Consider the following 247711-nt stretch of genomic DNA (forward strand, 5'->3'; position numbering starts at 1 on the left):
TAATATTACCTAAGGGCTTTTTTGGTCATTCCTTAAGTCTTATGGTGATTACATTTGATTACTTGTTTCAGTATTAAATGTTTCTGTAGTTTATTTCTTAAGCAATTAAACATTTTACATTCTATTAAGTAAAAATCTCAACCTATGTGTTTTTAGGAATTCATTATTAAACACTTAACCAAGGATTTTCTTATATTATTCAGAGCATTAAGATCTAAGTCTTTTCTTCAGTCCATGTTTATTGAGTAGTTGTTACAATGCCAAACACTGTTAGACGATCTCTATATTAGAACTATTAGAACTATGTTAGAATTCAAACTGGGAGAGGGGTTTGGGAGAAAATGGATACATTTTATGGCTGACTCCCTTTGCTGTTCACCTGAAACTACCATAACATTGATAATCAGCTATACCCCAATACAAAATAAAAAGTTCAAAGTTTGAGAAAGAAAACCATAAATGGAAAAAAAAAATAATTAGAACTATTAGCAATAGAAACTTGGTTATGTACTTCAGAAAGTGACCTTTCTAAAACACTTTTGTATATAATCTATTTTAATGTTATCATGTATCTATACTTTTCAATATATAAATCACTGTAATCGAGTAACAGTGGAATCACTTTCTGAGAACTCTGCTCTATTTTCCATTTCTTCAAAGTAATTTTTAATCTTACAGAACTAAACTATTACTGTACCGTTTCTTTACCATCCTTTCAGACTATTGTGATAGATTCTTTACTTCTACTGGTCCAAATACCTTTCTTTAAAACTCCAACCTCAATCCCACCACAAACTAGCTTTGGTCCCATCTATTCATCAAGATAGTTTTGTTTTTTTTTTTTCATTTATCAAGTAAATTTTCTTGGCCTCCACATGCCTCATCCAAGTTCATGTTTTTGATTAGTCCTTTAGAATCTTACTGTCCTTTAGAATCTATAGAAATTATAGTCCTTTAGAATCCTTTAGAATCTATAGAAATAGCAGTCTTTACTTCTAAGCTCAATATTTACCCTTACCGTTTCTACTTAGATATATGGGAGCAATCCAAAGAGGGAAAAATCTAAGACAATTCATAAACAGAGAATTTCCATATTCTCTAATTCCTATAGATCCTTTAGAATTATAGAAATTAGTCCTTTAGAGTCTTTAGAAACAGCAGTCTTCTGAGCTCAATATTTATTTACCCTTACCATTTCTACCAAGATATATGGAAACAAATAAAAGAGGAAAAAACTAAGCAAATTCATAAGTGGAATGATGATTGAATAAACCAAGTGAAGGATTTAAGTCTACAAGAAGTTAGGTTTTGATGGTTGATAATCTCACACTTACACAACAGTGAAAGCAAGATCTTAAGCTTAAGGGAAAAGAGAACTAGAGTAGAGATGGAAAGCACAAAGTAACTTTTTACTTTTATTTGTTAAAATAGTCACATACATATAAATAAAACTTTACCACAGTACGCTCATTGACTGTGGCCCTTGTCACCATGCGGCATCCAGGATCCTGGCTGAAAGGTTTTGCCAGTGCTGGTGGGACTCACTGAGGGTTCGTCTTTTCCAAAGTATGGAGCAGAGGCATGCCCTTTAATCTGAGTTTGAACTGGTGGAGGAAGTTCCTTGTTGCTCTCCTCCTGAAGAAGCTTTTCTTTTTCATAAAAATCTTGGCTTTTCATTTGAATTTCTTCTCTGCATTTTTCATTCTTCATTATTTCCTGCATACATATATAAATGGAAGAAATAATTAAATTTCTAGTTAGAAGAAAACCCAAACTACAGGTTTTATAAAAATAAAATAGCTGGTGAAAAAATAAAGTACATATAGACATGATTCTTGCTTTGCATTTACATAATATATAGATACATACAGGGTAACTTTGAAAAAGCTATCTGATTATATATTGATGTTATTTTGAATTAAACAGCTATGTCCTGGTATACAATAATAAAAAGAAGGGTTGGAACACGAAATAGACATACTTACTTCCCAGGAAGTGAAACAAACCACTTAACATGAAATATTAGTACATCTAGATATGAAATATTACACAAGAGCATAAAAGTCACTCTTATCAAAAGCTTTTCCAAATACAACAGCTATTTACCGCCTCAGAGACTAATCAGTGATGTGTACTACTGGAGATGAGGTGACGCTGAGAAGGCCTCTGAGAGGTGCTCCTGCCAGTCTTTTCTCTGTGGGATTTAATGCATGCTAGGACCAAAACCCATCAATTTTCCTTCTTCCACCAGAGTGGTATGGCAGTGAGGAGGAGGACGGACACAGAATCAGAGTTCAGCATGCCTTAGACGCTAGTTCCACAAAGGCACTCTGCTACTGGAAATGCTTCCTCCAGTAAGTGCAAGCAATTTGTGTGATGCAGCTCTATCACTCAGATTTGCTATTCTATCTGTAAGGATCTATGAAGCAGGGCAAAGGCTAATAGAGTTTTACCAAGAGAATGCACTGGTCATAGCAAACACCCTCTTCCAACAACACAAGAGAAGACTCTACACATGGACATCGCCAGATGGTCAACACTGAAATCAGATTGATTATATTCTTTGCAGCCAAAGATGGAGAAGCTCTATACAGTCAGCAAAAACAAAACCAGGAGCTGACTGTGGCTCAGACCATGAACTCCTTATTGCCAAATTCAGACTTAAATTGAAGAAAGTAGGGAAAACCACTAGACCATTCAGGTATGACCTAAATCAAATCCCTTATGATTATACAGTGGAAGTGAGAAATAGATTTAAGGGCCTAGATCTGATAGATAGAGTGCCTGATGAACTATGGAATGAGGTTTGTGACATTGTACAGGAGACAGGGATCAAGACCATCCCCAAGAAAACGAAATGCAAAAAAGCAAAATGGCTGTCTGAGGAGGTCTTACAAATAGCTGTGAAAAGAAGAGAAGCTAGAAGCAAAGGAGAAAAGGAAAGATATAAGCATCTGAATGCAGAATTCCAAAGAATAGCAAGGATAAGAAAGCCTTCCTCAGCGATCAGTTCAAAGAAATAGAGGAAAACAACAGAATGGGAAAGACTAGAGATCTCTTCAAGAATACTAGAGATACCAAGGGAACATTTCATGCAAAGATGGGCTCTATAAAGGACAGAAATGGTATGGACCTAACAGAAGCAGAAGATATTAAGAAGAGGTGGCAAGAATACACAGAAGAACTGTAAAAAAAGATCTTCATGACCCAGATAATCACGATGGTGTGATCACTCACCTAGGAATGTGAAGTCAAGTGGGCCTTAGAAAGCATCACTATGAACAAAGCTAGTGGAGGTGATGGAATTCCAGTTGAGCTATTTCAAATCCTGAAAGATGATGCTGTGAAAGTGCTGCACTCAATCAGATCAGATCAGTTGCTCAGTCGTGTTCGACTCTTTGAGACCCCATGAATCGCAGCACGCCAGGCCTCCCTGTCTTCACCAACTCCCGGAGTTCACCCAGACTCACGTCCATTGAGTCAGTGATGCCATCCAGCCATCTCATCCTCTGTCGTCCCCTTCTCCTCCTGCCCCCAATCCCTCCCAGCATCAGAGTCTTTTCCAATGAGTCAACTCTTCGCATGAGGTGGCCAAAGTACTGGAGTTTCAGCTTTAGCATCATTCCTTCCAAAGAAATCCCAGGGCTGATCTCCTTCAGAATGGACTGGTTGGATCTCTTTGCAGTCCAAGGGACTCTCAAGAGTCTTCTCCAACACCACAGTTCAAAAGCATCAATTCTTCGGCGCTCAGCCTTCTTCACAGTCCAACTCTCACATCCATACATGACCACAGGAAAAACCATAGCCTTGACTAGATGAACCTTTGTTGGCAAAGTAACATCTCTGCTTTTGAATATGCTATCTAGGTTGGTCATAACTTTCCTTCCAAGGAGTAAGCGTCTTTTAATTTCATGACTGGAGTCACCATCTGTAGTGATTTTGGAGCCCAGAAAAATAAAGTCTGACACTGTTTCCCCATATATTTCCCATGAAGTGGTGGGACTGGATGCCATGATCTTCGTTTTCTAAATATTGAGCTTTAAGCCAACTTTTCACTCTCCTCTTTCACTTTCATCAAGAGGCTTTTGAGTTCCTCTTCACTTTTTGCCATAAGGGTGGTGTCATCTGCATATCTGAGGTTATTGATATTTCTCCCAGCAATCTTGATTCCAGCTTGTACTTCTTCAGCCCAGCGTTTCTCATGATGTACTCTGCATAGAAGTTAAATAAGCAGGGTGACAATATATAGCCTTGACGTACTCCTTTTCCTATTTGGAACCAGTCTGCTGTTCCATGTCCAGTTCTAACCGTTGCTTCCTGACCTGCATACAGATTCTCAAGAGGCAGGTCAGGTGGTCTGGTATTCCCACTTCTTTCAGAATTTTCCACAGTTTATTGTGATCCACACAGTCAAAGGCTTTGGCATAATCAATAAAGCAGAAGTAGATGTTTTTCTGGAACTCTCTTGCTTTTTGATGATCCAGCGGATGTTGGAAATTTGATCTCTGGTTCCTCTGCCTTTTCTAAAACCAGCTTGAACATCAGGAAGTTCACGGTTAACATATTGCTAAAGCCTGGCTTGGAGAATTTTGAGCATTACTTCACTAGCGTGTGAGATGAGTGCAATTGTGCGGTAGTTTGAGCATTCTTTGGCATTGCCTTTCTTTGGGATTGGAATGAAAACTGACCTTTTCCAGTGCTGCACTCAGTATGTCAGCAAATTTGGAAAACTCAGCAGTGGCCACAGGACTGGAAAAGGTCCGTTTTCATTCCAATCCCACAGAAAGGCAATGCCAAAGAATGCTCAAACTACCACACAATTGCACTCATCTCACACACTAGTAAACTAATGCTCAAAATTCTCCAAGCCAGGCTTCAGCAATACATGAACCATGAACTTCCAGATGTTCAAGCTGGTCTTAGAAAAGGCAGAGGAACCAGAGATCAAATTGCCAACATCCGCTGGATCATCAAAAAAGCAAGAGAGTTCCAGAAAAACATCTACTTCTGCTTTATTGACTATGCCAAAGCCTTTGACTGTGTGGATCACAATAAACTCTGGAAAATTCTGAAAGAGGTGGAAATACCAGACCACCTGACCTGCCTCTTGAGAATCTGTATGCAGGTCAGGAAGCAACGGTTAGAACTGGACATGGAACAGCAGACTGGTTCCAAATAGGAAAAGGAGTACGTCAAGGCTGTATATTGTCACCCTGCTTATTTAACTTCTATGCAGAGTACATCATGAGAAATGCTGGGCTGAAGAAGCACAAGCTGGAATCAAGATTGCCGGGAGAAATATCAATAACCTCAGATATGCAGATGACACCACCCTTATGGCAGAAAGTGAAGAGGAACTAAAGAGCCTCTTGATGAAAGTGAAAGTGGAGAGTGAAAAGTTGGCTTAAAGCTCAATATTTAGAAAACGAAGATCATGGCATCTGGTCCCATCACTTCATGGGAAATAGATGGGAAAACAGTGGAAACAGTGTCAGACTATTTTTTGGGGCTACAAAATCACTGCAGATGGTGCTTGCAGCCATGAAATTAAAAGATGCTTACTCCTTGGAAGGAAAGTTATGACCAACCTAGATAGCATATTCAAAAGCAGAGATGTTACTTTGCCAACAAAGGTCCGTCTAGTCAAGGCTATGGTTTTTCCAGTGGTCATGTATGGATGTGAGAGTTGGACTGTGAAGAAAGCTGAGCGCCAAAGAATTGATGCTTTTGAACTGTGGTGTTGGAGAAGACTCTTGAGAGTCCCTTGGACTGCAAGGAGATCCAATCCATTCTAAAGGAAATCGGTCCTGAATATTAATGGGAAGGACTAATGCTAAAGCTGAAACTCCAATACTTTGGCCACCTCATGTGAAGAGGTAACTCATTGGAAAACGACTCTGATGCTGGGAGTGATTGGGGGCAGGAGGAGAAGGGGACGACAGAGGATGAGATGGCTGTATGGCATCACCAACTTGATGGACATGAGTTTGAGTAAACTCTGGGAGTTGGTGATGGACAGGGAGGCCTGGCATGCTGGGATTCAAGGGGTCACAAAAGTTAGACATGACTGAGTGACTGAACTGATTGTACTGATGCCCCTAAACTGAAGAAGGAAATGGCAACCCACTCCAGAATTCTTGCCTGGAGAATCTCATGGACAGGGGAGCCTGGTGGGCTACGGTCATGGGACTGCAAAGAGTTGGACACGACTGAGCACACACAGCACATACCCCCAAACAACAATGAATCTGTAATTGTATTTTACTGAAAATAAGACCCATCAAATTTAAGATGAATCACTGATACGTACCACTAAAAAAGGCAATCAAACTTCACATTCTGATTTCAGAGATGTCAAAATTTGAAAAGATAAGCATCTTAAAAACAGGTGAAATAGTAAAAAAAAAAAAAAAGTACTTTTTGCTTATCTGTATTTTCTGCTTTTTCTTTAAGATCACAAGGACATCCGATAGTTCTTGAAGAATATGTATGCTTTTATAATATGTTAACGTAATTAATATCTGACAACATTGTCAAAAACAAGTTCTCCCAAGTTATTTTTTAATATCAAGATTTTTAAAAATCACACATCTGGGTATTTAAAAGCATGATGAAATCTTTCTGTTTCTAACATGAATTTCAAGCAAAAATAGTTCTTCAACAAGGTAAACACTGATATTTAAAATCATATTTAAAATAATGGTCTGTACTTCTAGGAAAAGATTTAGAGAGGTTATAACTATCACTAAACTCAAACTTCTAGACACAAAGAAGGATGCATCTAATGAAACTTCTCCCCCAAAGCAAACATGTGAGGGAAGGAATATTTATATACTCCTGTAATTTCCATAACACAGGTCAGTTCTGTATGAGTAGTTTAACAACCACAGTAATTATGAGTTTAGAGATAGCTGCTATGACTGAGAGTGAGAATAGCCAGGCTTCTCCTTTCATATATATATATATCCTTTAGAATTCTCAGGCCAGGTGACCACTTGCCACAAAGGAAGTCCCTCAATATGATACTGGAAATAATGGAAGTAGATGGAACTCCTTTTTCAGTCTGAGGCCATCTCCACTTCATCTCCGGACTCCGCAAGACCCTCTGTGAAGTGATATGTCAGTATGAAAGCTCTTTCTCCTGGGCAGAATGAAAGGGTCAGGACTGTGCTAAATTTGCACTGGCAGCCACCACAGGTAGCCAAACCTACTGAGAAGCTGGTACGCAGCTCGCTTTGCTTTGGTGTAAGAGGGACAGTCGTAACACCTTTATGGATTTCAGCTCGACTGCTGTAGTCTTACAGCTGGTGCAAGCCTATGCCTTCTGCATAAAAGCAACCAAGGGCAGAGGGCTGTTCTTTTTTTCTGCCTTCACTTTTTTCTGCCTCTTTACTCACCATTCTCTGCCAAGTAGTGTCTTATAGCACCTACTGAGGCAAATAAAAAGCCAATCTGTACATGTTAATTATTTTAACATGAAGATTAAAGATTTTAAAGTTGAAAAACATGGAAACCATAGTTTTTCCCTTGAAAATAATTTTTGTCTTTTTTTTTTTTTAAACTAATGGTTACCAGACCCCTGCCAACAGCTTCCAGAAGAATTAAACTGAACATAAATCATTTATGAGGGGAAATCTAGTTTTGTAAATATTTGGAGTAGATAAAATGAAAGTAGTTAGGTAGAAAAAATAGGAATTTGTAGACTTGAAGATAAACAGAAGTAATTTTTAAACAAAGCCAATTTTACAGCAGAAATTACTACAAAACGAAGTTTTTCCTCTTAAATTATTTCCTTGGAACAAAGTCACCTTAAGTCTCAATATATTTATCAACAAAAACATTGGTTATTTCAGCATTTTAGGAATACACCAAGGGTAAGTAGGTCTTACATAAATGTTTATATGTTTAAAACAAATATTTATCGTTTAACATGGGCTTCCCTGGTGGCTCAGCAGTAAGGAATCACCTGCGATGGAGGCACTACCTGCAATGCAGGAGACGTGGGCTTGATCCCTGGGTCGGGAAGATCCCCTGGAGAAGGAAATGGCAACCCACTCCAAAATGCTTGCCTGGGAAATCCCATGGACAGAGGAGCCTGGTGGACCTCGGGTCCATTGTGTCCACTGGGTCGCAAGAGTCAGACGCAACTTAGTGACTAAACCACCACCACCTTTTTACATCCTCTAACATTAAAAAAAAAATAGTTGTATGGTATTTTATCACTTGCATTACACCATGACTTACTTAATGACTACCTCTATTGTTGTTTACAATATTTCACTTTTTCATTTAAAAAACAGCACTTTGATGACTATTCACATAAACAGTTCTTTTACCCAAACACACATCATTTCAATCCCAAATCTATCTTTTACTATCTGTGACACAAAGAAAGTCACCTAATTTTTTCAGGTGCAGTTTATCTGAAAATGGGAATACAGTGACCATGTATGTATAAACATTTATATCTCAAATACTCATATGGATAGTATTCACATTGTTTGATCTTCTGAAAATCTGCAGCTAAAAACATGGGCGCTGAAGCAAGAGTAACTGCATACAAATCTCAGTTTGCCATTTACTAGCTGTGTGACCCTGTTAACGTTGCTTGGCCTCGCTGTGTCTCAGTTTCCTCATGTGTAAAATGGAGATTACAATAGTGTCTTCTTCAGTAGGCTGCTGTAAAGACTGGGAAATAACTGGCTACTACTGGGCAGTTAATAGTACAATAGAAGAGGATATGAGTGAATTTTAAAATAGTGATTGTTTATTCTGTTCCATTCAAAATAAAACACACCAAACTTGCACCTGTCCCTCTTTCTCACCTCAGGGTAGAAATAAAGTCTCAATACTTATACTTCTAAGTCCTTAAAAATTAAAGCCACTAATTTGTGACATACATTGAGAAACTATTTGTTGTGAACATTTTGTAAATAGCAGAATTCCTACATTAATTGCTATGTTTATGAAGAACGAACAAAACTCATACTTTTGCCAGGATTAAAAAAAAAAAAAACTCTCCAATTTAATGTGCTACAGTCTCCAACAAAGCCAGCAACCATTACCACTGGATTGAGAACTAAGGTGTTAGTAAGACACAGTCTACTGGCTTGAAAACACAAGATGGAATAACTGGTGCCAGACTAGTTCCTCTGCCATAAACAACTAGTGAGTGAGTGAAAGTTGCTCAGTTGTGTCTGACTCTTTGTGACACCACTGACTGTATAGTCCATGGAATTCTCCAGGCCAGAATACTGGAGTCGGTAGCCTTTCTCTTCTCCAGGGAATCTTCCCAACCGAGGGATTGAACACAGGACTCCCGTATTGCAGGTGGATTCTTTACCAGCTGAGCCACAAAGTAAGCCCATAAACAACTAGAAAACTGGACAAAAACACTAAACTCTTCAAATACTAAACAGTAGCCCGTGCCTTACTGTGATCCTTGAGGGAAGGGAAACAAATGAGATGACCCCTGTTTCACCTCAGTTTTCGGCCTGGAGGCATATTATGGGCTGCTGCACAGGAACAGGGAACCCGAGCAGAGGCTGGTGATCTCGCTGAGGTAAAGAGATAGAGACAGTTGGGTAGGGAGTCTGAGGAAGCTGGAATCTGTGCGGCAGAGCATCAGAACACACACACACACAGAGTTCTAGAAACCTGCATAGGAGTACCCTGAGTGTTCACCTGAGTATTAATCTGCATATGGATGAGACTCCACAGGGTCACAAAGGTCAATTTCCGGCTAAAGAATAACTACTGAGGAACTGTACACTGAACAGCTGTGGTAGCTTACATGAGACTAGCTGTAAGTTGTCCATTTAAGTTGTAATGGACCAGAGATTCCTCACCAAACCTGAAGGGCATTTAGTATAGAGACTTCAGAACGATACCTCCAAGGGGTAAGGATAAATAAGCACACAAATCCTAGAATGTGAAGTCAAGTGGGGCTTAGAAAGCACCACTACACACAAAGCTAGTGGAGGTGATGGAATTCCAGTTGAGCTATTTCAGATCCTAAAAGATGATGCTGTGAAAGTGCTGCACTCAATACACCAGCAAATTTGGAAAACTCAGCAGTGGCCACAGGACTGGAAAAGGTCCATTTTCATTCCAATCCCAAAGAAAGGCAATGCCAAAGAATGCTCAAACTACCACCCAATTGCACTCATCTCACACGCTAGTAAACTAATGCTCAAAATTCTCCAAGCCAGGCTTCAGCAATACGTGAACTGTGAACTTCCAGATGTTCAAGCTGGTTTTAGAAAAGGCAGAGGAACCAGGGATCAAATTGCCAACATCCACTGGATCATCGAAAAAGCAAGAGAGTTCCAGAAGAACATCTATTTCTGCTTTGTTGACTATGCCAAAGCCTTTGACTGTGCAGATCACAATAAACTGTGGAAAATTCTGAAAGAGATGGGAATACCAGACCACCTGACCTGCCTCTTGAGAAACCTGTATGCGGGTCAGGAAGCAACAGTTAGAACTGGACATGGAACAACAGACTGGTTCCAAATAGGAAAAGGAGTATGTCAAGGCTGTATATTGTCACCCTGCTTATTTAACTTATATGCAGAGTACATCATGAGAAACGCTGGGCTGGAAGAAGCACAAGCTGGAATCAAGATTGCCGGGAGAAATATCAATAACCTCAGGTATGCAGATGACACCACCCTTATGGCAGAAAGTGAAGAGGAAATAAAGAACCTCTTGATGAAAGTGAAAGAGGAGAGGGAAAAAGTTGGCTTAAAGCTCAACATTCAGAAAATTAAGATCATGGCATCTGGTCCCATCACTTCATGGCAAATAGATGGGGAAATAGTGGAAATAGTGTCAGACTTTATATTTTGGAGCTCCAAAATCACTGCAGATGGTGATTGCAGCCATGAAATAAAAAGACGCTTACTCCTTGGAAGGAAAGTTATGACCAACCTAGATAGCATATTCAAAAGCAGAGACATTACTTTACCAACAAAGGTCCGTCTAGTCAAGGCTATGGTTTTTCCAGTGGTCATGTATGGATGTGAGAGTTGGACTGTGAAGAAAGCTGAGCGCCGAAGAATTGATGCCTGTGGTGTTGGAGAAGACTCTTGAGAGTCCCTTGGACTGCAAGGAGATCCAACCGGTCCATTCTAAAGGAAATCAGTCCTGGGTGTTCATTGGAAGGAATGATGCTAAAGCTGAAATTCCAGTACTTTGGCCACCTCATGCGAAGAGTTGACTCACTGGAAAAGACTCTGATGCTGAGAGGGATTGGGGGCAGGAGGAGAAAGGGACGACAGAGGATGAGATGGCTGGATGGCATCACTGACTCGATGGACGTGAGTTTGAGTGAACTCTGGGAGTTGGTGATGGACAGGGAGGCCTGGCGTGCTGCGATTCATGGGGTCGCAAAGAGTCCGACATGACTGAGCAACTGAACTGAACTGAGAGATAACTCTCGGAGAAGACAATGGCACCCCATTCCAGTACTCTTGCCTGGAAAATCCCATGGACGGAGGAGCCTGGTTGGCTGCATTTCATGGGGTCGTTAAGAGTCGGACATGACTGAGCGACTTCACTTTCACTTTTCACTTTCATGCATTGGATGAGGAAAAGGCAACCCACTCCAGTGTTCTTGCCTGGAGAATCCCAGGGACGGGGGAACCTGGTGGGCTGCCGTCTACGGGGTCGCACAGAGTCAGACATGACTGAAGTGACTTAGCAGTAGCAGCAGAGATAACTCTAAACTTGCACTGTCCTATACAGTAGAATTTAAATTAATTAAAATAAAATGTAAAATTTAGTTCCTTAAAGGTACTAGACACATTTCAAGTGTTTACTAATCAAATGTGACTGGTGGCTACTATCTTGGAAAGTATAGATATAAAACATTTCTGTCACTGCAGAAACTCCTATAATAGTACTTCTCTAGATCCACCTGAACAAAGCTTAAAAATAAAGCCTCTAAAAGCCTGGGCTGATTCACATGTAAATTAATATACTCCAAAACAAACCAACCCAAAAACAAAACCTTAACATTTTTAAATGGACGATAAAAAACACAGACAGTAAATAATGTACTGTTTCAATGTTTATCATCCAGTCACAAAGAAGGAAAGTGTAATACAAAACTAGTTAACAGAAACATGATAGAAATGATGAAATTAATAGATAAGGACTTTATCATAGCTACTATAAATATGTTCAAAGATGTAAAAGAAAATGCAACATAAAGAAAGAAAAAAAACTAGAAACATTTAAAAAGAACCAAATAGAACTTCTAGAGGTGAAAAATAATACATGAAATAAAAAATGTAATGGATATGGTAACAGCAGATGAAACACTGCAGAAAAACAATAAATCTGAAAACAATGGAAACTATACAGACTGAAGCAAAAGAGAGAAAAAAGGTTAGAAACTGAACCAGAGCCTCAGTGAGCTCTGGGGCAATATTAAGCAGTCTTATGTACGTGTAACTGGAATCACAGAACGAGAAGAGAGGAGAAACAAAATAATGACTAAAAATATATCAAGTAAATAAACATATAAATCTACATATCCAAGACACTAAAAAACACTCCAAGTAGGAAAATTATAAAACCAAAGCTTATCAAATCAAACTGTGAAAAACTAATGATAAAGAGAAAATCTTTTAAAATCTACAAAAAGACATTTATGAGACAAAGATAAATAATACTGAGTTCTCACCAGAAACAATGCAAAGCATATAGAACAATGGCATGACTTTAATATACTGAAAGAAAACAAAAACTGTCCATTTAGAAACGTATATTCAGTGGAAATATTCTTTAAAAATGAAGGCATGATGATATTTTCAGACCAAAAAAAAGAGGGGGGGTGTTTTTGTCACAAGCAAACCTCTATTATAAGAACATTAAAGCTTCCTGATACAATATGGAAATTTGAATCCACATAAAGGAATGAATAGTGCCAGAAATATCAGAATGAAGGCCTTCATTGCAGGGAAAAATGCTAGATTTTGGGACACTCTGCTAGGTACTCAGCGCCCTGTAACTTTGTCAATCCACTCTCAGCTACTTGAGCCCACGAGCAGCATCATCACATTGTAAACTGAAACTACCGCTATAGATTTTGAGGGTTATCATCATTGTATCCCCACCAGAAGGATTTTTCAAGCTTTGCAAAAATGTCAGTTATCAGTAAATATAGGAGAAGTATAGCTAGAGCCAGACATCCTGGAATGTGAAGTCAAGTGGGCCTTAGAAAGCATCACTACACACAAAGCTAGTGGAGGTGATGGAATTCCAGTTGAGCTATTTCAAATCCTGAAAGATGATGCTCTGAAAGTGCTGCACTCAATATGCCAGCAAATTTGGAAAACTCAGCAGTGGCCACAGGACTGGAAAAGGTCCGTTTTCATTCCAATCCCAAAGAAAGGCAATGCCAAAGAATGCTCAAACTACCACACAATTGCACTCATCTCACACGCCAGTAAAGTAATGCTCAAAATTCTCCAAGCCAGGCTTCAGCAATATGTGAACCGTGACTTCCTGATGTTCAAGCTGGTTTTAGAAAAGGCAGAGGAACCAGAGATCAAATTGCCAACATCCGCTGGATCATCAAAAAAGCAAGAGAGTTCCAGAAAAGCATCTATTTCTGCTTTATTGACTATGCCAAAGCCTTTGACTGGGTGGATCACAATAAACTGTGGAAAATTCTGAGAGAGATGGGAATACCAGACCACCTGGTCTGCCTCTTGAGAAACTTGTATGCAGGTCAGGAAGCAACAGTTAGAACTGGACATGGAACAACAGACTGGCTCCAAATAGGAAAAGGAGTTCATCAAGGCTGTATATTGTCACCCTGTTTATTTAACTTCTATGCAGAGTACATCATGAGAAATGCTGGACTGGAAGAAGCACAAGCTGGAATCAAGATTGCCGGGAGAAATATCAATAACCTCAGATATGCTGATGACACACCCTTATGGCAGAAAGTGAAGAGGAACTAAAGAGCCTCTTGATGAAAGTGAAAGTGGAGAGTGAAAAAGTTGGCTTAAAGCTCAACATTCAGAAAACGAAGATCATGGCATCTGGTCCCATCACTTCATGGCAAATAGATGGGGAAATAGTGGAAACAGTGTCAGACTATATTTCTGGGGGCTCCAAAATCACTGCAGATGGTGACTGCAGCCATGAAATTAAAAGACGCTTACTCCTTGGAAGGAAAGTTATGACCAACCTAGATAGCATATTCAAAAGCAAAGACATTACCTTGCCAACAAAGGTCCATCTAGTCAAGGCTATGGTTTTTCCTGTGGTCTGTATGGATGTGGGAGTTGGACTGTGAAGAAGGCTGAGCGCCGAAGAATTGATGCTTTTTTTTTTTAAGTTTTTTTTTTTTTTAACTTTACAATATTGTATTGGTTTTGCCATATATCAAAATGAATCTGCCACAGGTATAAATGTGTTCCCCATCCTGAACCCTCCTCCCTCCTCCCGCCCCATACCATCCCTCTGGGTCGTCCCAGTGCACCAGCCCCAAGCATCCAGTATCGTGCATCGAACCTGGACTGGCGACTCGTTTCATATATGATATTATACATATTTCAATGCCATTCTCCCAAATCATCCCACCCTCTCCCTGTCCCACAGAGTCCAAAAGACTGTTCTATACATCAGTGTCTCTTTCGCTATCTCGTATACAGGGTTATTGCTACCATCTTTCTAAATTCCATATATATGTTTTAGTATACTGTATTGGTGTTTTTCTTTCTGGCTTACTTCACTCTGTATAATAGGCTCCAGTTTCATCCACCTCATTAGAACTGATTCAAATGTATTCTTTTTAATGGCTGAGTAATACTCCATTGTGTATATGTACTACAGCTTTCTTATCCATTCATCTGCTGATGGACATCTAGGTTGCTTCCATGTCCTGGCTATTATAAACAGTGCTGTGATGAACATTGGGGTACACGTGTCTCTTTCCCTTCTGGTTTCCTCAGTGTGTATGCCCAGCAGTGGGATTGCTGGATCATAAGGCAGTTCTATTTCCAGTTTTTTAAGGAATCGCCACACTGTTCTCCATAGTGGCTGTACTAGTTTGCATTCCCACCAACAGTGTAAGAGGGTTCCCTTTTCTCCACACCCTCTCCAGCATTTATTGCTTGTAGACTTTTGAATCACAGCCATTCTGACTGGCGTGAAATGGTACCTCATAGTGGTTTTGATTTGCATTTCTCTGATAATGAGTGATGTTGAGCATCTTTTCATGTGTTTGTTAGCCACCTGTATGTCTTCTTTGGAGAAATGTCTATTTAGTTCTTTGGCCCATTTTTTGATTGGGTCATTTATTTTTCTGGAGTTGAGCTGTAGGAGTTGCTTGTATATTTTTGAGATTAGTTGTTTGTCTGTTGCTTCATTTGCTATTATTTTCTCCCATTCTGAAGGCTGTCCACTTTCACCATTACTATTCAACATAGTTTTGGAAGTTTTGGCCACAGCAGTCAGAGCAGAAGAAGAAATAAAAGGAATCCAAATTGGAAAAGAAGAAGTAAAACTCTCACTGTTTGCAGATGACATGAACCTCTACATAGAAAACCCTAAAGACTCTACCAGAAAATTACTAGAACTAATCAATGAATATAGTAAAGTTGCAGGATATATAATCAACACACAGAAATCCCTTGCATTCCTATACACTAATAATGAGAAAATAGAAAGAGAAATTAAGGAAACAATTCCGTTCACCATTGCAATGAAAAGAATAAAATACTTAGGAATATATCTACCTAAAGAAACTAAAGACCTATATATAGAAAACTATAAAACACTGGTGAAAGAATTCAAAGAGGACACTAATAGATGGAGAAATATACCATGTTCGTGGATTGGAAGAATCAATATAGTGAAAATGAGTATACTACCCAAAGCAATTTATAGATTCAATGCAATCCCTATCAAGCTACCAACGGTATTCTTCACAGAACTAGAACAAATAATTTCACAATTTGTATGGAAATACAAAAAACCTTGAATAGCCAAAGCTATCTTGAGAAAGAAGAATGGAACTGGAGGAATCAACCTGCCTGACTTTAAGCTCTACTACAAAGCCACAGTCATCAAGACAGTATGGTACTGGCACAAAGACAGAAATATAGATCAATGGAACAAAATAGAAAGCCCAGAGATAAATCCACGCACATATGGACACCTTATCTTTGACAAAGGAGGCAAGAATATACAATGGATTAAAGACAATGTCTTTAACAAGTGGTGCTGGGAAAACTGGTCAACCACTTTTAAAGAAGGAAACTAGAGCACTTTCTAAGACCATACACATAAATAAACTCAAAATGGATTAAAGATCTAAACGTAAGACCAGAAACTATAAAACTCCTAGAGGAGAACATAGGCAAAACACTCTCCGCCATACATCACAGCAGGATCCTCTATGACCCAACCCCCAGAATATTGGAAATAAAAGCAAAAATAAACAAATGGGACCTAATTAAACTTAAAAGCTTCTGTACAACAAAGGAAACTATAAGCAAGGTGAAAAGAATTGATGCTTTTGAACTGTGGTGTTGGAGAAGACTCTTGAGAGTCCCTTGGACTGCAAAGAGATCCAACCAGTCCATTCTGAAGGAGATCAGCCCTGGGATTTCTTTGGAAGGAATGATGCTAAAGCTGAAACTCCAGTACTTTGGCCACCTCATGCGAAGAGTTGACTCATTGGAAAAGACTCTGATGCTGGGAGGGATTGGGGGCAAGAGGAGAAGGGGACGACAGAGGATGAGATGGCTGGATGGCATTACTGACTCGATGGACTTGAGTCTGAGTGAACTCCGGGAGTTGGTGATGGACAGGGAGGCCTGGCGTGCTGCAGTTCATGGGGTCGCAAAGAGTCGGACACGACTGAGCGACTGATCTGATCTGATAGCTTCAAATGAAAGAGGACTGTTGTGAGCACATGCAGCACTCAAATTAACAGCACCACCTGGGGGACAGATGATGCCTCATTCCCTCCCTACTCCCACCTGACAAAACAGCCTTTGCCCACCAAACCTTCCATGTCTTGCAAACCTTCCATTGTCCTGGCTTCCAAAGGCCCTTCTCCACTGAAGCTGCCTCTGGTGGGGTGGAGAAACAAAATTCATGCATGAGGTCAACTTGTTTCTGAGAAGGTCACATCAAAGAGTCCCCTGGAGTGAAGCAATGAAGGATACCATTCTCAACCAATCTCAGGGAAGAAGAGGGAAAAAAGAAAAAACCACATACTGACAATAGAGAAAGCACAAGCTGTACCAAAATCTGGTGTTTCAGAAATTTCCCCAAATATGTTGTTTATGAATGACCATTGTTCTGTGACAGTCTCATTTCAACAGGCACCAGGGGTGTTTAGCTGGAGCAAATTAGCTTAGGCTTGAGTTATTTACAGTAGAGACTTGATATTGGAAAAACAGACAAACTCATTTGTGAAAAGTATCATGTTAAATGTTTGAATTTCTGTATTTCTTTAGTCAAATTATAAATCACCATTGTTTGTGAAGGATTACACAGAAAAGGAGATTAAAAAAAAAAAAGCTTTGTATGCCCTTAACAAGCTTAACCTTGTTTTTGTAGTATAGACAAGTTAATGGTTACTTATTATGTTAGTGGTATTGTTTAGTTGCTAAGTTGTGTCCAACTCTTTGCAACCCTATGGACTGTAGTCCGCCAGCCTCCTCTGTCCACGGGATTTTCCAGGCAAGAATACTGAACTGGGTAGCCATTTCCTTTTCCAGGGGATCTTCCTGATCCAGGGATCGAACCTGCATCTCCTACACTGGCAGGTGGATTCTTTACTGCTGAGCACCACAGAAGCCCTACTTATTGTGTACTATTTATTAATTCGGTGATGACAACTCAAGCCCCTAAAATGTTGTAGCTCAAGTCCTTTTCAATGCTACTTCTTTGCTAAGTTCAGTTCAGTTCAGTCCAGTCACTCAGTCTGTCTAACTCTTTACGACCCCATGGGCTGCAGCACGCCAGGCTTCCAGGTCCATCACCAACTCCCAGAAGCTATTCAAACTCGTGTCCATCGAATCAGTGATGCCATCCAATCATCTTATCCTCTGTCATCCCTTTTGCTAAGAGCTCTGCTTAAGATAAGCCCTTTTAGTAGGTGTACTATTGTTCTCCTGAATGTTGCAAATTAATAGGTGTGGTAATGACAAAAGAGAGCTATCTCCAGAAGATGGTGAAGGACAGGGAAGCCTGGCATGCTGCAGTCCATGGGGTCACAAGAGTCGGACACGCACTGAGCGACCGAACAACAGCAATGACAAGAGTTTATAAAGTTGTTTTCTCCTTTAATGAACAAAATACAAAAATGAAGCTTGAAAACGCAATTTTCAGACATGATGACTCAAAGACATTAGGAATTATTAATATATAATCCCATTCCAATCATATAGTCCCATATGTGAAAATCTAGTACATGCGACTTTTCCAAGATGGTGAAGAAATAGGCTCAAATATACAGTTACAGCCATTGGAGATATTACATAACAGAACAGGCTACTTGGACTATAAAAAAGAGGTAAAACAATGGATGGAATAGAACTAGAGATCTCTAAGATGATGTCTTGGGAGAGATAAAGGGAACTGAGGCAATGTAAACTTGAACCCTGGAACTATACTCTAGTTATTGGAGAGAAGGGAGAGGGCGATCTATAAGTGCTTTCTTGTGGATACCTCAGCTTGCCTGGAACAAAGCTTAGATTACTTAGAAAGTGTATGGCAAATAGCAGGGGGAGAAGTGGAAGCAGTGACAGATTTTCTTTTCTTGGACTCCAAATTTACTGCAGATGGTGACTGCAGCCACGAAATTAAGATGCTTGCTCCTTGGAAGGAAAGCTATGATAAACTTAGACAATGTATTAAAAAGCAGAGACATCACTTTGCAGACAAAAGCCCATCTAGTCAAAGCCATGTTTTTTTCCAGTAGATATGTACGGATGTGACACTCGCTGGTGGTCTAGAGGTTAGGAGTCAGCTCTCTCACGGCTTGGGTTTGATTCCTGGTCAGGGAAGCCTTTCGGGGCTTCCCTGGTAACTCAGCTGGTAAAGAATCCACGTGCAATGCAGGAGATCCCAGTTTGATCCCTGCGTTGGGAAGATTCCCTGGAGAAGGGATAGGCTACCCACTCCAGTATTCTTGGGCTTCCCTGGTGCCTCAGATAGTAAAGAATCCACCCGCAATGCAGGAGATCTGGTTTTGATCCCTGGGTTGGAAAGATCCCCTAGAGGAGGGCAAGGCAACCCACTCCAGTGTTCTTGCCTGGAGAATCCCACGGACAGAGGAGCCTGGTGGGCTACAGTCCACAGGGTCGCAAAGAGTCAGACACGACTGAAGTTACTGAGCACTAGCATGATGTATGGATGTCAGAGTTGGACCATAAATAAGGCTGAGTGCCGAAGAATTAAGCTTTTGAACTGTGGTGCTGGAGAAGACTCTTGCCAGTCCCTTAGACAGCAAGGAGATCAAACCAGTCAATCTTAAAGGAAATCAATCCTGAATATTCACTGGAAGGACTGATGCTGAAGTTGAAGCTGAAGCTCCAATACTTTGGCCACTTGATGCAAAGAGCCAAGTCACTGGAAAAGACCCTGATACTGAGAAAGACTGAAGGCAAAAGGAGAAGAGGGTGGCAAAGGATGAAATGGTTAGATAGCACACTGACTCAATGGATACGAATTTGAGCAAACTCCAGTAGACAGTAGAAGATAAAGGAGCCTGGCGTGCCACAGTCCATGGGGTTCCAAAGAGTAGGGCATGACCTACAGACTGAACAACAACAACTGGAGAAAGAAAAGGGCTGAGACCTGGGGCTGAGAACTGAGTGAGTTAAAATGGTTACCCAAAGATTTTTCTGTCTCAGGTATCCATGTCATTCCGCATGTCTGGGTCCACACTGGGACAAGAGGTAAAGGAATGAACAATTCTGAGTCTAAATTATTAAACGGAATTGAGTATTTGGACACTGATCTAAGCACATATATAACAGCATTTATGAATATTTACTATTAACATATACCTTTTGAACAAGAGGAAGATAAATACAAATGACCCATTATTAATAACTGAAGATATGTAAAGTGTCACTAGTATTTTTTAATTTAGTCTGCCTATTTGTATGTGCCACATGTATGTATAAATAAAAATGAAAAAAACTGTTTTCATGATATAATTCAGGAGCTCAATCCCCTAACCTTATTTCTCTCTTTAGAGTCTCAGCCTCATCAATGGAAAATTCTTCTGTCAAGGAGTATTTCAGTAACACACTCTATATACATATATATGATGGTGTGATATTCATTTAAAGATAAAATTCTGTAATAGACTTCAAAATTATTTTGTAATTCTTATACAAATAGAACTGGAAATGGAATATAGAGCTAATGGTCAGTCCTTTATTAGGAAATTCTAATGTTTATTTTTAAGTTGCTATGAATCCAGCTAGGAAGAAAGGCAGACAGAACACAGTTACATATAATATAACCCATTTTTTCTTTAAGATTCTGCCTTCACACTCCTCTGGAGTTTGGTATTTATAAATGATCTCCATTTGGTTTCAAGTACTTGTGAATTTCAAGTATATCACATATAACTATGTTCAAACTTAAGTACAAAAGAAATCCCAAGATTAAAAAAATCTAAATACAGTTTAAAGTAAATTCGGCAGTGTTTCATTGTTAGAAAGTTTACTATATTCAAAAGCAAGTAAAAGCTTAGGAGTCAGTCTTATGACTAATGATGAAACTGCCCATGTCACTGGATTTTTTTTCAGCCTTCTATGGGAACAAGAAGAACATGGCTGTTTCATAATGACCCAGTTATATTACATACAAAAACATGAACCTAAATTCTTTAAAGTCTTAATTTAACATTTTAAATTAGCAATACATTTGTGGCAAAAGCTTAATATAATGTATCTCGAATAATTACTGAATGTAGATACATACCTTTCAAAGTACACATAAGACAAAGATATTACATGCTAATTTTAGCCTTAGAAACAGATCAACTTTCTAAAAAATTTGAATTACTAAACACATTCTCCCCTATCCATACATGTTTCACCTCTCACTAGATCATGTGATATACACAATATATTTTACTTTGACAGCTCCATGTTCTTCCCATAATTTAAATTCTATATACCAATAAATAATTTTTAGCATAATGGATACTAAAAATTTTAAAGTATGAATATATTGCCTTCGCTTGCTCAGTCACATCAATCTTGTCTGACTCTGCGACCCCATGGACTGTAGCCCCCAGGCTCCACTGTCCATAAGATTCTCCAGACAAGAATACTGGACTGGGTTGCCATGCCTCCTCCAGAGGATCTTCCCGACTCAGGGATGGAACCCAGGTTCCGCGAGTCTCCTGCATTGTAGGTGGATTCTTTCCCCATTGAGCCACCTGGGAAGCCCATGTTACCTTTGAGTCCATTAAAAAAACATTTTGAAGAATACAAAAAGATTTAATAACTAGATTTAAATGAAGACTCGGCATGAAGTATGACACAGGTCCTCAAACCTTAGAGACACTTGGCTACTATAAAGTGGTCTTATCCAGAAAGTAGCCTCCCAGTATATGCCACACACTCCACCCCCACAATCAACACAATTATAATGGGAATTTGGTTTATACTTGTTTCAAAATATTTTAAAATTAATATTATCTTTTACAGTATCAATTGTGCAACATCAGTTCAGTTCAGTTGCTCAGTCGTGTCTGACTCTTTGCAACCCCATGAACTGCAGCACGCCAGGCCTCCCTGTCCATTGCCAACTCCTGGAGTTCACTCAGACTCATATCCATCGAGTCGGTGATGGCATCCAGCCATCTTATCCTCTGTTGTCCCCTTCTCCTCCTGCCCCCAATCCCTCCCAGCATCAGAGTCTTTTCCAATGAGTCAACTCTTCATGAGGTGGCCTTTGGCATGAGGTGGCCAAAGTACTGGAGTTTCAGCTTTAGCATTAGTCCTTCCAATGAACACCCAGGACCCATCTCCTTTAGAATGGACTGGCTGGATCTCCTTGCAGTCCAAGGGACTTTCAAGAGTCCTCTCCAACACCACAGTTCAAAAGCATCAATTCTTCGGCGCTCAGCTTTCTTCACAGTCCAACTCTCACATCCATACACGACCACTGGAAAAACCATAGCCTTGACTAGATGGACCTTTGTTGGCAAAGTAATGTCTTTGCTTTTGAATATGCTATCTAGGTTGGTCATAACTTTCCTTCCAAGGAGTAACCATCTTTTAATTTCATGGCTGCAGTCACCATCTGCAGTGATTTTGCAACATACCAAGAAACAATTCAGACCTCACAAAAGCAGTAGGGATGCCTAAGCTTGAAAATATTGCCAAATTGTTTCAACTACATGTTCTAGTTCTACAAGTTGCACTGCCAGGATGAAATAATAAGTTATTAGATCACCCTTTTTAAAATACATGAAAGAGAGAATAGGAAAAAAATGGGGGAGGGGAGGTACATAGGTCACCAAAGGTACTTTTTGTTCAGACCAGAGGCAACGCCTGTTAGATTAGTAATCAAAAATGAATTTAATCTTGCCTGGATGGGAGTAGAAGCCAAAAGGGTAAATAAATGACAGAGCTTAGGTGAGTACGATAGCACTGGGTTGCTTAGAAATCTATTAGAATGAAACAACCACCAAGCAAGCTCTGCTTTAACAGAAGCTGTTCCTGCTATGTGTTCCCGCCAGTCACTCGTGTGCCTCTGCCAAATCAAAGTCACATTTGATTTATTCACATCCAAGTCTACTGCAAACAGACTTTGATCAATTACAATAATGAAAATGCAGACTGAGTCTCGTTGTTTTGACATGCTTTCTTGAACTTTCCTCCTGCATTTTCTCAAAACATTTCTAATTGCAAGAAGTTGATCTCAATGGTTCTTATTATTTGAGGGAACAAATTGTAAGGTTTGTTTACATTCCTTGCTGGCTAAGAATTTCTGGCATTGAGTTTTCTTTCTTTGAACCTGAGCCAGATTAATTATTAAATCTCAAAATGTCACTAAAATGAACTAATCACAGAGCTCAAGTCATTAATAGTTTTGCAGGTGGTACTTCCCTTAATAAAACAAATGAACTTCCATATATATGAAAAAAAAAAGACCTTTGAACATAAAGACACAATTATTTAATTGAAAAAGGAATTTAGCAGTTAAACATTAATAAAAAATTAATTAGAGCCATTTAATATTAGTCCTCTTTAATGGAACTGCCCTGGTGGGAGACAAAGAAAACCTTGCTCCTTGTTTGAGAAGTGGTAAAGACCACAGTCCCTGGAAGAGAAAGCAATGTCAGGTCCCCATGGCTTTCAAGGCATGGGCTATGAGAGTGGGAGAGAAATGACGGAGGGGCTGAGCCCTGGAGGCTCCATATGTGAATGACTGCTAACATATACTGAGCTGTTATATGCCAGCTGCTGTAGGGAGAAAAGAGGTCTTCTCCCCTAGGTTGGGAGAGGGAAGTAGTGGAGTTGTGTGAGAAGAGGTGAGACACAAGTCAGAGAAGCTGCAGCTCCCACTGTACAGAATCTGCCCTAGAGATTTGAAAATGTCATGGTTGGGGCTTTCCCTCCCCAGGACCTAATCCAGGGATAATGTCCCCTGATACAAGGGATAACAGGACCTGGAGTCCTGCAAGATATACTTATCCATTCATGCACTCTTTATTTAGTACATACATACTGGGCACCTACACTTCAAGGCCCTGGGTATACAGAGGATAAAAACTGGCTCTGACTCTTATGCAGCATCCTTGGGGGCAGAGAAGAGGACAGGCCAAGGAAGCAGCTTGCTGCAACACAGACTTATGGAGGAGTCAAGGTAGGGAAGAGCAGAGTTATGGGTTCTTTCCTACTCTCTCATTCACTCTCATTCATTAGTTCCTTCACACATTAAGAGCCCACTATCTACCAAGGGTACAGAGTTAAAGGAAACAATTTTTACCCTGTTGTTAAGGAACTCACCATCTAGGAAAGAGAGACAGGTAAAAAATTAATTAAATATGAAATATGAGAAGTTCTGTGATAATATCAAGCAAAGAATGTTACCAGATGGCAGAAGAAAAGCTGGTGTTCATATTATTATCCACAAGGTGGGGAGTAGGGGGTTAGAAATGACTTCCGGGAGAGGATAACAGCTGAGTCTTAACAACTGGAATTAACCAGAAAACTGAGAAGAGCGCGCATCCTGGGAAAAGGTAAGTGCACGCTCAGAGGCATGAAGGAGTAAAGCAGCACAGTGAATTCAGGACACCGTAAGTAGTTCACACTCCATGAGGAGGCCAGAACACTCTGAGTTTATAATGTGACATTAGGACATTCAGATTCTACCCTGAACTATTATGACTTCTGAAGCAAGACTGGATTTCCAGACAGAGAGTAGAGAAAGCTCAGTTAATTTGAATTTCAGATAAACAAACAATAATTACTCTAAGTACGTCCTAAACATTGCCTGGGGCATACTCATAATTATTGCCTGAAATTCATATTTAACCAGGTGCCCTGTATTTCTTGGAGGAGGTCTTCCCTGGTGGCACAGGAGTAAAGAATCTGCCTGTCAATGCAGGAGACACAAGAGACATGGGTTCTATCCCTCAGTCAGGAAGATGCCCTGGAGAAGGAAATGGCAACCCACTCCAGTATTCTTGCTTGGGAAATCCCATGGACAGAGGAGCCTGGCAGGCCACAGTCCATGGGGTTGCAAAGAGTTGGACACGATTGAGCACAACAACACAACTAGCTGTACTTTTTTATTTGTAAAATATGCCAACCATAGCAAGAGACTGAACATTTTAAAAAAAGGTTCTGGAAACTGTACAAACTGAACTGGAGGGAAGGTGAGGTTGGAAGAGAGAAATCAGTAGGGTGCATCTGCAGAAATATCAGTGAGAAATCATCAGGACAGGAACCAAGGCAATGGGAGTGAGATGGACAGTAAAGGACAGACTGGTAAGATATTCAAAAGGAGAAAGGTCTTGGTCACCAAGTACGTGGAGGTGAAGGAGACCAGGACAATCCTACGTTTCTGATGAAGGATGATGGATAATGCCACTAACCCGGTAGCAAGGAGAGAAAAAGAGGAGCTCCATCTTAGACATACCGAATTTGAGATGTCTATGAAATATCCTCATATTTTGTATGGAACTATTAGCACCTTCTCAGCCAAACCTCCAAATCCTGAAGTGCTTTAGGACTCAATTCTAGCCCCACTTCTTTGTCTGTACTTTCTCCCCAGGTAACTGTTTCCATATAGAACTGAAGAATCTCAAATTTGCACTTTCGGTGTGACCACTTTCCAAGCTCCAAAATCACACAGTCAACTGTCTAACTGAAGTCTCCCCTTGGATATCTAAGGGATATTTTAAATTAAATATATCCAAGACCAATGAGGCTCAAGAGGACCAGCTCAGGGTCACATCATTAGCTTAGACTTGAGACAGAACCTTCCTTCTCTGCTGTGTTCTTTCCTCTACTCACCATTGCCTCGCGCAGTTCTCAGCAGGCCCTGCACAGTGCTCCGCACACAGCTGGGCTCAGGAGCGCTGCCTCACTGCACTGCTGCCCCGATATGGGGCAGCTTTGCCGTATTCCCCTTCTTCATGTGTTAAGATACAGACAAGCTCCAAGGTGACAACCCACTGCACGTACATAGTACATAGAGAGGGGCATGCTGCTAACAGGCAGCCCGGAGAAGTTAACACCATATTCTCAGAGTAGCCTTTCGGACATATCAAAGGCAAACCTGGGCAGGACCTGGGGAGGAGGAAGAGGCTGCTGGGATGTCCCCATGGTGGGAAGCAGCGCTTCAGCTAAGCAGGTACATCAGCCTCCCTTACACAACCGTGTGCATTTACTAAAACTATTCCTGTTTCCCCTTACCTCCCACATCCTCCTAGCACTAACTCCTCCAAAATGTATCTGGAATTGTGTAGTTCTCTCCATCTTCCCTGCCAACAGCATTTCTTGCCTAGATTACAATAGCTTTCTAACAGCTCTTCTGGGTCCTCTATGATCTAATGTCCACATAGAAACCTCTGATACTTGATGCTACTTCCCATTAACAATTCTTTAACAGGTCCTTAGAACAAAACCCAAACTTGCTGATGACAGACACGGAGATACTCTGATCAGCTCCCCCTTCAAGAAAGGACTTGCTTCCAAGGTACGGAGAGTTGTGGCCGGCAGACAGCCTCCACTGTGCAGGCATACCATGGCTTATCAACAGATAGACATCTGTGTTGTTCCTAGTCTTTCACTATGCCATATTTTGCACCAAATTATGTATTTTCACCAGCTAATTCTGGGTAGATTTCTAGAAGCTGGATTGCTAAAATAGAGGGTAAATGCACATATACATTTGCTATGTCAAAGAGAATGGGTTTCTGGCTGCCTTCGTACCTCTTTCCTCCCTGCACACTCAGTGCCTAGAATGCTTAGCATAGAATAAGCATTCAATATAAACTTGGAATTAATGGATTTGGTATACGCATGTTACTAACTGCTGAATGAGCAGATTAATTCTGTATTTTGCAGTTGTGTTATAAATCCAAATATAAACTTCAATAGCTAGTTATCAAGGAGAAATCATATTCCATGGTTAATAAAGCAAATTCTGATTCTAAGCGACTTAAAGCCCTTCTCTTCATATGCTAGAAATGCTTTAATAACTTAAAAAGTGAGAAAAGATAGGTACAAATTTGTTTGTACTCTTGGGAGCTTACATTCATTAAAAAAAAATCAATGTAGCAAACATGACTCAATTTGCTCTTTTGAAAATTAATAAAATTATTTCTCTCTTTTTCTTTGTATATATTTTATCTGTCAACCATTAACTTAAAATATCACCGCTCAAATACAAAGTTCTAACTTAGGAAGACATTAAGAAGGTTTAATAATAAACCAATTATTTTGGACTTAAAACACTCTTATCCCCTCAGAGAAACAGTTTTACAATAATGGTTATAGTCCCTGTCTAATATATATTAAGCAATTTAACTAGAGTGTAGCATATTTGCAATAAAAAATACCACGTGATAAATGACAGTTCACATCCATAGTGACTATGACTGACTGAGACTTGAAAGCAGGCTGCTGCCATCTCAGAGGGAATTGCTGTCCCCTCAAAAAGGCAAGGGTACCGTGGGGAGGCAGGTGGGTAAGTGGCCCTTCACTTAAGGTGGAGCTCAGGACTCCACTCCCCACACCTCCAGAGAGTACCCATGCATCTCCCTTCCAATGGAGGGACTGGAGGAGGCAGAAAGCAGAGGACAGGCTTGGGAAAGGGTGGGGAGCGGCAGAAAGTGGGCGGAGACCACGTAGCCAACTGGAAATGCAGCAGTCAGATACACCACCACCACTGCACCAGCAATGGCAACACCATCCAATCCAGGCAATGGAAGTAGCGCCGACACAGCAGTTGGGGCTGTCTGCAGCAATTATACTGGGAGCAGAGCAGAATTCCCAGAAGAGCAGTGACTGATGAAACCATCCGAAATGATACAGGGAAGGAGGGACGATAAAAGGGAGGAATCACAGTAACATCTTTTCTTCTAAGAGAGAAATGAAAATGCTAGGATACTAATTAGGACTGTACAGTGAGTGCTAAAGGTCAGGCAATCAGGTGGGCGGGAAGGTGAAAACTCAGCTGGGCATGAGTGGCAGCCCAGGAGCCAGGCTTCCTTCAGGTTTGGTGCCAGGAGAGAAAGAAAGGCTCAGGACTGTCCAAGCCTGATGGAGACAGGAAAGAGCAGCAACAAGGCAGGGCGAGAACTCCCACGACAACTGCGGGAAGGGTGGCAACATGGTCACTGAGAAATAACACTGGGAAATAGCAGCAACGGCAAAAGGAAATCAAGGGCAGAGAAAGAAGGGGCTTCCTCAGACATCCACCAAGATGATCTCAGCTGAAACTTCTCTTTCACTTTCACTTATTAATATATTCTCATTTGGTACGATTGAGCTCCTACTTTGAGCTGGGCACTGTTCTAGATCCAGGAGATATGGCAGGGGACAAGAGGCAGTTCCTGCTCTCACGGAGCTTAAATTCTAGTAAAAGGAGAGAAATGATAAACCAATGAAAAACACAGTGAATATAAGCTAAGTGGCGACTGCCTGCTATTGCCATATCCTTCTCATTTAATCAGCCTGCCCTTTGGGTTTACTAAGAAAAAGGAAATTTGAAATAGTAAACTAGCAAAGGAGTAAACAACATTTTAAGCTCCTTTTGAATGTTTTTTCTCACTCAAAATCACTTTTTTCCCCTACAAAACAAACACACTTTGAACAAATACTGAAATTTCAACAAAAATTCATGAAGTCAAAAGGTAAATCTCTTATAATTTCATATTCACTGTTGAAAAGTCTGGAGTATATAATTATAGACTTTCCTCTACAATATATACACATTTTACAATATATATATTATATACAAATATTATATATTACAGTATAAATATATAATTATATTGTAATATATTATATATAATATCTACTATAATAAATAGTATAATATATATAATATATAATTAACAGTAATTAATTATATATTCTATATATTATGTTATATATATTATATACATAATATATACAATTATAATAATATAATATAATATAATATTTAAAAAATATATATATCTCTCTCTCCATCCCTGGGTTGGGAAGATCCTGGAGAAGGAAATGGCAACACATGCCAGTATTCTTGCCTGGAAAAGCCCACGGACAGAGGAGTCTGGCAGGCTACAGTCCTTAGGGTCACAAAAGAGTCAGACGTGACTTAGCTACTAAACTCATTATTTAACCTGTTTTCTTTTTATAAATATTAAGTGGCATGAGTTCTTTATATATTTAAAAATTAACCCTTTATGACACAAATCATTTGCAAGTATCTTCTCTCACTCACTGGGTTGCTTTTTCCTTTTGTTGATGTATATTCACTGTGAATATTATCCTTCACTGTGTATATTATCCTTCTTAAAAGCTGCATGTGTATCTGTGCTCACTGAGTCATGTCCGACTCTTTGTGACCCCATGGACTGTAGCCCACCAGGCTCCACTGTCCATGTGATTTTCCAGTTAGAATACTGGAGTGGGTTGCCATTTCCTACTCCAGGGTATCTTCCCGACTCAGGGATCAAACACATGTCTCTTGCATCTCCTGTTTTGGCAGGCAGATTCTTTACCAATGAACCACCTGGGAGGGCCTAATAACTGCATAGTAGCTAGTATTCCATGGCACAGAAGTAACATAATTTATTTACTTAATCCCCTAGAGATTGATGTTTCAGTTCAGTTCAGTTCAGTTGCTCAGTCATGTCCGATTCTTTGCAACCCCATGAATTGCAGCACGCCAGGCCTCCCTGTCCATCACCAACTCCCAGAGTTCACTCAAACTCATGTCCATCGAGATGCCATCCAGCCATCTCATCCTCTGTCGTCCCTTTCTCCTCCTGCCCCCAAACCTTCCCAGCATCAGAGTCTTTTCCAATGAGTCAACTCTTTGCATCAGGTGGCCAAAGTATTGCAGTTTCAGCTTTAGCATCAGTCCTTCCAATGAACACCCAGGACTGATCTCCTTTAGGATGGACTGGTTGGATCTCCTTGCAGTCCAAGGGACTTTGAAGAGTCTTCTCCAACACCACAGTTCAAAAGCATCAATTCTTCGGCGCTCAGCTTTCTTCACAGTCCAACTCTCACATCCATACATGACCATTGGAAAAACCATAGCCTTGACTAGACGGACCTTTGTTGGCAAAGTAATGTCTCTGCTTTTGAATATGCTATCTAGGTTGGTCATAACTTTCCTTCCAAGGAAATTTCCTGGCTGCAATCACAATCTGCAGTGATTTTGGAGCCCCCAAAAATAAAGTCTGACACTGTTTCCACTGTTTCCCCATCTATTTCCCATGAAGTGATGGGACCAGATGCCATGATCTTCATTTTCTGAATGTTGAGCTTTAAGCCAACTTTTTCCCTCTCCTCTTTCACTTTCATCAAGAGGCTTTTTAGTTCCTCTTCACCTTCTGCCATAAGGTGGTGTCATCTGCATATCTGAGGTTATTGATATTTCTCCCGGCAATCTTGATTCTAGCTTGTGCTTCCTCAAGCCCAGTGTTTCTCATGATGTACTCTGCATATAAGTTAAATAAGCAGGGTGACAATATACAGCCTTGACGTACTCCTTTTCCTATTTGGAACCAGTCTGTTGTTCCATGTCCAGTTCGAACTGTTGCTTCCTGACCCGCATATAGGTTTCTCAAGAGGCAGGTCAGGTGGTCTGGTATTCCCATCTCTTTCAGAATTTTCCACAGTTTATTGTGATCCACACAGTCAAAGGCTTTGGCATAGTCAACAAAGCAGAAATAGATGTTCTTCTGGAACTCTCTTGCTTTTTCAATGATCCAGTGGATGTTGGCAATTTGATCTCTGGTTCCTCTACCTTTTCTAAAACCAGCTTGAACATCTGGAAGTTCATGGTTCATGTACTGCTGAAGCCTGGCTTGGAGAATTTTGAGCATTAGTTTACTAGCGTGTGAGATGAGGGCAATTGTGTGGTAGTTTGAGCATTCTTTGGCATTGCCTTTCTTTGGGATTGGAATGAAAACGGACCTTTCCCAGTCCTGTGGCCACTGCTGAATTTTCCAAATTTGCTGGCATATTGAGTGCAGCACTTTCACAGCATCACCTTTCAGGATTTGAAATAGCTCAACTGCAATTCCATCACTTCCACTAGCTTTGTTCAGGATGCTTCATATTTTACAATATACAAACAACATTCTTGTATAAAATATTACACACTTGCCAATCATTCCTTAGGATACCTTCTCACAACCAAAACCACGACATCAGAAGGTTCCCATAGGACTTCGCAGTGGATGAAAGTCCACGTGCCAGTGCAGGGGACATGGGTTCAATGCCTTGTCTGGGAAGATCCCACATGCCTTGGAGCACCTAAGCGTGTGCACCACAATTACTGAGCCTGCACTCTGAGCAGCAACTATGGAGCCTGTGTGCTGCAACCACTAACGCCCCCAAGGCCTAGGTCTGTATGGTCATAGGGCCTTAATGAAAGAAGCTACCACAATGAGAAGCCCCCACACCACAAGGAAGAGTGGTCACCGCTGGTGGCAACTAGAGAAAAGCCCACACAGCAATGAAAACACAGCATAGCCAAAGAAACAGGTTCCCATATAGAGATGTCCCTTGATATCCCAGGGAGATTGGTTCTAGAACCCTTGCAGACACCAAAATTTCTGATGCTCATCTCTTACAATTGGCCTCCATATGCGAGTGTTTGGCATCTGTGAATTCAGCCAACAGCAAATGTAATCCATGGTTGGCTGAATCCATGGATGTGGAACCCATGGATACGGAGGGCCAACTTTATTTGGAAAACTGATTTCTAAAGAGTCAGCATTAACTTACACCTACCTGTACCTACTGCGAATGAGAATACATGTTTTCCCACAACTTGATCAATACAAAAAGTCCTTGTCTGTTTTGGATTTAAAAACCACCCCCACCTCATCTTTGTTTTGCCTCCAACCTTGTCTAGGATATTTTAGTGAAAAAGTAAAAATTTCTTATGCTGTCAAATTTGTCAACTCTTCTTTATAGTATCTGGCTTAGTTGTCATGCCACTCACTCTTTTCTTGCTTGTTCCTTTTTATTCTTCAAGTCTCAGCCTAAACAGAACTGTCACAGAATAGCTTCCGCAAACACTCATTTAAAGAAAGCTGTCCCTGTTATTCTGTCTTATTTTGCTTTTCTCCTCAGAGCTCTTTTTACAGTTTGTAATGACCAATTTTGGTAGTTGCATGTCTGTTTTTCCCGCTAGAGTGTGAGTTCCATGACACCGGAATACTGTGGCAACTGAGTCAGACAAGTTATACGTGATCTTTGAGGAAATTCTTCTCATTCAGAACCTTGCAATATTGTTTCTGTGACAGTCAAGAGTGCATCCACATTCTATATCTGAAGAATTTTTGATGGTTCCAAAATCTATCACTAGATTTCACTTTCAAAAATGAGCACATACTGCACTACAAATTTAGGTTAAAAAATAAGTGCTGCAATGCTAGAACACTCCAAAACTTAGGAACTGGTAACCTGGTTTCTTCATATATTTAGGCACAAGCCAGCAACAGTGAGAGTCAATTCTTTGAGCAGAGTTGGTTAATAAGGATAGAGACTGAAGGTTAGCATAGGATGTTTTGCCACTTGCTAGATAAAAGAGTTCACTTCAAAGATATGAGGGCTGGACCCTTTTCATTCTGGCAAGAAAAAATTCCGTGATACTCAGGTTAGATGGATTTTTATAAATATTCTGAAGAATGTTTCTTTCCTTTTAGACTAAAATATCTTTTAATTGTGGCAGGCATTAGTAAAGTTCCTATCTAGAAATTTTTAAAGAATATCTGTAGATTAGGATTCAAAAGCTTAATACAAATATAAGTTGAACAAAAGCTGAGTTCTATTTTCATAGTATAGGTTAATAGTGTTTACAGTCTATGTTATCATTTACTTTTGTTTCTTAAACTGAGAGGCAATTGTGACATTTTGTTGGGTGACAATGTAATATATTAATCTTCACTGAATATATCATTGGACTTACTAGATGCAAATATTTTTCCAATATGCAAATGAATATTGTCAACAAGTATTACTCTAGTATGATAATATGCTTTGGCTTTTTATAATTATTGCATTGAAATTACTAGGCAATGTAAATTTCTTGGCAAAAATACACATCAAGTGATAAAAATTTGGGAACCATTCAATAGAAAATCTTGTTAGTGATGGTATTTCAACAAACACATATGAAATGAAATGTTTTTATGATAAACTGTCATGTAATTTGGTGACCACAGATAACACAATTAGTCTGACTTTGTGGGGGAGACGATTACTGAACCCCTAATGCTTATTAGTCCTCACTAAATTATACCTTTTCCCTGTCAGAAGAAGAGAAACTGTCACAACAAATAATTATCGAAAAGCCAGAAATAGTTTGAAAGAGGACAGGGAAAAAAACTTTACTTTCCTCTTTAACATTTCACCAACTATGCAATTCAGAAAACATTTCAACCTTATTACTACATGTCAAGAATTTCATACATTAAAGATAAAAAGCAGTTTTAACCCAATAAAAGTATTTAAGTACAAATAAAAGGAAAACATTTTTAATAAAAGTCAATTAAATTAAAAGCAAGTACCTAAACTTGTGGCATATAAGTAAATAGCATTTCAGCATCTTCCATCAGAAATGGACCTTTCTTTTAGTACTACTGTATTTTGGCTTTTAGTATAATCAAGTTTCTAAGCTAATGATAATGACTGGATACACAATTTTGTAGAAAATGCACTGATTTGAAATAATATTTTCTAATGTGTTGGTTATTTATTATCATTGTAGCCAGGCTTTAAGGTTATTTAAGATCAAAAATAGAAAAATTGGCCTATCACAAACAAAACCATTCATTTCTAAATTTGAATATATAAACTCATAGTTAATATAAACTAGCAACAAGCTTTCTAACCATTCAATTGGTTTTCTGTTGTTAGTTATTTAGATTGTTTGCATTTAAGTTAAAATTTTCCCAGCTTTATTAAGGTATAACTAACAAATAAAACTGTAACATATTTAAAGTATGCAACATGACTTGACATGCATAAATATTGTGAGAGGACCCTTAACTGTGTTAACGAACACATCCACCACCTCAAATATTTAACATTTTTCTTTTTGTGAGAACACTTAAGTTTTACTTTGTTAGCAGTTTAATTGTACAATACAGTGCTATCAACTATAGTCACCATGTTATACATTAGATCCTTACAGCTTATTCATCTTATAGTTGCAAGTTGGAATTTTGTTTTTTTTTTTTTACCAATTTCTTTCAATTTTCCATACCTCCCAGCCCCTGGCAAAACATTCTATTCTTTGTTTCTATAAGTTTGGCTTAAAAAAAAAGACTTCACCTGTAAGTTATATTTGTCTTTCTTTGTCTAGCTTTTTTCACTTAGCATAATATCCTGCAGTTTCATATGTTTTGCTGTAAATGACAATGTTTCCTTCTTTCTCGTGGCTGAAACATATTCCATTGTGCATACAGACCACATTTTCTTGATCCGCTCACCCACAGATGGACATTTAGCTTGTTTCCTAAGTGGCTCTCATGAATAACGCTGCAAAGATGAGGCAATTACAAATATCCTTTGAGATAAGGTTTTCATCTCCTTTGAATATATACCCAAAAGTGGGATTTCTGGGTCATATGGTAATTCATACCATAGAGTAGCCACCATAGAGTAGCCACCATACGTCTTTTGACTGGAGAATTTAGTCTGTTTACATTTTAAGTAATTATTGATAATTATGAACTTACTATTACTATTTTGTTCATTGTTTTCAGGTTGTCTAGTAATTTCTTTTTCTCTTGCTAGCCTCCTTTGTAACTTGATGATTTTTCTGTAGTGCTATGCTTTGCTTTTTTTCTAAGGGCAGGAATCCCTTAGAAGAAACGGAGTAGCCATCATGGTCAACAAGAGTCCGAAATACAGTACTTGGATGCAATCTCAAAAACGACAGAATGATCTCTGTTCGTTTCCAAGGCAAACCATTCAATATCACAGTAATCCAAGTCTATGCCCCAACCAGGAACGCTGAAGAAACTGAAGTTGAACGGTTCTATGAAGACCTACAAGACCTTTTAGAACTAACACCCAAAAAAGATGTCCTTTTCATTATAGGGGACTGGAATGCAAAAGTAGGAAGTCAAGAAACACCTGGAGTAACAGGCAAATTTGGCCTTGGAATATGCAATGAAGCAGGGCGAAGGCTAATGGAGTTTTGCCAAGAGAATGCACTGGTCATAGCAAACACCCTCTTTCAACAACACAAGAGAAGATTCTACATATGGACATCACCAGATGGTCAACACCGAAATCAGACTGATTATATTCTTTGCAGCCAAAGATGGAGAAGCTCTATACAGTCAACAAAAACAAGACCAGGAGCCGACTGTGGCTCAGATCATGAACTCCTTATTGCCAAATTCAGACTGAAATTGAAGAAAGTATGGAAAACCACTAGACCATTCATGTATGACCTAAATCAAATCCCTTATGATTATACAGTGGAAGTGAGAAATAGATTTAAGGGACTAGATCTGATAGAGTGCCTGATGAACTATGGACAGAGGTTCGTGACATTGTACAGGAGACAGGGATCAAGACCATCCCCATGGAAAAGAAATGCAAAACAGAAAAATGGCTGTCTGGGGGAGGCATTACAAATAGCTGTGAAAAGAAGAGAAGCAAAAAGCAAAGGAGAAAAGGAAAGATAGAAGCATCTGAATGCAGAGTTCCAAAGAATAGCAAGGAGAGATAAGAAAGCCTTCCTCAGCGATCAATGCAAAGAAATAGAGGAAAACAACAGAATGGGAAAGACTAGAGATCTCTTCAAGAATACTAGAGATACCAAGGGAACATTTCATGCAAAGACGGGCTCGATAATGGACAGAAATGGTATGGACCTAACAGAAGCAGAAGATATTAAGAAGAGGTGGCAAGAATACACAGAAGAACTGTACAAAAAAGATCTTCACGACCCAGATAATCACGATGATGTGATCACTGACCTAGAGCCAGACATCCTGGAATGTGAAGTCAAGTGGGCCTTAGAAAGCATCACTACGAACAAAGCTAGTGGAGGTGATGGGATTCCAGTTGAGCTATTTCAAATCCTGAAAGATGATGCTGTGAAAGTGCTGCACTCAATATGTGAGCAAATTTGGAAAACTCAGCAGTGGCCACAGGACTGGAAAAGGTCCGTTTTCATTCCAATCCCAAAGAAAGGCAATGCCAAAGAATGCTCAAACTACCACACAATTGCACTCATCTCACACGCTAGTAAACTAATGCTCAAAATTCTCCAAGCCAGGCTTCAGCAGTACGTGAACCATGAAGTTCCAGATGTTCAAGCTGGTTTTAGAAAAGGCAGAGGAACCAGAGATCAAATTGCCAACATCCACTGGATCATCGAAAAAGCAAGAGAGTTCCAGAAGAACATCTATTTCTGCTTTATTGACTATGCCAAAGCCTTTTGACTGTGTGGATCACAATAAACTGTGGAAAATTCTGAAAGAGATGGGAATACCAGACCACCTGACCTGCCTCTTGAGAAACCTATATGCGGGTCAGGAAGCAACAGTTCGAACTGGACATGGAACAACAGACTGGTTCCAAATAGGAAAAGGAGTACGTCAAGGCTGTATATTGTCACCCTGCTTATTTAACTTATGTGCAGAATACATCATGAGAAACGCTGGGCTGGAAGAAGCACAAGCTGGACTCAAGATTGCTAGCAGAAATATCAATAACCTCAGATATGCAGATGACACCACCTTATGGCAGAAGGTGAAGAGGAACTAAAAAGCCTCTTGATGAAAGTGAAAGAGGAGAGGGAAAAAGTTGGCTTAAAGCTCAACATTCAGAAAATGAAGATCATGGCATCTGGTCCCATCACTTCATGGGAAATAGATGGGGAAACAGTGGAAACAGTGTCAGACTTTATTTTTGGGGGCTCCAAAATCACTGCAGATGGTGACTGCAGCCATGAAATTAAAAGATGCTTACTCCTTGGAAGGAAAGTTATGACCAACCTAGATAGCATATTCAAAAGCAGAGACATTACTTTGCCACAAAGGTCCGTTTAGTAAAGGCTATGGTTTTTCCAGTGGTCATGTATGGATGTGAGAGTTGGACTGTGAAGAAAGCTGAGTGCCAAAGAATTGATGCTTTTGAACTGTGGTGTTGGAGAAGACTCTTGAGAGTCCCTTGGACTCCAAAGAGATCCAACCAGTCCATTCTGAAGGAGATCAGCTCTGGGATTTCTTTGGAAGGAATGATGCTAAAGCTGAAACTCCAGTACTTTGGCCACCTCATGTGAAGAGTTGACTCATTGGGAAAGACTCTGATGCTGGGAGGGATTGGGGCCAGGAGGAGAAGGGGATGACAGAGGATGAGATGGCTGGATGGCATCACTGACTTGATGGACGTGAGTTTGAGTGAACTCCGGGAGTTGGTGATGGACACAGAGGCTGGTATGCTGTGATTCATGGGGTCTCAAAGAGTCGGACATGACTGAGCAACTGAACTGAACTGATGATTTGATTCCCTTCCCTTTGTCTTTTGTATATCTGTCATAGGTTTTTGCTCTGTGATCACCATAAAACATTTTGCATTTTATGTTTACATAAAACATCGTATATTTATATCAGTTTTAAGCTGACAATAACTTCATATACGTACAAAGCTCCACATTTTTACATTCTCCCTCAACATTTTTGTTTCTGATATTAAAATTTACATTTTTACATTGTATATCCATTAACAAATTATTGTAGTTGTCACTTTTAATATTTTTGCCTTTTAATCTTCACACTAGGGTTCTAAGTGATTTACCTACCACTATTACAACATTATTCTGATTTTATCCATGTATTTATTTTACCAGTGTTTTTATATTTTCATGTTTTCCTTTTACTAATTAATATCCATTCATTTCAGCTTAAAGAAATTCCTTTAACATTTCTTTTATAGCCTGTAGAGTGGTGATAAACTCCTTCAGCTTTTGTTTGTCTGGAAAACCCATTTTCTCTCCTTCAGTTCTGAAGGACAACTTTGCTGGGTAGAGAGTTCTTGGCAGTATTTTTCTTATAGCACTTTGAATACACCATGAGACTCCCTTCCAGTCTACAAATTGTTCATAGTCTATGCGGGTTCCCTTGTGTGTAACAAGTTGCTCTTCCCTTGCTGTTTTTACAGTCCTCTCCTTGTCTTTAACTTTTGACAATTTAATTATGTGTCCTGGTGTGAGTCTCTTTGGATTCCTTTTATTTGGAACTCTCTGGGCTTCCTGGATCTGGATTTGTTTCTTTTGCCAGGTTAGGGAAGTTTGCAGCCATTACTTCTTTTTTTTTTAAATAACTTTGATTTTTATGTACTTATTATTGAAGAAATTCACCGTACTTACAAGTAAAATACTGTGAGTTTACAAATGAAATTAAAAATCTGAATTGGTGGCATTTTTAGCTAACACCTTCTAAAGGGTTTGAGTTCTTGTGTTTTAAAAAGGAAAATAACAACATGCAGAATTTTAAGCAAACAATATTTCCGAGAAAAAACAGTACAAAGGAAATATATTTTAAAAAGAAAAACACAGTATTTCAACATAACGTACTTCAACCTAAACAAATACATTTTTGCGAAAGGCAAACCTCTAGAAAATTTATTAATTTTGTACCAGCCATTTATTTGCAAAAAACAGACAAAATTTAATTCTACTTCTTTCCAAAATTGATGATTTATCCAAGAATGCAGCTTTGAATTCCAAGGTTATGTTTCTTCAGTGAGGAGATAGTTATAATTATTTATGTGGAATATTCATTATCTCGGCTACACAAACAAAGGGCCAAGTGACTAGGAGGCCAGTCCCTGCTAGCACAAAGAAGTCTGGAAAAACATTGCTTTGCCATATGTTCAGATACTGGCAAAAGGAGCTTTCTTTGTTGGTACTGTCTAATAGGAAGGACTTTTCACCACTTCCCTGACAGGCATTGTTATTGCCCCTGAAGTACAAATAAGTAATTTTCAATTTGAGGTTTTGGTTAACCAATTATCATTTAGGCTGCATGCACCTTGTTTTTTTTTTTTTTCCTTTTCCCCCATTATTCCACTGCATTTACATTTATTAAACAGTCTATGCAGCAACCAACAAAAAGGTAAAAGCTAAAATTCTCTCCTTAACTGATTTAACATAAATTATGCATTCATCTGGGGATATCTGATCACTTGAGCTATCTCTTTTAGTTATCACTGTAGATCATTCAGTATCTGGCTCTGATGTGAGACGTTCCAATGCATCTTCTTGTACTTTCCCTTAACTAACAGTCACAATCATTACCTAAAAGAGTCAAAGTCCCTTCTATACTTTGGAACTAGGAATTAGAGAAATGCAAATAAAAACTGTCTTTTAGAGACACTGATACAGCAAACTTAACGATAAAAAATTTAATAGATCAAAAGATATATAGTGTCCATGGCCAATAACCTATGATGTATGAGTATGTTTGGAAGAAAGTGATAACAAGAAACAAATCACTTAAAGCCTTTGGAGGTAAGAAGGCTATCTTGGGGACTTCCCTGTTGGTCCAACAGTTAAGACTCTGCACTTCCAATGCAGGTGGTCTGGGATTAGATTTCTGGTCTGGGAATTAAGATCCCACATACCACAACTAAGCCTGCACAGCTAAGTCCATGTGCTGCAACAAAGACTCAGCACAGCCAAAATAAAGATAATTAAGAAATACTTTTCTTAAAATTAAGAAATATATTTTAAGAAAAAAAAAAAAAGGGCTATCTTTTGAGCCATAATTCCCCAGGGGTGGGGGGTACCATCCAAACTTCTCAACTTTCCCTGAAAATTCCGTAAGACTTCAGTTTAGGAAAACTCAGAGTAGAGAGTTGGGTGCTGCTGCTGCTGCTGCTGCTAAGTCGCTTCAGTCACGTCCAACTCTTTGCAACCCTACAGACTGTAGCCTGCCAGGCTGCTCTGTCCATGGGATTCTCCAGGCAAGAATACTGGAGTTGCTATTCCCTCCTCCAGGGGACTTTCCCAACCCACGGATCAAACCTGTGTCCCTTGTATCCCCTGCATTGACAGGTAGGTTCTTTACCACTAGTGCCATTTTCTGTTCTGTTCAGTTCAGTCGCTCAGTTGTGTCCAAATCTTCGTGATCCCATGGACTGCAGCACAGCAGGCTTCCCTGCCCATCACCAACTCCCAGAGCTTACTCAAACGCATGTCCATTGAATCGGTGATGCCATCCAACCGTCTCATCTTCCATTGTCCCCTTCTCCTCCCGCCTTCAATCTTTCCCAGCATCAGGGTCTTTTCAAATGAGTCAGTTCTTCACATCAGGTCAGCCATTACTTCTTTAAATAATGTTTCTCCCCCTTTCTTTTCTTTCTGGGATCCCGATAATGTGTGTATATTGGTCTTCATTATGGTGTCCCACAAGTTCTTTAAATTCTCTTCACTCTATTTCATTCTCTTTTCTTTTTGCTCCTCTGGAAGAATTACACTGCCCTGTCTTCAAGTTTACTGATCCTTTCTCCATGTTATCTGGTCTGCTGTTAAATGCTTATGTTGAATTTTTCAGTTCAATTACTATATTCTTCAGCTCTATGATTTATTTCTGTTTACATTTACTGTCTCTTCTTGGAATTCTCATTCTGTTCATACATTGTTCTTCTGACTTTGGTGAGCATCTTTATGACCGTTATTTTGAATTCTCTATCAGGTAAATCACTTACCTCAATTCATTAAGATTTGTTTCTGATTACTAGTTGTTCTTTTGTTTGGAACATTCCTCTGTTTCTTCATTTTCCTTGAATCTCTGTGTTGGTGTTTACTTATTAAATAAAACAGCCACCTCTCCCAGTCTTTAACACAGTGGTCTCATGTAGAGGCTGAACCTCATTAATCAGCACAGCCTGAGCTCCTGGCTGTCTCTCAAAGCTTTGTGACTGTCTAAGCCACCTTCTTTAATTGTAGTGGCTCTCAATAGGGTGTGTCAAGACCTATCAATGTCTCAAAGGGATAACTGTATTGAACACCCAGATGCTGGATGATTGGAAGCTGAATCAGGCAGCAGCTGTTGTTCAGTTTCTCAGTCATGTCCGACTCTTTGTGACCCCATGGACTGCAGCATGTCAGGCTTCCCTGTCCTTCACCATCTCCCAGAGCTTGCTCAAACTCATGTCCACTAAGGCAGTGATGCCATCCAACCATCTTATCCTCTGCTGTTTCCTTCTCCTCCTGTCTTCAATCTTTCCCAGCATCAGGGTCTTTTCTAATGAGTCAGCTCTTCACATCAGGTGGCCAAAGTATTGGAACTTCAGTATCATTCATTCCAGTCAATATTCAGGGTTGATGTACTTTAGGATTGACTGGTTTGATCTCCTTGCAGACTTTATTTTCTTGGGCTCCAAAATCACTGCAGATAGTGACTCTTTGCCATGAAATGATGGGACCAGATGCCATGATCTTAGTCTTTTGAATGTTGAGTTTTAAGCCAGTCTCACTCTCCTTTTCACTCTTCTCTTTCACCTTCACCAAGAGGCTCTTTAGTTCCTCTTTGCTTTCTGTCGTAAGGGTGGTATCATCTGCATATCTGAGGTTATTAATATTTATCCTGGCAATCTTGATTCCAGCTTGTGCTTCATCCAGCCCAGTATTTTGCATGATGTACTCTGCAAATAAATTAAATAAGCAGGGTGATGATATACAGTCTCGATGTACTCCTTCCCCAACTTTGAACCACTCTGCTGTTCCATGTCTGGTTCTAACTCTTGCTTCTTGACCTGCATACAGGAGGAGTATGGTGGTTTGTCAGGAGGCAGGTAAGGTGGTTTGGTATTCCCACCTCTTTAAGAATTTTCCAGTTTGTTGTGATCCACACAGTCAAAGACTTTAGGCAGCAGCTAAGCTGTTTCAAAAGTATGTAGTTAGGCTCCTTCCAGGGAGAAGCTAGCAGGTGGGTGTTTTTCCTGTTTCCGGTAGCTGTGGGATTGGGGAGAGAAAAGTGGGTGCTCCTGTGCTCATTAAGAGCTGCTTCTTTGTTTGCTATATCCTGTGGGGCTCATGAATGCAAGCCCCAGCGGCTATCAGAGCCAGGTGATTCAGTCAGCTGTCCATTTTGGCAGCTGCTGCAAAGCTGGGGCACCAGATGTATGTACAAGCTTTTTGCAGGGAGATACCAGCAACTTGGAGTGGTCTGGAGGGAGAAGGCAGATAGGTGTCTCCTGGTTTATCTGATGTCCACGGAGTGTTGCCGCTGTCCCCTAGACAGTGTGTTAAATTGAAGCCTGATCCATAGGCAGCAACTTTCGAAGTATGCAGGTAGGCCCCTTCAGGGAAATGGGCATTTCTACCTGCTCCCTCTGCACAGCTGGGGTGAGTATTCCTGTCCATTAACAAGCACGTCTTTGTTTGCTATAGTCTTGTGTCTCTCGTGGATGTAACCCCAACTGGCTTTAAGGGCTATGTGTTTTTGTAGCCCATTCCTTAGGAGGGAGTCTTAAAAGAAAGGGTGCCAAGTATGGCACCCACACCCTTTGCTCCTCAGTGGGCAAATAAATGATCAGATTACATTTGATAAAAGTGATCAGCAGCAATTAATTCTTCTAAAATTTAGATTGTAAAGAATATCACAATAATGAATAACAGGAAAATTACAAGAAATTGTTTTGGTGAGATAACAGAGAAAAAGTGTGAATCAAACAAACAAAAACCCTAATCTCATTTTAACTCCTTTAACCTTTTTCCTCTCTGGAGGTAAACCCAGTTTTAAATGGGACTTGTCTTAGTGACTGATGACATGACTCAGAAGGTTAACTACTCAAAACTAATTCTGCACTTTTAAATATGCACCCAGTAGGTTATGATGAATCTCAGAAGAACCTGACCACAAGTATATCCAAAAATAATGAATAATAGCACTTTACTTATATACAACTTTTAAAAAGCTTATATGAAGTCAGATAAAGGTCAAAATAGTAGAAAATATGTGCCAAAACTAAGGTTAAAGCCAGGCCTCAACTTTGTACCAAAGTATATAAGAAGCAATCCTTTCAGACTGAGAAAGGTGGGAGGCTTAAAATTTGAGATACTACTTTTTTGTAAGACTCATCTAAAATCAATGTTTTGAAAACCAAAGATTTATAGCATAAACTAAAATTTCTAGCACAATTAATAAATAAATACCTACAGTTAGAGATGTTCACTAGCTTATGGTTAACAGTATAGACTCTGGGGAGCTCAAAACACACAAATGATTCACTTTCATCCTTACTTCACTTTTCTAGAGAAGCATGGCAAATTTCACATTTTCTCAGTTTTTACAAAGGTAGAGATCAATACCAAAGGGCCACCCTGTTAGCTCAGCTAATAAAGAATCTGCCTGCAATGCAGGAGACCCCAGTTCAATTCCTGGATTGGGAAGATTCCCTGGAGAAGGGAACGGCTACCCACTCCAGTATTCTGGCCTGGAGAATTCTATGGACAGAGGAGCCTGGCAGGCTACAGTCCATGGGGTCACAAAGAGTCAGACGTGACTGAGTGACACCAAAGAAGAGTTGGACACAACTGAGAAATACCAAAGAAGGTACATAGAAAAGGCATCTCTAAGTGTTAAGCTATTGTGTTTCAAGTGCTTTTTTTATATTCCTAGACTATGACAGTTAAGTGAAAACATCAGATACAAAGCAATAAACATACCAAAATTACAAATATGTGCCAATGAACACATGGGTAAATTACCTTGTTAGAAGTTAAGAGCTGTGCAGCCAGCCATAGGATTTGGGGTAATTTATTATTTCCAGGAAATATTATTGTTTACTAATTTTTAAATAAAACAAAGGGAAAAAATCAAGTAAGGTCAAAGTGTATAGGCCAAGCCATAGAGTCACAAAAGTGCCCCAAAATTACACTGGCAGGTATAAACTTCTAAGCTTCAGGCAGTCCTGACTGGGGACAAGCCTGCTTCCTGGTCTGATTAAAGGCAGCCACAAATGAGTTAGGTATGAAAGAGGTCAAATAACTGGCATAACACTTGGCCCAACAGGGACCTTTCATTGTGGATGGCGGTAAACCCATTCAACCACATCTTTTCCTTTCGGGAGGCAGAAATGCTAGCAGATAAATAAAGAATGGTACGTTGATGAAGCTCAGGATATATCCTTTCCAATCTTGTAAACCAAAGGACTCACAGGACTATACCACTGAAGATACCAAGCTTCTGTGTAAACCTGCAGTAAGAGCCAGTTTCAGAAGGCAATATGTGACTGTTTTTTCCTTGCAACCTTAAAGAATGAGACTAATTTGGTTTCACAGAGGAAAAAAGATGATACTAAAAATGGTTTACACATAATTTAACAGAGTTAAGATATCTAGGACAAACTGGTATGTACAACATACGTCTACAAAGAAATTATGTTACCTATTAAGCACATAAGAGGTGCCTGATAAGTAACTGAATGAACAGTAAAACCATAAAAGCATTAAATATTTAAAAAGGAATTCCCAAAACTAAACCACATTGATTCTTTTCCTTTTTTTATTGTTTCTTATACATATTGCCATGTAACTCCTTAAGTGCTTTTGGTACTTTAGAATTTCAAACATTTAATTTTTCAGTTTATTCTGAATATCTTATTTTTCTATCAGGGATCCAACATGTTCACTTAAAATATATTATCATAAATATATCACTATATTTTTTAAAGGAAATATTTCACGTGTATAAATAAATGTGGTGGTGGTAGTTTAGACGCTAAGCATGTCCGACTCTTGTGACCCCATGGAATGCAGCCTGCCAGGCTCTTCTGTCCATGGGATTCTCCAGGCAAGAATAGTGGAGTGGGTTGTCATTTCCTTCTCCAGAGGATCTTCCTGACCCAGGGATTGAACCTGGGTCTCCTGCATTGCAGACAGATTCTTTACCAACTTAGCTACGAGGGAAGCCCATAAATAAATATAGCTAATAATATAATATATGCCCATGTGCCCACCATCCAACTTAAGAAATAAAACACTACAAATATGACCAACTCAAGAAAGAAAACACTACAGGTATGACTACCATCCAATTTAAGAAAATAAAAACTGAAGATATGACCAAGAAAATACTGTGACCCCTTGTCCACACTGTCCTTCCCCAGCAGTAACAACTACATGCATGTTTTTATACTTTTACTACATCTTTATAGATCCATAAGCAAAACAGCAGTGGTTTTTAAAACTTTAATATGCTCATCTCCTAAGACTTTTAAAAACTATGTACCACCGTGCTTATTTGACGCTTAAATAATGGCAGTTTACTGTTGACTGAATGCATGCTTTAAACATTTTTGTCAAAGCTTTGGACTGCAGTTTAGTTTATTCAATTTATGGAAAATATAACCATATAACTTAATTGGTAAAACCAGTTCCCAATGTCAAATCCAATCAACCAAATCTGTCAGAAAAAAGTCTAACTTAATTTTTAAATTCAAATAAATGTGTTATTATGTGTGCCCATGACAACTTTCTCACTTGTGGGATTTTAATTTTAAGATAGATAAATGGATAGCTAGGTAGACAGAGACACTATAAGGCATGGGGTCTTTGTCACCTGGATAAAATAATGTGTTGCCCCTTTCAATAATTTTTATTGAAGCTTTCTGTTTTGTTCTCAAGGGACTTTCCCTCAGGACAAATTCTCCAATGTCTCTTTGTTTGGTGCCCTGATTTTTAAATTCCAAGGCAATGCACCATAGTTAGATTTAGGGTGGACAAGAAGTAAGCTTTTCTTCTGAAAGACAGATGATTATGAAAGAAGAAAGAAAGGAGTACTGGCAGACCAGAAGGATCTCTGGCAAATCTTTTTTAGGAAGGACTACATATGGAAAGAGAGAACGTGGAAATTAATTGCTTTAAAGCTATCCATACCTGTATATCCCACAGGAAGTCTCTGTGTACCCAGGGCACAGGTATCCCAATTTCAAATCCACAGATCGACAGCAGGGGTTGACAAACTAGGATCCAGCTGCTGCTTGCCTTGTAAATAAAGTTGTGTTGGGCAGTCACACTCACTGGTTCACATATTGTCCATGAGTGCTTTCAGAGAAAAACTGGCAGGGTTAAACAGCTGCAACAGAGATTGTCTCACAATGGCCAAAATATTTATCTGGTTCTCTGAAGAAAAAATTCTGCTACTCCTCATCTACAGCATTGTGTATGTGGTTTCTCAAATTCTTTCTTTAAATCAAAGTTACATAAGGCCACGTTGTCCTAAAAGGCTTATTATGAAAAGTATTATTTCCTTCTCCTGGGAAACAACTACTTTATATTCTTCTGGCTGGTATTTATGGTACAGGCTAAACCAGGGAGCCACAAAAGTGTTGACAGCTATCAAGGAGACTTTGTCGCAACCCCTCCATAACATTTTTCTATTATCATTGCTTTATTTTTCAGTTTTAAGCATTATATATTAACCTCTCATTACTGAAAATGAAGATTTATCCTGCTTCCCAGGTGGCTCAGTGGTAAAGAATCTGCCTGCCAATATAGAAGATGCGAGTTCAATCCCTGGGTTGGGAAGATCCCTTGGAGATGGAAATGGCAACCCATTCAGTATTCTTGCCTGGAAAATTCCATGAACAGAGGACCCTGGTGGGTTACAGTCCAGTCCATGAGACCACAAAGAGTCGGACACGACTGAGTGAATGAGCATATCCTCAATATAGCTGTAGATCAATATTCAATATTTATATTAGTATTATGAATAAATACTATCAACAAGTGGGTTGTCTGTATACTAGGATTACTTTTCCTTTTCCTACCCGAGGTTTTTCTTGGAGATAATGACATTTATTTATTTCCCACATACTTATCTGTAATTCAACTTTATATGTTCAGTATGTATGTGTTCATTTAATCCCTGTATTTTTTCAGAATGTACCTCTACCTTTATATTTGTCTGAAAAACAGTTTGTACTATTTTCCCTTCCCCATGAATAAAACCTCCAGTTTTCCACTGGGTAGAGAAGTTGTATGGTTTTCAGACTTTCACAAAGGGAATTTAACAGTGTCCTTTTCTTTTTCTTCAGGAGATTTAAAACTGATACATTGCTATCATTTAATACATGGTTCATGTTCAAATTTAAAGAAATAACCCAATGCTATCCTTTATAGCTAAGTTTTCCCCCCATTCAGGATCACATGTCACATTTAGTTGTCATGTTGATTAGTTTTTCTTTGTCGTTCATTACACTGACATGACTAGCCCGGCATTTCATGAGGTTTTTCTGGTTACTTCCTTGTGAATTGATTAAGGTTGTTAGTTTAAAAAAAAAAACAAACTACATGAATGATGTCTTACTCTCACTGTATTATACAAAGAAGCATACGTGATGTGCTTTTGACTAACTGATTAAGGTGGTATGGTGAAATTTGTCCACTATAAAGTTACTTTTTCTTTTCCTTTGTAATTAATAAGTAATCTGTAGGGCGATACTTGAGACCATGTAAATATGCTATTCCCCCCAAAAATCTGATCCAATGGTTTTAATATCCACTAATGATTTTTCCTTGAATCAATTATCACAATGACAGTTGAAAAATGGTGACTTTCCAACTCTATTATTTCTTCTACATTTATTGGTTAATACCTAATTGCTTCTTAAATAGATTTTCAACCAGGTTACGTTTTTAGCATCAGCCGCAACTCCACTTTCAGGTTCCTGGCACTGCTAATTACTGAGCATTCTGGGATTCTGTGGTTTAAACTGGGTTCCTTCTAAGCTTTCTTCTTTGCTAGGAGTCATGCTTCTTAGTTTTGCTAAATTTGCTAACATTTGCTCATCTGCTTTTCCAGTTTCTAAAACACTGTTACTGCTGTTGTGTCTTCAATTTTTCATTGACCTTGTAAATTTATGCTTTTAAAAATAAACCCTTCACTTTCATTTTCATTAAGCTCAAAAGGAGAAAGTAAACTCATATGTTTAAAACTGGCTAACTTGACTTAGAAGTCCATTTTTCTTTCCCTGCTTTCAAACTTTATATAAATGATACTGCTTTAGTCACTCAGACATGTCTGACTCTTGGACTGTAGCCCATAGGCTCCCCTCTCCATGGGATTTATCAGGCAAGAATACTGGAGTGGGTTGTTGTTTCCTTCTCCAGGGGATCTTCCCAACCCAGGGATCGAATCTGCATCTCCTGTGTCTCCTGCACTGCAGGCAGTTATTTATCTGCTGAGCCACTGGGGAAGCCCATAAATGGTAATGAAATCTTCTGCAACTTGCTCTTTCTACTCAATACTATGTTTCTGAGATTTATCCATTTTGATACATGCATCTCTAGTTCATTCACTTTAAATGAACAATGTTACAACTCAGAGTATGAAGTTGGTACAATTTTTTTATCCAATTCCACCATATTTCCAACAGTGATACTGTGAGCTTTAGGGCAGGGGGTCTATTTTTGCCTAAGAACATACACTCCCCATACAAGTCTGCAGAAAAATAGGATTATATATGCAAAACATTAACCCTAAAACACTTCAATTCTGTAACTTATAAAATGAGCTAATAAACTAGGCACCAAGAACACGCTCAACAAATATCAGTCACTTGGAGACAACAGTGAGATGGGGCTCAAAAATTCAGAAAGAAGAGTCCTCTCTGAAAGTTAAACTGCAAGATAGGCCAGGGCAGAGACATGAAAAGAGTAAAACAAAAGAAGAGCTGCAGGGCCAGCAACATTTGACCATAATATAACTACTGTAATAGCAAAATAAATAATAGGTCAATTAGAAAAGAGAAGCAAAGAAAAAAGGGAATCATAGAAACAAATGCTGACAATCCATAAAAACACTGTTCACAGGAAGAAAAACCTTAACAAGCATGTGGCCACTTTTTTCCATTCCAAATCATAAGGCTATTCATGTGGTCAGACTATCCCTATGGTGAAATGGACACAACAGGTGATTCTGGGCCTGATGCAATTAAACATTAATTTTACTACTTAACTTTTCTCATCCAAATATCATACTCATATCCTACTGCTTTTTCCTATGCCAATTTAATTTCTTACTGTAAATTAATATACTGGAATTCTGGCAACACTTACAAACTCTCTTGTGTTTTAGTCACTGTGGTATCTTTCAGAGCCAAATCACTTTGGACACGGACAAAAAAGGAGTCATTGGAGCCTTCAGCCCAGATCTGAGAACAGGGCCAAGTTAACAAGGTGCTACCTCGCAGCTCCGGCCTCTCCTTTGACTACAGTATCTCCATGCAGCTCCATTCTCTACTCATATCAAGAATTTCCTCTTCCTCTTTCATGGAGCATGCTTGTGGGCATGTGTGCTCAGTCATGTCCAACTCTTTGTGACCCATGGACTGTGACCCACCAGGCTCCCCTCTCCATGTGATTTTCCAGGCAAGAATACTTGAGTGGGTTGCCATTTCCTTCTGCAGGGGATCTTTCTGACCCAGGGATTGAATCTATGTCTCTTGGGTCTCCTGCATTGTCAGGCGGGGTTTTTTTTTTTTTTTTTCCCAGCTGAGCCACCAGAGAAGCCCTTCAATGAGCATATGTATTAAAAAGGAAGTGAGTAAGCTCTAATATTACCGCTTTCTTCTACTGTCTGTAAACCTACTGCTGAGTCATATATTTTGTCAATGCATTTATTCACTTTTTCAAACAGAAAACTGTGTTTCCTACTGTCTTGTCAGTATGAAAGGAGAAGCAGTATTTCAAAATAACTTGCTATATATGGCTTCTAATAGGACATAGTTAAGACTATGAAAAGTCTACCTTATTACTTTTTGTGAAATGTTACTTCAACTTGTATTGAACTGATGAACAGGCATTGAATGATATTGGCAACCTGAAGTAAAATGTGAATTTTCATGAAAAAAAGTACAAGCAATGCTCAATTTCAAAATATATTCAGTTTCTCAGGGTTATTTTATAGTTGGCTGCTGGAAATTCAAACTCTGTCATTTCCTTCTCCAGGGGATCTTCCCCCCCCAGGGATTGAAACCGGGTCTCCTGCACTGTAGGCAGATGCTTTACTGTCTGAGCCGCCAGGGAAGTCCAACTCTGTCATACAAACCATGTAATATACTTACATGGCATTGAGATTTTCAAGTCTGTCAATAAAAGTCTATCTAATAATGAATCAGGTTCTGTGTTAAGTGTTTATGATATATAAATTAATAAGACATAATTCCTGTGCCATATAGCCCATAATATAGTCTGAAAGATGGACAAATAAAATAAGTAATTATAATACTGAACTCAAAGGCTTATATAAGTACACAAGGCAGTGTAGTTGTATCAAGAAAGAAATGACTAGCTCTGAGTTAATAAGCTGGGGGAAAAGTTGAAGAAAGGATTATAAATTTTGTTTTTAAATTTATTTCTTTTTAACTGAAGGATATTTGCTTTACAGAATTTTGTTGTTTTCTGTCAAACATAAACATGAATCAGCCATAGGTGTACATATGTCCTCTCCCTCTTGAACCTCCCTCCCATCTCCCTCCCCATCCCAACCCTCTAGGTTGATATGGAGCCCCTGCTTGAGTTCCCTGAGACAAACAGCAAATTCCCATTGGCTGTCTATTTTACATATGGTAATGTAAGTTTCCATGTTACTCTGTCCATACATCTCACCCTATCCTCCCTTCTCCCCGTGTCCATAAATCTGTTCTCTATGTTTGTTTCTCCACTGCTGTCTTGCAAATAAATTCATCTTTCTAGATTCCATATATATGTGACAGTATACAATATTCATCTTTCTGACTTACTTCACTCTGTATAATAGGCTCTAGGTTCATCCACCTCATTAGAACTGACTCAAATGTGTTCCTTTTTATGGTCAAGTAATATTCCATTGTGCATTTGTATCACAACTTCCTTGTCCATTCATCTGTCGACAGACTTCTAGGTTGCTTCCATGTTCTAGCTGTTGCAAAGAGTGCTGCAATGATTTTAGATGAAATTAAGCTTGAGCAGAAGAGCCCAGCTGATGGAAAAGAAGACATTCAACTTGGGAAATAGCAAGGAGTACCTTTGAAGGTAGGATAGATATAGCAAATATAGAGAGGAAAGCTAGAAAGTCGGGCTGGGCATGAATCAGAAAGCTGAAATAGTATTTCAAAGAACTAGATTCTTTTGGCCAGGGCTTCCCAAGAAGTGAGCCTAAAAACGGATTCCTTCACCTTCAGGTGGCCTATAACTGCTGAGTTATAGGGTAGGAAGAAACTGTCAGTTTTTTAACATGGTTATATAATTTCCCTACCAATCACTATATGGTTATATACGTACATTTACTGTTGTTCTAGTTACGGCTACTGTCAATCTTCTAAATTTTAGCCATTTTCATAGATGTGTGATGGCATCCCATTATGATGATGAGTGACGTTCAGTATCTTTCCATATGCTTAGTGGCTATTCTTGAATCTTATTAAAGCCAATTCAAGATTTTCACCCCATTTTTATTAGCTTTGTCTTCTATCATTGAGTTGAAGTGGTTTTTATACAGTCTGAATACAAGTCCTTTGTCAGATACACGTACTGGGATTATTTTCTCCCAGTCTGTTCCTTTCTTCATGTTCTCTTTTGATTTGAGCATTAGTTTTTAATTTTGATTAGGTTCAATTTATCAATGTTTCTTCTTATGATGGTGCTTGCTATCTCCTGTCTTTCCCAAAGTTGTGAAGATATGCCACTGATTTCTCCTTTTTCTATAATTTTATTTCATTTATTTCTGGCTGTGCTGGGTCTTTGCTGCCATGCAGGCTTTTCTCCAGTTTCAGCGAGTTGGGGGGCTACTCTTCACTGTGGTGCACACGTTTCTCATTGTGGTTTCTCTTGTTGTAGGGCATGGGCCCTCGGGTGCACGGGCTTCAGCAGCTGCAGTTAATGGGCTCTACAGCACAGGCTCAATAGTTGTGGCTCACTGATTTAGCTGCTCTGTGGCATGTGGGATCTTCCCGGATCAGGGATCAAACCCGTCTCCTGCACTGGCACACAGATTCTTTACCACTGAGTCACCAGGGAAGCCCTCCACTATGTTTTCTTGTAGAAGCATTATAGTCTTAACTTTTACGTTTAGTCTAGGATCCACACCTTTAATTAATATCTGTGTATGATGTGAGGTAGGGATCGAGTTCAGCTAGGATATTATTCCAGCTTGTTATAAAGACTCTTCATTTCTAATTGTGTTCCTTTGGTGCTACCACCAAAAACCAGCTGGTTGTACACTATCTACTTCTAAACTCTCTATTCTTTTCCATTTATTTGTTTATATATCCTTATACCAGTACCACGCTGTCTTAATTACTATGGTTTTAGAGTCAGTTCTCTAATTGTTAGAGCATAAGTCCTCTAATTACTGTCTCCTTTTTCATGATTGCTTTCAGCTACTCTAGGTCCTCTGAATTTCCATATATATTTTAGAATCAGCATCTTGATTTCTACCAAAATAAGTCTAATGGGATTTTAACTGGATTTTTACTTGACTGAGTCTATAGAGAAGTGGTTTACAAAGTATGGGCTCTGGATCAGCAGCATTAGTTAGCATCACCAGGGAACTTGCTATAAATACAAATATTCAGGGCTTACTCCAGACTTTGTGGATCAAAAACTCTGGGGAAAAGGTTCTGCAATTTGTGTTATAATAAGGCTTCTCTGTAACTGATTCATGACAAAGTGCTAAGAATTACTGCTGCGAATCAGTAGCTTTTGGGAGAACTAACATCTTAGCAATACTAAATATTCCAATCAATGAACAGATATATCTCCCCGTTAATTTAGGTCTTTCCCTAATTTCTCTTACCAATGTTTTATAGTGTTTAGTCTATATGTCTTGCATATAGTTTGTTAAATTTATATCAGGGTATTTTATGCTTTCTAATGCTACTGTAAATGGTAATTCTAATTGCTACTAGCTACCTTCAGCTATAAGCCTGGCAGGCTATAGTCTATGGGGCTGCAAAAGAGTTGGACATGACTTAGTGACTAAATAACAAACCTTCAGCCATAGTCTATAAATGATATAGTGGAAGTCTATTTGGGGGTGGGAGTTCACTAACAGATTTGAAAAAAAGTAGAGAACTCAAATTACTGACAGCATCTTAAAAACAAACTAGTTTTAAAAGATATGCAAGAACACAGGAGGTTGTTTCCAATGAACTAACCATATGCATTAAGCATGAGCATCTACAAAGATTAGAAAAAGGACAACCAGACACAGTGCTCTCCTGTAGTCTTGCCAAACACTTTACATATTCTTGACAAAAAGATCAAACATCAGTATCTAGCTGCTGGATCCAGCTTCCAATCTGGAAGACAGAGGAACAGAACATGTTGGATTATGCAGAGAACATGCGTGCATGCGTGCTAAGTCACTTCAGTCTTGTCCAACTCTTTGAGACCCTTTGGACTGTAACCCATCAGGCTCCTCTGTCCATGGGATTCTCTAGGCAAGAACACTGGAGTGGGTAGCCATGCCTTCTTCCAGGGGATCTTCCAACCCAGGGATCTAACCCACATCTCTTATGTCTCCTGCATTGGTAGGCAGGTTCTTTACCTCTCACGCCACCTGAGAAGCCTACACAGAGAGCATAAGATTAGCAAAATTTAGACTGTGGCAAACTTTGGTTGGGTTTTTCAATAGATAAATCTGTCAGGAAATAAAAGGGATGGAGGAAGAACATATAAACTGAAAGAGACTTAAGTATGAAGTTTTTACAAAACAGGCAAGTCTAAACTATAGTGTCCATTTGGCTGAGAAGAAAGATTATTTAAACATGTGAGGAAATGATTACTACAAAAGTCAGGGTTCCAGGTTGCTTTTGTGGGTAGAAAGGAGGTTGTATTGAGATGGGGCATAGGAGTAGCTGGCAAAGTTGTATTTCTTGATCTGGGTGGAATTTGCCTTATAATAACCTGTTAAACAATCCCATTTAATTCTTGTGGTTTTCTGTATGCATGCCTTATTTTTATTGTAAATGGGTTTTTCCTCTCCCTTATGATGATATATGTAGACTCTGGGATTGAAAAGTTTGTAAGTTGTAATGGTAGAATGGTGTTGGTGATGATATGAACTAAGGTGTGGTTATGGAAGCGGTTGTTCTTTGAGCTAGGGATACAGGTGAGGACAAAGTCAAAGAACTAAATGGCTAAGAACTTGGAGAGACAGTGACAGAAAAAAACTGGAAGTTTGGTTCTAATCGCTGCCATCAGTGTGGGAGAGTGCCCTGGATATTAGCAAAGATAAAAATGATGAATAGGTTGAAAGAAATCTACTTAGATTGCAAAGGTACTACATTCTCCTGGGCCCACAAAATGGAAGACTATTTTAGAAACCATAGGGGAAAGGTCCTACTTTCTTTCTATGCGTTGTAGGAAAATGAGCACAATCCACTTCAAGGAAAGAAGAGACTCACTATCTTTTAGACACAGGTAGATTTTAGTAGAGGTTCTGTGGTAGAGAAAGTTCCTAGAACAATATCAAATGTGAATGGCAATTTGCTAATAAAAAAATGGAAATTCCTGAAACACAATGGAAACGATCAGGAGGGAGAGAAGAGGATGTGTGTGTGTGTGTATTGGGGGCCCACAGACATGGGGGCTCTTCTGTATAAAGAACACTGCAACTAATAGTATATTTGAAAAGAGGAAACAGAGGGCTCCTTTTCAGACATTTGAGAATGTGAGCACCATGGATGGAATGACCTGGTCTCACTGTTTTAACTGGAGCTTGTCTGAGATGATGGGATTACCTAACATTTACAGGAGTGGTGACTTAGGCCTGATAATGGCAGTTACTTCCATCTAATCACTTTACATGTATCTAAAGAAGGCTTCCAAAGTCCTGAGGATAGAAGAAGCACCTGTTTCTCTAAGAACAGTAGCTCTTATTGTAGCCAACACAAGAAGGGTTCCTTGATCCATCCTTAGCACTGGAAACCACAGAAGATACTTCTGCATACTGGATCACATTGATTTTTTTTTCCCACTTTTATTCCAAGGTTCACTGGATACTAGAAAAAAAGAGTCTGAGAAGCGTAGGACAAGGGTAAGATGGAAGCAACATATAAAGCTAAAAATAGGCTTAGTAATACGCTCACTTAGACCTTGGTCAGACAAACGCTGATAGGGTCAGTCCAAGAGGAATGGAACAGTAAAGATAGGTATGCTAATTTACAGGTTATCCTAAACTCTTCCTTGGAGTATACACCTCTTAAAAAGTGTGGCCTGAGTATTGGAACTCATTTATGTTGTCAACAAGGTTTGTGGTAGAGAGGGAAAAGAAGAATCCTCAATAGTAAAACAAAAGGAATAGGCAGTATATTAATGAATTTGAAAACTTCCCTCCTATGAAATACATTTATCTCTTACAAACATTTTGCTACTGTTTTAAAATAAAAATTATGAAATAAGTGTTTTGAAATTATGAAATAACCATTTTTAAATCTATTTTCAATTGAAGGATAATTGCTTTACAATATTGTGCTGGTTTCTGCCATTGAGATAACCATGTTGTAAAAACACAAATACCACAGCTTTGCTATGTTTTTCATTCTGCATACCACCAAAATTATGCTTCTAAAGCTTTTATTTTGGCTGCTCCATGTAGCTTGCAGGATCTTAGTTTACCAGTCAGGAACAGAACCCAGGCCCTGGGCAGTGAAAACGTGAAGTCCTAACCACTGGACCACCAGGGAATTTCCTATGTTTCTAAAGTTTTAAATACAAATTCAACTATTAGTTACTGAGTGCTACCTATTACCTGTTAATGTATATTTTAAAGTTTCTTCAGCTACCTGATGGCATTAAATTTACATACAAATTATAAAATTTTATAGTTTTATATAAAATTAAGGGCAAAATAAACAGCATGATTTGGATAGGACCAAGAGATTCAGTGTTTCTCAACTCTTCCACCGAAGCATCCATATCAGAACAGAGAACTCCCAGAGGCCAGGGAAATGTTCTGATGCAAGCTGCTTTAAGTCCAAACATCCTCTAAAGTATTTTTATTCTGTTTTAAATTGTTATCACTTCACTTAAAATTTTATATAAATTTTATGTTACATTCCATGATTTGTACAGTTATTACAAATATGTTTGAAATTACTTTCTATGGAGTAAAATTAACATTTTGGAGAGGTGGCATCACATGTTTTAGAGGTTTCATGTATCTCTGAGAGTACAAACTCAATTGAGAAGCACAGCATTACAGACACATATTTGAATATTTTCCTTGTGTATTCTTACCTCCATAGTAGGCGGAGTCTGTCTTGTTTTTCTGATCCAAGCTAGAAAGAAAAATAATAACTAAATATAAGTTTTCTATAAACTGCACATTTTATTTACCCACGCACGAAACAAATATGTATTAAACACCTGCTATATATTGTTTTAGGGCTTCCCAGGTGGCGCTAGTGGTAAAGAACCTGCCTGCCAATGCAGGAGTCATAAGAGACATGGCTTCGATCCTTGAATTGGGAAGATCCCCCGGAGGAGGGCATGGCAACCCACTCCAGTATTCTTACCTAGAGAACCCCATGGAAAGAGGAGCCTGGCAGGCTGTAGTCCATGGGGTCATAGAGTCAGACACGATTGAAGCAACTTAGCACACACGCATGTTTTAGCCACTAGAGAGACAACAGGGAACCGAACATGTGTTCCCTCCTCTTCTGGAGCATATATACTGGCGAATGAGCATATATACTGGCGAAGGAGCATATACACTGGTGAAGGGGCCACAGAAAGGAGTCACCAAAACATACGTCAGGTATGATCTGTGTCATAAAAAATACGTGAGTGTGGGGAGAGTGTAAAGGGGACAGTTTCATAACTAAAATCATACCTCATAAGCATCTGAATTCAATTTAGTATATAATGGCATATAGGCCAAATGATAATGCGGTAAACTACAAGGCAACATTAAACTTATCCTGGTAACGTTAACCAATTATTGCTCAACATATAAAAGAATGGATGGAGAAAAGTTTTCATTTTCAGAGACTTCTCTTCTAATCTGTTCTGGCAAGCAGTCTATCTCCTACGGTTGGTATGACAGGCCTTAAGCTCCAACACTTGGGAGATGAGATGCACAGCAGAGAGTTCATACTTGTCAAGTGCCTACTGGACACTGAATACTGCGTTAGATGCTTTACAGCAACAGGAAGGGAGTGGAGGCAGCTGCCTCTAAGAAAGTGTGTCAGAATCACATGAAGACATATAGTACAGTGCTTAGGAGAGCAGAGGTAGAATTTTGGGGTTCAAATCCCCACTCAAGTACTTACTAGCTGTGTAACCTGAGGCAAATTATTTAATTTTCTAGACATCAGATTCCTCATCTATAAAATTATGATACTAGTGTCTACATTTTAGGGTTATTGTGAAAGTTACATGAAATAATATATATAAATTCTTAGTTCAGAGTCTGGCATACAATAAACATACAAGTCTAAGTTTTTGCTATTTTTCAATAAACCTGTATTTTTTTTTCCATAACAGACTCCAAAAAGCAAAGATCAACAAAACTTGCTTGACTTATGAGGACATATACTGATATACTTGCAAGGAATATGGTCTTTGAAAAGTAGAAACTATTTTATCACTTTAGTTGGTTCAATCTTCATTACAAAATTGTGAAATATGCTTATTTGATAGAAAAATTAAATAACTTTCCCAAGTTTACACATTAAATACTAATGGTGGAATTTGAATCCAGATCTGACCCTGTCTCTGGCAGCAATAACCATCCATGCTCTACTAAGCAGTTTCTCAAAGTTTATAAGCAACAAGCAGGGAACACTAAACTAGGAAGAGGAATAGGTCACAACACGAACTACATGTCAGAAAATAAGCATTTTTAACCCCATTTTACAGATTGGGAAACTGAGGTTCAAGAAGATCAGCAACTTGCCAAAACTTACATATCTGGCAGGTAACAGACTGAGAATCAAATGTTGGTTTACTGCTAAGTCACTTCAGTCACGTCTGACTCTGTGTAACCCCATAGACGGCAGCCCACCAGGCTCCGCTGTCCCTGGGATTCTCCAGGCAAGAACACTGGAGTGGGTTGCCATTTCCTTCTCCAATGCATGAAAGTGAAAAGTGAAAGTGAAGTCGCTCAGTTGTGTCTGACTCTTAGCGACCCCATGGACTGCAGCCTACCAGGCTCCTCTGTCCATGGGATTTTCCAGGCAAGAGTACTGGAGTGGGGTGCCATTGCCTTCTCCAAAATGTTGGTTTAAATGGCTCTAAAATCTGAGCTCTGTCCATTCACCAGCCACCTTTTCTTCTGACGCGTTAGCTCCAGTAGCCTGCCTGCTCCAAGTAATAGCAGCAGGACCCATTCTCATGACAAGCCCAGTCGTGAATGACTGTGAGGGAGGAAAGAGCAGCATTCAGTTGTGGGCCTGTGACTGGTTACTTCGCCCTGCTCTGTTCGCTCTGGCACTAACCCCATACATGTATTTTCAATACAGTACCCAGTGTTTTGCCTTCTCTATCTATTCCTGTTTCTGAACTTCTATCCGTGTTGTTATCATCTGCATTCTCTTCTTTTTGGCTTCCAGCTCTATTTAGTTCATTTTTAGCTACAACTTGCACAGATTTTATATTCCTTTCTAGGCTGGAAGTTTGTTAAGGGCAGAATGTATCCATGGGAGATTTATTTATCTACCACCTAAATGCTTTGAAAGAGTAGGTACTTAAATACAGTTTTTGAATGAGTACTTCCACTATAAAAATATTCACTGTAATGGGATTTTGACCTGTATTAAAAAAAATCCAGCTTAGCAATATCAAGATTCTTCTGCACAATCAAGGAAATAAGTAAGCTATGGAATTTTTCAACTGTCTCTTTATGGTAAAAATATTGTCTATATTTGTGGGCACTCTTCTCCCTAGGAAAGAGACTGCTTTTAAAATAATTCACTATGAGCCATGTACCTTAAAAATGTTTTAAGCAATAAATATTCAGTTCTGATTAAGATTATAAAGTTAATTCAGAAAAATCAACTGCTGGAGGGGGGCACTGACAAACTATAGACTGCAAGCAAAATTGTAATGCACGGCTTGCTTTTTTTTATTTTAATGGCTGAAAAAATAACCAACAAAGAACAATATTTCATGACATATGAAAATTACACAGAATTCAAATTTCAGTGTCTGTAAATAAGGTTTTACTGGAACACAGTCATACTTCCTTATTTACATATCTATTATAACTTGTGCTACAGTGGCAGAGATGAGTAAGCTGTAACAAAGACCATACGGCCTGCAAAGTCTAAACTATTTAGCATCTGGCCCTTTAAGGAAAAGTTTGTCAACTTTTGTGCTAGGGCTACCATTAAGTATAATCCTTTTAGCAATTATATATCTTGATTTTAAAACACTTTCATATATTATCAAAACACTTTGATAAATTATCAAAAATGTCATTATTATTACACTTTTTTCACTTTGCTGTACACCTGCATCTAACACAATATTGTAAATCAACTATACTCCAATAAACATTAAAAAACAAAACAAAAAAACCCGAAAAAACGATTACACTTTTTACCTGATTGCTATGTATTCTAGAGTCTGTGAACACTAGCACTGACATTAGATCATCCAAAAAAGTATACTGGCACAATAACACACTGGCACTATGAGAAAAACAACAATTTGTCTTACTGATGAGTCTATCAAACAGAATTTTCAACTTTTGTTTTCATAAGGTTGAGAAAAGAAAAAATACTTCAGTAGAATCTTAAAATTTTCTTAAATCTTAAAATTGTTTTAAAATTTTCTTAATCTTAAAATTTTCTAATCTTAAAATCCAAAAATTTTAAAAATTTTATGTATTTATTTATTCATGGCTGCACGCGGGCTTTCTCTAGTTATGGCAAACAGGGGCTACTCTCTAGTCGCGATGTGCAAGCTTCTCATTGGGCGGGCTTCTCTTGTTGCTGAGCACAGGCTCTAGGTGCACGGGCTTCAGCAGTCGTGGCTCGCAGGCTCTAGAGTGTTGGCTCAGTAGCTGTGATGCACAGGCTTAGCTGTCCTGTGACATGTGGGAATCTTCCAGGACCAGGGATTAAACCTGTGTCCCCAGCATTAGCAAGTGGATTCTTAACCACTGGATCATCTGGGAAGCCCTCAAATAATTTTTTTTTTAATTCCAAGGTAGATGAATAGGTTGAAGAAACTCTGATATGTGTTTTTCTAAACCCTACTGGTTTTGTATAAGTTTATAAAATTCATTCATAGATATAAAATTAAGTATTAAGGTAATATATTAATACAACCTAGACTATTCATTCTCATCAGAGACTCTTCTCTAAGGAAAGATATCAGGGCTTCCTTTAACTTTGTTTTAAATGGTTCAAGGAAAAGAGATTTTTATTTAGATAGATACATGTAATTTCTGAAATAAATAATCCTACAATATTTATAATTCTACAATAACCAGATACTTGAAATGTCTTCTTGAGATGATGGTTGATGCCTGTTCAGTGTTATGTATCCAATAAAGGTTACAGCTGGAAATTTTCAATGTTATCACTCATTTATATAATCATCCCTAGTTTCCCCATCACTACATACAGCAAAGGAAATGTCTTGCTAAAGGCTGGCAAAGGTTATAAGGAGGAAGGAACAGAAATAAGCACTAATATCAAATCATTACATTTCTTTTTTTTTAACTCAGAACAATCTGGAACTGAACCTCTATTCAATTACAAATTATGTAATGATTTTGCCATTGCTAATTATATTTGTATGATGGATTCTGTATCAGTCTTCATTATAATGTAACTATTGTTTGAACAGAATATAGCAAGTTAACTGGACAGTTTATGCCTTAAGATCCTAGCATTCTTTTACCAATGCTCATTTGCATTCTCATCAGTATGCATGAGGTTTTCACTGAACTTTAATACTCTTACTGGAATATAACACACTATAATGAGTGTAGAAGTGAACATGCAAGTTGAATATCCCATTAACCACTAAAAAAGACTAGAAGATGCAGGTAGGAAAACACTTGATGAGGCATACCTTCTTCAAACTTCAGTAAGAACTGAAAATGGCTAATACACTTTTAGAAGTAGCATCAACAGGGGTTGAGGTAAATGAGACCTTTATCACTAGATTCAGTAGGTGACCATTCAGAACGAAATTATAGGTTTACACACCATAAAGATCATATATAAAAAAGAAATCTGTATAAACTGTATTAAAAAAAAGAAAAAAAAAGACATTTTTAACTATGAAAACTCTTCAAATAATATATTATAAAATGACTTATTTTCTAATTATTGACTCTGAAAAGTTTCTTAAGGATGTTATTAGATTTAGTTGGCATAATTAAGTTACAAATGTTGTGATGTTCATGGCTATTATTGTTCGTTTTCCTTAATCAACTTTATTGAGGTATAATTTACATACAATACAGTAAAACCATTGTAAGTGTGTAATTCCATGAGTTCTGACAAATGCATACAACTGTGTGACGAGCACCACAATCAGTGTATAGAGTATTTCCATCACCCTAAAAGTTCCCAAGTGTCTGACTACATGCAAACACTCACCTTAACTCACCCGTAGCCCCCAACAAGTGGTGCTTTCTGTCACTGTTGATTACTTTTGCTTATCTACAATTTCATATACGTGGAATCTTATATTATATACTCTTTTGTGCTCAACATGCTGTTCCTTTGTTACTGTATACAGAAAACAGACTCTGAAGGTAGCCTGACAACCCCCACCACTTGGTGATTGTGTCTCTGAATGATCTCTTCCCCTTGAGTGAGCTCAGAACCTGTGACTTATTTCTAACTACGAAAATATGGCGAAGGTTATGGGATGCACATGCTTGTATGATGATGTTACAGAAAATATGGCAATCTTCCTTGTTGAAATCTCTCTTTCCCTCGCTGGCTGCAAGGAAAAAAAGGTCATGTTGGGGAATATCATGTGGCAAGTAACTGCTGGTGACCTCTGGGCGGTTATGGTGGTCTCTGGCCAACATCAAGCAAAAAACTGTTTCTCACAGCCCTGCAACCATGAGAAACTGGATGCTGCCAACAACTACACGTGTGCAAAAGTGTGTCCTTCCACACTCAAGCATCCAGATGAGAATGTGGGACAGGCTGGGACCTGTGACCCTTTGTTGCAGTGCTTGCCCTTAGACAAATGTCTCCTGCAGCAACAAAATACAAAGAAACTATGAGGGACGAAAAATAACTACGTGCATGCACAGTTGGGGAAAATTATGAACAACAAGACATAAAAAGACCAGAAGAAAGAGCGGGAGCTATTGTTTAACAGGTACGGGATTTCAGTTTTAGAAGATGAAAAGAGTTATGGAAATGGATGGGGTGACAGCTCTACAACAAAGTGAATGTATTTAGGACGACTCAATTGTACACTTAAAAATGATTAAGATAGTATGCTATACATATTTTAACACAATTAAAAAATAGTGTTGAAAAAACTGACTATCCATATCCATGTCCAAATTGACTGATATCTACACCAGACACAAAATATAATTCAAAATGAATCAGAGATATAAATGTAAAACCACAACTCTAAAACTTCTAGAAGAAATCACCAAAGAAAATATTTGTGAGCTTGGGTTAGGCAAAAATTTCCTATGTACAACACTAAAAGCATGATGAGGCATAAAAGAAAAAATGATAAAAAACCTGATTTCATTAAAATCAATGTGTCCTCTTCAAGCAGCACAGGGAAGAGAACGAAAACACAGACTGGGAAAAAATACTTGCAAATCACATGTGTCGTAAAGACTTGTAAAGAGGACATATGAGAAATTCTTAAAAGGAAACAAATAGGGGAAAAAAGCCAACCAAATAAAAAATAGCTGGGCAAAAAGAAGAAGATATACAGATGGCACAGCGGCTCCACTTAACAATTGCTATCAAGTGTAAATGACCCCAGTGTCTTTCAGCTGGTGAACAGATTAAACACACTGGTATATCAACATGATATAATTCTACTCAGCAATAAAAAGGAATAGACCACTGATTCACACAAGAACAAATGAATCTCAAATGCATTAAGCTCACTGAAAGAAAGCTGTCTTCCGCTTCTACCCAAGATGGAGCAACAGGGACAAATGATATGAAACAGCAATTTTCCAGACAGTGGACATCGAGTAATAAATGCAGTGGTCCCTGGGAAGGTAAAACAAACAAGAGTTTACCCTTACAATTGCCTCAGCTCAATGCTCTGACAGTTTCTAGGCTGTGGCAACAGCGAGGGGATCCAGCCAAAACCCACCATACTACCTAAATTATGGAGATGAGGCTGAGAGTCCAGGGAGAGCAGGGTGGCTACAATTCACAGGATAGACTACCAGACAGGAAACTGCTACAGAGAGCACACTCTGGATGGAGATTAGCAGAAGACCAAGTATTCAGCAGAGCACTGGTCAATTCAGGGGAGTGAGGAACTCTGGACGTCAGGAAGAGAACCACTTGAAATGCTCAGAAGGAACAGAACTCAGGATTTGCACAGGGTCAAGAGCAATGTCAATTCCCACCACCCAGAGTGGAAAACCTCATTATTGATGGGGCAGAGTAGAGTGCTGAGAAACGATCTGCATCGACAGTGCAGAATTATTAGCTGCAGATGAAACTATGCTCTAGTCCCATCTAACAAATCTTAAAAGTCAGCCCTGAAAGGATCAACCTGTTTCCCAGTAATGTAACTGTCTCAGAACAAAGCTCAAATATACATACATATATATATACATATATATATATATATATACACACACACACACATGAACACAAAAATATCCACTATCCAATTAGGCAAAAATTTTAAATGCCTGACATCCAATCAGATATTGCCGAGCAAACAAAGAAGCAGAAAAACACTTCCCATACTGAGGAGAAAAAAAATCAACTTACCCAAACCAACTGAAAACAGATACAGATGGTAGAATTAGAAGACAAGAACATTAAAACAGTTACAACCGCATCCCATATGTTCAAAAAGCTAAGGGAAAGTTTGAACATGTTAAGCAGAGACCTGGAAGATATAAAACAGACCCATATCAAACTCGTAGAGATGAAAACTACAATGCCAACATGAAAAATACTCCGGATGGATTAATAGTTATTTGACATTGTGAAGGAAAAGATCAGTGAACTTGAAGACACAGGAAGAGAAACTATACAAACTGAAACTCAATGAGAAAACAGTTTCTACAGGTAAACAGAACATCTGTGAGCTGTGACATGCCTTCAAGCAGCTCAACGCTGCGAATGGAGGACCTGAAAGAGAGGACAAAGCAGGACACAGGAAAAAATGTTTGAAGACATGGTGGCCAAAATTTTTCTAAATTTGATGGAAACCAAATCAGTAGGTCTAAGAAACTCAAGAAACATCAAGCACAAGAGATTATATCATGGTGCATCATAATCAAATTGCTCAAAACTAGTTAAAAAAAGAAAAACTTTAAATCAGCCACAGGAAAAAAATACATATCACATACATACGGATAAAGATAAGCATGACAACAGATTTCTCAACAGAAACTTCCAAGTAAGGTAGAATATGTTAAAACTATGGAAAGCAAAGCAGCTATCAACCTAGAATGTTACATGCAGAGAAATATCTTTAAAACATCTTTTAAAAATATATCTCAGACATGCAAAAGTTGAAAGAGTTCAACGCCAGTAGACTCACATTTAAAGAAATGTTAAAGGAAGTCTTATAGACCAAAAGAAAATAATTCCAGATGGAAATCTGCATCTCCAAACAGGACTGAAGAACATTAGAAATGCTAACAATATGGATAAATGTTATATTTCCTTATTAATTAAACATCTCTAAATGCTAGCTCACTGTTTCAATAAAAATAATGATGTAGACTGTAGATTATAACATATGTAGAACTAAAATATATGACAGTAACAGAAATGTTAGAAAGAAAAAATGGTCGTATACTTCTATAAGGTTCTTGTACTCTGCATGAAGTAGAATAACTACATAAAGAAAGACTCTGATACATTGAAGATCGTAGTCTACAAGACCTAAAGCAGCCACTATAATAAGAAATCAAAGAAATATAGCCAATAATCCACAAAGGGAAATACAACTGAATCATAAACAAGCCTCAGAACTAGAAGTGGGGAAAGATCATGATGGTGGAACAGAATACTGTGGAGCTCACCTCCTCCAACAAATACATCAAACACAGCTGCACATGGAACAATTCTCATAGAATACTTACTGAACAGGGTCAGAAGATCTCACGCATCCAAAGCTGCAAGAATGATCACCATGTAACTGGGAAGGATGAGAGGGGGAAAAAAAAAAAGGAAATAGGGACAGGACCTGAGCCCCTGGGAGGGACCTGTGAAAGAAGAAAGGTTCCTTTACCCTGGGAACTGCCTTCAACAGCTGGGAGATTAGCCAGGACAGACAGGGCCCTCCGGAGGCTCAGAGAAAAGTGCAGCCGCTGGCTTGTGGCAGGCAGAACCAAGAAGGGCCAGCACAGATGGTCCTGACCACCTCACCGCACTACCCGGCCCAAGATGGGAGTCTTCTGCTGGTGTGCACAGGGGCTGGGTGCTGAAACTCGACTTCAGTGGACTGCCCTGGGGAAAGGACTGGGGCTTGCTGCCCAGAGACAGTCTGCAGCGTGGCCCAGGCCTCAAACAGGGGTGTGCAAAGGCAGGAGACTGGCCAGCTATCAGAGCCCCGCACAGCAGCCTCACTCTCTTTCTCAGGTACTCAAAGCAGGTGTAGCTCCACCTCCAAGAGGTCTGGCAGTGTGCAAGTGCCTGTGGGCGGCCCACATGTGGAGGTGGGGTTGAAATCTGAGCCTTGTCCCGTATGTCTTTGGAGGATTTAGGTGCTGGCGCCTCTGTAAGCTCAGCGCCCTCAGGACATCCGAGGGAATTACTGGTACTCCTGTGGGTGTGCAGGTCTGGCACTAGCAGCTGCAGGCTCTGCAAGTGTGCACATGTACAAGTGCAGCTGGATACTGGGCTGACCCTGCAACTCCCACAATGGGGCCAGGTGTGAGAATACACGCAACTATGGCAGGTCCTAGTACCTAACTTCAGCGGATCTGTGCCATCAGAGCTGTGCTGGTGGCTGTGTGAGCCAACTGCCTGCATTCCAGTGGGTGAGGAGGGGCCCGGGTCAGTGCCCACAAGAGTGCACGTTGTAAATGCACACATCAGGCGGCTGGCAACACCACAGAGTGCATGTCTTGGAATTCTCGGTAGCTCCTCTCCCAGTGGAAGTACTCTAGTCCCACCTACCTCACGCCGCAACTCAGAAACGGACCTGGGGGCTTCTACTCCAACTAGTGGGGAGCAGATGCTGCCCCAGACAGGGCTGTGACAACCACAGAACAAAGAAGAGACCCCGCTCAACATCCAGTTGCAGGCTCTGGTCCCCTCAATACTGATGACATCCCCTATCAAGGGATAATGGCCAACAGACACTGAGGAAAACTGTAGTAGGCATCCGTTCTAAAAACATCGCTGTGAGGTACCATTTCACACCAGTCAGAATGGCTGCGATCCAAAAGTCTACAAGCAATAAATGCTGGAGAGGGTGTGGAGAAAAGGGAACCCTCTTACACTGTTGGTGGGAATGCAAACTAGTACAGCCACTATGGAGAACAGTGTGGAGATTCCTTAAAAAACTGGAAATAGAACTGCCTTATGATCCAGCAATCCCACTGCTGGGCATACACACTGAGGAAACCAGAAGGGAAAGAGACACGTGTACCCCAGTGTTCATCGCAGCACTGTTTATAATAGCCAGGACATGGAAGCAACCTAGATGTCCATCAGCAGATGAATGGATAAGAAAGCAATGGTACATATACACAATGGAGTATTACTCAGCCATTAAAAAGAATACATTTGAATCAGTTCTAATGAGGTGGATGAAACTGGAGCCTACTATACAGAGTGAAGTAAGCCAGAAAGAAAAACACCAATACAGTATACTAACGCATATATATGGAATTTAGAAAGATGGTAACAATAACCCTGTGTACGAGACAGCAAAAGAGACAGTGATGTATAGAACAGTCTTATGGACTCTGTGGGAGAGGGAGAGGGTGGGAAGATATGGGAGAATGGCATTGAAACATGTAAAATATCATGTATGAAACGAGATGCCAGTCCAGGTTCGATGCATGATACTGGATGCTTGGGGCTAGTGCACTGGGATGACCCAGAGGGATGGTATGGGGAGGGAGGAGGGAGGAGGGTTCAGGATGGGGAACACATGTATACCTGTGGTGGATTCATTTGGATATTTGGCAAAACTAATACAATTATGTAAAGTTTAAAAATAAAATAAAATTTTTAAAAAATAAATAAATAAAAAATAAAAACATCCCTGACACTGAAAAATCTTAGACTCACATTCTCAATACTGAAAGTCTGAGATCAAGGTGGTGGCAAGGTTGGTTTCTTCTGAGGCTTTTCTCCTCAGCTTACAGATTGCAGTCTTCTCCCCGTGTCTTCACAAGGTCCCCGCTCTGTTCACACCTCTGTCCTAATGGACTTTTCTTATAAGGACATTAGTCATATTGGATTAAGACTTGTCCTGAGGACCTCATTTTAACTTAATTATCCCTTTAAAGACTGTCTCTAAATATAGCCTGAGGTGTGCTCAGTTACTCAGTTGGGTCCAGCTCTTTGTGACCCCATGACTTTTTAGCCCATCAGGCTCCTCTGTCCCAGGCAAGAATACTGGAGTGGGTTGCCATTTTGTACTCCAGGGGATCTTCTCGACCCACGGGTCAAACTCACTTCTCTTGCATCTCCTGGATTGGCAGGTGAATTCTTTACCACTAGCACCACCTGAGAAGCCCCTAGTCTGAAGTACTGGGGGTTAAGACTTCAATACAGAATCTGGGGGTACCCACTGTAGCTATAACAACTAGGAATGAAAGAGATTAACACCACACAGCTTCTGAAGCTATTAAAAGAAAAATAAGATAATACTATGGTCTGTTTTATGCCCCCCGCAAATTGGAAACTTAGATGAATTGGCAGATTCTTTGGAAAATACAACCCTGCAAAGATCATTCAAGAAGAAACAGATAACCTGAATATCCTGACTAGTAAAGAAATTATGCCAAACTGCTTCAGTCATATCCGACTCTTTGCAACCCCATGGACTATATATAGTCCACGGAATTTTCCAGGCCAGAACACTGGAGTGGGTAGCCGTTCCCTTCTCCAGGGGAATCTTCCCAATCTAGGGGTAAAACCCAGGCCTCCTGCCTTTCAGGCAGATTTTTAACCAGTAGAGCTACCAGGGAAGCCCTAAAAAAGTAGTATAACTCAACACAAACTCTTACAGACTTGTGAAGAAGGAATACATCCAAATGCATTTCACAAGATCAGCATTACTCTGATACGAAAATCACAAAAAAAAAACAAGAAAAAAAGAATTACTAACTAGTATCCCTCAAGAATACAGATATAAAAATTCGAAATAAAATTTTAGATAACTCAAAAATACATTTAAAAAAGTAAAACATAAGGAATAAGACAAGACTGTTAATTCTTATCTCTTCTCTACTAGACAGTTTATTGGAAGTTCTAGACAATGCAAATCAGTGAGAATAAAACAAATTAAAGATATCCAAGTTGGAAAGAATTAAGAAAAATGTTTTATTCACAAACAACATGATCTTCTACATAGAAAATCTAATGGAATTATTTTAAAAAGGCTACTATAATTAGTAACTGAATTTAGCAAAGTAATGGATACAAAATCAATATATAAAAGTCTACTGATATTTATTCGATAATGAGAAATTAAACTTGAAAAACGTTATCATTATGATATCATCAAAAATATGAAGTGGTTAGGAGAAAATCTGACAAAAAATGTGCAATATAGGTACAATGAAAGCTACAAACTGATGAGAGAAATTAAAGAATGCCTAAATTAAATGAAGAGATATACAATGTTCAGGGGTCAAGAGAGCCTTATTGTTAAGATATTAGTTCTCTGCAAAGAGATCTATAGATTCAACACAATCCCAACCAAAAACCAAGGAGGTATTTTTACAGAAATTAACAAAGTGATTCTGAAATCCATATGAAAATACAAAGGATCTCAAATAGCCAAAACAACTTCAAAAAAGAAGGACTAACAGTACCTGATATCAAGACTTAGAAAGCATGTTGATGGATGGCAAAACCAATACAATATTGTAAAGTAATTAGCCTCCAATTAAAATAAATAAATCTATAAAAATAAATAAACAGCAGGGGGCGGGGAAGAAAGCTGTGGTACATATACACAATGGAATATTACTCAGCCATTAAAAAGAATACATTTGAATCAGTTCTAATGAGGTGGATGAAACTGGAGCCTATTATAGAGTAAAGTAAGCCAGAAAGAAAAACACCAATACAGTGTGCTAATGCATATATATGGAATTTAGAAAGATGGTAATGATAACCCTGTATGTGAGACAGCAAAAGAGACACAGATGTATAGAACAGTCTTTTGGACTCTGTGGGAGAGGGCAAGGGCGGGATGATATGGGAGAATGGCATTGAAACATGTAAATTATCACATGTGAAACGAATCGCCGGTCCAGGTTTGATGCATGAGACAGGGTGCTCGGAGCTGGTGCACTGGGATGACCCAGAGAGGTGGGATGGGGAGGGAGGTGGGAGGGGGGCTCAGGATGGGGAACACATGTACATCCATGATGGATTCATGTCAATGTATGGCCAAACCAATACAATATTGTAAAGTAAAATAAATAAATGAAAAAAAAAAAAAAAAAGAAAGCTAAAGTTATCAGGGAACTAAGGCCCTAAGTCAAATAGCTAGGAAGAACCTGAAGCCAGGCACTGGCCATCTGAGTGAGCCTGAAAATAGATCTTCCACAGCCTGACAAAACCATGTGAATGAGCTTCAAAACAGAGGGGCCCTGAGAGAAGCACTGAGATGACTGCAGACCAGGCCAACACCTTGCCTGCAGGCTTGGCAGAGACCCTAAGACAGAAGATCTACCTAAGCCATGCCTAGATTCCTGACTATGGAAACTATGAGATAATATAAGTCCGTCATTTTAGGCCTTTAATTTTGGGGGTAATTTGTTAAGCAGCAGTAGATAATTAATACATGCAGCTATCCTATCATCTAATAAAGGAGATCACCGACAACTCTCAGTAATTCCCAGCCAAGCAATTTGGTTTTACAGTAGGTCCAGAGACTCTGAATTGGGACATCAGTTGATTAGAGATAATTCTAGATTCATATAATCACAGAACATCAGACATAGGTGGGGCCTTAAAGGATACTGAACCCAGCCTTTTAATTTGACAGATCAAAAACAGAGGTAAATCTATCTGCCCAAAATGACCAACATAATAAATGGACATTGGAGGACCTGAGCATAATCCAGGTCTTCTGATGCTGGGACATGCCCTTACATTAGTTTTTGAAGTTTATTTTGAAAATTATTGGTGGGTAGTCCTTTAAGGCCCCTTCTATGTCTGATGTTCCTGTAGTTTGAGAAAAGCATGTTAAACAATTATTATTTATTAATAATAATGCAATGAAAGTACTTTTATACTGAGATGTTCATTATTGAGATATTAAAGCTCAACATTCAGAAAACTAAGATCATGGCATCCGGTCCCATCACTTCATGACAAATAGATGGGGAAACACTGGAAACAGTGGCTGACTTTATTTTTCTGGGCTCCAAAATCACTTCAGATGGTGACTGCAGCCATGAAATTAAAAGATGCTTACTCCTTGGAAGGAAAGTTAGACCAACCTAGACAGCATATTAAAAAGCAGAGACATTACTGAGGGCAGGAGAAGAAGGGTACAACAGAGGATGAGATGGTTGGATGGCATCACCGATTCAATGGACATGGGTTTGGGTGGACTCTGGGAGTTGGTGATGGACAGGGAGGCCTGGTGTGCTGTGGTTCATGGGGTTGCAAAGAGTTGGACACGACTGAGTGACTGAACTGATTCATTATTGTGTTAAGGATAGACAGGTATGGATTAATATATCTGAAAATTAATTTTTACTTGACTTTATTTAGAAATTTATTTTTACATTTTAATGAGTATGTGTGGTTAAGCAAAGTTTAACATTCCATTAAAAATAAATATTATATCAGAACCTTTCTGTCTCTTCCTATTATACTCTACTTTGCATGTATTAGGGTTCTTATTAACAATGTTTATTATTATCAACAAAAGATTAGTTTAAACTTACCAAATACAACAAAACAGGAAAAAGGAAGATAAACTGTGATCTGAATCAGAAAAATAAAACTTTTGAGATGCTCTGTATAAGAACTACATATCATAACATGGATGAAACTTAAAGGTTCCATGAAACTTTATAAGAAAGTTCAGTAGCTGGTACTATACTACCTCCCACATCTGAACCTTGAGTGTCCTTTATGTTTGGAACCAGCTACTTTGGTGTGCCACTTCATGTCTTTCTTTTAAAAACGGACAGTTTTCAGCATGTCAGCTAAGTCCCCAAAATGTTTCTTCCTCGTGTAGTTTCAACTTAAAATACATTCATGCATCAAATATTGATTGAGCTTGCACTTAGTTTATGTTAAGTGTTGAACTAGGCCCTAAGAATACAATGATGAACAAGGTAACGACTCTATTCTAAGGAATCTTCACGTCCAGGGAGAAGAGGTAGATATTCTACAGTGAATATTCTAAGAGAGTGTTCTACAGTGTGTTGTGTTATGTTTGGGGGGAGGCATAAAGTGAGATGAAAAACACGGAAGGAATATCCCACTTAGCACTAGAGGGTGAGGAGTGGGGTTGGAGAGACTTCCAAAGAAATTCATGTCTACTCTACTACTTGAAGGATAAGTAGAAATAGGCCTCGTCATTATGAGGTGGGTAATACAAGATAATATTAAGAGTAAAGATTCTGGAGAAAGACATAAGTGAGGGTGAAGGTTGCTCAGTCGTGTCCAATCTTCCCAACTCAGGGATCGAATGTGGGTCTCCCGCGTGTGGGCAGATTCTTTACCATCTGAGCCACCAGGGAGACAGATAATTTGGGTTCAAATCATGGCTATAGCTGCTGTTTGTGTTTAGGGAGCTATTTAATCTCTCTGTGCTTCACTTGGAGGAATCAAAAAGGAATTTACACAAGTTATCACCACATCTACTGATCTACCTCCATCTATGACAATATGCTCTACTTTTCTGCTATTCCTCCTGATGAACTTTTCATGCTCTTGTCAAAGGCCAATTCTTTCACAGGCGTATTAGATTCTGTCCCATCTTGCTTTCTCAAGGTCTTTCTCCTGCATCACTAATGCTTTCTTTTCAACTGGAACTTTCTCATCACTATTACAAAATTTGGTTACTTCTATTGTCTTTAAAAACACAATCGAATTCCTCTCAATTCCACTTTCCCACCCAGGTACACCCTCAACGTTCTCCTTTGTTTTTTACAGATAAATTCTCATAAACATTATTTATACTCATTCTCTTGAAATTCTCTCTTGCTATTCTTTTTTTCTAAAGGCTTTTCTTCCTAACACTCTATAAAACTATTTTTGTCAGGATCTGTTCTTAAAGAAAGAATTAATTCTTGGTCCTCATTTGACATGATTGATCACTTGTTTCTTCTTGAAACTTCCTTTTTTCCCTCCTCCTTTTCTGGCTGCTCCTTTTTGTCTTCGTTGTCTCTAAACTTTAGAAAAACCTAGGACTCCGTCTTTGAACTTCTCGCTTTCTTTTTTTTTTTCTTTATAATTCTTTTTCTCAACTGGAGTATAGTTGATTTTGGGCCTCTCTGGTGGCTCAATGGTAAAGAATTCGTGAGACACAGGTTTGATCCCTGAGTCAGGAAGATCTCTGGAGAAGGAAATGGTAACCCATCCCAGTATTCTTGTCTTTCTTGTCTGGGAAATCCCATGGACAGAGGAACCTGGTGGGCTACAGTCCATGGGGTCGCAAACGAGTCAGCCAAGACTTAGTGACTAAACAACAACAACAACAACAACAACAACAACAGCAATGGTTGATTTACAAGGTTGTGTCAGTTTCAGGTGAAAAGTGAACTTCAGGTGTTCGGTTATATATACACATATATAGATTCTTTTTAGATTATTTCCCATATATTAATAGGTTATTACAGAATTTTGAATAGAGTTCCCTTTGCTATACACTAGGTCCTTATTAGTTACCTATTTTATATACATAGCAGTGTGTATATGGGCTTTCTAGGCGGTACTAGTGGTAAAGAATCTGTCTGCCAATGCAGGAAATGCAAGAGGTGCAGGTTCAATCCCTGGATAAGGAAGAATGCCTGGAAGAGGGCATGGCAGCCCACTCCAGTAGTCTTGCCTGGGAAACCCCACGGACAGAGAAGCCCAGTAGGCTACAGACCATGGGGGTGCAGAGAGTCAGACATGACTGAGAGCGCATGCACCCACACACAAGTGTGTATATGTTAATCCCAAGCTCCTAACTTATCCCTTCTACCTCCCCTTTTGTCTTCCATAACCATAAATTTGTTTTCTACATTTGTGACACTATTTCTGTTTTGTAAGTAAGTCTATTTGTAGTATATTTTTATATTCCAAATATAAGGAATATTATATGATGTTTGTCTTTGACTGACTCAATTCACTTAGTATGATAATCTCTAGGCCCATTCATCTTGCTGCAAATAGCATATTTTGCTCTTTTTTATGGCCGAGTAGTATTCCATTGTACCACATCCTCTTTTTTTTTAACCACATCTTCTTTATCCATACATCTGTTGATGGACACTTAGGTTGCTTCTATGTCTTAGTTATTGTAAATAGTACTGAAATGAACATTAGGGTATTTTTATGTTTTTCTCCAGATATGTGCCCAGCAGTGGGATTTCTGGGTCATACTGTATGAACGTCTCACTTTCTATTTACATATATCCTCTGTGTGATCTCATCCTATCTCCTGGCTTTTCAATATCATTTATTTGCTGTCAACTCTCACATTTTATTGCCAGTCCAAACTTTTCCACTAAATTCTTGGCTTGTATACAACTTAATATCTCTACCTGGATATCTAATAGTTATCTCAAGCTTCATTTTCAAAACTGATCTAATTTCTTCTCACAAATTTTCTCCTTCTAGTCTTGCCCCACTCAGGCAACAGCAACTGCACTTTCCCAGGTAAGGTCCAAAAGTTTAAGTCAGCACTGACTGTTCTTCTCTCACTTTCCACATCCAATGTGTCAGCAAATCCCACTGGCTTTACTTTTACAAGAGATCCAGAATGCAACCACTTCTTTCCACTCACACTGTTACTCTGGTCCATGCCGCAATTAGCTCTTGCCTGAATTATTTCAAGAGCATCCTGTCTCCAAGGTTTATTTAGGCGCCGCCCCCCTCCCCAGCCAGTCTCTCTGCAATGCAGCACCCAGAGTGATACTGTTAAATGTAATTCAGAGCATATGAGAACTCTTTTCAAACCTTCCACTGCCTTCCAATCTCAGAGTAAAAGCCAGAGTCCTCACAAAAGGACTGCAAGATTGGGCATCCTATTGCTTTTCTAACCTCACCTGCTACCAGCCACACTGGTTTCCATGCTGTTCCTTAAAAACCAGAAAATGCTCCTGCCTCAGGGCTTCAGCCCTGGTTCTCCAGGAATGCTCCTCTGCTACTTATCAGCATGACCAGCTTCTTCCTCTGCCTTTATTCAAAAGCCGTGTTCTCAACAAGGCATTTTTAAAAATTACTTAAAACTGCAAAACCCTCCCAAACACTCCCTACTCCCTTTATCAGATTTATTTTCTGGGGCCAATAACATACCATATAGTTATTTATCTGATTTATTGTTTCCCATTCCAGAATGTAAACTTCATGAATCCAGAGGTCCTCAATAGATGTTTAGTATACAGATAGATGAAAAGGTTGAACCGTTTAATACATATTGTGGCAGAAAATGCAGCTTGTGGGAACCTGTACCCTACTACTAATAATTAAATATAATATTCATTTGGACCTGAAAATACTTTAAATTCATTTGGGGTTGACATTATTTAAGTTTTTTCTCTTTCCTTTTCTGTATAAAGTGTTTTGTGTACATCTTTATATTTTACCTTACTTTTTCATGGCATGGAGTTCTTTTTTTTTTTTCATTGAAGGATAATTGCCTTACAGAATTTTGTTGTCTTCTGTCAAACCTCAACATGAATCAGCCATAGGTACACATATATCCCATCCCTTTTGAACCTCCCTCCCATCTTCCTCCCCATCCCACCCCTCTAGGTTGATACAGAGCCCCTGTTTGAGTTTCCTGAGCCATACAGCAAATTCCCATTGGCTATCTATTTTAGATATGGTAATGTAAGTTTCCATGTTACTCTTTCCATACATCTCACCTTCTCCTCCAGTCTCCCCATGTCCATAAGTCTATTCTCTCTGTCTGTTTCTCCACTGCTGCCCTGTAAATAAATTCTTCAGAACCATTTCTCTAGATTCCATATATGTGCATTAGAATACAGTATTTATGTTTCTCTTTCTGACTCACTTCACTCATGGAGTTCTTATTTTTTACATTTACTTGATATGCAACACTATAAAAATAATTTTTGTTTCAGTGCTTAGATGATACATTTATTTTAAGGGTATGATCCACAGGACACTTATGCTGAATTACTAGATCAGGACGGACCCATAAAAGCATCAGAACTTCATTCTGATTTTCTGAAAGTCTCAAACACTCAAAAATAAGTCATTACCTATTTCTTTATTTCTATAAACATTTTAATCTATACTAATATTGGAAAAAAAAAAGATAAAAATAGGTTCATTATAAGAAGGTGGGAGGCATTTTCTGAGAATTTCAAATGTAGCTTATAACACTGAAAGTGAAAGTGAAGTCGCTCAGTCGTGTCCGACTCTTTGCGACCCCATGAACTGTAGCCTATCAGGCTCCTCTGTCCATGGGGTTTTCCAAACAAGGGTACTGGAGTGGGTTGCCATTTCCTTCTCCAGGGGATCTTCCCAAACCAGGGATTGAACTCGGATCTCCTGCATTACAGCCAGATGCTTTACCATCTGAGCCACTCAGGCTTATAACACTGGAAACTAAAATAAGAAAGCTCAATTACTCCTAGAAGTTGCCACTTTATATTCTGTATTTGTTCAAAAAGTCTCTGTTTTTATGTTCTTTTCTCATAGTTCTACTATTTTCATAGTTAATACGGAAAAATAGAAAAGGTATTTCCAGGGACATATTTACACTTACATGCTGACATAAAAATAACTCAATGACTATAGCTACCATGTGTAAGGTAGCTAAACCCACTAGAAAACAAAGGGCTGACTGCTTACAGTGCATAGCTGTATTACCCAGGTGATTTATCTAATCTTTCTAGAACTTAGATTCTCTGTTAAATGGGTAAAACTGCCATGTCTACCTCATAGGATTATAGTGGTAAAGAACCTGCCTGCCAATGCAAGAAACACAGGAGACACAGGTTTGATCCCTGGGTCAGGAAGATTCCCTGGAGCCGGCAATGGCAACCTGCTCCAGTACTCTTGCCTGGAGAATCCCATGGACACAGGAGCCTGGTGGGCTACATACAGTCCATGGGGTCACAGAGAGCTGGACACAACTGAGCAACTGAGCATATATAGTGTGCTATATATATAATGATTTAAAGCAATGGCATAATATGAGGTATACAGGTAAACACTTGACAAATATAAGATATATAAGATAGGCATGGGGCTTCCCACATGGCTTAGTGGTAAAGAATCTGCCTGCCAATGCAGCAGACAGAGGAGTTGCAGGTTCAATCCCTGAGTAGGGAAGATCCCCTGGAGTAGGAAATGGCAACCCCCTCCAGTATTCTTGCCTGGAAAATTCCATGGATAGAGGAGCCTGAAGGGCTGCAGTTCATGGGGTTGCAAAGAGTCAGACATGACTGAGAAACTGAGCATGACTTGGTGTTTCAGTTAAGTTTCCTTTAGTTGCAAATAACAAGCAAGAGTTTTAAGTATTCAGTATATACTTACTGAGCACTTACTATGTGCCAAACACTAGGTCAAGAACTAGTAAAGAGAAAGGGAAAATTTACAACACAGAACTCAAAGGCAAACTTGCAGCTGAACATCATTCAGAAAGAAGTGGAACTGGGTACTGGAAAGTTGCTGGAAACCTAGGAAACATTCTGTCTTTCTACACACAAGGTTAGGAGCACTGACCTCCTTGCAGTTAAAAATCCACCTATAACTTTGCAGTCAGATTTCCATATCTGCAGTTCTGCATCAGCGGAATAAACCAACCAATGATCATGTAATACCATAGCACGAACTTACTGAAAAAAATCTGAGTCTAAGTGGACCTATTTCAAACCTGTGTTGTTCAAAACAAACAAAATCAAAAACAAAAACAAAACCTGTGCTGTTCAAGGGTTAATTGTACTTCTCTTTCCAGACTGGTTTCCATTTTCTTCTTAGTAGATAAAGAGATTTTTTCCTGTAACAAAGGTTAAGTGGTAGATTGAAGACAGTCCCCCAAAGGCTACCAAGTTCATAAGTTACTATTCCCAGTCATATGGAAAGACTGCTATTATTAGTTCTTTCTTTGACTTTTTACCTTAATTCCAAAGTCCTGACAGGGATTAAGTGTCCATCCTTGTCTAAACACAGGGGCAGCTAATTGTTAAGTTGAACAAATATTCTAAATGGCATTTAAAACAAATATTATCCACAATTTAGAAAAGAGGAGACTAAGTCTGAGAAGTATGAGTTACTTTCCCATGTTCAAGTGGGTTGTTGTTTAGTCACTAAGTTGTACTTGACTCTTTGCGACCACATGGACTGTAGCCTACCCAGCTCCGCTGTCCATGGGATTTTCCAGGCAAGAATACTGGAGCAGGTTGCCATTTCCTTCTCCAGGGTATCTTCCCAACCCAGGAATCAAACCTGTGTCTCCTGCATGGCAGGTAGATTCTTTACCACTGAGCCTCCTGGGAAGATGTTCATGTGGGTAGAGAATGAAACAGAAACAGAATTCAAATCCTGAGGTTGGGCAAGTTTAGGACCAGCGCACAAAAATGAGTGCCTCCTCCAATTCTGCATATATGGAGCTTTGCTCCCTTCACCCTAGTCTGAGCTCTGCTAATGCTTCTCATAGTTCTTCTCACTGTTCCCTTCCTGAAATGTGACATCGTCACAACTTTCAAAGAAATACAAAAGCTTAAAAAAAGTTTCATCAATTCAGACTGTAAAAGTTTTTGCAAACAGAATAAACATAAAATTATGCATGTTATTAATGATTTTATATATAAATAATTTGCCTTCCAGAAGTTATAACTAAAAGCAGAAACTTACCTTCCCATTCTGTTGGGATATCCCCCACTTCATAGTCTATTTCACTTTTATTTGCTGCTTCTACAATTCTTTTCTCTCGAATAGTTTGTCCTGTAAAACAAAAGTGAGTATCACATTTTTAAAAGAACCTATGGCACAGTCAGAACTTTCCTGGTAGCACAGCTGGTAAAGAATCCACCTGCAATGCAGGAGACCCTGTTTTGATTCCTGGGTTGGGAAGATCTCCTGGCCAACGGATAGACTACCCATTTCAGTATTCCTGGGCTTCCCAGGTGGCTCAGAGGTTAAAGAATCCGTTTGCAGTGCGGGAAATCTGGGTTCAGTCCCTGAATTGGGAAGATCCCCTGGAGGAGGGCATGACAACTCACTCCAGTATTCTTGCCTAGAGAATCCCCATGGACCAAGGAGCCTGGAAGACGACACCCCTGGGATCGAAAAGAGCTGGACACTACTGAGAGGCTAAGAGCAAAGCACATGACATAGTTACTACTAAAAGAAGTATTTTCTCTTTAAATATTGCACACTTCCTCCTACGATAAGAGAATTAACAGGAAAAAGAATAGATTTCATTTAGAATTAGGTATATTAGAAAGAGCAGCTTCTAAACTACTTCAGTTCAGTTGCTCAGTCGTGTCTGACTCTGCGACCCCACAAACCACAGCACGCCAGGCCTTCCTGTCCATCACCAAATGCGGGAGTTTACACAAACTCATGTCCATTGAGTCTGTGATGCCATCCAACCATCTCATCCTCTGTCGTCCCCTTATCTTTCTGCCCTCAATCTTTCCCAGCATTAGGGTCTTTTCAAATGAGTCAACTCTTCGCATCAGGTGGCCAAAGTATTGGAGTTTCAGCTTCAACATCAGTCCTTCCAATGAACACCCAGGACTGATCTCCTTTAGGATGGACTGGTTGGATCTCCTTGCAGTCCAAGGGACTCTCAAGAGTCTTCTCCAACACCACAGTTCAAAAGCATCAATTCTTCTGCGCTCAGATTTCTTTATAGTTCAACTCCCACATCCATACGTGACTACTGGAAAAACCATAGCCTTGACTAAATGGACCTTTGTTGACAAAGTAATGTCTCTGCTTTTTAATATGCTGTCTAGGTTGATCATAACTTTCCTTCAAAGAAGTAAGCATCTTTTAATTTCATGGCTGCAATCACCATCTGCAGTGATTCTGGAGCCCCTAAAAATAAAGTCAGCCACTGTTTCCCCATCTATTTGCCATGAAGTGATGGGACCAGATGCCACGATCTTAGTTTTCTGAATGTTGAGCTGTAAGCCAACTTTTTCCCTCTCCTCTTTCACTTTCATCAAGAGGCTTTTTAGTTCCTCTTCACTTTCTGCCATAAGGGTGGTGTCATCTGCATATCTGAGGTTATTGATATTTCTCCCAGCAATCTTGATCCCAGCTTGTGCTTCCTCCAGTCCAGCGTTGCTCAGGATGTTCTCTGCATATAAGTTAAATAAACAGGGTGACAATATACAGCCTTGACGAACTCCTTTTCCTATTTGGATCCAGTCTGTTGTTCCATGTCCAGTTCTAACTGTTGCTTCCTGACCTGCATATAGGTTTCTCAAGAGGCAGGTCAGGTGGTCTGGTATTGCCATCTCTTTCAGAATTTTCCATAGTTTATTGTGATCCACACAGTCAAAGGCTTTGGCATAGTCAATAAAGCAGAAATAGATGTTTTTCTGGAACTCTCTTCCTTTTTCTATGATCCAGTGGATGTTGGCAGTTTGATCTCTGTTTCCTCTGCCTTTTCTAAAACCAGCTTGAACATCAGGAAGTTCACGGTTCACATATTGCTGAAGCCTGGCTTGGAAAATTTTGAGCATTACTTTACTAGCGTGTGAGATGAGTGCAACTGTGTGGTAGTTTGAGCACTCTTTGGCATTGCCTTTCCTTGGGATTGGAATGAAAACTGACCTTTTCCAGTCCTGTGGCCACTGCTGAGTTTTCCAAATTTGCTGGCATATTGAGTGCAGCACTTTCACAGCATCATCTTTCAGGATTTCAAATAGCTCAACTGGAATCCCATCACCTCCACTAGCTTAGTTTGTAGTGATGCTTTCTAAGGCCCACTTGACTTCACATTCCAGGATGTCTGGCTCTAAGTGAGTGATCACACCATCGTGATTATCTGGGTTGTGAAGATCTTTTTTGTACAGTTCTTCTGTGTATTCTTGCCACCTCTTCTTAATATCTTCTGCTTCTGTTAGGCCATACCATTTCTGTCCTTTACTGAGCCCATCTTTGCATGAAATGTTCCCTTGGTATCTCTAATTTTCTTGAAGAGATCTCTAGTCTTTCCTATTCTATTGTTTTCCTCTATTTCTTTGCATTGATCACTGAGGAAGGCTTTCTTATCTCTCCTTGCTATTCTTTGGAACTCTGCATTCAAATGGGCATTTCTTTCCTTTTCTCCTTTGCTTTTTCTTCTCTTCTTTTCACAGCTATTTGTAAGGCCTCCTCAGACAGCCATTTTGCCTTTTTGCATTTCTTCTTCTTGGGGACAGTCTTTCTCCTTGTCTCCTGTACAAGGTTACTATTACTACTGTCACTAAAACTACTTCAGAAATTTTAAATTTCCTATCATTGTATGAAAAAGTAATTTTGGCAGAATAAGTCTAGGTTCTGTGTAGAGAAAAAGAGAAACCAATTAATTTGTAGGCCAATTAAAAATTTTTTTTATTAACAACAAAGTGTTTAACTCTTTCACACCCTGCAAGTATACATAGGAGAGATGCCAGAGGCTGCTGCTACTGCCTAAGGGAATCAACATTTTTGGCCCCACTATGGAAAATAATAGGGGGTTCCTTAAAAAACTAAAAACAGAGATATCAAATTATCCAGCAATCCCAATCCTGGGCACGTATCTGGAAAAGATGAAAATTCTAATTTGAAAAGATCAATGTACCCCAGTGTTCACAGCACACTATTTACAATAGCCCAGCTATGGAAGCAACATAGGTGTCTACCAGAAGATGAATGGATAAAGGAGATGTAGCGTGGCATACACTACACTGTGGAATATTACTTGGCCATAAAAAGAAAGAAATATTGCCATCTGAAGCAACCTGGAAGGACCTAAAGATTATCATACTAAATTAAGTCACAGAAAGACAAATATTATATATTACTTATATGTAAAATCTAAAAATACAAATGAACTTATTTTCAAAACATAAAGACTCACAGACATAGAAAATAAACTTATGGTGACCAAAGGGGAAAGGGAGGAAAGTGAGGAATTAATTAGGCATATGGGATTAATAGGAATAAACTGCTATACAAGGATTTACTGTATAGCACAGGGAATATTCAATATCTTATGATAACCTATAATGGAAAACAATCTGAAAAGTATGTGTGTGTGTGTATATATATATATATGTCTCTGTGTGTATTTATATATATGTGTGTGTGTATGTGTATATATATATATATCTGAATCATTTTGCTATATACTTGAAACTAACACAATATTGTAAAACTATATGTCAGTAAACAAAAAGTCCTGATTATATCCTTTTGAAGCAACTTTATCAAAATGATGGTTTCAAAACACATTTCTTTGTCATTGAAACTTTAATCCTGAAGAAACCAGGTAATTTTCTATGTCCCAACAGTTAACAAGTGTGCCTATTTCAGGCAATGCAAGTTAAAAGAGAGAAGACACTGGTACATAATGGTGAGGGGAGGAGTATGGCTTAACAATGATCAAACCAGTCAGGGAGAGAAATCTGGGCCTTGCAAAATACTACTTTCTCTTCCCACTTCTAGGCCAACCTTACACTAATCCAAACAGACTAGGTGACATAATTCAAGAAGCTGACTTTGTTCCCTGCAAATCTCTCTCCTATATGACATGAAATTCTACCAATTAAAAAATTCCTTTGGGACTTTCCCTGCTGGTCCAGTGGCTAAGGCTCCATGCTCCCAATGCAGGGGGCATATGTTCCATCCCTTATCCAGGAACTAAGATCCCACATCCCAAAAGGAGCATCCCCCCAAAAAATTGTTTTTTCAATTATAGACAAGGAAATTTCTAGGAATGACTGTGCAGGAGATAGGGAACTACAAAAGGGAAGCCTAAGATTACTGAGCAGCTAATTTTATTTCCTCTGCCTTAGTAATAGTAGGATTTTATAGAAAAGTCATTAATGACTAAAAACTCTGAGATGAGGTCAAGGAATCTCTGCATTTTATTACAGACTCATTTAATCAGGCTGATTTAATCCTGGGGTTCTCCAAGAGGGGTTCCCTTTTGCTTATCTTATCTTATCTAATAAATACACAGTAGGACAAGGAATCAGTAGTAAAGCTCCCAGGCTATAGGGATAAAAACTAGGGTAAAAGGGGCCTACAACAATGACAGCTGCATTACTCTCATAGCAGAAGCTCAACATATATACATACATTTTTACTAAAATGCTACTTATATCCACATATATAAACACATCATAATAACAAGAGTTACCATAAATTTAGCATAGACTACATTTACTGAAGTATGTTTACATGACAATTTTCAAAACGTTTGAGAGTCAAAATATCTGTGCCTTCATATAGTCCCTAACTTAATACTAAGATGTAAGTATGTCTTTTTAGCAATAACAAGTACAGAAAATTATCATCTAAAATACAAAACGCTAACAGATGGGCTTCTGAAAGTTCATGTGGGTTCTATAAGGTTTTAAGTGTATGTCAATAAAATTGAGGAGTGAATGGAGAGGTCTACCATTCACAGCAGCACCAGTAAATGCATACATGTGTATATCTATACATTTCCTACCCTCAACTTTATAAACCTCATTTAACCTATGTTAAGAATTTTAAAATCAAAAGTCCTATCTATTGGTGTGTATATGGAAAGACAAGAGTAATTCATGAATTAGTCGCTGATAATAGATGACATCAAAGGTTTATGAAATACATATACACACCTTCAACAATACAAAATAAGGCCTTTAATTTATTGCATAAACTCTTAGTAACTAGATATGGGTTTTCCCCCTCAAATAAACTGTTTTAAGACTATTCTATTCTTTAGAATAAACGCTACTTGTACAACTATGAACTGGGAATAAAACTTATGCTTTGTACTTAGTAAGAAATTATGCACAAATTGAACACTTACTCATTCTAATATGTTTTCATACAAGAGTTATAAAGACAATCCTACATATCGTAGTAAAAAAAAATTCCATCTAGTAAATGGAGTAAATATAAGTACTTACTCAAGTGTCCAATTTTATGGTCTAATTTACATTTAAAAATTAACTTAATAACAAAGACATTAAATCTAATGTATGTATAGGTTTAATAAGGCCTAATACAACAATAAAACAATCAACAGTGGTATACTCCATGAATATTAAGTAAAACAATATAATTAATACTATATTTTACTTAATATTAAAAAATACTAAATTAAAATAGTCAAAAGTCTGAATTTAGGTAGATCAATAATGGTCAATGGTATATGGATTTAAAGTCTGTGTAAGTAATAGTGCTGTGCTAAGTTGCTTCAGTTGTGTCTGACTCTTTGTGACCCTATGGCCTGTAGCCCACCTGGTTCCTCTATCCATGGGATTCTCCAGGCAAGAACACTGGAGTGGGTTGCCATGCTCTCCTCTAGGTGATCTTCCCGACCCAGGGACTGAACTTGCATCTCTTAATAGGCAGGTTCTTTATCATTAGCGCAACCTGGGAAGCCCAAAGTATTGTTTCCCAAACTTAAAACTTTGTTTTAAAAAATATGGAATCCATTTAGTTAAAAGTAGAAAAAAGACACGATTCTTTGGTATCAGGTAGATGATGGGTTTAGGTAAAAGATTTCATCTGTTCTACTGGATTTCTGGCACAGAGTATAAGGACCCTGGACACAGACAAGGGAAAGAAGAGCTCGGTCACACTTTGTGATATTAATTCCCTAATATTTTTCTTTAATTTTGACTTGCTTTATTCTTCAATACTTTTACTTTACCCTACCTTCCCCTCAAAAAACCCAGAAAATCACTGACTTAATATACTAGTTGTATTGTGTTCAAACATACATAAAATAGATAAATATCTTTAAAACGTAATGGGTTATCTTTGTACCTCCTGAAGTCACCTTGAACACTAGTCTGGAGAGACAGGCCCAGGGGCACGTATGTTGATACAGGGCATAGGAATCAACATACCAGTAAGAAATTAGTATGGATAGGACATGGCCAATGAACACTGAAGCACTGTTTGGATTGTGTTTACTCTTCACTGCAAAAAACCCTATGTTATGTACAATCTTAGGTAAGGTTTGAAAGAAGGCGGCAAAGATCTTAGAAGTAGTAAGGGAGTGGTACTTGTCTGAGTATATACTTTTGAATAAGTTTGAAAACATGCTTATGTTCTATATATTCAAAAAATTAAATAAACATAGATGTGAAAGGAAAATAAAGGAAATGAAAGCGAGCTGAAACAAATAAACCCAACTTTATTTCAGACTAAAAACACAACTACACTGAATGGGGAAAGAAAAGAAAGAACTATAGCAGGTAACTTATGAACATGGTATTTGTATATGTACCCTAAGTCTTGGGCAGGAAAAGACCTGCAGATACATCCTGAACTGTTTATAGTATCTTTGTTTTCTGTAGTGGTATGGGTAAGGCAATTCTGAAACTACTTTAGATACGTGAGTCAGCAAATGTGTATATGTATTAATGTTACTGGAAGCCAGGGTTCTCATTGTGGAAGGATATATAGACATGCAATGGGGAAAGGCAAAAAAGACCAGGGGTCAGATTGAAACTGGAGATACTGGCTATGATAAATAAGATAGACATGTATTTGTACACAAATATATGTATTTTCACATATACATGTACACACTTTTCTGGTTCTATTTGCAGAAAGAGCCTAGAAGCAAAGGCCTTAGTAGCAAGAAGGATTCCTAATTCTCAAATCTTGGTCTCTATGCCATCATCCATCAAAAGAAATCAGGATTCCTCAGAAAAATGGTTGATTTCAGGCCTAGGGCAGGGTGGATTCAAGGGGAGCCTAGAACATCTTGCTATGCCAAAAAAAACAAGAGTTTTAAAAAAAACAATGATGATAATAGGGGCCTGTTACAAGGACTTAAGAGCCAGCTTGAAGGTGCAGACACTGGCTAAATCTTGGATAATCTGAGCACCAAAATAATCCAGGGATTACAGTCCAGCAATTGTCAAAGTGTGAAAGGGAGATCTGCAGAGTGCCTATGACCCTTTTAGGGTGTTTCTGAGGCCTTTAATAATGCTAAGATGTTATTTTCCTCTTTTAATTTTTTCATGAATATACAATGGAGTTTTCCAGAGGTTACATGATATGTGATATAGTAACACACTGAATGAGGAAACAGATATGAAAAATCCACCTGTCTTTTATTAAGTCACACATTAGGAGGATTTGCATATAAAACAAAGCAATGCTACTCTTTTCTCTAAATATTTCTGTTTTGGAAAGTATAGTTATTTCTGATCAAAATATATTCATTCCATAAATATGTAATGGATTTATTAGAGTTATTTTTAATGAATTATTAAATACTTTTAAAATTCCATTTTAGTTTCAATACAATAAATATTAAATACATACCTTACAAACAAAGCTCTTTCAATAATTATTAGGAGTTTAAAGGGATTCTGAGACCAAAATGCATAAGAACTATATAGCACTGAAAAGAAATGGAATCCACAAAGCCAAACCACTAAAAATATAGATAAACAGATGAATAAGTAAATAGAGATTAAAAGACTCTTGCTTACCACAGTGCTAAACAGGATATGTGTAGTAACTGTAAGAGCTGGAAAATCATCATTTTGTAACCATCCTGATAAACACTGGTTCTGGTCAGAATCATTAAGAGGAGAGGATTCTGTCTTTTTTTTTATTTGGATGTAATTTCCCTTTCCTCTCCATTTAGGGTGTCCCTACACATTGGAAAACTAAATAAAACTTACTTGGTTAGAAATTTATAAGATTTCTAATTTGTACTGCTATCCTAGGGTCTCAGTGACCCTACTGATGAGTAAGACCCTTGACAGGTGCCAGTCTGAGGCAGGTGACACCAATGGCCCAGAAGAATGAAACGGCAGACTTACACGTTTCTCCTTACTTGGGCCACTGCTTCTTTCCTAATCCATCCACACAGGCTAGGAAAAATATTTAAGCAGACTTTAAATGTTGAAGCATCACAACTCACAAAATATCTACCACAGTGAAGAATAAACTTTCTTCCATGAATACCAAATCAAAGATGGAGGCCTATGTTGGTTGTGGCCCACGAGCACATGCAATCCTGGTGAAGGTTTTCAACCAGCTGTCTACTTCCAGCCCAGTATTTCCCGCTGGTGGAGCACCGCGAGGAGAATGAATGGAATTCAGGGGCGACTTTGAGGTGGAAAGAGAGATTGGGCTGAGTAAAGTGACACATCTCTGGGATAGCTATGCCCTTGAAAACAAGCAAGATTCAGGCCTTTGATGCCTGACAGGAGCCCCTGGCTTGGAGGAATGGTAATGAAGTAGGCAGGATGGCCAAGGAAGATCTTTGCTGCCTGACTGATGTCTGGTCCTTTACCCCAGTGGCAGAGATCAGTGCAAACCAGGTAATAATTCTAAATCAGTCTGTGTGGTGATGTATAGAAGATTGAATTTTGCATACGAAAGGAGGCTTAGAAGTGTCAATGCATAATATATGAAAGCGTGGGCTACTGAAAGCCAAGACCCATACTATATATGTTAGATTTGGATACTTAAAACCTTGTTATTCTGAACTCTTGTACATTTTTTAAAAAACATCAATTAAGAGTACCAAATAAGAATCCTTACACTGAAAGTCATTTTCCAATTTGACTTACAGCGTAATTTGACTGAAGTTACTCAGAGATAACTTTTTTTTACTATGAACCTGCTATGTACCAGGCAATGTTTATGTGCCCTTGATATATCATCCGTTATCCTTAAAATAATCTTTTACAGATGATGAAAATGAGACATAAGGTGATTAGCTTATCCAAATACACACAACTAATTAAAGTTGTAGAGCCAGTATTTGCCCCTAAGCTTTTTTTGGAATCCTAACAGTAAGCATTTTCCATTTAACACTTTAAAATTAGCATTTACAAAGTCTGCACATAATATCATTATAGATATCCAATTAAAAACTAACATTTTATTCATAACTATCATAAGCTATTATTTTCCCATAGTGATCAAATGAGGCATTCCTGCTTGAAAATGAGATGACTGTATAATTTGACATATTCTACATATATTTATGTGAGCACTGAAGACTATCTCAGCAGGTCTCAGCAGGTAATACTTCTTTAAAAGTAATTAAAGAGGCATTCCAGATAAGCTTTCAGAATTTTTAAGACTGCCAACTAGTTCAATGGATTACCTAAAATCTTATTAGCTTCCCCATTCTTACAGGTTTCCCATAAGGAATCTCAGCTTCTTCTATCTTAGAAAATCCGAAATTATATAAAAATGCTTGGTTATTCTAAAATGCCTTATACAATATGGTTTAACTTTTCAGAATCCAAAAGTGAAAGGTCTTAAACTATACCCAGAAAAACAGTGGAAAAATCGCAAGGGATCTACTTCCTTTATTACCATAAACATTTTGTGGCAAGTTTATAGCACAACAATATTCTTTTGTTTAAATCTGACTTCATAAATTTTTCAAAGGCCATAAATAACATTTGTAAAATTTAGGTCTTAAAGTACACAGGAAGAACATCAAAATTTAAGACAAGAAAAGATGAACCTACTACGAATTTGTGTCTATGCTTTTTCACATGGACAATAAACTCTTATTTACTGTCTTTTTTTAGAGTTCCATAGTAATATTATATGCAGAGTACATCATGCAAAATGCCAGGCTGGGTGAATCACAAGCTGGGGTTGCTGGGAGAAATATCAACAATCTCAGATATGCAGATGACATCACTCTAATGGCAGAAAGTGAAGAGGAACTAAAGAGTGTCTTGATTAGGGTGAAAGAGGAGAGAGAAAAAGCTGGCTTGAAACTCAACATTAAAAAAAGGATGATCATGGCATTGGGTCCTATCACTTCATGGCAAATAGAAGGGGAAAAAGTGGAAGCAGTGACAGATTTTATTTTCTTGGGCTTTAAAACCACTGCCGATGGTGACTGCAGCCATGAAACTTAAAGATGCTTGCTCCCTGGAAAGAAAGCTATGACAAACCTAGATATTAAAAATCAGATATATCACTTTGCTCACACAGTCAAAGCTACAGTTTTTCCAGTAGTCATGTCATGTACAGGTGTGAGTTGGACCATAAAGAAGGCTGAGCGCTGAAGAATTGATAGTTTTGAATTGTGGTGCTGGAGAAGACTCTTGAGAGTCCCCTGGACAGCAAGGAGACCAAACCAGTCAACCCTAAAGGAAATCAACCCTGAATATTCACTAGAAGGACTGATGCTGAAGTTGAAACTCCAGTACTTTGGCCACCTGATGCGAAGAGCTGACTCACTGGAAAAGACTCTGATGCTGGTAAAGAAAGAGGGCAGGAGGAGAAGGGGATGACAGAGGATGAGACGGTTGGATGGCATCACCAAATCGATGGACATGGGTTTGGGTGAACCTTGGGAGTTGGTGAGGGACAGGCAGGCCTGGCGTGCTGCAGTTCATGGGGTTGCAAAGAGTCGGACACGACTGAGTGACTGAAGTGACTGACTGACCAGGAGACAGTGAAGGATGGAGGAACCTGGCATGCTGCAGTCCATGGGGTCACAAAGATCGTACATGACTAAGCGACCGAACAACCAACAACAGTAATATTATAAGCAAATAAAACTTGAAAATTCTCCAAATGCTATTCAAACAATAAGGTGGTTTAGTCGCTAAGTCATGTCCAACTCTTGTGACCCCATGGACTATAGACTACCAGACTCCTCTGTCCATGGGATTCTCCACGCAAGAACACTCAAGTGGGTTGCCATTTCCTTCTCCAGGGGATCATCTTGACCTAGGAATCGAACCCTGGTCTCTTGAACTGCAGGCAGATTCTTTACCGACTGAGCTACAAGGGAAGTCCCTATATATTGAAGAATCTATTACAATAATCTAAAAAGATTCAAAGTCAAAAGTTCAGTAGGTTTTCGGATTCTAGTCCCAAGTCAGGCACATACATCTTAGAAATGTCCAGTATTTTACTTCATTTATGTCCTTTCCATTACTGTGGAAATCAAACATTGAAAATAGCTATGTTTAAAAAAAAAAAATAGACACCTGAATGTTCTGTATAAAATCACCTAGTTTCCAAACTGCAAGGAATTTTTTATGCTCAGAAAAAGTGCAGCTGTAATTACACTTGTCCCTCACCCCCAAAAGAATTAATCATTAAAAACAAAAATTCAAATGATGGATTCATACTATTTATGAACATACATAATAATGTGTTCACTTTGAAGAGCTGAAAGAGAAGCAGCCTTCTGGTTTTGATTGATGTTTAGGAAATCAGTATCTTGAAGTACTTTATTCATCTAATATATTCTACAGTTCTTTGTAAAGCTAAATTATATTCAATGTATAAAGTATATTTATGTTGAGAATTTGAACATTTGAAGAAATAACACAAAAAACTAACATTTGATGATTCTGCTATATAACTATGTCTGAATTATGACAGATGAGTTAAATGTCTTAAATACACATAAAAAGAGAAGGAAAATAAAGGAGGGTATAAAAATTTTTTTAGCCAAATTAAACAGGCTTTAAGACATATTATACAGAAATTTCAGGTTTTAAAAAGACTATTCTTACAATGAGGAAATTTATGATTGACTGAAAATTATTTTTTTTCATTTTCAAGTGAAAGTTGTTAGCTAAAACAAACAAATTCCAATCTGGTACATCCTTAATATAAAAAGGAATAGTATTTTCTCCTCTCAAAATTAGCAAACACTCATAGTGTTGTAAAACAAATATAATCAAAGCATTTGATTTCCATTTGAATACTTGGGGCTGTCAATAGAGAGGTAAAGAGAAAAGCTGAAGGAATTAATTTTTTAAAGTGGCAAATACTATTAAAATTTAGAGAATTATTAAACTACGCTATACCACTTGCAAACCTTGGGACTACCTCAAATTTTATTTTCAGATTTGAAAGGTAGATGACATGGCTGATCATTTGATTACTTTCTAGACCCAAACAGTTTCACAGAAATCAAAGTTCTTGGCCATTTCTCAAAGATCATAAAAGCATCAAGGACTGCACTGTTAGCTACCATGACTAATTCACAAAACAGATGACAATTTTAAATATGGATAATTTAGTGAAAATAGAGTGTATTTTGTGATGCATTAGTCTTAATTTTAAAATATATATATATTTAGTTTTTAGTCCATGAAATTACTAATATTCTTCATTCATCTATTTAGTTTGGTTAACATTAGGCACTACTTATGAATGAACAGAAATCTATTCTGATATAGAAAGAGACCACATATACTTATCTAATGAAACATGATACATTCATGATACATACATCTATTTAACAGGAACTATACTAGTATTTATGAACCAGATTTCTAAGTATAAAAACTGGGCTCAGTTGGTAAGAGACTGAGGTGTCAGTAATTTTCAAACTCTTGTTTTTAAAAATACCTTCTTTAGTAGATGAATTTATGAAACTGTTCAAAGCAGAGCTTCTCTGGTTGAGGCAGGCAGGGGTCCAAAGTACAATTTACCTTTTCTCTCCTCCCCTTCCCTGGAGACAACCTCCTTACATTCTTAGAGTCCCAAGAAGCACTGTGCAATTCACTAATGCAGACCGCGTACTGCACTTCTGAAACTGCAAAATCCACCCATGAACATATATTCATTCTCCAGACAAAATCAAGATCTTGTGAATAGCAGAAAGACCATATTGCTTCTCTTCCTACCCAATCTTTCACGTAGTTAATCCTGTGATCTGTCACAAACTCCTGAGTGATCCATGTAATACAATGCAGGATTGTTCCTTAAATTTCATACCCTAAGGAGTGGTGGTAGTGTAGTCACTAAATCATGTCCAACTCTTGCAACCTCATGGACTGTAGCCCACCAGACTCCCCTGTCCACGGGATTTTCCAGGCAAGAATACTGAAGTGGGTTGCCATTTTCTTCTCCAGGGGATCTTCCCAATCCAGGGATTAAACCCAGGTCTCCTGCATTGCAGGCAGATTCTTTCCTGACTGAGCTACCAGGGAAGCCCTAAGGAGATACAGGCCTACTTCAGTTGCGGAGTACTTTAAGACGGGTGTCTCCAAATTACTGTGCACAAGAATGTGGGGACTGTCTCTAGTCAAGAGTATACTGGTAATGCACGTCAGGATATTACCTGCAAAAGAATCAAATAACTGGACTTAAAATTTCTTTTTTAGTAGTAATAAATGATAAAGCTTAACACTTTTTTCCTAAGCCTTGCTACTTCTTTATAAGCTTCCAGAGTCCAGAGACAATATAATTTAGCAACATATCAGTAACATTTTGCTAAAGTGGTTTTATTCATCAGTATTATCTGATTCATTCAGAAGAGCAGAATCGTATTTATTGAGCAACATTTATGTGCATAGTACTTAGCTGACACTTACTTCCCACATCCTCCTTGCCCTTTGGGCAGAGAGCAACTTAACTACTGTATGACAATAGCACCACCTATTGGTTGGCAAAGGGCTCATAACAATCCAAAGCCCACCTGCTTCCTTGCCCTTCAGAACGACTAAAGCATAATTTGGGCTCTTCTTTTATTCCACCTTTTATTACTAAACCCACTTGAAAAAAATTTCAGCTGAGTCAAACCTACTTGAAAAAGTTTATATATATATATAAGTAAGTGTAAGTAAGTGTTAGTTGCTCAGTCGTGCCTGACTCTTTGTGACCCTATGGACTGCAGCCCACCAGTCTCCTCTGTCCATGAGATTTTCCAGGCAAGGATACTGTAGTGGGTTGCCATTTTCTTCTCCAGGGGATCTTCCCAACCCAGGAATCAAACCTGGGGGTCTCCTGCACTGCAGGCAGATTCTTAACCAACTGAGCTACAAGGGAAGCCACCTCATGCAAAGAGTGGACTCATTGGAAAAGACCCTGATGCTGGGAGGGATTGGGGGCAGGAGGAGAAGGGGACGACAGAGGATGAGATGGCTGGATGGCATCACTGACTCAATGGACGTGAGTCTGAGTGAACTCCGGGAGATGGTGATGGACAGGGAGGCCTGGTGTGCTGCAATTCATGGGGTCGCAAAGAGTCGGACACGACTGAGCGACTGATCTGATCTGATCTGATACACACAGACACACACACACACACACATTCTTTTCTTTTCCTTCATCTCTCCTTTTAGAAAACTGTAGAGTTCCCTGGTGGCTCAGATGGTAAAGAATCTGCCTGGAATTGGGGTTTGATTCCTGGGTCAGGAAGATCCCCTGGAGAAGAAAATGGCAACCCACTGAAGTATTCTTGCCTGGAGAATTCCATGGACAGAGTAGCCTGATGGGCTATACTCCATGGGGTCACAAAAAATCAGACAGGACTGAGCAACTAATATTTCACGGCCTTCATTCAGAGTTATTGCAACTCTCTTTAATTCCATTGCTAACCAATATGTGTTTTTGCTGCTGCTGCTAAGTTGCTTCAGTTGTATCCGACTCTGTGCAACCCCACAGACGGCAGCCCACCAGGCTCCTCCGTCCATGGGATTTTCCAGGCAAGAGTACTGGAGTGGGTTGCCATTGCCTTCTCTGGTGTTTTTGCTAACATGCAGCAATTCAGATGAATTGAGGGTTAAAAGGGATTTGAGAATTATTCTGGAAACCGAACTGCCATTTATAACACAATTACTATTGAAAAATGTGTTCAATTTAAGCAAGCTGCTTATGTGGAACTTTTGGAATTCAAGTAGGTTGGGAACTTGCTTTAAAACAAAAATATAAAAGCATTAAGACCTCACTGTGGTTTCCAAGGCAAATGCAGGAATAGAATTCTGATACAAAACTATATTGTATATACCTTCCCCCTTTTTAGAGTTGATGAACATCTGCCTTGTCCTGTGGAATCTGAATCTTTCAGTACACACACTGGAATACTCAAAAAAATGATGGAGATATATTGCTACTCTGCAGTGGCTCATTAAAGTTACACCAATGATATTAGATAATATTAGATCTCATTATTTTAACTTCATCTCTATGATGAAAATTACCAGGATTGCATCTATTACTCTAACCACTTCAGTTCAGTCCCTCATTCATGTCTGACTCTTTGCGACCCCAAGGACTGCAGCACGCCAGGCCTCCCTGTCTAACTAACCACTTAATGAGCACCAACCATGAACTGATGTCCTTACACTTCTGTTACACAGAGCTTTGTATCTTTCTGTAATACATCCTTAGTATCTAGCCCCTGAAGTTGTCCTGTCTTCATAAGTTCTCATATGTGGGAATACCATGTTGAAGCGGGGAAATAAGACACCCCAAGCTAAGCGATCAATATGAAGCAACTTTTTAAAATGTAATTGATTTGCTTTGGGGTTTTTCTTGGCTTCAGGGCACAGCATAAGGATCTTAGTTCCTCAACCAGGAATCAAATCCATGCCCCTTGCAGTGGAAGTATGGAGTCTTAACCAACTGGACCACTAGTGAAGTACCAATAGGAGGTCATTTTTGTTTTGGTACCAGTCAAGTAGCAAAGGTTTTGTCCCTTGGCCTTTCCCCTGTACTTTAGTTCTAGCCTGATAACCTGATTTGAATCCAATTTGTTACAGGAAGGGGAATGTTATATGCCTCTGCTCCATATACATTGTACTTGTAACCGCTCTCACCTGTCTGGACAGAAACTTGTCTATGGCTTAAGGATGATGTCAAGTGCCTGAGTTGCCAAGCCCTCTCTAGCCTTGTAAATCTCCTGTCTAGGACTAACTCATGAGGACTTGGAAACCTATGGTCTGGTCTGTTGATTCATCAGTCGTTATGACATCTGGGCTTCCCAGGGGGCTCAGTGGTAAAGAATCTGCCTGCCAATGCAGGAGACACAGGTAACTCATGTTCAATTACTGGGTCAGGAAGATCCCCTGGAATAGAAAATGGCCAGCCACTCCAGTACTTTTGCCCGGGACAGAGGAGCCCGGGGGCTATGGTCCAAGCTGTCACAAAGAGTCAGACGTGACTGAGCATGAGCACTCCTCTTCCCTCCTATGACATCCACCTGTCCTGAGCCTCAGTTGCTTCTCCCTTAAAATCTCTCAAGTCTTTGGATTGTACTATTGCTTTACTCACTTCCTCATTTAAAAACTTCAATTGTTTTCATAACATTAATATGAATATACTTAACATTGTATTTTTCTTGTTAAATTGGTCAATAGTATGTTTTAAAATTATTTTAAGACAATTTCAATTGATTTTACTACTGCTCGCCATCCATGATGCAAACTTTCAACAAAATACATAAATACTTATTAATGTTCCTCTAATTTAATCTTTTTATATCATTATTACACCCCCAACCCCCACCCAGGCCCTTCTTGTTTCATGTCTATATTAATAGAAAAACCTCCCTAATCGTACTATATTTCTTTCTTACATAACCATCCTGGGTAGACATTCAGGTAAGTCAGTCATTTAAGGATCCGTGCTGATGGCTATTCAGCCACTGTCAACATATGACTTTCAAGGTTTCCTGAGCACTGCCATTTCACTCAGCTAAAAAGAAGAGAGGGCCCTGAGAAACATATATGCAGAGTTTTATTGGCTAGGTCAGGAAGTGACTCACATTACTTCCACTCACAGTGAACTAGAAAAAAACAGTGAACATAAAAAACTAGCTACACCTAATTTTAAAAGATGCTGGTAAATGTAGTCTAGCTGTGTGTTCACGAAGGAGAAAATGGATTTTAGTGGAGAGTAGTGATCTGAAGTGACTTAGTAGCAGCAGCAGCAGCAGTGGTCTCTACAAATATATTCCTGGATAAAGCCAAATCAACAAAGAAACTGAGATGTGGAGGTCAGAGTGGAAGCAGGTGTGAGTGGGTCCAGCCAAAGGAGACACGGCTACCAAAGAGTCTATTGGCAAGTTTGGCCTGGCCTTGGCCATTGCAGGAGGCGTGGTGAACTCTGCCTTGTATAATACTGATGCTGGGCACAGAGCTGTCATCTTTGATAGGTTCGGTGGAGTGCAGGACATTGTCATAGGAGAAGGGACTCACTTCCTCATCCCTTGGGTACAGAAACCAATTATCTTTGACTGCTGCTCTCAACCATGTAATGTGCCAGTAAACACTGGTAGCAAAGATTTACAGAATGTCATCACCACCATATGCATCCTCTTCTGGCCGGTGGCTAGCCAGCTTCCTTGAATCTTCCCCAGCATTGGAGAGGACTAGGATGAGAGTGTGCTGCCAGTCCATCACTACAGAGATCCTCCAGTCCGTGGTGGCTCGGCTGGAGAACTGATCACCCAGAGAGAGCTGGCCCCCAGACAGGTGAGCGATGACCTCACAGAGCAAGCAGTGACCTTTGGGCTCATCCTGGATGACCTATCCTTGACCTTTGGGAAGTTCACACAGAGGTGGAAGCCAAACAGGTGGCTCAGCAGGAAGCAGAGAGGGCCAGATTTGTGGAGGAAAAGGCTGAGCAGCAAAAGAAGGAAGCCATCATCTCCGTGGAGGGCGACTTAAAGCAAGCGGAGCTGATAGCCAACTCGCACGCAACCACCACTGCCATCGCAGGCGGTGATCCAGCTGCGCAAGCGGGAGGCCGCGGAGGACATCGCATAGGAGCTGCCGTGCTCGCGGAACATCACCTACCTGCCCTGCGGGCAGTCGGTGCTCCTCCCGCTGCCCCCCTGAGGCCCACACCTCCTGGGCCGTCTGGATCACAGCCCCGAAGATGTTCAGCATCACCTTCCTATTCAAATTTAGACTTTTGCCATGATCTCGAAACAAGATTGTATATTCCATAATAATGTTCTCTGTGTTAAAGTTTGGCTTAAATTATACTACTATATCTCACACCTATTAAGATATCTACTATTAAAAAAAAGAAAATAACAAGTGTCAGCAAGGATGTGGACACAACGGAACCCTTGTGCACTGCTGGTGGGAATGTAAATCTGTACAGCTGCTATGGAAAAGTGTACGGTGCTCCTCAAAAAAGTTAAAAATTGAATTATCATGTGATCCAGAATTTTACTTCTGGGAATATAAGCAAAAGAACTGAAAGCAGAGTCTTGAAGAGATATGTGTACACCCATGCTCACAGCAGTACCACTTACAACAGACAAAAGATGGAGACAACCCAAGAGCCCATTGACAGATTAACAAATAAGCAACATTTGTGGCATATAGATAAGATTCAATATTATTCAGCCTTAAAAAGGAAGGAAATTGTGACAAATGCTACAACACGGAAGGACCTTGATGACATTATGCTAAGTGAAATAAACCAGTCACAAAAAGACAAACACTGTATGATTCTACTTATATGAGGTGCCTACTTTCTTCTGTGTTCACAGAAATAGAAAACAGAACGGTGGTTGACGGGAACAAATGGGGAAGGAAAGTTGTTGTTTAATGGGTATAGAGTTTCAGGTTTTCAAGATGAAGAGTTTTAGAGATTGGATGTAAAACAATGTGAATGTGCTTAACACTACTAAGTTGTGCACTTAAAACTGGCTAAGATAGAAAATTTTATGTTATTTGTGTTTTACCATAATTGCATACATATATGTATGTGTACATGCATGTACGTGCAAGCACATGTATATAAAATTTACAGATTATGTAGCCCTGTAATGACAGTTCTTCAGCTTCTGGTAACTAAGACGTGGTCTCCTGAAAGGAAGTGAATGGATACATTTAAAAGGTCTGGGGCTTATCACACAAGTAAGAACAAGCATGTTTTTCTATATATTTCATCTGTAGCTTTTCTTCCAAGTGAATTACAAACTCCTTTCTGTATAAACACAGTATCTTCTGCTTATCACAGACACTCAATATTCCATGCCAGGCAAGTAGGAAGCTGGCTGGAACAAGGATGTTTAGGGTGCATGTTACTCATATCTCCAAATTTTAACAATATAATTTTAAAATAAGCTAGAACTGAAAGGAAATTTGGGAGATCATACTAGAATCATCATCAAGCCGTTTCTTAAAGCTCTTAAAACCAAGGAATATAAACTTATTTCATCATTATTCATTCAAAGACCTTACGCATTAGGTTAAAAAAGTGTCTTCATAAAACGTCATCAAACTATACAGAGGTGATCATTGACAACAGTGTGAATTAACTAAATGCCACTTAAACATAAACTTGGATCAAGGTCACACAATTTTTCAGTACAGAACATGGAATTTAAATTCTGGTCTGCATGACTTCAAAGTCTGTGCATATACCATTTCCTATCACCCTTTAATGTCAACAAATGTACAACCAAAATAGTTAAACTACTCTATAAAACTAAATGTAAGTTTGGGTACACTCAACACTTCTTGTCAAGAGCACAGTTAGCGCTGATAGAGGATAAATAAGTTTAGTTCAGTCGCTCAGTCGTGTCCGACTGTTTGCGACCCAATGAACCGCAGCACACCAGGTCTCCCTGTCCATCACCAATTCCCGGAGTCCACCCAAACACATGTCCATTGAGTCGGTGATGCCATCCAACCATCTCATCCTCTGTCGTCCCCTTCTCCTGCCCTCCCATGTTTTATTTCTCAAATAACTTTTTAGTACTTGATGAGATCCTAAATTACATGGACTAAAAACAACTTTTTCCCTAGAAGTGATTTTTTTTTCTTTTAATCTTTCTTAATAAAGGAAACTCTTTCTAACAAGGAAAAGTGGGTTTATAAAAAATAACTATGTCCTCTTGTGACCTATTTATATTAGTTTTAATAAAGGGCTACTTGAATATATTGACTCAAATAGTATATAATTAGAGGATGTAATACCACAGGGATAAACTTGATCTTTAAAATTGCCAGATTAATATCCTTTCTATATATATATTACAAAGAATACAAAATTCTTATATAAATCTAAAATGCTTAATTTTGTAGATTAGTATGAATAGGCTTTAAAAATATACCTTGGCTTCCACAGAGCTGAAGGAGGGCATAAAATTGCACCTCATTTTTTGCTTTTCTCTTTGAATATGAATGGATAGTATCAGGGTTCCCTTACTTTCTTGTTTCATTTCTGGAAACAGCCATCCATTACATCCCTTTCTCCAGGCATCTCACATACTCTGTGGCTTTCAAACACCAAATTTGATGATTGTTCTTTTGTTGTGGTGGAGATTTAGTCGCTAAGTTGTGTCTTACTTTTGCAACCCCATGGGCTGTAGCCCACCAGGCTCCTCTGTCCATGGAAAGCCTGGCATGCTGCAGGCCATGGAGCTGCAAAGAGTCAGACACAACGGAGCAACTGAACTGAACTGAACTGGCTTTCACATAGAGATGGTAGGGATGGATAGTTTCACTTGCATGTTATGTCAAAAGCAACTTTGACATGCAACCGACAAAGCCTGAAAAAGCAGATCCGATTGTGAATGTTCTTCTGCCACCACTCCTCTCCCAAATCACCCATCTTAATCCACTCTAGTCAGACTTTGACGTCCTTACAGTCTCAAAGATGATATTTTGCACTGCCTCATTGCTTCTAGCAAAAGAATGAGAAACATCTAAATCACAAAGAAGAATGAGGAATGATACTTCTCCACTACAATGTCTTCAAGGAAAAAACACAAAGGTTACAGGAAGAACTCTTATTCAGGTGTTAGGGTTAACATCAACTTTTCTGACATTGAGAAATAAGGTGATTAGACCAGGTATAATGGCTTGAAGAGGGCTGCCTTGGGAGACAGTTTTGGTAACATTAACTTCTCAATGCAAATTATTAAACATTTCCATTACCCTTACCCTTAGGAAAATTCATTTATCCAACAAGAATCTTAAGCTTATAACTCCAATGCCTCATTCTTCACTTCATACAAAAACAAAACCTGTCCATGCCTTTGAAATAGTTCAAGGTACCCTATCATATTAAATAGCATCCACATTTTTAACTCAGTCTCCTTTCCAAAAAGTTTAATCTGAGTAAGCACTAACCCTGGGATACAAAAATAATTTGACAACTGAGTTATTCTGTAAGAAATGATATGAATATTTATCTGTTTGTTTTTTTTTTTTTACTTAAAATGGATAAACAAGCAAACATATCTCCTCAGTTGAAAGTCATCCAAACATAATCTCCAAACTCTCCAAATCATAAAGGGAGAAAAAAAAAAAATCCAAGGGAATGAATTCTCAAAGTTAGCTCCAGAACATATCAGGAGTTTAAAAATATATTAGAACTGGCTAGGTCTTTTTCAGATACACACTTAAACTTGTGATATGAAAGAGAAATGAATTCATGGGTCAATAATAAGAATGCCATTTTAAAAGGAAGAATATGAAAATAAACAAGTTTATCTTGTTTTTTTCACTTCATGTTTAATAAATCACTTTGAAAGTAAACTTTCTTTGTTCTTTTATTCCATCCTCCATGAAATGAGAACTATAAAATCACTGATAAACGGCTCGAAAGACTTTCCCTTCACCATAGTGACAGTACACACCGTTACGTAAATGCCACTTAAGCTGACCCTAGGCAAACACGGCACCACCAGACACTCCATTTTACTCCTTTTACTTTTCCTGTCCTTAATAGCTCAGAGGAAACCCAACTGGGATGAGATAGTATTCTGGGAATAGTTGGGTCGATCCTTTTTTAGGCTGTGGGCTCTGTGGCAGGTTATAATCCTAGCTGACAAAGATAAGGTTCTCATCATGGTTTAAACAACATGAAACATCAGAGAGAAAAATGTGGTTGTTACAGCACTGAGGTTCACAGGAAGTTCGCACCTAGTGCAAAGCATGGTTGGTTCAGAAATTACTGAGGTCAACCCTCATCTCAAAAGCTTATGGCAATGTTTCACTTTGCAGGTCTCTACAAATAACCAATATGACCTTGACACCAGTTAAACTGAAAAACATATGCTGAATAAAAGATTTTTTTTTTTTAAACTGCAAGTATTGTGGTGCTGGAGAAGACTCTTATTTCATTAAATTTTGAGTAAGATTTTTTTAAATTTATTTTAATTGGAGGCTAATTACTTTACAATAGTGTAGTGGTTTTTGCCATACATTCACATGAATCAGCCATCAGTGTACATGTGTTCCCCATCCTGAACCCCTGTTCCACCTCTCTCCCTATCCCATCCCTCTGGATCATCCCAGTGCACCAGCCCTGAGCACCCTGTCTCATGCATCAAACCTGGACTAGCAATCTGTTTCACATATGATAATATACATGTTTCAAAGTTATTCTCTCAGATCATCCCATCCTCACCTTCTCCCACAGAGTGCAAAAGACTGTTCAATACATCTGTGTTTCTTTTGCTGTCTTGCATATAGGGTTATTGTTGCCATCTTTCTAAATTCCATATATATGTGTTAGTATACTGTATTGGTGTTTTTCTTTCTGACTTACTTCACTCTGTATAATAGGCTCCAGTTTCATCCAACTCACTAGAACTGATTCAAATGTATTCTTTTTAATGGCTGAATAATATCCCATTGGAGAAGGCAATGGCAACCCACTCCAGTACTCTTGCCTGGAAAATCCCATGGACGGAGGAGCCTGGTAGGCTGCAGTCCATCATGTTGCTAAGAGTTGGATACGACTGAACGACTTCCCTTTCACTTTTCACTTTCATGCATTGGAGAAGGAAATGGCAACCCACTCCAGTGTTCTTGCCTAGAGAATCCCAGGGACTGGGGAGCCTGGTGGGCTGCCGTCTATAGGGTCGCACAGAGTCAGACACGACTGAAGCGACTTAGCAGCAGCAGCAGCAATATCCCATTGTGTAAATGCACCACAGCTTTCTTCCATTTGTCTGCTGATGGACATCTAGGTTGCTTCCATGTCCTGGCTATTATAAACAGTGCTGCGATGAACACTGGAGTATGCGTGATCTCTTTCAATTCTGGTTTCCTAGGTGTGTATGCCCAGCAGTGGGATTGCTGAGTCATATGGCAGTTCTATTTCCAGTTTTTTAAGGAATCTCCACACTGTTCTCCATAGTGGCTGTACTAGTTTGCATTCCCACCAACAGTGTAAGAGGGTTCCCTTTTCACCACACCCTCTCCAAGAGTTTATTGTTGGTAGACTTTTGGATAGCAGCCATTCTGATTGCATGAGATGGTACCTCATTGTGGTTTTAATTGGCATTTCTCTGATAATGAGTAATGTTGAGCATCTTTTCATGTGTTTGTTAGCCATCTGTATGTCTTCACTGGAGAACTGTCTGTTTAGTTCTTTGGCCCACTTTTTTGATTGGGTTGTTTATTTTTCTGGAATTGAGCTGCAGGAGTTGCTTGTATATTTTTGAGATTAATTCTTTGTCAGTTGCTTCATTTGCTATTATTTTCTTCCATCTGAAGGCTGTCTTTTCACCTCACTTATAGTTTCCTTCGTTGTGCAAAAGCTTTTAAGTTTAATTAGGTCCCATTTGTTTATTTTTGCTTTTATTTCCATTACTCTGGGAGGTGGGTTATAGAGGATCCTGCTGTGATTTATGTCGGAGAATGTTTTGCCTATGTTTTCCTCTAGGAGTTTTATAGTTTCTGGTCTTACATTTAGATCTTTAATCCATTTTGAGTTTATTTTTGTGTATGGTGTTAGAAAGTGTTCTAGTTTCATTCTTTTACAAGTGGTTGACCAGTTTTCCCAGCACCACTTGTTAAAGAAATTGTCTTTTCTCCATTGTATATTCTTGCCTCCTTTGTCAAAGATAAGGTGTCCATAGATGTGTGGATTTATCTCTGGGCTTTCTATTTTGTTCCATTGATCTATATTTCTGTCTTTGTGCCAGTACCATACTGTCTGGTATGGTACAGTAGCGTTGCAATATAGCCTGAAGTCAGGCAGGATGATTCTTCCAGTTCCATTCTTCTTTCTCAAGATTGCTTTGGCTATTCGAGGTTTTTTGTATTTCCATACAAATTGTGAGATTATTTGTTCTAGTTCTGTGAAAAATACTGTTGGTAGCTTGATAGGGATTGCATTGAATCTATAGATTGCTTTGGGTAGTATACTCATTTTCACTATATTGATTCTTCCAATCCATGAACATGGTATATTTCTCCATCTATTAGTGTCCTCTTTGATATCTTTCATCAGTGTTTTATAGTTTTCTATATATAGGTCTTTTGTTTCTTTAGGTGGAGAAGACTCTTGAGAGTCCCTTGGACTGCAGGATCAAACCAGTCAATCCTAAAGGAAATCAAGCCTGAATACTCATTGGAAGGACTGATGCTGAAGTTGAAGCTCCAATCTTTTGGCCATCTGATGTGAAGAGCTGACTCACGGGAAAAGACCCTGATGCTGGGAAAAACTGAAGGCAAGGGAATTGCAGGGGACTTCCATGGTGGGAAGGGAATTGCTACCCACTCCAGTACTCTTGGAGAAGGCAATGGCACCCCACTCCAGTACACTTGCCTGGAAAATCCCATGGACAGAGGAGCTGGTGGGCTGCAGTCCATGGGGTTGCTAAGAGGCAGACACGACTGAGCAACTTCACTTTCACTTTTCACCTTCATGCATTGGAGAAGGAAATGGAAACCCACTCCAGTGTTCTTGCCTGGAGAATCCCAGGGACGGGGAGCCTGGTGGGCTGCCGTCTATGGGGTCACACAGAGTCGGACATGACTGAAATGACTTAGCAGCAGCAGCAGCAGCCAGTACTCTTGTTTGAGAATCCCATGGACAGAGGAGCCTGGCAGGCTACAGTCCATAGGATCGCAAAGAGTCAGACACAACTGAGCAACTTTCACTTTTGGGTTCATATCCCATCCTTGGCTTCCCTTATAGCTCTGATGGTAGAGAATCTATCTGCGATGAAAGAGACCTAGGTTTGACCCCTGGGTGGGGAAGATCCCCTGGAGAAGAGAATGGCAACTCACTCCATGGGAGTGAGTTCTTGCTGGAGAATCCCATGGACAGAGGAGCCTGGTGGGCTACAGTCCATGGGGTCACAAAGAATCAGACACAACTGAGCAACTAACATTTTCACACTCTCAAGAGAAGGGGGGTGACAGAGGATGAGATGGTTGGATGTCATCACTAACTCATGGAAATGAGTTTGAGCAAACTCTGGGAGACAGTGAAGGACAGGGAAGCCTGGTGTGCTGCAGTCCATGGTGTCACAAAGAGTTGGAATCGACTTAGTGACTGAGCAACAACAAGGCAATTGGTTAAGAGCACAGTCGTGGGAGCCAGACCATGTGGCTCTGTAATTTGCTAGGTTATATAATTTAGTATTACTTAAATTCCCTGTGCCCACTTTTCAGTTCAGTTCAGTCGCTCAGTTGTGTCCGACTCTTTGCGACCCCATGAATCGCAGCACACCAGCCTGTCCATCACCAACTCCCGGAGTTCACCCAGACTCATGTCCATCGAGTCGGTGATGCCATCCAGCCATCTCATCCTCTGTCATCCCCTTCTCCTCCTGCCCCCAATCCCTCCCAGCATTAGAGTCTTTTCCAATGAGTCAACTCTTCACATGAGGTGGCCAAAGTATAAAATAGGAAAAATAAGATAAAATACAGTAACAGGATAATTTAGTGCCTGTATATAAAGCACTAAGAATAGTACTTGGCACTTAGTATTAGATGTATTAGCTATTATTGTTATTATAAATTATTCTGTTGGCTGATTATAGTTTAAAAATCATACTACAAACCAAATAAAGAGTTTTTTATACTGAACTTATTTTGCTGTTGAAGGGGAGTAGTAGGCAAGGGGAAATTCTGACATACTGAAGTTCAAATTTGCCTGGAGCCCTGCAGAGTCTAGTGACTTCAGGATCAAAGAAGCATTTCAGAAAAGTTGGTAGGAAGATCAAAGGTAAGGTGGCCAAGATGGAGAAGGAAGACCCTGAGCTCAATTCCTCTAAACAAACATATCAAAATTGCAACTATTTACAGAGCAATGACTTATGAGAACAACCTGAAAACTAGCAGAAAAGACTGTCAACAACTAAATACATAAAGAAGGAACCACAAAGAAACAGGAAGGAGGGGTAGAGATATGGGAGTACACTCCCACACACTTTGGTAGGCAACATACAAATGGGAGAATTATCACAAATGTAGAGGTTCTCCTCAAGGGGCAAAGGGTCTGAGCCCATATTGGACTCCCTTGCCTGGGGGTCTTGCATTAGGAAGATGAGCCCCCAAACATCTGGCTTTGAAGGCCAATGGGGCTTGTGTACAGGAGAGCTGGAAAGCTGCAGGAAGCACAGACTCCACTCTTGAAGGGATTATGCAAACTTTCACATGCTCTGAGTCCTGGACTTTTGTTTGGTTGGAGATTTTTAAAATTATTGATTCAGTTTCGTTACTGATACTTGGTCAGTTCATATTTTCTTTCTGGTTCAGTCTTGGAATAGTATATGTTTCTAAAAATTTATCCACTTATAAATTGTCTATTTTATTATGCATAATTATTCACAGTAATCTGTTATGATTCTCTGTATTTCTGTGGTATTATTTGAAACTTCCTGTCTTTTATTTCAATTTTATTGATTTGGACCCTCTCTCTTTTATTAATGAATCTGACTAAAGGTTTATCAGATTTGTGTATCTTGTCAAAGAGCCAGCTTTTAGTTTCACTGATCTTTTGTATTGTTATATTTCATTTATTTCTGCTTGGATCTTTATGTTTTATTTCCTTTTACTGACTTTGGTTTTTGTTTGCTATTCTTTATCTAGTGGCTTTAGGTATAAAGTTAGGTTATTTAAGATTTTTCTCATTTCCTGAGGTAAGCTTGTATTGTATAAACTTCCCTCTTAGAACTGCTTTTGCTGTGTCCCATAGGTTTTAGATCATTGTGTTTTTGCTTTCCTTCATCTCTAGATACTTTTTTATGTTTCCTTCGATTTCTTCAGTGATCCATCAGTTGTTTAGTAGCATATTGTTTAGTCTCCACATGTTTGTGTTTTTTTTCAGTTGATTTCCAGGGACATAGTGTTGTGGTTGGAAAAGATACCTGATATGATTTCAGTCTTAAATTTACTGAGTTTTGTTTTGTGGACTAGCTTGTTCATTTCTCAGTGTGCACATCTGGAAAAAAACATGTATATTCAGCTTCTTTTGGATGAAATGTTCTCTATATATCTATTAAGTCTATCTGAGCTAATGTGTCATTTAAAGCCAATATTTCCATATTGATTTTCTTTTTGGATAACCTATTGATGTAAACAGGGTGTTAAAATCTCCTACTATTACTATGAGTCTGGCTCAAGGTTTATCAATTTATCTTTTCAAAGAAACAACTTTTCCCTTCCTCCCTTTATATTTGTCACTTTCTCTATATTATTTAATCTTTGTATTATGTATTAAATGGTCCTATGTTAGTGCATATGTACTTACAATTATTATATCTTATTGGATTGATCCCTTACAATTATTATATATTATTGAATTTGGAAAGGCCTTTCTATAAATGATAAATAACTCAGAAACTTTTAAGAAAAGTGCTATATATTTTTCTTTCTAAAAAAACTTCTAGGGAGCAAAAAAAAAAAAAGTACTATTAAACAAAGTCAAAAGACCAAGGAAAAAACTGGATGTTTAACCAACTGAAAACTGAATGTAGTTATTTCAACGGGTTGAGGAAGGACTATGGTAAACTTCTCATGTTTGCATTACTTTTTTTTTTATTACTTTCATAATTAGAAAAAAAAGGTAAAAATATAAGAACAAAACGCTGACATCCAAAGTACAAACTGCTGCTGCTAAGTCGCTTCAGTCATGCCCGACTCTGTGCGATCCCACAGACGGCAGCCCACCAGGCTCCACCTTCCCCGGGATTCTCCAGGCAAGTACACTGGAGTGGGTTGCCATTTCCTTCTCCAATGCATGAAAGTGAAAAGTGAAAGTGAAGTTGCTCAGTCGTGTCTGACTCTTTGTGACCCCATGGACTGCAGCCCACCAGGCTCCTCCGTCCATGGGATTTTCCAGGCAAGAGTACTGGAGTGGGTTGCCATTGCCTTCTCCCAAAGTACAAACAACTTGTAACAATTCCTGCAGATGGACACTACTTAATTTGGAGAATTATTTCTTACTTAGGTTAACACATCCTTCTCTAAAAGACTATCTACAGAGAAGATATATCCTTCTATATATAAATTGCTTTTGGTAGGGTTACATTGGATTTACTACCAACATTGAGGTCCCAAAGATGATTATTTCCATTGAATACACAGAATTGGGATGGGGTACACAGAAAAAATGATCAAATATAAGAAAGAAAGGTTATATACTATACATAAGTCCTATTTGCTGAGTGCTCATCTCTGCACATACACATAGCTGGCAACTTCCTTTTATTAGTTCATCCTTCTAGAAATTATTTTCGTGCACACAAAAGTCAACATAAAAGTCAACACATATATTAATATATATATATACATAAGTTATACATCTTCCCCAATGGCTCAGACAGTAAAGAATCTGCCTGAAATGTAGGAGACTCAGGTTCAATCCCTGGGTTGGGAAGATCCCCTGGAGAAGGAAATGGCAACCCACTCGAGTATTCTTGCCTGGAGAATTCCATGGACAGAGCCTGGTGGGCTAGAGTCCATGGGGTCACAAAGAGTCGGACTCGAACTGAGCGACTAACACACACGCATGTGCGCGCATGCACACACGTATATTATACATATATAACACAGATAATTTTACCCCTTTTGCTTTTCCACAAAAAAATAGCTAACTCTACAAAATTTCTGCAATTTTCCATTTTATTAAGTAATATCTATTGGAATTTTTTATACAAAATATTAGTACACAAAGCATCCCCTCGTTATTTTTTACAGCTGCATCCACTGCATATATATACTATCATTTATGGTACTGGCTTGCTAATGATAAGCACTTGAGTTAAAGAGGAATTTAAATTACAATCATAGAATGATTCCTTTATCAAAGACCAACAAATTTCAAGGACTTCCCACGTAGCTCAGTGGTAAAAGAATCCACCTGCCAATGCAGGAGCTGTAAGAGATGTAGGTCTGATCCCTGGATAGGGAAGACCCCCTGGAAGAGGAAATGGCAACCCATTCCAGCATTCTAGATGGGATAATCTCATAGACAGAGGAGCCTAGAGGACTACAGTCCAAAGGGTCGTAAAGAGTCAGACATGACAGAGCTCGAAGGCATGCACAACAACAAATTTTGAACAAAAGGTAAAAATCTTATATGGTTAATACAGTACCATCAAGGTTACTGGGCTCATTGGGGTATTAGAGTAACAGTAGTAAGTCCAAAAGTACAAATATATTTCTAAAAATATATTCCAGCATATTAGTTACAAATCTACTTGCTCATATCTAGATTTTTAATTTGAGATTATTATGGATAATTTTACCCATATGATCCAGTCACAAGATATGTCAGAGAAACTGTCAGAGTTTAAGAAGGATACCACAGAGATTTTTATTTTGATCTATGGAATGTGAAAACATCATTGAAAAGCAGAAAGAAGATAATTACCAAGTGGCCCTTAAAACCATCTCTTTCCTCTAGAAAACATAATGAACAAACATCTAAAAAGATACCCTCTACTAACTAAAATCAGTGATCCTTTTCTTATTAGTAGAAGATAACTTGAGTGTCCATCCACAGATTTATATATAAAGATTTAACCATTACAAGAGATGTTTATATTTACCTGGTTGGATAAACTAAATTTTGCTTATAATTCATAATTTATTAGTTTATGTAGCTAAAAGCATATACATTTAAGTATTTGCCAATTTTTAAAATTGGCATTCTTTGTTTTTTTCTAGTACTGATCCATTTCCTGTAGTGAATTAAATTAGTATTTCTTAAACTTACAGTCTCTATAAGGGTGAGAATTCAATATACAAAGACTAGGAATTCCTGTATGTTAAAATTCATGGGAAAAAAACCCAAAACCTGAGACAGGTTAAAACAACCTACAAGCACCCAGAAGAGTCATTAGTGCCTCTACTAGCAGTCTTTCAACTACTGGGTAAAAAACACTCAAAGGGACAATTTAAAACTACTCGTAATCAAAGAGAAACCAAAAAATGATACTAGCAAATGGAGAATAAATTTAAACTGAGACACAAGAATATTATTTACTGACCTTTTTTTCATTTCTTAGAAATTCAGGCTATAAGCCAATCCTTTAAGAGTAAAAATTAAAAATTTTTATATATCCGCTTGTATGTTATTTTGGAATATCAGTTCTTCATAAAATACCATGACTTTAAATTACATATTTTAGTCTTTTTACTAAAATGTTAATCTTTATAAGTGATCTGTACTTTGGACGAAGTTTTGATAGTTAAGCAATCATTTATTTTCAGTTGTGCTCTATAATGTTAGAGCAAAATTGTGACAATCTGAATATTCTCTGGAAAATTCAGATTGACAGCTCTTTAGAAATTTCATTTACTTTAAAATTCACTTCAGATCTTATCTTTCATATGAATGGGATCTAAAAGTGGTAGTAACAGCTAGCATACCTTTGCTAACTATAGAAACCTGTGCCTGGTAATTATCTCCAACCTTTTCCATATAGAATATCCTTATGATTATTTATACTCTTGTCTTCCTCGAATATGCAAATCTAATTTAAAACTAACACGTTTATTCATGAAGAATACATTTGGGAACCTTAAAAAATAAGTGTCCACACACTTATGTGATAACTATTTGGGGGACATTGAATCATGTGCATACTGTGGATGAGTATAACATGGTTTCACCCTTAAGGACCTCACAGTACAGCACATAAGACAAACATGTACAAGTAAGTAGTAAAACACATGTTCTTAGGAGAATGGTTAGGAACACTGTCTTGGTCTCCTAGGGTTGCCATAACAAAATACCACAAACTGGGTAGTTTAAAACAAGAGAAATGGAACTTCCCTGGTGGTCCAGTAGTTAAGAATCCACCTATCAATGCAGGGGATGCAGGTTCAATCTCTGCTCCGGAAGCTAAGATCTCACATGCCACAAGGGCAACTAAGTCCGTGTGCTGCAACGAAGATTCCACGTGCTGCAGTTAACACTCAACGCAGCCAAAAGTAAATCAATACACATTAAAAACGTAGAAATCTATTCTCTCAGAGTTCTGTAGGCTAGAAGTCCAAAATCAAGGTGCAGGCAGAGTCAGGCTCCCTCTGGAGATGCTAGGGAAGATGTCATCATTGCCTCTTCTAGTGGTACTGGCATTCCATGACATTTCTGGGCTTGTAGCTGCATCACTCCAGTCTCTGCCTCCATCTTCACAAGACATTCTTCTCTCTGTGCTCTCTTCTCTTCTTGTAAGACTCTAGTCATTGGATTTAGGGCTCACTCTAGTCGGACCCCACTTCAACAAATTACATATGCAAAGACCTTATTTTGGGCAGATAAGAACTTCTGGGGGATACTATTCAACCCATTACATTAACTGTGTATGAGGAAAAAAAGGAAAAAAAAAAAAAGACTTATCAGACTGTGTAAACTTCAGGTTAAAGTGTTTTACAATTTGCTCTTGGTTGAGGCCAGGGAAAGAGGACAGTTTCACCACTACTTAAACTTTTTTAACATGTTCAGTTGGTGGTGGTGGTGGTTTAGTCACTGAGTTGTGTCCAACTCTTGTGACCCCATGGGCTGTAGACAGCCAGGCTCCTCTGTCCATGGGATTTCCCAGGCAAGAATACTGGAGTGGGTTGCCATTTCCTTCACAGGAAAGGAATCCTTCTTGACCCAATGATTGAACCTGTGTTTCCTACACTGTAATCAGTCTTCTGAATTGCAGGCAGATTCTTTACAATTGAGCCACCAGTTGTTGTTCAGTCGCCAAGTGTATCTGACTCTTTGCAACTCCATGGACTGCAGCACGCCAGGCTTCACTATCTCCCAGAGTTTGCTCAAACTCATGTCCTTTGAGTCAGTGATGCCATCCAACCATCTCATCCTCTGTCACTCTCTTCTCCTCCTGCCCTCAATCCTTCTAAGCATCAGGGTATTTTCCAAATGCGTCATGGTGGAGTTCTCACAAAACATGAATCACTGGAGAAGGGAATGGCAAACCACTTCAGTATCCTTGCCTCGAGAACCCCATGAACATTATGAAAATGAGCCACCAGGGGGTTGTGCAAATCTTCATTTCAACAATGGATCTGAGATGATTTAATACAGTATCCTCAAAGTCCAAAAGAGTTATTGTATTTTGATCTATATCAATGACCCTTCAAAATTTCATCATATAGTATGAAAAATGACAAAATAAAGTAGAGATGACACTTCTATCTGTTGTTACCTGTAGCACCATGTATTTCATAGAATTAAGGGCAAGGTTGTTTTTCTCTTTGATGAGCCATAAGTAAGATGCTGTTTGATTTTTATTGAATGTAATTATTCATACTTGCCAGAAAGAATAGAAATATAGGCATAATCATTGAAACAAAAGAACCAGCTATCCCATCTCTTGAGGAATTCTTAGGCCTATGAAAAGTCCCCCAAACCACAATTAGGTCATAATCATTCAAAAAAGAGGAAAAACCCAGCAACAACTCTAACATTGTTTTCAAGAGTCATATTTCTTAATTGATGCTTTTATTCTGGCTGTAGCTTTCTTTTTTTTTCATGTTTGTTAGATGTTTGACAATTAACATCTAAGTTAATTGGCAAAACAGAGGTTAAATATAATTATTTCTTTACTTGTACTGTTTACTAAAAAGTATTTCTGTGGTAAAAAAATGACAAAATTATTCATGCACATTCAGTTTGAAACTTGGGCTTAATTACTGTTTTCTAGGAGGTAAATATATTTCTTTGAATTTTGGGATTAAAAAAAGGTTTATGTCACAACAACATTCATGATTTCTAGCTCTTTTTGAGAACTATTATCTATTTGTTTTGCGTGCTTTATAAAATGCCTGATAGATGTTATACCTCTTCAAAAACATGATACTTTAGAAAATGAATTCTATAGTACACTTGCTACAAATATGGTCTCTTCCCACCCCCCTTTTCAACAGTAGCTTAAATAATGCAAGTACAAATGCCACTTCTTTAAATATCTGATGGGTCCTCAGCACTCTGGCATGTGCTAGCTTTGTCCCCAAGCTTTTTTTTTTTTTTGGCCTGTCAGCTGTGAGAAACAGTTTTCTACCAATTACTGTCACAATATGAATAAATTCAAAACTGAAAATATAAGCACTGAATATTTTCAGTAAATTTATCCCAAAACTATATTAAAATAGGGATTTAGCATGTAAACAAGTAATTTAGCAAGTAATAAGAAGCATCACATTGTACTTTGTCTTCTATAAATAAAAATACAATAGAAGAAGATAAAGGGAAATGCACTCAAGCACAGAAGAGAAATGGGCAAATGACAGTAAGCGTATAAAATGAAAAGAAAGTTACAGCCAGAATAAAAGCATCAATTAAGAAATATGACTCCTGAAAATGTTAGAGTTGTTGCTGGGTTTTTCCTCTTTTTTGAATGATTATGACTTAATAATAAGTAATTTTTAAAAGATTTATATAGTATTTCTCTCTTTGTCCAACACTGGTTTCCTTAGTATGTGCCTTTAAACATTAGGCCAGCAGATGGTTGCTAACATGATTGTGGTTCAAAAGGTGTTAAAAAACGTGCTACAAAAACTACCAACATTCTTAGGTTATTACTGTTAATAAAACCTCAAATAAACAAGATAGAGTTGGCTCTTACTCTAGACTAGTTCTCTGCCAAAAATTGTGTGGGGAGAGGTTTAACAAAAATCCTACATTTACAGGTACAACTAATAGGTATACAGTTTGTGTGGGCTCTATATGTATAATCCCAACGGTCCAGCAACCTGGTTTGGTCAGAACTCTGCTCCTTTAGTCCTAAATCACAGTTAAGTTTGTATGCCGTGGTGATGATGACCATTACTCCCAAGACACACTCTTTTAAACTTATTTCAGAACAGGCCTGATGCTGACCTTTGTGCACTTTCACTCTTTTCTTTTTCGAAACACAAAGAACTAGAAGATTGGGCCTGAAAGTCATAGTTTGCGACGTTACTGACCTCTACTTGTCTCTGACTTTCCCTCCCTATTTTTAATTCACCCATATTCAGTCAAAGTCATGTTATCATTTCTTTCCCCTAAATGCCCCTCACAAGTATGCATCTTTTACAGACTACTACCACCCATTACTTCAGATTGGCACCGTTTGCCTGTACTATTGCAGTAGCAATAGCTTCCTAAATAATCATGTGCACCCAAATCCATACTGCCAGAGTAATCTCCCTCAATTCCCCCTTTAATCATGTCATAGCTCTTTCAGACCTATCCCAAGGCTTACCATTACCTATACAGAAGCATTTCTCAAAACATGTTTTATAGAATACCAGGGTTTCACAAGATTTTAACCTGTTTCAGTTTTTTTTAAAAAAAGACTTTTTTAGCCACATGAAGCTTAGCTGCAAAAGTGGTTTCTGCTTTTGATGTACTAAAGACATATTACATATATCTGAGGGTGGGAGAGTATACATTCCCCAAATTTATTTCATTGTATAACTCTTTTACCACACAATACCTTGCCATCTCTCCTAGAACACTATGGTAGTTTAAGCACAAACTCCTTAGTTTGCTCTTTATGACTCTCTAACATCTGACCTCAAACTATTTCTAAACTTACCTCTCACTGACTTCTATATGAATTTCCACCTTCAACCAGACTTCACACTCACTATATTCTGAGCACTCACTATATTCTGCCCTTTGCCCTTCACACTCACTATATTCTGCCCTTTGCCCTAGAAGGTTGACCAGTATGGATTACATCAAAGGCTCCCTTGCTCTTTGACTTCTACTGAGATTCGGATATTAGACAATATCAATGAGACTCGGGCTTCCCTGGTGGCTCAGTGGTAAAGAATCCACCTGTGATGTAGGAGTCACAGGTTTGATCCCTGGATCAGGAAGATCCCTTGGCGAAGGAAATGGCAACCCACTCCAGTATTCTTGTCTGGGAAATCTCATGGAGAGAGGAGCCTGGCGGGCTACAGTCCATGGGGTCTCTAAAGAGTTGGACGTGACTTAGTGGCTAAACAACAATGAGAGGCTGGAGGGGAGGAGGAGAATGAGGTCAGAGAATTTATTTTGCTGGCTCACCCCCTGCAAGGTCAAATGCGCTGGCTGTTTCCCTTAGCTCAAGATCACAACCCCAGGTCCAAGAAACCACTTCTCCTCACCCTTTCACCCTTGGTGGGGAAGATTCCCTGGAGAAGGGAATGGCTGCCCACTCCAGTATTCTTGCCTGGAGAACCCCATGGATAGAGGAGCTTGGTGGGCTACAGTCCATGGAGTCTGGCTTGAAAATGGAAGGGACACCCTGCTGTTAACACTCCAGTATTACACTTGTGGTTTCCTACACCCTGTGGTTTCCCTCCTAAACCCTGCCCACACCTTTATACAGTCCTTTTATTATCTAATTTGAATGTACCATCTGTTTCTTATCTGAATCCTAACTGATACAGATGGTATACAGATTGTTTGGCTGTTTTAAAAAATACTTCTTAGTCTCATAATACTGAGAATAGGTGATGGATTTGTTTTGAAAATATAAAACTGAATACAGGCTATAGTCTGCAATGAGTTGTGGGTTATGATTCAGTTGAGGGAAGAAATCATGACTTATTCATCTCTCAATCCAAATCCTGTGCCTAGAAAAGTACAGGCACACTGTTCACAATAAACATTCATGTAGCTGGATTAAACCAACCGCAGCAAAGACAGTTAGTATGCACCTATTAGGCACAGGCACGCCGTCATCTTCCAGCCTCCCCTGCTATCTTCATATAGTGTATAACTAAGTTTCAAAAAAACTCTATATAAACCAGTTTCTTAGAAGTTATCTGGGTGAAAGTATAATGGTTATTTGATGGTTGCTGAGAGATACAGAACTTGCCACCTATATCCATGACTCTCACATGAATGGAAATGGTTGATAAACATGATGGATACTATAAAAGGGTCTATACAAAACTAAGTTTAAAAGAAGTCAAAGGAACTAACAAGAAGAGATGACAGTGATAGGGCAGCCAGGAAAAAGAGCTAAGGAGGCAGAGAAATGGGATACCAAAGGCAAAGAACACTATAATGATAATAGAAGAAATGGGTGTTTGGTCAAAGGAGGCTCAGGAAAAATCTCAATGTTCTAGTCAAAAATAAAATAGAAAGGTTACATTACATAAACAACTTGATCTTCTGCTATAAAAAAACCTCATTAGCTGTCTGGAGATTTAGAAGTAAACTTCAATATGCTTTCAAATATTAAAGAAAAAAAGAAAAAGAGGAAGGAAGGGAGAGGAAAACAGAGGAAACTTAAATATTTAGATATTATATAACCTATCTTACTTGTGAATTTAGATTTATTAATCTTTTAATAGATTGAAAACACTTCACATTTTAAAAACGCTAAGAAAACAGTTAATGCAAAAAGCTAATTAGAAAACACAATCAACAATTCTACACATAAAAAAATCTGAATTAAGAAGTTGATATGTCACAAGAAAAGTGGTCCAAACTAAATAGTAAGATTCAGTAAAGGATCTTAGAGCTCAGGTCTGCTGGTGACAGTGGAGCTTGAAAGAGTTTATTCCAAGTCTCAATTTCTGAACTACACCATGCATCTCTAACAAATAGTAGAAGAGCAATATATACATACTCTGATCACATTTAAATGGTAAAAATGAATAAAATAGGGAGAGAGAAAACCCAGAACAGGAAGGCAAAGCAGAACTGGCTACTTTGTATAAGGCAACTCCAGACTTAACTTAAAGAATTGTTCAGTTTCCCTACTTGTCTTTCCCATTCTGCCTATATTCTCAAAACTATTTTTCAGAAGTCTCTTGGATTAACCAATATGCTCTCCCTAACTACCCATAAAAGACAGTACAGCATATCCCCTAAGATACCTATATGCCCTCTTACTAAAATCTACTCCAAAGACCTCCATGCTTATCCAATGTTAAAAAAAAAAAAACTTGAAATACCATCAGGATCCTTACACTTGTAAGCAACTGAATAATCTTTTAGACCCACCATTTAAAGACATGATCTCAATCAGAGCTTCATCAGGATTTCACTTTCCCTTTTCTCTAAGATCCAGTTGCTAATGCAGTCTACAGTTACCCAGGCTCTTGCTGGATTGTCACAGCTCCCAGTTAAAGAATAACTAAAGGCAGAAACTGAAATATACTATAAACATAACCTTCTGGAATGGGTCGCTGTGAAAAGAAGACTGAGCTAGCTGACAGCAAAGGGACATTTCAACATTAAGATTCTAAAATGAAGAGACTGGTTGAGACTAGATATGTACCTTGTTTATACTTTAAATCTGAAAATGAGAATACACTTTTATCTGGTTGTAACAAACTGCTTGGCAAATGACGAACAGCTTTCCCCCTTACCTGACCCCTGTTTACTGGTGCACATCTCATACTCAAGTGAAGACACTTGCCCAGTAAAATGCTCACAATATCACTTTAAAAAAATTATAGACGACAGGCCTAGACTGTGTATGCAATTTCAGAGCCAGAAAAAAATGAATAGGAGCCAAGCAACAATCTGACAAATAGATCTATGTCTTGATCATAGCAATATGCAACATAGGGAAAATGCTTGCTTAAACCCCAGAGAAAAATAGTGTAAAGGAAAGAATATGTTTGATCTTTCAGGTAACAACCTCTAAACGTAGTGAACTCTTACGTGCACTGACAAAGAGAAGTCAATGGTGCAGATAATCCAACAGGCATGGCAATCAAAGATCTCATTCATTTGGTTTTGAAAGCAAGTATTCATCCATACCACTCACCTACAATGTGCCAGGCATTGTGTTACTGAAGTGCTGAGGGTCAGACTTGGTGAAGAATGTAACTTAAACATGTTAAAACCCTGGATAGTTCCATAAGGGCACACTGTCTCGTTATTTCAAAGGGCATGTCCAGGGTACACGCAAGCTGAGCATCAGGGAGACAGATGACTGATGAGTTACAATAGTCAGAGGCAATAAATGAAACATAATACAAAAGTCACCTAACGCTAGTAAGGCTGTAGAGGAAACGGACACTCACTCACACTGCTGTGAGGGATGTGAATTGCTCAGACTTTTCTGGAAGGTACTATGGTAATATTTATTAATAAAAATTGGAGATATCTTTGGTTCTGCAATGCTCACTCTGGGAATTTATCTTACAGATGTAAAAGCATGAGTAGAAAAGGATATTTCATAGGGTGTTTACTGAAACATTTTCAATAGTAGCCAAAAAAAAAAAAAAACCTGCAAGCAACTGAAATATCCATTAGTGTATTAATGAAAGGTTAAATAAACTGTGGCATACCAATATTATAAAAATAAAAATTTCAAAAAGAGTTGAACTTCCCTGGTGGTCCAGTGGTTAAGAATCCACCTGCCAATGCAGGGGACACAGGATCTAGAAGATTCCATATGCTGTGGGATAACTAAGCCCATGTACTGCAACTAGAAGCCCTCCATTCGCTGCAACTAGAGAAAGCTTGAGTGCAGCAACAAACACCAAACACAGTAAAAAATTAATTAATTAATTTTTAGAAAAGAATTGCTTTTGATCTGTAGCTTCTAAATCATGGTCATGCTTTACTACTGAGTAAGAAACACAAGCGCCAGGGAAGGTAAATATAATGATTCCACTTTTATTAAAAAAAAAAAAAAATCCCCCTTCCAAAAACCTTATTTGTACATATCTATATATAAATATATACAATGTATAAGCATGGAAAAGCTATGGGAGCTGTGGAAGCATAATTTTAGACTACTAGTATCAAGTGTGACTAGAGGATGGGGATGAGTGAGAGAACCACTCATACAGCAAAATCTGGAGAAATGTTCACACTGTACAAAGTAAAAGGAAAATACGTAGAACTCCAAAGTATTACACATTCCCTCACTTCACTCAGGTTTCTTCACAAATGAGACACCCTCCAAAAGATCCTTCCAGAACTTCCTATTTAGTCACCACATCCTCACTGTCTCATTTTAGCCTCTTATCTTGCTTTATAGTTATTCATATACCTGAGTAGCATTATAGTACATATTCATTTATTTACTGTCTGTTTCCCAAGAAAATGCAAACTCTGTGAAGGTAGAAAGGGGGCTTTGTGTTGTTTACTACTATATTGCAAGCACCTAAAATCATTTCTGATACATAGATACCAATAATAAATGTTTGCTGCATAAAGAGAAAATAAATTATATCTCATGGACTAAAAATTAAAAATACACATCAGCAGAAGCAAGAAGCTAAAACAGCAAATGAAGATACTGATTTGATTTCATGATGGAACTGAAAGCAACTTAAAACAAAGAAAAAGGTGACTTTTAATGAGCCGTAAATTAAATTACTTAGGCTCATATATTTTGGAATGTTACATACCGCAAATTCTCTAATGGGCAGACAGGGAGAGAGAAGAAGAAAGAGGGCCAAGTCTAGATTGAATGACTGACCGACGAGTGTATATTCCTGAGTAATACTAGCAAGAAAATGCACAAATGAGAAAAGTATTGTTCCGTACACCTGCAAAATCTATGCTGGACACAGTGGTACTTCTCTCATAAAATAGTATTGCTTTGGTTCGTAAAGTAATAATGCATAAGAAGTAAAAATGTATTTAAATGGCAGATTCTGATATTAACATAGAAGAGTAAAATAGTAGCAAGGATGTTGAAAAAAGCAAGCCTTCATAAACTCTTAGCAGAGTAAGCAAACTCTTGTTACGTAATCTGAAGATGCTCTTTTAACACCTAAAGCAAATTCTGAAGCTCTGAAAAATGTCCATGTGCATATTCTAAGTACATATGCCAAAAATGTATACTGTTCTTCTCAAATTAAAATAGTTTATGACATAGGTATAGTAGATGTTCTCAAATATAATTGAATATAATAAAACAAATGAAATAAGCTTCTATAATCTTATTCTTTATATTCTTATTCTTTTAAATAATCTAGTATGTTAAAAAAAAGTAAAGTTTAAAAGTTACGTATATATTCTCTGGGTAACAATCTCACTTTAATATTTAGACTACATAATTTTAAACAAAACATTTTTTCACAGTAGGGATACTATATTTACATAGTTATGAAAGACTAATTTTCCAATAAAGCTATCTGAGGGCATCCTATTACGGTTAAAACACACACTGTCGACAGAGACAAAGAACTCTGCAGGAACAATGAACAAATTCTTAAGTCGTTTAGTTCACCTACAATTCATGAATCTTTTAAAATCGTGTACAATAAGAAATCCATATAAAACAAGCATTAAACAAAAGAATTAACTTTTTGTCAATTTTGCTCAAAAAAAAAAAACAAACCCAAAAACTTTGAAGTAAGAATGAAATAATCTCCTTGAAAAGGCAACTCATTATCTGTGATTGTTACCTGCCTGTCTGTTCAAATTTTTTTTTAATATTTAAAATAATAAGTTGGTATTCTCAAAAAGTGAATTGTATGTTACTTGCAAGAACATGGAATGATTTTTCAATCCCATAAAAAATAAGCTTGTAACTCTGTTCCTACAATACTTACCTTTTATCTTGAAAGGCTCTTATGAAAATAACCCACAAAATAAAACCTTCTATAACTTTAAGAACACCTTATTTTTCCTGTTTAAATAGTAAAGACGAATAAAATGACTTTTAGGTACGTATTACATTTTCCACATATGACTAAACACATACTAAGATATCAAATGTAGACACATTTAGTTAAAATCAATTAAACTGAGAAGTCCTTCCCTTCTGGCTGTCCATATTTTTCTTTAATCCTGGTCAGTGTAAACCCTTATTACCAGTAATTTGCCACTATAACGTTGAGGAAAAATGCTAGCCTCACAATTTTTGTCATTTCTCCCCCCCTCTTCCCCTGCAGGCTGCTACTGTTGATGGCCTTTATGGAAATATAAATTCAATCAGCAGCTGCAAATTTCATGAGACGTCCATCTTCATGCTGAATTTCTAACTGAGTGTCAAAACAATCTGTGGATTTCTCCCTGATGAAACACACATTGAATTGTAAATTTCTGCAATTTCCTCATGTTTGAATTTCAGCTGCAACAAAATAGTGCTAGCCCAGATACACTGCCTACCAGACTGAAACAAGTAATTTTTCTCTTCTTATCCCTGCATGCTTGTTAAACAGTTAAATATTTTTAAAAGCCATGAGATAAAATATTTCCTCCCAAATTAAACAATTAAATTTCCTATACAATTAAAAGAAAATAAGGATATACAAATCATTAATATATTTTGTATGTTTCAAAAAGAGGTTTTTTTCCCCTTCAAGAGATTTACTTGTTCTATATGGTTGCTTTTCATTCTTTCTTTCTTTTGAATTTGGCAGTGAATAATCCTATGAACTTTCATAAAATTAGTACTTCTATAAACAATGTCAAGATAGTACATAAATGAAATGTAGTCACAAAATAATGGCCAGTAACTTCAAGTTTAATGAGGTATATTTTCATTCAATATTTCAACTTAAATATTGCCAAGAGTAAAAATATTAAAACAAAGAATTATACCAGCTAAAGTAGGCATTCTCTTTTTGTTTTTTGGTCACACTGTACGGTATGCAGGATCTTAGTTCCCTGACCAGGGACAGAATCTGCTTCCCCTTCATTGAAAGCGTGGAGTCTTAACCACTGGACTGCCAGGGAAGTTCCAAGGCATTCTTCTTAACACATACTTATAATGAGTTAATTTTTTCACCAAAGACCATTTACAACTGAGTAGCTAAAAAGAACTGTTTTTAAGTTACATACTATTAAGGAACCTATTTTATTTTACAAATAAATAAGCAAAAATATTACGTGCTTAAAGATATCTTAAGAAACCCATTAAGTGGCTCATTCCAATATAGCAACTTCTTATTGGTATATAAATGTCTTTTCATTAATGTCACTAACAAAATAATTCATAGTCCTACAGTGAGAATGTCACAAGTTACATGTGAATGAGTTTATAGTCAATGAAATTCACGTCTACTAGAAAACACCCAAAAAATGTACAAAACAAAATAAAAGTTCAACAAGACACTGCAGTAAGCAAACCCTCTTATGGCGGGGGGGCGGTCTGTAAAACAAGTTATAAAATAGCAATCATTCACTCTTTCAACAAACATTTACTGAATATCTCCTGTTGCCAGGTAATTTTTACCAGGCCATGGGGACAAAGATATGTGCAGAACACAATCTTTTACCCTCAAGAAGTTAGTCAAGTTGAGAAGAAAATCATTTATTAAAGCATAGTGAAATAAGTGCTTTAAACTGGTACATTTAAAAAAGTATTTTGACTGCATGCATACGAAATCTTAGTTCATGTCCCCTGCAGCTGAAGAAAGTCTTAACCACTGAACCACCAGGAAAGTCCCTAAAGTGGTACATTAAGGGAGGAAAGTGAAAGTGAAAGCCACTCAGTCCTGTCTGACTCTTTGCAACCCCAAGGACTATACAGTCCATGGAATTTTTCAGGCCAGAATAGTAGAGCAGGTAGCCTTTCCCTTCTCCAGGGGGTCTTCCCACCCCAGGAAATCGAACCCAGGTCTCCCGCACTGCAGGTGGATTCTTTACCAGCCGAGCCACAAGGAAAGCCCACATTAAGGGAGGGAAAATTTAGGAAAGCGCTAAGAGACGACTATTTCATGAGCAGTTATGGAAGCTTTCAGAAACAGTTATCGTTTCTAAGGACATATAGGAGTCAGTCAACAAAGAAAAAGAAGGAAGACACGTTCCGGCCAGAAGGAAGACACGTTCCAGCCAGAAGGCAGAATATAATACAAAAAACCTGGAAGCATGAAATAGCATGGTGCCTTTGGAAAATTGTTAGTAACTGGAGACAGAGAACAGGGTTGATATGTGATATGCTGGAGTAGAGCAGGCTGGGATATGGCCATGAAGAGCTAAGAATGCCATTTAAAATATTTATTTAAACATTATACAGAAGGCAGTGTGGGTTCTTGGAAGGATGTAAACAGAGGTAAAACAATAACGAATGATATTTTTCAATGGGATATAAAAGTTAAAGTATAATGATTAAGTACACAGACTCCTGGTCGAATCCAGCTCTGCTATTTTCAGGCCATAGTTTTGGGCAAGTTACTTTTTCTATGACTCAATTACCCTCATCAGTAAAATGGTAGCAATAATACTACATGGCATAAGATTAGCATGAGAATTAAATGCCTTCTATTTATATATTTGAAGCTATTTTATTATCATCATCATTTTACAGGCTGGTAGGGTCTTTAGGTCTAACTCTAATACACAAGAATCCCAAAGCATATAATTTAACTAAATCATCTAGAACACTCTGACACAAACTACACATCAACTTATCTTCACTTAGAAAACATTTATTGAATATTTATGTACAGATACGTGCAAAAAATAAAGTTTATAAAAACTCTCTAAAAGAGGAAAAGTTTAAGTAATTTTAAAATAACTTTAAAAAATATATTAATATAGAAAATCAATCAATACTCTTAAAACATAAAGACACTAAGAACTAAATAGACAAGAAGAAACTATAAAATTGAAAGCTGGGTCTTCAAAGAATTATCGACGTTTTTATTAATTAATCAAGTTTTAAATGAGATGATAGAAACAGTATTAAATGTATACAAATATATGCAAAAGTACAAGAAGACATTATACACAACTTTATGCCAATATATTTGGAAAGTCAAATTAAACAGTTTCCAAAACTATATCAATTATAAAAATGGAACAAAGAAGAATTGGAAAAATTAAATAGAACCTGCAACTAGGAAAGAAATCGAAAGTGAAAGTGAAGTCACTCAGTCGTGTCCAATTCTTTGTGACCCCATAGACTGTAGCCCACCAAGCTCCTCTGTCCATGGGATTCTCCAGGCAAGAATACTAGAGTGGGTTGCCATTTCCTTCTCCAGGGGATCTTCCCAACCCAGGGATCGAACCCACGTCTCCCTCATTGCAGGCAGAAGCTTTACCTTCTGAGCCATCAGGGAAGCCAAAAGAAATTGAACTCATTGCCAAAAATCTTCCTGTAAAAAACACCACTGAGTTCAGAAAGTCTATCAGGTATATTTTCTAGGCCACACAGGCCTAGGTCACCCTTCTTCACACAATCTATTCCAAAGAATAGAGAAAGAAGAAACACGCCTCAGTTCTTTTTAAGAGGCTAGCATAATCTGATACGAAAAGCACAGGAGATCAGTACAAAAAAAGGAAAAATAAATCTGATCTCATTTATAATAGTATATGCAAAAATCATTTATTTAAAAATACATATGTATATATATCTCAGCTAGACATTTTTTAAAAAGTTGTATTTCATTCAGTGCTAAGAAATGTTTTGTAGCAGAAGAGATTTTCAGGGTTTAGTCTATCTTGTCACTGGAAAAAGAAGTCTTACAAAGATATTTTAAAGTTATTCTTAATCTGTTATAAACTTACTGAAGTAATCTGCACTTTTAAAAGACTATTTCTCAATACTCTACTTGTGAAGAAGGAAAAGCCTGGTAGTTTATTTTTTTTGTTGTTTTGGGGTTTTTTGTTTTGTTTTGTTTTGGCTGGTAGTTTAAAATGAACCATCAACTCTGTCCATGAAAAGGAAAGGGACAAAAAAAGAAGAGTAAGTTACAGCAGGGGAAGAAGTAGGGGCAGGCAAAGTAAAGGGATGGAAGAGAAGGAAAAGAGGAGGAAGGTGGAAAATAGATAATAATTATACAGCATGTATCCTGTGCCAGAAATTCTTTTAAACACAAATGTATTTACATCCCAAAACTCCAAAATAACACTGAAATGATGTGTACTATTATTATTCCCATAATACAGAGAAAAAAATAAGTAAAAAATTGCAATCATTCTAATTTTCTTTGTTGGGTTAAGATACTCAGTGGACATAGAAGCAGCACTGGAAAATAAATCCCTATGAATGCAAGGTAATATTTAATCAATTATCCTTTCTATCTTACAGATTATCTATTATAATCTCTTAGTGTGTACAGATACTCTATTTAGACAGTTTTCCTAGTGATAAACTAAAAAGATTTTCACAGCATATTACTCAAAGTATTCTAACAATACCATCATGACACATGCAACAGCATCATTAAACTCAACAGATGTACAGCACAAAGGCTGCAAAACTTTCTTCTATCATTTTTATTTTACTTGTTCCAAGTAAAAGTCTTCAAGTATGCAAAAAAGGCATTGGAAATTATGTCGGTCATTCCAAAGCCTGGCAGGTGATTGCTACCACCAAAACAGGTATCTAAAATACCAAGTTCTTTAAACCCATGGAATCAGGATCTCTAGGATACAACTCATGTTTTTGTTGTTATTGTTTTTAAAATTTCTGGTACTTTGACCAATCACTTATGGAACTTCTAATATAAATGTTTTTGAAGATATTAAAATTTAAGAAAACCATAAGCTAGCTTTTTGTCATAAGTGCATAAATACATGTCACGTTCTGGGTAGTAACTTATATTGGATGAATAAAAGTATATTTTGTTATTATTTATGCAGCTTAAATTTAAAGCACTTTGTTAAATCCTAATTTGTTAATTAAAAAATTAACAAAGTTTGATGAATTGAAACCAGTGATATGCTGGCAAATACTTAACACCCACTCTGGGTATAATTTCATGAATGCTGACTGGACTATAGTTTTTTAATACTGAAAGAATATTTCCTCAATTTTTATACAATTTATAACATAATGACTATAGATACACTATGCATTAACATTTTTTCTATTACCTTAAGTGCCAACAATCAACAAACCAATACATCAAGCTCTGATTTGTAGCATTTGCTAATTCTGTGCTATAAATTCCCTACCATGGCCAAGTTCAAGCTACTAACACAATGTTGCTGAACACGGAGTTTATAGAGATGTACAGTAGCTCACCCTTATACAGTATTTCTACCATAAAGACACAATAGGCATAAATGACCTCAAGAGAACAGATAATAGTAAAAAACAGTCAGCTAATTATAAAGGAATGAATTTTAAGTATTTATTATCTTTGTTTTTAATATGTTAACAATATAAGTATATGGTTACACGATTTAATTTTTAATAATGTCTGTATTGAATAAGCAGCATAGGAAATTCTTGAAAAGTTAATAATTCACTTTTATAAGACAGTGCAAGCTGACCCTGAAACACTTGTAACTACTACTGCTGCTTCTGAAATTTCACATAAAATCACACATTCTATTTTAGTACAAAAATTCTGCAGTTATTGGATTTAGCAAAAGTCAATTTATAACAAGTTACCAGTATGCCCAAAGAAAATCCAAATCAATAACCTATTTGATTACATTTTAGTTCAAAATTTCTACAAAGATTTTTAATTTAGATTATAAGTTTATACAGAAAGGACCCTGATGTATAATTCTGATAATGCAGTTTTTATTTTGCTCTTATATAAACTGTCAACATAACATTAATATGTTTTTTAAACATATTAACATGTTTAACATAAAACATTAATAATTTGTATAATACACAAATAATAATTAATTTGCGTTTTACAAGATAATTTCATTTGCACATAGTCAATTCTTGCAGAACCTACTGATTTTTAAAAATTTTTATTGGTGTATAGTTGATTTACTGGAACCAGCTATTTATTGTAGGCTGTTGCTGCTGCTGCTGCTAAGTCGCTTCAGTCATTTCCAACTCTGTGCGACCCCATAGACGGCAGCCCACCAGGCTCCCCTGTCCCTGGGATTCTCCAGGCAAGAACACTGGAGTGGGTTGCTATTTCCTTCTCCAATGAGTGAGAGTGAAAAGGGAAAGTGAAGTCGCTCAGTCATGTCCGACTCTTAGTGACCCCATGGACTGCAGCCTCCCAGGCTCCTCCGCCCACGGGATTTTCCAGGCAAGAGTACTGGAGTGGGGTGCCATTGCCTTCTCCTTTTTGTAGGCTATCTTATGCTTAACTCATCTTCATAAGAGTAGGAGTAAAAAAAGAATTAAAAATAGAGAAAAGAAGATATTTATGATCAGAAGTTGAGTTACTAAACTACAAAAGAGGCAAAGAGGAGAAAATAAATACTTTTGCTGGGACAGTGCTGATAGTTATATTATCAAGAGTGCCCAGGTACTTGGTGGCTAGACATTCCAGATACATCAGAGGTGCAGTGAGAGGTACAGGTTACTCAGGCACAAGCAACCCATCAATTCTCTAAAAGAAAACACACCTAAGAGTCATTGTTAGTCTTTACTTTCCAACATAGAACTGGCCCTGAAACGCAAACTCCCTCATTATAATCTAGATAAATCTATAAACTTAGGTTCATATTTAAAACTATAAGCTAAAGCCACTTTAGGTGACATTTAGATAATTAAAAAGCAAAGTAGCATTTGATCTGGGATCCTCGAGCTTTGGGGAGACAACTGTACCAGAGATTCCTACCAGGACAGCAAAGGAAACCACAGTAAACTATTCAAGCATTTATCTCTACCTTAAGAAACACCTTTCAAGACAGAATATGTTAGTGCAGTAGAATGCAAAATGAGTCAAAAAAGAACAAAGCTTCAAATTCTCTCCTGACAGTTAATCTATGGTTTTTCCCACTTCATAGTTATTTGCTACCAGCTTTTGTGCTACTTGGCTGCCATCTACCAGAAATGTCATTATTAGAATTTCAATACACATGCAACCACAGCAATAATCCAACAGGATTTCACTGAAATTAGTCCTATTTTCCCCAATAGAGTTATTTAATTTCAGCCTTCTGCGTCTCCAATTTACATAGTATCTCACTCCCTACCTCTGCTGCCTTTTGTCTTTCTCTACTTTTATGTAAAAAAAAAAAAATTACTTTGTACTTTTGTATGAATCATTTAAAAATTCTATTAGCAAAGTATCCAATTATTAAAATATAACTCATAATTATTAACCTCTTCCCTTCAGATTTTAAATCATCCTTTAAATATTAATAGAAACTTGGAAATTTCAAGCATGATTGCTATTCTGACATGTAGAATTTTCTGTGCAATAATGTGGAAAGATTTTTGAGTAGCAGTGAAGGTCAAGAAATATTTAAACAATCTACTTGCTTGCATGAATCTCCTATTAAATATAGTAATATATACAAGAGATTGGGTATTATATTTAGAAACTTTCTAAAGTAATTTAAAACAGTGTTATCAGGTAAATATATACTGGTTCAGTTACTCAATTTAAAACAAAACCTACCATTAGTAAATACACACTTCCAGGGTCAACAGGAGTTCATACCTAAGCATATCTATTTCAGAAAAAAGTCAGAAAATGTCCCCCAAATTAACCTTGCTTGTGACAGTTCTTTTATTTCAGTCAGGTCTCAACAGGTAATGAACAAGAAATCCGAGGAGAAATGAAGGATCTACATTCTTAGCAAGCCAGGCTACTTTGGCTATGGGATTCTCTAGGCAAGAATACTGGAGTGGGTTGCCATGCCCTCCTCCAGGGGATCTTCCCAAACCAGGGATCGAACCAACGTCTCCTAGGTTTTCTAAGCATTGCAGGCAGATTTTTACCAACTGAGCCACCTGGAAAGCCCATATCATGGGTGTTCAATATTAAAAATATGCAAAAGAAATTATCTTCTCCCTGTATGTGGTTAAGAGTTTAACATTACCCTAAACTTATAAAATCCAGGGTCTGCTATGTGAGTGACTAACAACAACAGAAAGATTATCAGCTTTGGCATTTCCAAAATAGTCTCAAATAAGAGTAACAATTATACCAAAATAAAAACTGAAAAATGGCCTACAATTATATTGAACAATCTAGGAACTGTCCCAAGGTCAGTTGTATAAAACAGTTAGAATACCTATAAAGATGCCTTGTACATGACATACACATAAATTATCCAAACCTCACTGAAACTTCTCGTACATTTTCCAGTTCCTAGCTTTGTGTCTTCTACTATTTCTTTGAATGCTGATTTTACTTTCATGAATTCCTAACTCTACAAAAGGAAGAGATAAACTTGAGAACAATCAAGACCAAAAGATATCTTGGCTAGGCTCCAGTGATGCACAGCAACACTCCATAGACTGTATAAGCATATTCAATGTCATATGATTCATAGAAATTAATTTAAAAACTGGTTTTATTCAGAATCTTCAAACCTTCAAACAGATGTCTAATAGAAAAGAACAATAGTTAGAAATAAACCCATTAGCTTTAATATAATCCAAGTATTCAACACACAGAGCATTTTATCAATATATCAACAAAGGGAACTCTTAAAATATTTTAAAAGAGTTGAAAGAAATTATTACAAAGGGGAAATTTTCTTTTTATGTACTTTTGAACAAAAGACATTAAACAAAATTAAAATCCAAAAGAAACTACTGTTCTTCCATAAATTGTTTGGAAAAAATCTAATTAAGCTCAAGGGTTTCAAAGAACAAAATTGCACTAACACATTTTTTGCATCAGCTGTTTTCTGAGGGTGATTAAATATAAAAAGCTACTCTGCAAATTTCAATAATTTTCTCAACTTCTCTGTTTGAATGTTTGCAACATTAACAACCAATTTTCATTGTTTGTATGGCTTAATAATTCCCTAATACGAAGAAGTTTTTCTTACAAGGTAACCAAGCTGTTGAAGTGTTTTCTAACTGAAATTTCCTGTCATGCTATTTACATGATTGCTACCTAGAGAGTTCAAGCAAGATACAAATCGGTTAAAGTAAATTATTGTTATAACCTTCAAAACACTTAATTGAAAATGTCAAAGTGAATAAATGAGATTATAAGTGAAATCTTTATGTAAGAAATAAATATGACTTAGTTTGACTACTTTCTCAATTACTATGCCCCATTTCTTTGCATGTTTTATATCACATCTTTCTGAAAGCTAAATTCTACTTCAAAAAGATTAAAAATTTTATTAAATAAAAATGGTAAATTAAAATAGTTTAAAATGTAATTAAAATGACTTCTCAAGGTAGACAAATATAGATGCAAATGTATTCTACAGTTTAGGTCTAGCCAACATGTAATACTAATATTTGTGTCTACCTCAGTAGTACAGTCCTAGTACTAACCAGAATTTTGGAAATTATATATAGTCCTAATTCTATATTAATAGAAAAGTAGAAAGTACTAGACTAAAATGAAAAAGAATATATATACATATGTATAATTAAATCTCTTTGCTGCCCAGTAGAAGTTAATACAACATTGTAAATCAACTATATTTCAATAAAATAAATCTTTAAAAATGAAAGTACTAAAGAAAGAAAAAATATCTGAAAATAAATTTCAACTGTGAATTTGCACATGAATATTAACTTCATTTCAGCTAATCTATGCGAAGAGAAACTAAACACCCTCTTGATGAAGGTAAAAGAGACTGAAAAAGCCAGCTTAAAACTCAACATTCATAAAACGAAGATTATGGCATCTAGTCCCATCATTTCATGGCAAATAGATGGGGAAACAATGGAAACAGTGACAGACTATTTTCTTGGGCTCCAAAACCACTGTGAATGGTGACTGTGGCCATGAAATTAAGATGACTGCTACCTGGAAGAAAGTCACTCACTCAGTCGTGTCCAATCTTTGTGACCCCATGGACTCTATAGTCCATGGAATTCTCCAGCCCAAAATACTGGAGTGGGTAGCCATTCCCTTCTCCAGGGGATCTTCCAATCCCAGGAACTGAACCCAGGTCTCCTGCATTTCAGGTGGATTCTTTACCAGCTGAGTCACCAGGAAAGCCCCCTTGGAAGAAAAGCTATGACAAACCTAGACAGAGTATTAAAAAGCAGAAACATCACTTTGCCAACAAAGGTCCATATAGTCAACACTATGGTTTTTCCAGTAGTCATGTACGGATGTGAGAGTTGGACCATAAAGAAAGCTGAGCACCGAAGAATTGATGCTTTTGAATTGTGGTGCTGCAGAAGTCTTCAGAGTCCCTTGGACTGCAAGGAGATCAAACCAGTCAATCCTAAAGGAAATCAATCCTGAATATTCACTGGAAGGACTGATACTAAAGCTCCAATACTTTGACTACCTGATACGAAGAGCCGACTCACTGGAAAAGACCCTGATGCTGGGAAAGATTGAGAGCAGGAAAAGAAGGGGGTAACAGAGGATAAGATGGTTGGACATCATCACTAAGTCAATGGACATGAGTTTGAGAAAACTCCAGGAGGTACTGTAGGGAAGCCTGGTGTGCTGCAGTCCACGGGGTTATGAAGAGTCAGACATGACTGAACAACTAAACCACAACCGACAATTAAATGAATGACTTCACAGCCATATCTATAATATCTGTCTGTTGGAAGAACAACAGTTTAATTTTAGCCATGTAGGATATGTTGAGTTTGAGAGGTTTGTGGGATCTCCAGATGCAGATATTCAATGGGCAGTCAGATATAATGGTTTAAAGCTCAAAGGAGAGGTCTGGGTAGAAGATAAGTATTGGTAATCATCATCGTGTATAGTAACTAATGCCATAGGAAAGGGTGAGCTGAAGAAGGAATTCTGGGGAATCATTAAAATATAACAGCTGGAAGATAATGAAGAATACCTTCAGAAACCTGAAAGAAAAGAACCAAAATGGTAAAATGAGAACCAGGAAGGAATATTGTGTTTAAAGCTTTAAAGAAGTTAATCAAGTTAGAGTGAAACACTGGATTTGGAAGGCAGAACACTAGCAGTGATCTTACCAAGGGCAATTTCAGGAGATTAATGGAGCTAAAGTGAAATTACTGGGGTAGGCAAGAGAATTTAAATCAAAGGCATAGGTTTCTCATTTATTAAAACAAAACAAAAACTGAGCACCTATTTAATGTACCAGGTATTGAGCCAGGATACACTGAGATGCTAGGCATGGTGGGGATATATTGCAAAGAAGACAATCCTCATAGCATTTATAATCTGCTAGAGAAGACTGAGCTGAAGATCAATCATGACTATATCAGTAAAGGATTTTAACTCCATGCAACAGACACTTTTGCTTAGTTTCAACCAATGTTAGTTTACAGAATTGTTGGCATGCTGAAGAAACAAGCTCAGTAACTATGTAGTGAAGGAGAAAAGCATGGAAAATGATGCCACAGAACTAGCCAGGGACCAGTCACCAAGCATTAGCTGCTGCAAATGGTATCCCGCTGGCACTAAACAAGGGATGGCACCTCGACCCTGAGTGCTCTATTGCTGTCCATGCCCATGAGTCTGACCCACCTACCGCCACTGCCAGGAAGAGCTCACTGTGTCTCCATTTATTTGTATCACTAACTCATGAACTCAAAAGTGAGACAGACAGTTCACATCGGTAAAGTCTAGATTATACATCATACCTCAGCTACAAGGGAAGCTGCAGTGGTGATTATACAAGCTCCTCTACTGTGGGAGGAAGGCTCTGACCAGTACTAGTAAGACTCACAAGGTACAGAATTGTCCAAACACTAGAAGAAGATCGGATGAGGAGCAGCTGTATCAGAATAAAAATACACACTGGAGTAAGTAAATAACACTAGCTTAAAAAAAGATGTGGGGCTTCCCTGGTGCTAGGGTGGTGAAGAATCCTCCTTGCAACGCAAGGGACACCGGTTTGACCCTGGTCCGGGAAGATCCCACATGCCACGGAGCAACAGCCCATGTGGCACAACTACTGAGCCCAGCACTGCCAATACTGAAGCCTGCACACCAAGAGCCTATGTTCCACAACAAAGAAGTCACTGCAATGAGAAGCCTGTGAACCGCCACAAGGAGCAGCCCCTGTTTACCGCAACTAGAGAAAGCCCATGCACAGCGATGAATAAAAATAAACTCATACAGAGAAAAACAAAAATAAATACATCTTTTTTAAAAAGATGGAAGCTTATTTTTTCATTCACATAAAGGAAATATGAAAGGCAAGAGTCCAGGGCTGATATGACAGTAAATTGTAATCATAATATGATTAAGATAAATCCTAAGGAATCCAGGTCACTTCTACCTGGCTGCTCAGTTGTCCTCGGTGCCACTTCATGACCTAGTATGGCTACTCCAGTGCTAGTCAGCACATTCACATACTAGTCAGCAGAGGGAAAAAAGGGAAGAGGCAGAGAAGAGCACGTGTCTTCCCTTTAATGATACTTTCCAGAAGTCACACTCAACTTACCTCATTTCTCAAGACTTAATCATAAGGCAAACATAGCTGCAAAGGAAATGAGAGAAGGCAGACGTGGCTATGCAGCAGTGCACCCAGCTAAAAATAAGAATTCTTACAAGAAAGAAAGAATGAATGCCCAGTGGGTGGTAAACAGCAGCATCAGCCACAGCAGGCCCACAGTGAACAGCCACTAGAATAAAACGTGTAGTAACAATGAAGTGCCAAGGATCCTGACCTGGTCCAGAGTACAAGGACGATCTCCTTGGGGAAGGTGTATTTAAATGAAAAGTAAAGGATGAATATTTAGCTTATGGAAAGGTTAGAGGCAAGAGAGAACGAAAAGGCAGTTAGAGGCAAGGGAAAAATGAACAAGGCCTGGCCTGATACACAGAGAAGGAGCAGAAAAATCTCTAGTGGGCTGAAAGCTGTAGTCAAGAGTGAGGGGAAGAGTCGGGTGAGATAATGCTCATTAGAGAGGCCGGGTCCCAATCCTGTGAAATGTCTCAAGTTCAGCATTTTGGACTGATCCTAGTGGTATGAAGTCACAGATTAAAGTACCACAGTGATATAACCAGATCTGAAATGCAGAAGTATCAGTAAGACTGTGGTATGGAGTGTGGATTAGAGGAGAACAATGTTGGAAATGGAAAATCGAGAGGCAGTTGTTGTTTAGAGGCCTAGACTGGTGTAGAGGTAATGCTGGTGGAAGGAAGTGGCCTATGACTTCAAGAGCTATTCAGAAAGTATAACTGGCAGGCCTGGTAATTGAAGGGATGCTGAGAATAAGGGAGAAACCTGACTCTTGGGTTTCTGACCTGGATATTGAGATGGGGTAGGCATCATTCGCTAAGACGGAGAATACTAGAGAAAAAAGCAGTTTTTAGTTGTTGTTCAGAGGAAGGGAATAATTAGTCTCAGTTTTAACATGCTGCCTCTGAGGTCCTATTGAAGTATCTCATAGGAATTGTTCAGTATGCTGCTATTTCTGTCTAAAGTCAGAAAATAGGGGGAATGGATCTAATATGTTTTGGAGCAATGAGTACTGAAGCCATGAGAGTGAATTCCATGGCCTGAAGAGGATGTACAGTAAGACTAGTAGACAGCTGGGAATAGAGCTCCAATTAGCCCAATCATTGAAGAGATGGGAAAAGAAAAACTGCTCTGCTGCTGCTAAGTCGCTTCAGTCGTGTCCGACTCTGTGCGACCCCATAGACGGCAGCCCATCAGGCTCCCCTGTCCCTGGGATTCTCCAGGCAAGAACACTGGAGTGGGTTGCCCTTTCCTTCTCCAATGCACGAAAGTGAAAAGTGAAAGTGAAGTCGCTCAGTCGTGTCCAACCCTCAGCGACCCCATGGACTGCAGCCTTCCAGGCTCCTCCATCCATGGGATTTTCCAGGCAAGAGTACTGGAGTGGGGTGGCATTGCCTTCTCCGGAAAAGAAAAACTAGGAGACATTTTACCTCACTTCTCCAAGATTCTGTTTTAATAGGACTGGGTTGAAGCTTAGTAACCCTGGAACTTAAAACACTAACCAATTCTAAAATAATAGGTCCAGAGTTTTCTGGCAATCATTCCTGTAGATCTGTGGGTTCCAATAAAACTAATCTCTAAAAATGATCTAGGGGGAAAAAGAAAAAAAAGGATTCCTTGGCCAAATCAGTTTAGGAGATGTCATATACTATACCCTTCCTACTACATACCCACCTTCCTTCCTGCAGATTTTCAGTACCCAACAGCATATAAAAAGCCTGAGAAGTTCTGTGTTTTGTTACATAATCTATGTAACTCTATTGAACAAATTGTTCCTCAACTATATTGGCTTTGGCATAGTTCTATCTTGTAAAGCCTAAGAATACTCTGTGATCTCAAAACTCTGCTAGAGATTTTTAGCAAAATATAGGGAATCACTGTAAACCATAATGATGATAAAAGGTGCAAATTAGCAGTGAAATCCACATAAAAATATGTACATGACATGTAATGATAATGTAAACAGACACAAACAATAGGAATGAAGAAGCTCAAGTAGAAGACACATAGAGCAACAAATATTAAAACTTGAAAAACTGGTGTGAGAGACAATAAAGGTAGTTCATAAGAAGTCTTGGATGCTACAAAGGCAATCTGTCTTTCACTGCCCTGTGTCAAGGTATTTTCTACACAGGCTTTAACATGATCTGCCTCTATGGACAAGGTAACAATAGAAAGAGATGACTATTAGCTTTGGAATGAGAAGGACCTAAGTTCACACCCTAATTCTGTCACCGAGGAGCTAAGTCTACTAGCTAATATGTGCCTAAAATGTCTCATGAATATAATGATGAAGGTGATGATAATAATACTCACTACAATTTATTGATTACTTACCACGTACCAAGCCCTTTACAGACACAGTTAGTACTTACAATGCTTCAAGACAGATAGAATTGTCCTAATTTTATATGCAATGAAACAGGGTCAGTGAATGCAAGCGATTTTTCTAAGCTCTTAAGAAGTCATTTTGAATATCAAGAGGAATAAGATGGAGTATTCTGAATAAATGAAGTATTCTGAAGACTAAACAATGTCATACAAATTTTAGACATTATTAAATTAAAATGTATATAAATACCTTTGCTATTTTTGTATGCATATGTATTAACATTCCTCACAAAGATTATTCTTAGTAATACCAATTATCAAGGTTTGAGAAATGTGAACCAAACACTGGTAAAGATGTCTTTCCACAGTACTATTTTAAAACTGGAAATAGTATTACTAGTATTTTTGAAAGTTCCAATCTGTCAAATGCTTTGACCTAAATGATCATTCAATTTAAATAAATAAAAGGTCATGTTTCTGTTACAATGTTAACTAGCTAGATGATAATAGCCTTACTCCAGTATACTCTCTAGACTTATCCTCAGGAATGATTATGTGTTAAATACAGTTTTCTAATTAAAATAATAAATATTGAAGTCCTATTAAAGGACATTTTATCAGTATACAGGATTAGTATTCAGTGTCTGAAATAAAGGATGACTTAGGGACTTTACTGGACTCTTTCAGCTCCAGTGCTATGGGTAACCCATCTTATCTCAGGCAAGCTTTCAACTTCTTATGTATGTGTCTTTGATATGAAACAGCTCTTTGTATGTCTCTCTCCACGGCTGGTGGTACTTGATCACTCAGACCCTATGTGTTCTCCCATAAGCACAAAGTGATTTACCTGGAAAAGTGCTAGTTACCATGATAAGGGGCTGAGGATACAAAAATGAATAAGCTATAACATCTATCTTCAAGGAACACTATCTCATAGGGAAGACACTATTACCATTGAGATTACTGACCAATATCAATTATATTTTGCATTCTTCATTTTCTAGATTAAACAGAAACGCCAAATAGTATAGCTTATCCCCTACTTCCATATTAGAGATTAAATTTTTAAAAAACAAACAGAACAAAAAGGCTTTTCAAGAAAATTGAAAGGCTAAAAGGCAAATCCTATCATGCCATTATATTTTAAGCAGTGAAACTTGCTAAGAGAGTAGTTCTTAAATGTTCCCACCGCAAAAAAAAAGTAGTTATGTGAGGTGATGGAGATGTTAACTCACCATACTAATACATACATGTCTCAAATCATCATGTTATATACATTAAACTCACATAAGAGTCTATGTCGATTCTTTCTCATTAAAGTTGGGAGAAAAAAAATTAGAATACCATGAGAGAAATGCACCTTTTATATCTTGCTTACCACAGTATTCCAGCACTTAGAATAATACCAGGCACATAGGAGGTGCTCAACAAATATTTGTGAGTGAATCACAGAACCACTGAGTGGTTGAGTTAGGATTCAAATCCAGTTCTAATTGGTGCCCATCCTAAGAGTTTGTCAACTGTGACAGACAGCTTGTGAAGACAAGACTGGATCTGATTTATTTTCATGTCTTCCATATCCCCTAGAATACTGCTGTGTGTAAAATACGCTATCAATATATTCTTAACAAAATAACATTTAGACTTCATACTATAAATTCTAAGGTACTAGAAATAACAAACAAAAATAGTACGTGAATATCTGTAGGTAGAACCAATTCACACCATTTCTTCTTCCTAGTGTCAGTCACTCAGTCATATCCGACTCTTTGCGACTCTTCTTCCCGAATACATCTCTAATCCCACTGCCTTCCTTCTTCCATTTAAAATATTCTTACTTTGCTTTCAAGAACCACATCTTTCTTATTTTTGTTTTTTGGTCTTCCTCAATATTGAAAGAAAAAGTTAGACATATAATTTCTGAACACTCAGAGCAATTTTTTCCCTCTGTTATAATGCCTGATTTTTTCCTACAAGACTGTGAGTTAAGGCAATGACCCAACTCCAACTTTTTTCCTTTCCTTTATCATTCCTTTCTTCTCTCATTTTTTTTCCTTTCCCTCTCCTCCTCTGTTTCCACTCTTTCTCTCCCTTCCTTTCTTTTATTTTTAGGTGATTAAAGAGAAAGGTTTAAAATGCTCTAAAAATATAAACATCTATAGTTGTAAAATTAGAAGATATTATAATCCTTTAACTGATGTGATTATGTCTTAAATACCAACCTAGTTACATTTCTTCAAGAAAGCTGTCCATAAGGATAGACTCTGACAAATTAAAACATTCCCAATGAAGCTGAAACACCAATAACAGATTAACAAAACAATTTCTAAGATCCTAAGGACTTCAAGTACTAGATTTAAACTTACTCAGACTCCTATACAGTACACAAAAGCATATATAAATTTTCATATTATTACAGCTAAAAAACATCTAAGATCTGAAATCTTTTACTTGTGACATTTAACATTCTCATGAATGTTCTTTTATTCCCTTATATGATATTCCAACAAATTTCACAATCACAGCTTTTGAAATACTCCATATATTGAGTAGCCTACAGTTGGTTATCCATTATATCAAAGATTCTGTATGACAAAAACATTAATTTCAGTTTTAAAGTATCATTATTTACATTGGGCAGCATCACATATCATTGGTATACAGTACTCTAACTTACTCAGTGATTTGACCCACAGGAGATCACATTTGCTATAGGAAAGTACAAAAGACATGGGAAGGTAAAAGGGATGTGTGTAAGCCAACAGCATGGGAAAATAAAAAAAATAAAAAAAACAAGAACAGAAAAACTTAGTGAACACAGGCATGTAGGATAAATAACATAGATGGAAACAACTCAATATACCTCAAAAAGGCTCTGAAGGCACAAATATTTTATAGAACAGAAAAGTAAGTGCTGGTCATTATTATAATATAAGCCATCATATAATATCTTCAAGAAAGGGTATAAGACATCAGAGGTGCTTATTAATAATGCATATACTACAAAGAAACGCAGTAAATTAACTAGAATAATTTTTTTCAGCATTACTGAAGTTTAGTATATTGCTGAGTCTATTTTACATTGTCACAAAAAGTAGTTATTTCAACCTGATCATGCTGTTACAAAGGTATAACCTTTCATTTGAGAGACAGGACCTTGTTTAATTCACTGCACGTATGAGTTTTACCTGGTCCATAAATACAGGGGCCTGGGGGGCATTCATTTAAATTGAAATATTAATAACAGAAATCTTTCTGCCATTTTAGCAATAAAACTTATTTGAGACAATATTCTTAGTTCTTTAAGTAAAGAGTTAACAACTTTAGAGGCAATATTATTCCAGAGGCCTCCTTAGCCAATTTTCTAAAGTACAGAATGATCAATAAAAATCAGCCTGTAACAGTATCTTCCAAACATCAATTGGAAAGAGTTTGTGTTCAGTGGAATGCCAAATAGTACTGCCAGACTTTTATAGAAAGAGAAGGCTATGTTTGCATTGTTCTGTTAATAGCATGCTAACAAGTATGTTTCCTGTCGGGTCACTAATGGACAGAAAAAATACATAATAAAGCAGTGAACAGTGGACAGTCATTCATGCTCTACTGGTCTACCGTTACTAGAGAGAAGAATGAGTAAGTCCTATAATCTTAAGCAGCTACAGAAAAGAATACCCTCTTGTTAAAGCTCAAGAGAATCTGAAGAGGGAATAAAAGAGAAAAAAGTCAGACAGATTATGCTGTCAATTTTAGTTGTCATAATGTGCTTCAGAGATAAAACATTCCTCTGAATGGCAATTGAACAGATGGAAATTTTCATTTTTGGTTAACTGGATGGAAGAATTGGACCAGTACCTAAAATGACATTGAAATGAAGCTCAAACCCCCTCCCACAAGAAGGAAACAGATGCATCATTCCAGATACAAAATAAATGATTGAATGGTGCATATATTATATTGGCATCACTGTATCCAACTGTACATCTGCACAATGTTTTAGTCTCCTGGAGAGAGAACAGACATTTCTAAAAGGGAAAATAGGCAACTATTGAAGTGAATCAGATAAGTATACCATTTGGGTAAGAAAAGCCAAACAACACTTCACTGAAATTGAAGTTATTCATGCTGAGACGAAAAAAGAACCATAAATTATACCGAGTCCAATGCCCTTGAACTTATACATTGATTTAAATGCAGCAAACTTAGAAATATAAAACCACAGTTTAAAGATTTTTATAATCTTAAATCAGAATGAATTTTTTAAAAAAATGACCACTTAAGACTCTAAAGAAGTTAGGGTTGAATACCCACCTAGCTTGAGTTGAGGAAGAAAAGAGTGACATATTAAACCAAAGTTACATTCCTTATCTTAAACTATGACTGGAGAAGATTCACAATATAGGTAACAAAAATGAAATCTTTGATAATTTGCAGTTAGTGACTGATCCTGTGAGTTGTGAACTAAAGCAGTGGGGTGATGAACTCCTTTTTACTCTTATCAGTCCCATTTCCACTTTTGGTTGGTATTTCCTGCTGCTTTCCTGCCAGCTCTTGCCAGAGCGGATCCAGGCAGGTAGCTTACACCACCCTACACTTGCACATCAGTCTTCCTATCAGTCTTTTCCTGTCTTTCCCAACTCATTAAGTCCTCGGTCCAGCTGCAGAGAAAATATGAGATACCAGGTTTAGAGGGCAGGTAAGCAAGGTTTGTCATTTTGTTTCAAGGTATAATCTCAGGTGGCACGGGACCAGCATCACTCTGCATTATAAAGTGACTGTATAAGAAGGTCTGATCAGGGGATGCAGATGATGCCTGAGGATGCCAGCAGAATAAATCTTGAGGTTAGAACCTAAAAGAGAAAGAGGCAAAAGGAAAAGTGTGTCTAACATAAAAAGATTTTATAGTTAAATAACAGAAATTCTGGCGTCTTTTTATATATTAAGTCATTTATCACAATGTAATGAGACTTTACTATGTATCTTGAGTGACAGAATATTTTATCAGATATGACTTCCAATCAAACTATATTTAATAAGGATTCACTGTCTTGAAAACTGATTGAAATATGTCTCACAAGACTGCGAGAACAGCACAGGTGAGAAAAATAAGTGCAGTGCAGCCCTACAAAATATTAATGGAGAGCAGATACCATGGGCACAATGAATTATGAGTCTGTACTGGTGTGTAGTATTCACAATGGTATTCCCTCTAGAAATAAAGTTGCACAGGGAAGTCACTGCATTCTCCCAATCATTTTTAAACACAGGCAAATGTGAAGCAGAGCTCATTAAAGATACAGAAAGACAAATATAACCTAAAAGTAAAAGTATAAGGAGGTTGGGCCCATCTGGACTTATTAGACAGAAAAAAGCCTTGAGGGGAATAGCTGGGAATGAGGGATAGGAGAAATAGTTAGAAGGTAATTGGGAAAGGGGAACTCATGTTGGCTCCCTCCCTGGGGTGTTTCTGCCAAGGAAGGAGAATAAGAATAGAACTTTCAGGAATAGTATCATGTGGTGGCTAAATGCCCAAAGAGTGTCTGTTGCTAGAAAAAGGCCAGGGTATAATACGGTAATGATTCACAGAAGAATAAGCAAAAGAAGTGGACCAGGAATCATTTTTTTTCCTCTGACTCATTCTGATACTCTATGCTTCAAGCCATTCTATTACCCACTCTCTGTTAGCGGTATCTCTGTCATTCTATAACCATTCTTAAATTAACATGGGCAGAGATTTAATTTGAAAGATAACCTAAATCAAAAGGCTTCATAAAATACATGTCAGGTGTTTTATGGTCACTGGTCATGGGACTAACAGAGGATCATCATCAAGGAACCAGGTGAAAAAGTCCAATCCACAGGACAAGAGGACAGGTAGGAGTCCCAGGTCTTCTTAAATGAGGGCAGAAAGAGCGTGAGAAGGACTAACCTAAAGGAAGCAGCGTGTTCTCATTTCAAGCTGAAGTTCACCTCTACCTGTATTTCATTGTCGTCCTCAGAGACAGATACTTAAGAAGGTTCTTATTTTGATATTTTATGTTTTCTTATCTAACATGATAACAGATTATCATTTATTGACTTTAAGTATGAAATAAGCCAATTTACAAGTGGTTGACCAGATTTCAGCACCACTTGTAAAAGAATGAAACTAGACCACTTTCTAACACCATACACAAAAATAAACTCAAAATGGATTAAAGATCTAAACGTAAGACCAGAAACTATAAAACTCCTAGAGGAGAACATAGGCAAAACACTCTCTGACATACATCACAGCAGGATCCTCTATGACCCCTCCCAGAATATTGGAAATAAAAGCAAAAATAAATAAATGGGACCTAATTAACCTTAAAAGCTTCTGCACATCAAAGGAAACTATTAGCAAGGTGAAAAGACAGCCTTCAGAATGGGAGAAAATAATAGCAAATGAAGCAACTGACAAACAACTAATCTCAAAAATATACAAGCAACTCCTACAGCTCAACTCCAGAAAAATAAACGACCCAATCAAAAAATGGGCCAAAGAACTAAATAGACATTTCTCCAAAGAAGACATACAGATGGCTAACAAACACATGAAAAGATGCTCAACATCACTCATTATCAGAGAAATGCAAATCAAAACCACTATGAGGTACCATTTCATGCCAGTCAGAATGGCTGCAATCCAAAAGTCTACAAATAATAAATGCTGGAGAGGGTGTGGAGAAAAGGGAACCCTCTTACACTGTTGGTGGGAATGCAAACTAGTACAGCCACTATGGAGAACAGTGTGGAGATTCCTTAAAAAACTGGAAATAGAACTGCCTTATGATCCAGCAATCCTACTGCTGGGCATACACACTGAGGAAACCAGAAGGGAAAGAGACACGTGTACCCCAATGTTCGTCGCAGCACTGTTTATAATAGCCAGGACATGAAAGCAACCTAGTTGTCCATCAGCAGATGAATGGATAAGAAAGCAATGGTACATATACACAATGGAGTATTACTCAGCCATTAAAAAGAATACATTTGAATCAGTTCTAATGAGGTGGATGAAACTGGAGCCTATTATACAGAGTGAAGTAAGCCAGAAGGAAAAACATAAATACAGTACACTAACGCATATATATGGAATTTAGAAAGATGGTAACAATAACCCGGTGTACGAGACAGTAAAAGAGACACTGATGTATAGAACAGTCTTATGGACTCTGTGGGAGAGGGAGAGGGTGGGAAGATTTGGGAGAATGACACTGAAACATGTAAAATATCATGTAAGAAACGAGTTGCCAGTCCAGGTTCGATGCACGATACTGGATGCTTGGGGCTAGTGCACTGGGACGACCCAGAGGGATGGTATGGGGAGGGAGGAGGGAGGAGGGTTTAGGATGGGGAACACATGTATACCTGTGGCGGATTCATTTTGATATTTGGCAAAACTAATACAATTATGTAAAGTTTAAAAATAAAATAAAATTAAAAAAAAAAAAAGAAAGAAGCCAATTTATGAAGAAGGCATTTTTAAAGATGGTTAGAAAAAGTGCTGAAACGTAACCTTTGAATAACTAGTGAGTACATACAGAAATGCTGGCAAGTCTGACTGGAGGCTGAATTTACCTAAATGCAAAGCCTCAAATGGGGCAGAGAAAAGCTGAAGTGCTATTAATGAAACCATAAGTGGCAAATGTACATTAAATCTACTCATCTCTCATTGAAAAGGAGCACTAGAGACTAAAGCTCTTTTAATCCCTCTGTTCATCTTTTTTACTGGGCAGATGATTAAGCATTTTTCAATGCTGACAAATTATATATTCTATTAAGTACTGGATCCTTCAACATTACGAAGATTACGGTCTTTAGCAATCATTTACAAAAAATTTTTAATTTTTTTCTTCTATTATGTCGTCTTTTAACATTTTTATTTTTCCTCATAAAATATTATTATGAAAATTCCTGCCATGAAGAAAAAAGCTTTCTCAATCTGGAATTCTAAACACTGTTAGTTTTTCTGTAAAATGCAAAAAATAGAAACAAACACCACTCCATTCAACAAGGTAAAATAACAGTGCACCTAGTTTTTTGAGAACTTTCTTTAAGTAGTTCCAGAATTAGTTCTCTGACACTACAGCAAACATTTCTCAAAATACACTGTATTTGATGATGCTGATATCAACATTTCTGTGTATTAGTGTAACTAGTTATCCTTTTTTAAAAATTGAGGTGAAGTTCACATAAGATAAAATAACTACTTTAAAGCTCACAAGTCAGTGGCATTTAGTACATTCAAAATGTTGTGAAAACACCCTGCCAAGTTCCAAAACATTTTCATCACTCCAAAAGAACCCCAGTAATCACTAAAGCAGTCAATCCCTGTTCTCAGCTTTCCCTAGCCCCAGTAATCTGCTTTCTGCTTCAATATACTTACCTATTTTGGATATTTTCATATAAATGGAATCATACATTATGTGACCTTTCTTGTCTAGATTCTTTTATGCAGCATATTAAAATGCTCACAGTTCACCCATGTTGTAGCATTTATCATACTTCATTCCTATTTAGGGCTGAGTAATATTCACAACGGAGAAGGCAATGGCACCCCACTCCAGTACTCTTGCCTGGAAAATCCCATGGATGGAGGAGCCTGGTGGGCTACAGTCCATGGGGTCGCTGAGAGTCGGACACGACTGAGCGACTTCACTTTCACTTTTCACTCTTATGCATTGGAGAAGGAAATGGCAACCCACTCCAATGTTCTTGCCTTGAGAATCCCAGGGACAGGGGAGACTGGTGGGCTGCCGTTTCTGGGGTCACACAGAGTCGGACACGACTGAAGCAACTTAGCAGCAGCAGCAGCAATATTCACAATTTGTTTTTCTTTTTATCTGCTGATGAACATTTGGGATGTTTTCACCTCATGGCTATTGTGAATAGTGCTATTAACATTCATGAACAAATATCTGAGTACCTGTATCGATTTTCTAGATATATATTTAGGAGCAGAATTGCTAGGTTATTCTATGTTCAACTTTTTGAGGAACTATCAAATTGTCTTCCAGAGCAGCTGTACCATTTTACATTCCTACCAGCAATGTAAAAGAGGTCTGATTTATTCTGATTTTTACCATCAATTTTTATTTTTTTTTCCAATTATAACCATTCTAGTGGTTGTGAAGGAGGTATCTTACCATTGTTTTTATTTTGCATTTCTCTAATGAATAATGCTATTAAGCATCCATTCTGTGCTTGTTGGTCACTTCTTCTTTGGAAGAATGTCTATTCAAATCCTTCACCTATTTTAAAATTTGGTTACTTGGAATATTATTTAAAATACATTTAAAATCTGGAATACTTATCAGATATACCATTTGTAAATATTTTTCTCCCATTCTGTAGGCTGACTGTTCACTTTGCTAATAACGTCTTTTGATAAATGGAAGTTTTTAATTTCGAAGTCCAATTTTTCAACTTTTTGTTCCAATTTTCAGTGCCATATCTAGGAATCCACTGTCAAATTCAGGGTCATAAAGATTTACCCCTATGTTTTCTTTTAGGATATTTATAGTTTCAGTGCCTACAATTAGATGGTGTACCACGCAGGATCCTAGTTCAGAGGCCAGGGATCAAACCCATACCTCTGCATTTGGAAGCACAGTCTTAACCACTGGACTCCTAGGGAAGTCTGCTTGATCATTCTGAGCTAATTTTGTTATGTGGTGTCAGCCGGAAGCCCAACTTCATTCTTTTGAACGTGGATGTCTAATTGTCTCAGCACCATTTGTTAAAGAGATTATTCTTTCTCCCAGTGAGTGGTCTTAGCACCTTTGTTGCAAATAGCTGGCCAGGAATGCATGAGTTTATTTCTTCTAGTTATTCTACTGGTCTGTAGTTATTCATTTACACTATATACTTCTCTACATGCTAAAAGCATAAATACAAGACAGTTTGCATAAGACACAATACTCTTAAGATCTTTAGTTCGACTTAAAGTTTCCCACCAGACTGGCGACATGCTTTCTCAATAGCAAGTACATAGGTGACCTGAGTTGTACCTTTGGTAGGGACGATACCACCCTACCAAAGCACTGTCTTCCTGGAGCTGACATGAGAAAGACTGGGATTCCTTAGGTTCTTGCAAATCAATTTCAGGCACTCTCTACCATAAATGTATGTGGCACTGAGATGCCACCACCAACCTTGCTCTTTGTGTAGCTCATCATCACTGGGAGCAGGAAAGGTGATAAAAAAGGGAAAGGTGACACAAAGGGGGCACAGCTTCCACCCTCAGGAGACCTGTATCACTTGTCAGCAATAGCTAATACACTTGGACTAGGTGACCAAGAATTCAGTTTATCACATACTTGTAAGCATGTGCAGTGACTACCTGTAACCTCATAGCCACAAATACCAAAGATTTCACTGAAAATTACGTGAACTCGGTGTTTGCTGCAAATGTTCTCTTGATATATAAATTCAGAAAACAACATGGAAATGGGCAAATGGAAGCTGTGAAGGGGTAAAATACTGTTTCATGTTAGTTCCAAAAATGTTTTTTGAACTTACTTTTTTTAAGACTCATTTTCAAGATAGTTTTAAAGAAGAAAAGTCTTAAGAATTATTCTACAAAAGTACAGGAAAAAAACAATATAGGAAATTACTTTTTTCCATTTTTTTATTCTAATATTCTAGTGACAAAACATAACTTATCCAGGCCTGACCTACCGAGTCTACTGTTCTCAACAATGAACACTATTAATGGATTTACTTACAACTCACAGTACAATGACATTAAAAGATATGCAGAGAGTCACAAATTTTAAAACTGTGGTATGATCATGGCAATAATGATCATTTTTATCTTTAAGAGGGAAGAAGGTAGTCTTTTTGATGCCAAAGATGCCATTAGAATTAGAGGGTGCTTGAACTTTACTCAGGAGATACTGAAGTCAGAGTCTTTCTTTGTATCAGCCAGAGAAGCAGAACACTTAAGAGCAACTTAAGAACCAGTCATCTGGCTGGAAGCTGAAGTCCTTGAATTAGGCTGGAAGCTGAAGTCCTTGTATTAGGCACTGTGAGAATTCAGTTCAGTTGAGTTCAATTCAGTCACTCAGTCATGTCTGACTCTTTATGACCAGAGTACTACCATGCAAAGCTCTACCCCAAAGGCCCCCAGGATCTGATAATACCACTAACTTACAAAAGAGGCTCTCTGAATTTATAAGGAATCTCTTCTGAAAAACTGTTCCATAAGAAACTCTTCTACCATCTGATAAATCACAAGGTATGTGATGAGGGTCATATGAGAGGGAAATCTGGCTTATTTTACCAACCTCTTTTAGGTGGTATATTCCTCAGTGCACTTTCTCTTCTTTCTCTCCGTTTCTCAACAGGGACTTAACCAAGGATACACAACACTGAGCTTAAAAAGCCAAAAGTTTAGAGTAGCCTGAACCAGGAAGATCAACTTAAAGCTACGGAGGGAGGGGACTGGGAGAGTGGAAGGGCTTCTTTCTAAACTAACCATGCTTGTTTATCTCAGATATCAGTCACTGGGAGCAGTGCTTCTCAGACTTTTAATACGAGAAGCACTTGGTATTTAATATGCATGTGAATCACCTGTGGATCTTGTAAATATGAATATTCTAATTCAGTAGGTCTGGGATGGGGTCTGAGATTCTGCAGACCGTACCTGACAAAGAGAAAGATGATTTTCAGGGAGATACTACCAGGACTCTGACCAAAGCCGCTAAGTCTTTCTCTACCATTCTTTCTCTGCCAAGTGTCTCACTCGTCTTATGGTTCTTCATTTCTTCTGTGGGCTTCACTGATGGCTCAATTGCCTGCCAATGCAGGAGACGAGGGTTCGATCCCTGGGTCAGGAAGACACACTGGAGAAGGAAATGGCAACCTACTCTATTAATTTTGCCTGGGAAATCCCATGGACAGAGGAGCCTCGGTGGGGTGCAGTGTATGGGGTTGCAAAAAGAACTGGATGTGACTTAGCAACTGAACAACATTTCTTCTGTATCTAAAGCCTTCCACCTCAGAGAGACAAGCCTCACAAGTAAGAGAGAGGAAGATCCCTCTTCTTAACCTTCTGTAACAAGTGCCAATTTAACTGCCCTTTGATCCAATTTGTTACTGTATTAAAGCATATTTGTTATCTATCATAATGGTTGAAGCAATACAGACGAAAATAAGAATTAATGATAACTTTCCTCCAAAGGGGCACTTGTATTTTAAAAGATTATCTAATCAACCTACATTAATATTTATTAAGGAGACTGCTATGTGGAAAATATTTTCGAGATCCTCTGCTCCTTATTCGTCTGGTAACATGGTATCATTCCACTTAACTTTAATTGGTCTGGATGGGTTTTAAGTACATAGAATCTACATTAAGAATATGTAGGCTTGTAGCCTCAAAGCCTCCAATCTCACTTCCTCTACTACTGTTAAGTGGCTTCATACTTCACAGTATACTGAAAACAGGAGTTGATACAGTGTACTCAAATACTGGAAATTTTAAATCATAAATCTCTGAATATAATGAATCTCCATTACTGAAAATCTCATCTTAACAGTAAATTATATTGCAAAAAAAAAAAGGCGGGGGGACGTATGAAGGTTTGGTAAGCAACTTTACAGAGACAGGTCATGGTATGGAAAGGAAGCAGAGAAAGGTATCACCTGCTGTGCAGTGAGTGTCCTTAGAGAGAAAAATGGGATTTTTGTAGAGAGGAAGGAAGATCATAGAGATTAGAGTTGAGTCAAAGTATCTTTCACTTTGGAGGGAGCACATGACTCAAACCTTTATAACATTTTTGTGGTTTACTCATTGATAACCAAAGCCTTTGTTAAGTTTCTAATTTCAGCATGCATACCTGTTCATAAAATAAAGTATGTTTTCAACATGTTAGTGCAAATTAAATTTTACAAGTCTATTCTATGTATTTATTAAATAAAATGAACAATTTTAAAGGTCATAAAGCTACCATATTTCCCAAACAGCAATGATTTCTTATTGCTAAAATAATTTATTTGGATTTTCACGTATTTTATTCCATAATTTTCAGAAAACACACCATTTAGGAATAATCCTTCAAAATGATACATACTGGAAAGAAAAGAAAGTGATCATTAAATTTTTTGTTCCTACAGTATCAGTTTCTTAAAGGACACAGTTAACATTAATGATTACAATTGACATTATTAAAATTAAAGCTTTAAATTTACTGGTTTATTTATCCACTCATTCAAGTTTATAGTTGCCTAAAATGTTACTGAATATGTTAGCATTTCAACAACTTAAGCAGTAGCTACAATTTAATTACGCTGACCTAAACGCATTTCTGAGACTCCTAGAATTTAAAAACTCGACTCCTTTCTATAACACTCCCTCCAAAAAGATATAGGTGGATCCCACTTACTGACTGAGAGTCATATTAAATATATGCTTGCCATTAATTAGCAGGATACTTGGCAGGTGGCCAGAGAATAAGCCTTTCTCCAAGATGCTAACACCTCATTCAGAGACTATTTTAGACATTTAAAAACTTTTGTTCTTGCATGAGCATAAAATTTAAAAATATTGAAGGAACCCAAGCACAATAAAGATAAGAATGGAAAGGAATATTCTGAAAAGGTTTTATTTGCTAATGTGAATAAACTTATGGTTATTCAAATAATACAAAAAAAGGAAATATAAAATTTTAGCAGTTGTAAATAATTATGCTTCATTCTTTTTCTAATTAAATTCTAATGTCACATCAACAAGTTATTAAGATTTATTTTCCAGCAGGTGAATCAGAAGTAAGTTATCTAAATAAAGTACAATTAAATCTTTAAGTGCAATGTCAGCAGCCTTTCCAGCATACCCAATCTGAACTATTATGTAGCTGACTAAGATCTTAAACTGGCTTTGACTCATTTTCCTTCCTTACAGCTTAACCGTTTTGGGGTTGTTTATTTGTCAGTATTTGTCAGTATTTCCAGTGTTTCAGTTATTTTCCTCATCTGGACATCCTGCCTAAATGAAAACATGTTAGTGAAGTCAGAGAGTTACAGGAATACTGCACAACAGGGTCAGACAGACTTTTTCATGAGTTTCAAAAGGGACTGATTGGAAAATACACAGCAATCACCAAATCTGTCTTGATGAACGTGCCACATTTATAACATTGGGCTTCCGGGGTGGCTCAGTGTTAAAGAATTTGCCTATCAATGCAGAAACCAGGGTTTCACCCCTGGGTCGGTAAGACCCCCTGGAGAAGGAAATGGCAATCTGCTTCAGTGTTCTGGCCTGGAAAATTCCATGGACAGAGGAGCCTGGCAGGATACAGCCCATGGGGTTGCAAAGAGTCAGACCCCACTGGGCGACTAAGCACATGTGATCACATGTGGTGTCTTACCAGTAAGCACTCATCTTTGGTACAGATGGTTGAGTGGTCAAAAGAAGTCTTAAAGGTAAGAGTACTTTGGAAAATACAGAAATACATGTGAGGTGAATGTCTATTAATGATGTATTCCAAATATAATTTATATTCTATTATTTCATAATTCAAGTCATTAATGAGAAAGTCTGCTTAATAAAGGTACATTGCCTATATCTGCATAAATTTTACCATAGACTTGAAGTATTTTGCATATGCTCTAGCTTTGATAAAAGTTGGTTATTTTTAAAAGGTGTATTAAAATGTACATAATATTTAAATATCTCTCTTCTACATTTAACAACTTCTCATTGGCTCATAATTTTACTTTTGACTTGCACTGACAATATATACTAATCTCCAATGCTTGAGGAAAAGAACTTTCAATTTTAAAAATGCCTATATTTGACTGTATTGTATAATTTTATGATTTGGATCATTAACTAAATTAGTCAAAATATTTGTTAGAAACTAGACCTTAATAGAAATATTTGATTAGAAACTTATGAAAATAACATTTCTAAGAAAATAAGGTCTATTTTAAACACACACACCTTCTAGTATATGCCCGGTACTTAAACAGTGAATGAAAGTGGTAAGAGGTGGTTCTAGTCTTATGAACTGTTCATTTCTCCTCTTATTATACCATCTGTCTTCCTAGACGGCACACACGTATAAAACAATATATCTGATTCATTTTTTCAAAGGTATTGCTAAGAACAGTCACTAAATGCAAGTTCATTTCAAAAGCAGAAAAGGGGGCCTCAGAAATAACATCTTAGAAGAAGAAAATCAAATTTCAGAGGTAAAAATGACAAGAAATCTCTTAGGTTTAAAGTAAAACCATCTCAAAGACTTTCATATTCTCAAAGGAACTGCTTTTCTCTTTATTCTGCTGCTGCTTAAGAAAAGCAGCAGAAGCACTGCAAGAAATACAACTCTGTGGTCTAATCCAAAGTCTGAGGATGTCATACCTTCAGCTTTGTTCTTTCTTCTCAAGACTGCTTTGGCAATTCAGGGTTTCTTGTAGTTCCATATAAATTTTAAAATTATTTGTTCCAGTTCTGTGAAAAAGTCATGGGTATTTTGATAGAGATTGCACTGAACCTGTAGATTAGAAGTAAAATTAGTAGTATGAACATTTTAACAATACTGATTCTTCTAATCCAAGAACGTGGGATAGCTTTCAACTTCTTTGTATCATCATCAATTTCCTTCATCAGTGTTGTATAGTTTTCAGAGTGGAGGTCTTTCACCTCCCTTGTTAAGCTTATCCCTATGTATCTTATTCTTTTTGATATGATTTCAAACAAATTGTTTTCTTGCTTTCTTTTTTTGACAGTTCATTACACACAAAAGTGACAGATTCCTGTATATTAATCTTGTATCCTGCAAATTTACTGAGTTCCTTTACTAGTTCTAGTAGTTTTTTGGCAGACACTTTAGAGTTTTCTATTTATAGTATCATGTCATCTGTAAATACTGACAATTTTACTTCTCTTCCAATTTCAATGCTTTTTATTTCTTTTTCTTCTCTGATTGCTGTGGCTAGGATTTCCAGTATTATGCTAAACGAAGTGGTGAGTGTGGGCATCCTTGTTTCATTCCTTATCTTAGAGGAAAGACTTTTAGCTTTTTACTGTTGAGTATATTAAGTGTGGGTTTGTCATACATGGGCTTTTACCATGTTGAGATATGTTTCCTCTACACCCACTTTGATGAGAGCTTTTATAAAGAATAGATGCTGAATTTCATCAAATGCTTTTCCTTCATCTATTGAGATGATCACGTGATTATTAACCTTCCTTTTGTTAATGTAGTAGACTGCATTGATTGATCTGTGAATACTGAACCATCCTTGTGTCCCTGGAATAAATCTCACTTGATTGTGGTCATATCATAATTTTTTATGTATGGTTGAACACAGTTTGGTAATTTGCTAATATTTTGTTGAGAATTTTTGCATATATATTCACCAGAGGTATTCCCTTATAATTTTTTTGTAGGGTCTTTGTGTGATTTTGGTGTCAAGTTAATGGTGACCCCATAGAATGAGTGTGGGTGAGCTCAACAGTTTTTTGGAGCAGTATGAGAAGGATAGGTATTAGCTTTTCTTTGTATGTTTGATAGAATCTTCCTGTGAAACCATCAAACACTAGACTTTTCCTTGCTGGGTTTCTTTTTAATAACAAATTCAATTTCACTATTAGTGATGGGTCTGTTTAATTGTCTATTTCTTTCTAGTTCACTCTTAGAGGCTGTATGTTTCAGGAATTTGTCCATTTCTTCTAGGCTGTCCAATTTGTTGGCATAAAACTGTTTGTGGTATCCTTTTATTACTTTTTTGTATCTCTGTGACAGCTTTGTTTCTTACTTTATTTGGGTCCTCTCTCTTTTCTTCTTGATGAGCCTGGCTAAAGTTGTATCAAGTTTATCTTTTCCCAAAAAAGCAGCTCTTGGTTTCACTGATCTTTCCTCTTGCGTTTTCTTTTCTTTTTTCTGGGGCGGGGGGGGGGGTCCTCTCCCCCCACCCCCACCTCTTTATTTTTTCCTTCCTTCTGTTCATTTTGGGCTTTATTTATTCTTCTTTCTCTAATTCCTTTAGATGGAAGGTTCAGTTGTTTATCTGAGTTTTTATTGCTTCTTGGGAAAGACCTACATCACTATAAACTTCCCTTTTACAATTACTTTATCTGCATCCCATAGATTTTGGAACATTGTCTCCATTTTGACTTGTCTCAAGGTAAATATTTTCTGATTTCTTCTGATTTCCACATAGAACCATTGGTTTTGAAATAGCATATTATTTAGTCTGTGTATTTTCCTCATCCTTCTTCCTGTAATTGATTTCTGGTTTCATACCACTGCTTTCAGAAAAACATGCCTGATAAAATTTCTATACTCTTAAATTCGTTGGGGCTTATTTTGTGGCCTAGCATATGATTTATGTGGAGACCATTCCATGTACATTTGAAAAGAAAGCATATGCTATTGTTTTGGGATAGAATGTCCTGTCAGTACTGGTTAAGCCCCACTGGTCTAAAGTGTCTTTAAGATCAATTTCCTTAGATTTTGTCTGAATGATCTGCCCATTGATGCAAGTGGAATGTTAATGCCCCTACTATTACTGTATTACTGTCAATTTCTCACTTCATGTCTCTTAATATTTGCTTATATATTTAGGTGCTCCCTGTATTAGCTGCATACATGTTATATCCTATTCTTGGACTGATCCGTTTATCCAGTAATAATGCCCTTTGTCTTTCGTAATAGGCTTTGTTTCAGTGTCTACTTTGTCTGATATGAGTATTTGTTACCTTTGCCTTCTTATCATTTTGATGAAATGTCTTTTTGCATTACTTTTAGTCTCTGTGTGTGTCTTTCTCTCTGAAGTCAGTCTCCGACAAGCAGCATATAGATGGGTCTTTTTATACAGTCACTCTATGTCATGTTATTGGAGCATTTAGCCAGTTGACATTTGAAGTGGTTATTGACAAGTATGTACTTACTGCCATTCTGTCACTTGTTTTCTGGTTGTTTTTGTAGATCTCTGTTCTTCTCGTCTTTTGGTTTCTTCCCTTGCGGTGTGATGATCTCCTTTAGTGGTATGCTTCTACTTCTTTCTAGTTTTTGTGTGTCTGTTATAGGTTCATGATTTGCAGTTACCACAGGACTCATATACATTGACTTCTAACTGTAACTACTTGTTTTAAACATGTGGTCGTTCCAAACACATTCTAAAAGATCTACGTTTCTCACTCACTACCCTCCCTACATTTTGTGTTTTTTATGTCATATTTTACATCTTCATGTTTCCCTTTACTGATTATTGTAGTTTTATTTTTTTAATGGTTCATATTTTTAATTGGATACATATTAATACTTCACACTACAATGGCACCATGTTCAATCACTCTACAAAGCAGAATATATACAATCCTTGCTAGAGAGGCAAATACAGTGGTGTTAATTGACAAAGTGGCCTACAAAGTGCCATTCTAATTAAAGATTTCACATTTTCCTAGATAGTGCTAAATGTTAATGACAAGGAAAGTTCACTTGTATATGATGCTTTATGATTGAAAAATCAGTTTCACTTCGATTACTGCATTTTATTCTTTTTTGTGTGTGGATTTTTTTTTCTTTCTTTGTTTTTATTTGTTAACTTTACAATATTGTATTGGTTTTAATTCAGTCAGGGTCCAAAGGAGAGGCGGAAGGGACCTGGCGGCCCCGGGGCTTCCCCAAGCCGGTCAGCGGAGTTTAAAAAAAAACAAAACAAAACATGAATCCACCACAGGTATACTTGATTATTGTAGTTTTAATTGATTTTACAATATTTTATCTTTTCATCTTTGTACCAGCTTATTTACTTGGTTGATCCTTAGCCTTTAACTATATATTTGCCTTTACTAGTAGGATTTTGCTTTTCCTGTAGATACTTCTTGTTAAAGCTTTTTTTTTCCACTTAGAAAATACTCTTTCTTTTAGAGTAGGTTTAGTATTGATGAATTAGTTTTATTTTTGCTTGTCTAAGAAGGTCTTTGTATCTCCTTCAATTCCAAATAATAATCTTGCTGGGTACAGTATTCTAGGTAGCAGTTTTTTCACTCTCAGCACTTTGAACATATCATGCCATTCCCTTCAGGTCTGCAACATTTCAGCAGAGAAATAAGCCTTATGACAGGACTTTTGTATATAACTCTTGTTTTTTCTCTTGTTGCCATTAGAATTCCCTCTTTAACTGCTGTCATTTTAATTAAGATATGTGTGGATCTGTTTGAGGTCATCTTGTTTGGGACCCTTGGTGATTCCTGTATCTGGATATCTTTTTCCTTCCTCGGATTCTGGAAATTTTCAGCCGTAGTTTCATCAAATAGATTTCCAGTCCCCTTCTCTGCCTCTTGTCCTTCTGCATGCATGCATGCTCAGTTGTGACCCCACAGACTATAGCTCGCCAAGCTCCTCTATCCACGGGATATTCCAAGTAACAATACTGGAGGGGGTTGCCATGCCCTCCTCCTGGGGATCTTCCCAATCCAAGGACTGAACCCACATTTCCTGCATCTCCTGCACTGGCAGGAGGAGTCTTTAGCACTGCACCATCTGACTCCTTTAACACAAAGGTTGGTATACGTGATGTTGTCTCAGTTCCCTTAAATTGTTCTCATTTTTAAAATGTATCTTTCTTTTGCTGTTTTGAATGAGCAATTTCCATTATTCTATCTTCCAGATCACTTATACATTCTTCTGTATCACCTAATCTGTTAATTCCTTCCAATATGTTTTTCTTTTCAGTTACAGTATTCTTTATTTCTGATTGGTTCTTTTATTTATATTGTTTAGTTCCTTGTTACAATTCTCACTGTGTTGATCTGTTCTTTTTCCAACTTCAGCTAGCATTCTTATTGCCAATGCTTTGACCTTTTTATCTGATAAACTGTTTCTGTTTCATTAGGAGAAGGCAATGGCACCCCACTCCAGTACTCTTGCCTGGAAAATCCCAGGGACGGAGGAGCCTGGAAGGCTGCAGTCCATGGGGTCGCTGAGGGTCGGACCCGACTGAGCGACATCCCTTTTGCTTTTCACTTTCATGCATTGGAGAAGGAAATGGCAACCCACTCCAGTGTTCTTGCCTGGAGAATCCCAGGGACGGGGAAGCCTGGTGGGCTGCTGTCTATGGGGTCACACAGAGTCGGACACAACTGAAGTGACTTAGCAGCTATTGCTCCTTCAATTGAAACAAATTCCTACCTTCTCATTTTGCTTAACTTTCTCTGTCTCTATGAAATGAGGTGGAAGTCAGCTACTGCAGTTTTAAAGTGGTGTCCTTGCATGGGAATATCCCTGTACAGGTTATTCCCTGTACAGGTTATATGTACCCACTGGCTTTGGTGGGAGAGTTGGGTCTAATTGAACACAAGTCATGCCTTTCCCCAGGGTGAGCTGGCAGCTATCACCTTGGTAGGAGGTGGCCCTGGAGATGGAGGTGCTAGAAAACCAGGTGACAGTTAAGCCTTCTCTTCTGCTCAGTGTTCAACACCACTTTAGTGGGGTGGTAGGTCCCAAGCTGCTGGAGCAGAAGCCCCGAAGATCATGTTTGAGCTGGCTCCATTCCCTTCAAGTGTGTATTTTTACCCCTTTCAGTAAAAGCACCCTCACCCCAGAGGTGAGCAGTGCTGGAAAGAGAGGGGGCTGGTGCAGGCTCTCAGAGTGGGTCTGGGCATGGGCGGTGTTGGCCCCGGTTACTGTCAGCAACCAGACAGCTTCTGATGAGCTCATTTTGGTAAAAACCAGTAATGGCTGTCCCCGCCCTGCTCAGATGCCACTTTGGGTATGAAATGCCTTTGCTCCTCACAATCGAACTCTTCCTCAGCTGCTGCAGTCCTCTCCATATCATGGAACTTTGTTACTGAACAGGTTGGGTAGGGGCCTGCAATGAGCAGGTCAGGGCATGGGCTGCGTCAGTCTAGCCAGAGTCAGAGTCCCAGACTGCCACTGATGCGTGGCCTGTGTGAGCGTCCAGAGTGGCTGCCACTGCCACTACAGGTCTGAGCCACCGTTGTGCCTCACAGCCAAGTTCTCCCCTCAGCCTGACGACCCTCACCCCAATGTGGAGCTGCATCGTGGAGCAAGCAGGGCAGGGGCACGTGCCAAGACAGTTGGGGGAAACCAGCCAGTGACTGATGCAGTTTCAGTCCGCCCTGCTTCAGGAGTAAGCAAGCATATACAGACTCCCCACAAGAAGGGTCGAGGCTTCCAAGAGCTCTCCTGTTAGTCTCCCTTTCCCTCCAACCAAGCACAATCAGCTTCCCAGTGTCAGACCCCAGGGCTGGGGCACCCAAAATATGACTCAAATCGCTCACTCCCCAGGGAGGATCTCCTCTTCTGAGTCCCCTCCCAGAGGCACAAGTTCAACCTGACTGCCTCTCTACTTGATTCTGAATCCTTCTTACAGCCTTGGTTGTTCAGGAGTCCTTCTGCTACTCTCCAGTTAAGCTTTCATTGAACATTTTTTCACCTATAGAAAATACTTGGTATCTTTGATGTGTTTACGGAGGAGGTGAGTTCTGCATCCTCGTACTCTATCATCTCAATCTCCTCTTTTGATTTTGTAATTCTTAGAATAACTAATACTTAGACAGTCTCCAAATAGCAGCAAAAATGAACTGCCAAACCGAGTAGTACTTTGGAAAGTGAGAGAGCTAAGAAAAGTAAGTTACCATCGTCAATATCTTGTAATAACCTATAATGGAAACTAATATAAAAATAATATGTGTGTATATATATAACTGAATCACCTCCTGTGAACCTGAAACATTTTAAGTCAATAATACTTCAAATATATATATATATATATTAATTAAAAAAAGAAAAATAAGAGTAAGTTCAACTAATTTACCTGGACAGAGAAACTTGGGTTCCATAATGAATAAAAATGGAGCTCACCACTAAATGACCTTGACAAACAACACTAGAAATATTACTTTTCCTCATATGTTGTAATTCTTCCACAAATACAATGAATCATGACAAATGCTAGGAAGAATGTCTAATTCACAGAATTTAATAATACTAATTATAGTTAATGTTGTTGTTGACATTATTATTCTTAATGTAAAGCAATTATGATATTCTCAGAGCAAAAAAGGACAAGTAACTCTTTTTCTCTTGCATCAAGTATTTTCAACCTCGCTTAGACATAGATGTACTTAGCTTAGTCACTCATTCATTATTAGTTTCCATTTCTAATCAAAAGGTCCCATATTTCCCTGGCAGGGAAAGGCAGAAGTGAAGATTAAGGATCCTTAAATTCCTTTTAAAGATAGTAAAAAGGATTTCCTGTATAACTGTGAATAATTTCATCCTCCTCTCCTGTTTCTCTCTTGGATGAAACTATGACACTGATGTGGTTCTACTGGTATGAGACAGGAATGCAATTAAGAACTATAAGGAAAATGCTGATTATTTTAACTTTACCAAAACATAAGCAACTGTTTAAGTACATGCGTGTATATACATACAAACTAAGGGAATGCGATAAGCAATTTAAATACTCTCAGAGACAAACACAATTAAGAAGTGAAAATTTTAAATGAAAATAAGAAAATGAAAATTCCAACATTCAGACAACCCTAAGATAATCTATACAAAAATAATAATTTATATTACTTCATATTCAACAAAGGATTTTAAAATAAGTTCAACCTTTTTTAGGTATAAGCCTTTGACTGTGTGGATCACAATAAACTGTGGAGAATTCTGAAAGAGATGGGAATACCAGGCCACCCGACCTGCCTCTTAAGAAACCTGTATGCAGGTCATGAAGCAACAGTTAGAACTGGACATGGAACACACTGGTTCCAAATAGGAAAAGGAGTACGTCAAGGCTGTATATTGTCACCCTGCTTATTTAACTTCTATGAAGAGTACATCATGAGAAACGCTGGGCTGGAGGAAGCACAAGCTGGAATCAAGATTGCTGAGAGAAATGTCAATAACCTCAGATATGCGGATGACACCACCCTTATGGCAGAAAGTGAAGAGGAACTAAAAAGCCTCTTGATGAAAGTGAAAGAGGAGAGTGAAAAAGTTGGCTTAAAGCTCAACATTCAGAAAATGAAGATCATGGCATCTGGTCCCATCACTTCATGGGAAATAGATGGGGAAACAGTGGAAATAGCGGCTGACTTTATTTTTCTGAGCTCCAAAATCACTGCAGGTGGTGATTGCAGCCATGAAATTAAAAGACGCTTACTCCTTGGAAGGAAAGTTATGACCAACCTAGATAGCATATTCAAAAGCAGAGACATTACTTTGTCAACAAAGGTCTGTCTAGTCAAGGCCTTTGTTGACAAACATGTATGGATGTGAGAATTGGACTATAAAGAAAGCTGAGCACTGAAGAATTGATGCTTTTGAACTGTGGTGTTGGAGAAGACTCTTGAGAGTCCCTTGGACTGCAAGGAGATCCAACCAGTCCATCCTAAAGGAGATCAGTCCTGGGTGTTCATTGGAAGGACTGATGTTGAAGCTGAAACTCCAATACTTTGGCTACCTGATGCAAAGAACTGACTCATCTGAAAAGATCCTGATGCTGGGAAAGATTGAGGGCAGGAGGAGAAGGGGGTGACAGAGGATGAGATGGCTGGATGGCATTCCTGACTCGATGGACGTGAGTCTGACTGAACTCTGGGAGTTGGTGATGGACAGGGAGGCCTGGCGTGCTGCGATTCATGGGGTCGCAAAGAGTCGGACACAACTGAGTGACTGAACTGTATTGAACTGAAAAAGAAGGTATGTTTTAATTAAAATCATAAAACATTTTAGGGTATATTATGAATTTGATGATGTACATGGTTATGATTACATTATCTCTGACAACGCAAGATAGAATATTACTCCCTGCTGGGAAAATTATATGCATGATTTTTTTTTTCCATTTTGGTTAATTCTGTAATTGTCAATTTCATCACAGTGCATTACTGACCAGGAATAATCCACAGCACCATTTTGAAATTCTGTCTTAAGATTAGCATTTTATAAAGCAATAATGTAGGATTTATTTGGAAGAAAAAAGAAATAAATCCAATTATTTTAGAGAAAAGATTCTTTCCTCAAATCGGCTCAAAGGAAAATAATAAAGTGGCAACTACACTTTTTTAAAGACAATGCTGCCACCTGCTGGAAAAATATGAAATGTCTTCATCATTTCCCAAATGTTAGTGCAAACATATAGTTACATTCAGGAGTTACATATATACTGCTGCTGCTAAGTCGCTTCAGTCGTGTCCGACTCTGTGCGACCCCACAGACGGCAGCCAACCAGGCTCCCCTGTCCCTGGGATTCTCCAGGCAAGAACACTGGAGTGGGTTGCCATTTCCTTTTCCAATGCATGAAAGTGAAAAGTGAAAGTCAAGTCGCTCAGTCATGTCCGACTCTTCGCCACCCCATGGACTACGGCCCACCAGGCTCCTCCATCCATGGGATTTTCCAGGCAAGAGTACTGGAGTGGGGTGCCATTGCCTTCTCCCAATTACCTACTGAAAAATGACACACCTCACTTGATTTTTCTGATTTTTAACAAGTATGTTTTAATTGAATGCAAATTAATTATAGTTTTTAGTGTACTCAAACGCTAAATACAAATAGGCTGCTGCTGCTGCTGCTGCTAAGTTGCTTCAGTCGTGTCCGACTCTGAGTGACCCCATAGACAGCAGCCCACCGGGCTCCCCCGTCCCTGGCATTCTCTAGGCAAGAACACTGGAGTGGGGTTGCCATTTCCTTCTCCAATGCATGAAAGTGAAAAAATAAAGTGAAGTCGCTCAGTCGTGTCCGACTCCTAGCGACCCCATGGACTGCAGCCCACCAGGCCCTTCCGTCCCTGGGATTTTCCAGGCAAGAGTACTGAAATAACATCAAAAACAATGCAGCTCTATAACCACAGGTAACAGTTGGATGATGCAGGTTTTCAATTATCAGATGATGATATATTCACTCTGAAAGCAAAACAAATATGACTACGTATTTTGGCATAAGTTTGATGCTAGGAACTAAGTTCAAACTGGAACCACACTAGAAACGTTAACGGAAAAGATAACCTTACTTCTAATGAGAATATTTCAGTCCCTGAAGAATAATTTGGTCCATTCGTCATAAATAAAAATATGCCTTAATAGCCTCTTTTAAGATCTTGTAATACTACTTCATCATTTCCTATGTTTTTTTATTAATATTGCTTTGTTTTTGTTTTCATAGCTCTGGGTCCATAAATATCTCAGTTCATTGAACACCTGTTTTCTGTAATATGTACTCTGCACCCAAGCACATATACATCAAGTTCATTCAAGTATTCAAGACGAAACAAAACCTCATGTTTAAGATAAGGATAATAATCTTTAGTTATATGGTTGTTATAAAGACATGAGATTATCAGTTAACACTCAATGAATGACAGCTATCATTAATGGAAAAAACCTGGAGATTACGGTGAGTTGAGAACAAAATAGAGGAAAAAAGTGTTTCTAATTGGTGTTACAAATTAAATACATAAACTTTAGTTTAACATTGCTATTAATTTATGTTAACCTCATTTATCTTCCCAAATCCTAATGAATTTATTAAAAAATACAGGATGCAGCTACACTGTAAAGCTGATACAGTTAACCATCAAAAGCTGAGAAACTGAGACCAACAGACCTGAAATACATAAAACAGATATGTTCTGCATAAAGCAATGTTGAATAAATATTTGTCATATGAGAAAATTAATGAAAGATGCAAGATAACATGGAAAGTAAAACCAAGAATGCTGACTGGCCTGTAAATCAGCACAGACAAAACAGGTCACACTGGCAAGAATTTCTAAGGGTTTTTCCAAAAAGAAATACTGAGAAAACCTCAAGTTTAGAGCAATGGGTGTAAGAGCAAGGGGCAAATAAATGAAAATGGTCAAGTCAAAGGAATCTGGGAATGCCACAAGTGCGCCTAACATGGAGGCCTAGGTATCACTGATGTGAAGAGCTTGTAAGATGTCACAAAATGAAATCTTTTTTCTAAAGCTTCCAAACAATAGCATGTGCTAAGTACCCCAATGAGCCCCTCTCCTATTTCTCATAGGCAACTATTAATACAACTCTGATCTGATACGGACATTCTTAAGATTCCTGCTTGCAGGAGGTGAGAATGAAGGCATCCGGAGTACTGAGTACAGTTCTTCCAGAGCACTTCCACCAGGGCCCTGTAAGAAGCCACAAGCCTGTAGCATTCACTCAGGTCTCACTCAGTACAGTCAAGTTCAGGTAAAAGGAGGACTCTGCTACAAGACATCTAAAAAGGTAGTCAGGGATAAGAAGACATAAACAACAAAGCCTAAAATAATATGATGATCAAAGAAGAAATAGACCACTTCTTATAATAAACATTAATGGACTTAAAAAAAAAAAAAAAGTGACTTGTCAACACCCACTCCAAAAAAGCAGGGGTACATGAGAGAGAGAGAGAGAGAGAGAGAGAGCAAAAAAAGTTTTTAACATAAAGAGGAAACTTATAAACTACAGGAGACTTTAAAAGTCTCTTAAAAAGTTCCATATTAGTGGGACTTTCTTGGTGGTCCAGTGGCTAAGATTCAACAGTCCTAATGCAGGGGCCTGGGTTCCCTCCATGGCCAGGGAACAAGATCACATATACCACAACTAAGAGTTCAGCATGCCACAACTAAAGAACCCATATGCCACAACTAAAAAAAATATTTAAAAAATCCCACATGCCACAGCTAAGACCTGGCACAGCCAAATAAATAAATATTAAGAAAAAACCACATTAGTGATCATAATGCAAGGATTTTGTTTGGAGCTCAATTTATACCAACTGCAAAACTATGTAAACCAATAAGAGAATTACAGGGAATATAAGAATTCTCTTATAAGGACACTAATAGATGGAGAAATATACCATGTTCATGGATTGGAAGAATCAATATAGTGAAAATGAGTATACTACCCAAAGCAATTTATAGATTCAATGCAATCCCTATCAAGCTACCAACAGTATTCTTCACAGAGCTAGAACAAATAATTTCACAATTTGTATGGAAATACAAAAACCCTCAAATAGCCAAAGCGATCTTGAGAAAGAAGAATGGAACTGGAGGAATCAACCTACCTGACTTCAGGCTCTACTACAAAGCCACAGTTATCAAGACAGTATGGTACTGGCACAAAGACAGAAATATAGATCAATGGAACAAAATAGAAAGCCCAGAGATAAATCCACGCACATATGGACACCTTATCTTTGACAAAGGAGGCAAGAATATACAATGGATTAAAGACAATCTCTTTAACAAGTGGTGCTGGGAAATCTGGTCAACCACTTGTAAAAGAATGAAACTAGAACACTTTCTAACACCATACACAAAAATAAACTCAAAATGGATTAAAGATCTAAACGTAAGACCAGAAACTATAAAACTCCTAGAGGAGAACATAGGCAAAACACTCTCTGACATACATCACAGCAGGATCCTCTATGATCCACCTCCCAGAATACTGGAAATAAAAGCAAAAATAAATGGGACCTAATTAACCTTAAAAGCTTCTGCACAACAAAGGAAACTATTAGCAAGGTGAAAAGACAGCCTTCAGAATGGGAGAAAATAATAGCAAATGAAGCAACTGACAAACAACTAATCTCAAAAATATACAAGCAACTCCTACAGCTCAACTCCAGAAAAATAAACGACCCAATCAAAAAATGGGCCAAAGAACTAAATAGACATTTCTCCAAAGAAGACATACAGATGGCTAATAAACACATGAAAAGATGCTCAACATCACTCATTATCAGAGAAATGCAAATCAAAACCACTATGAGGTACCATTTCACACCAGTCATAATGGCTACAATCCAAAAGTCTACAAATAATAAATGCTGGAGAGGGTGTGGAGCAAAGGGAACCCTCTTACACTGTTGGTGGGAATGCAAACTAGTACAGCCACTGTGGAGAACAGTGTGGAGATTCCTTAAAAAACTGGAAATAGAACTGCCTTATGATCCAGCAATCCCACTGCTGGGCATACACACTGAGGAAACCAGAAGGGAAAGAGACACGTGTACCCCAATGTTCATCACAGCACTGTTTATAATAGCCAGGACATGGAAGCAACCTAGATGTCCATCAGCAGATGAATGGATAAGAAAGCTGTGGTACATATACACAATGGAGTATTACTCAGCCATTAAAAAGAATACATTTGAATCAGTTCTAATGAGGTGGATGAAACTGGAGCCTATTATACAGAGTGAAGTAAGCCAGAAAGAAAAACACCAATACAGTATACTAACGCATATATATGGAATTTAGAAAGATGGTAACAATAACCCTGTGTAGGAGACAGCAAAAGAGACACTGATGTATAGAACAGTCTTATGGACTCTGTGGGAGAGGGAGAGGGTGGGAAGATTTGGGAGAATGGCGTTGAAACATGTAAAATATCATGCATGAAACGAGTTGCCAGTCCAGGTTCGATGCACGATACTGGATGCTTGGGGCTAGTGCACTGGGACGACCCAGAGGGATGGTATGGTGCGGGAGGAGGGAGGAGGGTTCAGGATGGGGAACACATGTATACCTGTGGTGGATTCATTTTGATATTTGGAAAAACTAATACAATTATGTAAAGTTTAAAAATAAAATAAAATTTAAAAAAAAATAACATAAAAAAAGAATTCTCTTATAAACAAGAGGATTATAGACAACTAGGGAAATGGGAAGGACAGAAAATTTGATATTATGAATGTTTTATTTATATATGTGCTGATGGTGTTATTTGTATAGTTAAAAAGAGGTACTTCCCTGGTAGTCCAGTGGTTAAAGACGCACCTGCCAGTGCAGCGGACGTGGCTTCAACCCCTGATCCAGGAAGACTCCACGTGCTACGGGGCAACGAAGCCCGTGCACCACTAGTGGGCGCTCACGCTACAACTGTTGAAGCCCGCGTGCCTAGAGCGCAGGCGCCGCAGTGAAGAGTAGTCTCAGTTCGCTGCAACTAGAGATTGCCCATGTGCAGCACTGAAGACCCAGCAGAACCAAAAAAAAATTTTTTTTAATTTAAAAAGAGGAGTCTGTGTTCGAGACATATAAGACATGTTTATAGGTAAACTTTCAAAATTAGAGGAGAGGTGGGTAGCAGGGTGGGAAGAAAGTTAAATTTAGGCATGCGTTAATAACTGTTTCAAGTGAGTGATGGGTAGGTACATGGAGGTTTGCACTATCATTCTATTTTTTATGTTTGAAATATTTTATAATTTAATAAAGATAACTGAATAAACAAAATAAATGATTCTCAGGTTAGAAAAGAGGTAAAATCCAACTAATTTTTTTTAAAAGGAAGCACAAGGACATAAAATAAACTTTAATTTTAAACAAACTTCCATTTTAGATGGACAAACCTCAATTCTAAATTATCACCTTTAAAGTGTAGTTTATTTGACTTCCCAAAAGTGTCTGGAAATGCCATATTCAAAGGCCATCTTCTTTTTATTTTAAAACCAAAAAGCATGAAATGTAAAATTCAGGAAATGTTATTATAAGCACGTCTGGGACACTGATAATCTACATATATGTGAATTTAAACACAATCAAATAAATACAGAAAGTATAAATATATAATTTGGTAATAAACGCTTTCACTAAAATCTTAGCACAGATTTTTCTTTGTTCACAATTTCTATAAATATACAAAAATCCTTCATTAAAAACTTGAACAACAAAGTGAAAAAAATCTTTTAGAATGTAAGATTTTCTAATACAATGCTGAACTTGAATAGGTTTATTTCTTAATTGTTAAACTATGAACGGTTCAAAAATCACTGCCAGTAGCCTGGTGTAAACAATTCACTACAAAAAGCCCTAGTGAAGGTTCTACAGGTTTTTAAAATGTGTTCCAAAAACAAATCTACCATGTTTGATGAAATGTTTGTCCTGGATTCTAGAAGAAAGAGTCACTGCTATCTAATGCCCACTGTTATCCCTGCCTTGCCCCCAGTCTATTCCATTTTGGGAACATCATCTGAAACTCAGTATTATGCAAAGTTACAGACTAGATGCAAGACTAGGGCTTCCCTGGTGGTTCAGATAGTAAAGAATCCACCTGCAATGAAGGAGACCTGGGTTCAATCCCAGGGTTGGGAAGATCCCCTGGAGAAGGGAATGGCTACCCACTCCAGTATTCTTACCAGCAGAATTCCATGGACAGAGGAGCCTGAGGGGCTACAGTCTATGGGGTTACAAAGAGTCAGACATGACTGAATGACTAACACTTTCAATATTACAGTGTATAAGATGCAACTTTTATATAAGTACATTCAGTTAAGTTTAATGTTATGATTTTTTTGAATGCTGAAAATTAAATACTATCTGATTCAACTCCCTGATATATTGGAAATCATATAAGCTTTCAGGTTTGAGCTCTCCTAATAGCATAAACATTCAGGCTTCTTACAAACCATTCATCTCAAGATTAGATTAAAAACAAGTATCACTTTCAAAGTGAAAGTGAAGTCACTCAGTCGTGTCCGACTCTTTGCGACCCCATGGACTGTAGCATACCATGCTTCTCTGTCCATGGGATTTTCCAGGCAAGAGTACTGGAGTGGGTTGCCATTTCCTTCTCCAGGGGATCTTCCCGACCCAGGGATCGAATCTGGGTCTCTCTCATTGTAGGCAGACGCTTTATCCTCTGAGCCACCAGGGAAGCCCAAGATCACTTTCAAGACGGACTCAAAGGTCATGCATGTCTGCCAGGTGGTTCAGATTTACTCTCAGGTGATAGGAAGCCACTGAAATGACCGGGTTCCCAAATACCTGTCTCTTAATCTCATGTTGTTATTTTTTCCTTGCCTGAATCCAACTATTCCTACAGTTTTAGTGATCACCTATATTAAGATGGCTTCCAAATTTGTACTTCAATTGCTGACATGTTTTGAAGTGCAGATCTGAGTACACAACTGCCTAATTATAAAGCTGCCCTCTTATAAGCAACAAATTATGTATTCTTTCATCAACCCCACCCGAAAGGCTGCTTATGTGTTTTCATTAGTCCCTGTTAGCCTCCATTTGCATGGATCAATACACCACCATTCACCAGTTCTCCAGAATTAAAACAACAAAATCATCTTTGGCCTCTCCTCTTTTCTTTCCCTTTTATCAGTCCAATTCATTACCAAGTCCCAAAGCTTTGCTAAACCAAACTTTTCTTTCCTTTTCCTTCACTTCAGTCCAGTAAAATCTCTCTCTAGGATCAGGGTAAATCCAGCAATGCTCTCACCTAGTAGAAACTGTAGTTCCTTCCTTTCCCCTCGAGCTCATCTTTTGCAGAGCTTCCAGAGCCATTTCTCTAACAGCTCTAATTATGTCACAAACTTCTCTCTGTTGAAAAGCTTTCAGTGGTTACCTACTACCTCATAATGAAGTATAAACTTCAAACCTATGTAAGGTCTTTTATAAGCTGACCTTGTCTATCATCTCATAGAACAGCTTTCCACTGTTCTTCTGCACTGAAGTCTACCCACATGGGACTCACCTTCTCATCTCTGTGGTGTTTCCCATCTCTTCCCACCACTGACCAGGAATACTCCCTTACCACTCTTTGTGAAATCCTATTTATCCTTCAAGGTGCTGATCAAATGTCTCCAGCTACTTATCTCCCTAAATTCTCCCAGTACAATCAAACATAAAGCACTCTCTTCCTTCTCTAGCACAGCCCAACAGTCTGAAAGTTGTTTCTTATTAAAAAAAGGTAAACATCTACCCTCTGATCTAAATTCTGAGTTAAAGGCTATACAGATGAGCCTAATCCTTTTCTACACCACAATTTTTCAAATACTTGAAGCCTCTCCTAAAACTAATCTTCACAGGGTAAACCTGCTCAAGACTTGCAGGTAATAAAACTTATGGACATAATCTCTAGAAAATTTCGTCATCATAACTATTCCTGTCTGGACTCTTTAGATTTCCAAGCATCTCTTCTAAAGTGTGGTGCCCCAAAATAAACACAATACTCAAAAGACAAAAACAGGTGCTTTTGCAAATTATGCACAATATTCACCTCACCCCGCCAAATCTGGATACTCACAATGTCTATTAGCAAATTAACAGCTCAAAATAGTTCAGTTAATAAATTTGTTAGTTTTTAGGGGTGCAGATGTTTAATAAATGTGCAAAAAAGAAGCGAAAATAACAAACCAAGGTTCAAAAAGGTTCTTGTAAGAATGAAGTATACAAATACAAGAATTTATCTTAGAAAGGAAGAGAATTACCTTTTGAAACATGAGATAAGTGGAACTGGATGGATAAAAACTCAAGTAAATTACATATAAGAAGGGTGCAATAACAAAGGAATTTTCTAGATAAACTTTAAGGAATCTTTTACTAAATAATCTAGAGCAGGCAAATTTTCAGTAAAAAATGTTAATCAGTACTTTGTTATCAAAAATGCCAAATGCATGCAATGCTCTTAATCTTTTTATCTTGAAATGTCAACAGGTTTGTTTTTTTTTTAAGTTAAAATTTCAACAATTCTAAACTTAAATTCAGCTGACTGGATAATACTCAAGACTTATTTTGAACTACATAACAACTCATTTTCCCCTTATTAAATAATATCCTACGTAGAAAATACAGTAGTTCTTTGATGACTAGCACCAGAGTAATTAACTGAATTAAAAGAAAAATTAATTTCCTCCAAAGGGTTCTTAAACACTACTCATTGGTGGTGTTCAATTTATGCAATTCAAAGAAAACTCCAGGAGACCTGTAAGAAGCACCTTTCATATCCAGGAAATAAAAAAGTTAGATGACTTATTTTTGGAAAACTCGCTTGAAAACAAACTAAAAATATTTTCCCTTGCTTTACAGCAGAAGACTTAGGAAATGTGTAATGGTATTTACAGACTGTACAACATATCTGTGCCACAGTCCTCAACTATCCAAGAACTGAGACACACCGAGATATTAAACAGGTGCATACAGTGATTGTACTACATTATTAATAAAAGCTGAATTTTTCCCACAATCAAGAAAATCAACTCTACAATCAAGAGTACCTGGATTCAAAATATCAAGCTAACTGAAGTATAAATCAGCATATGCTATGCTATGCTAAGTCACTTCAGTCGTGTCCGACTCTGTGTGACCCCATAGACGGCAGCCTACCAGGCTCCCCTGTCCCTGGGATTCTCCAGGCAAGAACACTGGAGTGGGTTGCCATTTCCTTCTCCAATGCATGAAAGTGAAAAGTGAAAGTGAAGTTGCTCAGTCGTGTCCGACTCTTAGCGACCCCATGGACTGCAGCCTACCAGGCTCCTCCGTCCATGGGATTCTCCAGGCAAGAGTATTGGAGTGGGGTGCCATTAGCATAAGCACTTTGGAAAACAACTTGGTATTATAATAAAATTAAACATATCCTTTGACTCACAAATTATTTTAGAATACACATGATTTTGCTAATTTAAGTCTTTCTTTAATGATACTGTATTTTCAAAGAAATGAAACTAATACAAACTTTTTTAATGGTCAAAAGACTTAACAGATACTTCACCAAAGACCCATGGTTGGCAAATAAGCATATGAAAAGATTCTTAACATCCTCAGTCATTAGGAAAATGGAAATTAAAACCACAATGAGATAACACTAGCTACCTATTGTTCAGTCACAGGTCATGTCTGATGTTTGTGACCCCATGGAGTGGGGTCTGCAAGGCTCCTCTGTCCATGGAATTTCCCAGACAAGAATATTAGAGTAGGTTTCCATTTCCTTCTCCAGGGGATCTCCCAGACATAGGGATTGAACCCTCATCTTCTGTATTGGCAGGTGGGTTCTTTACCACTGCACCACCAGGGAAGCCCATGTATCTTAAAGTGAGCGCAACAGGGTCTTGGGAGTGCAAACTCGAGGGAAAGGTAACGTGGGGTCTGGTGATGGGATCTCTTTTCCACACTGTCAGTGAGTGATGGGATCTCTTTTCCACACTGTCAGTGAATATGACCTACTTTTGTCCGTGAGGAAGGTGACGCTTGGGGCCAATGCTGGAGCCACTTTAAAACTGACAGAACCTAATTCTGGTGAGAATGTGAAACTAGAACTTTCATGTGTTGCTGGCAGGAATGCAATATGGTACAACCAGTTCGGAAAACAGTTTCTTATAAAGTTAGTTATATATATATTGATACATTTACCACAAAAGACAGCAATCCCATTCCTAGCTGTTCACCCAAGAGAAATTATGTTCATTGGAAATCCTGTATGGGAATTTTTATAGAGGCTTTCTACACAGTCACCAAAAACTGGAAACCACCTACAGGTCATTCAGCAGGTGAATGGGTAAACTGTGGTAAACCTGCACAATGGAATTGGAATACCACTTAGTAACAAAAAGGAACTACTGACACATGGACGAATCTCAACTGCATCATGCCACATGAAATTAGCTAGACTCAAAAGACTGCATCTTCTCTCCATTTACATGACATTCTGGAAAAAGCAAAACTATAGAAACATAAATCAGCGGTTGCCAACAGCAGGGTATGCAGTGAGGGAAGGAACTACTAAGGGGTAAGAGGGACTTCTGGGGGTGATGCAACTGCTCTGTATCTTGATTCTGGTGACATTTATGACTGTCAAATATCATAAAATCATACATCAAAAAGGATGAATGTTATCATATGTAAATTATACTTTAGATCAATCCAATGTTTTTATATATTTTTTTTAATTTATTTATTTTAATTAGAGGCTAATTACTTTGAATCCCCCTCCCACATCCCTCCCCATATCATCCCTCTGGGTCATCCCAGTGTACCAGCCCCAAGCATCCTGTATCCTGCATCATGGAATTTAGAAAGATGGTAACGATAACCCTGTATGCGAGACAGCAAAAGAGACACAGATGTATAGAACAGTCTTTTGGACTCTGTGGGAGAGGGAGGGGGGATGATTTGGGAAAATGGCATTGAAACATGTATTATATTTGTTTTTACTGTTACCTGGCCATTTATGAAAAATAAACATCTTTCCCTCTGTTTGCAATCTTTCAAGAAATACTTCACCACCATGCTAGGTTCTTTGTGGACTTTTTTAAGAAAGAAATATTTCCTGCCCTGATACAGTTTAACCGCTCATTAGGGAAACAAGCCTAAGATATTAAAATAATTTACAGAAAAAGGTTAGGCAAAACAATTTTGAGTAATAATAAATATGCTTTACATGTGCTCTACGAGGAAGAAAAAATTTCCTCTATCAAGAGTTATACGAAGTGAATGAAATACCACTTTCAAAGGTCTTAGTGCTTTTCAATATTATTATCTCTTTCAAGTAAGGATCCTGATACTTGGGAGGACAAATACTTTGTCCGTGATCCCTCAGTTAGACGTCAAAGCTGAGATTCTAGAACCCAAGCCTTTCTGATCCCAAAGCCTGAGATCTTCTGCATCCTGGTAATGCAAAAACACAGAGGAGATTACTGCCACGTGGTGTGATTTCAAGGCCCAGGAACGCCCCCTACCTCCGCAAACACCAAGACTTTACCGCAAGATTCCTACACAAAAACACGAATAGCGCCATGTATCTTAAAGTGAGCCCAACAGGGTCTTGGGAGTGCAAACTCGAGGGAAAGGTAACGTGGAGTCTGGTGATGGGATCTCTTTTCCACACTGTCAGGGAGCATGGACCTACTTCTGACAGTTTTGTCCGCGAGAAAGGTGACGCTCGGGGCCAACGCCGGAGCCACTTTAAAAGGTCAATACCAAGAAAGAGGAGAGCAGAGGCGCTCAAAATAACATCTCTTCAATTTCCCCACGACCCTCGGTCGCAAGGTGGGCACTGGCGACCAGGGAGGAGGAAAGGTACGTCCCTATCTCTCCCTGGACCCTTTGGTTAAAACCTCCCTGGACTTGTCCCTATCTACACTGCCGATCGCAAGGACCCACACAGGGCGCCGGCAAGACTCCCGGCGCTGGGCGGAGGAGTCTGCGGAGCTAGCGCCGCGGGCGCCGGGCTCAAGACCTAGACGCTGCGGCGCAGGGACTCAGGCACTTGGCGGGCCACTCAGTGGCAGCCCGACTGCAAGCAAGTGGCGAGCGCGGAGGGCGCGGCGGGGTGAACAAACTCGACTGACCACTCTGCTGATTACCACTAGTGCCGCACGTCGTTTTCCGACCACCCAACCGCTGCCCTCGCTCTCATCTCACCTCTCCAGTTCTTGTACTCCGGGATATAATAGTATTTGTTCCCGAACCGGTCTGTGCCCACTTGCTCTTTCACTTCCTTTGACAGTGCTCTCCGTATGACGCCGAACAAACGCTGAGACCAACCCATGCTGCTCCACCAGCTCCCGCGCGGGTGGCGGCAGGATCTGGCAGGATCTGCCAGGACCTCCGCAACCAAAGCGGGAACGCCCCCGCCGCTGACCCCGCCCACCAACGCCGAGGCTTCCCACCCACCTCCATCCGCGTACTCTCTAATAAAGGCGCTCTCCATTGGTCGGATGGCATCACGCTTAACCAATGGGAGGCTTCGCTACTACAACCCCGCCTCCGAGTTCTGTCATGGCAGCGTCCAGTTCTCAAGCCAATGTGAAAGAACGGGATGCTAGGGTTCTTGTCGGCTCGACAAGCGGGTTTAGAAGACCCTCTTCGCCTCCGGAGAGCAGAGTCCACACGGAGGTAAAGAGAACCTTACTTTTTTCTCTAACATGCTAGTTAAAATGTAGACCAAGACTGTGTTAGCCTTGCCTCACACTTTTCCTCCTCATTATGACTTTCCTGCCACCACACTGGGCTTTACTCTTCTGCTCTGTGAGTTGAGAAAACAAGTTACCTTTTATACACCCATAGGCAACTGGGTGCGAAAGCAGGCTCGGGTGAGGGCGCTTTACATCAAAATGAGGATATTTTAGTTTTATTTTATTCCTTTTCTCTCATGCTTTCTCTCCGCCTCCCAAGGAATAACTATCGTTCAAGAATTTATTCTTTAATTTCATTCAGCGTATTTAGTGAGGTCCTACCATGTGCCAAGCAATATGTTGAAGGCCGAGCATAGGCCAGAAATTGAACAAAATTTAGCGTGACTCGAGGCAGAGAACTGTGAGGAGAGGGCCATTGACAAGAGATGAAGCTGGAGAAGTAGAGGGGGCTAGATGGGGAAGAGCCTTGTATGCTTGGTTATGGGGTATGACGATCAGAAAAAGGCGACAACTATTGCATTTTGTCATCAGCTTGGAGAATGGATTGAAGTTGAAAGCAAGAGTGGGAACCAAGTTAGGTAACTGTTGCAAGGAGAGTGTTGATGGAAGCCTGAGCCAGGGTTTTGGCAGCTGGAACCAAGAGGGTGAAGATATTTGAAAAATAGCTAAGAAATAGAATCACAGGTCTTTTTTTCAGCCCTATGAAGAGTGTTGTCTTATATATTGTATTTACACACATTGTAAGCTCCACTGGACAGTTACAATTTTTGTTTTCAACCATCAAATATATTTTAAGGAAAAGAATAATCTGTTTAGACCAGTATCATTTCTGTTGCTGTCTCTTCATTCCTGATAGCCCAAGTTTCCTTCTTATATCACTTTGCTTCTGTCTGAAGAACTTTGTTTAGCAATTTTTATAGAGCAAGTCTTGATGGCTCTGTAGTTTGTGGAAAGGAATCTGCAGTCATTTGAACCATTGTTTCTCTATAGGTAATTTGTTATCCTCTGATTGCTTTGAAATTTTCTTTGTTTTTGTTTTCAGCAGTTTGATTTTTTTTTTTTTTGCAACTCTTTTTTTTTTAAATTGAAGTATACCCAGGTGGCACAATGGTAAAGAATCCACCCATTGATGCGGGAGACTTAAGAAACATGGGTTCGATCCCTGGGTCAGGAAGATCCCCTGGACGAGGGCATGGTAACCCATTCCAGTATCCTTGCCTGGAAAATCCCATGGACAGGGGAGTCAGGCAGGCCACAGTCCATGGGCTCGCAAAGAATCAGACATGACTGAGTGACTGAGCACACACACACACCGTTGATTTATAATGTTGTGCCCATCTCTGCTGTACAGCATGGTGACTCAGTTGTATACATATATACATCTATGTATGTACAATATATACATGAATGTATACGTATATACTGCAGAAGGCAATGGCAACCCACTCCAGTACTCTTGCCTGGAAAATCCCATGGACAGAGGAGCCTGGTGGGCTGCTGTCTCTGGGGTCACATAGAGTCAGACACGACTGAGCGACTTCACTTTCACTTTTCACTTTCATGCATTGGAGAAGGAAATGGCAACCCACTCCAGTGTTCTTGCTTGGAGAATCCCAGTGTTCTTGCTTGGAGAATCCCAGGGATGGGGGAGCCTGGTGGGCTGCCATCTATGGGGTCGCACAGAGTCGGACACAACTGAAGCACCTTAGCAGCAGCAGCAGCAGCATACATATATACATTCTTTTTTAATATTCTTTTCTATTATGGTTTATCACAGGATATTAAATATATTAAGTTGGTACAAAAGTAATTGCCATTTTGGACCATAAATTTTAAATCATTATGTGCTGTGTTTAGTTGCCCAGTGTTGTGTCTGACTCTTTGCAACCCCGCGGTCTGTGGCCCATCAGGCGCCTCTGTCCATGGAGATTCTCCAGGCAAGAATACTGGAGTGGATTCCTGTGCCCTCCTCCAAGGGGTCTTTCCAACTCAGTGATCAAACCCAGGTCTCCCACATTGCAGGCAGATTCTTTACCATCTGAGCCACCAGGGAAGCCCAAGAATACTGGAGTTGGTATCCTATCCCTTCTCCAGGGTATGTTCTGACTCAGGAATTGAAGCAGGGTCTCCTGCATTGCAAACAGATTCCTTACCAGCTGAGCTACCAGTGAAGCTCAAACTAGGGTCAAATACATGTTTATTAATCAAAATAGTAACCATTACATACAACACATTTTTGCCAACAAGAAATAGGTTTGTTTGAAAATCTGTGCTTCAGGATTTGATGAATTCTTGGAAAGCATTTTCTGCCTCCTGCTGGTTGTGAAAGCGTTTTCCCTGCAAAAAGTTGTCAAGATCCTTGAAGAAGTGGTAGTAGTCATTTGGCAAGAGGTCAGGTGAATATGATGGATGAGGCAAAACATCATAGCCCGATTCTTTCAGCTATCACAAGAATCATTGTGCGACGTGTGGTCAGGAATTGACATGGAGAAGGATTGGGCCCTTTCTGGTGACCAGTGCCGGCTGCAGGCCTGGTAGTTTTCAGTGCGTCTCATCGATTTGCTGAACGTATTCTCAGACATAATGGTTTCGCCAGAATTCAGAAAGTTGTCTTGGATCAGACCAGCAGCAGACCACCAAACAGTGGCCATGACCTTTTTCTGGTGCAAATTTGGCTTTGGGAAGTGCTTTGGAGCTTCTTCTTGGTCCAGCCACTGAGCTGGTTATCTCTGTCATATAAATTCCACTTCTCGTCGCACATTGCAATCTGATCAAGAAATGGTTCTTTGTTTTTGCATAGAATAAGAGAAGATGACACTTCAAAACGATGATTTTTTTTTTTTTTTTTTTTTGTGATCAGCTCACGAGGCACTCACTTATTGAACTTTTTCACCTTTTAGTTTGCTTCAAATGCCGAACAACTGTAGAATGATTGACATTGAGTTCTTCAGCAACTTCTTGTGTAGTTGTAAGAGGATCAGCTTCGATGATGACTCTCAATTGGTCCTAGTCAACTTCTGATGGCTGGCCACCACACTTCTCATCTTCAAGGCTCTCGTCTCCTTTGAAAAACTTCTTGAACCATGCCTGAACTGTACATTTTCTAGCAGTTCCTGGGTCAAATACATTGTTGATGTTGCAAGTGGTCTCCATTGCTTTACAACCCATTTTGAACTCAAATAAGAAAATCATTTGAATTTGCTTTTTGTCTAACATCATTTTCATAGTCTGAAATGCATACAAAATAAATAGAAAGTAATAAGTCATTAGCAAAAAAAGATAAAGCAAGAAATGTGAATTAAAATAATTTATAACAACCACATTTATTTAAGAATGTATTCCAATATCAAATGGCAAAGTTCAACAATGCAAAACTGCAATTACTTTTGCACCAACCTAATATTTAGCAATCAGTGTGACGTGGAAAGCAGCCAATCAAAATGGATTCTGGCCATTGATGACCAGTATGTGATGTCTCATAGCAAAGAGATTGGAAAAATGATTTTAAAAGACACCAGGACTCATTCTTTTCCTTACCCTCCTTACCCCAATTTCCTCTGCCTTCCCCTATATCTCTACTCTTTTATTTCTTTTCCCTTCATCCGCTCTCCTTCACTTTGTCTCTTCTTCCTCTTTTTTCCCCTATTCTCGTCACCGCCTTGGCCCAAGAGTCCCCAAGACCTCCCCCAGGTTTGAGGATTCTCTAGAAGGACTCAGTATGCAGCATATAGTTGTACCAAATTACTCATAATTATGATTTATTACAGCGAAAGTATACAAGGTAAACTTACAGGAGGGAAAGGCACATGGATGACTTGAGAAGGAAACCAAGCACAAGCTCCCAGTGGAGTTGCATAGGACATGCTTAATTTCTTTTTTTTTTTTCCACACTTAATTTCTTTAGCAATGAATTGTGATAGCATAGATGAAATCTCTATCAGAGAAGTTCATTACAGACTCAGTGCCTAGAGTTTGTAAGTACAAACTGGCCACATAGGCACTTTCTGCTTAGCATGTTCCAAAATTCCAGACTCCTAGAAGGCATGTAAGAATTCATAATGTACACTATTTGCTTCAAATAGTTTAGGCACAATGAGCCATTCTTACCCAGAAATAATGGGAACCCTCCTGAAATCCCAGAAGGCGGGTAAGGGCCAGTCTTACAAGCAGGCCTTTTTAAGGATAGTAGCCTCAGGCCTGCCGTTGTAATTATTTTTTGCATACCTTGCCTCCTTCCACACAAACCCTACCCCTGTTTCCCTGTTGTAGAACCCTCCCCTTTCCCTTTCCCTTAGCCCCTTCTCTGGTTCCCAAATGATACAGATCTGAAGTATTTAGGTTGGGTAGAGGTAGGCTACCTAAAAGGCAGGGATTAGATTGGTCTAGAGTGAGATTTCACAGGCTAAGGAAAAAAAAAAAGAAAATCAGAAACAAAAGCAAGCAAGACTATATCAAACTAAAAGCCTTTTGTACAGCCAAGGAAACCGTCAACATGGTGAAAAGACAGCTTACACTATGGGGAAAAAGATTTTCAAACCGTTTATCTGATAAGGGCTTAGTATCCAAAATATATAAAGAACTCATTCAACTCAATAACAAGAGGAAAAAATAAAAAATGGACAAAAAAAAAAAAACCCTGAATATGCATTTTTCCTAAGAAGATATACAAATGACCAACAGGTACATGAAAAGATGTCCAACATCACTAGTCATCAAGGAAGTACAAAAACAACAGGCAACACCCCACACCTATTAGAATATCTGTTACCAAAAGGAAAAGACATAACAAATGCTGGACTGGATTTAAATGCTGTAGAGAATTTAAAACCCTTGTGCACTGTTGGTGAGATTTATAAATTGGTACAGCCGCTGTGGAAAACCATTATGGAGGATGCTCAGAAATTAAAAATAGAGCTACTGTATGATCCAGCAATTTCACTTCTGGGAATATATCCAAAGGAAAGGAAAGCAATAACTTGCAAAGGTGTCTGCACCTCCATGTTCATAGCAGCTTTATTTACAATAGCCAAGACATGGAAAACTAAGTGTCCATCTATGGATGAACAGATAAAGCAGTTGTGTTCCATATATTCAATGAAATATTATTTAGCTACAAAAAGTGAAGAAACCCTGCCATTTGCAGCTACATGGATGGACCTTGAAGGCATTATGCTAAATGAAATAAGTGTGACAAGGAAAGACAAATACTGTATGAACTCATTTAAATATGTGGAATCTTAAAAACTCATAGAAAAAGAGATCAGACTTATTACCAGAGTCAGGGAGTGGTAGGAGGAAGAATTGGAGGAAAGTGGTCAAAAGGTACAAAATTCCAGTTATAAATACGTAGTACTAGGGGTGTAATGTACAATATAATTGGTTATAGTTGACACTGAAGTATGATGTATAGGAAAGTTGTTAAGAGAGTAAATCCTAATAATTCTCATCGCAAGGAGAAATTTTTTTTTGTTTTTTTCTTTTTGTTGTATTTGTATGAGATAATGGATGTTAGCTGATGGATGTTAGATGTTGATGTTACTATTGTAATCATTTCACACTGTATGTAAGTTAAGCCATCATGCTATACATCTTAAGCTTATTAATGATGTATTTATGTTTCAATAAGTCTAAGGAGAAAAAAATCTTATTTAAATTAGCATCATTTTGATCAATAATGAATGTAGAAGTCATTTAGTTACATTAGCCTAATTGCTTTTTAACATCTAAAAGATTGAGACAGGTTCTAATAGTTAACATTCACTAGGCACTTACTGTCTCGGAGAAGGCGGTGGCACCCCACTCCAGTACTCTTGCCTGAAAAATTCCATGGACGGAGGAGCCTGGTAGGCTGTAGTCCATGGGGTCGCTAAGAGTTGGACAAGACTGAGCTACTTCACTTTCACTTTTCACTTTCATGCATTGGAGAAGGAAATGGCAACCCACTCCAGTGCTCTTGCCTGGAGAATCCTGGGGACAGGGGAGCCTGGTGGGCTGATGTCTATGGGGTCGCACAGAGTCGGATGCGACTGACGTGACTTAGCAGCAGCAGCAGGTACTTACGGTATGCTGAGCCTTGTTATGAGCCCTTTGTATGTTTTAACTCATTTAACCTTAATGTCCTCACCAGGATAATGATGTTTTATAGTTACTGAATATCAGAAATTTCATTCATCTTGATTTGTGTGAGTACTTGTTAATCACTTTTATTTATATTTAATGTTATTTATTTAAATGTGCTTATTTATTGAGTTGAACATACTCATTTTATATTTCTGTAAGAAACAATTCAGGGAAATTTTTTTAAACTGTAATTTAAGCTTTTGTTCACTAGATGTCCTCAGTTAAGTTTTAAGTTACAAGAATTTAGCTTTTGGTTCATGAAAATTTGTTTCAGGTTCTAGATATCTAAACTAAAATTAGTAAAATACACTCTTTAAATAAGACATAAGATAATTAAGATAATGCTTCAGGAGAAACTCTTTACATGTAATTGTTAATACTCTTAATACTTCAAAAATTTGTATAAGGCTTTTAATAATCTGTAAACATCCTTGGATGTATGTTAGGAGATTTAAGCATTGTATTTAAGCCACTTTTAACTTCATGTAATTTTGGTGAAATAAGGACATTTTAATGTTAAATTGCTTTCCTGTTGTTTAGTTTTATCTCCCTCCCCCCCCCACCACTTCTGTTAAATTACTTTTCGGGGGAGCATAGTTGCTTTCCAGTGTTGTGTTAGTCTTTGCTGTCCAACAAAGTGAATCAGTTATATGCGTACTTGTATCCTCTCTTTTTTAGATTACGTTCCCATTTAGGTCACCACAGAGCACTGCATAGAGTTCCCTGTTCTGTGCAGTAGGTTCTCATTAGTTATCTATTTTATAGGTAGTAGTGTAGACGTGTCAACCCGTCTCCCAATTCATGCCACAGCCCCTTCCCCCCTTGGTATCTGTACCTTTGTTCTGTACATCTTGGTCTCTTATTTCTGCTTTATGAATAAGTTCATCAGTACCGTTTTTTCTAGATTCCATAGTCAAGTGATAAATTATATGATATTTTTTTCTTTCTGACTTACTTTACTCTGTATGACAGTCTCTAGGTCCATCCATTTCTCTGCAGATGACACAATTTCATTCTTTTCTATGGCTGAGTTATATTGCATTGTATATATGTAGCACATTTTCTTTATCCGTTCCTGTGTTGATGGATATTTAGGTTGCTTCCATGTCATGGCTATTGTAAATAGTGTTGCAATGAAGATTTGGTGCATGTATCTTTTTCAACTATGGTTTTCTCTGGATATGTGCCCAGGAGTGAGACTGCTAGGTAATATGGTAGGTCTATTTTTAGTTTTTTAAGGACCCTCCATAGTGGTTGTACCAGTTTACATTCCCATCAACCGTGTAAGAGGGTTCCCTTTTCTCCACACCCTCTGCAGCATTTATTGTTCATAAATTTTTTTTTTTGATGATAGCCATTCTGACTGATGTGAGATAATACTTCATTGTAGTTTTGACTTGCATTTTTCTAATAATTAGCAATGTTGAACATCTTTTCAGGTGTTTATTGGCCATCTGTATGTCTCTTTTGGAAAAATGTCTGTTTAGGCCTTCTGCCCATTTTTTATTGAGTTGTTTGTTTTTTTTGATATTGAGCTCCATGAGCTGTTCGTATGTTTTGAAGGTTATCAGTTGCTTCATTTGCAAATATTTTCTCCCATCCTGAGGGTTGTCTTCATTTTGTTCATGGTTTCATTTGCTGTACAAAAACTTTTAAGTTTAATTAGGTCCCATTTGTTTTGTTTTATTTTCGGTACTCTAGAAGGTGAATCAGAAAAGATCTTGCTGTGGTTTATGGAAAGAAGTATTCTGCCTGTATTTTCCTGTAGCAATTTTATAGTGTCCATCTTTACATTTAGGTCTTTAATCCATTCTGAGTTTATTTTTGTGTATGGTGTTAGAGTGTGTTCTAATTTTATTCTTTTACATGTAGATGTCCAGTTTTCCCAGCACCACTTATTGAAGAGACTGTCCTTTCTCCATTTTGTAGTCTTGCCTCCTTTGTCATAGTTAGGTGACCATACATGCATGAGGTTTATCTCTGAGCTTTTTATCCTGTTCCATTGCTCTATATTTCTGTGCCAGAACTATACCATCTTGATTAATATAGCTTTGTGGTATAGTCTGAAGTCAGGAAGCTGATTCCTCCAGGTCCATTTTTCTCGCTCAAGATTGCTTTCACTTTTCAGGGTCTTTTGTGTTTCCATACAAATTGTAGAGTTTTTTCTTTTAATTCTGTGAAAAATGCCATTGGTAGTTTGATGGGGATTGCATTGAATTGGTAGATTGCTTTGGGTAGTATAGTCATTTTCACAATAATGATTCTTCCAATCCAGAAACATGATATGTTTGTCCATCTGTTTGTGTCATTGATTTCTTTCATCAGCATCTTATAATTCTCTGAGTATAGATCTTCTACCTCTTTAGGTAGGTTTATGCCTGAGTTTTTTATTATTTTCGTTGTGATGGTAAATGGGATTGTTTCCTTAATTTCTTTTTCTGATCTTTCGCTGTTAGTGTATAGGAAAGCAAGAGATTTCTGTTTATTAATTTTGTGTCCTGCAACTTTACCAGATTCATTGATGAGCTCTAGTAGTTTTCTGGTGGCATCTTTAGGATTTTCTAAGTGTCGTATCATGTCATCTGCAAACAGTGACAGTTTTACTTCTTCTTTTCCAATTTGGGTTCCTTTTATTTCTTTTTCTTCTCTGATTAGCATCCCTAGGACTTCCAAAACTATGTTAAATAATAGTGGTAAGAATGGACATTCTTATCTTGTTCCTAATCTTAGAGAAAATGCTTTCAGTTTTTTACTATTAAGAATAATGTTTGCTGTACGTTTGTCATATATGGCCTTTATTATGTTGAGGTGGGTTTGCTCTATGCCCACTTCCTAGAGAGTTTTTATCATAAATGTGTGTTGAATTTTGTCAAAAGCCGTTTCTACATCTATTGAGGTGATCATATGGTTTTTATTTTTTAATTTGTTAATGTGGTATATCACATTGATTGATTTGTATATATTGAAGAATCCTTGCATCCCTGGAATAAATCCTGCTTGATCATAGTGTATGATCCTTCTAATGTGTTGTTGGATTCTGTGTGCCCTCCCTTTTAATTTTTATATATATATATTTTTAGGGTTTTGGGACTGGAGTTAAACAAAGACAGAGATGTTGAAAGGATCCATTGCAGTGGAGTTAACACCCTTGACATTGAACCTGTTGAAGGGAGATAGTAAGTTTATTATATAATCATTTTTGTTCCTAAGTGAGATCCAATAAAATCTTGCTTTCAGATTAATTTTGTAAAATTTCATAAAAATTAATAAAAATTCTAAATTGTCACATTTAAATCTGGCATTATTAATTTCAAATAAATACAGAACATTGAACCTATGAAATGTTGCCAAATATTTCCAAAGTGCTTTAATATAAATATATTCATTGTTAAATCAACAAATATTGAGTTTTGGTTTTTTGTTTTGATGCAGAGAGCATGTAAGTGCTGAGGTATGTCTTTAGGAGCTATTTCAAAACAGTTGTTGCTCTCAGATAGTCCTGTGGGAAAACAAATATAAGAAGCAGAAGTATATGAAGCACACCAGACTTGTACTTGACTTCCTCCTGGCTTTATATTTATTAGCTGTGTGGCCTTGAGCAATTTGTGTAACCTTTCTAATTCACAGTTGCCTTAGCTACGCAATGTAAGAACAATACCTAATTAACAAATTTGTTGTGAAGATTAATTACGATAATATGTATAACATGATTAGCATAGGACATGGCATATTGTAAATGATTGCCACCATTTTGTTAATCAAAAGCATTATCACCTATACTTTAAATCCGTTTTCCATGCAACAGCTGAAGTGCTTTGAAAAATGCAAATATGTACATGCCACACACACATCCCCACCCACTTAAAGCTCATCTACCCCACATTACTTTTACCAAAATGTTTAAAACCCTTGTCCTTCAATTAGGACAAGTATAAACGTAACTAAAGAAGTGTGTCTTGTTATGTTTTGTTTAGCATTTGCCACAAATCATTGTATTATAATGAGGCATTATTATTTACATTAAAATAAGCCAGGGTAGATTTAATAGAATTCAGTTTTTTAAATTCTAGCTTCTGTCATGGTCTCATCTAGTATATGAGAAACATGTACAGTGAACAAATTCTAACTTTTAACACATGGTTAAATGTAAAAGATGACATTTGATCATTTATTTTTTTCCTAACCTTTACTAGGCTGAACATACTACCTCTCAATCAAGTACAGCTGTGGGACATTTGCTTGTAAAATAATCCTGACATAAGCAGCAAGGGATAGCTGATTTCTTTTGGTCTTGGGTGCTGGTGGGATAGTGATCAGTTGTTTGACCTGTAAAGTTCATGAATCCAGTAGGCTACCAGTTGGGAGAGTTAGTGAGAAATATGGAAAGTTATGGATTATATGTGCATTAAATATGTGTGAGAAATACAGGCCAAGGAGTCTTTGCAGAGTATATACAGAAAAGTCAAGATTCTTACTATAGTAGTTTCCCCTTTTATTGTATAGTGAAAATCTACAACTGTTTCATTGTTTGCTAAAACTTGTATTTTGCATTAAGCCCTTTTGGCAGCGAAGAGAAATAAAAAGCAAAATGGGTGTTTAATGGAAAATTAAATATAGGTCTTCTTTTTCTCACAAAAATCAACTCACATATAACTTGCTGAAAACACTTATTCATATTTATCAACTACCTTACAGTTAAGTAACATTGCCATTAGATACTTCAACTACAAAGTCCGTTTAATTACAGTAATGTTCAGGGTTTTTTTCACCCAATTAATGTAATCAAAAGAAACCTTTTGGAAGTCACTCTGCTGCTGCGGCTGCTGCTGCTGCTAAGTCGCTTCAGTCGTGTCCGACTCTGTGCGACCCCATAGATGGCAGCCCACCAGGATGCCCCGTCCCTGGAATTCTCCAGGCAAGAACACTGGAGTGGGTTGCCATTTCCTCCTCCAATGCGTGAAAGTGAAAAGTAGCAAAGGTGAAACATCTGACCTTACTATAAATACGATTTAAATTAACTTTAAAAGTTGAACTTTGAAAACAGTTGTTTTTCCATTGATAATACATATAGTGCTGTGGTTAAAAAAAAAAAAAAACTTTTACAAAGCTCAAATGTTCAGCAAAATGTTTCTGGAATTAGAAATGGTAACATATAACTCACAACTATTTCCAAGCAAGCTGAAACATTGTTTCAACTAAAGTAAAAAAGCTGTAGTTGTTAAACTTTACAAAGATTTCTGGATATACACAATTAGAATAACCAACCCACAAAATTTTGTAATGAAGCTAATGTTAAAAATTTTTTAAAACTCTTCAGGATAGCTTTACTGCCCTATCATCAATCAGATATAGAACTGTGTGAACAAAGAACTTTGAAGAAGTACTTTTAAATTAACCTAATTGTTCTACATATCAATATTGAATGTTTCTTAAAACAGGTCTATAAATCAGTGCTTCTTGGACATGCTGCTATTTCATGAATCCTTCGTAACTGGTTCATAACATGATAAGGCACTTGTACCAGAATGTAAATTATTAAGTCTTTAAGCACAGTTTTGATGAGCTAGAATTTTTTTGTAGCGAGACTTTCTCAGTGAAGAAAGAACTGTGATCATTTCTGGTGCAAGCTCCTTACATGGCACTACAATAACAGAGAAACCAAAGGTGGCAAAATTAAAGGAAAAATGATTACTTATAACAAATTTAAGTGATCAGATATCCCTGCAAACCTCAAAATATGGATGAATGAGAGCAACACACTTAACTACAAGATAACTACAACAACACAGATAACTACAAGATCTGTGTGGTATCAGCATCTATACCAGGCGGGGTAATAAAACCAGTGGGGCATCTAATAGACCTGATAAGTTCAAAGTAACTGACAGCTACTTGAAAGCTCAGCAAGTCAATTTGAGTACAACAGTTGAAACTGGGAAAGGATTGTGTACTCTTGATGTCCAAGGGGTTCACAGTAAGACCCAAAAGGGCTGGAGTAATCTAGCCCCTGTAATCTCTCCAGCTAACCAACTAAAGATGCCCTGATAGATGAACCCCATGTTGAGGAGAAACTGTTTGGAATAGAATCCAAAGTGAGAAGTACAGAAATGATAGAAACAGAAAAAAGATGAGTCAGATAAAAATTGGAGAGATGACTAGAACTTGGAAATCTGAAAATTAGCTGCCATATTCTGAACATCTTATTTTAAAAAGAAGAGGAGGAGGATGTTCTAGAGATACAAATTTTAAATATTGCCAAACTAAACCTCCCTTTTAAAAGTTTAAGAAAATTAATTTTATATAAAAATGAGCAAAAGGATAGGATTAAGGTCAAAGTTCATACAAAATTATTTTAATAACAAAATAAATAATGTTCCTATAAACAATATATTTGTGCCAGAAAGATATGTCCACAAAGTAGATGAGAACTGTAACCTGATATTTTAAAAATAGCTAAAAGTAATTTTTAAAAGATACAGTGTATGAAAGAATAGCATATGTTATAATTAGAAAAACTGAGAAATGAGATGATCAAACTCTAGAAAAAATTAGGAAAAAAAGTTAAATACAAGAGGTGATACCTTAGAAATAGAAGCAAATAAATACAAGAGGAAACATAAAAATCAAAAAGAGATGGAGATAGGAAAAGGAGTCAAGAGAATCAGGTATATGTAGAAGATAGGCAAAGAATATCCAACATACATATAAGAGGAGTGTACAGAGAAGAAACCAAAGGAAGAGAATGGAATAAAGACTAAAGGAAACATTGTTAGAATGAACAAAATCTGAAACTACTACATATAAGGGAAGAAAATCATATTGTAACCACAGACTTTGATTTTGAGCTTTAAGCTCAAAGAAATGAAGTTTCTTATTTAAGATGTTCAAGGAAATAAAATGTGAGTCAAAGATTTTATATCCAACCAGACTGATTTTCAAGTACAAAAGGACTAATTGTTAGTAATATACAAGAATTCAAGGAATATTGTTCTCCTTAGTCCTTTCTTAAGAATCTACCAGAGAATAAAATTAGAGAACAAGAATGAATAGAGAGATGCACCAGAATTGATGGTTAGCAATAATATTAGCAAATAGCAATACTTTCTATAGATTCATAAATATTTACATATAGATAGATTGAATTCATAGATCTATGTGTCTTCTCCACTAGATTATAAACTGGGGAGTCAGGAATCATGCCTGTCTTGTTCACAGTTGTATTAGCATAATGCCTAGCATATTGTAGAAGCTCAAAGTTGAATGAGTTGAAGTAAATGTGTTTATAATGGAGGGAACAAATCTAACACTTACTGATGCCCTATTTTTTTTTCTTGCCAGGCAGTGTAAAAGACTTGTGTACGATTTATCTTTATTTCAGCTTTATGATTTAGGTGAAAATGTTCCCCTTTTCATAAATAAACAAGCTTAAATGAAGTAACTTGCCCAGGGTCAGATAGTAATATCTGTAATATTCCATCAGTAATAACTGGTCTGTCTGATTCCATTTTCATTTAACACAATTATAATTGGGACATTTAAAATGACTTTGTAATGTCTTACTTTCTGAAATGAGAAATATCTTTTGCCATCTTGTTTCTTCTATTCATTTTGGTATCTTGAAGGTAAATTTTAACTGATCACAGATTAAATCTATCTATCTTCATTTTTCCACAAATATTAGATTAAAGATTTTAGCTTATTGTAGTCTGCTAATGAAGATTTACTCTGTATTTTGGGCATAATAAATTTGAGAGTTTGTGGATCAGTAATTTTCAGAAATATGTAATCATAAATGAACTATATAAATGATAAATTAATTTGAACTTTTTTATTATTAGCATGTTATCAGGTGGTTCAGATGGTGTGATTGTGCTTTATGATCTTGAGAACTCCAGCAGACAACCTTATTACACGTGTAAAGCAGTGTGTTCCGTTGGCAGGTGTGTATTAAAAATGTAATTCATGAATTTATAAACATTTGAGTATTTTTTGCATCAAATGCAAAACATGAAATATGAATGTTTCAAGCAAATTGTTCAAATGATATATTTACGTAGTTATCCCTTGACATCTTGCAAGTAATAACTGAAATTCGAATATTGCTCTTTTTTAAAAAATTTTTAATTGAAGGATAATTGCTTTACAGAATTTTGTGATTTTCTGCCGTACATCAACAACAATCAATACAATCAATACAACAACAACAACAAGATCATAGGTTCACCTCCCTCCCAAACCTCCCTCCCATCTCTCTCCCCACCCTACCCTTCAGCCTGTCACAGAGACCCTGTTTGAGTTCCCTGAGTCATACAGCAAATTCCCATTGGCTATCTGTTATACTGTATTGTAAATTTCTGTGTTACTCTCTCCATACATCTCCCCTTCTCCCTCCTCTCCTCCCACCTTCAGTTCTCTGTGTCTGTTTCTCCATTGCTGCCCTGAAAATAAATTCATCAGTACATCTCTTCAGAGTCTATATATATGTGTCAGTATACGATATTTATATTTCTCTTTCTGACTTACTTCACTCTGTATAATGGGCTCTAGTTTTGTCCACTTCATTAGAACAGATTCAAATGTGTTCCTTTTTATGGGTGAGTAGTATTCCATTGTATTTATGTGCCACAGCTTCTTTATCCATTCATCCTCACTGGATATCTAGGTTGCCTCCATGTTCTGGCTGTTGTAAACAGTGCTGCAGTGAACATTGGGGTACATGTGTCTTTTTCAGTTTTGATTTCCTCAGGGTATATGCCTAGGAGTGGGATTGCTGGGTCATATGGCGGTTTTATTCCTAGCTTATTAAGGAGCCTCCATACCATCTTCCATAGTGGCTGTATCAGTTTACATTCCCACCAGCAATGTAAGAGTGTTCCTTTTTCTCCACACTGTCTCCAGCACTTATTGTCTGTAGACATGATGATGGCCGACTGGTGTGAGGTGGTATCTCATTGTAGTTTTGATTTGCATTTCTCTGATAATGAATGATGTTGAGCATCTTTTCATGTGCTTGTTAGCCATCTGTATGTCTTCTTTGGAGAAATGTCTCTTCAGGTCTCTTTGATATTGCTGTTTTTAACATATGACTTCTCCAAAACAACTTGGGCATCAGTTTTCAAAAGGACTTTAAGACTTTTGATTATGGTCTTTTTGTTCTCCACCTACATGGCACACCTCAGTAACTAATTTTAGTTTTTAGAGTACTTAGCATAAGATTCATTTAAGTCTTTCTAGCTAAATATAAACACAAATTAGTTTTTTCAACTATTAGTAGAACAAAAAGATTAATAGCTAGAAGCCATAATGTACTAGCTTCTAGCCAGTACAAAACACACACAAAACACACACACCCCTCTTCTCTTACCTACTTACTTAAAGCTGCCTGACATAACGTACTTTTCTACCTTGAATTTCTTTGGCTGTTTAATAAAGTGTTTTACGATTTTAATTTGTTCATAGTAGTCACTTAATTCTTTCTTGTCTCCTGTATGTGATCTGATTTTAAGCAGACCTTGAAATAACAGAGAGAATAAGAGTTGAAAAAACGTTTTCAAGAGGAAAAAACCTCATGAACATTAATATCTGCAACTGCTATGTATTAAAGCTGTTTCCAAAGCACTAGAATAGATACATAAGTTCGTGGAATATTTGTGAGGAGAATTATGATTATTTCTTGGCTTTGACACTTCACTTTGGAAATACAGATTTAAGGAAACTATTTCTCTGAGCCTGTGACAAAACTATTCTGCCTTAGAGATAATTATACTTGGGCTATTATTCTTGTAAGTTTTTTTATGAGACTTAAATGAAATATTATCTTCAAAAAGCATATTAAAATTGTAAAGCCGCTATAAATGGGAAGCAGTATAATTATAGATAGACTTAGTACAAAACAAGATACCACCTCAAGTACTCTGGAACTTGGTTCTAAGAGTCTCATACCATTTTATACTCTCTCTACTCCCACCAAACAAACAACAACAACAAAAGATCTAAATTCTAAAGTGTAAGGCAGCCATTAATTAATTTAATTCATCTTTGTCTTATTTTATCTTAGCTATTACTTTGACATTGTTTAATTTGTTGTATGGTAAAATAGTATCTTCATATATACCACATGCTATATAATATTATTCCATTAGTGGCTGTGATTTGCTTTTCTGTTATGTGAGGTCAAGTAAATGCTTAGGACATCAATCTTACTTATGACTTTCTTCTTAGATTCAAAGTCTTATCTTCAAAACCATCACTTTGAATGTAAATGGGCATATAGTAAGCATCCTTACAAAATGAGTTAAAGTAGCATTTTACATCCGAAGACTTTATATGACTTTAAAAAATAATTTCAATAAAAATTGATACTAAATTAATGTGGCTTACACTGTTTCCTAATAGTTACTTTCACTTTATTTAATATGTTTATTCTTGAGCACCAAAAAGATTCATTAACTCAAATTTTTGTTAAATGTTAAGGAGAATGATATATCACACATAGTAGGAGATTGATATAATATTTTGTACTCTTTTAAAATATAAAATATAAATGAACTTTTATTTGTGATCACTACATTAAGGATTTATTTGAAATTAAATAATCTCTGTGTAGATTCTTAGGAACAAATAGAGACCAGTTCTCTTTATCTTCAGCAGAAATTTACTGGAAAGATATTTCATATCTCACATAATGGCAGGAAGGTAGAAGAAACAAATGTAGAAAGCAGAAAATAAGAGAAACCAGAATAAGAGAACACAGTTAAGGTCATACCACACGAACAACTGAGTTTGGGATCTGCTGCATATCACCAACACAGACTCTTGACTCCACAACTATGAATAATTGCTAATATATCCCTGGTTTGCATTACTAGCTGGAGTTTTGGAGTCCCAGGCAGGATTGATTAAGCCCAGGACACGCTCGTGCCCTCACTGCCCAGAGCAAGAGAAAGAGAATATATGGAGTCTGTTTTCTGTTATTTGTTGTTGTTTTAGTCGCTCAGTCATGTCTTGACTCTTTTGCGACCCCATGGACTAGCCCACCAGACTTCTCTGTTCATGGGATTCTCCAGACAAGAATACTAGAGTGAGTTGCCATTTCCTTCTTCAGGGAATCTTCCCTACCCAGGGATCGAACCCACATCTCCTGCATTGCAGGTAGATTCTTTACTGCTGAACCATACTTGGAGTCTCTTGCTCTCTGTAACAAGAGGCAAGGCCCTGCCTTTCAATAAAGGGAATTTTCCCCCAAAAGGTAGAGTTTGAATGTTCAGTCAAGAAAAGAGCACACATCCACTACAATCTACCCATTTGTCTGTCCAATATCAGTATATACCTTTCTTCCCGTACTACCCTTCCTTTAAAAAAGTAAGTTTCATCCTAACCTAATGCAAATATCTATTACTTGATATAGATTTTTACAAAAAATAATTACAAAAACGTAATTATTCCCTTCCCCAAAAAGCTGATTCCAAGTGTATTTAGTTACCACATCCAGTTCAAGATAATCTCTATTTTTCCTCTAGTTTCATGTGTTCTTGTATTAGGATTATGCAATTTGTAGGCTCAGTTTGTACATAATCTGTATAAAATAATCGAGGTAAGAGAGAGGAAAGAAAGGGGAAATTAGTTAAAATATTTACATGACATAGAAAGTAAGAAAATATGGATAGGTACTGCAGTTGTCTTTTGCAGTTGTCTCAAGGCCAGAAATGGCACATAAAGCTTTTCTTCTTCATATTCTTATTTCTTCAAGTAGCAACACATGTATTTGAGGCCCTTTATCCTGTATTGTAATCTAAACTTTCAGCTTAAAGAATCAGAACTCATGATGGGCCTGTCTGTTTTGGGTTGCAATAGTCTTCTGTTTACTTTTATATTATTATGGATATTTAATATATATGAAAATAGAGAGTAGTCTAATGAACTACGTACCCATCACCCATCTTCAGCAGCTATCAGTCATAACCAATCTTATTTCATCTTTACCCCACCCACCCACCTACTCTGAAGATTATTTTGAAGCAAATCTCAGAAAGATATAGTTTCATTCATAATTTTATCTCTAAAAAATAAAAAATGTTTTATAAGCATAACACCACTACCACTGTCTCACATATACAATAATTAATGATATTAAGTATCCAGTTGGTATTCAAATGTCCCTCCACTATCATAAGTATTTCTAAACATCCAGTGTCTTTGAATTAAGTTTCAGTAGAGGACACATACTGTGTTGATGACTAGTTCAGAGCATATACGGCGTCCTTCAGGATAGCATACATCATCACAGGTGGTGTACTGCAACTGATGTCATAACTGAGTCTTCCAACAGATCATGCGTCTGTCGGCTATGGGCTACCTAAGAGTAGTGAACCCCATGGGCATCTGCCTGTCACATTCTTTTGCTGTAGAAGTAAGGTTATTAATCAGAAGCCATACTGTGTGGGACACTATAGAGGTATGGGAGGCAACAATTCTAAATGATAGTGCTTATAAAATGATCAGAAAAGCAAATCCAAAACCAAAGTAGGTATCTCTTCCAGTAAGGAGAAATCAGTTTCTTCCATGAATCAGTCCAGCGTAGTTGGCTGATCCGTCCAACCTCTCATACAGAAATAGGAAGTCTCATTTTATGAGCCTTAGTAGGAAGCGGGCCTCCACATCACACTGTGGGCACCTAAAACTAGAGATGCCTACATATTCTTTCTCTAGACAGGACGTGGCGAGTCATCTAGGTTTGTATCATTCTTCCTAAAACTACAGCTTGTTAATATGGTATCCATTTGAAACTCAAGTAAATCAGTTATCTCTAAATTTTGATTGCTGTTTTGTAGAAGCCACCCTGATGTTCACAAATACAGTGTGGAGACCGTACAGTGGTATCCTCATGACACTGGCATGTTCACATCAAGTTCATTTGATAAGACTCTGAAAGTATGGGATACAAATACATTACAAGTAAGTATGTTAAAGCTTTTCTGAGTTGTTCTGTACAATGAAGGAGAATTTAGTCCTAAACAGTGTGATTATTTGCTAAGATGTCATATGTTAGATATGAAAGCAGTATAGTGATTGAGGAGAGCAATACTGCTTGAGTTCCTATCTTGCCTCTGCTGCTGACTGCTGCTGGTTAGTTGCTGAGTCATGTCCAGCTCTTTGCAACCCCATGGACTGTAGCCCACCAGGCTCCCAACCAGGGATTGAAGCTGAATCTCCTGCTTGGCAGCCAAATTGTTTATTACTGAGCCACCTGGGAAGCCCTTGCTGCTAACTAGCTATGTAATATTGATTGGTCAAGTATCTGAACTTCTCTGTGTTCATCTGTAAAGGGAGTAATGATCGTACCCTATAGAATGGCTATGAGGATTAAATAGGTTGATATGTGTAAAGTACCTGGAAATGGCACCTAGCATATAGTAAGAACTCAAAACACCATTAGCTGTTATATACTTTATTACTCAAAAACTTCTATGGCATAATGGTGTAGGGAGGAATATTGGATTTATCTCCTATTGACCTAAAAAAATAAGGAAAAAGAAAGTTATTAATATTATAGCTGAGTAAGGTAGACAGTGCATGCTTGCATGCTAAGTTGCTTCAGTCATGTTGACTCTGTGCGATCCTATGGACTATAGCCCTCCAGGCTCCTCTGTCCATGGGATTCTCCAGGCAGGAATCCTGGAGCAGGTTGCCATGTCCTCCTCCAGAGGATCTTATCTCATGTCTTCTGCATTGGCAAGCAGGTTCTTTACCAATAGCGCCACCTGGGAAGATAGAGTAGATAATAGCTTTTATGCTTTTTGATCAAATTTTATTTTTCTTTCACAGCTAATTTTTTTTCCTGAGTTCTAGTTCCATATGTCTCTACTTGTATACAGAACCTCTCTTACTTAAATGTAGTGTCGTCATCTCAAACTAAACATATTCTAAATTGAAGTGAACGTGATGGCTCCTCATATCCATTTAGTCCTCAAATCTTAGCTGGTCTTCCTTCAGACTCTCACATTTCTCTTTTCTATTTCCCTCACCATCACTGTCCATCTGGACTACTACTATAAACTCCTAAATGATTTCTTTTTATTATTTTTCTTCTCACAGTTCCACAGTAAGTTCTACCCCAGAATTAATTAGAATAAAGCAGTTTCATCCTGTCTGAACCCAAACCACCTTTGGTGAGTGATTCCATTGTCTAAATTCAGCCTGGCATTCTAAGTTCTCTGTAGCCTCACTTCCTACTTTCCCAATCTTAGCTTCTACCTCTTTTCAACATAGATAATGTACTGCCACTAAATTGATCTCCTTTTGCCTTCTGAACACATCTTATATGTTGTATTGCCTACCTCAAGTTTCCTTCCCTATGAAACTTCTCCCTTCCCTTGTTCATGTTAAAACTGGAAGTTTATACTCTTTGGCTGACATCTTTCTATTTCTCCCACCATTCACCAGCTCCAATAATCACCATTTTGTTCACTGTTTCTATCAGTTTGGCATTTTAAAATTCTGCTTGTGAGTGATATACAGTATTTATTCCTCTCTGTTTGACTTACTTCACTTAGTATTTAATGCCCTTAATGTCTGTCTATATTGTCACAAATGGCAGACGTTCATTCTTTCCCATGGCTGAATAATATTCCATCATATATGTGTGGGTGGGTGTGTGTATATACATATCAGGTCTTCTTTATCCCTTCCTGTGTTGATGGGCACTTAGGGTGTTTCCATGATTTGGCTATTATAAACAGTGCTGTTAAAAACATGAGGATGCAGCTATCTCTTTTGAGACAGTGATTTCATTTCCTTTGGATATATACCCACAAGTGGGATTACTGGATCATATGGTTCTAATTTTGAGGAACCTTCATATTGTTTTCTATAATGGCTACACTAATTTACATTCCCTCTAATAATCAGAGGTTTCCTTTTCTACATATCCTTGTCAACACTTGTTATCTCTTTTTGATAATAGGTATTATAACAGATGTGAGGTGATATCTCATTGTGGTTTTGATTTGCATTTTCCTGATGATTCATGAAGAGACGTGGTTTCTTTCTCTCTGGGGGTTAGGAAGATTCCCCGGAGAAGAAGGTGGCAACCCACTCCAGTGTTCTTGCCTAGAAAATCCCATGGACAGAGGAGCCTAGCGGACTATAGTCCACGGGATCACCAAGAGCCAGACACAACTGCAGTGACTGAGCATGCACGCAGTCTGCCCTATTATAAGGTTTTCTTCACCTTTATGAGGCAGAGGTCAGCTAACTGCAGCCAATAGGCCAAGTCTAGGCTCTCGGCCAAGGCTTCTCATGGACTCTTTTTTGTAAACAAAGTGTTATTGTAACACAGACATGCTCATTTGTTGTCTATGGCCACTTTTGACACTGCAGTGACAGAAATGAGTAGTTGGTCTTCAAAGCCTAAAATATTTACAATCTGACTCTTTACTAAAAAAGTTTGTTGACCTCTGGTGCAGTTAAACCTGAATAAGGTGCACAGATGGCAGACATTTGGAGTCATCCAGGGTTGAGGCCTTGACAGGTGAGATGATGATGGCCAAAGGAGTTGAAGATCCTGGAGCTGAAGCATTCAACCTTGGAATCCAAGCTGAAGGAGGAAAAGTGAAGACAGGAGGAACTGATAGGGCCGCTGGGCTTTGCTTAGGTGTCTTAGAGGTAGTTGGGGGAGCTGAAATAAAATTCTGGTCATATGTAACTGAAATATGTGATTTCAAAGGAGGAGCAGTTTTTGGTGGTGAGAGTGTCCCGGGTGTGGTAGGTGCGGTTATATGGAACTGAGGGGCAGAATACTGACTAGATCATTTCTGTAGGTGCTGAAGTTCTCCAGAATGGAGCAGAAAGGAATATGGTGAACCAGGAGGTTATCTTGTCTTAATCTCTGGAATTTATTAGAGAAAAATAAATTGCTAACAATTTAAAAATTACTAACAGTGTGACAATAGGTAAATAGAAAATTTGCTGCCTTTGTGATAACACTTATTTTAAATGTCTTTTGATTATCAGATTGCTGATGTATTTAATTTTGAAGAAACAGTTTATAGTCATCATATGTCTCCGGTTGCCACCAAGCACTGTTTGGTAGCAGGTTTGTATTTGTGTTCTTTTGTTTTTTTTAACATACTGAAAACTTTTTCCCTTTTAATATCTAGTTAGTTTTGATATAAACATTTTAACCCAGATGAAGATCACAATTCTTTAAAAAAAAAAACTTAAATATATATTTACTATTTATATTCATTCCGTTTAACTGGTACTGTACAAGTCAGGCACCATGCTAGATTTCAGAGTGGCTAGGATTTGAAAACTAAGAAAGCACATTTCTGGGACTTCCTGGTGGCTCAGTGGTATAGAATCTGCCTGCCAGCACAGGAGGCATGGGTTCAATCCCTAGTCCAGGAGGATCCCACATGCCACAGAGCAACTAAGCACACGTGCCATAACTGTTGAGCCTGTGCTCTAGAGCCCGGGAACTGCAGCTGCTGAGCTCCCACACTGAAGCCTGTGCACTAGACCCAGTGCTCTGCAACAAGAGAAGCCACTGCAAGAAAAGCTTGCACACTGCATCTAGAGAGTAGAGGAAAAGGCCACACAGCATCAAAGACCCAGCACAGCCGAAAAGTAAATACATTAAGTACAAATAAAATTAAGAAAACCAGTATCATTTGTGGGGTGTTTTTAAGAAAGAAAGCAAGCACATTTCTGTTCCCTTAAGAATTACTTTTTTTTCCCCTGGTAGCTCAGCTGATAAAGAACCCACCTGCAATGCGGGAGACCTGGGTTTGGAAGATTCCCTGGAGAAGGGAAAGGCTACCCACTCCAGTATTCTTTCCTGGAGAATTCCATGGACTGTATAGTCTGTGGGGTTGCAAAGAGTTGGACACGACTGAGCAATTTTCACTTTAAAGAACTTTTTTAAACCACCAAAGTTCAAAGTTTCTAAGTGAGTGCTAAGTGAAGTCGTTCGTTCAGTCGTGTCCAGCTCTTTGCGACCCCATGGACTGTAGCCTACCAGGCTCCTCCCTCCATGGGATTCTCCAGGCAAGAGTACTGGAGTGGGTTGCCATTTCCTTTTCCAGGGGATCTTCCCGACCCAGGGATTGAACCCGGGTCTCCCGCATTCCAGGCAGTCACTTTAACCTCTGAGCCACCTATGTAAACAAAATTTGGCAGCCTTCCATTCAACACAGTAAAACAAAGAAATGATTTCCTTCTCTCTGGAATGTGTGATTCAAATTAAACATCTATTTCTATGAAAGCACATAAAACAAAAATTTTCATGTATGAAGATGAAAAAATATTTTTCTGGTATCAGGCATCAGGTCCCTGTGATATTACTTCTGTGGCACTGCATAAATCTCCTCACCTCTGGACATCAGTCAGCTGCTTCATCTGTAGAGTTTGGGCACTAACTTGTCTTTGAGGCTCACTCAGTCTGTGTCCAGAGTTTCTGTGAATCTGTTACTAGTGATTTAGAAGTATATTATTAACATGGAACAGCTAAGCTTTTAAAATAAAATGATTTAATTGATAAAATAACGTAGAATTATACACACATTGTACCAGTACACATTTCCTGGTTTTGATACTGTGCCATAGTTACCTAACATATAACCATTAGGACACCCTGGGTGAAGGGTACATAGGGCCTCTTTGCACTATCTTTGCAGCTTCCTGTGAATCTATAATTATTTCAATGTTAAATATTGAAAAATAATAATAGAGTAATAGAGAATAATACAGTAATCTTAGTACTGACATAGGACTACAACTAAAATAATTTTCTAGTTATAAACATAAAAAACTAAAGTATATTATTAACATACATTTTTATATTTCTACAAGTGAAAATGTCGTGATTTCATAGTGGTAGTTTCTTATTTCCTTTTGGTGATCATTTGTAATTAAATTATCTTAAACCATTTCTGTTTTTGTTTTTACAGTTGGTACTAGAGGACCCAAAGTACAACTTTGTGACTTGAAGTCTGGATCCTGTTCCCACATTCTACAGGGTATTTTATTTGAAACAACAACTACTTTGAGTAAACCATTCAATAAAATGAAACATTACTAACAATGCAGTCTTTGTAAATGACATGACTGATGTATTTTGTGCTAGTTGTTAGAAGTCAACAGGGAAATAAAGATCCTTCTGTGCATTATTCTTATAAAACTAAACTATTAAGGAGACATTTATATGAACAATGGCTGCAGGGGAAGGTTAAAGGATACAGAAAGTCAAACCCAAAACTTTGTGTTATTTCTACATTGAAAAAAATGAACTACTTATGAAACTTACATCGGTACAGCTGTCTCTATGAACATTATTTAATATTGTTCTGGCTGAGTAGATGTTCTTAATATTTAGGTACTTCTTTTCTCAATAAAAATATTTTAGAAAAAATATTGAAATAAAATTTGGTAAAGGTTTACCAGCTTAAATTATTTTTGCTACTTTTTTTTATCAGTATTAGATTGTCTAATTCTAAACAGTGAAAAAAATAGGATGTAATTCAGAAATTCTGTCTGTATTCATCTCTGAGAAACGCATAGTAAATATATTAGGAAAACTTGATGAGATGGATAACATCTGTTTTATATTATGAATCTCTATGAAATACACTAAGTTGATGAAAATATATAATTTGAATAGTTAGGTAGAAATGACTTAAAATGCTGAATTCACTTGTCCTATGTACTTATCACTTGTGCTCTAGACAAAAATTTTTATATAAATGCTTTTTATAATCATGAATTAAAATAATTTTTTCTGCTACAACTTTCTGAAAAAAGTTGGGAAACATTTTTAGTCTTTAAAATGTTGGTCTTGTATGGCCTGTTGCAGGGATTTTGTTGTAGAGATACATAAGTAAGCTTGAGCTCTGTCATTTATTGATGGACTGACCTACTAGGCTAGCAGCTATATTTAAAAAGACAGACTCACTTGCTCTGGCTGTTCTTTCCAAACCAAACCCAAGCCTTTTATAATAAAATATCATATGTAAGGAATGTCCCATAGACTTCACATTAGTATTTAAATATAGATTATTATAAATGTGAAAAAATGATTATATCAGTTTACTTTTAAAATTTAGTCTGTGTTTTCATAATCAGGCAAAGTTAGTTAGACTATATCTTTTGATATTTCAAAAGGCATATTTCAAAATGCAAGTCATTATATACAGTTGTTTTGCAGGTCACAGACAAGAAATATTGGCAGTTTCCTGGTCACCACGTTATGAATATATCTTGGCAACTGCAAGGTAAAATGCAAACTATTTGGGTTTGAGATTAATAATTAAGGATAAGCATTTTGAAAAGATTGTTTTATGTTAGGTACATATTAAGCTATTAAGTAAGTCCTGAAAAATAATTGAGTTAAAGATTTTAATTCATATTACCAAAAAAAATCTTTCTGTTCATCATAATCCTAATCCTGACTATCCAACTTGAAGATACTCACTTTTAAAAACAGGTAACAACCGAATCTATGTAGCAAGGCAAAACTCCTAACACTACCTATGAAACACTGTGTTGTGTCATTTTTGCATACAAAAGTGTAGCACTCTGTTAATTTAAAATCAGTAGCATTTTAATTCACTTTATTTAACCCAAAATTATTTTAAATCTGATTCATCACTTCCATCCACATTCATTGATTCAATTTACTGACAATTAATGATTCCTGTCATGTGGCACGGAGAAGGCAATGGCACCCCACTCCAGTACTCTTGCCTGGAAAATCCCATGGATGGAGGAACCTGGTAGGCTGCAGTCCATGGGGTCGCGAAGAGTCGGACACGAGTTCGCGACTTCACTTTCACTTTTCCCTTTCATGCATTGGAGAAGGAAATGGCAACCCACTCCAGTGTTCTTGCCTGGAGAATGCCAGGGACGGCAGAGCCTGGTGGGCTGCCGTCTATGGGGTCGCACAGAGTTGGACATGACTGAAGCGACTTAGCAGCAGCAGCAGCAGCAGTCACGTGCCAAGCATTGTACTAGGGACACAGAGGTAACATAGGCAGAGTCCCTCCAAGAAGGTGATAGTCTAGTGAGGAAGTATAGTCAGAAAAATCAGTGACTGCAGGACATCCTGAAAACTGCTTTAACAGAGGTACATCTCTGAGAGATTCAGTATGGGAAGAAAGAACAAGAGCACTTAACTTTTGAGGATCATGGGGTTTGGGAGTTTTGTTTGCTGGAAGGAAGAGTCTTGTATATTTGAATGCTGAGGGAAGAGTATTGGTGGAGAGAAATTAGTGAAGGTAAGAAATGGAGAGAATAATTGGTATATCAGGACCTTGAATAGACAGGCAAAGATAATATCAAGGGTCCCATTAGAAGGGGGACACTTGATCTGGCACATGAAGGGCACCATGACTACATGGAAGGAGGAAATAGTAAGTGTCAATACAACTAAATATGTGACTTTGGCAGAGTTCAAGAAATGCAAACCCAGTTTCCGGTATTTTAGAACTTGATGTCATCTATTGAAAATACATGGATGCAGTTTTCAGAGAAGGTAGTAAAGGTTTGAAATAGCAGTTTTAATGAATGGAAGCAGGAGCTGATTAGGGGCACACAGGATTGCTGGTCAGTATTGTATGCTCTGTTGAAGGTGTCGCTCACAGCTGTGCTATGACACAGAAATTAAAACAGTGAATGACACAGACTTAACAATTGTCTCAAAATTGTTGAAGTCATGGGTATAAGGAACAAAATAAAATCACTAGAAGGCTTATAGGAGGGATCAATGACCTGATGAGATAGACACATGAGTGTCAAACAGAAAATTTTGAAACTTGAAGGGATAGGAAGTAGTAATCAAATTTTGATATAGACATTTTAATAAAACTTTTTGTAGAAGAATTATTAGAAAAGCTACTTTTTTAGGTTTATAAAGAAATGTATCTGTATTTTTTTAAAGCTGCCAGCCCTCCTTCTCTGTCACAGTTTAGTCCCCAGAGAAACTTGTGTTAATAGTTTGCAGATTGTGACATTGAAGTTTGTAATGTCTGAAGTAGAATAAAGTCTAGTATGTACCCACAAAGTGAAAGTGAAAGTGTTAGTCCCTCAGTCATGTCTCACTTTGCGATCCCATGGACTGTAGCCATGGAATCCTCTATCTAACTATGGAATTAAATTCTCCAGGGAAGATTACTGGAGTGGGATGCCATTCCCTTCTCCAGGGGATCTTCCCGACCCAGGGATAGAACCCTGATCTGCATTGCAGGCAGTTTATTTACCGTCTGAGCCACCAAGGAAGCCCCAGTGTAGCCACAAGAGGTTGCTAAAGAGTTGTGAAGGTGAGGAGCTAGGCGTTGGTTGTGTTCCATGCTAGAGTGGATTTACATTGTTCTTTTCTAATTTGGTTTCCTCAAATCAAGAGGGAAATTTAGAGGCTTTCAATTCTCAGAGTACCCTAGGAATTCGAATCAGTTCCGGAATGGACCTGGTAGTCAATGTTAGGAGTCAGATATGTCCAAATCTAATGTTTCAGAAGAGACTTACGTCTTCAGACTCATACCATTGCAGACCTATTCCCCTATTGAAAAGAAAAAAAAACAAATTGAGAATGGGAAACACTAACTTTTTGTCAGCCATTCCAGTTGGCTAGGTTTTCTTGTGATCTGTGAAAAGAATCAAAATTATAGAAAGAGATAAACCCTGTATATATACATTTTAAAAGATTTTTAAATGAGAAATAGGCTTATAAAATGCAGTGTAATGCTCTTTTTGATTAAAATGGCCTAGATAAACCCAATGGGTTAAAATATTATTAAGGGCTTTGTGAGGATATGATAGCATACTTGAACTGATTTCTGTTTTCCTTTGGAGTAGTTTAGAAGCTGAAATTGATTTATGATCATGGTTTTACCTTTTTATTTTCACTTGAAGTAAAATGCAAATAACCCTCTAATTCTAGGAGACATTAAATGTATTTCCTTTGTTTTGGCAAAGATTGATTTGAGTACAGGAAATCAAATAAAAATATATTGTCCTTATTATTCACCTTATTTTCAGTTTTTTTTTCATATAAAAAGAAAAACCATTCCTACCAAATTTAAGCAAAGTGAAATTAGTTCACTACATGATTCTGTAAACATTTGAAAAACAAACAGTAGAAAGGATATGGGGATTTAGCAGCAGGCTTACCAAGAAAAAAAGCTCTTAGCCTGTCTTGTCTTTGGAGAGAAGGATGCTCATGTCATTAAAAACAACAGAAAGAGCAACAGAATCCCTTGTGATTTAAAAAAGGTTACTTTTTCTTCTGTTTTTTTCACTTCTTTGTGCTTTTGTTGACTATTGGATATTTGTTGGAAAGGCAAAAGTATAGCCACCCAAATATACAAATGCATTTGTGCTAATATACTGAGATTGTGTATGCCAGTAATACAAGAAACGTGGGTGAGGAGTAGAGTCCTTATCCTAGCTATATGTCAATGTAACATTTATTTCCTCTCAGTGCTGACAGTAGAGCAAAATTATGGGATGTGAGGAGAGCATCAGGATGTTTGATAACTCTTGATCAGCATAATGGGAAAAAGTCACAAGCAGCTGAATCAGGTAATGAAAACTGCATTAATATACGAATATGACATTGACAATATTTTTATATTGAAAAATTTGAATTGAAACCAGATAATAAATAGATGTTGACAAACTATAGATTTTATATTTTTTTTAAAAAGGCATTCACAATGAATCAATTTCTAAATTTACATCAACTAATTATGGTTGTCTTTCTTCAAAATACAAGTATGTCATTCCTTCTGTTCCTGAATTTTTTAATGTATTGGTAGAAACTTTTTTTTTTGCTCACATGAGGCCAACTAATAATGCAAATTCAGTACCATTTAGGAAGTTATAATAAATTAAAGGAATGGTAACATTTTGTGGCAAGTTTGTCACAATAAAATTTGTGGTTGTATGAAATTTGAGTCCACTGCAATCTAGGAGACAAAGTAATTCAATTGCATTTTTACAATAGAGTGTAATTTCTATGTAGATTAAAATTCTGATTTAGAATTAAATTTGGACCAGAAATAAATTCAGATGAACTATTTAAAACCTATGTTTGTTTTAATAATCTTTTAAATTAAGTTAATTAGACTATTGAAGATTATGGTTTCTTAAACCTGTTCATTTTGAAAGTAATATCACTTTTGATTGAGACTGGAACAGTTATCTTTAAGAAGGAAATATTGGTATTATTGATTTTTAATAGTCCATGATGGAGAAGGCAATGGCAATCCACTCCAGTACTCTTGCCTGGAAAATCCCATGGACAGAGAGGAGCCTCGTAGGCTGCAGTCCATGGGGTCGCTAAGAGTCGGACACAACTGAATGACTTCACTTTCACTTTTCACTTTCATGCATTGGAGAAGGAAATGGCAACCCACTCCAGTGTTCTCGCCTGGAAAATCCCAGGGATGGGGGAGCCTGGTGGGCTCTGTGGGGTCGCACAGAGTCGGACACGACTGAAGCGACTTAGTAGTATTCCATGAAGTGGTTTTTAGATTGAAAATAGAGTATTAATATATAAGAAGTTTAAAAGGTATTTAATTAAAATTTTTACTGTTTCTGTATTTAATTAAGAGTTGACTCATCTGATGCTGGGAGGGATTGGGGGTAGGAGAAAAAGGGGACGACAGAGAATGAGATGTCTGGATGGCATCACCGACTCAATAGAAGTGAGTTTGAGTGAACTCCGGGAGTTGGTGATGGACACGGAGGCCTGGCGTGCTGCAATTCATGAGGTCGCAAAGAATCGGACACGACTGAGTGACTGAACTGAACTGAATAGCATAGCTTACTTCCTGAAGAAAAATTTTATTTGGCAACATGTTTTCCATTTGGTTTTCCTGTTTTCCTCTATAATTATGGTTCTAATTGTATAGCTTATTATATTCAAATAATCGAAAGGATTCTTTTTTTAAATTGAAATGTAGTTTATTTCAATTTTGTGTTAGTTTCAAGTGTACAGCAAAGTGATTCACTTAAACATATGTATATATTTAAATAATTTTAAATATAATCAACTTACGTATTTTAAGTAGTTCAGATAGTTGTCCTTTACTGTGTTTAAAGGACATTATGTCCTTAATGTGTTTAATATATTTAATAACTATGTCATCAAGCATTACCTGTGTTGAATTTATAAGAAGAGATAATCTGAATTGTGTTTTTCATTGCAGCAAACACTGCTCATAATGGAAAGGTTAACGGCTTATGTTTTACAAGTGATGGTCTTCACCTACTCACTGTTGGCACAGATAATCGAATGAGGCTCTGGAATAGTTCCAATGGAGAAAATACACTGGTAAGACCTTTTTAAGTACTTTGAACCTTTTGGATATACATTAAAGAAATGGATCTGTGACATACACTTGGTGTTTTTCTGTAGATTTAACTTTGTTTCTTGCCTCTGAATCATAGCTTTCATTTTATATTTTCCATTAGTGAAATTCCGCATAATTCTCAACTCCACATAATCCACTCCACCTTACCCCCACTCCACTCTCCTCACTTAGTGGAGAATCACTAAGCAGTGATTAGAGTGATTAGCAGTGGAGAATCACTGCTCTGCTGAGCCACTGTGCATAATGGGAATGTGCCATGTCTCAAGTATGTTGAAGAAGAATAAAAGATTGAGAGCAACTGATATAAATTAAAGCTATATAGTTAAATAGTCAAATTTTGTGCTGTATCTGACTTGTAAGCAAAATCCAAAATGAATGTTACAATAGCAAAATGTATACCACTTTTAATACTGAAGTAGATGTGTTCTAAAAGTACTGTATTCTTTTTTTTTAATTGAAGTGTAGTTTATTTCAATTTTGTGATAGTTTCAGGTGTACAGCAAAGTGATTCACTTAAACATATGTATATATCTGTATATATCTATCTTTTTAATTCTTTTCCTTTATAGGTTATTATAAGATATTGTATATAGTACCCTGTGCTATATAGTAAATCCTTGTTGTTTATATATTCTATATATGGTGGTGTGTATCTATTAATCTATTAACAACAACAGTAATATCTATTAATCCCATACCTCTAATATTTCTGCCCCACCCCACCCCACCTCACCCTCTCTTTGGTAACCATGACTTTGTTTTCTGTGTCTGTGGGTCTGTTTCTGTTTTGTAAATAAGTTTATCTGTATAATTTTTTAGAACCCACATGTAAATGATAGCATATAATATTTATCTTTGACTCACTTCACTTAGTATGATAATCTCTAGGTTCATCCTTGTTGCTGCAAATGGCATTTTTTTTTAATGGCTGAGTAATATTCTAGTGTGTGTGTGGGTGTGTATATATCTCACATGTTCTTTATCCATTCATCTGTCAGTGGACATTTAGTTTGCTTCTGTGTCTTACTATAAGTAGTTAAGCTGTGAATATTGGGGTCTGTGTATCTTTCTGAATTAGCATTTTCTTCTTTTCCAGATACATGTCTAGGAGTGGGGTTACTGGATCATATGATAACTCTGTTTTCAGTTTGTTAAGGAACAGCCATACTGTTTTCCACTGTGGCTGCACCAGTGTACATTCTCACCAACAGTGTGGCTCCCCTTTTCTCCACAGCCTTTCCATGAAAATGCTGAATTCCTATGTGGTGATTAATTTTTAGTACTTTTTAAAAATTTTATGTTATGGTCCTTACCAGATGTACCTCTTGTTTTAGTAACTTTCAGAATAGGCTTCCAAAAGTTTTTAATTTGGTGATAATACTAACAGCTAATATTTATCAAGCACTTATATCCTAGTTACTATGCTAATAAAAATTATCTTTTACTGTATAGGCCAGGCTACATATGGTCTTATTTAATGACCACATCAACACTCTGAAGGTTCTTCTTATTATAGTATCTATTTTACACATGAGTAAAATAATACATAAAATTAGGTAACTTGCCTGAGTTTGAATAGCTAGAAAACAACAGTGTGACTCTAGATTCCACTGTTAGCGTAATGCTGATTATACCCATACCCATAGTCGCTCAGTCGTGTCCGACTCTTTGCAACCCCATGAATCGCAGCATGCCAGGCTTCCCTGTCCATCACCAACTCCTGGAGTTTATCCAAACTCATGTCCATCAAGTCAGTGATGCCATCCAGTCATCTCATCCTCTGTCATCCCCTTCTCCTCCTGCCCCCAATCCCTCCCAGCATCAGGGTCTTTCCCAATGAGTCAACTCTTTGCATCAGGTGGCCAAAGTATTGGAGTTTCAGCTTCAGCATCAGTCCTTCCACTGAACACCCAGGACTGATTTCCTTTAGGATGGACTGGTTGAATCTCCTTGCAGTCCAAGGGACTCTCAAGAGTCTTCTCCAACACCACAGTTCAAAAGCATCAGTTCTCCAGCACTCAGCTTTCTTTATAGTCCAACTCTCACATCCATACATGACCACTGGAAAAACCATAGCCTTGACTAAACAGACCTTTGTTGGCAAAGTAATGTCTCTGCTTTTTAATATGCTGTCTAGGTTGATCATAACTTTCCTTCCAAGGAGTAAGCATCAAAATTTCATGGCTGCAATCACCAACCATCTGCAGTGATTTTGGATTATTATGTACCTAAACAGTCATTGTCGGAGAAGGCAATGGCACCCTACTCCAGTACTCTTGCCTGGAAAATCCCAGGATGGAGGAGCCTGGTGTCCATGGGGTCGCTAAGAGTCGGACACAACTGAACGACTTCACTTTCACTTTTCACCTTCATGCATTAGAGAAGGAAATGGCAACCCACTCCAGTGTTCTTGCCTGGAGAATCCCAGGGACAGGGGAGCCTGGTGGGCTGCCGTCTGTGGGGTCACACAGAGTTGGACGTGACTGAAGCGACTTAGCAGCAGCAAACAGTCATTGTAAGGGCAGAATGGAAGTAGGTAAAGAGTTGGACCATAACCTGCTGAGTAATAGGCATATCATAAATGATAACCATCTTCATTGTAGGGTGCTGCCTGCTGAGTAGTATCCTTACTATTTTGAGAAAAATGTGTAAATACATGCTTCAGATGTATATATAATTATTTGTAATTTATATACACCTAGTGTTGTGAATCTATATATTTTATTAAAGCTTATTTTCTTATTTTTTTTAGTTAAAAAGAAACAGAAATTCTCACATTTTCCTCTCACACAATAATGGATCATCTTACAGACTTCTTGAGGTGCCAGCTGCACTCTGCAAGGAGACCATTGCCTTGGAGTACAGAACACGTACCCACAGTCAAAATTCACAGAGAGAAAGCTTTTGTCACAACAACAAAATTTTAAAATAGCTCTTCTGGTATTTACTCTTTTAGTTACTGATGTTATCATTCACCCAGTTACCAATGTCTAGAAACTGGGAGTCTGTCCTTTATTCTTCCCTTCCTAAATCCCACCTTCCTAATTAAGTCATATTACAGGTCCTGTTAATTATTTCTTCTTTTTTTCATAGTTGTCTTCCCTTCCAGCCTTACTCTGGACCCTCAGGATTGCTCTCTTTAATTACTCTAAGTCCTTCTAACTTTTCCCAAACTCATCTCCCAATGAAAGTCTTTCAGTATTTCGTCAGTACACTTTCAGGTCATTAAAATAATGTTTTTGCCTACTGTCCAAAAGGCCTTCGTAAGCTGGCTCTTCTGACTCACCAGCTTTATATCATCATATCTTGTCACTTACCCATTTTTTCCCTGCCCTTAGTTCTATTGAGTTACTTAGAGGTCTTAAATATGCCAGACTTTCTCACCCTTCCATTCTGCTGCATAGACTGCTGCCTTTGCTTTAGAATACTCTCTTCTGTGCTAGCTGCTTCTCAGCTTTCAAAATTCATCTCAGGCACAACTTCTCTTTAACTCCTCTAGTTCAGCTTACATGATTCCACAGTACCTAGTGCTCACTAGTATTACAGTAGATTGTGATCATCATTTAGTGGAATGAAAGAAAAATAATTTACAACAGTGTAGTACTATACTTTTTGATTACTGTAACCTAGATTAGTTTCTGATTCTGTCGTTTACTAGCTAAGAGACCTTGGTTGAAATACTTAACCTTTCTAAGTGTTTTCTTTTTGTTTAATAATGCTGCCTGTCTCATAGTATTGTTTTGCATATTACATGAAATAATACATGTAAAACATTTAGTACACATTGTCTGTTACTTACAGCAAATGTTAACATTCAGTAAATGTTGAAAAGTGAAAGTGTAATTTTCTCAGTCATGTTTAGCTCTTTAAGAGTAGGAGCCCACCAGGCTCCTCTGTCTGTGGAATTCTCCAGGCAGGATTACTGGAATGGTTTGCTGTTTTCTTCTCCAGTGGTTCTTCCTCACCTGTCATTAATTATGCTGATAGTTGTTTGACAGTGAAATGAGCTGTCTTATGACGGAGTCTGTGCATCACTGTAGGTGTTTACGCAGTGAGAAGATGTATATATTTCTGGGACAATAAAAGGAATTCATAAGATAAGAAATTGTATTTGCCATCATCCTATCCAACATCTATGAAATTTTCCTCCCCATCAAAATCTTTTCAAAGCCTGTACATAACTACTTGAAGACATCATAACCAAAAGTAGCCTGTTATTCAGTTCAGTTCAGTTCAGTTGCTCAGTTGTGTCCGACTCTTTTCGACCTCATGAGCCGCAGCACATCAGGCCTCCCTGTCCATCACCAACTCCCGGAACCTACCCAAACTCATGTCCATTGAGTTGGTGATTCCATCCAACCATCTCATTCTCTGTCGTCCCCTTCTCCTCCTGCCCTCAATCTTTCCCAGCATCAGGGTCTTTTCAGATGAGTCACCTCTTCCCATCAGGTGGCCAAAGTATTGCAGTTTCAGCTTCAGCGTCAGTCCTTCCAATGAACACCCAGGACTGATCTCCTTTAGGATGGACTGGTTGGATCTCCTTGCAGTCCAAGGGACTCTCAAGAGTCTTCTCCAACACCACAGTTCAAAAGCATCAATTCTTCGGTGCTCAGCTTTCTTCACAGTCCAACTCTCACATCCATACATGACCACTGGACAAACCATAGCCTTGACTAGACGGACCTTTGTTGGCAAAGTAATGTCTCTGCTTTTTAATATGCTGTCTAGGTTGGTCATAACTTTCCTTCCAGGGAGTAAGCATCTTTTAATTTCATGGCTGCAATCACCATCTGCAGTGATTTTGGAGCTCCAAAAAATAAAGTCAGCCACTGTTTCCTCTGTTTCCCCGTCTGTTTTCCGTGAAGTGATGGGACCAGATTCCATGATCTTAGTTTTCTGAATGTTGAGGTTTAAGCCAACTTTTTCACTCTCCTCTTTCACTTTCATCAAGAGGCTCTTTAGTTCTTCTTCACTTACTTTCATAATAATATATAGTATGATATTTGTCACACTGCTTTTTATGGTAAATACTTACAGTCATAAAATTGGGAGCCTAGATAATCATCTAGCACAATGTATGACACTAAGCACTTAGTAAATGGTAGATCTCTCCTTCCCTTAATCTGTTATTAGAACTTCATTCCATAGATATTGAAAAGGTACTGATAGTTTAGAGCCCAAAGGTGATTTGATCACAACAGTGAGTTACCAAGATTAATAGGACAGTAAGTTGCAAAATGGATTGCAGGGGGAGCACCTAAAACCACAGACAGAAGTTAGAGAGCTAGTTCAGTATTTATACCTCATTGAACACTTTCCAGTTCACATTTGGGACGGAATGTGGTATAATGGAAAGAACATAAGTTTTGTAGGTAGGTATTCTGATGTATGAAAAAGACCATTACAGTCTAGCAGTTCATAATTTTTCTAGGAGGAACAGAAAATTGCTAGTTGAGATTTTTCTTTTTCTGCTAGTTGTATTTTTTCTCCATCCTCCCACCCTGATGTTATTCTACAAGTTGTTGTACATGAAGGATCAAAATACACAAGTGGGGAAATGTTATACTTTTAAATATATAAGAATGAATAAATCTAGGGACTCACTGAATACTTTTGTATCCTAGGTTTTCTCTTATGCATTATTTCTTTTTATTTTTCACAATCTCTGGTAAACAATTTTATTTCCTTTTAATATGTTAGAAGAATGAAACTCAAAAGTTAAGTCATTCATTACTCATAAGAGTCAGAAAAAAGGTAGGGGAGTGGAGTTGGTTTCAGAAACCCAAATCTACTGATTTTAAGTTTAACGTTTTAACATTTCACTATACTACTCCTTCAGTGGAATTGCTGAATACATGTGCTCATTTCTGTCACATGTAAATCTCAATGGTGTGTAAGCCAAGTGTAGTATCCATAATTACCATTGCATATCCTTTTGAGCCTCACACATACACATGTGCACAAATACACACGAACACACACACACACATACACCACTCCCACCCAACCTTTAGAAAAAGAAAAACGGGAAAATCACTCACTGTTTAAACTCCAGTATTAGCCATAGTAAAGGGAGATTTTGGTGATCTCACTCATAATTCTCAGATCATTAGATACTGGTTTTATACTTACCTTAAGCTGCTTATCTAAATTATCAGCAGAAAGTAAACCTGTCAATATCTTTAGCCCAAAGCTTCTCAGACTTTGATGGACTTAGAGATCATCTGGGGATCTTGTTAAAATGAAGATTGTAGTTCAGTAGGTTGGGATGGGGTCTGGAATTCTGTTTCTAATTGTGCAGGTGATGCTGATGTTGTTGGGCTTGCAACTTTGGTGTACAGGTGCGGAATTATTAGTTTGTTGCAAATATATAATTTTTTATATAAAGCTGCAATTAGAGTATATATACTATTTGTGTTCTTTTCTTTTTATACTTTTATTTCCATTTTCTACATAATTTCAAACTTATAATTTTTAACTGCTGTATAAGCTAGGATTAATATAATACTCTTAGGAATTTACATCTGTTCTCAATTACTCTGCCATTCTAGATAAGGCCACATTGAACTCCTCTGGGCGTATTTTTTTGCTGTTTAATTTATTAGCCTAAGATGAATTCCCAGTAGTAGTTACTAGGTCAAGGAGTAAGAATATCTTTGTTGTTTAATGGGTATAGAATTTCAGTTTTGCAAGATAGAAAATGGATGGTAGTGCTGGTTGCCCAGCAGTGTAAATATGCTTTATGTCACTGATGTGTGTCAGTCATGTAGGACTTTTTGTGACCCCAGGGACAGTAGCCCGCCAGGCTCCTCTGTCCATGAGATTATCCTGGCAAGAATACTGCAGTAGGTTGTCCTTTCCTCCTCCAGGGGATCTCTCTGACCCAGGGATCAAACCCACATCTCTTGCGTTTCCTACATTGGCAGATGGATTCTTTACCACTAAGCCACCTGGAAAGCCCTAATGTCACTGAACTGTATATTTAAATACGGTTAAGATGGCAAATTTTATGTTATATGTATTTTTTCTTTATACTATAAATTTTGTTACATGTATATTTATATATAAATTTTATGTTATATGTATTTTATATATGTATAAAAAGAAAGTTATTCTCTCTCCAAAAATGTATTTATATATACATATGTGTCATTATTAAGGTATACTTTATATTTTGTTGCATAATAAACCATTTGGCCTTTTAAAAGGAAAGACCAAATTACAGTGCCATCTACATATTTACTTCACCTGTACTAATATTGAGTGTCTTAATGGTTTATTAAAATTTTTGCTAAACGATCTAAAATAATTTTTCAAGGTTACCTTAATTTGCATTTTTATTTCTATCAAGGTTGAAATGTGAACATTTGTTTTTGTGGGTCATTTTACTATTTGTACTTCCCTTGTATGCAAAATGTACATATATGTCATTGGTCCTTGTTTCTATTAGGACACTAATCATTTTCTTTAGACTTATTGGAGCTGTTTCTATAGTATAATATTTTAAGTAAATAGTTGTCTTTATTGTCTTTTTAATTCATATTTAAGTAACTTTATGCTTTTACATCCTGCAGGTCAACTATGGAAAAGTATATAATGATAGTAGAAAAGGATTGAAATTCACTGTCTCCTCTGGCTGCAGTTCAGAATTTGTTTTTGTACCATATGGTAGCACCATTGCTGTTTATACAATTTACTCTGGAGAACGGATAACTATGCTTAAGGGACACTATAAAAGTGTTGACTGCTGTGTATTTCAGTCTAATTTCCAGGTAAGAATGATACTTAAGGGAATTTAAAATGTTCGGGTAGCTAGCTTGCCAAAACCTATGGGTTTTGTTTTTTTAACATCTTAATCTTTCTCTTTAGTCTCACCAATGGAACAGAGTGTTTTCTCCATAGAACTTTTGCATAGATTATCTCATACGCTCCTTTAAGTGATTCTTAAGTGTAGCGAGATTGTTGGGATTTTTCCCTGCATTGTAGATGAGGAAAATGAGGCTTATAAAAATTAAATACCGAAAGAATGAAAATTGTGGGTTATTGCTGCTGCTGCTAAGTGGCTTCGGTCATATCCGACTCTGTGTGACCCCATAGACGGCAGCCCACCAGGCTCCTCTGACCCTGGGATTCTCCAGGCACGAATACTGGAGTGCCATTTCCTTCTCCAGTGCGTGAAAGTGAAGTTGCTCGGTCGTGTCCAACTCTTCGCGACCCCATGGACTGTAGCCTACCGGGCTTCTCTGTCCATGAGTTATTGCTTGGAGGGACTTTATCACCTATTCAGTCACTCGTTAATAGGCATTACTTAATCTGTGTCTGACACTGTGAAGTAAGATATACAGGGCTAGTTTTCAGCTAGCACACATCTATATGGCAGTATTCATTATTAAAATACTCAAACACATATCCTTTAGTTTGTTACATAGCTTTTGTACTAAGCCCCTTACATGACCTCCAGCTTCACCATATTTCCTAGAGCCTCCTAGACCTTACTTCAACCTAGTAACTAAGAGGGACCTTTAAAACCCTGCTTCTACTCTATGTCCAGTATCTCTTCTGATTGGCCAGTTTCCTGATGTACTGCTACTGCTGCTAAGTTGCTTCAGTCGTGTCCGACTCTGTACGACCCCATAGACGGCAGCCCACCAGGCTCCCCCGTCCCTGGGATTCTCCAGGCAAGAACACTGGAATGGGTTGCCATTTCCTTCTCCAGTGCATGAAAGTGAAAAGTGAAAGTGAAGTCACTCAGTCGTGTCCGACCCTCAGCGACCCCATGGACTACAGCCTACCAGGCTTCTCCATCCATGGGATTTTCCAGGCAGGAGTACTGGAGTGGGATGCCGTTGCCTTCTCCGCCTGATGTACTACTTCTTAACTATTTTTAGTGTTGCTTCTGGGAAACTAGTACTAAGGCAACGAGGGGGTGATATAACCTGCCTCAAATCTGCAAGTAGATTGACAGAGGGTGATTATCCATTCAAAGAAATTTATAGAATACAGTACTTTTCTTATTCAGAGTCACTAGAGACAAAGCCAAGATTTTAATTCAAGTATTCTGACTACCAGCTATCGCTTTTCACCATATCAGAGCTTCCTAGCAGATGTTCCTGCTAGGAAGATTGGACTGAAAGTGAGTGAAGATGGATTAGAACAGATTAAAAGTAAGTAAAGATAATTGATTCCTCTCAGTCCCTGAAATCACTGGACCAGGTCTAGCCAGAAAGCTGAGGCCAGTTGCCTCTTGACAAATATCATTTCTGCATGTGCTATGTACTAAGAAAGATTTTAATTACTTTATTATATCAGAAAGCTTCCAGCTCTTATCCCATTCCATCTATTATGATTTACGAAAAGGAAGATAATTATAAATCTAATTATAAAAGTAAAAGAGTAGTGCTTTTGCATCCATTTAGCAGCAGAACCCTTTTACCAATTATATATTACACAAAAACTCGCTATTGGAAAATAAAATTGATATTTATAGTAATTCTGCTATAAATATAAAAATTTGAAGATATATCCAACATCAAAATAAATAATGATAATAGTTGATTATTTTCTATTGACTAGAATAGGGATTCCTGAATCCATTCTGCTACTAGTAATTAACCTAATAACTTGAAAGTCTGATGAGGAATGGATATTACATAGTCTCAAAGTTGCACCCTACAAAATATTAACTACAAAGATAAAATAATTTTACCTTGACTAAGACTGGCAAGCATCAGCTTAGTCAAATTGCCAAAGTGTATGTGATATTCCTGGCAAAGATATAGCACTTTCATTTAATCATGAGAAAACAAGGTTACCTGACCTTAGTTTATCTTAAGTATATAATCTTGTCTTCTCAGGAACTAAATTGCTCTGCAGCACTGGGCATATGAAAATATCTTTGCACCATCCACAGTAACCGTGCATTCTAAATTTTAAACAGTACAGTCTGTAGAATTTTGTTCCATCTAGGAAATTTGATAATGTGTTAGTTCAGTTCAGTCGCTCAGTCGTATCCGACTCTTCGCAACCCCATGAATCGCAGCACGCCAGGCCTCCCTGTCCATCACCAACTCCCGGAGTTCACTCAGACTCACGTCCATCGAGTCAGTGATGCCATCCAGCCATCTCATCCTCTGTTGTCCCCTTCTCCTGCCCCCAATCCCTCCCAGCATCAGAGTCTTTTCCAATGAGTCAACTCTTCGCATGAGGTGGCCAAAGTACTGGAGTTTTAGCTTTAGCATCATTCCTTCCAAAGAACAACCAGGACCAGTCCCCTTTATAATGGACTGATTGGATCTCCTTGCATAATTTACTTAATTTTCTTTACATCTATATTTCCTATAAGTTACTTCATAATCTTATTTTCTGTTTACCAAGAACCTTTACTTTTATTTTTTTTAGAAAAATACTGATTTTACTATGCCTCAAATCGCTTTTGAGATGAATAAAAATAAAACTAAATAATTTAATACCAGATCAGAAAGAAAGTTGTAGTGTTAGAAATATTTGTGTAGAAATACATTTGTGAGAAAAGTAAACAGTCAGAGTTTTAACTTAACATTTTGCTGATTTTTCTTTTTAGCCCTTATTCTTTGCTTAGTAGCTTTTTAAAAAATTGACCTAGTGTTTTACATCCTGTTTTTTTCTTTTCACTCTGTATTTGGTTTATATCCTACTCCTTTCTCTTTAATGACACTATTTTCCAGTGTCATTAAATATTCTTCAAAAACAAATGTAGTGGCTATATATCATATTAATGCAGCATAGATTTATATATAAATCATAACCCTAGACAATAATATTTGGAAAATTATTGTTTTATTATAAATATAATATTGGTGATAATAACCTTGAATTTCATACGTGTCTTTAGCATGACTTCTTAGAAATGTATACAAAAACTTCTGACACGTACAGAGATTTCAGTTTCTGAAAGGATTATATCAATTTATACCCTCTGTATGTGAGAGTATCTATTTCACTGCCCCACAGAAATATTTTCAGTACTAGCCAATATAACATATTTCTGAAGTTTTGTCAGAAGAAGAACGAACGTTGTTAAGCATGTACAGACACCATATCCATAAAGACATTGCCATTGACTGCATCAGTCCCAGCTTATAAAATAAGCTTCTCAACAAGCTTGGCATATGAATCTTAATGCTCTTCATTAGTTAGTTAGGCAGTTTTGAGCTAAATAAAACTTTTTTTCAATTCCTGGCCTATTTTAGCTAGAAACTCTTATGGTTCCTGCAAAGTAGTTACCTGAGGAGGCTTTACAAATAGCTGAGGAAAAAAGAAAAGGAAAAGGCAAGGGAAAAATGGAAAAATACATCCAACAGAATGCAGAGTTCTACAGAATAGCAAAGAGATGGGAAGGCTTTCTTAAATGAACAGTGCAAAAAAATAGAGGAAAACAATAGAATGTGTAAGACTCGAGATCTTTTCAAGAAAATTGAAGATGTCAAGGGAACATTTCATGCAAGGATGGGCATGATAAAGGACAGAAATGGTAAGGACCTAACAGAAGCAGAACAGACTAAGAAGAGGTGGCAAGAATACACAGAAGAACTTTACAAAAAAGATGTTAATGACCTGGATAACCATAGTTGTGTGGTCACTCACCTAGGGTTGGACATCTTGGAGTGTGAAGTTGAGTGGGCCTTAGGAAGCATTACTACCAACAAAGTTAGTGGAGGTCATGGAATTAAGCTGAGCTATTTAAAATCCTAAAAGATGATGCTGTTAAAGTGCTGCACTCAATGTGTCAGAAAATTTGGAAAACTCAGCAGTGAACACATATCTGGAAAAGTTCAGTTTTCATTCCAATCCTGAAGAAGGGCAATGACAAAGAATGTTCAAAGCACTCATTTCACTTACTAGCAAAGTTATGTTCAAAATCCTTCAAGCTAATGGCTCCAGCAGTACGTGAACCAGGAACTTTCAGATGTACAAGCTGGGTTTAGAAAAGACAGGAACAGAGATCAAATTGCAAACATTCGTTGGATCATGGAGAAAGCAAAGGAGTTCCAAAAATACATCTACTTCAGCTTCATTGACTATGCTGAAACCTTTGACTGTGTGGATCACAACAAAATGTAGAGAATTCTTACAGAGATGAGAGTACCAAACCATGTTACCTGTCTCCCGAGAAACTTGTATGCAGGTAAAGAAACAACAGTTAGAACCAGACATGGAACAACTGACTCATTCCAAAGTGGGAAAAAAGTACGACGAGGCTGTATATTGTCACCTTGCTTATTTAACTTATATACAGAGTAGAAGTGAAGTTGCTCAGTCGTGTCCAACTCTTTGCGACCCCATGGACTATAGCCTACAAGGCTTCTCCATCCATGGGGTTTTCCAGGCAAGAGTACTAGAGTGGGTTACCATTTCCTTCTCCCTGGGATCTTCCTGACCCAGGGATCAAATCCAGGTCTCCCGCATTGTGGGCAGACACTTTACGATCTGAGCCACCAGAGAGGCCCATATGCAGAGTACATCATGTGAAATGCCAGGCTGGATGAATCTCAAGCTGGAATCAAGATTGCTGGGAGAAATATCAACAGCCTCAGTTATGCAGATGATACCACTCTAGTGGCAAAAAGTGAAGAACTAAAGAGCCTTTTGATGAGAGTGAAAGAGGAGAGTGAATAAAGCTGGCCTAAAACTCAGCATTCAAAAAAACTAAGATCATGGCATCCACTTCATCACTTCATGGCAAATAAAAGGGGGAAGAGTGGAAGCAGTATCAGATTTTCTTTTCTTGGACTCTCAAATCACTGCAGATAATGACAAATTAAAATTAAAGCCATGAAATTAAAAGACACTTGCTCCTTGGAAGAAAAGCTATGACAAACCTAGACAGCATATTAAAAGGGAGAGACATCATTTTGCCCACAAAGGTTCTTATAGTCAAAGCTAAGATTTTTCCAGTAGTCATGTATGGATGTGAGAGTTGGACCATAAAAAAATGCTGAGCACTGAAAAATTGATGCTTTCAAATTGTGGTGCTGAAGAAGACTCTTGAGAGTCCCTTGGTCTGCAAGGAGATCAAACCAGTCAATCCTAAAGGAAATCAACCCTGAATATTCACTGGAAGGACTGATGCTGAAGTTCCAATACTTTGGCCTCCTGATGCAAAGAGCCGACTAAGTGGAAAAGATCCTGATGCTGGGAAAGATTGAAAGCTAAAGAAGAGGGCAGTAGAGGATGTGGTGGTTAGATAGCATCACCAACGCAATGGACGTGAATTTGAGCAAATTCTGAGAGATAGTGGAGGACAGAGGACCCTGGTGTGCTACCATCCATGAGGTCACAGAGAGTCAGACACAACTTAGCAACTGAACAACAACGTATGGTTTCTTCATTGAAAGCCTTTATTAAAAGTTCAGTTATTGACGCAACCATTTTTTTATTCTCGGACACTTGAAATATATGGATACAATTGATTTAAAAAAAAAAAAAAACTATGGCAATGATTTTTGTGAATTTTAACCATGTAAGCAAATTCTAACATTAGGATAATGCTATTTTAAAATACAAAACAAAGTTTTACTATTTCTTAAACAAACAGAAAAGGGCATCAATCCAGTTTCTTTAGGGAATAGAAATAGATTTCATCTAATCTAACCTAAGAATTAGTCATTTAAAAAATGGTTCATTTCAAATTGTCATCAGCTTTCAGCTGACCCACAACCACATCTTTGTTTTCTGTATTATAGGAACTTTACAGTGGTAGCAGAGACTGCAATATTCTTGCTTGGGTACCATCCTTATGTGAATCAGTTCCTGATGATGATGATAAGGTAAATATTATTTATACAAGTTGTACAGTGACTTCTAAATCATAAAAAAATTTTTACTAATTTACTTTAAATGGGAGAGGCTTTTAAAGCATTTCTTGCTATTTTCTGATTGTTTAAATAACTTACCTGTATAATACATAAGGAAAATTCAAAAAAATATTGAGAATGAAATAAATTTCTGAAGTTTATCAATTTTAACATTTTTATTTATTTCATTCTTGTTTTATCCTGTGCATATTTTTAACATAGTTAATATCATGCTTGAACATACAACTTAGCATCCTTCTTAGACTTTTTCCATGTCATTAATAACTATTTGTAAACATTGTCTTTCATAATATAGTTTTCTGTCATTCTTGGTTAGTTAGTTCAGTCGCTCAGTGATGTCTGACTCTTTGCCACCCCATGAATTGCAGCACACCAGGCCTCCCTGTCCATCACCAACTCCTGGAGTTCACTCAAACTCATGTCCATTGAGTCAGTGATGCCATCCAGCCATCTCATCCTCTGTCGTCCCTTTCTCCTCCTGCCTCCAGTCCCTTCCAGCATCAGGGTCTTTTCCAATGAGTCAACTCTTCGCATCAGGTGGCCAAAGTATTAGAGTTTCAGCTTTAGCATCAGTCCTTCCTATGAATATTCAGGACTGATTTCCTTTAGGATGGACTGGTTGGATCTCCTTGTAGTCCAAAGGACTCTCAAGAGTCTTCTCCAACACCACAGTTCAAAAGCATCAATTCTTCGGTGCTCAGCTTTCTTTATAGTCCAACTCTCACATCCATACATGACCACTGGACAAATCATAGCCTTGACTAGACGGACCTTTGTTGGCAAAGTAATATCTGCTTTTTAATATGCTGTCTAAGTTGGTCATAACTTTCCTTCTAAGGAGTAAGCGTCTTTTACTTTCATGGCTGCAACCACCATCTGCAGCGATATTGGAGCCCAGAAAAATAAAGTCAGCCACTATTTCCACTATTTCCCCATCTATTTGCCATGAAGTGATGGGACCGGATGCCATGATCTTAGTTTTCTGAATGTTGAGCTTTAAGCCAACTTTTCCCTCTCCTCTTTCACTTTCATCAAGAGGCCCTTTAGTTCTTCTTTGCTTTCTGCCATAAGGGTGGTATCATCTGCATATCTGAGGTTATTGATATTTCTCCTGGCAATCTTGATTCCAGCTTGTGCTTCCTCCAGCCCAGCGTTTCTCATGATGTACTCTGCATACAAGTTAAATAATCAGGGTGACAGTGTACAGCCTTGACGTACTCCTTTTCCTATTTGGAACCAGGGATCAAACCCATACTTCCTACAGTGGAAGCATGGAGTCTTAACCAGTGGATCACCAGGGAAATGCCACGACTTCTTGGGACTTGAGTTATCTTGTATGACATTTTTAAGGTCCTTTATTCACACTGTCAAATTTTATCAGTTTGCACTTTTACCAGATAAATTAGTGTAAATATGACACTGTGAATAAAGAACCTGAAAAATGTTGTGGTAAAACAAAGATAAATAAGACATGGTCTCTGGTCTTAGGTAGTAGCCTCTTAATTTTTTTATTTTCATGTCAAGCTATCTAAAGGTGAAATTTTATAGATATGTGTCTTATTTGGTTTAGTATGACTTTGAGTAGTTTTAGTGTATAGCTGCTTTAAAAACTGAATTTTTTCTTATACAAAGCTTAAAATGTTAATTACTGTGTCCTGCTGTTGGGGAATTATTGTATACATTAAATCTAACTTATAACACTAGGCCACACTAGAATGTTTAACAATCATTCATCAAATATAAACTATAAAAATAAAAGTAAATAATCTTTGACTTGTGTATGAAAAAAAGATAATAGAAGAAAACTGAAATTGTTTATTTTATAAAGATAGTATGTGACTCTGATGGTTTATTTCCTTATTATATAGTTATCGTGATAGTTTGATTCTTCCTTATCTGCAAGAATTTTTGTATATAGGCAATTAAGCTGAACAAGTATAAATCAAATAGGTATACACAAAAAACAAGTTAGGTTTTGTATTTACCTTTTAAAATGCACTATGTATATGCTTTCAGAGAAGGCAATGGCAACCCACACCAATGTTCTTGCCCCATGGGTGGAGGAGCCTGGTAGGCTACAGTCCATAGGGTCGCACAGAGTCGGACACGACTGAAGCGACTTGGCAGCAGCAGCAGCAGCATGTATGTGCTTTAAGATAAGCACCATTCTCTTTATAAGATGATAAATGATAAGATTATTTCCACAAAACTTTTGAAGATTCCTGTGAATATAAGTAGAACATGAATATGATCATGATGCAGATCTCAGTAGAGTAGTCTGTGTATACCAGACCCTCTTCCTTACATGTCAACTCTGTGCAATCCCATGGACTGCAGCCCACCAGGCTCCTCTGTCCACTGGATTCTCCAGGCAAGAATATTGGAGTGGCTTGCCATTTCCTTCTCCAGCCTTACATGAATACTTACTGTTTGACTGATATTTAGAAGTATTTTCATCTCACCCCTCAAATGAATGACTGCTGCAGTTCCTCAGAGAGGCAAGTTAACACAAAACACACACATATATACATTTACACACTCACCTGTCTTTAGTGTCAGGTAAACTAAATAATAGTAATACTGGTAATTGAGTTTGAATTCCAGTTCTGCCATTCATTAATGATCTAGGGCAAGTTTATAATATCTTCAAACATCAGAATCATTGAAGTAAAATTGTTCTTAGGTTACCTTTCAGATCGACTTTTTTTTTTTTCAATTTATTTATTTTAGTTGGAGGCTAATTGCTTTACAATATTGTGGTTTTGCCATACATTCACATGAATCAGCCATGGGTGTACATGTGTTCCCCATCCTGAACCCCCCTCCCTCTCCATCCCATCCCTCTGGGTCATCTCGGTGCACCAGCCCTGAGCACCCTGTCTCATGCATCGAACCTGGACTGGCAGTCTGTTTCATATATGGTAATATACATGTTTCAGTGCTATTCTCCCAGATCATCCCACCCTCTCCCTCTCCCACAGAGTCCAAAAGACTGTTCTATACATCTGTGTCTGTTTTGCTGTCTCGTATATAGGGTTATCGTTACCATCTTTCTAAATTCCATGTATATGTGTTAGTATACTGTATTGGTGTTTTTCTTTCTGACTTACTTCACTCTGTATAATCCGCTCCAGTTTCATCCACCTCATTAGAACTGATTCAAATGTATTCTTTTTAATGGCTGAGTAATATTCCATTGTGTATATGTACCACAGCTTTCTTATCCATTCATCTGCTGATGGACATCTAGGTTGCTTCCATGTCCTGGCTATTGTAAACAGTGCTGTGCTGAACACTGGGGTACACGTATCTCTTTCAATTCTGGTTTCCTCCATGTGTATGCCCAGCAGTGGGATTGCTGGGTCATGTGGCAGTTCTATTTCCAGTTTTTCAAGGAATCTCCACACTGTTCTCCATAGTGACTGTACTAGTTTGCATTCCCACCAACAGTGTAAGAGGGTTCCCTTTTCTCCACACCCTCTCCAGCATTTATTGTTTGTAGATTTTTAGATAGCAGCCATTCTGACCAGCATGAGATGGTACCTCAAATCGACTTTTGAGATGAAATATACTTCTCCATCAACCAAGACAGAATCCCTTAGGATTGTTTCTCCTGATACCCAACCTATAGAGGAGGATTTATTTCTACCATAAAAACCTGAAGGGCATTGGGCAATAGAAGCAAGTTTTATGATCTTTAAGCATAAATCCTATTATATAGTTGATAGGTTGCTTTTTTTTTTTTTTTTTTTGCTGGGGAAGTTTGTTTTATTTTTCTGATGGATCTGCCTTCCTTTTGCACACTCTTCCTAATATCTGGTCACACTCAAGGCAAGCCTATACAACTCCTAATCAGTTTTTCCTGCCTGAGATCTAGAGTGACTATATTACAATCTAAACCTGACTTCTCATCAAGAATCTTACTTTATTTTGACAGTTACACAGTATGTAACTTTTATTTAGATGTATAACCTTGGGTCTTTCCTGGTAACTCTGTGTAAAGAATCTGCCTGGTAGTGCAGGAGACGCCAGTTCCATTCCTGGGTTGGGAAGATCCCCTGGAGAAGGAAATGGCAACTCAACTTCAGTATGCTTGTCTGGGAAATCCCATGGACAGAGGAGCGTGGCAGGCTACAGTCTGTGGGGTTGCAAAAGAGTCAGAATAAACAACAGTGATAAAATGTGTAATTGCTTTCTATATTCAGACAACCCTATGTTCTACCTTTAAAGACTTTCCACTAATTACCAGTAAAAAATTTTTGAATTTATCAAATTTAGTAAGATATATGTGTGGAAGATGTTAAAATTGGTTTCATTCTTCCTTCGCATTCTATGGACCTGAACTAGATCCCCTTTTAACTCTGATTTCCCTTCACAGCTATCAGCAGAATAGGCAGGCTGGTTAAATAGAGATGGATATGTTCAAGCATAGAAAGAATGTCCACTAGGAGGAGATGTTGTAGAGAAAACTGAAGTAATGGATGGTAGTTAAATTGATCCATAGGTCTCAAACAGTACTATATCATGGGTGACATTTTTACTGCAGCTTTCAATTATAAAATGTTTTATTTGTGATGTTTAGCAATAAAATGTACTTCTAATAATACTGTAATACATTCATATTTTTTCTTTACTACTATAAATACAGTAAAATTTATATGCAACCACATTTCTAGTTTTCACTTGTTTTTGTTTGCCTATCATAGCAACAATAATTTACATTAAAGTATAATTCTGCTTCTCTGTTGATTCTTCAAATGAAACTTAAGTGTTTAATAGGTTATATATTGAGCTTCCATAGTGAAATTAGGAGACATGGCCTTTGTGTGACTTATCTACCTAAGGACATTTTTGGTAGACATCTAATGCAGAGTTAAAGGCTTTTAGAGATAGAGTAGGGAAAAATAATCACCTCACTGCAGAGGACAATGGGTCTTTAAATAAACTGTCACTAAATAACCTAACTTGGTAGTTAAATCATAAACCCAGAAAGGTAGGAATTTCAGTAAATGCTTGGTTGAAAGAATAAACGAACAGACTTCAGTATGCTACTCTTGCATATCAGTGGACTGCTACTGGAAATAAGTGAGTAGTTAGCTAAGCTTTGATAATAGTTTTGGATCTGGACACAGGGTATAATGGAATTTTGCTTGAACAACTAAGTAACAATGGCCAACATTATAAGATTAAGTAAAGGACTCAGATCTATAGCTTTCACAGCTATAAAGAATACCTAAATTAATATATTGTTTTCTGACTATCCTGGCTGACACTTGGGAAATTTACTGGAAACAGCCACTTTTTTCTGCTGTTATCATTGTTTGAATATTAAGAGTCTAAGCTATCATGTTCATCAAAAAGGAAATAAACATTCTTAAATATGCAGTAAGGGTTACCCTTAACATAAAATATTGGTGTATGTTGTAAAAGGTAATACTTCTAAAATAATTTAAGAATAATCTAAGTACTAATATGTTATTGGATTTGGGATGTGAACAAACTGACAGCAAATGTAAAAACTGCAAAATAAGAAGCACACATGATTCATAAAACCTAGGTACTCAAAAACAACAGAGATCATTTTAAAGTCCCTGAATCATTTGCCTCAGAATAAGAGGGTAGCCATTCAAACAAATTCCCCAAACAAGTGAATTGATTTGAACTACTACAAATAATTAAAATTCCTCTATTGCTGATTACATTTATTTAGGTACAGCTCTAAAGTTGTAAGAATACTGTGATGTTTTGTTGTTTTTGAAACACCATCTAATGCATATTCTCTTTCAAAGGGAAACCTGTGTGCTAATGACAAAATGTTAGCAAATCCAACACATTTTGTCTGTCTTTTTCCACTACTTTACTAGCTATAATAACAAACAAACAAACCTCACTACTTCACACCAAAAAGGGTATTGCTCCATTTGATGAACACCTTATTCCCTGTATATGAATTTTGCTTACTTATAAAAATCAAGTCCACCAAAACAGTAAAAAATTGCTCACTTTAATATTTTGGGCTGTCAAGCCAGCCTGCAGACCTGAGTCCAGTCTTAGCCACACGGATATGAGCATGCCCTGTACTCCTGGTAACTCCAAAGGGTTATTAAAAAAAAAAAAAAAAATGCCTTCATAATAGTAGTAGCATCTTGTGTGTCTGTGTCTGTGTATGAGGTAACTACATTGAGGGAAGCATAATTTGAATAAAGTCTGATATGTCTATTTAAAATGAAGTTGCATTGTTTTATATTGAATGTGGGTGTTTCTTAAGTTACTTTTGGTTTTAAATGAACAGTTATATAGTTTCTTTCAAAATAATCTAGTTGCTTTTTATCTGATTTCATAATTATATTGTGAGCCTAAAATTATGAGGTAGAATAATTGAATCTTCTTTTTTGCTTCCTTTTTTAGACTTCAACCAGATCACAGTTAAATCCAGCATTTGAAGATGCCTGGAGCAGCAGTGATGAGGAAGGATGAATATCATTCTTAGTACCCTTTTTGTCTCTATCAAAACTTTTAAAACTGGACTATTTTATCTTTTCAGTTGTCCAGTTCAGTTCTGTTCGGTTGCTTAATCGTGTCCGACTCTTTGCGGCCCCTTGGACTGCAGCGCGCCTCACCAGCTCCTGGAGTTTACTCAAACTCACGTCCATTGAGTCGGTGATGCCATCCAACCATCTCATCCTCTGTCGTCCCCTTCTCTTCTTCCCCTCAATCTTTCCCAGCATCAGGGTCTTTTCAAATGAGTCAGCTCTTCGCATCAGGTGGCCAAAGTATTGGAGTTTCAGTTTTAGCATCAGTCCTTCCCATGAATATTCAGGACTGATCTCTTTTAGGATGGATCTCCTTGCAGTCCAAGGGACTCTCAAGAGTCTTCTCCAACACCACAGTTCAAAAGCATCAATTCTTCAGCGCTCAGCTTTCTTTATAGTCCAACTCTCACATCTAAACATGACTAATGGAAAAACCATAGCTTTGACTAGACGGACCTCTGTTGTCCAGTGACAGCTAAATGAGCTGTGAACTTGAGTAATTGTTTTCCCTTTTGTCTTAAAATAAGGTTAATATTTGCATGAAGTCCTAAAACAAGTTCACTATAGTTTATTTAATCAGAACATTTTCCCTTAACCCCAGTTGCTGTGGCCTGCTGCAGCCACTATAGTACAAGGAGACAGGTTGTGGTATCCCCTTTGTGGGCCTGAGCAGATTGTGTGAACGATAAGATGCAGTCTTAGAGGACGAGCAAGCAGAGGTTATCAGCACTGACTTTGTCCTGCTGGTTGTACAGTCACTTTGCTCATTTTCACCTTCAAGGGTGATTTTACTGAGGATTATATCAAAAATTATAGTTGAAAAGTTAGAAACAAAATTAGTTTATTTTTATTAATATGTTCAGTTCTTGCAATGCTTTCATTTATTTAACCATTTTCTAGCTTTATGTTAAGTATTTTTTAATTCATTGCCTTCCACAATTGAAAAAATGCATCATTGGAGGTTTTTAACTTAGGAAAAATCCTACATTTCCTTTATTTTAATGCATCAGTTGGCAGCTTAAACTACTTTTCTATGAATCTGGTTACTATGTGACCAAGTCCTAATGTGTTCATCAAAGCAGAAAATATCCTGTCAGGTAATTGGATTTAAACATGAAATGTCAGAAAATTTCTTTTTTTTTTTTTTTTTAATTGCAAGGTGTTTTTTTTTTTTTTTTTAATTTTTTTAAATTAATTTTATTTTATTTTTAAACTTTACATAATTGTATTAGTTTTGCCAAATATCAAAATGAATCCACCACAGGTATACATGTGTTCCCCATCCTGAACCCTCCTCCCTCCTCCCTCCCCATACCATCCCTCTGGGTCGTCCCAGTGCACCAGCCCCAAGTATCCAGTATCGTGCATTGAACCTGGACTGGCATCTCGTTTCATACATGATATTTTACATGTTTCAATGCCATTCTCCCAAATCTTCCCACCCTCTCCCTCTCCCACAGAGTCCATAAGACTGTTCTATACGTCAGTGTCTCTTTTTTCTTTTTTGTTGTTGAGGTATAGCCAATTAACATTGTCAAATGTCAGAAAATTTCTATTTTATTTTCTGCTCTTGTGTCATGACCCACAAGTGATTATCATGAACCTAGTCTTATATTCCCTTTCTTTCTAATTCTTATCAATAGGAGACTAGTTAATGAGGTTTTTGTGAACTTGACCAACTATAGAGTTGAGTTTTTCAATGTGTAATTGTTAGACCTCATATCAGACCTTTAACCTTTGAGAATGCTGTTGAAATTGGAAAGTTTTTTTAATTTTAAGAAAAAAGTCTTTCTACAAATTGCAAATACTGTATAGATAGATAACTGGCTACATTTTGAAAAGATCCATCTGTTAAGGATGAGGAATGACAGCCCTCCTGGTGCCATGGCACAGGTCTAATTCACTGACCAGGCAGTGCTGGCAAGCATTGAGGCCAGAGTAGTACCTAGTGTCTGTGACTTTATATGTTCCTATGCTGCTGCTGCTGCTGCTAAGTCGCTTCAGTCGTGTCCGACTCTGTGCAACCCCATAGACGGCAGCCCATGAAGCTCCCGTTCCTGGGATTCTCCAGGCAAGACCACTGGAGTGGGTTGCCATTTCCTTCTCCAATATGTTCCTATAGTCACCCATAAACCATTTCCCTTTCCCCCTCTGAGCTTTTCTGAGTCAAATTTCAGCCTATTCCTCAAAGTAGTAAGACATGACGCCACCTGAACACTTGCTTAGGTATTGTGGGCCATTTGTGGGTTTGGTGTGAGAGCCGTCTCAGGAGATCATGGCTTCCCACAAACACTGTTGTTTCGGTCACAAGCTTCTCTGCCGTGTCTGCTTGCCACTGTCACAAGCAACTCATTCCCCAACCCAGTTCAGTGTAAGAGGTCCCATGCCCGGATACCTGTGTCTCAACATTTAGTGAAGAGGAGAGAGGTAAAGGAGCACCCAGCTCCAGCATGCCCCCCAAAAAAACTGAGGAGTTGGTACAATTAATGCTAAAAATGGAAAGCACTTGATCCATGTACCTGGGCTCTCCTAAGAGCTGCTACTTATCTATATGCAAGGAGTCTCGTATGCAAATGTAAAAGATAACGTGGTGTCACCGTTGCTTTTCTAGATGTAGACACTAGCCCCGCTAAGGTTGATTAGGACACCCCAGAGAAGGGGCACTGATCACAGAGAGGCTACTAGGGACCAACAGGAGCTTATCAGGTAAACACCGAAAAGGAAAAAATGGAAAAGTTTTAGTCAGCTAGACAGAGAAGTCTTTCTGTAAGTTTTTAAAAAGGTGCCAGCGTGAGAAGGGGACTGATTATTCCTTGGACAGGGGCAATCCCAGGGATAAGTTGACTAGAAGCACCTGACCCCTTCAGCCTCCCTCTTTTCCCCTCAACAGCCAGAAAAAGAAAGTGAAGACTATACCTTCAGGGTACAAAAATCTAAAACAGGAAGAGAACAGAAAAACTGAGTGCCACTTTAGGTGGCTACAGCCCAAGGAGGAAAAAAGAAGGAACTTTAAATTTTAGGTACTGAGCAAGCACCAGTTCAGCAAACAATGCTAATTCTAGATTTGCTGATTTAAAACCAAAACCAGATAAAAGGTAATTGAATAATATATACATAAAAATAATATTAAAGCTTTTGATTTGATCCAGTTGGAAATCCAAAATTTATATGCTAAATGAATATACTAAAGAGTTTGTCTAACAAAAAAATTTAAATGGTACCTTATATTGGATTACTACAGTATTAATGATATCCCACCCATTGGGGGCCCCCATACTCAATATCCAGTATTATTTATTTTCAATTTTATTGAAGTATAGTTGATATACAATTTTGTCTTAATTTCTGCTGTAACAGCAAAGTGATTCAGTTATATCCATATAAATATTGTTTTTTATATTCTTTTCCATTATGGTTTATCACAGGATATTGAGTATAGTTCCCTGTACACTGCAGTAGGACCTGTATTTTATCCATCCTGTGTGTAAGAGTTTGTGTCTGCTACTCCCACACTTCTCCTTCCCCTCCTCTACCCACCTCCCCTTTGGCAACCACTAGTCTGTACTCTGTGCCTGTGAGTCTGGTTCTGTTTTGTCCCCTCCTGTGCTCAATTGTGTCTGACTCCTTGCAACCCCTTGGACTACAGCCCGCCAGGCTCCTCTGTCCTTGGAATTTTCCGGGCAAGAATACTTGAGTTGGTTGCCATTTCTTTCTCCAGGGGATCTTCCCAACCCAGGGATCAAACCCTCATCTCTTACATCTCCTGCAGTGGCAGGTGGCTTCTTTACCACTGCACTATCTGGGAAGCTCATTTTAGATTCCACATACAAGTGATGTCATATGATATTTCCTATCTCTCTCTGACTTGGCTTACTGTGATAATCTCTAGGTCCATCCATATTGCTGCAAATGGGATTTCATTCTTTTGAATCGCTGAGTAATATTCCATTGTGTGTGTGTGTGTGTGTGTATGCCACACTGTGTGTGTGTGTGGCATATCTTCTTTATCCATTCATTTGTTGATAGGCTTTTAGGTTGTTTCCGTGTCTTGGCTATTGTAATTAGTGCTGCCATGAACATAGAGGTACATGGTATCTTTCAAAATACAGTTTTGTCTGGGATATGCCCAGGAGTGGAATTGCATATGACAATAGAGTTGCATATGGCCACTCTATTTTTAGTTTGTTGAGGAATCTCCATACTGTTTCCCATAATGACTGCACCAGTTTACATTCCTACCAGCACTGTAGGAGGGTTCCTTTTTCTCCACAACCTCTCCAGCATTTATTTGAAGACTTTTTAATGATGGTCATTCTGAACAGTGTGAGATGGTACTTCATTGTAGTTTTGAATATCCAATATTACTGAAATTCCTGATTCTATTCAGTCAACAACTGGTAAATATTTTGCCCCTGAAAATGTGGCTAACACGTTCTGTTCAGTGCCTATTTCACCATCCTCTAACTGCTATTTGCCTTCACTTCAGAGAGACACAACACACCTTTTCCAGACTGTCCATCCTCAGCAACTTTGCCGTCACACACAGTCTTGGCACACAGGATCTCAGTTGCATCCACCTTCTTCCAGGAACAGAGGTGTGGGTTTACATTAATTACATCCTCCTCCAAGGAGACTCATTTGATATTCATTTAAGGGGTACAGGTCTAACATCTTTAATACTTTCGGGGTTCTGATGGCAAAAATACTCTTTACAAATTTTAATACTTCCAGATTAAAATCAAAAGTTACTCCTGTTAGTGCCCTGAAGGACTCTTTCACCAAAGAAATATTGGTAACCTCTTGTCATACCTCCTGGAATCGCTGGACCACTTGAAATGGATATAAGTTACCCAAGGGCTTCTGAGGCAAGAAACTGCCCCTCTTAGCTCCATACTATGCTTCATTAGAAAAACAAGTGAAGTACATGCTGAGCTCTCTGGAAAATAGAAGCTCTGAGCCTGTGATTTTCCATACCAACTGCTTGTTAAACATTGGTCATAGAAATAATACACCAGAAACATGGCACAGCTACTAAGGCCTCTTAGTAAGGCCTCATAGAGCCTCATAGAGCATGGAGCCAAACCTGAGCTCTCTGGTGTATTCCACCTGCAGAAGGAGGTGGTGTCCGCTGTCAATCCCTTGCTAAATGCCATGGTGCTGGAGAATATCACCCCTCCTCCAGTCCACTTGGCTGCTCAGAATCCACTAGGGACTAACTGAATGAACAGCAGTGGATGTTTATAGATGCAAATATATATGGATGCAAATAGCACTGCAACCATCATACATGATGGAGCTTAATGGAATGTTGCTGCTTTCCATCTCTTAGCCAGGATGTCCCTAATGAATGACAGAACCTAAGAAACAACACACTCAGCCAAACTGCTGGCCAACATGTAGCCCCATTTCACATTTATTATAAACTGTTGGGTCATTGCCTAAAATTGTCCCTCTAATGGAGAAAAAGCTAACAAAACTTGGAGTATCTAGCCCCACAGATACCCAAAATATAAATCACAACCACACATCTCCATATAATATTTATTGAGGCCATAATACACAATATAATGTACTCCATACTATCAGAGTTATAAGTGATAATAACCAAGATACACATTTTACTTCTCTATAAAATACATGGTGCTAATCTCTTGGAAAAAGTATTGAACAGAACTTTCACGTCCCTGGAAGGTATCAAATAGCCATTTTAATCAAGGGATGTAATGGTCTCACATGGCTCCTTTTCAAGTTCCAGTCAGGTAAATGGACCCCTACATGGGTCTGAATCTTGCTCTAGGCCTTTACTCAAGGCTATACACCTCATATCAACTTTTTAAAATTTCCCAACCCCCTTACATTTAAAGTGGTTGTGCATTGCCTTCTTGTATATAAAGATTCATATGAGGCCCTTTTTATAGTGTCTTCCCATATCATTATAAATTTTTTATCATTCCCTCATCCCAGAAGGGCTGGAAGCCATATCAAGGGGCCCATTAACCAAATTGTCCATACACCAGACAGCTGTTCATCTGATAGGGAACCCATTAGAGCCTAAACCCACCAAAAAGAAAAGCCCTGTCAGTGCAGCTGCACATTTTTTCTGTTGACTGTCAGTCTTATTGCTACTAGTCTATGTGCTTTCATTAATTTACATCTAAAGGCCTCAATCCTCTAAATAAGCCATAGTTTCAACCAAACATGGCAAATGTGAGACTCACATCCCCTCAAGTGGATACCCTCTTGGAAAGGATACCCTAGTCCCACCTCCTAAACTGAGACCTCGCCACTGGAGATGAATTCATCCTGATACTAAAACCTCAGCTCCATCAACATACATGGGGTTGCCGCTCCTAAGGCACAAACTGGACACAAGACATTCTTACTAAGGATCCCATTACATCTCTGAGTTTACTCTCTGCTTAGCCCGCGATCCTACTTGTTCTCTGCCAAAAGGCACACCTCCCACTCCTGTGCCTAGAGAGGAATCTAGTAGAGGTCATTGCTGTCTGTGTTTTAAGTATTAGTGGAGACTGTTGCTTTTCCTGAAAGCCCTTGCCTCGTATTAGTCAAATCCTTTAACGCTCTGGGGAGAGGACCGCTGAGTTCCCAAGGTGTTTTCTTACTCTCACCCGGTGTGTCTCACCATGCTCACCACAACCACTTTTTCTCCTTGAGTACACACAATCCCACTAATCTGACATATACTTCACTAATGTGTTAAGTCATACTGCCCAACAGAATAACTGCTGGACCTGTCAACATGAGAGATGTCTATATCATATACATATTATATATATGTATATACAAATAGATACTATCATACCTTTAGCACACTTTCCAACTCCACTTAGATCCTGTTGGGAAAAAAAAAATCTTCAACTGAAGCATTCTTTCTCTTCAATTTATACTAAAAAGCCCCATTTCAGCTAGATAAAAACCTTTAAAGAAAGCCCTGAAGGCAAACCCTTAAACTGTACCAGTTGTATTAATAGATAAAAATAGCTTCAAAGTGAGGACTCTTCAATAAAGGACACAGAGGTATATAAAGCCTACTGTTGATGAGACACAAGGAAACAAAAACCTGTAGCTCTATTATTTGACATCTCAATGAAACAATAATAGAAAAAGCTTGTCTCAACAAACTAATCTCAGTTATCTTTTAAAGAAAAGTCACTATCTCATAGATTAGATATTAAACCTAATGACTGCATAGTTGTAACTCAGTAGTTCATCACTTCAGTCATATGCTAATACCTGGTTGTTTCCTTAAAAGTGATTAGGTATGGAAGATTAGAAAAGGGAAGGAGATTTCTGTAAGTTATAATTTTTATATGCATATTGATAAACTTTCTTTCAATGTAATTTTTTCTCTATATTCACGTCCTATTTACTGAGCCTGTATTTTAAAACTCTTGAGTATCGTTAGAACAGTAAACTTAAAATCATTCAAATCATGCCAGAAATGAAATTGGCACAAAGCCTGGCATGCTTGAGATTTTTCCTTTCAAAAAGTATAGCAGGGAAAGCTAATTGCAAAATAGACAATAATCACTTTGTATAATGAAGAAGGTTCTAGACATCTGAAAGATAAATCTATTGCTAGGATAGAGTTTCTTCTTCTGTTTTAGCTATGCAAAAAATATTACATTTAAGGGACAAACAGTTCAGTTATGAATATGGCTTTTATTTGCAAAAACTATGTACGGTCCTGTGCTGCCTAGATGGCTGTATTAAACCTTGGTGCCAAGAATTTATTATAAGTCATTTCTGGGAAGGCAAGCTTGTCTTAGAATATCAACAACATCCTCAAATATAGGAGGTATGGTTCTTTTGCTGCCATCTAGTTCCTTACTTTCTGCTTTTTAAAAACTGGACAATTAGAAAATAGAAAAAACAAAAAAACACTAAGGGAAATAAAAGACAAACAACTGTGCTGTGACCTCTGTAATTCTGTGTGGAGTCTACAAATGCCCTGTGTACTCCTGACAAATCAGTCTTGTTTATCTTTAAGAGAGTACTCATAAACTTTGTGCTAATGGGTTAATACAGCTCTCCCAGTCTGTGCTCTCCCTAGACTTGGAACTAAGTAAATGTCACAGTCTTCATGTGGTTTGTTATTTTATCACCAAAAACACAAGTCAGTGTTTAAATACCAAATTCCTCAAGCTCCTCATATTTTCTTATGCCTTGACAGTCTGTTAGCGGTTATTGCATAGGATCTATAGCCTTGGGCCTGGCCAGTAGCTTAGTTTGCTAGGCATTGGTGGTCAACTGTTGAAGGCAGCAAGTGTCCGAATGTGGCACAAGACTGGCACAAGCCCCTTCTCTCTTGTTTATCTCATTCTTCTAGCAGGAGTTAGCTACAGCACTGCTATCACCCTTCTGTTCAAACACCAGCAGGAGCAGGAAGGCTGATCCTTTCCCATGGCTCCCGCTCTACTCTCCAGCTTCTCTTCACCTCTGTAGTTGCGTCATCTGTACACATGTACAGTTAATGTGCGAAAATGAAGAAATAGATCTTTGAGAACTGAGTTATTAACTTTTTATTGTACTGTTTTAATGTTTTATATATATATAATGTGTGGGAAAATGTGACTTTCAGTAAATATGGTGGAAAAAATGTATTAAAAGTAATTTGGTAATATTGCTCTGAACATTAAAGAATGGTAAGTTTATTTTAAAATTGTACTGCTTTCATAAAGAAGTCAGAGAAGGCAATGGCACCCCACTCCAGTACTCTTGCCTGGAAAGTCCCATGGACAGAGGAGCCTGGTAGGCTGCAGTCCATGGGGTCGCTAGGAGTCGGACACGACTGAGCGACTTCACTTTCACTTTTTACTTTCATGCATTGGAGAAGGAAATGGCAACCCACTCCAGTGTTCTTGCCTGGAGAATCCCAGGGATGGGGGAGCCTTGCTGGGCTGCGGTCTCTGGGGTCGCACAGAGTCGGACACGACTGAAGCGACTTAGCAGTAGCAGCATAAAGAAGTAATGAACAATAGACTGCGAATAAGAAGACCTGAGTCTTTGTCTTAGTTTTACTACTAAGTAAACATGTGAAATTTGAATACTGTTTTTTTTTCCATTTTTGATTTTGTTTTTTTTTTTACAATGAAAAAATATTTACAAAATACAAGTTTTTTCCCATTTTTGATTTTGTTTTATTTTTTTTTTACAATGAAAAGAAAATATTTACAAAATACATGTTTTTTTTTTTACTGGTTTTTAAATTTTTTTCATTAGTTAAAAAAAAAAGGAAGGGACAAAACTGGAGTGGAAAATTGTTAAATTCATTCCTGATCAAGAATCACACATTGTAATATTTAGAAAGCATTTTAAAATGATATTCATGAATTCCCTGGTGGTCCAGTGGTTATGACTGTACACTTTCACTGCTCAGGGCCCAAGTTCAAAACCTGGTTGGGAAACTAAGATCCCACAAGCTGTGTGGCCAATATATGTGTGAATGGGTGTGTGCGTGTGTTACTTTGGGAATTCCCTGGCAGTGCAGTGGTTAGGATTTCAATCCCTGGTCCAGGAACTAAGATTCTGCAGGCTTCACGACATAGCAAAAAAATTTAAAAATAGTATTCACTGTGTGCAGTACATTAATAGAGGTTTATATTCAAGGTCAATTGAAGTTCATTAAAGGTAAAAGTGGAGTGTCTTTCTAAAAGGCTCATGAATAATCGTACACTAAATACTCAGATTTTAATGGCATGAGCATGGTATTTTCCCTAAACTAAAACTTGTAAAGTTCCCATCCAAATTATTATGTAACCACCATTTGATTTAGCAAGTTAGCCTCCCTGTATTAGTTTCATTTGTGGAAAGGGAATAAAATATACCATAAAGAGTTGTAAGGACAAATGAAATAAAGTTCTTACATATAATGTTCAGCTAATAGAACTCTTGTTACTTAAAATCTCATGATTATTGGGCTCTGAGCTCTTGTCAAATTCTCTTCAATGTTACCTCCTCAGTAGATGATCTGCTTATTTTATCATTCTCTCCCTTCTACAATGTATATTCTGTGAGGGCAGGGATTTTATCTGGTTTAGTTATTGCTGCATCCTCAGTACTTAGAACATTGCTTGGCAAATAGAAGATGCCATAGGTATGTATTAATATTATATATATGTCATATACATTATAATTATATATATATATAATTTATTAGTGAACACAAGGCAGGAGGAGAGGGGGACGATAGGATGAGATGGCATCACTGACTTGATGGACATGAGTTTGAGCAAGCTCCAGGAGAGGGACAGGGAGGCCTGGTGTGCTACAGTCCATGGGGTTGCAAAGATCAGACACAACTCAGTGACTGAACTGAACTGAACCATTACCAATCACTTAAGTGCAAAACAAAAATTCTACTCGTAATTTGCAAATAATAAAATGCTTAATTGATTATGCTATTTTTCAAACTTACTGTGTAAGAAATTTTATATTATTAAATATTAACAACTTGGGTGTTGCATTAATCTTGTAGTCTCTTCTCACGCAATCGCAAAGGGTCCTATTGCCTGTACACCCAGCATAGATCCTCTGTGAATCCTTTAGAGGGCTGCTGTTACACTGGAGATTTGCTGTGTGAAACTCAATAGCTAAACAAAATTAGAGGATCTCTATGAAACCTTGAATTCAGACTTCTTTATGTGTTCTTCTCCAATTCTAGCCCATTCCCACCTGGTAATATGGTTAGACTGAATTTCTCCATTGCTTTTGGCTCTAAAGTTATGGGCTTTCTACTCTTGTGTACCCCCATTATGGAAAAATGACAAATATATTTGAAATGTTCACCTACTAAGGTCATTGATTAGCTTTGTAACCAGAAGGAATGCAAGAAAGGCAAGATGAGGGCTCACAAACTCGAACACTTGCAAAAGCCAGGAGAACGTGGTCAATGAGAAAAGAATCAAATATGGGAATTATATCCCTTATTTTTATTGCACTTTGCTATAAGCATGTAACATAAATACATGAAACTAAAGATTAAGTATTCTGCTATAAATCCAAATAAAAGAAAATATTTTATGTGTTTCTTCTATAATTCATTATTTTTTTATCTTGAACCAAAGAAATGTGACTTTTTTCTTCATCATCTGTGAGCAATACTAATTTTATTAAAATTAATGTTTTTCACAGATACAGTTTTTCCAAAACAGATTCCTCGCTCAGTTTTTTTTCTTTTTCATATTTAAAATATGAGTTATTTATAGAATTCAGTTCATGGTTAGTTTTATAACTACACTTTATTGTGTGTGTATGTGCTCAGTTGCTCAGTCATGTCCAACTCTGCAACCCTATGGACTGGTAGCCCACCAGTCTCCTCTGTCCATGGAATTTTCCAGGCAAGAATACTGGAGCAGGTTGCCATTTCCTTCAGTGGATCTTCCCGACCCAGGGATCAAACCCATGTCTCTTGCATCTCCTGCATTAGCAAGTGGGTTCTTTACCACTGCACCACCTGGGAAGTCCCACACTTTAATATACTTTTTTTAAGCTCTATTCACATTATCAATATTATAGGTCAGAAAAGGCAAACTGATTTAAGTTTGTTTTTATAAATTTCAAAATCATATAACTTAGAATTCAGCTCTTAGATCCACAAGGGGTAATCATCAATTAATTTCTGGAAAATGATTTCTGCATCTGAAAGTAGGTCATGTATTTTCTGGTTTAATGAATTTCCCAAAGGCACAGTTTGATTAGAAATTAGATGAATAAAAGAAATGATTTGTTCGTGTAATTGATTGTAAACACACTTGCAGAGAATTAGAGTGTCTGTGTCAGCTAAAGGCATAGACAATCTTTGAAGAAATCTTCACTGAGTTCAGCTGACACTTTCTTTGGATAACACAAACCAATTTTTAGAAACATCCAAAACAAAACTCTTCATTCTCACACCACATCTACTTTGCACACAATTCACCAAGTAAAGAAAGCACTGATGTGTCTCCTAAGGTTTAAACCTTGCTAGTACATTCATCTCATAGTACTTATTGCTACATTCATTTTATGTCTCTTTTTCCTAAATTAAATTTGATTCCTATTTAGTTATGAAATAAGTACATGTTGTATGACTTGTGCAAACTTCCAGCATGGACTTAAGTTTTGAAAAACAAATCCAGTAGTAGCTCTGACTTGCTAAAGACTGTGGCCCTGTTTACTCACTTTACTCAACACATAAAAATAATGTCTTGATGTGCCTGTTACTGGCACAGTGTTCAAAAGCTATTCAAACACTTAAAGTCTTCCAGACACCACAAATGACTATAGCTACTTGGGTGGTATTTATATCTTTTATATCTATACTTTCATTGGCTGGAAGGGGAAAAAACTATAAATGATTTAACCTTTTCATGCTACTTTGTACTATAAGTCCCTTCACCCCTAAGAAATGCTAAGAAATATTTAATGAGATTAAACTTATATTTGAAATGTTAGTTTCTGTTCAGTACACAATTTCTGTTGCAATCAACCTTTTCATCAACCCATCACTGGCAAAATGTTTTAATGCCAAGAATTTTTTTTTTCACTTGATACATTTTACACCAGTATCACTGCTATAATTCCAGTCCTTGTTTTCAGTCCATTTAGTTATTCACTAAGTTAAGTTTGTCATTAACATGTCTTTGCTTTTCTGGGCATATTTCTTGTTGTGGGTAGTTTCATAATAGCTTCTGAAGTCGTTGTATATTTAATACGTTAAAAAAAATGTAATTTAGTCACTGAGTCGTAAATTAGTCTGACTCTTGCGACCCCATGGACTATAGCCTGCCAGGCTCCTCTGTCCATGGGCTTCTCCAGGCAAGAATACTGGAGTGGGTTGCCATTTACTTCTCCAGGGGATCTTCCTGACCCAGGAATCGAACCTGGGTCTCTAGCACTGCAGGCAGATTCTTTACTGACTGAGCTACAAACTTGAAGCAGAATTAATCATATGGAAATAATCTCTAATTCCACAATGGCATATGCTCTTCAACTTTCTTTGAAACACATGACTATGTCAGTTTTTCAACTTTCCATTTTTAACGGAGAGGAAAAAAATATGATAAATGTCAACTCCTGGTCAATATTAGAGAAATATTACATAGTGGTGGGATTTGTAATAAACCTGAGAACACCTGAGCAGGTGTTATGAATTAGGAATAGATTTGCCTGAAAGCCTTAAATAAAAATGCATTTCTTTTGATAAAAGTCCAGGAAGGCAGTCCTCAGAGGTGTGCTGATTCTAAGATCATCAGGAAACTCAGCACTTTCTTACTGCTCTTGCACCCTCTATCAGCAGCTTCCCCCTTGAAATACAACTTGATTTTTCTAGCATTAAATCCACATTCCACCCAACAAGAAAAAGGAAAATGAAGAAAATGGCATCCTTAAGGACACTTCTATCTTTCACACACCACAGTCAGTAACATCCTACTAGTCGGAACTCCTGGTCAGACCAAACTGAAACGGAAACTGGGTTTTTAAGTGGCCATGTGCTGAGCTAAAAACTGGGAGCTTGATTACTGTTGACACTGAGGAAAACAAATATTGGGGAACAACTAATAGCCCATGTCATAAGACTACTCAACTCCAGGTAACAAGCCACGTGTGAATGTGGACCTACTGAAACTAGAAATGCTGATTATTCAAAAGAAGTGAAAAATTCATATTCTGTGAAACACTATACAATTTTTAGATGTTGACAAGCAGTTCAAAATGTTTTATGGCTTGAGGGTCAAAAATCAATGGTCTACATCCTACTTGAGTGTACTACTTGTGACCATTTATGTAGATAAGAGTAGAACACATCATGAAAAAGAGATCTCACATTAGCAATTAGGATGGCCAAGAGACATAAAATGAAGTCATATAAATAGCCAAAGGGATCAAGAACCATTTAACCCAGAGAAAAGAAAATCTGCTGTGGACATGGTAACTGTCATTTATTATATGAAGAACAGTCCTATAGTATAAAGTTCAGATTTATATGTGACTCTAAAGGGCAAATTAAAAACCAAAGTACAGAAACATAAGTATAATATAGGAAACAAAACATAAACATAATATAGGAAAGAGTTTTAAAGTATATATTTTTTGAGATCTGTTTTGATTGACATTTTTTAAAAGCCTGTGTTTTTCTTTAATATAAAGCCCATCTAACCTAGAGCCTGTTGCACTGTTTTGTATTTATATTAGTACATATATATATAGTCCTCTTCCCTCCTAATGTCTCTCCTAGGAACAGTCCCAAATGAATGAGTTACTCAAGACAAGCTTCCTTTCAAATTTACATTTTTAATAAAGTTATTAAAATTGCAAATTTAAAACTTTGTCTTATTTAAGACAGCAAATTCATCTTACAAATCTTGTTATATTTATAAATCTAATAAAGTTATTAATCTAAAAAGCATATCAATAAACTGACCTTAAAGAACTCAACTTCTTTTTTATTGGTATAAGTCACAGAACATTTTTTAAAAAATCACCCTTTAAAAATATGCAATTCAGCAGTTTCGGTGTACTGGCAAACTTGGACAATCACCACTATCTAATCCAGAAAATTTCCAATAGCCCCAAAAGAAATCCCATACCCCTTAGCAGTCACTCCTCATTTGCCCCCCACATCCCTAGCCTTAAGCAATCTCTATAAATTTGCTTATTCTGGACATTTCATACACATGGATCCTACTGTATGTGGTCTTTTGTAACTTTATATATCCACATATATATCCTACTATATGTGGACTTTTTAAAATTAGCATGCTGTGTTCAAGATTCATCCGTATTGTAGCATGCATTAGCACTTCATGTTTTATTTATTGTCAAATAGTATTCCATTGCAGGGATATACCACATTATATCTATCAGTTCATCAGCTGATGGTCATTTCGATTGTTTCCACTTTTTGGCTATTATGGATAATGCTGCTATGAACATTATGTACAAGTTTTTGCGTGGATATATGCTTTCAGTTCTCTTGAGTACACAAGAGAATATCCAAGAATTTCTGGGTCACATGTCAACTCTGTATTTTACTTTTTAAAGTGTAGTTGATTTGGGCTTCCCTGGTAGCTCAGCTGATAAAGAATCACCTGCCATGCAGGAGACCCAGTTCGATTCCTGGGTCGGGAAGATCCCCTAGAGAAGGATAGGTTACCCATTCCAGTATTCATGGGCTTCCCTGGTGACTCAGATGGTAAAGAATCCACCTGCAATGCAGGAGACCCAGGTTCAATCCTAGGTTGGGAAGATCTCCTGCAGAAAGGCATGGCAACCCACACCAGTATTCTTGCCTGGAGAATCCCCGTGGACAGAGGAGCCTGGCGGGCTACAGTCCGTGGGGTTGCAACAAGTCTGACATGGCTGAGCAACTAAGCACAGCACAGCAGAAGCACATAGTTGATTCACAATATTGTGTTATTTTCAAGTATACTGCATCTTACGTTTTGAAGAATTGTCGAATTGTTTTACAAAATGCCTACACCATTTTACATTCCTACAAGCAATGTATGCAAGTTCCAATTTCAATTTTTCTACATTCTTGCTCACATTTGTTATTGTCTATCTTTTTTATTATAGCTATATTAGTAGCTGTGAGTGGTAACTCACTGTAGAACTCAACTTCTCTTAAACGATAAGCTATATTCACAAACCTATTCAAATTCCCTTAGCTGCATTGAAAATTTTAACAACCGATGTTTTTAAGCACTTCAAATGTCTTAGTAGATGAATGAATGTGCAAAACTTCCAATAATTTCAACATCTCTTATGTGTGTGTGCTCAGTCGTGTCGGACTCTTTATGACCCCTGAACTGTAGCCTGCCAGTCTCCTCTGGAGTCCGTGGGATTCTCCAGGCAAGAATACTGGAGTGAGTTGCCATTCCTTTCTCCAGGGGATCTTTCCGACCCAGGGATTAAACCCGCATCTCCTGCAATGAAGCCATATTCTGTACCAATGTGCCACCTGAGAAGTCTAACCATCTCTTATAAATCCAATAAATTAAACTTAAAAGACAATAAAACTTAACTTTTCATTTCAAGCATTTAGTACTGATTATAAACATTTTTTTAAAAAATGTTTACACTCTAATTTTTAAATGTATCTGAATCCAACTATAAAACTCAAAATGGAATCATAAACCTAATCTGTGAAATTTTAAACCCTAAATACTCATGTTATCTATAATTACTAACAAATATCTACCATCATTATAGGTATTTAACATTTCAATATTGCCTATATTTATTATCAACAATTACTATATTGATAATACTATAAAGATAGTTTGACTCCTTTTAGCATCTTTTAAAATTTTAACTCTTCCTGAGGTTCGAAGAACATCTACTTGATAAGGAAAGAGTTTTACCAGCTCTAATTAATTTTGATCCATTCATTATAATGAGTTGAACACCGACTATGTTTCAGAGAACAAAACAGACCAAATCCTTTGCTATGCTCAAATATTTCCACTGCAAGTCAGTGTTATTAGCATGACTTTAAAACTGACTGAAGAAATGAAAATGGGAGGAGACAGATGCACCTTTTAAAAGGTGAGAGTTATGGTTTCATACTGAAGTGGAGGAAAAGACAATAGATAAGGCGAATATGAAGATAAAATACATTATTGAAAACCACAAAGGAGGAAAAAAAGAGAAAGGGAATGAGAAGTGGAGGCAGGAAACTGCATTAAAATCTTAGACAAAGCAACCAAGAAAATCCTCACTGAAAAAATGAATTTTTTAAAAAAAAGATGAATTTTGAGGAATGACTGAAGCCAGTGAGGGAGCTAGCCAAGCAGACATCTGGGGAAAGATCATTCCAGATAAGGAATATCAAATGCAAAGGCTCTGAAACAAAAGCATATATGGAATAGCCAAGAATCAGCAAGATAGCCGATGGAGAAGAGTAATGAGTGGAATCGTGGTTGGAGATGATGTCAGGTCAAGGAGGGCCTTGCAGGTCCCTGAGGGCATAGGAGAAACCATTGGAAAGTTTTGAGCCGAAGAGAGACACAATGTGACTTAGGCTTTAATAGGATCATGCTGGTGTCAGTGTGAGGACTGGCTGAAGAGCAGCCACAAGCAAAAACAAAGTCACTGGTTAAGAGACCAGTAGCACCCAGGCAGTCCCAGGGTGCTGGCAGTGGGGATGCTAAGAAGTGGTTCTGCTTATATTGTGAGAGTGGCATTGGCAGAGAAGAAGGGGAGAATTAAAGATAACTCCGAGGCTTTTGGCCTGAGCAACCAAAAGAACAGAGTCGCCATTAAATGAGATCAGGAACACAAGGCAAGCGGGAAATAGCAGAGGCTCTGTTGTGGGCATTTACATTTGAGATACTTATTAGACATCCAAGAGGAGAGGCCCAGCAGGCCCCCTGATACACAGATGTGGAGTTCAGGGTAGAGATACCACTTAGAAGTATGTGTTTGGTAGTCATGAGTATACACATGGCATTTAAAGCCCTGAGATTAGTTCAGATCCCCCGAGGAATGAGTGCAGAAAGATGAGAAGAGGGCCAGGACTGAACCCTGGGTATTCCAGCATTCAGTGGGGGAAATGGAGGGAAACTGCTAACGAGCCTGAGAAGGGATGGCCAAGGAAGTAGGGGAACAGCCAGGCAGGCGTGGTACTCTGAAATTAAGTGAAGACCACGCTTCAGCAAAACAACCACAGCTGTGTCAAATGATGCTAACTGGCCAGCTAAGAGGAGGACTAAACGGTAACCGCTGGCTCTGACTCTCAGCAAGTACATCAGCTTCCAGGCCCAGAAGAAGCAGCTTCTCCAGGAGAACTTTCCTTGCCAGATCTCAGTGGGAATTAGAAGTTTCCCTTTAGTGCTCCTCTGGCACATGGCACTGATCTATGTAAGAGCATTTAGTCACTCAACAAAAATGTATCTATTATTTATTACTTGCCAAGTGCTACTCTAGGCTGATAACAAAAAGTCAAAAATCCTTTCCCATGGAGCTTTCATTTTAATAGGGGCGTGCAGGGGAACATGCAGTGAACAACGTTAAAAAGAAAATGTGTGTAGTATATTAGAAGGTACTAAGTGCTACAGAGGAAAATAACAGAAGGAAGGGGTTAGAGAGTGAAAGCAGCGGTCATTTAAAATAGCACGCTCAGCAAAGCCTCTCTGAGCAAAGAGCGAACCACAAGGACATCCCAGAAAAGAGTATTCCAGACAGAGGAAACAAACACAGAAGCTCTAAGGCAAGAGCATGCCCGTTCTGCTCAAGGAATAGCATGGGAATCTGTGAGGCTGGTTCAGAACAAGGGAAAGGGAGAGTGTTAGGAGAGAAGCACAGAGAAGTGATGAGGCGAGGTGGCAGGTGGGCAATGGTCTTGTAGGTCATTGAAAAGACCTTAGCCTTTTCTCTGAATCAAATGGAGACCTTGGAGGGAGTTGAGAAGAATGACGTGAGATTACCCTGGTTTCTGCTTTGATAAAAAACTGCAGAGGAGGGCACCAACAGAAGCAGAGAGCTAGTTAGTAGGCAACTGCAATAACAAAGGTGAGGCTGGGAAAACTTGTCCAAAGTAGAATGCCAAAGAAGGTCTTATCCAGCAAGTACTATTGAAGAGGCAACCATTTCCTGCTTTCTGCAGGCTGAGAAGTAGAATCCTTGACCAATAGTACTATTCTGTTGTATTAGTTGGGGCAGGCTAACTGCTGTATCAGATGAACTACAAAATTTCTGAGACTTAACAATATACATTTGTTTATAGCTCATATAAAGTCCCTCTCTTCCAAATGGTAATTTGAGAACTTAGGATCCTTCCATCTTGTGGCTTCACCAGTCAACAGAAGGCTTTCTTATGCTGCAGGAGAAAAAGAAGGAGTCTTACGTGGTAAGTATGAATAAGCCAGCCCTTCTGCTCCAATGCCATTGGCCAGAACTCTACCATATGGCCACACGTAAACTGCAAGGAAGGCTGGGAAAGAGCCCTGCTGCATGCCCTGGAGGAAGAGGAAGCTGACCCAGTGAAGAGCTAGCCATCTTCTGTTCCCGCTGCGAATGAGCATGCTCTTAATCACCACACATTGTGAGACCTCCTTCTTCAATGCACCATGAGCTAATTCCTTTGCAGATTTTTAAATTACAAGGAGATGGCTATTTTCATGTCCACCACTGTGATCACTTACTTGCCGCAACTCTTTAAGCTTTCTGAAAAAGACCAATTTTTCCTCAGCCTAGTTCTAGAAGAAAAGCTGAAATGAATGAAGTTGTAGCAAACTGAGTGACTAACAAACTGCTTTGGGGAATACAGTCCACAACTGCTGCACACAGTTTCCTAGAGCACTTTGCACGGTTGCTTTATCACTTGGAAAGAGATGGGGAACTCATTTCACATGCACTAGAATAGATATGTAAGACCAAGAACAACAGAGATGAAAGATACACATTTGCATTCACAGTCAGCTCTTAATGATCTGTGTGGAAGAAAAAGAAACGTGGATAATTTAAAACAATACACATTATCTTTTCTTCACTTAAGAATTTAGTCACAAATGAACGTATGCATGTCTCCACTCAGTTTGATTTTTAGAGCTGGCGCCTACTGTCATTAATGACAAATAATCAGTAAACATTGACTAACTGGCTACAGGTTACACTCATAGAATAGATTGTTTTGAAGATATATCCTAAGCTATAAAATAAAAACATTCCAGTGACAGTTTAAAATGCTCATTTCAATTAAAGACAATTTCATTGGTTTGATAGTCTTGTAGGCAGCCAAGGTTCACAGATTTTGTTGATAAAACATAGTCCCTCGTGTGTCTTTCTGCTTCAGTTCAGTTCAGTTCAGTTGCTCAGTCGTGTCCGACTCTTTTCAACCCCATGGACTGCAGCACGCCAAGCTTCCCCGTCCATCATCAACTCCTGGAGCTTGCTCAAACTCATGTCCATTGAGTCAGTGATGCCATCCAACCATCTTATTCTCTGTTGTCGCTTCTCCTGTCTTCTCTTTCTGCTTACCTATTACAATTTTATTATAGTAGCAGTCTCAAGGAAATGCCCAAAAAGCAACAAAAAACATTTTTTTAATTGTTAGTATATGATATAGGATTTAAAATGTAATGATAAATCTAATATTTTTACAAAATCTTATGTGGTACTCTATTAATAGAAGTGTCCTTAGTATCTTCTCTTATCTCAAAATTATAAACTTTTCACAAAAAATAAATGATTACCCAATCATCCTGAATGCATAATAAATTATACAGGTTATCTCTTCAGTAGCAAGTATATGTAAGTGTAGGGTGGGGGTAGGGGAAGATATGCAATGTTTAAAGAGAAAGAGAGAGAAACTGATCAAGATTCTTACCATTGGTTATTTCAGGGTTGCTCAAGGTAGGGTTGGATCACTAGGGAGGGGCTAAAAAATCTGTTTTTTTTTTTAACGTTTATTTCTAGTGATTATTAAAATCAGACAAGTTTGTGAAACAGCAACCTAGTATAAGTGTTAACTCCTCCAAGAAGACAGAACTTCCATCTGCTGAATTGTTTTGTAAACCCATAGGTACACTGAACAATTACTAATACATAAAATTTAGAGTAACATAAATATAGAATATCCTAAAAATTCCAAAAGAATCATGAGTGCTACATAGTTTTACAATGTAAATTTTCTAATGCTTTCTTAATGGTTGCTCTGTTTCAACACATCATTAAAATGTAACTTGTCTTGATGCTACATCATTTAGTCATTCAATAAGCTATAAATTATGATAGTTCTCATGCTTCCCTGGTGGCTCAGCGGTAAAGATCCACCTGCCAATGCAGGAGACATGGGTTCAGTTCCTGATCCTGGAAGATTCCACATGCCACAGAGCAATGAAGCCCGGGTGCCCCAACTATTGACCCATGTGCTGCAACAGCTGAAGCCCGGGCACCCTAGAGCCCATGCTTTGCAACCAGAGAAGCCACCACAGTGAGAAGCCTGTGCGCTGCAACTAGAGAATAGCCCCCACTCACCGTAACTAGAGACAAGCCCATGCAGCAACAGAGACCCAGCACAGCCATAAATAAATAAATAAAATTATTAAAAACTTAAGATAGTTCATCTACTTGAGAAGCATTTTATTATGAAATGAAATATGTAAGAATTTTAAATATTGTTTAGACTTGGTCTTCCCAGGAATTTGTGGTATCAAAGATATCAATTGAATGCACAAAATAAGCAGCTAGACTTTACCTTCAAGTAATATAGTTGATTCAGAAAGCAGTTCCATAATATTTAAAATCAAATTAATCATAGCTAATGTCAAAATCACAGTAAGTGACAATCCTTCACAGTGGAAAACCATTTTTTATTAACATTTTCAAATGATTGGGATTTATAGAAAGATAATTATAATACTGATTGTTAAGATAATTTAAGGGATGTTCTTACTCCATATCTCACTTATATCCTGTCCTGAGAACATAAATTTTACAAACATCTTAGATATTGGAACAGAAAGATACCAAAAAGAAAATGATTTGTCTGAAACTATTTGTCATAGTTTGCATTTTCAGTGCCAAAAAGAAATGAAGCCATTAAGCTTGGCAAGATATAGACACACTAAGGTAAGGGTTGATCGTCACTCAGTCAATGTACTTATCAAATTGCAATCATTGTTCTTCCTCGATGATAGCAAAGGCAGCTTTTGAATGTATATAAAATGCTTATGAGAAAATATTTTTATAGCATTTAAATTGCAACTACACACAGAGTCCTTCCAACAACTTTCCTAAAATTCCTTTTTTACCATCTGCACACTTATTTAGCATCTACGGTTTGTAGATTACTATTCTAGGCTCAAAGCATACAAAGAGGGATTCAATTAAATCTCTGTCATCAAGGGTTTATAATTTCATTGGGGAGGCAATAATAAATATAAAAAGGGATAGGTTATATGTAAGAAATTTTCCAAACTGTAGCTCTCTGAACAACTGTAGCAGAATCACAAAGGGTGTGTGTTAAAATGCAGATTACTTATCCCACTATCTCAGTTCAGTTCAGAAGAGTTGCTCGATCATTTGCAATCCCATGGACCGAAGCATGCCAGGCTTCCACTACCTAGATCTATTAAATCAGCATCTCTGGAGACATATTTCCAGAAATCTGCATTTTAACAACTCCATAATTCTGACTCTCAGTAAAGTTTGTGAATCACTGCTAAAAGTTAAATCCATAACAGACTGGCATAGAGTAAGAAGTTGCAGTTAATGACTCAGTCTTAACTCAAAGAGTGAAAAATATTGAAAAGAAATAAAACTGTAATTATTCACAGGAGATATTATAGTCTTTGCTGGAGAAAGAAATGGCAACCTATTCCAATATTCTTGCCTGGGAAATTCCATGGGCAGAGGAGCCTGGTGGGCTACAGTCCATGGGATTGTAAAGAGTCAGACACAACTCAGTGACTAAACAACAACATTATTGTCTCAATAAGAAATCAAAGAAATTCTAAAAATTACTAAGAGTTCAATATAGATGAAGGATATACAGTCATTAAACAAAAATTAACAATGTTTCTATATTTACAATTGGAAACGGTGACTTTAAAGCACATATACTATTTATAATAGCCACAATAATTATAAGACTCCTAGGAACAAATCTGACAAAACACGTGATAAACCAAAACAGGGAAAAATAAAAACTTTATTAAAAGACAGAGAAGATTTACATGAAGAGGAGTAATGCCATGCACATATATGGATCACTTCAATATTCTAAAGGTGGCAATTCTTTCTAAACAAATCTTTAAACTTTAAGGCAATTCAAATAAAAATCCTAACATAGCTTTTCATTTAAAAACAAAAAAGAAGAGGAAACTGTTCTAAAATTTACGGAGGAGCAAGAGAAAATCCACAGAGAAGGCGATGGCACCCCACTCCAGTACTGTTGTCTGGAAAATCCCATGGACGGAGGAGCCTGGTAGGCTACAGTCCATGGGGTCGCTAAGAGTCAGACACAACTGAGCGACTTCCCTTTCACTTTTCACTTTCATGCATTGGAGAAGGAAATGGCAACCCACTCAAGTGTTCTTGCCTGGAGAATCCCGGGGACGGGGGAGCCTGGTGGGCTGCCATCTGTGGGGTCGCACAGAGTCAGACATGACTGAAGCAACTTAGCAGCAGCAGCAAGAGAAAATCCAAGGCAGGACAAATAGACAGTGGAGTAGAACAGAGAGCTTACACAGAAAGACATGTATGTGACGTCTTAGAAAAGGCGGAGGGAGGGCAGAAGATACCTACTACTCGTTAGCAAAGGGTTCATCTTCGTACATATATATTAGAGTCCTCCTAGAAATTGATAAGGGAAAAAAGGGGCTATATCCTGGTAGAAAACTAGAGAGCAGAAAAAGTCTGTAGATATGGAAATATAAATGACTTTTTAAACTTAAGAGACAGCTGTTCAATCTCACTCACCTTAAGGGAAATACAAATAGAAATAAGAGCAATATCCTGGATTTCTTTCATCAAGTTGACAAAGATCCAAACATTTGATAACAAACGTTACCTTAAGGGTAGGTAAGGCTATGGAGGAAAAAGATACTTTGATATACTGCTGTCAGGCTGTACATTAGTGCAAGCCTGAATAGAGGAAATAGCCAGCACAATTACACAAGCTTACTCCCTGAACCAGCAGGGAGTAAGTAATTCCTGCTTCTAGGAATTACATCGTGTTTGCAAGGGTATTCATTGTAGCACTGTATGTGGTGAGGAGCATGAAGGCTACAGCATGGTTTCAAATTCTAGCTCTACCACTAACTAATATTATGCTCTCAAGTAAGTTACTAAATCTCCCTATCCGTTGGTTCCTTCATCTGTAAAATGGAGGTAATAATAGTATCTATTCTTTGGGCTGCTGTGAGAATTAAATGAGTTAATCGATTTAAACAGTACCTGGCACATATTATACATGTGTTAGCTATTGGTATTAACATCACAGGACTATAAACAACCTACATATTTATCAATAGGAAACTTGTTGAATAAATCATGGTGGAGTCATACAACATAAAAGAGAGGAATAAATAAGGTTTTTTATGGAAGTATCTCAATATATATTGTTTAGTGAAAAAAATAGGTGTAAGCAATGTCTATAGTATTAAGAGTTACCATTTGTATAAAAAAGACAGAAACAGGAAGAATATGCTGTGTTTAAAAAAATATTTCTAATCTTTCAAACTATATCAGAAAAGTACAGATGAGAGATAAAAAGGGAAATTTTCACTGTATGACTTTTTGATTTGTAAGGCATGTGAATGTGTTACCTGCTCAAATGTAACAATTTAAAAACAACTCCAGGGACTTCCTGGTGGTCCTGTGGCTAAGACTCCGAGCTCCCATGCAAGAGGCCCAGGTTCACTCCTGGTTACGGAACTAGATCCCACATGCCACAGCTCAGACCTGGGGTTAACAAATAAACGACTTCCCGTGGCTCAGCAGTAACGAATCTGCCTGCAATGCAGGAGACGCAGGAGACGGGGGTTTGATTCTCTGGTCGGGAAGGTCCCTTGGAGGAGGGCATGGCAACCCACTCCAGAATTCTTGCCTAGAGAATCCCACGAATAGAGGAGCCTGGCTGGCTACAGTCCATAGGGTCACAAAGAGTCGGACACAACTGAAGCGACTGATCATGCACACACACAACCAAATACATAAATAAAAACAATTCCAGATGGATTAAAGACCTATATTTAATGAGAAAAAATATAGATTTTAGAACAAAAATGAGTATATTTAAAACTGCAGGAAAAGAAAACATTTATTTGAGAAGCAAAATGCATAAAACATAGGACAAATATTGATAAATTTATACTTAAATTTAAAAATAACAAAAATCTTTATAAAAATATAAGTCCTAGATTGAGAAAAGATATTATAAAACATGTAATGCTCATATCAATAAGAAAAATATAAAATAAGTTTGTATGACTAAACCAGTGCTTATTTTTATAAGCAAATGATATGAAAAAGCAATTCAAAGAGGCTATCTCAATGAATAAAAAATACAAAAAAGATGCTCAGTATCACTAGGAATCCTGAAAATGTATATTAACAGTGAGATACTTCTCTGGTGGTCCAGTGGTTAAGAATACACCTTGCAATGCAGGGAACTCAGGTTTGATCCCTGGTTGGGAAACTATATGAACAGTATGAAAAGGCAAAATGATAGGATACTGAAAGAGGAACTCCCCAGGTCAGTAGGTGCCCAATATGCTACTGGAGACCAGTAGAGAAATAACTCCAGAAAGAATGAAGGGATGGAGTGAAAGCAAAAATAATACCCAGTTGTGGATGTGACTGGTGATAGAAGCAAGATCTGATGCTGTAAAGAGCAATATTGCATAGGAACCTGGAATGTTAGGTCCATGAATCAAGGCAAACTGGAAGTGGTCAAACAGGAGATGGCAAGAGTGAATGTCAACATTCTAGGAATCAGAGAACTAAAATGGACTGGAATGGGTGAATTTAACTCAGATGATCACTATATCTACTACTGCAGGCAGGAATCCCTTAGAAGAAATGGAGTAGCCATCATGGTCAACAAAAGAGTCCGAAATGCAGTACTTGGACGCAATCTCAAAAATGACAGAATGATCTCTGTTCATTTCCAGGGCAAACCATTCAATATCACAGTAATCCAAGTCTATGCCCCAGCCAGTAACGCTGAAGAAGCTGAAGTTGAATGGTTCTATGAAGACCTACAAGACCTTTTAGAACTAACACCCCAAAAAAATGTCCTTTTCATTATAGGGGACTGGAATGCAAAAGTAGGAAGTTAAGAAATACCTGGAATAACAGGCAGATTTGGCCTTGGAATACAGAATGAAGCAGGGCAAAGACTAATAGAGTTTTGCCAAGAAAATGCACTGGTCATAGCAAACACCCTCTTCCAACAACACAAGAGAAGACTCTACACATGGACATCACCAGATGGTCAACACTGAAATCAGACTGATTATATTCTTTGCAGCCAAAGATGGAGAAGCTCTATACAGTCAACAAAAACAAGACCAGGAGCTGACTGTGGCTCAGATCATGAACTCCTTATTGCCAAATTCAGACTGAAATTGAAGAAAGTAGGGAAAACCACTAGACCATTCAGATATGACCTAAATCAAATCCCTTCTGATTATACAGTGGAAGTGAGAAACAGATTTAAGGGACTAGATCTGATAGATAGAGTGCTTGATGAACTATGGACAGAGGTTCGTGACATTGTATGGGAGACAGGGATCAAGACCATCCCCATGGAAAAGAAATGCAAAAAAGCAAAATGGCTGTCTGGGGAGGCCTTACAAATAGAAGTGAAAACAAAGGAGAAAAGGAAAGATATAAGCATCTGAATGCAGAGTTCCAAAGAATAGCAAGGAGAGATAAGAAAGCCTTCCTCAGCGATCAATGCAAAGAAATAGAGGAAAACAACAGAATGGGGAAGACTAGAGATCTCTTCA

The 247711-nt window shown here is 37.9% G+C and overlaps 2 protein-coding genes and 1 pseudogene across 6 annotated transcripts; 2 read left to right on the forward strand and 1 right to left on the reverse strand.

Annotated features, from left to right (window-relative positions):
* Positions 1–1402: 1402 nt before the first annotated feature.
* Positions 1403–170149, reverse strand: NDUFAF2 (NADH:ubiquinone oxidoreductase complex assembly factor 2). 2 transcript variants are annotated; one of them, XM_061393461.1, is made up of 5 exons: positions 169882–170149; positions 78063–78152; positions 55954–55994; positions 45607–45714; positions 1403–1716 (listed from the first exon to the last, which is right to left on the reverse strand). In XM_061393461.1, exons 1-5 carry the CDS (start codon positions 170006–170008, stop codon positions 1468–1470), a joined length of 615 nt encoding a protein of 204 aa, XP_061249445.1. In that variant the 5' UTR covers positions 170009–170149; the 3' UTR covers positions 1403–1467. The 2 variants fall into 2 exon arrangements, with proteins under 2 accessions (XP_061249445.1, XP_061249446.1); XM_061393462.1 differs by lacking the exon at positions 45607–45714 and having other exon boundaries at positions 169882–170129.
* LOC133233310 (prohibitin 1-like) lies at positions 86353–95962 on the forward strand (annotated as a pseudogene).
* Positions 170150–170204: 55 nt separating the features above from the next.
* Positions 170205–221256, forward strand: ERCC8 (ERCC excision repair 8, CSA ubiquitin ligase complex subunit). 4 transcript variants are annotated; one of them, XM_061393457.1, is made up of 13 exons: positions 170268–170355; positions 176503–176557; positions 179576–179671; positions 184334–184435; positions 189326–189449; positions 192507–192588; positions 194444–194512; positions 195697–195763; positions 198967–199067; positions 200699–200823; positions 208438–208635; positions 214585–214668; positions 221125–221256. In XM_061393457.1, the coding sequence occupies exons 4-13, from the start codon at positions 184335–184337 to the stop codon at positions 221191–221193; spliced, it is 1020 nt and encodes a 339-aa protein (XP_061249441.1). In that variant the 5' UTR covers positions 170268–170355; positions 176503–176557; positions 179576–179671; position 184334; the 3' UTR covers positions 221194–221256. The 4 variants fall into 4 exon arrangements, with proteins under 4 accessions (XP_061249442.1, XP_061249440.1, XP_061249441.1 ...); XM_061393456.1 differs by lacking the exon at positions 176503–176557 and having other exon boundaries at positions 170206–170355; XM_061393458.1 differs by lacking the exons at positions 176503–176557; positions 179576–179671; positions 184334–184435 and having other exon boundaries at positions 170205–170355.
* Positions 221257–247711: the final 26455 nt, after the last annotated feature.

Source organism: Bos javanicus, chromosome 20 (assembly GCF_032452875.1).
Source record: "Bos javanicus breed banteng chromosome 20, ARS-OSU_banteng_1.0, whole genome shotgun sequence".
Classification (NCBI taxonomy): domain Eukaryota; kingdom Metazoa; phylum Chordata; class Mammalia; order Artiodactyla; family Bovidae; genus Bos; species Bos javanicus.

Coding starts and splice junctions, on each gene's coding strand:
- NDUFAF2 (XM_061393461.1), bottom strand. CDS start 170,008: ATGGGTTGGTCTCAGCGTTTGTTCGGCGTCATACGGAGAGCACTGTCA. Junction 78,153..169,881: donor GGAGTACAAGAACTGGAGAG/GTGAGATGAGAG, acceptor TTTGTTTTACAG/GACAAACTATTCGAGAGAAA. Junction 55,995..78,062: donor TATCCCAACAGAATGGGAAG/GTAAGTTTCTGC, acceptor TTTTCTTTCTAG/CTTGGATCAGAAAAACAAGA.
- ERCC8 (XM_061393456.1), top strand. CDS start 170,279: ATGCTAGGGTTCTTGTCGGCTCGACAAGCGGGTTTAGAAGACCCTCTT. Junction 184,436..189,325: donor GCAGTGTGTTCCGTTGGCAG/GTGTGTATTAAA, acceptor GCTGTTTTGTAG/AAGCCACCCTGATGTTCACA. Junction 194,513..195,696: donor CTGTTCCCACATTCTACAGG/GTATTTTATTTG, acceptor GTTGTTTTGCAG/GTCACAGACAAGAAATATTG.